General features: G+C 41.2%; 1 long non-coding RNA gene across 2 annotated transcripts; it reads right to left on the bottom strand.

The window, feature by feature from the left end:
- Positions 1-99,773: 99,773 nt before the first annotated feature.
- On the bottom strand, positions 99,774-241,769 carry LOC311521300. 2 transcript variants are annotated; one of them, XR_014711851.1, is made up of 5 exons: positions 241,627-241,769; positions 238,641-238,701; positions 236,985-237,176; positions 140,760-140,866; positions 99,774-99,815 (listed from the first exon to the last, which is right to left on the bottom strand). It is a non-coding gene; the product is annotated as an uncharacterized lncRNA (long non-coding RNA). The 2 variants fall into 2 exon arrangements; XR_014711852.1 differs by lacking the exons at positions 99,774-99,815; positions 140,760-140,866 and adding an exon at positions 164,469-164,553.
- Between the last annotated feature and the right edge of the window lie 46,589 nt (positions 241,770-288,358).

Below are 288,358 nucleotides of genomic sequence, written 5' to 3'. Positions count from 1 at the left end.
GAACTTACAATATTTTGATACAGGATATTAATATGTTAAACAAGGAATTGGTGTTACTTCTTATACATAGAGTTAATTAGATATTATCTTGGCAGATTAAATCTTGATGTTTGCCAGTTATCCCTTTGTATTACAGAATTTGTAATCAGTCCATCAAGGAATTCTGAAATATTTTCAGATCACTGAGTATTTTGAGGCTCTTGTCCCAGCAGAACTGTGTATGCCAAAGAATGTGAAGGAAGAAACCAAAGGACAGCCAAAACAAGTAGAGTTATTGGATCTGATTATATAAATATAAAGAAGAAAATACATGAAATAATAAAGCCTTTATGACTGTCAAGGAATAGGGCCAGAATATTCTTACTTGATGGTTTATCCTAATTTGTGGCTGTAGAGTTATTGTAATTCAGAAATGGGTACTGTAAACCTTCTGTGCCCATCTCTCTCTATTCAGACATCTGAACTGAGACAATCTGAGCATAGTGGAGTTGCTGATGAGTAACTTTATGTATTTTCATAAATAATGAGGAGTCCTTGTGGCACCTTAGAGACTAACAAATGTATTTGGGCATAAGCTTTCATAGGCTAAAACCCACTTCGTACACTGCTTTTCTTCAAGTAAATAAATCTGATCTACCCAGTCTGATAATCTGGCTCTACAACTTCACTTCCCAAAGCAAGTGTAGGTTTCTTAAATTGCATCCTTAAACAATGAATAGCAACAGAGAGGCCATTGTCATGAGGAAACACATTTTCATGACACTAAACAAAGCAAGATGCTTTGTTCTCTAATCACCCCAAGAGGCATCATTAACTCTTGATAACCAAATCACTTCTCTCAGAAGTTCCATATTACATTCCAAGCTTGAGAGAGGTCACTCCTCAGTTGATAAGAAAAGACCTAAAATGCTTCTCTTGTAGTGTCAATCACAGATATGACCAGAGTAGACTTTATAAACTTTACCACATGCCATTGCTGAGCAAATTGGATTAAAAGGTTGAGATCATACTTTCCTTCTATCAGCCTAGTTCATTGTATAATAGTCTTACCTCTGCCAGATACTTGTTTTGCTTCACCTCTGAGAAGTGCCATCCTCCAGATAAGACATTAAAAATGATATCCCATTTGCCCGTGCCAGTGGTTGTTAATAGAGTAGAGATTTTTTGACACTTTGAATTACACACTGGTAGTAAAAAAGCTCCTGAGCTTTGGCCCACACTGTGCCCCACTCCAAGAATAACAACCTAAATGCACTGGCAACAATAGGAAGATTCATTACTCTGTGCTTGGTATTGCTGATCACCTGCAGTCTCACAGTGGGATAGACTCAACCCATTATGAAATTTGGAATAACTGATAAAACAAATATACTTTATAGTAATGATTTGTCTAAGCAAGAAAATGTAGTATTTGTCTAAGCAAGAAACTGAATGTTGCAAACCAAAACATGTCTGGTAAGCTGCTATAGCTTTTCTTATAAGCCCCATGTACCCAACACCAGCAGTGGTGGGCTTATACACAATGAAACTAGAATATGCTATTGTTCTGTGAAATGCTGTGTGCTGTTTCTTTGCCATATTACACTGAGTGGTGCAAATCTGACATTTTAGACTTTGGGGCTTTTAAAACAGATAGCAAATGCACATTGTGTGAAACTTCTGCCTCTACAAAGCAGAAACTTCTGACTCTACAAACTTCTGACTCTTCCTTTGTAATGTGGGCCATTCTGTCTTTGCATTTAAGTGAACTGTAGCTCACGAAAGCTTATGCTCAAATAAATTGGTTAGTCTCTAACGTGCCACTAGTACTCCTTTTATTTAAAACATCAGAATTAATCTTCAGAAAGCATCCATTACAGTGATATTTGGAAGGGCAGTATTCTAGACCATTGACTGAAATAATTTATAATATATGAGCCTGAACCAAAATTCAAGATCCAAGCAAGCTGAACCCTGGAAAAATGTAGCCATAGATCAGATAGTAGCAGAGTGTGTTTGTATTTATTTTTAAACAGGAGTCTTGTGGTAGTTGGAGAAGTCCTGAATGCCTAGTTCCCCAGTAGGGAAAACCCAGGCATGGAGTTACGGTATAAGACAGGCATTTGCGTGACTGTTGAAATAGAATGAAACTGGTGAATGAAACTCAGAAATGTGGGGTTTGTGATTTTGTGGATATGAATTTTCCTGGATAGAAGCTGGTGCTTTCATTGTACATTCGCTTTGATGTAAAGCATTAGCAGGTCAGATATCTCAAGTTTTGCTTTGAGATTCAGGTTTTAACAATCCCTGAACAAAACTAATATATCTCAAAATCAAATTAAGTTGAAACTCCAGAACTTATGTGTTTTTGTGCGAAACCTATGCAAAACCAATAAATTTTAACATGATTTTGACACAAAACCAGATATTTGAACATGGTAACATGTAGATGGGATAACTATGACTCAGCTAGTTCAGTGAACATTAGAAATGCTTTCCATGAACAGGATCTGAGTTTTCAGTTCGGAATGAAACTTTCCTGGTTTTAAGTTTCTTGTAAATTATAACTAGACTGATAGCGTGCAGTATTCTTGAGTTTTTTATTTTAGGAAGGCTTTTAGCAAGAAAAATTGAATAAAAAGGGATTTTATAATGGATTTTATGAATTATGTTAGGACTAAACTTAAAATTTGTCTTTCTTGGAAAAAAGAGAGGCAAGAATTCAGTGTTCAGGACTGAACAGTAAATTGATTGTTTTCTCTTTTTTCCAGACTCCTATAACAGACCAGAAGAGATACTGTGTTCCTGTAATGTATATCTAGCCCAAGTTCACAGACATGGAGCATCAGGCAGACAGATTGAAGCAGTGATATGTCTCTATGATTAATCAATGTAGAAACAATGTGATCTAGCCATAGAAGTTCTCTCGTTGTCTGGAGCTGTGATTATTTATTCAACCATTGCTCTGAGTGCACATCTTCCATTGATTTCATTTTGAGTTTTGTTCTAAAACAACAGGAAAGAAATCCACAGTTTGGAAAAAACAAAAAAACAAAACAAAAAAACCCCTACTCATCCGGTTCACTGACATAAATAACAGATGAATGTTCCAGCTATACTCTACATGCTTGAGAAAAGTTTTACCTGGGTTGAAACATTTACATTCCCCCATAGTTGCTGCTTCAAAGAGAACCTGTAGGTGGATGCCTGCATGGTCAGTGGAGGTCAGCTCCCTCCACGGGACTGCCCCTACTTCTCTAAATCCCTGCCTTCTGTGGATATGTCTACACTGCATCTGGAAGCGAGCTTTCCAGCCCAGGTAGACAGACTTGCACTCTCAAGCTCTAGCTAGCACACTCAAAATAGTAGTCAGGCTTGAGCTTGGGTTCTGAAGCCTAGGGGGTTGGGTGGGCTTGAGAGCCTGAGCTTCTCCCCAAGCTAGAGCATCCTACGTTTCTATTTTTAATGTGCTAGCTCAAGCCCAATTAGCATGAGTCTCTGTACCCGGGTTGGGAGGCTCACTCCCACTTGCAGTGTAGACATACTCTAAGGGGTTGAGGATCCAAGACTGAGGAAAGGCCAGGAACAAAACAAGCATGTGTTCATTGTTTCCTTCAAGACCCACAGAAAATCCAAGGAAAAATAAACACATTACATTCCATGCTGGAAAACCCCAATAAAGAGGGGAGCAGAAGTTGATTCCACAGGAGGAGGTGACTGCAGCAATAACTATAAACTTACATGTGGAATGACAAAATTGATTTTAAAATGACTGATACGGTCTTCATAATGCAAGAGTTATGTATTGTCTGTGTGATAGTAGCAACAGCAAGCCTTCGCTAAGGAACATTTCCAGCATTCAATGTTTCCAATATAATTTGGTTCAATCTTTAATTGAAAAGCCCCCCTAACTAAGGCAACCAATGTTGGAGGTTCCTTTGGGCATTTGTTTTAGTATTTCATATGTGTATCTAAATTACTTGATTTTCAAAAGTGTCGAACACACAGTAACTTTCACTGACATCACTGAAAAAGCTGTTTGGCCCACATTTCAAAACATTTGGCTTCCAATTCCATATTAAGGCCTCCAAACAAAGTGACATCATTTTCAAAAAGTTAAGCAACCAGCAACGCTCAGTGGTGTCAATGAAAGTTACTGTGTGTTCAACACTTTTGAAAATCAAGTAATTTATTGAGAAGCCTAAATATGCACTTAGGAGCCTAACGTTAGCCTCCCATTGTCTTTACCCTTAGCTTATCCTTGGCAATCAAATTAACATTTTCCCAGTTGTAAAATGTGTATGAGGGCCCTCATCTGCCTGCCACATAGTGTGTTAATTGCAGAAAGAGTCTATATGCCTCTTTCCCTCAAACCAGACTAACACAAAATCAACTGGAATTTCTCGCAGTCTTAGCTACTTACATGGCCTCCACTACCATAGTATCTGAGCACCTCACAATCTTTTGATGTATCCTCACTACACTCTATGAGGCAAGGAGGTGCTATTATCCCCATTTTACAGGTGGGGAACTGAGGCACAGAGAGGCTAAGTGACTTGTCCATGATCACATAGGAAGTCTGTAGTGGAGCAGGGATCTGATAGAAGATCTCCCAAGCCCCAGTCTTATACTCTAACCACTAGGCCAGCCTTCCTCTCTTTTTGAGCCTAATACAAAATATTTGACCCTAAATATGGACGTAGAAACTGATAGAAAAGGAAATCTTTAGAATATCTGTCTCTCATTTATGTGTAACAGCTACCTAGTTTCAATTTTAATTTCTCACCATTTTTCCCACTTACCGCCAGATAATAGCTCCGGTATATTCAAATATCGCATATATCAATGTTTGAGACTTGTCTAATGTTTCAGGGCAATTTACCTGCTATTTTTCTGAAAACCAGATTAGATGCAGGTCCGTTTTAAAGACATTCATTTAAGAATGCGAACATGTTAGTTCAAACATTATTTATTAGGAAAAGGCATAATTGCAGAGACTGGTAAAAAATAATTCTGGCAGTTTGATTTTGAGAGCAAACTCAGTAATGTCAAAAAAAAAAACAGTAACTAATTACACTCTCAAAAATAATCTTGTTAGATGCCCAAACTTTTGTGGGAAGTGGGCTTTTAACAGCATGTTTTATAGCTAGCATCTAGCAAGGGATATTAATAGTTTTGCCTTAATATTATTTAAAAGGCTTCTTTTATCAAGAAGCTGTGGGAAATCATAGCTGACATACAATCTTTCATTTCTTTTCCACCCACATTAATTTTTTACCTGGTGTGCATTCCTGCAGAAAAGTGGAGGAAAAAATACATAAAAAATCCAAGAGTTCTTTTAATCTGTATTTCAGCCTTTGGGGGTAAATTTGGGGTACCACTAAGGGACAAATTCTGCCTTAGCAATGTTAAAAAAGCACACTGAATTCAGATGGGATTTGAGGGTGTAAATGAGGGCACTAGTTGACTCTATGACATCAGTTATGTAAGCCAATGCCTGCCATGTCCCATACTGTTGGGTATGCTTAAATTGATGAAGGATCTTGAGCTGATACTTTAAAGCTCAGTCTTCTTGACTCAAATCTCTTGACTGAAAGACTAGGGTTAGAACCATTTCAAATCCTGTTATTTGTAGCATGCACATCCAAATGGGAACGGGGTGTCTCTTACAGAGGGTTAAAGCAGGATCCTAGAAATACCAACCATAAAATACTGAAGATACCAGTAGATGGGAACCATTGTTTCAGATGACACAACTTATTGTTTTCAAACACTGTATCACCATAAATGTCACATCTGAAGAGTTATAAATATTAAATTATGCAACCAAAGAGGAAAACCCACTAGTATCATTACCTGCTACCTGTGGTTAATCAGTAAAGTGGTTAATCAGTAAACAATTTTTTTGTTGATGTTGAAAAAGAAAAGCTTAGTTAAAAAAATCTTTTGAAAAAAATTCATTTTGATTAAATTTTCATTAAAAATAGTAACTGATTTTTTTTGGAAAAAATGTACATTTTTAGTATTTAAATGTGAAGGAAAAAAGCACACATTTAGTGGATCAATGGTAGTAGATGTATTAAAAAAAGAGAGTCAGATTTTTTCAACCAAAACAAAACCCAAAACATTGAATTAAAAAATTGAATTTTGAATTTTTTACTTGAAAACTTAGAATATTCACAAAAACTTTTGATTGAAAACAAATTCTTTTCATTTAAAAAAAATGAAGAAAAAAAAAAGATCAGTTTCAACCAGCTCTATAAATCATGTGTTTAGTCACATAGGGATTTTCCTCAAGAAATATGACCTAGGGGATAGCAAAGGTTTGTGAATTACATTTCTATTTCATTAAGCACTAAAACCTCCAGAAAAATAAGTCAAGAGAGAATTGTCCAACAGCTCTCTCTTTCTGCAAAATTTGATTTTGCTCACACCACTTTGCTGTCTATCACTGCTGAAAATTTTCACTTTTTCAGGTTTCAGAGTAACAGCCGTGTTAGTCTGTATTTGCAAAAAGAAAAGGAGTACTTGTGGCACCTTAGAGACTAACCAATTTATTTGCGCATGAGCTTTCGTGAGCTACAGCTCACTTCATCAGATGCATACCGTGGAAACTGCAGCAGACATTATATACACACAGAGATCATGAAACAATACCTCCTCCCACCCCACTGTCCTGCTGGTAATAGCTTATCTAAAGTGATCATCAAGTTGGGCCATTTCCAGCACAAATCCAGGTTTTCTCACCCTCCGCCCCCCCCCCCAACTCACTCTCCTGCTGGTAATAGCCCATCCAAAGTGACAACTCTCTTCACAATGTGTATGATAATCAAGGTGGGCCATTTCCTGCACAAATCCAGGTTCTCTCACCCCCTCGCCCCCCTCCAAAAACCACACACACAAAGTCACTCTCTTGCTGGTAATAGCTTATCCAAAGTGACCACTCTCCCAACAGTGTGCATGATAATTAAGGTGGGCCATTTCCAGCACAAATCCAGGTTTTCTCGCCCCCCCACCCCCATACACACACAAACTCACTCTCCTGCTGGCAATAGCTCATCCAAACTGACCACTCTCCAAGTTTAAATCCAAGTTTAACTAGAACGTCTGGGGGGAGGGGAGGTAGGAAAAAACAAGGGGAAATAGGCTACCTTGCATAATGACTTAGCCACTCCCAGTCTCTATTTAAGCCTAAATTAATAGTATCCAATTTGCAAATGAATTCCAATTCAGCAGTTTCTCGCTGGAGTCTGGATTTGAAGTTTTTTTGTTTTAAGATAGCGACCTTGTCAAGGTTCCTCCCCCACTCTGAACTCTAGGGTACAGATGTGGGGACCTGCATGAAAAGCCTCCTAAGCTTATCTTTACCAGCTTAGGTCAAAACTTCCCCAAGGTACAAAATATTCCACCCGTCGTCCTTGGATTGGCCGCTACCACCACCAAACTAATATTGGTTACTGGGGAAGAGCTGTTTGGACGCGTCTTTCCCCCCAAAATACTTCCCAAAACCTTGCACCCCACTTCCTGGACAAGGTTTAGTAAAAAGCCTCACCAATTTGCCTAGGTGACTACAGACCCAGACCCTTGGATCTTAAGAACAATGAACAATCCTCCTAACACTTGCACCCCCCCTTTCCTGGGAAATGTTGGATAAAAAGCCTCACCAATTTGCATAGGTGACCACAGACCCAAACCCTTGGATCTGAGAACAATGAAAAAGCATTCAGTTTTCTTACAAGAAGACTTTTAATAAAAATAGTAGTAAATAGAAATAAAGAAATCCCCCCTGTAAAATCAGGATGGTAGATACCTTACAGGGTAATTAGATTCAAAAATATAGAGAACGCCTCTAGGCAAAACCTTAAGTTACAAAAAAGATACACAGACAGAAATAGTTATTCTATTCAGCACAGTTCTTTTCTCAGCCATTTAAAGAAATCATAATCTAACACGTACCTAGCTAGATTACTTACTAAAAGTTCTAAGACTCCATTCCTCGTCTATCCCCGGCAAAGAGAGAATATAGACAGACACACAGACCCTTTGTTTCTCTCCCTCCTCCCAGCTTTTTTTTTTTTTTTGTCTCCTCGTTGGTCATTTTGGTCAGGTGCCAGCGAGGTTACCTTTAGCTTCTTAACCCTTTACAGGTGAGAGGAGCTTTCCCCTGGCCAGGAGGGATTTCAAAGGAGTTTACCCTTCCCTTTATATTTATGACAGACCTTCATGTCTGTGATTGCGTGACCAGAGAGATTGAAGTGTTCTCCGACTGGTTTATGAATGTTATAATTCTTGACATCTGATTTGTGTCCATTTATTCTTTTACGTAGAGACTGCCCAGTTTGACCAATGTAAATGGCAGGGAGGCATTGCTGGCACATGATGGCATATATCACATTGGTGGATGTGCAGGTGAACGAGCCTCTGATAGTGTGGCTGATGTTATTAGGCCCTCTGATGGTGTCCCCTGAATAGATATGTGGGCACAGTTGGCAACGGGCTTTGTTGCAAGGATATGTTCCTGGGTTAGTGGTTCTGTTGTGTGGTATGTGGTTGTTGGTGAGTATTTGCTTCAGGTTGTGGGGCTGTCTGTAGGCAAGGACTGGCCTGTCTCCCAAGATTTGTGAGAGTGTTGGGTCATCCTTCAGGATAGGTTGTAGATCCTTAATAATGCGTTGGAGGGGTTTTAGTTGGGGGCTAAAGGTGAGGGCTAGGGCGTTCTGTTATTTTCTTTGTTAGGCCTGTCCTGTAGTAGGTGACTTCTGAGAACTCTTCTGGCTCTATCAATCTGTTTCTTCACTTCCGCAGGTGAGTATTGTAGTTGTAAGAAAGCTTGACAGAGATCTTGTAGGTGTTTGTCTCTGTCTGAGGGGTTGGAGCAAATGTGGTTGTATCGCAGAGCTTGGCTGTAGATGATGGATCGTGTGGTGTGGTCAGGGTGAAAGCTGGAGGCATGTAGGTAGGAATAGCGGTCAGTAGGTTTCCGGTAGAGGGTGGTGTTTATGTGACCATTGTTTATTAGCACTGTAGTGTCCAGGAAGTGGATCTCTTGTGTGGACTGGACCAGGCTCAGGTTGATGGTGGGATGGAAGTTGTTGAAATCATAGTGGAATTCCTCAAGGGCTTCTTTTCCATGGGTCCAGATGATGAAGATGTCATCAATATAGCGCAAGTAGAGTAGGGGCTTTAGGGGACGAGAGCTGAGGAAGCGTTGTTCTAAATCAGCCATAAAAATGTTGGCATACTGTGGGGCCATGCGGGTACCCATAGCAGTGCCGCTGATCTGAAGGTATACATTGTCCCCAAATGTAAAATAGTTATGGGTAAGGACAAAGTCACAAAGTTCAGCCACCAGGTTAGCCGTGACATTATCGGGGATAGTGTTCTTGACGGCTTGTAGTCCATCTTTGTGTGGAATGTTGGTGTAGAGGGCTTCTACATCCATAGTGGCCAGGATGGTGTTATCAGGAAGATCACCGATGGACTGAAGTTTCCTCAGGAAGTCAGTGGTGTCTCGAAGGTAGCTGGGAGTGCTGGTAGCGTAGGGCCTGAGGAGGGAGTCTACATAGCCAGACAATCCTGCTGTCAGGGTGCCAATGCCTGAGATGATGGGGCGCCCAGGATTTCCAGGTTTATGGATCTTGGGTAGTAGATAGAATATCCCAGGTCGGGGTTCCAGGGGTGTGTCTGTGCGGATTTGATCTTGTGCTTTTTCAGGAAGTTTCTTGAGCAAATGCTGTAGTTGCTTTTGGTAACTCTCAGTGGGATCATAGGGTAATGGCTTGTAGAAAGTGGTGTTGGAGAGCTGCCGAGCAGCCTCTTGTTCATATTCCGACCTATTCATAATGACAACAGCACCTGAGTTTGTGGGGGGGGGGGCGGAGGGTGAGAAAACCTGGATTTGTGCTGGAAATGGCCCGACTTGATGATCACTTTAGATAAGCTATTACCAGCAGGAGAGTGGGGTGGGAGGAGGTATTGTTTCATGATCTCTGTGTGTATATAATGTCTGCTGCAGTTTCCACGGTATGCATCCGATGAAGTGAGCTGTAGCTCACGAAAGCTCATGCTCAAATAAATTGGTTAGTCTCTAAGGTGTCACAAGTACTCCTTTTCTTTTCACTTTTTCAGGGTCATTTTGTTTCTCCTAAAAGTCCTGAAATTTTCTTTTTAGAGTGACTAATATATAATAAAATATTTTTACTTGATTTCTTTCTAGACTCTCTAATGGACTGTAGTAAATCCTTCATTTATATGTGTAATATTTTGCTTCTTTCTTTGCTTTAAAGATACTTTCCATAATTTTTGTAGACTCACCAGAGCCAGTTAAATTGATGTTTGAACTGGGCTATGTAGTAATCCTGCACTGTCAGAATAATACAGACAGTGCTTTAAGGCCACTGTTGTATGTTGGTTTTGCTCTAATATTCAAGTTGGACATATCCAGTAAATTCAAATCAGATCAAAAGTCTTCAGGCTCTCTAAAAATGGAGCAGTAAACAAATTTTGTGTAGTATTTTTGTAGCATGCTCCTTTATTATAAAAAGACTAAACATGAAGAATGAATACTTAGTGTTTATATATAACCTTTCATTCACTAACCTGTTTATGATTTTCAGGTGAAACCTTGGCCCCGTGGAGTCAATGAGACTTTTCCACTTGGGGCTAGAATTTCACCCTTGATTTCTAAATACCTCTATCCTGCTTCAAAAAAAGTTGCTGGGCCAAATAGAAACACCATGACTAGGATCAAGTCTTTTCATTCTGGCACAGAAAGTCATTATGAGCAATTATTTCTCCAAGACTCATTCCTCTCTCCCATACTATTCAACATCTATAGCAGGGGTAGTCAATAGGCAGACTGCAGGCCAAATTTGGACTGCCAGATGCTTTTGAACAGACCCCAAAATCTTTTTATTTACTTATTATTATCATTATTGTTATTATTTTTGTGTTATTTTCTCTGGAGTATGGACCTTGACTATATCTTGACCAAGAAGTTTGGAGCTTGACAAAAAATAATTGATTACCCCAATCTATAGGATAGCTTTGGTAGAGCTGGAGAGATCATTTTGGCTGAAATGCCTTCAGTGCACAGACAACAAGAAGCTCTACATCTCCTTTACATCAGATATAAACAGCATCATCTCTCAGGCTGCTAGCCAAAATCAGCATCTTAAAAAAGAAAAGCTGACTGGCTGCTCACCCCTTAAGGGCTGGGGCTAGCCAACACTGATTACAGAATGAGTCACACCTGAGAGAGATCAGAGTGATTGCCCTATAAAGAGCCACAGGAGGCAGGAGGCAACAATGGTCAGGGATTTGGGATGACTAAGAGTGTGTAGGCCATAGCAGAGTGTGTAAGAGAGAAATTCCAGCCAGGTAGAACTTGGGAGTGGCCTGGGAGGAGGAAGCAAAATCTTTGTTTGTGGGCACTTTAGGATGGACTTGAAATTTTTATTTTGAATGCTTGTTAATTTAACGAAGTAGAACCCAAGAAGGGTTGGGTTGTGGACAAAAGTGGTTTTTGAGTTTATTGAAGAGTCCAAGATGGGGAACCTGAGTCAGACTGCCTATAGTGGGATCCTAGGCCCCAAGGGAGTGCATAGGATATGGCTGGCCCACTTACATCCAGTTTGGTCCATTCTGATCATTCACATTTTCTTATCAATCCAGGCTTGAATAGGGTTTTAGAAGTAGTTTTCCCATGTCTATGAAATTCTTTCCTCCGTCAGGTCACACAGCCTATTTTTTCCATATCTCCACAATAGGCAATGGGTAGATGTCATGGATGGGGATTAAAATATAACAAGTAGAGCTGTTACCTTTTCAAAACCTAATGCCTGTTGTGAAGAAGCAGGACAGCCATTATGTGAATGCTAACTATAAACTTTTTGATATTTTCTGTCAAAATGCTGATTTTGGTGGGACTTGGAACTGCCTTTGAAGGGTTTTAAATATTTAGGGATGCTGTTCACTTTTATTCCTTTTCATTCTCTTTCCATTCTTTATTAAACAACAGTAATAAACTATTTAAACTAGCTTTATCTGGCTCCAAAATTAGAAGAACAAATAGCTGATCCAAGAACAAACCAAAGCACTTCTAGCCAGGTGACAACCAGCCCTGCACATATACTGTCACCCCATGTTACTTTCCAAGGCGACCAGAACTTTTCTGAGCCAGTTCATAGAACCATAAAATCTAGACTGGTAATAACTGACCTCGTCTAGCACCTTGCCTATGCAGGATTGGTCCCTGTGATGTATGATCCAGTGTTTTGTCCGGTGTAGCTTTAAAATGTGCCCTAGTGATTGGGCCTGTACCACTTCCCTTTGGAGATAATTCCCCTGGTTAATAAATTCCATCATCAATCCTAATAGACTTTTATGCCTAAATTTTTGCTTTCTTAAATTTTTACGTATACCTCCTTGCAATAATATAATACAATATAATACCTCTTTCTCCATAGTATTTCCACCTTTCTAGTATTTATAGGCTGTTGTTATGTCTCCATTCAGCTAGTGCTGGTACAGCCGGGTGATGGGTATGGAATCACATCAAGTATACATCAAGATATTTATTTTCATAACTATCTTAGCTCTTTTAATACTGCCTCACAAATCAGTCCATAATCCACACTCTAATCACTACCTTTCTGTGCAGTTCACTGTTGTGCTACCTATGTGTGTACAGCCCAAAGTTAATCTCAGGTACAATGGTATATGCTCTTTCAGTTGAGAATTCACCCCAGAGCTTCTGATGTGTTAGAATTCTTATTCTATTTTTCTTATGTTTCAGATGAATTTAAGAACGGAGATGTCAAAGTATGTGCTTAAGAGTACAAAGTGATCATTTTTTAACCACAGGTGGGAAAGTAGTTTGCCAGTGGGGAGAAAAGTGTTGCAATCACACATTAATCAAGCAGCCTTTGACCAATAGATCACAGATAACCTCAGTGTATAGCTGTGAGTTTTCATGTTTAAAATGAAAAAAAAATGGAGAATGCTGGAAGCTAAAACAGGAGATTTTTCAAAATGTGCTCTCCATTCTGCTCTACTGACTAAAGCCAGTCACAAGGAAATTAAAAACGAATATGTAGAATGAAATGCAACTACATCTATGAAGATTGCTCTTCATAACACAGGCTGATAGGGAATATTCCTGTGTGACTTATTGCCTGGCATGTATGTTTACCTTCAGGCTTCAGCAGATGGTAAATTGGATTCTAAAAGTTTGGTGCTAAGTTTAAACGGAGCAAACAGTTTGTCACCTAGCAATAGCATTACTGAAACCCCAAGAAAAGTCAAAATAAACAGAAGAATAACATCTTGAGGGAATTACTAGAAGCAGAAATTTCATTTCAGAAGCAACGTTTTGCCAAAAAACTTTTGTTGTAAAACTATGATAGTTTTCAAGACTGAGAAGCTCATATCACAGACCAAATGGAACGACCACTAAACTGATTATTCAGATATGATTCTTTTGTGGAATTTTGCAGTGAACAATCAGGAATTTATCCTTAGGAAATATCAGTGTGATTATTTGTTGTGGTAAGAGCTGAGATCACTCAATTCAGACAGCTGTTCCTGGGTCCTGATTTGAAATCATAGAGATATGTAATAATACAAAGATCTCATATTTTCAATATTTACAAATCAAACATTTTATTGTGAAATGTGGTTACAAGATGGCTCTATCTAGACCTTTAACAGTTGTGACAAAGTTCCTCCTCTACCTTGGTGGGTCTTGTGCTAATTGGCGGATTTGCTTGCCTTGGAGCTTCACGACAGCCCTCAGTTTGGCCGTTTTCCTGAACCCACAGTCCAGGTCAACTCCTCTTGTGTCTGACCAGGAGATGGGAGGCTTGGGGGGAACCCCGGCCCGCCCTCTACTCTGGGTTCCAGTCCAGGGCCCTGTGGAATGCAGCTGTTTAGAATGCCTCCTGGAACAGCTGTGCGATAGCTACATCTCCCTGGGCTACTTCCCCATGGCCTCCTCCCAACACCTTCTTTATCTTCACCATAGGACCTTCCTCCTGGTGTCTGATAATGCTTGTACTCCTCAGTCCTCTAACAGTCTGCGTTCTCACTCTCAGCTCCTAGCGCCTCTTGCTGCCAGCTCCTTACACGTGCACCACAAACTGAAATGAACTCCTTTTTAAGCCCAGGTGCCCTGATTAGCCTGCCTTAATTGATTCTAGCAGCTTCTTGATTGGCTGCAGGTGTTCTAATCAGCCTGTCTGTCTTAATTGTCTCCAGAAGGTTCCTGATTGTTCTGGAAACTTCCCTGTTGGGAAACGGAACGTCTTTTGCTTGCTCCTCAGCTATCTGCTTTCTATTCTTTCCTAAAGCCCCCTGGCCCGGATTTTTCTTACTTTTTGCACCTGCCTTAGTCCCGCCCCCGACCGGGCCAGATGCTTTTTTTTGTTTTCTTTTCATCTTTTGTGGGTTTTTTTTCCCCGTCTACGTGTTTCGGCCCTTAGCTCGCCAGCACCCCCCCCCACGCCTGCTTTCAGGCGCAGCTATTTGCCTTAGATGAACCCCCGGAGGAGGGGGGGGAAGATTGCCGATTTTGCTGTCCGGAGGGGGGAGTGGAAACCCCCAGACCCAGCCGTTGCTAGCAGCTCGGACTTTACAACATTCTTAGCATGCCGGAAGCCTTGGAACACAGCCAACACAGCCGGAGAAGAAGATTTCAGAAGACAGGAGAAATAATCCAGGAGAGCTATAAATCATCGTGAAGGGGGCCGTAAGACTGAGTAATTTTCTGAATTATACTCTCGTGGGGGGGAGTTTGACTGTGGTTTACTTGCATTTGTGGCGGCAAAGGGGGTGTGGCGCGATCCATGGTGCCCCTAAGCCCCCCACCATTACTACAACTGTTACGGCCCCCCCGCCGTCCGTCCCTGCTGGCAACCTGCCATCTACCTTCGGATCCAGCTGTTCGCTTTGAACTTTGCCTTTCGGACCGGACATAACAGCCGACCAACCGAGACTCTTTGGACAAAGGTGCGTGGGTCTGCACCCCCTGCCCCCCGGATTGCTTATCCCACAGCTTGCCCCTATTACCGGACCCCGATTTGTTTCTCCCCCCCGCTCCCAGTCCAACCCCTTCGGCATTCCCCCCTCCCCGCCTGCAGCCCAGCAGGGAGGAGCGGTTACTCTGCTTCCCCCTCCCTCCTCCTCCTTCCGGTGTCTCCCCGTCTCTCCCTGCTCACATTGGCGGGGAATGAGGGGGCAAGGCCCCTCCAACAAAATCAGTTGTCCCTCCCCCACCTCCCCCCCTGCCCGACCCCCAAGGTCCCGCCCCTCCACTATTGTTAAGATACCTGCCACACACACCCGCACTGGGGCACCGGCAGCAGGAGGCACTGGGGTGATTACTGCTGCTGCTGCGCCCACCGCCCCCCCAGATTCTAGGACCCCCCCCCCAGCTGGCCAGAAGGGCCAGGGCGGGAAGAAAGGAAAGGGCCCTGCTAAAACCACTAAGCCCTCCACGGCAGGGGCTGCCCCCACCGCTGTGGCCTTGTCATCAACCGTGGCGCCCCTCCCAGCGTTTCCCTCCACCAGCTCTGCGATTGTCCCTCCCCCGGCCCCCAGGACGTATGCCCGGGCAGTGATGGGCTCCTCCCTGCCTGCCGCCTCATCATCTCGCCCCCCCCGCCTCCGCTACCATCACCAGCGGCCGGGGCCCTTTCCCCGCCTTGACCAGGAGGCACGGTGTCCGTTGCCTCCTGGTGCCCGCCTCGCCCCACGTGGAGACATACGTGCAGGCGTTGGTGAAGGTGGTAGGACCCACGGCTATTGTGGCGGCCTCCAAGATGTATGGGAAGGTCGTTTTTTTCTTAGCTTCGGAGGCTGCCGCCCAGGAGGCGGTGGAGAGGGGCCTGGCAGTGGGGGGGGGTTTGTCCCCCTAGAGCCGCTAGAAGACCTGGGCATTCGCCTCGTCCTCACCTCTGTTCCTCTCTTCTTACCCAATGTTGCCCTGTTACCCGCTCTCTCCACTCTGGGGAAACTTGTCTCTGTCATCAGCCCTCTCCCGTTGGGCTGCAAGGACCCCACCCTCCGTCACGTCCTTTCATTCCGCCAGCAAGTGCAGCTTCTACCACCGGCAGGGGCACGTGACGGAGAGGCGCTCGAGGGGTCTTCCCTAGTCCCCTACCAGGGAGCCCGCTATTGGGTCTTTTACTCCACTGGAGAGGCCCGGTGCTACCTCTGCCGTTCAGCGGGGCATGTCCGCAGAGACTGCCCTTTGGCCCGGGGGGGAGGGGCACCCGAAACCCCCAAGACCCAGCAGACAACGCTATGGAGGGCTGGACCTAGTCCAGGGGAAGCGAGGCAAGCGGAAGGCTCGAGCTCCGCTGCATCCATCCGACGTGGAAGCCCCCCGGAAGACCAGGAAAGGAGGCACTGATATTGAGCCTCCCGCTATGGCCATGAGTGAGATCAATCCGCTGGTGTCGGGAGGGGAAGACGGACTGGCATTGGAGGGCAGAATCCCCCCTCCACAGGAGACCCTCCCCTCCGAGACTCCTGAGGATGCCCCTTCTGCCTGGATACCACCCAAACCCCCCGCGGACCCCGAGGCAACCGTTGAGGCAGGCCCTAGAGGAGAGGCCCCCGGGGTAGCAGGAGCTGGCCTCTCCTCCGTGTATGCGGAGATTGAGGCCCTAGATTTGACCCCGGTCACCCAGGGAGAGGATGATCTACTGCCGGCTGGCCTCGAGCTGGGCAACCTTACCCCAGCCTCCCTTTCCCCATGCTCCCTCCCCCTAATTGCCTTCCCGGGTGAGCACCCTGCAGAAGGTGGTCCACCACCTGATGCCATGGCCACTAAGACCACCACGGAGCAAGTGCCTAGCATTATTGGGAGCCCCCTCCCTTACCCCTTAACCCTTGACTCTGCTCAGGAGGCACTTTCCTTTAGCTGCTTGCCTCCTGAACCCCAGAGCCTTACCCCTACCCTTGTCCCCACCCCTGTCCCTGCCCAATTCCCCTCCTCCTGCAATGCTAATGCTGCCCCTGGGGTTATTTCCTTCCCGCCTTTTGCAGATTCCCCCCAGGGAGCAGTCTTTGCACTTTCTAGTCGCGACCCATTAGGAGTTGCAATTTTTTCCCTGCCATCCCCTTCCACCCCAAGGCGTGAAATGAATTTAATAACCCCAGCCTGTCAGTCCGCACCCTGTCTACCCGCCTTAATGGACCACGAGGCTGTATTAAGAGCCCCACCAGGGAATACCCCGGAAATCGTAACCCCACCCCCCCATGAGCTGTGGCATGCACTACGGAAGTTCTTAGAACACACCCGTGGCGCCCGCAGGGGGTACAGCTGGCTCTTCAGCTATGGGGGGACTTTGACCAAATCCGCCAGGCCACAAGGGCCCTTATACAAGAGGGCAGGGGACAAGGAAAGCGTGGTGCTGTGCCCTACGAGCGAGCCCGCGGCTTCTGACATGATCTACTCATCCACGGGATGGGTCACGGGTTGCTGCGCAACCCGCCGGGGGCCCTGAACACCCCCACCAACAAGAAACCCCTACCCACCCAGCCCTCCGCATGACGCCTCTTATTATTGCAACCCTGAATACCAGGGGCTGTAGGATGGCTCTCCGCAGGTCCCAGGTGCTCTCTTACCTTCGGGAAGGGGGGTACTCTGTAGTTTTCCTGCAGGAGACCCATACGGACCCGACCGCCGAGGACAGGTGGCGGCTGGAGTGGGGGGACGGGGTATACTTTAGCCACTTCACAACTTGGCAAGCTGGAGTGGCGACCCTGTTCTCCCCCAACCTACGGCCCGAGGTGCTAGGGGTCACTGAGGCCGTGCTGGGCCACCTGCTGCACCTTCGAGTCCGTATGGAGGGGCTCATGGTCAATCTTGTTAACATCTATGCCCCGCAAACGAGCTCAAAGCGGCCACAATTCTATCAGCGGGTGTCCAACTTTCTCGGCACCCTAGATTCGCACGAGTGCCTAGCCCTGGGAGGGGACTTTAACACCACCCTCGAGGAACGGGACCGCTCAGGGGCCGAGCTGAGCCCGGCCGCTGCGAATATTCTCTGAGAAATAGTTGAATATCACTCCCTAGTAGACGTCTGGTGTGACCACCACCCAGATGACACTTCCACGTTCACCTTTGTTCGGGTGGAGGCCCATCGGTCACACCACTCTCGTTTGGACCGTATTTATTTATCCCATTTCCATCTTTCACAGGCCCACTCCTCCAACATTCGGCCGGCCCCATTTTCTGATCATCATCTAGCCACCATAACGGCCTCCCTCCGTGCAGAGAGGCCGGGGCCGGCCTATTGGCACTTTAACAACAGCCTGTTGGAGGATGAGGGCTTCGTGAAATCCTTCCGGGAGTTTTGGCTGGCCTGGCGAGAGCAGCGGCGTGCCTTCCTCTCAGCGCGGGCGATGGTGGGATCTAGGGAAGGTGCGCGCCAAGCTCTTCTGCCGTGACTACACCCGGGGCACCAGCTGATGGAGAAATGCAGCGATAGAGCAGTTGGAATGGGAGGTCTTAGAGATGGAGAGGCGTCTGGCCGCCAGCCCCGAGGACCCGTTCCTCTGCGGAGCATGCCGGGAGAAGCAGGAAGAGCTCCGGGCCCGCGAGGACCACCAGGCCCGAGGTGCCTTTGTTCGATCCCGCATCCACCTCTTTCAGGAGATGTATCGCGGCTCCTGTTTCTTCTACGCCCTGGAGAAAACGAGGGGGGCCAAGGAACACGTCACCTGCCTTCTAGCAGAAGACGGCGCCCCCCTCACGGATCCGGAGGAGATGTGTGGGAGGGCCCGTGACTTCTACACAAGCCTTTTCTCCCCGGATCCGACCGATCTTGACGCTTGCAGGGTGCTCTGGGAGGAACTCCCCACGGTCAGCGTGGGCGACTGAGACCGACTAGAGCTGCCTCTCACCCTGGCCGAGTTCTCGGAAGCCCTCTGTCGCATGCCCATCAATAAATCTCCGGGCATGGACGGGCTAACGGTGGAGTTCTACCGCGCGTTCTGGGACATCCTTGGCCCAGACCTAGCCACTGTCTGGGCTGAGTCTTTGCAGGGCGGGGTCCTCCCTCTTTCGTGCAGGCGAGCGGTGCTCGCCTTGTTGCCGAAGAAGGGGGACCTCTGCGATTTACGAAACTGGCGTCCTGTCTCACTCCTTAGCACGGACTACAAAATCGTAGCGAAAGCAATCTCGCTGCGGCTAGGGTCCGTGATGGCGGACGTCATCCACCCAGACCAGACCTATATTGTCCTGGGTCGCAGCATTTTTGACAACCTATTTCTAGTCCGAGACCTTTTGGAACTCGGGCGTAGAGACGGTCTGTCGTTCACCCTCCTGTCTCTCGATCAGGAGAAGGCGTTCGATAGAATAGACCATGAGTACCTCCTGAGCACTCTGCAGGCGTTTGGATTCGGACCTCAGTTTGTGAGTTTTTTCCGGGTGCTGTACGCCTCCGCGGAGTGTTTGGTTAGGCTCAACGGGACCCTGACCGAGCTGGTCAGCTTCGGGCGAGGAGTACGGCAGGGGTGCCCCCTCTCGGGCCAGTTGTACACTCTGGCGATCGAGCCTTTCCTCTGTCTCCTCCGCAGGAGGTTGACAGGGTTGGTGCTGCGGGAGCCGGAGCTGCGGCTGGTCCTGTCGGTGTACGCCGATGACGTGCTCCTCGTGGTCCAGGAGCCAGGCGACTTGACGCGGGTGGAGGCTTGCCAGGCCATCTATTCGGCAGCCTCCTCCGCTTGAGTCAACTGGGTCAAGAGCTCTGGCTTGGCGGTGGGGGACTGGCGGCAGGTGAGCTCCCTCCCACCCGCGCTTCAGACCATCCGGTGGAGTGCGGGTCCACTGCTCTATCTCGGCATTTACCTTTCTGCCACGCACCCTTCCCTGCCGGAGAACTGGCAAAATTTAGAGGGCGGGGTGATAGAGCGGCTCCGGAAATGGACGAGGCTACTCCGATGTCTCTCCCTCCGAGGGAGAGCAGTGGTGCTTAACCAACTAGTCCTGTCCACGCTCTGGTACCGGCTCAACACCCTGGTCCCAGCCCCGGGTTTCCTGACCAACCTCCGGACATCGATTCTAGAATTCTTTTGGTCAGGAATGCACTGGGCCCCTGTTGGGGTTCTTCATCTACCCCTGAAGGAAGGCGGACAGGGCCTGAAGTGTCTGCACACTCAGGTCCGTGTCTTCCGCCTCCAGGCCCTGCAGAGGCTCCTTTATAGTGCAGGTAGTTCGACGTGGAGCATATTGGCGCACGCCTTCCTGCGCCGCTTCCAAGGGCTCCGATACAACCGGCAGCTCTTTTATCTCTGTCCGAGAGGTTTTCCGCAAGACCTCTCCGGGCTGCCGGTCTTCTACCAGGACCTCCTCCGGACCTGGAAACTGTTCTCAACGACCAGGTCCGTGGCGGCCACCGTGGGGGCAGATCTCCTCACAGAGCCCCTGCTACACAACCCCCAGCTCCGTGTGCAGGTGGCGGAGTCCCGCTCGGTGCGCCAGAGTTTGGTCCTGGCGGAAGTCACGAGAGTCAGAGACCTCCTGGACTATAACCAGGAAGACTGGCTGGATCCCCTGACGCTTTCCCGGCGCATGGGGCTCTCCAGACCTCCTAACCCCCGGCGCATACTTCAGGAGGTGAAGGCCGCCTTGACACCCGCTGCTCAGGCTTATCTTAATCGAGCCCTGCGCGAGGGCGCACCCCTCCCAACCTCTACCCCAAGCCCACCGGACCTTTCAATTGGGCCCCTACCCCGTAGATCCCAACAAACCCCTCACCCTTTCACTGCAAGCTGGCTGCATGAACTGCAGCCGGTCAGCTTTCAAATCGTGCCACGGAAATATTTATACACACTCACGCTTCACACCCTTCACGCTCACACCCTGGTGTCCCGCCCCGATACAAAGTGGCGGGACCTCCTGCCACCTTTGGAGGGTGAGCAACCTCGGTGGGCCAGCCTGTATTCCACCTTGGTCCCGAGGCCCGTCGGGGACATTAGTTGGCGGCTCCTTCATGGAGCTGTGAGCACGGGCGTGTTTTTGACACGGTTTACCCCCATCCCGGATACTTGCCCTTTTTGCAACGTGAGGGAAACCCTGGCGCACATATATTTAGAGTGTACCAGATTGCAGCCCCTTTTCCGGCTCCTCATGAATATTCTATTGAGCTTCTGGCTTCATTTTTCCCCTCACCTTTTTATTTACACACTCCCCATCCATGGCCCCACAAAATTGCGGGATCTCCTGGTCAACCTCCTCCTAGCCTTGGCTAAAACAGCCATTTATAAAACCAGAGAGGGGAGGTTGGCTTATGAAGCATCCTGCGATTGTAGGGCCTTTTTCCGATCCTCAGTACATTCACATATCCGGGCAGAGTTCCTCTGGGCGGCGTCCACCGACTCCCTTGACACCTTCGAGGAGTAGTGGGCACTGTCTGAGGTTCTCTGCTCGGTGACCCCGTCCGGTTCCTTCCATCTGACCCTTTGATTGAAGGGAAGAGCGAGAGACCCCAGCCCCAGCCGTTGCCACTGTGGATACCATCATCATTGTCACCTAGGAGGGGTTCTATAACACATGGGTGTAACCCCCCCACCCCAAACCGCCCACCCCGCAGCCATGCCCATCTTGTCAGGCACTCTCAGGAGAGGAATAATCGGTGACACTGGGCGTGGCACTAAGTAACTCGAGGGGGTGGAAGACCACGAGTGTCGAGGAAGTCCCCCCGCTCTGGGCCCAGGCTAGCCTGAACACTTCTTCCTGCTGAAGGCTGCTGTGTTATACCTTCTGTTTGCTCTTGTTTTATTACATAGTTTTGCTTTATCCTCTTTGGTGATTCTTTGTAAGTGTTACACAAATAAAAATTTTTTCTGCTTCAAAAAAAAAAAATTCTTTCCTAAAGCCCCCTGGCCTGGATTTTTCTTACTTTTTAACCCTGCTTCAGTTCCCCCCCACTCCCCCATACCGGGCTAGACGCTTTTTCTTCGTTTTGTTTTTTCTTGCTGTTTTTCTGCTGCCGTTCAAGTGCTGGTCGGTTGCCAGCTTGCTGCCAGCCCCCGCCCACGCCTGGCCTCGGACGCTGCTATTGCGTTAGTTTAAACCTCCGGGGGGGGGGGAGGACTGCCTACCCGCTCCCTGGAGGAGGGGAGTGGAAGCCCCCAGACCCAGCCGTTTTTCTGTTATTTCTGAACCCGTACCGAGCAAAGAAGATTTTTTTTTATCTTTGCAACATTCCTGGCCTGCTGAAAGCCTCATTACAAAGCCAGAAGAGAAGATAGCTGACAGAAAAAATCATCCAGGGAAGCTACGAACCATCGTGGAGGGGGCCGTAAGACTGAGTAACTTTTGAATTGCACTCTCGTGTGGGGGGAGTTTGACTGGGTTTTAACTGCGTTTGTAGGGGCACAGGGGGTGTAGCACGGAGCCACCCCCCGATCTATCGGTGCCCCCCCAACACTATTACAACTGTCATGGCCCCCGCACCGTCCGTCCCTCCTGGCAACTTGCCATCTACCTCTGGATTCAGCTGCTTCCCTGAATTCCACTGTCCAGACCGGAAACAACAGCCGACCAAACGAGACTCTTTGGACAAACAAGCGTGGGTCCACGTCCCTGCCCCCCACCCTGGACTGTTTACCCCGCAGTTTGCCCCTATTACCGGACTCCAACTCCTCTTTCCTCCCCTGTCCAGTCCGAGCCATTTGGCACCCCCACCCGCCTGCAGCCCAGCAGGGAGGAGTGGTTAATCTGCTTCCCCCTCCCCCTCCTCCTGGTGTCTCCCCATCTCTCCCTGCTCACAATGGTGGGGAATGAGAGGGGTGAGGCCCCTCTAACAACCTCAGTTGCCCCTCCCCCACCTACCCCCCTGCCCAACCCCCAAGCCCCCCCCCACTGCTGCCAAAACACCTGCCACCGCCCTCACTGGGGCATCAGCAGCAGGAGGCATCAGGGTGACTACTGCCGCTGCTACGCCCACCGCCCCCCCCAGATACTAGGAACCCCCCCCCCCCCAGTTGGCCGGAAAGGCCAGGGTGTGAAGAAAGGAAAGGGCCCCGCTAAAACCACCAGGCCCTCCATGGAAGGGGCTGCCCTCACCGCTGTGGCCTCATCATCGACCATGGCATCCCTCCCCGCAGTTCCCTCCACCAACTCTGCGAGCATCCCTCCCCCGGAGCTGCGGCTGGTCCTGTCGGCGTACACCGATGACGTACTCTTCGTGGTCCAGGACCCAGGCGACTTGGCGTGGGTGGAGGCTTGCCAGGCCATCTATTCGGCAGCCTCCTCCGCTTGAGTCAACTGGGTCAAGAGCTCTGGCTTGGCGGTGGGGGACTGGCGGCAGGTGAGCTCCCTCCCACCCGCGCTTCAGACCATCCGGTGGAGTGCGGGTCCACTGCTCTACCTAGGCATTTACCTTTCTGCCATGCACCCTTCTCCGCCGGAGAACTGGCAAAATTTAGAAGGTGGGGTGATAGAGCGGCTCCGGAAATGGATGAGGCTACTCCGATGTCTCTCCCTCCGAGGGAGAGCACTGGTGCTTAACCAACTAGTCCTGTCCACGCTCTGGTACCGGCTCAACACCCTGGTTCCGGCCCCGGGTTTCCTGACCAACCTCCGGACATCGATTCTAGAGTTCTTTTGGTCAGGAATGCACTGGGCCCCTGTTGGAGTTCTTCATCTACTCTGAAGGAAGGAGGGCAGGGCCTGAAGTGTCTGCACACTCAGGTCCGCGTCTTCCGCCTCCAGGCCCTGCAGAGGCTCCTTTATAGTGCAGGTGATTCGACGTGGAGCATATTGGCGCACGCCTTCCTGCGCCGCTTCCAAGGGCTCCGATACAACCGGCAGCTCTTTTATCTCTGTCCGAGAGGTTTTCCGCAAGACCTCTCCGGGCTGCCGGTCTTCTACCAGGACCTCCTCCGGACTGGAAACTGTTCTCAACAACCAGGTCCGTGGCGGTCACCGTGGGAGCAGATCTCCTCACAGAGCCCCTGCTACACAACCCCCAGCTCCGTGTGCAGGTGGCGGAGTCCCGCTCGGTGCGCCAGAGTTTGGTCCTGGCGGAAGTCACGAGAGTCAGAGACCTCCTGGACTATGACCGGGGAGACTGGCTGGATCCCCTGACGCTCACTCGGCGCATGGGGCTCTCCAGACCTCGTACCCCCCGGCGCGTACTTCAGGAGGTGAAGGCCGCCTTGACGCCCATTGCTCAGGCTTATCTTAATCGAGCCCTGCGCGAGGGCGCACCCCGCCCACCCTCTACCCCAGGCCCGCCGGACCTTTCAATTGGGCCCCTACCCCGTAGATCCCAACAAACCCCTCACCCTTTCACTGCGAGCCGGCTACATGAACTGCAGCTGGTCAGCTTTCAAATTGCGCCATGGAAATATCTATACACACTCACGCTTCACACCCTTCACGCCCACACCCTGGTGTCCTGCCCCAATACAAAGTGCTGCTGTGGATACCATCATCACTGTCACCTAGGAGGGGTCCTATAACACGTGGGTGTACACCCGCCCCCACCCCCAAACCTCCCACCACGCAGCCGTGCCCATCTTGTCGGGCACTCTCAGGAGAGGAATAATCGGTGACACTGGGCGTGGCACTAGGTAACTCGAGGGGGTGGAAGACCACGAGTGTCGAGGAAGCCCCCCCGCTCTGGGCCCAGGCTAGCCTGAACACTTCTGCTTCAAATTACTCTCCTGTAGCCATCTGGCCCAACCCTGTCACACAACATTTTGAGGAGTTGACCCAGAAGCAATCTAGAACAAAAGATTTAATTTCTAAAATATATGCAATTTTGATCAAAAAATATACTGATAAAAATGCAGTTGAGATGAAAAGATAGGAGAGGGTTTTGGGCAAAGAAACTGATCTGGTATAAGTGGCATTTGATGACAGTTAAGAGCCATTCTGTTTTTACTACTAGGAAAATGCTCTGCTGGAGGGGAGGGGTTGCAGGGAAAGGAAAACATACTTGCACATGTAATGTTTGTGTCCAGGAATAATTAGATGGTTTGGGGAGGAAATTATTAAAGACATTTTTCTTATTACAAGATGCTGACTTCCTAGAGATCCCCTGATATGCTTACTTAATGCTCCAGCAAAGCATTTACATTTTAAATGGGATGGTAAATTCATTTATTTTTACTTCTTAGCAGGTAGACTGTGTATTGCACGTTATTGGAAAAAGCTACCCCCTCCTCCTCTTCCTTATCATCCCAAAGTATCTTTTCAGATATGAGAAGCAGTACAGCATTGCCACCCATTTCTGTTCACTTATTTCTGTTTCTCCATTAAGCCCCGCCTGATTATGTCCCTGTGTATGATATCCCACCATGTAGTCAGTGGTTGGCCTCTAGGTAGGACTGACTTGGCTGTGTTTGCATTATTTTCTTTGGCAGCCTATCATCTGTTTGTTTTCCAGTGTCCCCACTGGAATATTATGTCCCCATAATATTTTTATCCTAGTGAATACCATACCCTGATTTCACATCTACTCTCCTTCTAACGTCTTTGTCTTAAAATCATTCCAATTTACATCTGCCAGCTTTCAAAGAACTCCCATCTGTACTGTCTCCAGCCTTCTGATGTGTGTTCCATTTATTGCAGCTGCTTCCAGATCATAGAGTAATACTATTAGTACATTGGTTTGATGAATTTTTAGTTTTTGTAATGCTTTGATGGCAACCACTTTGTCTTCTTGGCAGTTATTGTAAGTCCAAGTCAACTACACCAATTTTCAAAAGGTAGCAAAGATTATCGTCATTAATTCAAACACATCAGCCAGTTTTACAATATCGTTTGCAGAAGCAAAGTTTAACTCTAGATCACCCAATGTCACATCCTCCAGCTTGTCTAACATTCTTAATGTTCATTTTAAGAACATGATGAAAAGTAATGATGATTCCATGCCCCCTTGTCTTACGTCAAACTTTGACTTGAACCAGGAGCTTAATTTTCCACTAGTTCTTATTGTACTGCTGTACTCTTCATATTTAGCTCTTATAACTGAAATTGTTCTATCTTGAACAGTGTATGATTTTGCTACTTTCTATAATGCTTCTTTCCCAACTAAATCAAGTGCCTCTTGCTGCTGAAAACAGCAAACATCTTTAATCCCCATGCTTGCTGTTTTTCCATCAGCTGTTGGAGGATGAATATCTGATCAATGCTACTTCAGGCTGGTATAAAGCTGCACTGTTCCTCGCCTACTACTTCCTCTAAAACTGGTCTTTAATCTGTTGACAATTATTTTCATCATGATTTTTCCCAGTACTGGCAATAAGCTTATATCTCTATAATTATTTGAACCAGCAGGATCTCTTTTCTTCAAGATTGGTACAACAATTGCTGTAGGCCAGTCATCAGTTACCTGCTTTTGCTCCCCTATCTTCTTGTATTTTTTGTAATGCTTTGATGGCACTTGTTACGCCATCTGTTATACTGTCCTCTATTCCTGAAACTTTCCTATTTTAAATGCCTAACTGTTCTTTCTGTTTCTTCTTCTGATGGTGGTTCAACTCTGATATTCCTTCTGCCTTGCAATCAGTCCTGTTCAAGTAGAATGTTTAGAATGCTTGCATCTGGATGAACTACTGTGTACATACAGAACTTTATCAAAATGCTACTTCTGTACTTACAGCATCTCTTTGGCATTTGTTGTCAATTCACCATTAGCCTTTCTTACTGCTTGCATTACTGACCTGATTGATTCCATACAATCTAACTTTTCTGTACATTGTTTTCTTGATGCCCACTCTAGTTGTTGAGCATCTTCTTTCCAAAATTTTGTTTGTCCAAAGTGATTTCTTCATGGTTGTATACAATGCTTTTACTTCTTTCATTTTCCCAGCAGTCTTAGCTTGTTTACCTTTTCCTATAATACTTTTGTTTCATTGCGTGCCCAGCTTTTCCTTGTTCGTTTACATCTTCCAATAACTTCATCTACTATGTTTTGTATCACTTCTTTGAATATTTCCAATCCAGTCTGTTATGAGATTTCTTCATCATGACAAATTAATGGCCTGAAACACCCTCAAACCATCATTTCATATGCATCCCGCACAAAGTTATACTTTAACTCATCAAGATCAAATTTGGCACCAACTGCAACTATCTATTTCTTGAATTTAAAATTAAAATAAATATTAATCTTTCCCATTAGTAGTTCATAATCACTGCCATACTCAGTACTTCTACAGATTCTAACATCCAACAGTGACAGTCTATGCTTTTACTGACAATAATGCAGTCAGTCTGGTTTTTGGTTTTACCATCTGGTGAATGCCATGTAATTTTGTGCATGTCTTTCTGAGGAAACCAAATACTGCTCATAATCAGATTGTGTATCTCACAGCAAGTTCTTAACCTTTCCCCATTATTTTTTGCAGTCTCAATGCCATGTTGTCCAACACTACTTATTTGCTTACCACATCCCCTACCAATCTTTACATTCATATCTCCCAATATCAGGAGCATATCGTGATCAGAAATCTCATCTATAATACTATCGAGTTGTTGATAATATCTGTCCTTCTCTTCCTCTTCCCCTTTACTGTGTCTGTTGGTGCATAACAGCGGATGACAGTTATGCATAATTTATTGTAGGAAGTAGTAAACCTTGCTATGACAATCCACTCAGACACCAGTTTCCAGCTGTTCATTGCAGTAATTGTTCTCTTGTCCGCTACTATCGCATAGAGATAAAATTATGGTATAATAAAATATGGACTATCCTGGTAACGGAAAAGCTTTCACACTAAGTACATACACAAGAGAGACACCAAAGAAGATAGATATTTAGAAATTTTGTCACCCTTTCTAGCGTATTCAGAGGAGGAGGGCTTCCTAGCCAGAAAGCCAGAATCTTTAGTCAGGTTCTTTGAATATTAACCTGAACCTGAATAAGCAATGTACAATGTAGTAAATATTTTATTGTAACTTTTCCTTGATACATTTTTTTAAAAAGAATAATATTTGAATACTCCAGTCATGCTGTCTGGAGCGACTCACAACTGTGAGTGCTTACCCCAGGGCAGACTGTCAGAAAACAGCAGACACTCCACATTGGTGATGTGTTCTATAATTAGATTTCACCAAGCCAGTAACAAATGTGAACTCCTAGATCACTATACCAGTGTTACCATGGAGTCACATAGTCCCCTTAGACTCTCCAGTCTATCTTACCACCCAGACAATCTGGACTTAGTGATAAATTGTCACTTACACCAAAGATCAAATCCCATGTAAATGTTTGCTATTACATTATTATAAGATACAGATAAGTGAAAACAATGCATGTAACATCCCACTACATCAAATATATTTTATACATTTAAAAATTACTTTGATCTATACTAATACATATGTAAATTGACTGAGAGCTTTGGCATGAGCTGGCATCTGATCTGCCAGTATAACCCACACACCTTCTGGGTGTGGTGTTCTGTCCCATCTAGTGGCACCAAGACCACTTAAAGAGAGAGATAAAATGAGTCAGCTTAACAGCCAGTTGGCTTTTAGCTCATGCAGCAGAGGCTCATGCACTAAGCTACAGAGTCCCCCAGTTCGATCCCACCTGCTGATAACCAGGGTCTGTTGGTGTTACATCAGTATCACAAATACAAGAGCCAAAGCCAATGGAGTTGCATGGTTGTAACTGAGGACAAAGTTCTGCAGCAATTCTATATATATTTTACAATAGATTATCCTGGAAATGAGTGGAACTAAGACAATCCCTTAAAAATATCATTTTAGAAATGACCCATAAACGCTTATCTTGAAGTCTAACCTGGCAACTTATTTCAGAGTAGCAGCCGTGTTAGTCTGTATTCACAAAAGAAAAAAAAGGAGTACTTGTGGCACCTTAGAGACTGACAGATTTATTTGAGCATAAGCTTTCGTGAGCTACAGCTCACTTCATCGGATGCATTCAGTGGATACATCCGATGAAGTGGGATGTAGCTCACGAAAGCTTATGCTCAAATAAATTTGTTAGTCTCTAAGGTGCCACAAGTACTCCTTTTCTTCTTGCAACTTATGATTTTCTTGTCTTTTACAAGGCTACAATTTTCTGTTCATTTCAGTGCAGAGTGAGACACAGTGTAGGCTCTCACATGTAGGCTTTACTTTTGTTCTTTTTTGGTTTTGTTGCTCTCTTGGTATAAAGGCAATGATGATTCTGGACTGCTTTGTTTGGCCAAGACACTACCCAAATCCTTTTCATATGGAAGAAAGCTATTCCTAGCTTAAATTTACAAATAGAAGGAATGCCAAATCCGTTAGCAGACCACAAAGGATACATTTTTAGGAATAACTGTATCCAAGTAATACACAGTTGGGATTAGGAAAGCAAACCATAAGGCTGTTTGAGAAGGAACGTTTTCAGGTTTTAGTCCAAAAAGAATAAAGTGTGTAAAAACTTCCAAAAACCACAAAGAAAGAGTAAAAATTCCAGAATGTGATTCTGGGTCCTTGCTTTAATCACACAAAAACAAAATCATCCTAAATAATGTTGTATCATTTTTCTTTTAGTAGAGCCAACCCTCCCTCTCCTTCCTACTTAAAAAAAAAATCATTGATTTGTGTCTTTATAGACAAAAATCAAGTTGGTGACATTTTAACTAACTCATTCCTTAAGGTATTCCTTAAGCAAGACTGACCGGTCAAAATATCACTTTAACCTTTTCCCTATTTCCCTGTGTGTTCTTTATATTCTCTGTGTTTCCTTTCACTCACATATGGCAGGTTGTCTTTAACTCTTTTGCCTAACTGCTGGTCAACACCTAGAAATGAAACAACTCCCCTTTCAGAGCTCAAAAATGTCAAGAAAGTCAATAAAATGTGTGTTTTCTCCTTTAAGGTGGAAGATACTTTTCCCTTTATACTTTTAATATTCCTTGTTTATCTTTTTCAAAATAAAAGAACAATGCACCTGAATAAGCTTCTGCTACAAAACAGTTTGATAAAAATAAGAATTAAAATGGCAATTACTACAAATGGATTAATTTAGATAAATAAGTGTTGGTTTGTTACTGTTCGTACCAGAACAACAGTGAATGGATAAATGTTCAAAAATGTACTGACAACCTAATAACTATATTTTGCATTATAATATAGTGTAATAATGGCACTTTTGACATGTGTAGACCCTTTCATCTGAAAATCTCAATGTGGGTATTATTAACCATGTTTTAAAGATGGAAAAATTAAACATACAAAGGTTAAATGACAAGGGATGTCACCGGCAGAGTCAAGAATGGAACCCATGTCTCTTGAATCTACCTTGTTTGTTCTAGTCATGACCAGGATGTGGGTGGTCTGACCTTTTTGTTGGAACATATGTCAGGAGCTGGGAGGTAGGCCAGGTTGAATATCAGGAGATCATAGTATGAAACAGGCCAGAAGGAAAACTGAGAGTCAGGTATCAGGAGATCAGAGTCAGGCAGTAGGAGCAGGTAGTGCAGGGGAGGCAGTCCTAAACAGAGGAAACCCAGTTGTACAGACAACCTCCTATTCCTCTGCTTGGTTTAAATGGAAACAGGAAAAAAGTTAGGACCCCTGGAGTTCCACCAATCAGATATCAGGAATGGAAATGGCTGTAAGTGTTGACCCCATAATTGTGACAACTCTTGGCAGGTCAAGACTTAATGGCTCTTAAGAGCCCAGTAGACCAGTGTTCAAAACTCACAGTCCCTGACATAACCTCCTCCCCAAGCAGTACCCTCTGAGTGACAGTGGACTGAATTTTGGGGGGTGATTCTTATGGAACACTTGTGCAGGGGCATGTACACTTTTAGCTGTCTCCCAGGTGCACTCCTTAGGACTGTACACCTCTCTGTTGATAAAATACAAGAGCCTGCAATATTTACAATTAGAGTCCAGGATCTCATGAACCATGTATTCCTCATGGCCCTGTACATGTATTGGTGAAAGAGGTGGCCGTGTTTTGTGAGGAAAAGGGTATTTGGTGTACAGTTTCAAAAGTGATAAATGAAACACCAAGTGAATCTTCAGAGAGTGGGGTAGCTGAAGTTCATAAGCATCTGCTTTAACCAGTCACAGGATCCTAAAAGGGCCATGTAATCAAAAGTTCAGTTTGCGAGTGGGTGTGTCTGTATAAAGACGCTTCATGGAGAGGCCTTTTATCCCACTGAGTAAGTGGGGACTTATCATTTATAGTTTGCTCATGACTTTTCAAGGTGTCCCTTCACTTCTTCAGGGCCCAATGAATCCATAGCATTAGGTCCAAGGCAGTTAGGTTGGGAGAGGATGCGGATAATTCTGGGTGCAATCAGGGGTGGTACCCATAATTGGTAAAGAAGGGGCTTTGATCTGTGGGTGCATGGAACATGTTGTATGCAAATTCTGCATGAGGGTGAAGTGAGAACCAATCATCCTAGTGATGTGACACCACAGATACTGTTTGAGAATATCGTTGGCCCTTTCTGTCTGGCCATTGGACAAGGGATGGTAAGCAGAGGAAAGATGTGTGGACCCCCAGCAGGTGCAGGGCCTCATGCTAAAACCATGCCATGAACTGAGACCTCCAATTGGAGGAGATGGGCTCTGGAAAGCCGTGGAGACAGACTACACAGCTAATCCATAGCTGAGCCATCTCTTCAGTGGAAAGGTGGCCTGTGAAAAGGATGAAGTGGGCTATCCGATAGAAATTTGTTGGACTCTTGCAATCCTACAATCCAGTCTATAGCAAAAGCTGCCCAGGGTTGAGACAGAGTTTCTAAGGGGTGGAGGAGCCCGTGGGGCTTGTGGTGTAGTATATTATTGTGGGGACAAACTTCTCAGGAGGCAATGAATGACTGTATCCTAGGACACAGCTTGGGTCACCAAAAAGAGCAGGATATTAATTGTTGAGTCTTAAAGTGCCCCAAGTGTGCTGCTAAGGGCAAGTCATGGCATAGCTGCAGAGCTATTATTCTTGTGGGTCCTGGGGGAACATAGACATGGTCCCTTTCATACGTGATCCCTTCCCAGAAGTCATGCAGTTGCTTGTTGGTAGTCACTTGTTCATCAGGTAAAACTCCCAATGCAGAGTAAATCAATGTGAGTTTACCCTGCTAAAGATACACACTGAGAAAGTTACAGGATTTGAGAGTGAAGGTCAGTTCCATGCTGGGGCCTCCTGTCTTGGTACCATATCTCTGAGAAATAGCACTATCCTTGCCATTTTTGTATCCAGGGAGGTATGTGATGATGAAATCAAATCATGTGAAAAATAGAGCCCCCCAAAGCTGCCATTGGTTTAAAGCTATCGCCCTTTAGGTACTTCAGATTTTTATGATCAGTGAACACCTGAAACAGATGGTTAACTCCTTCCCGGTAGTATCACCATTCTGTAAAGGTGTTTTTAATTACCTGGAGTTCTGTATCCAATATTTCATAGTTTAGCTCCTTGAATAATAAGTGCGAGGATGTAGTACTTATTTGCGATCAAGTCATTAGAAGAGGACAGTTCTGATCACTGTACTGGAGGTGTCAGCTGCTACAATGAAGGCTTGTGTGACATCTGGGTGTGCCAGTATGGGTGCAGAGGTGAAGGCAAGTTTCATCTGAAGGAACAGATGTTGGGCCTCAAGAGACCAACAGAACTGGGCATTCTTCTGAAGGAGAGTGATGAGGGGTTTAATTTGTTTTGAAAAATTCAGGATGAATTGGGAATGAACCTCAGGAAGCATTGCAGGTTGCACACCGAAGGGGCAGGTGGGCAATTGTGGACAACTTGATGCTGGCATGAGTCCATTTGGATCCTTTCTGGGGATAAGATCAAGCCCAAGAACTCTGTGGAGGTCTGACTGAAGGCACACTTCTCAAGCTTGGAGTAAAGGTCATGCTTCCTTAAGCATTCCAGGACCATTCAAACATGAGCAGTATGCTATTTAGGGTAGTTGGACAGGACGAGTATGTCATTTAAGGAAACCACTACACACTGGTCCAATATGTCTTGGAACACATCATTTATAAAATGTTGGAAGGTTGCTGGGGTATTTGTCAGCCCAAAGAGCATTACCAAATATTCACAGTGGTCACACCGGGTTTGGAAGGCAATCTTCCACTTATCCCCTAGCCCAGTTTGGATGAGGTTGTACATCCCTCCCCCCAGAGGTTCAACTTCCTGAGTATACCAAACAGCCTCATGTTATCCAGCAACTCAGGAATAAGGGGTAGCAAGTAATGATTCCTGATAGTTATCTGATTAAATGTGCAATAGTCACTGCATAGCTAGAGACTGCCATCTTTCTTCTTGATGAAAAGGATGGGTGCCAGCCAGTGAGATCGACTTGCAGCAGGGGTGAAAGTAAAATTGAAAACTTACCGGTACACGGGCCAGCTCTACCCCTCTCCCAGGAGGGGCAGGGCCTCAGGCGCAAGGGGCGGGGCTGGGATCAGTGTCCCCCAACCAGTCCTTCCAGGCTGTCTGGCCCGCACTGCTCAGGGCTCCAGCAGCAATTTAAAGGGCCCAAGGCTCCAGACGCTCCTGCTGATACCACAGCAGCCTGCAGGGGGCTGATACCAGGAGCCCCCTGCAAGTCAGGGGCTCCTGGGTGGAACCCAGAGTGTGTTTCAGTCAGGATCAAAGTGTGGAAGAACTCTTTTCCCTAATTCCTTGGGGTTCATATGGGTTAGGCTGAAATGGAATGACCTGACCTCGTTGTAGAAGCAGAGATGGTGCTGGCATCATCATTCCTGTTCTACAGAGGTGAGCCATTGAACCTGCATCAGCTCGGTGGGAGGTACTGATGAAGAAGGAAAAGTACATGGATAAGAGAGTTGCAAGACCCCCCTTTTTTCTTCCCTTTCTCATAACCAATTGTCTATATGGAAGGTGAGATCCATGAGGGCATCCAGATTTGCAGGCATACCCACCCGAAACAATTCATCTTTAATTTCTTCTGTTAGGCACCCCTGGAACTGATACAACTGCTCTGCCTCATTCCAATCTGTATCATCCATGAGGCAGTGGAAATGTGCAGTATAGGAGGCTATGGCACCCTGCCCCATCAGAGCTTTCTTCGGGCAGCCTCCACTGTTTGAACTCAGTTCAGATAATCATATAGCACTGACAGGGTTTGGAAGAAGACCTCCCAGTTCAACAGTACCTGGCTGTTGCACTCTAAGGAGGGGGAAGCTTAGTCTAATGCTTCCCCTGACAGGCTCAACTTTGCACAATCAGTAGTGTAGAACTGAGGATGCATCATGAACAGGAGGTGACATTGGTTTATAAAATCCCAGAATTGCTGGTGATTACCATCAAACCATTCTGGAAGGTGTATCAGGGAACAAGATCTAGCGAGCTGTGTCTGGAATTTTCTGCATGCAGCTGCCTTACTTGCTCCTGCAATAGCTGGTTCTGTGACCCACACTCACAGGGTTTGTTTGTCCACCAGAAGACTGTTGACCCACCTGAGTGCATTGGGTGCTTCTGAAGGCAGCAGTTGAATAGCTGGGTCCATTTTGCCGCCACTGGTTCATTCCTGTGGCCTAAGTGGTTTGTGCAAAATGTTACAACTGGGACATAGGTGGTCAACTTTGGTCAGAGCATAAATTGGGAGCCAGGAGGCAGGCTGGAACGGTTAGCAGGAGATCAGAGGGCAAACTGAGAGTTAGGTGTCAGGATGCGCCTGGAGGTTACCAGGAGATCAGAGTCAGGCAGGAGGAACAGATTGTGCAGGGGAAACCTAGCTGCACAGACAACTTCCTGCTCCTCTGCTTGGTTTAAATAATATCAGGGAATCAACGAGGACCCCCAGAGTTCTACCAAGCAGATCCCAGGACTGGAGACCTCTGTCAGAGTTCAGACTGTAGTTCTGACACCCAATAACAGGTCACTGCTGGCTAGCCAGAACTTACTGATGCCCAAGAGCCCTGTGAAATGGTGTTTGAGACCCACAGTCCCAGACAGCTCTCATTCCAAGAACATGTTGTTTGCTTTTGCAGTACCCTTCACAACTACATGTCAGTCACTGGATCATTTTAATGTTCACCTTTATAAACTGGACAATGTCAATACTTCTAGGGCTAAGTGATGAAGAGCCAGATTTTTAAAGGTACTTAGGCTTCTAAACAGCCAAATAGGTGCCACTGATTTCAATAGGAGTTAGGTGCTTATGCACTTTTGAAAATCTCACTGGCCACCTATCTCCATTTGTAGGTGTCTAAATATCTTTAAAATTTTTGCCCTAAGTGACTGAAGAGCCTATGTCCCATTTTCAAACAAAATTTAGGCATTTAGGAGCTTACGCACCTATGTTTCAACACACATTTGAAAATAGAATTATGGTTCTTAGTTCACTTAGACACTTTTGAAAATGTTACTATTAAAGCCAAGATTTGTGAAAATTGGAGCCTAATGCTTAAATCCTTACCCAATATTGATTTTATGTCTTTAGTCACAAGGGACTGATTTTCATTGACTTCAATGAAAGTAGTGGGCTATTCACCATACCTGTAAGTCAGACTAGTTATTAAGACATCTAAATAAATATTTAGGAATAGTATTTGGCTTCAGAGGAGTTGCACCTGTTTACACTGGCTGAGGAATTGGCCCCTTAGACTCTGCCTTTATTCATCTATTTTTGAAACAAATCTATATTTAGGCATGTGAATAAGTGATCTGATTTTTAGAGTTGTTGAGCACCTACAGCTCTTACTGAAGTCATTGAAAGCTCCAGATGCTCATCACCTCTGATAATAAGGGCATGTTTACACTACAAAATTAGGTCGATTTTATAGAAGTCAATCTTTAATAAGTGATTTTATACAGTCAATCGTGTGTGTCCCCACTAAGCACATTAGGTCGGCGGAGTGCATCCCTCATACCATGGCTGGCATCGACTCACAGAGTGGTGCACTGTGGGTAGCTATCCCACAGTCCCCAATGCCCACTGGAATTCTGGGTTAAACTCCCAATGCCTGATGGGGCAAAAACATTGTTGAGGGTGGTTTTGTGTACATGTCGTCAGTCTCCCTTCCTCTCTCCCTCCCTCCTTGAAAACAATGGCAAACAATCATTTCACGCCTTTCTTCCTGGGTTATCCACGCAGACGCCATGGCATGGCAAGCACACAGACCACTCAGCTGTGCACTGCTTTTGTGAGCATTGTAAACACCTCGCACATTATCCTGCAGTATGTGCAGAGCCTGGCTAGGAGCCACCAGCATGAGGAAGATTGTGAGGAGGACATGGACACAGACATTCCTGTAAGCACGGAATGTGGCAATTGGGATATCATGGCAGCATTGGGGCATGTTGATACAGTGGAAAGCCAATTCTCGGCCCGGCAAACAAGCACAGACTGGTGGGACCACATAGTTTTGCAGGTATAGGATAATTCCCAGTGGAATTGGGAATTGGCATGCATAAGGCCACTTTCATGGAACTTTGTGAGTTGCTTTCCCCAACCCTGAAGTGCAGGAATACCAAGATGAGACCTACCCTGAAAGTTGAGAAGAGAGTGGCAATAGCCCTGAGGAAGCTTGCAACGCCCAACTGCTACCAGTCAGTCAGGAATCAATTCGGAGAGGGCAAATCTACTGGGGGGGCTACTGTGATGCAAGTAGCCAGGGCAACTGATACCCTTCTGCTAAGAAGGGTAGTGACTCTGGGAAATGTGCAGGTCACAGTGGATGGCTTTGCTACAATGGGGTTCCCTAACTGTGGTGGGGCGATAGACAGAATGCATATCCCTATCTTGGCACCACACCACCTTGCCAAACATTACATAAACCACAAGGGGTACTTCTCAACGGTGTTGCAAGCACTGGTGGATCAAAAGGGCCATTTCACCGACATCAGCGTGGGATGGTCAGGAAAGATGCATGATGCTCGCATCTTTCGGAACTCTGGGCTGTTCGGAAAGCTGCAAGAAGGGAGTTTCTTCTCAGACCAGAAAATTACCATTGGGGATGTTGAAATGCCAATAGTTATCCTTGGGGACCCAACCTACTCCTTGCTCCCATGGCTCATGAAGCCATACACAGGCAACCTGGATAGCAGTAAGGAGCAATTCAACTATAGGCTGAGCAAGTGCAGAATGGTGGTAGAATGTGCCCTTGGATGTTTAAAGGGGCGCTGGCGCTGTTTGCTGAATAGATTAGACCTCAGAGAAAGCAACATTCCCATTGTTATTGCTGATTGCTGTGTGCTCCGTAATATCTGTGAGAGTAAGGGGGAGACGTTTATGGTGGGGTGAGAGGTTGAGACAAATTGCCTGGTGGCCAATTTTGAACAGCCAGACACCAGGGCAATTAGAAGAGCACACCGAGGCACACTGCGCATCAGAGAGGTTTTGAAAAACAGTTTCATGATTGACCAGGCTACAGTGTGACAGTTGTGTGTGTTTGTCCTTGATGTAAACCTGCCCCTTTGGCAAAGGTACTTCCCTGTAATCCGATTCCCCTCCCCTCCCCCCGACCACAGCTGGATCAGGAAATAAAGTCCCTATTGTTCTGAATCCATTCATTCTTTCTTTATTAAAAAAACTTGAAATCACTGACAACGCTGACTAGTAAAAGGTAGCCCGAGTGTACAAAGGGTTTGATAATGGGGTGGTCTGGTGGGGAGGGAAGGACAAGGCCACATTGCTTATTGTAGCCACACTGCAAATCAAAGCTGTTTGAATGACAGTCTTCTGTTGCTTGGGCCATCCCCTGGAGTTGAGTGGCAGGGTGCCTGGAGCCTCCCCCACGTTCTTGTGCATCTGGGCGAGGAGGATATAGAACTCAGTGAGGAGGGCAGGTAGTTACACAACAGATGCTATGGGGGTCTGTACTCTAGTTGCCTTTCCTGCAGCTCCACCAGATGCCTCATCATGTCTGTTTGCTCCCCCATTAGCCTCAGCATCTCCACCTGTGTGTTCTGATCACACTCACTGTATGCTTTCCTGGCCTCTGCCATCGAATGCTTCCATGCATTCAGCTGTGTCCTATCAGCACAGGAGGACTTCATGAGCTCGGAAAACATGTCATCGCGAGTGCAGTTTTTTTGCCTTCTAATCTGTGATAACCTCAGGGATGGAGCTGATGCGGGGAGCATAGAAACATTTGCAGCTGAGGGGGGTAGGGGGGAGGGAGAGTAGATTTTTAAGAAGATACATTTCTGAGAACAAAAGGGAGACTCTTTCACAGTGAATCAAGCAATTCACAGCAGACAGCACATGTGTTTTAGGTAAGGTCACATTTTGCCTTTTATATTGAGCACCGGCTGGTATGGTGACACATCACACATGGCTGGGCAACAGAATTTGGTTTCTAAGCAGCCATGGTAAGCCAAAGGGTATGTGAGGTTGGATTCTTCCGCATTCATAACATCTGGGAATGGTTTCAAACTGCAGCACCCACTTTTCCTGTAGCAACCAATGCCCGTTGGGTTTGCTGTTTAAAAGGAGGGGCTGTGGTTTTGAGGTGGATGTGCAGCACATCCCTTCTTCACACACCCCCAGCCCCCATGGCTATTCTCCAGAATGATCCCTTTTAGCCAAGCGCAAACAGCCCAGCATGACCAGGGTCTAATGTGTCAGGGATCACCAAACAGAGGGGATTACTGGTCCCTTACAAAAATTTCCCTATTTCAACCAGGTGACCATGAATGATATCACTCTCCTGAGGTTGACACAGAAAGATAAAGACTGAATGTTGCATGAATGCAACCAAAACCCAGGACCATTCGCTGCCATGCTTTGTGCTGCAATGATTCCAGATCACTTGCTACTGGCTTGACGTGGTAAAGTGTCCTACTGTGGAGGATGAAATAAGGCAGCCCTCCCCAGAAACATTCTGCAAAGCCTTTCAGAGTACCTCCAGGAGAGCTTCATGGAGATGTCCCTGGAAGATTCCTGCTCCATCCCCAGACACGTTAAAAGACTTTTCCAGTAGCTGTACTGGCCGCGAATGCCTCCCAATTGTTCAGGGCAAATCAAACATTAAAAACAATTTATTTTAACCCCTGCAGTGTCGTTACAAATGTGCTGCCTTCTCTGTCTTCAGGGTCTGGGCTGGTTTTGGCTCCAGGGTGAGGAAAAGATCCCGGCTGCTGGGGAGAATGGATTCTCCAGTTGCCTGCTGTGCATTCTCCTCCTCCTTCTCTTCCTCATCCACAAAATCCTCATTCATGTTGCATGATGCTGCCACCTTGCAGGTGTCCACAGAGAGTGGTGGGATACTGGTAGGGTCCCCAACTAGAATGGCATGCAGCTGATCATAGAAGTGGCATGTCTGGGGCTCTGATCCAGAGCGACCATTTACTTTCTTTTTCTTTTGGGAGGCTTGCCTGAGCTCCTTAATTTTCAAGCAGCACTGCTGTGTGTCTCTGTTGTAGACTCTGTCCACCATGCCCTGTGCGATTTTGGCATATATATCAGCATTTCTTCTGCTGGATCGGAGTTCTGCCTGCACAGATTCTTCTCCCCATACAGCAATCAGATCCAGTGTCTCTCATTCGCTCCATGCTGGAGCTCTTTTGCTATTCTGGGACTGCATGGTCACCTGTTCTGCTGAGCTCGTCATGCTGATCAAACAGGAAATGAAATTCAAAAGTTCCTGGTGCTTTTGCTGTGTACCTGGCTGGTGCATCGGAGTAGAAAGTGCTGTCTAGAGCAGTTACATTGGAGCACTCTGGGATAGCTCCCAGAGGCCAATACCCTCGAATTGCACAGCACTGCATCTACGCTACCCCAAATTTGACCCAGGAAGGTCGATTTTAGCCCTACTCTCCTCGTCTGGGAGGAGTACAGGATTCAATTTTAAAAGCCCTTTAGGTCGGTGGAACGGGGTTGGTTATGTAAACACATTCATTATAAAATTGACCTAACATGGGCCCAGCTTGCCAAGTGATCCAGATCACTCTGTACAACTGCCATGTCCATTATTTATCATTCCACCAATCTGTGTGAACCTCAGATTTTATCAGTTTTGATTTTATATTTATTTCATTGATGAAAATGCTGAATAGCATCAAGCCTAGCATCAGTCCCTGCAGCACCCCACTAGAAATTCACCCATTTTATGATGACTTGATAAAGGAGCTTATATGAAAATTTTCAAATTTGGGAGCCTGAAGACAGACATCTGTCTATAAGTATTGGAAAGAAAAATGTGTGGTTATGAGGGACTTCAATTTGGGAGAATATGCTGGAGGTCTCATGCAGCCAGTAGTAATAGCTGAGACTCTGGCCTAGAAGTTTGCACAAGCACCGCTAAATTGGTGCAGCTACACTGCTGCAATAGTTCCCTATGCAGACACACCCAGAATAAACCCATTCTTTACGCAGAGAGTCCATATTTGACACAATATAGCCCTTACGCTCTCTTAGATTCTCATTCACTTACTGAGTTGTAATTTACTGAATTCAGAGTTCCGTCTAAATTAGATCAATCCACACACTCATCTCACTCTCTCAGTATGTATGTTACACCAGTATAGACTCCTTCTAAGACCTAAGGACCTCATTAGGGTCACATTTCCTCTTGGTTACAAGATGTAACCCCTATTTGGCCCTTAGACCTATCACACCAATTAACCAACGTGTAATTTACTCCTTGTTCCTCTTACACCTCATCTTTGAACTGAGTGTGTCTCATTGAGTGTAAGAGAGATTAATTTACAGTACTTTACACATCACATTTGAATTTTGCCGATAGTAACATCTACTTTTATGAATAAATTAGCTTCAGAGTGCAGGAAACAGAAAATTCCCACTGCCTGAGACAATAAGAAAGCAGGGCTTTGGTGTAAATAACTCTACCACTGATCAGCCCAGCCATTCTCATTTATTTATTGACTTTATAATACAAATTCTTTGTATAACAGCACCAATGACAGTAAAATTAAACTTTGTGACTGGAAAATGGTCTCCTGCTTTGAAAATAAATGTATTGGCCCACTGCAGCATTTATTTTCAATAACTTCACTGGCAGTGCTTCGACGTTTAACTTGCTGTGGGGACCATTATCCAGTCACAGTGTTCAGTTCCATTTACCTCAGTGCTCAGCTATGCCAAATAACAGTGACATCAGCCAATCAGATGGCTGGATGCTGAACTTTTTTTTTTATTTGCTGATGATATATTGTTTTTAAAGAAAATCAATTAGTCAGCAACTACTTTAGTACAGAAGTAAAGTTGGTGTTTGCAGACTGGATGGAGCATGCAATAAGCTTTCTCCCAAAACCAATGTAGCTTTACAAAAAAAAAAAGGAAAGTGGATACTGCTACATCGATATCCATCAGGCAAAGTGACAGTGTTTACATCATTAATCTTTGTGAACAGCAAGAACAAACTCACTGCAAAGAATATTAGCACACAATAAATAACTTGCCATAGCATTTACTATACTATTTCTATCAGTGAAAGACTTATCTCCTGTCCTGATGTTTTCTTTAATTTATATTATTTCCTTTTACCCGTTTGCTACTTTTTCCCTTTGTACAATTTTGTGAAATTGATTTAACACAAGAACATAAAAATTGCCATCCCAAAGCAGCTCAGTGGTCCATCCAGTCCAATTTCCTCTCTCTGACAGTAGTCAGTATTGGATAAGAACATAAGAACGGCCATACTGGGTCAGACCAAAGGTCCATCCAGCCCTGTTTCCTGTCTACCGACAGTGGCCAATGCCAGGTGCCCAAGAGGGAGTAAACCTAACAGGTAATGATCAAGTGATCTCTCTCCTGCCATCCATCTCCACCCTCTGACAAACAGAAGCTAGGGACACCATTCCTTGCTCATCCTGGCTAATAGCCATTAATGGACTTAACCTCCATGAATTTATACAGTTCTCTTTTAAACCCTGTTATAGTCCTAGCCTTTACAACCTCCTCAGGCAAGGGGTTCCATAGGTTGACTGTGTGCTGAGTGAAGAAGAATTTCCTTTTATTTGTTTTAAACCTGCTACCCATTAATTTCATTTGGTGGCCCCTAGTTCTTATACTATGGGAACAAGTAAATGACTTTTCCTTATTCACTTTCTCCACACCACTCATGATTTTATATAGCTCTATCATATCCCCCTTTAGTCTCCTCTTTTCCAAGCTGAAAAGTCCTAGCCTCTTTAATCTCTCCTCATATGGGACCCGTTTCCAGCCCCTAATCATTTTATAACCCTTCTCTGAACCTTTTCTAATGCCAGTATATCTTTTTTGAGACCACATCTGTACACCATATTCAAGATGTGGGTGTACCAGAGATTTATATAAGGGCAACAAGATATTCTCCGTCTGCTTCCCTATCCCTTTTTTAATGATTCCTAACGTCCTGTTCTTTTTTTTGACGTCCGCTGCACACTGCGTGGGCATCTTCAAAGAACTATCCAAGATCTCTTTCCTGATTAGTTGTAGCTAAATTAGCCCTCATCATATTGTATGTATAGTTGGAGTTATTTTTTCCAGTGTGCATTACTTTACATTTATCTACATTAAATTTCATTTGCCATTTTTGTTGCCCAATCACTTAGTTTTGTGAGATCTTTTTGAAGTTCTTCACAGTCTGCTTTGGTCTTAACTATCTTGAGCAGTTTAGTATCATCTGCAAACTTTGCCACCACACTGTTTACCCCTTTCTCCAGATCATTTATGAATAAGATGAATAGGATTGTCCTAGGACTGACCCTTGGGGAACACCACTAGTTACCCCTCTCCATTCTGAAAATTTACCATTTATTCCTATCCTTTGTTCCCTGTCTTTTAACTAGTTCTCAGTCCATGAAAGGATCTTCCCTCTTATCCCATGACAACTTAATTTACGTAAGAGCCTTTGGTGAGGGACCTTGTCAAAGGCTTTCTGGAAATCTAAGTACACTATGTCCACCGGATCCCCCTTGTCCACATGTTTGTTGACCCCTTCAAAGAACTCTAATAGATTAGTAAAACATGATTTCCCTTTACAGAAACCATGTTGACTTTTGCCCAACAATTTATGTTCTTCTATGTTTCTGACAATTTTATTCTTTACTATTGTTTCAACTAATTTGCCCGGTACTGACGTTAGACTTACTGGCCTGTAATTGCCGAGATCACCTCTAGAGCCCTTTTTAAATATTGGCATTCAATTAGCTATCTTCCAGTCATTGGATACACAGCTGATTTAAAGGACAGGTTACAAACCATAGTTAATAGTTCCGCAATTTCACATTTGAGTTCATTCAGAACTCTTGGGTGAATGCCATCTGGTCCTGGTGACGTGTCACTGTTAAGTTTATCAGTTCATTCCAAAACCTTCTCCAGTGACACTTCAATCTGTGACAATTCCTCAGATTTGTCACCTACAAAAGATTGTTCAGGTTTGGGAATCTCCCTAACATCCTCAGCCATGAAGACTGAAGCAAAGAATTCATTTAGTTTCTCTGCAATGACTTTATCGTCCTTAAGTACTCTTTTTGGATGCTTCAGAAAAAGGTGCTTCAGAAGAAAGTACAAGAAACCTAGCACTGGACAACTATGGAATAATCTTTGTCACCCAAATCAATTAGTAGCTAGCATGTACCCTGATACCAGAGAATGTATGCCCCTTCTTAAAACAAAACGAAACAAAATTACAACTAATGTAATTGTGGATGTTCTAAATATCTATATAAATATCCAATCCAAAACTCTTGTCTCACTGGAATTAGGTTAATTATGTAATGTGTTTCATTACATCAGTTTTAAAATTGTTGCCTTTCAAGTTCATTCAATGTTTCCTTAATCTCATATTGTGAGAAAGGGTAAATAGGAGCCATCAGTTTACTTTCTCTATACCATGTGTTGTTTTGTGTACCTTTATGATGTCTCCATTATTCATCACCTCTCTAGACTGAACAACGCCAGTCTTGTTCTATCTTTTTCTCAAATGGAAGTAATTATATACCTATAAGCATGAAGTGACTGTTGAAGCCTTTTCAGTCTCCATATCCCTCACCTTACAATCTCTCCTGGGATGAAAGTTGTCAAATGACGAAATATTATTCGTTGTTATTAATTTTTTAAGTTTATAGTGATTTTGATCTACAATTTAAAATCTCAGTCTCTGTTATTCTCTTTCCCAGTAATAATCATCTACTTCATTTATAATAAGGATATGACGGTCTCTAAAACCAAACCATGAAAATCAACACAAAACTACTTTTAGTTATCCACTATTAAGAGTGGTTATACAAGCCCTAACGTATTTTGTCTGCTTCTCAAATATGAAGACTTGAGAATTATGGGTAATGACATCTGCTATCCAGGTACTATGCATGAGCTATAGATGCTGTTTATGCATTTGGACATTGTTCTCAGAGTGTCTCTCAAACCTGAATTACAAGCATTGTGGAACTTTAGTGCAATGAGAAGGCAATTTATTCTCCTTTACATGCAGCCTACACTTGTATTTTAAAGCAAAAGCTGCCAACACCGCAAATGCATAGTGTTTCTGTAATGAGGGCAATGCTGGACTAAGAACATAGCAGAGACATCTAGATTAATTTCACTTGCAGCACTTTACAGCCAGCTGAATCTAATCAGAATAAATTTCAACTGGTAATGATTTGTGAGAGTTTAAGATTATCCAAAACAAGGGAACCCCCTTCTAGAGTGAAGTATAATTCCTGTGTTTAACTATATGGTACACAGGACAATCTATTAAAAGGGATAAGATTATAAATTCTACTAAAATATTGCCCATGGGCATGATAACTGAAGTTTATTTGGCTTTTAATCCAATTCCCGCAGTTTCTTTGTCTTCCCTCTAATTGAGAGAGAGTTCCTATAATTCACTATGTAAAACTGTATTGAAAACTGTGGACCAGATGTTCAGCTGGTGTAAATGGGCATGAGCCGGAAGCTTGTGGTTGCACCCTTTAAAAGCAACATGCCCCTGTAAGGCCCAACAAATGAGATACTAGATTAAATGTTCATTCACAGTGATGACATGTTGGTGACATTAAAATAAATTTAAAATCAATATTCAGTTTAAAGTTTATCTGCAAGCAAATTAGCTAATCATTTTATGCTCTTTTTTTTCTTTATTTCTTTTGATATATAAAGAAGGGTTGGAAGTTTGCTTATTTTTTCCCCCAGGGATATTTTTGTAGGATTTCCTGGATAACTCAGATATGTGACTATGGACTTTTATCAGGATTTAGGCATATAATTTTTAACTAGGAACATTTTTCTCCCATGAACCTGACTGAAGTCATTGTGACAGAAGAAAATTTTAAAAATCAAGTATTTTAAGCTGTCTGACTATAAATCACTTTCCCCTTCAGTTACCCAGGTTTCATTTCTCTTATGTATCTGATGTCACAAGCCTACTAGTCCTCTGCTCATCTACAGTCTCCCAAAATATGCATGACCTGAATTTCCAAAGTATAAAACAAGTAAATGAAAATATTTTTTAAAATATCCTGTAATGACATCTTAATACATCATAAAGAAGTCAAAATGGGAATTAACCTATTTTTTCCCTTTGCATATAACCATTAAAGTTGAAAATCAGAAAAACTACTGAAACTTTACTGACAAACTCCATGGTCTTTGGTGTAAGGTCATGCTAATTCAGCAAGGCCTCTCATCTTATAAAGTGCTGGCATTGTACAGGTGTAAATTGCATTGTCCACATTATTTAACAAAATAAAACCAACACTTTAAAGTAAACTTGTTCCCAGAATTACATATAGATGTCCAGTGATCAAAGTGACAGGGAGACAAGTCTCCAGATCAGCATACACAGTAAATTAAAGTTGTTGAGGAGCAGCTATAAATTTTGTAGCACAATCATTTTAATCACATGCCCTTTTTGAAAGGGAAATATATTCAATGAGAACAACTACACTGGTTTGAATAACAACTTCCTCTGCAGCATGTGGGTGCACATCAATTGCCAGGATTTTCTGGGTATATCTCGCTTAATCATTTCCCTGACATTGCAGAGGCCTCGAGTACTTGTACACCTTGGTCCCTCCTATTCTCTGCCTTGGGCAGTAACAATCCAGTCTCCTGTGGGTCTCATTTATTTTGTCTCATTTCCATTGCTGAGTTTAGTGTGCAAGTGCTGGATGGTATTGGTGGCCTGTGATATACAGGAGGTCAAACTAGTTTATCTAATGGTCCCTTCTGTCTTTAAACTCTAGGACTCTATACTATGTCCCTTTGTGTTTGGGCATCCCATCTTGGGCAACGGAACACCCCAACATAATTTTCACAATGTTTTAAACATGAAAAAGCCACTTTCATCCCCTATGGATGTAACTGATGCAAATAGATTGGCCTAAATCATTAATCCACATTACAGACTAAGGACTCAATTCAGAACTCAATTGGAGTTTTCCTAACGACTTCAAGAGAGAATGGTACGTGGTTAGGGTGGTAACCTCATCTTCAGGAGAGCTGGGTTTAATACTCTGCTTTACCACACACTCCCTCTGTGATCCTATGCAAGTCACCTAGTTTCTCTGACCCTCAGTTCCCCATCTGTAAAATGGGGGTATTAGCACTTCCCCACTTCTCAGGGCTGTTATGAGGATAAATACATTAAAGACTGTGAAGTGCTCTGATTCTGTGGTAATACAGGTCACAATATTGGGCTCCAACGCTTTTGACGTTTCAGATGAAGACTAAAACCAGTTTAATGTATACAGATTTGAAAAAAAATGGGGGTAAATATAATCTCAAAGAGGCATTTATTTATTTAATTTCTTAAAGATAACAAATCTATGAAATCTTGTCATAAAATGTTGTGCCAGGCACTGCATGCCATATTGAAGCACAGATTCAAGTCGTATGGCTTATGGAAAATAACAATAAAACCTGGGGGCTTAGAATTTAAGAAATGGCAGCCAGTTAATCATTAACAGCACTAACTGCAGTATTAGGATTAGAAAAAAGCTCTATGGGCTTTCCAGTTGCCATCTATTTAAGCAGTAATGTCCATGGAATAGAATATTGTGAATATCATCAGAGGATAATGGTCTCCAGATGCTGTATAAAGACTAGATAAACTCAAGGTATTTGTTTTCGGAGACTTTTTCCTGTGACAATGTTATTTGCCACTGACTTAATTTTTATTACACCTAATTGTTAATAATGTGGATAGATAGTACCAGTTATCTGTTTGCTTTTAAAGCATTTCATTACATTTTTTAACAAAGTAACAAATATTTATCAGTAATCTCCAAAAATTTACAACATGTGGCTATATTTAAAATACTGGGGGCATGATTCTCCACTGCCTTGCAAGCATTACAGTCATTCACACCAGTGCAAAGTATGTGGAAAATGCTACCACAATTCTCTATCACTTATACCAGTGGTAGTGTTTTTCACCCATTTTGCAATCACTTTACATAGATGCAAATGCCACACAAGGTGCAAGGTGGAAATGCCCACACAAGGTGCAAGGCAGAGGAGATTCGGACATAATGCCTGGGAACAGATAGGTGCCTAAGAATGGGATTCACAAAAGCCAGCACATTGGGGTGGACAATAGCCTAAAATAGCCAATAACTGATGACAAGGAGAGGAGTGTGTCCTAAATCCCACCCTTCTCAGGAAGTTAGGTGCCTACATTCTGGGCCTTTGTCTACTTTAGGTATTGTTGCATTGATGTAGCTACACCAGTGCAACCTCACAGTGCCGATGTACTACACTAGTGTAGAAAGGGTCATCCACCAATGTGATTTTTACTGGTTTCACACTGGGGTAATAATACCAAGTCCTGCTATACACCAATGCTGGGGGGTTAGTTTCTAGCATTGGGGGTTAATTTTTTAATATAGATAAGCTCATGCCTGTTTTGTCTGATAGACTTTGCTGCAATCAAATGAAAACTGTTCATTATATCTTTGCTGGAAGGGTGAATTCTGTCTGGAACTGTCCATTAATTAATAAAAAGTCACTTTGAAAAGTTATAATTTTTATAAAAATATACTATACTTAAATGGAGGGTTTGATCCTGCCATCATTGAAGATAATAGCAAGATCTTGTTCCCACTGAAGTCAACAGGAGAATCAGACTCAAACTGTTGTTTGATTGGATTCATTTATTTTTACTTTTTTCTTAGTAAACAAGAAGCAGTCATCTAGCAACTTTATTGACCTATGCCAATGTTATCTGGCATAATAGATAATAAAACAAGAAGGTTTCCATTGATGCAGCTTGCAATGGACTGACATTTGGCAGGGAACAACCTTTGTAAAGTTCAGGCACAGCATTAAAAAGAGGATTATAAAGGGCATCATTAGAATTTAGGGGGAAACTGTTATTCAGCATTTCAATTACTGAGCTACATGAGTTGCAGTAAGAAATAATAGACACAAATTAGTACTACTGAATGTTCCTAAATATCTATTCAGCAGCCTTGAAATGTGATTTGGACTTGGATACTGTCATAAATTTGGAAGTGTTCAAATAAACTCACTTCACTTCACTGACTGTCACTGCTTTCTCAAAGCTACGCTTCCAAAGAGCTTTGTCAATGCAAAATTATGGACCTGGAACATCTACCTTTTTAGTCTGATTGCAGCCCCATTAGCATTTTCTCCACCTTTTCCTCTGCAGTAGGCACATAATTTATTTAAAATTTACTCACAAGTTACAATCCAACAAAATAAACAGGAATGCTCCTTCCATAACATTTGATACTTTTAATTAGCCCACAGAGACTGTTGGTACCATATCTCAGCATGCATAATGCTGTCTACACTGTAGTAAATCACATGGTTTAGAGTGTACAGAAATAATGATCACCATGTGGTTGCCTGTACAAGGACAGTAAGGTCTATGAGATGTCAAGACTGTGAGTTTCAAAGATGCTCATAAATTTTGTTTTTATCTAAAACGTTATAAATTTCTACTGTTTGTTCCCTTTTTTTCTGTAAACGATATCTTGAGTAAATTATAGACTCTTTTTTACCTATTTTCTCTAACTTTTTCCAAGAGTTTATCCGGGGAAAATGCATTTTTCAATGTCTGTTTTGCTGGGGGCTAGATGATTTTCTTTTCAGGTAAGGTTCTTTTTGCAGTTTCATATAGTCTAAATCAGATTTTAACACCCTCCCCCAAAAAACAAATAGCTTATCTCTGAGGCTAAAGATGTGTTTATCACTCTAACAGAGATATTGCTCTTTGGATCTGAATGTTATTCAGCTGTCACATTTACTCACATGAACTGATAAATTTGTAATGGCTGACAGACAGAAATTGATTTATGAGTTCGTGGGAATGAAATGGAACCACTGAAAATGCCCTTATTAAAAATGTGCAATTTTTCACAAGGACTTGCTTTGCCTTAATAAATGTGAGAATAGATTTGATTTCATTCAGAATTAATGTAGTTTGAAATTGAAATGAGTCTCACTTCCTGCCTCCAGGAGGTCTGCTGACATTTCTAGTGTTACGTCTGAGCCTAGGAAAAAAAACCAAAGCTGAAAATGGAAAATAAGATAAATTCTCCATAATTTGCACAATGAACACATTTTATCAGGGCAAAATCAATTAAATTTAAAAAATGTCAGTTTAGTATAGGGACTGAGTTATTTATTTTATCATATCAATAGCAGTTACCTTCATTGTAACTGAAGAAATCTGTAAAGGGGAAATATCTGACTATCACAGTGTCTTAAAGGTGGAATTTTTGTAAAATATATATTCATGTTGATAGGCTCCCCCTATTCCCACCCATAATGAAACCACAACAATATTGGAAAGAAAAAGGCTATGGCTTTATTTACATGGCAAAATGATATCACACACATTAAACAAGATTATTACAGTGAAATAGTTTTAACTTCACCAAAAGGTTACCAACCAGCAGCACTGCAGGAGTCCACCGGGAAACTTTGTTACCCATGTGATACTGCCTAAACACCAGGTTCAGGAGCACATATTGCATGGTGAGGAGCACCGTATAGAGTAAACACATAGATTTCTAGCCTACTTGTTTTCTGGGATATAGAACAGGGTGAAAAAACAATAGCTCCCTATGCTCAATACACAGTGTCATGCTTTGGACTAACATATCTTTTTAAAACAAGGAAACAATATATTTGCTTTCATTGTTATTGAGGCGATCCATAACTCCTTCAAAATCACCTGAGTAACTTTTACCAGGATGCTTGCTTAAAGCCTTTTGTAATGTGAAACATTATCCTTTTTCAAGATAGAATTTACTGTGACATCCACATGGGTCTTTGTTGAACTACCTACAAATCCTTTTTCTTGTCCACTGTGTGTTGTTTGGGACAAATATAAGGTTGAAATATCAGTGGCTTGTAGCTGTCATCTTCTCATGTAAATTAGCTTCATTCTGATTCACTTCCCTGCCAAACGTTTTCCTAAACGGCTCTCCCTAGGGCCAGATGGGAAAACCAATCTGGCAAAATTCACCACATTTAAAAAAACTGGGGGGGGGGGAGGGAAAGCAGGTTGGTCAGGTTTACAAGCTTAAGCTTATATAATTAAATTTAATAGGAAATTATAGGCAGGGGGGAATACGATAATTTTCAAAACAAATGGTAAGATATTCATACCTGTGTAGGCCAAAGTCTCTCATAAATATTTGCTATAAATCTCTGTTTGCATTATTATGAAGGTCTGATGACCTTTAGGAAAGCAGTATTATATAGTTCTGTTGGCAGTCTTATGCAGCACACTCTAAGCAGTCAAAAGAGAGTTAAAAAATAGTTGGGAAAATTATTACTTATTTATTTGTTTTCTTTAGCAGATGCTCTGCCTACATTTCAACTATCTCACTTGCCTCCACCAAACAGCATGAAATCCTGCCCTAAGGAAGGCAGGTTGCCAAAAAACAGGCATGGCACCTGCTAAAGAAATGAAACAAACATAGACTAATCATCCAGATATGTGAATCAAAACTTAGGGCACAGTGATCAAATAAAACAACAAAAGAATCCAGAAGGGTGTAATGTCAGTTCTCACTGGTCCAGGGGCTAAGATATGCTGTGACCTGGGGAAGTAATGTGAGAACTGTAATAAAGCAACATAGATAGTATGCAACTGGACAGAGACGAGAGCGCATTCACTTAAAGATGAGCTCAGTAAAGAAAGCTCCTGTGTTTGGGGGAAAAAACACTCTTAAGATAAGGCTAAGGCAGGGAATCTGGTTGTGTTAGAGCTTTATCTATTGCAAAATTTCTTATGTCTCCATGCAACTCTAGGGTTCATAGGTCTGGAGTCTGCACCTTAATTCAAAAGATGTATTTCAGCGTTGATCAATCATGCAAGACCTTTCTTCTCACAGGCATTACCTGGTAGCCATAGGGGAAAACTGTTAGGGGAGGCAGTGTCAGCACTTCAGGGCCTGATCTAAGACCAATTGTCAATAACAAAACTCCCACTGATTTCACTGGGTCTTGGATTGAGCCTAGATACCATGATGCTAGGTGCTCTACCGAATCTTGAAATAGATGATGGGGGGTTCTTTCCTGGCTGATCATAGGAGGTGCGTACTCAAAGCTGGCCCCTTCAGTATTACAGCTGTCAGCCAGGGAGAGTAGAGTTGAGATTCTTTCTGTACATTTCAAAAGTCAATCCTGGTAGAGGAGGAACCTTCCTTCAACAGCTATGGTGCTCCCGCCCCATATTCTAAACAGACTGTAGCCCCCCACTTCCCAAAGGATAAATTGTGTCTGTCTCTTCACTCACTACAGTTCCCCAATAGAGTCACTACAGCCCTAGGACTGCATGAGTCCTGCATGGCCACAGCTGGGGCAGAAGACAGGACTGCTCAAGCAGTGGGGAGCACTTGCCCAACATAATCCCTGAATATGTTAAACAAGAGTGCACTCCCAATACATTATCTTCCAAGGCTTATGTGCCTCAAGAAGCTTTGGTACAGGTGAGATAGGTCGGAGACTTGGAAAAGATAGAGCTCCAGTTTCCAGTCATATATTTTATTTACTGAAGAACATTCTGCTCTTAAAATAGGTTCTCTCTCTTTATCTATTTTTTCTTTTCTTTTACAAATATTGGTTAAAAAAAAACATTTCGCTCTTCACAGCGACATTGCCATTGATAACATAATATGTAGTCTGGGAGATTGGAGCTTGAAAATGTTATCAAACTATTAGTGGGAAGTTACTATGTTCCTTGACAATCTGGGTTAAAACCTGTATGAGAGAGAGTTAACTCCCTCAGCACACCTGTGGAAAAAGGCTTATATTGTTTTCTGTTTTGCACCAGTTCCCACTGGGATCAAACCAATAATGGAATAGGCACTTTATCCTGCTTTCACTGAAGTCGGTGAGAGATTTTTTACATTGAATTCAGTGGGGTCAGGACTGGGTCCTAAATTCTCTCTTGGTCTCTGGAATGCAGCTGTTAAATTTAGATTTTATTTTCCTTATTCTGAATTTCCACTTAAGCTATTTCATCATTCATAGTATGGTATGATAATTTTGGAACCAACACATTAGAAAGCTGAATCTTCTTCAACTGAATGATCATCATAAGACTTTCTAATGTAACATTCTCTTTGGAATACGCATACTTGAACTTAGCTCCCAGTTACACTGACCTACCATGAACCTTTTCTCAGTGGTTCTCAAACTTCAGCAACCCAAGGACCCCCATTTTTATTTAAAAATTTTCAGGGACCCCCAAACCCTCCCACTCAGCCACAGGCCCCACCCTGACTCCATCCCTTCCCCCAAGGCTCCACCCCACCTCTTCCTGCTCCCCGCTCACTCCATCCCCTCTCCCTCTCTGGTTCACTTTCCCACACCCTCATTCATTTTCACCAGGCTGAGACAGGGAGTTGGGTGCAGGAGGGGATGAGGGGTGCAGGCTCTGGGAGGGAGTTTGGGTGTGGGAAGAGGTGAGGGGTATGGGCTCTAGGAGGGAATTTGGGTGTGGGCTCTGGGCTGGGGCAGGGGGTTGAGGTGTGGGAGGGGGTAAGGGGTGCAGCGCTTACTTCAGGCGGCTCCTGAAAGCGACTGGCACATCTCTCTGGCAGCGGCTTCTAGGCGTTCCCAGCCAATGGGAGCTGTGGAGTTGGTACTCGGTGCGGGGGCAGTGCACGGAGACCTCCTGCATCCATCTCTCCCCCCCCCCCCACAGGGGCCGCAGGAATGTGCTGGCTGCTTCTGGAAGGAGCACGGAGTCTGGACAGGCAAGGAGCCTGTCTTAGCCCCACTGTGCCTTCAGAGAGGGAGGAGTTGATCAGCGGGGCCTGTGGACCCCAGGGAGTACTCTCGGGGATCCCCAGGGGTCCATGGACCCCAGTTTGAAAAATGCTGATTTAGATGCTATCCAAATATACAGAGTTGGTCAAAAACATTGGATGAAATTTTCACAAACATTTTTGTGAAAATGCTCTCCCTTGGTGTTAACCAAAACTCACAATGGAAGCAAAAAATGTCATTGACATTTTGGAAATGAAATTTTGCCCAGCTGTAGAAATATAAAGATGATATGCCATGGTATAATTGTTTGCCTTTGTATTATATAACCTACCTAATACCAAACATCAAGCAACTGGTATGGAAAATAATACTATGCTCTTCCCCAGAATCCAACCCTGCAAACATCACAGCCTTTCTCAAAAGATCAAAAAGGGGGCTGGTGTTGTAGTTCACTAAAGTCAGTGGAACACTACTCTAGCTGATCCTGATGCAGAATCACAATTACTGATTTCTTTAGTTATATAAAGACATATGCTAGTAGTCTGATACCAAGGCTATACACTTAAGGGCTAGATCCATAAAGGGACTGAGGTGTCCAGTTGCTACTTTCAGTGACTAAATCCATATGTGCTCAGCAGACCTCCCCCTGTAGGCACCTAAATTCCATAGGCACCTAAGTTTCTGCTGTTAATGTACCCTAGGCATCTAAATTTCTGCTGCTGGGTATGTACAAAACTGCAGACAGAATGACAGAACAAGGAGTAATGGTCTCAAGTTGCAGTGGGGGAGGTTTACGTTGGATATTAGGAAAAACTTTTTCACTAGGAGGGTGGTGAAGCACTGGAATGGGTTACCTAGGGAGGTGATGGAATCTCCTTCCTTAGAGGTTTTTAAGGTCAGGCTTGACAAAGCCCTTAGCTGGGGTTGGTCCTGGTTTGAGCAGGGGGTTGGACTAGATGACCTCCTGAGGTCCCTTCCAACCCTGACAGTTTATGATTCTATGATTCTATGATCTAAGTCTTGATGCCACTGAGCAGCTTGGTGGCCTAGTTTATGCCTGAGCCTCTATTGGATTCTCAAACTAATTATTTCCCCACCTATCTCAGTTGCAGGGCCCAATCTGGTCGGCATGCTCAGAACATGCCTACAGGGTCAGCCATGCTCAAAAGACAGCTGGGATCATACTGCATTTAGCCGTATGGAGTGGAAATCTATCAACTTCATGAAAAAAACTCGTACAGATACAGACAGACATCATCTTCCTTTCCAAATGCAAACAAATGGACATTGTACCAAAAGGACTGAAGGTAAAAAATCCATTACAATCTACATACCATACAGACTATGCTGACAGCCTGTGCCACACGCTCTCAAAGAAACTGCGGAACCACCTGATCAACATCCTCTACAGCAAACAGGGAAAGATTAAGAATGAGCTCTCAAAACTGGATACTCTCAAAAAAACAACCTTCCATACAAACTTCCTCGTGGCTGGACTTTACAAAAACTATACAAGCCATTTACAACACACACTTTGCTTCTCTACAAAAGAAAAAGGACACTAAACTATCTAAACTACTACATGCCTCAGGAGGCCACAGCAATGGTTCCCTTAACCCACCCAGCAATATTGTCAATCTATCCAACTATACTCTTAGCCCAGCAGAAGAATCTGTCCTATCTTGGGGCCTCTCCTTCTGCCCCTCCACCCCCACGAACATGATACAGTTCTGTGGTGACCTAGAATCCTATTTTCGACATCTCTGACTCAAGGAATATTTCCAACACACCTCTGAACAACATACTAATCCACAGAGACCTTCCTACCAACACTACAAAAAGAAGGATTCTAGGTGGACTCTTCCTGAAGGTTGAAACAACAGACTGGACTTCTACATAGAGTGCTTCCGCCGACGTGCAAGGGCTGAAATTGTGGAAAAGCAGCATCACTTGCCCCATAACCTCAGCTATGCAGAACACAATGCCATCCAGAAACAACTCTGACATCATAATCAAAAAGGCTGACAAAGGAGGTGCAGTCGTCATCATGAATAGGTCGGAATATGGACAAGAGGCTGCTAGGCAGCTCTCCAACACCACTTTCTACAAGCCATTACCCTCTGATCCCACTGAGGGTTACCAAAAAGAACTACACCATTTGCTCAAGAAACTCCCTGAAAAAGCACAAGAACAAATCCGCACAGACACACCCCTGGAACTCTGACCTGGAGTATTCTATCTGCTACCCAAGATCCATAAACCTGGAAATCCTGGGCGCCCCATCATCTCAGGCATTGGCACCCTGACAGCAGGATTGTCTGGCTATATAGACTCCCTCCTCAGGCCCTACGCTACCAGCACTCCCAGCTATCTTTGAGACACCACTGACTTCCTGAGGAAACTACATCCATCGGTAATCTTCCTGAAAACACCATCCTGGCCACTATGTATGTAGAAGCCCTCTACACCAACATTCCACACAAAGATGGACTACAAGCCATCAGGAACACTATCCCCGATAATGTCATGGCAAACCTGGTGGCTGAACTTTGTGACTTTGTCCTCGTCCATAACTATTTCACATTTGGGGACAATGTATACCTTCAAATCAGCGGCACTGCTATGGGTACCCGCATGGCCCCACTGTATGCCAACATTTTTATGGCTAACTTAGAACAACGCTTCCTCAGCTCTCGTCCCCTAATGCCCCTACTCTACTTGCGCTATATTGATGACATCTTCATCATCTGAACCCATGGAAAAGAAGCCCTTGAGGAATTCCACCATGATTTCAACAATTTCCATCCCACCATCAACCTCAGCCCGGACCAGTCCGCACTACGGTGCTAATAAGTGATGGTCACATAAACACCACCCTATACCGGAAACCTACTGACCGCTATTCCTACCTACAGGCCTCCAGCTTTCACCCAGACCACACCACACAATCCATCGTCTACAGCCAAGCTCTGCGATACAACCGCATTTGCTCCAACCCCTCAGACAGAGACAAACACCTACAAGATCTCTATCAAGCACTACAATACCCACCTGCTGATGTGAAGAAACAAATTGACAGAACCCAGAAGTCACCTACTACAGGACAGGCCCAACAAAGAAAATAACAGAACGCCACTAGCTGTTACCTTCAGCCCCCAACTAAAACCTCTCCAGTGCATCATCAAAGATTTACAACCTATCCTGAAAAATGATCCCTCACTCTCACAGATCTTGGGAGACAGGCCAGTCCTTGCCTACAGACAGCCCCGCAACCTGAAGCAAATACTCACCAGCAACCACACACCACACAACAGAACCACTAACCCAGGAACCTATCCTTGCAACAAAGCCCGTTGCCAGCTGTGTCCACATATCTATTCAGGGGACACCATCACAGGGCTTAATAACATCAGCCACACTATCAGAGGCTCGTTCACCTGCACATCCACCAATGTGATATATGCCATCATGTGCCAGCAATGCCCCTCTGCCATGTACATTGGTCAAACTGGACAGTCTCTACGTAAAAGAATAAATGGACACAAATCAGATGTCAAGAATTATAACATTCATAAACCAGTCGGAGAACACTTCAATCTCTCTGGTCACTCGATTACAGACCTAAAGGTCGCAATATTACAACAAAAGGACTTCAGAAACAGACTCCAACAAGAGACTGCTGAATTGGAATTAATTTGCAAACTTGATACAATTAACTTAGGCTTGAATAGAGACTGGGAATGGACGGGTCATTACACAAAGTAAAACTATTTCCCCATTTTCCTCATGTTTGGGTGTACCTGTCCCAATAGCCCATGGTTAGATCATTTACCTGGGATCCAGGTGACCCAGGCTTAAATTGAAAATTCACTGGGCCAAACATTCACTGAGCTGATCCTCTACCCCATTGGTTAGAGCACTTCCTTGGCAAATGGGAGAGTCAGGTTCAAGTTCCTGCTCTAATAAACATTTAATCACTATACAGAGAAGAACAGCTTCAACAGGAGAGAGTGAGGGGACCCTGTAGTCTGGGACAAGGACACTTAGTGGGGATGTGGGACACTTGCATTCAAGTCCCTGCTCCAACTCAGGCAGAGCAGGAATTTGAAAACAGCTCTGCCACATTCCAGTCGTGTCCTAACCACTCGGGTATTGGCTATAAGGGAGCGGGGTTCTCTCTGTGAGGGCGTTTTTTCACAAGAAAGGGCTGACTTGGCTTAGGTGCCAAATGCCAGGAGAGGGTTCACAGATGAGAATCCCAAGGAACTATTACTATATCCCTCTGCTCCAGAGGCATCTTCCAACTACCTCAGCATTTCTTATTGGCTAACTTAGGCAGCTCAGCTCAGCTTGCTGGCTTCTGTGAATCCCTTTCTTAGGTAGCTAACTCTCCATGTGCATTGTATAGGGAGCCTGGACACCAGACTATGGGCTGCATTAGTAAATATAGTCCTAAAGACTCCTGAGTTCTAATCCTGCCTTTGGCAATCATGCTGTCTGGGGCATTGGGAAAATCACTTCAAATCTCTGCCCTCTGAACAGGAAAACCTTACCTTAAGAAGTGTTGTAAGAAATAATAAGCTGATATTTCTATCAGCCTTTCCAGCTGAATAGTGCTATGTGTTACTATCATTATATAGATGTACCCTAATTATAGATCTCACTGTTAGTCGAAATACTGTCAGTATTCTAAGGGTTAAAATAATTCTCCACATAACGTTTCTGCCAGAAAATCCCCAAGCAATTCTCCTTTTCCAATCCCAAACTTGGATGAGGCATTGATTGGACTGTCTTGAGTTTTTGTTGTTGTTTTTGTGTTGGCTATAGTTTTGGGGGGAGGTGTAATTTACTTATTACACTAACTGGTCAGTCTCTGATCTTTTTGGACATTTAGCTCTAATAGTGGTGTCAAATCCAAGTCTACATCTGGAGGGTTTTGTTGTTTTTTTTAAATTGAGTTCTGAATTGATTTTGGATAAAGTCCAATTTCCACAAACTATTTTTTTCTTTACAACAGGAATAGCAAAAGATTAAACCTAAGATGAGAACGATGGCCTGTGATTTCCTATTATATCATCTCTAGTCTCATGATGCATGCTGTTCCCCCTGTCCCCCACCCCAGTTTGATCCTTTCTGGAGTTCATATACTGCCACAGAATAAATGCCACTCAATCAAGTGATGAACAGTGTTGGGAATCAAAGAGCAAGAATGTCTCAAGTTATGAACATTGTCTCAACATATATCTCTAGGCAAGACAATTGCCATCTTGCAAAGAGGATTCAGGTGCCTTTCAGAATCACATCAAACCAAGCTCCTTTTCTGCTTGTTATAAGAACTGTGTAAGGCAAATTTTGATTGTTTAGCGCCCCCCCCCTTTTTTTCTTTTTGTAATTTTAAATCTGGAGATATTATAAAAGAATCTTTAAAAAACTGAGAATATGAGGTTTCAAGAAACAAGATGTCAAACTGTATCTAATTACATTGCATTCATAATCCTATGCAAACTTCACTTGCACTGCAATGTGTGGATTTGGCTAAAATTAAATTAATCCCTGTTTACACATATCACGTAATTCTATCTCCTTTACCCTGAGGGACAGCATGGAGAATTTCAGAAGCATGAGCAAGCATGCTAATTTTGACAGAAATGAAGCAGATCCAGTTAATAAATGTTCTGTGTAACAATAAGACAGAGAGAAAGGGCATCAAGTACCACTCAGAGATCACCTCTCCCTCTCAGTCAGACAAGCAGTTCAGCTGAGTATCTTTGCTTCAGACACTCTTCTGGGATTTAAATCAATCTACATAGCCATCTATTTCCTTATACATACACATAAGGGAGAGAGAGCGAGAGAGCTCCATTTTCAATAATTTTTCTACTAACTTGTGTGAACTCTCTGCTGCCTGTCTATAGACAATGGCTGTGCAGAAACAGCAACAGCTGGGAGAATGATTCCCAGTAATATATTAGCTCCCACTTAGGATGCCAGATAGCTGTGGTGTTTGGAGATAGGCATAAAATGTGTATTATGTTTATAACTTATCTACATTCTTTATTCAGTTGAACCTCAGGTTTAAAAACATCAAATTTATTGCCAGATAAAAACAATGCTGAACTGAAATTATTAAGGTTAAGAGTTCATATCAGTAACTTAAGGGTAAAAACATTAAAAGGAAGTTGTAATTATCCCCAGAACAAGCATTATAAATCCAGAAATGCACAGACAAAGTTTAACTTAAAAGAAATTCAAACAAATTAAAATATAGTCATACACAGTTAAGAAACCACCTTAATTCTGTTCTGTAGCACTGCCAAGCAGTTATCAGACAATTCAGACATTAGTGCATAATAGTGTTTTTATTCCCAGATTTGATTAATCTGGATATAATGTTAATGACACATTAGATTTGTTTTTCTTTATGGGAACAGGATTTAGCCTTATGGTTCTAGCCCTTCTGGTTGTGAAGATAATTTTCTGAATGTTAACTATTGCAATGTTAGCTTTTGGAAACTGCACACAGACTGAGACAATTTCTCTAAGAGACCTCTCTTTGATGGAATGGATAGACACCCTTCAGACACTGTCAGGGAAATGGTTAATATTTAGTCCTTGAGAAGAAGAAAGACCACAGGTGCATGCCCTCAGTTGCAAAAGAACCAGTTGGAAAGGGTACTCTGCTGATCCCAGCTGTGGTGAATCAGGTATTTTCCCCAGCATATTATAAGTGGTATAATGATGTGGGGGAGACTGTGTTAGTTAAAGGTTAGTTCCTTGTTTGTAAGAAGTGTGTGCTAGTTAAAACAACCTTCTTTCAACAATCAGAATGTAGTTGCACTAAGCAATTATTTTGGTTAATGTAATTTAGAAATCAGAGTGAATGAAGCCTTTTCCTTTGGTTTATAACTTAAGCTGTGGAAAGCCAGTCTGGTTGTTTTGAGTAGGGTCTAAAGAGCTTGTTTATGCCAGTCATTTTGACTTCAAGATTATGGTTTAGGTCCCCAGTCATTTCAGTACTAGTGAAGTCTAATGACAACAATTTAAGCTTTGGTCTTAGATCTAAAGAACATATATTTTAGACTTTCAAATTTAGGCAACAGTCACAGCTGAATTCTGACTCTCGAGGGACACTCTGTGCATTCCTATTGAGTTCTTCTGGATTGCATGTGGTATAAATCAGGGAATAATCCCTTATTATACCATTAGGTGCATATTCATTATTTTACTCTTCCCTTGCTTTAATTTTGTGAATTATATTCTTTAAAAAGACAATGAAAATGATAGATAAATTTAAGTTTCCAAAACTTTACAAATGAACACATTTTTTACTGTATTCAAGATCTCTGGCAATATAGGCACTTTAGAAGAGAGTGACTGGAACTAAATAACACTAAGGTCAAAAAGACATTTAGAGGTCTTAATGAATCCTATACAGCATGCAATTCTGAGTATATGGTAAAAATATTGCCATTAGGGTTAAAAAAAAGGTTTCAGAGTAGCAGCCGTGTTACTCTGTATCTGCAAAAAGAACAGGAGTACTTGTGGCACCCCAGAGACTAACAAATTTATTAAAGCATAAGCTTTTGTGGGCTACAGTACACTTCATCAGATGCATAGAATGGAACATATAGTAAGAAGATATATATACATACAGAGAACCTGAAAAGGTGGAAGTTGACATACCAACTCTAAGAGGCTAATTAATTAAGATGAGCTATTATCAGCAGGAGAAAAAAAATGTTTGTAGTGATAATCAAGATGGCCCATTTAGACAGTTGACAAGAAGGTGTGAGGATACTTAACATGGGGAATCGATTGAATTTGTATAATGACCAGCCACTCCCAGTCTCTATTCAAGCCCAAGTTAATGGTATCTAGTTTGCAAATTAATTCCAGTTCAGTAGTTTCTCATTGGAGTCTGTTTTTGAAGCTTTTCTGTTGCAAAATTGCCACCTTTAAGTCTGCTACTGAGTGACCAGAGAGGTTGAAGTGTTCTCCTACTGCTTTTTGAATGTTATGATTCCTGATGTCAGATTCATGTCCATTTATTCTTTTGCGTAGAGACTGTCCAGTTTGGACAATGTACATGGCAGAGGGGCATTGCTGGCACATGATGACATATATCACCATCTCTAAGGTGCTACAAGTACTTCTGTTCTTTTTAGGGTTAAAAAAGTGACTTTCAATGAGCAATAAGGATTGTGGGTTCAGGCAGTATATTCTCATTGTTGGTGGCTTTTTCCAGTTGCTTGTCAGTACTCTACATTATAACATTATACATTATAACAATGCCACATTTGGTGCCTTGGTTCATATATCACAACAATGACTACAAGATTGACAATGGCAGAGAGATGACAAGGGAGACCAATGCACATATGATCCAGTTTCAATACCACTGTTTTATTAATACCTTAATTAAAGTGATACAGCATATTGCAGAGAGCTAGGATGAAACTAGCAGAGGCTTTGCAGCATTCTGCACCTAAATTCTTCTGTGTAGTGTACTGTATGTGAATTATTTGTCTGCAGTAGACTCAAATCTTGTAAATTCTCTTTCTCTCTGACATGCTTATAGTTTCCTGCCGGTACTAGTTCTCTAGTTCATTTCATTTCTTATAGTCTATTGTGCAATCTGTCTTTGTAGGTGTGATTCAGTGTGTCCAGGAAGGGCAAAGGAAAAAGAGGACCAATGGTATGCCTTTTGATACAGTGTTTGAAGAATCTAGCTGAATTATGTACCTCACTAACATACATTCAGAACCTCAGTCCCTAAATCTATGTGATATAGAATATATGATATACTGGTATCTAGTATTTCATGTGAGTCATGAAAAGATGTGATATTTAGGTGAAGTAACCCATTAGATTACATAAATCAAAACAGAACTACCCATATTTTATTATAGTTAAATGGACTCTCTGAGCTAACTCTCTCATTAATTTCAGTGGGATTACCTAGTCTGATTCTCCCACCAGTTTTATGCTAGTGTAACTCCAGTAAAGGCAGTAGAGCCTTGTGCAGTTAATCTTCAAATATTAAATTAAAAGAAGGTTCAGAGGGTAAAGGCAGTCACTATTTTACCTGCTTTCGAGTAAATTAATGTTAAATTGTATCTGCTTTTACCAGCTAGAAAGGCATTTTCTCTCCCAGTCCTTTGAATTGTAATATTAAAGAAGCACCCAGACAAGGGGTCTGATTCTGTGCTGTGCTTCCCAGAAGTTCAGTGAACTCTGGGTGGGGAAGGGATGGACAAAGATGACTTTGTGTCACATTCCAGATTCTGGACTGCTCCAGGGTTCAAAATGGCCACCAGTTGCTCTAATTTACAACAACCCACCTCAGACTGCCTATGGGCTTCAGTGGAGCTAGAATCTAATAATGCCATGCTTTAAAGATCTCTCCCATCCCACCCTTCATCCCAGTGGACTTCACACCTGCTTAATGTGACTCATGTGCATTAGTGTTTGAAGGATTGGGGCCTGTGTGAAATTATTTCCCAAATGAAAAGGGCAAGCTTGTCAGACAACATTTAATCCTGCTTTTTTCTGTTGTTATTCAGCATGTGTACTGATGTCTCACCACTGCCACCTCCTTCTCATATTAAGATCCTGATTCAGAGAGCACTTAATCATGTGCTGAAGTCCATTCCTTTTCAGGGCAGCACTTCAGCATTTACTGGAGTCTCACTAAAGTCAGATGGTATGTAAGCATGAGCCTAAGGTGAGGGTGATGGTTTCCAGAATCAGGACCATTCTGTGCACAGGCTCAAAACAAGTGTGGAGTTTGGTGGTGACAAAAAAGAAACCCTTTGATGAAAATGAGAACTCCTAGACAGGTACTGCAAATTATGATTTACTGGGGAGCCAGCAGGAATTATTAAAAAGCTCATGAACCCCCATGCAAATCAAAAATCATGTTAAGCAAGGGAGATGAAAGAATAGTCAGTAGAGGTACTTGTTTGCTGCTGTATTAGTGCACTGCATATATAAGACAACAGTATTCTTTCTGAAAGTAATCTGTGTAATTTTACTGATATTAACTGATGTTAACTTCACTTTGACTATAAGAACTCCTTCCTGCTGAAACAAAACAGTACAGCTGCTACTGGCTTAGTCAGAAAGAGGTTTCCATGTAGCTCCTGTGGTGGAGCACCTCTTGAGGATCACAAAGGTCATAAATCAAACCTCAGATGAAACAAAATACAGATCTCATATGCAGCAAGTTGAGCCAGGAGGTGGAAAGCTGCCCTAATTGGTTAAGTCTGGGCTGAATGTTGGAACACTACTTGACAGACTCAAGACACAAAACAAACTGAGACCACAAATTTCCTGTCTTACTTATAAAATGAAGGATGATTCAGAGGGAAAAATGCGTTTTTGCTTTATAGTTGCATTTCTGGCTTATTCTGGCTATTGCTGAGAAAAAAGAAGACTCCCAAGCTTTCTGGGTTTCTGATTATTACACGGATCATACACAGTTGCATGGAAGTGTGTGCTAGCTAGAAATCTATGTATAATTCACAAGTCTCTCTGGCCACCTCAGAGATAAGTTTAGATTATGTCTTTATTTTAAATAAAAGTTATTGTCCCTAATTCTAATACCTCCAATAATGAGAGTTGAAAATATTAGTGTAAAAGTCTTTCCATAAGGTACTGTCTACTCTGTAGGATATCCCTGTCTTGAGTTGGGCCACCTTGTATTAAATATTAAAATTAAACTATTCATCAAGCCAAATTGGGATACTTTTGATGAGAAGCCTGGTGATGAAAATACTAATCCTACTACTTACTCTCCCTGTGTAATTTAATCTATTAATTGGCACTGGCTGTCCATCAAAGGAGACTCACGATGGCTCCTTTTGTGTTTATATAGTAGTAACCCCACAAAAAAAAGTTTATCATAACATGACAGTATCCTCTGAGACTAAACAGACATGCACAAAAAAGTGTTTTGGTTTGGGTTTTTTTGCCATTAAAAACTAGGCTATTCTGAATTGAGAAGATTTATATTAAGTCCGGAGACTCTGGAGTCCCAAAGTGAACCAATGCCACTTTGCATTCCTGAAACACCTGATTAGAGTCTACTGTAATGATCAAAGCAAGGCACTTTGCAATTTACATATGAAATGCTGTGTGTGTGTGTGTGTGTGTGTGTGAATCTCCACAAAGGCAAATAACTAAATCATTTTGATTGTGTCAGTTTTGTAAGGTTTGCCATAAACAAATGGTATTATTTTGCTAGAAAAATCGCAAAACTTCACAGGAATGTATTATATGTATAAAATGTAAAAAAAAATGCAGATTATATGTCAAATATTATTTAGATGAAGGGGGGAGGTTTTTCTGAAAACAAAATGTGAATTTTCCCCACTGACTACTATTCATAATCATCCTCATAACAGATATTTTAACTGAATGAATGTTTTTCTTTTTTGTGGTATTTGTCCTAACTGTTTGAACTTTCCTCTACCTCTCTCCCTATTACCATATGTGCATTACATGTTCTGTTTGTAAATAGTACTTGAAATATTTCCATTTATGGATATATTTTTTTATTTCAAAAGCTTAAGAAATGCTTTCAAAAGAGATTTTAGAGATTAGATTAGTGTATGTACAGGTTTATTTCTCAGAGGTGAGCCTGCCATCCACTTTTTACTCAAAAAGCTATTAAATTCATAACAAAATCATGCTGAAATGGCAGGGCAAAGCAATCACTGGTGTCTAGGAAGCTATTTGCTGTTGCAGTATATGAAAAATTGACATTTTTGGCTCACTACTGCCTCATTTTGTATGATATCTGAAATTTCTTAATACAGTGTGATTAAATGATTCTTTAGTTTATCAAGGGTTAGGTAAAGGGATGACTTGATCACAGTTGAGAAGTACCTACAAAGGCAGAATTCTGATAGCTGAGGGCTCTTTAATCTAGCCGATAAACCATAAAAAGATCCAATGGCTGGACATTGACGTTAGATAAATTCAATCTGGAAATAAGGTCCATATTTTTAATTGAGGGTAATTTACTGGAAAAATTTACCAAGAGAAGTGCCATCACTTGAAATCTTTAAATCAAGATTGTCTGTCTTTGTAAAAGATATGCTCTAGTTCAGTGTTTCCCAAACTTGGGACACCACTTGTTCAAGGAAAGCCCCTGGGGGGCCGGGCTAGTTTGTTTACCTGTCGCGTCCGCAGGGTTGGCCAATCGCGGCTCTCACTGGCCACGGTTCGCCACTGTAGGCCAATGGGGGCTGTGGGAAGCAGTGGCCAGTACATCCCTCAGCCCGCGCCGCTTTCCACAGCCCCCATTGGCCTGCAGCGGCGTACTGCGGCCAGTGGAAGCCGCGATTGGCCGAACCTGCGGACGCGGCAGGTAAACAAACTGGCCCACCCCGCCGGGGCTTTCCCTGAACAAGTGGCATTTCAAGTTTGGGAAACACTGCTCTAGTTCATCCAGAAATTATTTGGTACAGCAATTATTGGGTGAGGTTCTATGGCCTGTGTTATGCTGGAGGTCAGACTAGATTATCAGAATGGTCTCTTCTGGCCTTAAAATCTACAAATCTATGAAGTAATATTTGTATCACTCATGTCTATTATCCTATATTACACTTGAGCATGTAAACAGTTGTTATAGCCACTTCTCAGTTGCTTCTTTCACCAGACAGAGGTTCGCTATATGGATTTTGGAGTGGATGAGGGGTGTTGGGTTCTGCTGGCCGGAATTTTCCTCTTGCTGATTTTGTATGTGTTTAGATATGGATCATTACACAAGTAGTAACAATATGTGAACTTCTATACAAAGGAACTAAGCACTGGTATCTGTCCACATTTGTAGCAAAGGAAATATCTCTGCATGAACTGAAAATTCAGAACATCACACTGTTCAGAGGATTTGAATAATGATATTTCCAGCCCAAAAAAGAACACTGAATTCATGGACAAATAGGGGAAGAAGGAAATATAACTAAGAGGCCTCCTGCTACTTTTCGCATTTTCACTTGATATCAGAGAGAAGAACGGAAGAAAATATAAAAGCACATAGTGTTTTGCTACTTACTGGAAATAGAGTTTCTGAATTACCTGCCCATTTAAAGCTAAAACACTCTGTCTCCAATCATGACAGGCCAGAGTGACTGGGCATGGTACAAGGGGATTCAAATAAGATGTGCAGTAAAGCAACCTTCTTACCAAGCTGTGGTGTTCTCTGGCCCCTGCCATGTTGAGACTGCAGTAGTTCTTTCTGCACCATCACTCTGAACACAGGAATTCCTAATGGATCAAACCAATGGCCTCACCTAACCCTAGTGCTTATGGAGGCTTCTCTAAAGAGTCTGAGGTGTCTGGAGGTAGAAATGGAGGTAGAGATGGTGGAAGCTGGGTGGTCCAGGCTGGGTAGTGGATGGGCCAGGGCAGGACCTGCAGGGGACACACATTGTTCTTCCTACTGCCTCATGGAGATTTCCCAGAGAAGATCAAATAGGCCAAGGCTCCCTTATATATTTCTGTATACTCTCTCCAGGGGGTCTTAAGCTCTGAGGAAGCTGAGAGGTTGCTGGAGCCCAGAGCTGGTATGAAGATAGAGGACATCTACATGGATGGCCTTGGCCTCCCCCAGCATCTCTGCCAGATCCATGTGGATCCTTGTTTAGCCACCAGATCTGGCAGTGAGACAATTGGCTTTTTCCACAGTGGAGAAAAACTCACAGACCCCCACCAAGGCAACATGAGGAACTTCCGTGAGTGAATGATCACACATATTTCCTTCCTCTGAGTCTCCTCAGGGTGTTTTATTTGTTTGATGGTGTTTTCTTCTATGGGAAGTATGTTCTCAGCCTGAAAAATGAAATGCTGTCAAATTATCAGCACAATACTAAGGTAGCAAACTGCCCATCCTTAGGGTTGTAAACCCAACTTAAACTTAAGATATAAAATTAGAGCTGGAAGAAGCAGATCAGTCACAATTAATCAAGAGGAGCCTTTTTTCTATTTTCAAGCCAATGTGAACACTTATTGCCTACATTTACACTAAACAGCACTTCTGGCAGCATGTAGGGTATGTGTAAGAACATAAGAATGACCTTACTGGGTCAGACCAAAGGTCCATCTAGCCCAGTATCCTGCCTTTGGACAGTGGCCAGTGCCAGGTGCACCAGAGGGAATGAACAGAACAGGTAATCTTCAAGTGATCCATCCCCTGTCGCTCATTCCCAGCTTCTGGCAAACAGAGGCTAGGGAAACCATTCCTACCCATCCTGGCTAATAGCCACTGATGGACCTATCCTCCATTAATTTATCTAGTTCTTTTTTTAACCCTGTTATGGTCTTGACCTTCACAACATCCTCTGGCAAGGAGTTCCACAGGTTGACCGTGCATTGTGTGAAGAAATACTTCCTTTTATTTGTTTTAAACCTGTTGCCTATTAATTTCATTTGGTGACCCCTAGTTCTTGTGTTATGAGAAGTAGTAAAAACACTTCCTTATCTACTTTTTCTACACCAGTCATGATTTTATAGACCTCAATCATATCTCTCCTTAGCCATCTCTTTTCCAAGCTGAAAAGTCCCAGTCTTATTAATCTCTCCTCAAACGAAAGCCGTTCCATACCCCTAATCATTTTTGTTGCCCTTTTCTGAACTTTTTCCAAGTCCAATATATCTTTTTTGAGATGGGGCGACCACATCTGCACACAGTATTCAAGATGTGGGCATACCATGGATTTATACAGAGGCAACATGATATTTTCTGTCCTATTATCTATCCCTTTCTTAATTATTCCCAACATTCTGTTTGCTTTTTTGACTGCCTCTGAACACTGAGTGTATGTTTGTAGAAAACTATCCACAATGACTCCAAGATCTCTTTCTTGAGTGGTAACAGCTAATTTAAACCCCATCATTTTATTTGTATAGTTGGGATTATGCTTTCCAATGTGCATTACTATGCATTTATCAACATTAAATTTCATCTTGTATTTTGTTGCCCAGTCACCCAGTTTTGAGAGATCCTTTTGTAGCTCTTCGCACTCTGCCTGGGTCTTAACTATCTTTAGTAATTTGTATCATCTGCAAATTTTTCCACCTTACTGTTTGCCCCTTTTTCCAGGTCATTTATGAATATGTTGAATAGGACTGGTCCCAGAACAGACCCCTGAGTCTATATGCTGCAGTGAAAAGCAAGCTGCATCCACACTGTGGTGTGCAGCTACATGTGTCAGTAAAAGGCTCTGGCAGAGGGAGGCAACAGGGAAAGGCCAGAGCAGAGATTAATATCAACTGTCTGTGTATGCCTATCAATAGGGGACATTGTTCCATGAAGTATAGGTATATTAGAGTTCTGTAGTTGTCCAGGAAATACAAAACAGAAAACCCCAACCAGTTCACATGGTTCAATTTAAGGAAGACTATTTCTGTGAATGAGGTCTATTAAACTGTCATAAATAACTGCAAAATAAAACCAGTTAGAATGCACTTGGATGTATGTTGAGCCTTACTGACATGATTTACACATAGCATGCATTCTGAGCACAAACACATCCGGAATTACTAACCATGAAACCCATAAAATCATCGATGTATTGTATGCCTTACTGTTGGGCCTTCATGGAATAGGTATCATCATATTCTAGTACTCTATGTTTAGGCCCCTTCAAATTCTCCTATATTGAACATTTTTCATAAAAGAAAGAGCCTTTTCGCGTTACCTTTCCCCTCTTCCTCTCTGGTGCTGGAGCCTTTCCTTGGTGGCAGGGAAGGGCTCCAGCGGCAAGGAGCTGTCAGAGTTTTCCCCTCCAGTGGAGAAAGGCCTGAGCAGCAGGAAGCTGCCAGAACTTTCCCCCACTGCTGGAGTCTTTATCTGTGGGTAGGGAAGGGCTCCAGCAGCAGGGAGCTGGCAGAGTCTTTCCCCGCTTCTGAAGTCCTTTTCTGCAGAGGAGAAAGGCTCCAGTAGCTAGAAGGCAGCAGGACACTACAAGGCTAAAAATAGCAGAGTAGACGGCAATGCAGCATGGTGTGGGTGGGTAGAGAGTGTGTAGGATACGTACTCATGTACATACCCACACCCTTCAGGCATGTCTGTACTCTACTAGCTGAAGCCATGCCTCACCGTCTGTCCTGTTACTAGAATCCATGCAAGGGCAGCTACCTGAGTACATAAACTACACACCACCAAAAGAAGCATGCAGGGTAGACATGGCCATTGTTTCTGAGGTTCAAGGCTTACTTGGATAATCCTTCTCCCCCTGTTTTATTGGCTGAATTTTAGCCTGCTGCTGACGCTGACTGTTCTCAGAAGCTCCCCTTATAATGATGAGATGTTTCAAAGTACGCACAACACCCAAATGTTTAGCATTACAGGCTTTTCGGTCCAGTCAAGGGCATCGTAGTCAGTGAAGCCCCAAAGCATGTCAAATTCAAACTAAGCTCCACCACATGCTATTACTAAAAGATGGAGCCTTGAATGAAAAAAATTATCCTGCTCTGCTCAGTTGTGTAATCAATGAATTACAGTGGTGTCTGTACTGAACATAGTTTCAAGATAAGCCACAAAAAGACCTCCTTGCTTTGAAAAGTTAAACTTAACTTTCTAAGTAAGATTAATGCACAGAGTCTACCCAAATTATTCCTGTCTCAATCATGGACCTGCTCTTTCCTATGTAAAAGAAACAATATTGGTACTGGCAGGTATACAAAAACACTCTCACACAGGCAGGATATGGGTTCAGATTGAATTTTTAATCCAAATTAGGACCTGCATTAATTGGAAATAGTAAAAAAAAAAAAATTATTTTAGTTCCCTAATTAAGATTAATGATGGTGGCTCACAGAGTTGATACCAAGACAGTGGCATTAATGCAGATCATATTTATGTGAAAATTTCTCCATGTAACTCCAAATGCTATTTTTAAGGAGGGAGAGAAGGAGAAGGGAGCAGCATTTGTGTAGGGATGCTATAAGCCATGAACTGTACGTGTACAGTTTCAAGCTTAAAACAGGGACTTTGTTTCATGAAGCATATTATACCAGAATCATGTAGCTGTCCTACAAAACAATCACAAACTAGTTCACATGTTTCCATTTAAGAGAGTCTATTTCTGTGAATGAGAGTCTATTAAACTGTTATAAATAACTGCAAACAAATCAATTAGAATGTGCTTGGATATATGCTGATCCTTACTGAGATGATTTACACATAAAGCGCATTCTGAGTACAAACACACCATCTGGAATTACTAACCATGAAACCTATAAAATTATCAATGTGTTACATGCCTTACTGTGAGGCCTCCACAGAATAAGAATCTTCATATTCTAAAGCTCTGTGTTTAGACCTCTTCAATTCTCCTGTACTGAACATTTTTCATTTTTTAAAAAAGTGCCACTTTTAATTGTGTTGTGGATGCAGTTAAAAAGAATTCCTCAGAGGGTGATGAAAGGAAAAGGGAAGAAATAAAAACAAAGCTGCTATTACATTTTTCCTCCCACAGCTGCTTTGTCAGTTTTAGACAACTGGAGAAATTATACAGCAGATTTTGTTCCATACTTGGTCACATGTGTCATGCTTGAAAATATACACCATTTGGGGTAAAATGATTACCTGGTTCCCATAGGTTTCCTTTTAAAAAAAAAAAAAAAACACATGAACACAAAAGGCACTTTTATATTCCAAGACATACATGTTCCTTATGCAAACAGAAGTGGAAAATTTAGCACAGTCTGTTAACAGAAATAGAATTGAATTTACCTAAGAGTTCTATTTGTGAACGATATTATTTATACAGCTGTGAATTATATTAAAGCACCATAATGATTATAAAAACAAAATTACAGAATAACCCAACTGAGCTAATTGTTGTTTGAACAGCAAGTCTCACCTCTGTTTTTGGTTGTGCACTGAATTCCTTTTCATAAAGCTAGTACTGATAATAAATAGCTGTTTTTAGGGCTGTCAAGCAATTAAAAAATTAATCACAATTAATCATGCGATTAATCTCACTGTTAAAAATAATAGAATACCATTTATTTAAATATTTTGGATGTTTTCTACATTTTCAAATATATTGTTTTTAATTACAACACAGAACACAAAGTGTACAGTGCTCCCTTTATATTTATTTTTGATTACAAATATTTGCACTGTAAAAATACAAAAGAAATAGTATTTTTAATTGATCTAATACAAGTACTGTAGTGCAATCTCTTTATCATGAAAGTTGAACTTACACATGTAGAATTAAGTACCAAAAAAACTGCATTCAAAAATAAAACAATAAAATTTTAGAGCCTACAAGTCCACTCAGTCCTATTTCTTGTTCAGCCAATCACTCAGACAAACAAGTTTGTTTACATTTGCAGGAGATAATGCTGCCTGCTTCTTGTTTACAATGTCACCTGAAAGTGAGAACAAGCATTGGGATGACACTGTTGTAGCCAGCATCGCAAGATATTTAGTGCCAAATGTGCTAAAGATTCATATGTCCCTTCATGCTTCAACCACCCTTCCAGAGGACATGCATCCATGCTGATGATGGGTTCTGCTTGATTGATAACAATCCACAGCAGTGCAGATCGACACATGTTCATTTTTATTATCTGAGTCAGATGCCACCAGCAGAAAGTTGATTTTTTTTTTTGGTGGTTCAAGTTCTGTAGTTTCTCTTTTAAGACTTGCTTTTTTAAGAATTCTGAAAGCATGCTCCACACCTCGTCCCAATCAGATTTTGGAAGGCACTTCAGACTCTTAAACCTTAGGTCGAGTGATGTAGCTATCTTTAGAAATCTCACTTTGGTACCTTCTCTGCATTTTGTCAAATCTGCAGTGAAAGCATTCTTAAAATGAACAACATATGCTAGGTCATCATCCAAGATGGCTATAACATGAAATATGTGGCAGTATGCTGGTAAATCAGAGATGGGGACATACAAGTCTCCCCCAAGGAGTTCAGTCACAAATTCAATTCATGCATTATTTTTTTAATGGGTATCATCAGCATGGAAGTGTGTCCTCTGGAATGGTGGCCAAAGCATAAAGGGGCATATGAATGTTTAGCATATCTGGCACATAAATACCTTGCAATGTCGGCTACAAAAGTGCCATGCAAATGTCTGTTCTCACTTTCTGGTGACACTGTACATAAGAAGAGGGCAGCATTATCTTCTGTAAATGTAAACAAACTTGTTTGTCTTAGCGATTGGCTGAACAAGAAGTAGGACTGAGTGGACTTGTAGACTCTGAAGTTTTACATTATTTTGGTTCTGAGTGCAGTTATGTAACAAAAATATCTACTTTTGTAAGTTGCACTTTCAGGACATAGAGATTGCACTACAGTACTTGTATGAGGTGAATTGAAAAATACTACTTTTCATTTTTACAGTGCAAATATTAGTAGTCAAAAATAATATACACTTTGATTTCAATTGCAACACAGAATACAATATATATGAAAATATAGAAAAAACATCCAAAATATTTAATAAATTTCAATTGGTATTCTATTGTTTAACAGTGCAACTAAAACTGTGATTAATCATGATTATTTTTTGAGTGAATTGCATGAGTTAACTGTGATTAATTGATGGCCCTACTGTTTTTATATTGCTGCTTTTCAAAACTCACTACTAGTTGACTTGTGACATGTTGAAATTAAATCTTGTAAAAATCTGGGTTTTATTTGTTTGTTAATACATTCTCTGTTAAAGACACATCAAAATGCAGGATCTAAGGTCCAGATAATGTAATTTTTTCCACAGTATTAAAAATTGCATTAGAAAAGGTATATTGCCAATTTCATCATTACCTGCCTGTGATAAATAAATCCTAAATCAGGGGGAAGCAATAAGATTAAATGATTAAACTCAAAAAATGTTTTCTTTACTCATCATGAAAAAATGTTGTTCTTAAATTCTTGATTTTTCATGACGATATAACAAGAGGTTTTATTCACTGCTTATACCAGAGGCCTTTTACCCAGAAGAAATCCAGCATGCTTTGCCAGCCAATTCAGCCAGTTTAATTCAGTTGTCTGGCCAGAAAACTGTGATCCTTACTCCTGGGTGAAGACTTTGCAACTGCTATCCAGTCATTCCTTATTTCAGTGTTAGACTAGTGCAATTCGCTCAAGTTGGGGTTAATGAACTGGCCACCTGAAAGCTCAGCTCACAAAGCACATGACAAGATCTTACTGGCCAAGAAAGATAGGCATGACAATTGCACATGTAAAAAGAAAAGGAGGACTTGTGGCTACAGCTCACTTAATTGGATGCTATAGCTCACAAAAGCTTATGCTCAAATAAATTTGTTAGTCTCTAAGGTGCCACAAGTCCTCCTTTTCTTTTTGCAGAAAAGGGACTAACACAGCTGCTACTCTGAAAATTGCACGTGTTCTACAAACTCACCTGGCTACCTATACATTTCCAGTTTTGTGGTATAAGGAGTTTTAGGTGGTGATGGTGGAGTGGTGACTAGGTGGGGGTGCTGCATCTATGTGGGGGGAGGGGTGCAGCATTCTGGATTCAAAGCTCAAGAAGAAGCATCAGTTGGAAGAAGCTGAAGTTAGAGCTGGTTGGAGAATGGATGTCAGAATGAACAGGGGCTGATGCAGTAAGCAGCAATCCCCTCACTGCTCTAACGGGATTTGTTATTACTTTATTTCCTCGTTGGTTTTTTGATCCATTTAATGTGGCTGGCCAAGATTTTCAAAACTGAGTTCTCATTGAAATTAATGGGAGAAGCGGGAAATACAGCATTTTTTTTAAAATTAGGCCACTTATTTAGGTGACTAAATAGGGTTGGGCTGTTAAATCCATAAGCACTCAATTATGTAAACCTTGTTCAGTGTGGTTAAATTGAAAGGCATGAATAGTTGATTAGATTTTGTGGGACATACAGTAATGAGAAAATAATTGGTGGGAATCTTTTGATAGGATGCTTTTGAGTGCAAAGCAGTCACTGAAGCAGCATTAAATAAAAGGTGTCTGCTTGAAAGAAAGAAAGAAAGAAAGAAAGAAAGAAAGAAAGAAAGAAAGAAAGAAAGAAAGAAAGAAAGAAAGAAAGAAAGAAAGAAAGAAAGAAAGAAAGAAAGAAAGAAAGAAAGAAAGAAAGAAAGAAAATAGAATGGTAAAAATGGTCATGTATGGAAAAGTTAATAGTTTCTGCTGATAAAATTGAGACTTTGAAGTTTAACTACAAAGGCTGCAGCAGTATGTTTACACCAATGCACTGAAGGCAGTCACAAGAAATGATCCATTTTACTAACTCCATTCAGAAAAGAGACATTTGCTGTCATGAAAGACTTATGTTTCCCTCAGAGACAAGGTGACATGAACTATGCAGACTTGACTGAAATGCAAACAAAAGTCCTAGCTGCGAGATCTAAGTTTCACTTAAGACAACAAAAAAAGGAGAAAGCATATGTGATTTTTCTGTCTAGTTTGAAAAAGCTGCCCATGGCCTGTTGTTTTGGTAACCACTTTGTGAAAATTTCCTTTGGGATGACTTTGTGATCAGAAACTCAGAATTAAAGGCCTGAACCAGAGTCCATTGAAGTCAGTGGTTGACTTTCCACTAACTTTATTGCATTTTGGAACATAGGAATGCACATAGGAATTGCCATACTGGGTCAGACACACAGTCCAAATAGTCCAGTATCCTGTTTCATAAAGTGGTGTGCACCAGATGCTTTAAAGGAAGGTGCTAGAACCATAAAGTAAGCAAACGGGGCATAACCTGCCACCCATGAAGGTCACATTCTAATTCATAATAGTTAGAGGTGATCTTAAGCCCTCTGAAGCATGAGGTTTTTATTGCATCCAAAATTATTTTTTGCATCAATTATTATGTCTGGATATTCTTTTATTCTACATAAATATTCAATCTCTCTTTGACTCTTACTAAGTTCTTTTCTCAACAACATCAGGGTGGCAATGAGTTCCCCAATCTAATTACATGTGGGGTGAAATAGTATTTCCTTATATCAGTTTTAAATTTTCCATCAATTTCAATAAATGCCCACTTTATTCTTGTGTTATGAGACAGGGAGAACAGAAGTTCCTTAACTACCTTCTCTATGCCATTCATTATTGTATAAACATTTATCCTTTGTTCCTCTTATCTCCTTTCTAAGGTAAAGAATCACAATTTTTTCAATTCTTCTTCATATGAGAGTTTCTCCATGCCCTCCAACCTTCCTGGAACCCCTCTAATTTGGCTATATCCATTTTTAGACAGAATAACCAGTACTGCAAACAGCATTCCAGATGAAGGTGAATCATTGTTTGATATAATGGCATGATAATATTTTCAGTACAATTCATTCCATTCCTGTTTTGATCAGGCCCTAAGGGAGAAATTACTGAGTATTGAACACAGAGAATCATAGAATATCAGGGTTGGAAGGGACCTCAGGAGGTCATCTAGTCCAACCCCCTGCAGGGCCAGTAAAGGAATTTAGCATGGAAGAAGCAGTGAGTATTGCTTTGATGTTGGATACTACCAAGGAAAATGAGAAAATCTCTCTGCCAGCATGTCATATGAAGAAAGGAATGTTCAGTCCATAGACAAGGAAGGCATTCACAGTCACTATACCTAAGATAACAAGTTTGGGGATCCATGTTTGCATTGCAGAGAATTTTTTTAAAGGCTTGTCTACACAGTGTGGCAGTGCGCTCTAGAGGGGTGTGAACTGTAGAACGCTCTGAAGTTTGACACGCTAACTGCCCCATGTAGACTCGACTGCCCTGCTCTAAAAGGTGCACAATGTGCATTAACATACTTGTTTGAAACAGTATGACTTTAACACACACAAGGAGCTTTCTAGAATGTGTCAGCAGGGTTACATGGGCACTTAGAGTGCAGCCCTGTAGAGCACTCTACTATTTACACCCACTGGTGTGTACTACCACACCGTGTGGACAAGCTTTTAGATGAAGTGCAGGACCTGTGGGAAGAGAAAACATACACATCATTGCCTCTTATGCACCACAGTGGAGAACGGAATTCATCTAAGCATAAGAAGCATTGCACCAGGCATGTAGTATGTGAATATGGAAGAGGCAGAGTCCCTGCCCATAAAGAGATGGCTTGTGATTTCTATTCATTACTCAGGTCAGTTTGAAGTAAAAGATATATAGGACTCCAATATCCTCTACAGGGCATAATGTACTATTAATTTTTAGCTATAATCTCATTGTGTCCTCCTTTTTCCTAGTGAAATTCATCTATTTTTATATTTGTACCCTATTTTCTTCTTCTCGTCTTCCCTATCTCATTGAGTTTCTTGTTCTCTCCTAATCGTCCACCTGTAGATTGATCTTAGAGAGAGATATTCATTAGGTTTGTAAGTGACTGCTACAGTTAAGGTTTTATAACAGTTCTCAACCTGTTATAAAACCTGTCACTCGCTGTTTTCTGAAAGGTTCAAATTTTGGACTGAATTTTTCCATGATTTGTCTTTGCCTCCTGGTGATATTTTTGTGAGCCTGAACAAAAGGTGTTCATCCATTTCTGAGTGTGAGGACAATGGGGAAAAATACATTTTTCCAATTGTTTTTAAAAAAGACTAACTTTTTTGGAATAGCCCTGTGGCTAAAGCAGCAGAGGTTTCAAAGATGTGATGGCCTTTGACCAGGCAGAGGCATACAAAAAGAGACCCTATATGCTTTTAAAACTCCTTTAAGATTCCTAGAATAGCTATCATATGACATGTTTGCATCTACAGAATACATTATGGTGTTGGTGTGTTAGAGGTATTTTATTTTATGTGCTTTCCCACTCATGAGAAATATAATCATTCCAAATTCATGAGATAAAATCTTTATATCACACCAGTAACATCATGAATGTTATAAATATAGATAGATCTGGATAAATGTACTTAGAGAGAGAGAGGATCAATTGATAGGGAATTATTTGATATAAATTATAGGCTGTACAGATAGCACACCGATAGTTAAAGTTGCTGACACTGTTCTTTATAAGACCTTGTTTTCAGTTGCTTATAATTTAAACTATTTGAACGGAAAAAATTTCATACTGGTGTTTGTCTCTGACTGATTTTTAAAGATAGAGAGTTTCAGCTAAAATGGTTCAGCTGTTTCCAAGAACAAGTTTTGGGGGAAATGCATTGTTTTGCCCATGTTGTAATAATTTTTTTTAACTGTTTCATTGAGCAGTTCTAACACTCTCAAATTTTTGAGTAAGAACCTGAAATTTAGTGGGGGGGAGAATTTAGGAGGGAGGGTCAGTCACCATGCTGTCAGGAATGTGCAGTTTGCTGTTCCTGTGAAAACACACACAAATTTGACCAAGTTATAAGCCTCTGAAAAACTGCAGACTTGTTAGAGTTTGGCACAGGCTACCTTAATTCAGGCATTAGCTAACTCCAGAGTGCTTGATTTTGCAACCTTAATGGTTTGGGATGTAATGAGAGAGAGAGAGAGAGAGATTGAATTACTTGACCCCTCATTGAAATGCAACAACTTCTGGGGTGAACTTGAATTTAACCTTTATGTCATGTTTGCCAGCTGCATTCTACAGCTATTCATCATTTTCACAGTTCAAGTGAACCTTAATTCCTTTGTTTTAACACTTTAAAATGTGAAGTAGAACAGCTGGTCAGACTGTTCCCTCTGTTTATCCAGAGGTCAGAGGAAATGTGAACATTTTCAAAACCTTTTAAGATACCTAAAAGGTAAGACAATCTCTACTCTAGTTCAGTTGGGTCCTGGATTCTCACTCTCTCCCAATACTCCATTTTCTCTCCAAAATTTGCTTAATATTTTTTCTTATGTCCTCTGTCCTTGGGGCTCCAGTATCTACCTTGCCCTCTCCTCCCATTTTTTCCCATTCTCCCCTAGTGCCATAAGTTCAACCTCTGCCCAGTCCATTCTCAGCAACTCATAGATCCAACAATCCATCTATCCTCTCCTTTGATCCATTCTCTGCTTCCCCCATTCCACACACACACACACACACTCTTCAATCAATTCTCTGCCAGCAATCCATCCTGTGCCTTCTCCCTGGTTTACCAATCAATTTTCTGGTCCCTGAACATTTCTCTGCCTCAATCAATCTCCCATATCCTAGGCCCCTAAATAAATTATCTTCACAGACCCCCGCCCCCAATCAATTCTCCAGTCCCTCATCTGTTCAGCCTCCAGTGCATCCTCCATCTCAGTCAGCCCCATTAGCTCATCCTCTCCTTCATTAGATAAAAGTTAAAATAATTATTATTACTAATAAAAAGCCAAATAATATTTGGCATAATTTCCCAGACTGTTGAATAAAACCCACTGTATTAAAGTTAGAGAAAATGCAGTGTAACACCACACAGTATTTTAAATTCATTTGGCAGCTATCAAGGGAATGGATTACATACCCTGGGACTAAATAAATAAAGTAGGCATTCAATAAATTCTCAGATACTTTGACATGTGGGCATTACATCATCTGGCCTCAGGTATATGCACACAGGGACTTGTGGGTCCTGCAGTCCTGGGAGTCATTTGCTGCTCTCTAGGCCAATAAAACAAGAGGTATCTTATTCCAGTGGACGGTGACTATAAGTCACTTGCGGTTTGTTATAGTTCTTGGGGTACCAAGGACTGTGCATCACTTTACTTCCTGCCTTTAGTGAAAGGGAGTTTGGCCTCTGGTACCTGGGTTTTAGTTCCCTTGCACCGCCATCCTGCCAGCCACTCAAACACTTTCCTATCGGCTATGCCAGCCCTTTCTTTGCCTTGCAGGTTAACAAGAAGTGAACCCCATTCCCTGGGTCCCTTTGAAGTATTCCCCTGTGATATTCAGCCCCTGGCTACATACAGAAATCCCAGATCCTCTGCTTCCAGTTCATGCCAGTTTACCAGTTTTACCTTAATTCTCTGCTCCTGTGTAATACATAGCACTTATATTAAAACAGAGGAAGGTTTATTCAAGAAAGATAAGAGGTTCTACTAGAAACAAGGGAGAGTGATGGAAACAGACTGTTACAATACAAAACAAAATAATAAAAACAAACTAGACCCTACACTTATTAATAGTTACCTTTCCTATCTAACTTAGCAGTCCCCCCCCCCTAAAAAAAATTCACTCTGTTGCAGACTGGCTTCCCAGGAACTTCATGAAACACCCCCTCTTAGCAAGATGTCTCCTCAGTGAATGGATGCCTGTGATATACTGAGTCACTGTGATATTCACCCTGTGATATACTGAGTCACTCGTTTGTCTTTATTCACAGCCAGGGCAAGCCCCTCACTTTCATATCATTCCTTTTTACCTCTAAGTGCTTTTGATGTTTATAGTTTATCCTTGATGGTTTTCCATTGACTTTTCTAGATTGTTACAAAGGTAGACAATTGAGCAATACATTACATAATTAGCTAGCCAGGAAAGGGCGACAGTTCCCTCCCGCTTGAATGGACCATCACCAAGACATATGATTCCCTGGTGACTCACTTTAACTCCAAGACCATAAGGCATAGTTTTCAATATAGTTACATTATTCCTCAGATATTACCCAAACACACATCTCACAATGATTCTGAGTACCGATCAGTTACAAGCTTTCAGTAGAGACTTCACATGCTACCCTTCATTGACAAATACCATGAAAGTGATGAATTAGGTATAGTGAGTTTGTTCAGTTTGAGATAGGAGTTGCTTGTAAAGACTAGTGAACCCTTTACCAAGTGGCACCACTGAGCCTCTGTGTCACACTATCTTTTTTGGGGGGAGAAGGGGGGTGCGCTAATGTTTATCCATTTGTAATCTTCTGACAATGACTGAAAAGAAGTCTAACACCAATACCTTTTCAAGAGATCCTTCCTCCAAAGAAATGTGGCAGATTTGATCATTTGGGCATCTGCATGAGATACAGTAAAAACACCTGTCCATGAAGGGAAAGTTCATTAAATTCTACAGGTTTTTGTCTTGCAACCAATGGCCATTGTTATAGTCTATGCAGTATTCCCTTTGCTTCTATGTACTGAGTTTAGGTAACAGTTCTAAATTTGTTGTCAAGTGACCACTGGAGGCCCAGAAAGTTGGCTTGCCACATGTTGCTGGCTCTTCTCCTATCAGCTGTCAAATCACATTAAAAGAGTTAAAAATACATTCCTAATATTACTTTCCATATACGCAATTGTTGTGGTTCCCACACAGATGATCACTAATTGAATAAGAAGTGATCTGCACAACTGCAAACATAAGGAGAGGTGATCTATGACACTACTTCTCTATTAAGATATGCCTATAACTTAAGTTTGAGAACCCTGACTATATCCATTTTCTATTTTTGGAGTATATGCCCATTTTCTTACAGCAAGCAATCTTACGGTATGTGGCATTTAAATCCATGGAGCTATGGCAATTAATACCAGCTGAGGATCTGCCTTATGTACTAAGTTGTAATAGCTGATTTGTTTTAAAAAACTGCTTGATTAAGACAAAGTTAAAATGAAATGTTAACATGCTACATCACACATTACTTATTCAGGATCTGGCTACTATTCAAAGAACCTGACTAAGGATTCTAGCTTGTTGCTAGGGTGCACTCCTCCTCTGAGTGGACTAAATACCTGTCATCTTTTCAGTACTTCTGTTGTGTATGTGGCTGGTGTGAAAGCTTTTTCATTACAGTCTGTATTTTTCAGGACAGTCTGTATTTTGCCATTTGTTTAAATTATCTTTTTGTAAAGAATACACAGATGTCATGACAGAAGTTCTGTACTCCGTGAATTGAGATCTGCAGCTGTATATATACAGATTTATATAATGAGATTCCATTTATAAGCAGTTAATCAGGAGTCAGTGAGCTGTAAACTACCAGGAGGACCAATTGTGCTACATCAACTTGAAAACAGCATTTTTGAAATAGTCAAGAATATTTTGTTTTCTTAGTATATTTGAAAACTCAAATTCCACTTGAAGCTATTTTCTCAGTGAAGCCCTTAGTGACTTCTGTGTTCATCTGCAGTTCTAAAGAGAGCCAGGCAGTCAATCAAAGACGCTAAAGAAAAAAGAGTAATTTTTAAAGTATGTTTAAAACAACTGACCTAGACAAAACTTATATATACTAGACTACAGTATTGTTCTGTATGCTTCTTGTAGATGCTAGCACTTTTTAAAGAACCACTTATAAAAGTATTTACAAATAATGATAGGATGCCAATCATTCTGAGTGTTATTTAGCTTTAGAAGCCCCAGGACAAAAGTAAAGGTCAATTTTGGCACATCATTTGGAAGCCCTACAAGTTTTACATTCAGTTTTGGTTGTGAAGTTATTATGAATCTCATTCATTTTAAAGCATAAAAGTTCACTCTATTCATTTCCAGAAGCTGGAAATGTATTCAAATCAAGTTTACAACTGTTCTATATGCTTATACACATTATACATATACACCAAAAGCCCAATTCTCTGAATCCTACCAGATTTTCATTTTGGTGGATCGATTTGTCATGCTGACCCCAAAACCCATTTGTCACACATTATTCAACACTACACTACAATGGCACCATACATAGGGCATCTGAAACCATTTTGTGTCTTTCTTTTCTCCATCAGTTTCTGCTATGCACACCCAGACATTTCTAACTTTCACTCTTAACCTGGCTATTGGAATATTCAGGTAAACACACCTCTGATTCAGACAGTTTGGTAACTTCTTGAAAAAGGACATTACTGGTATTATGCATTTCTTCCATTTCAATGAGTATCTATATATGTGTGTTTCTTTCAGCAGAAGGAAGCCAACAAGTATGATTTCATCTTGATTACTTGATGTACTGTAGTAGTATGCATACATAGAGTAGGACCTTATTCTGTTGTGAGACCAGAATCAAGTACCTCATGTAACGAATGCTCTCTGCCAATAGTAGTTCTAATTGTAATACCGGAAATACCTGTTGAATTACACTACTCAGAATCTAAGATCTATGATTAGTTGCAGCACAACTCAAGGTCTCTGTCTTCTCTTACCAAAATTATTCCCACATGTGTACTGTATACCACACTTCTAGTAATACTCCTCTGCTTCCCAACTTGCTTTTTTTCAACTCATCCAAAATTCTGCTGTCAAAATCTTATTCTTCTCTTGCCACTGACTGAATTCATCCCTCTTTTAAAGCCATTCCCTGGCTTGCATGAGCCTTTTGTGTGAAAATTCTAGTCCCTTGTCCTCACTTTCAAGGCCCATAAAAATCCTGCTTTTTCCTATTTCAGCTCTCATCCCTCCTATAGTTCTTTAAGGTGACAGCACATTTTCCAAACTACCTGGCTTAATGCTTCTTTTGTTTCCTTCTCCCATCCTATTCTCCAGACTTTTTTCCATGTAGCCCCAATGCTTGGAAGTTGAAATTCCCTCCGGCTCCTTGTTCATTCAGAAATTTCCTACTCTTTAATTCTACTTCTTCCTGTAATTTCCTTTGGATAGGGAAAGTACCTTCTACATTCTCTCTGGCACTGTGCACACCAATAGCACTTAATAATTAATAATGTAGGTGTATATAGTATTTGATGTCCATTGTATGTAGATACACCCTTGGGGCTAAGAGCTATATATTCAGCTGTTATGACCATTTCACTGAATCTAATGGGCTCCACACCAAGCATTATAACTCTGGGGAAGCCTACAGAGCAGTGTTTTAAGAGTTCATACCAGAAGTCAGTATAACACTTGAAATTGACTTACCCACTGGGAATATTGAACTTCATTGCCATGGTGATTAAAGCTTAATTTACATTTTTAAAAGCATTTAAAAGACCTATTTTTAAAACATTTTTAAGTGTGACATCAAGCCGCTTGTCCTGCTCTGCTAAGTTTACTTTAGTAGGAATGGAATTTTTCTGCTATGTTGCAAGTGATTATGTAGACAAAGGAATCGTTAAAATGCTTTTTGCTGTGATAAAATTGATTGAGCAAATACAGAGGTTCCAAGTCTCCCCAATTAAGCTCAGAAATTGTTTTTTCATTCTTTTTTAAACCAAGGGGAATTCCTCTTGAAATGAACAAATATTTCACATAGTTAAGTATTCATAAAATGAGCAAAATGAAGAAAGTATAGTATCCAATATCTGGCAGAAAAATATAGAGCAAAAAGGGATAAATAAATAAGAGAGATTGGTTTTGACAGCCTGGGTGAATATTCACCTGTTGTTCTTACTTTTCTAATTGGTCTTCATATGATTTACTCAGCTGAGCCAATATTGTTTTACAAAGTTAGTATGGGAATTAGTCAAGTTAGTGTTTCTTTTATTCACAGGCATTTGAATAAAAAAAGCTCATGCGTATTCTTTCACAGAAGAGACATTCAAGGATGGAAATTATTTCTTGAAGTAAAAATGTAAGCAAAAAAGAAATCTAATTTCTTTATCTAACACAGTCTTTTGGAATATATTTGCAAAAAACAAAAACAAAAAACATCCTGCTCCAACTACAGACAATGAACATAAGAATGGCCATACTGGGTCAGACCAAAGGTCCATCAACCCAGTATCCTGTCTGCCCACAGTGACCAATGCCAGGTGCACCAGGGGTAGTGAACCTAACAGATAATGATCAAGTGATCTTTCTCCTGCCATCCAATGGAAGTTTAGGCATTGATTTCAAGGGGATAAAGATTGAGATGTAACTGATCTTGTTTGGACCCAAATGTGCATTGTGTGGACCCAAGATTTTCCAGGCTAGTTAAACTAAACTCTCTTTCCCTTTCCAACTAGACAGGTTAAAAGTAGAATAGCAGCAAAAATCCAGCATTTCTGCAGGGATCTGTAAGTGAAACAGAGTTTTACATTTTGCAGGAGAATTTTTTGCATGTCTACAATTTATTTTCCATTAGCTTTATATTTATGAAGTAATAAAAATATAATAAATATTTAGCCATATTTTCTCCTGCGTTCTTGCATATTCAGGAAAATCTACAATTAGTATGGGATACCAAACAGCTGTTTTTAATCATTTAATTCTCAAATGGAGGAATATTTCAGGCAGTATAAGAAGGAAATATATTATTGGTACAGGGTATTCTTAAATTACATTGTTATGGAACAAATTATGTTTACTGTTAAAGTTAGAGGCTGCTGCAGCCCGTGTCAGAATAATAGATTGTTATTATTCAAGTTGCTGGAACAAGGATCTAGAAACTCTGATATTCTTGCCATTTTAGAAAGAACAGTACAACTCAGTTATCTTTTCTGATCCTTTTTTAATAATCAGTGCTCTGTGTACACTCTGTCCGTTTCTCTACCTTAGAGCCATATGCATTGATCACAGTGCTTGCATTTTATTACTTTTGCCTTTGCTGAAATTCACAAGAGCCAAGACTTCTGATTTCTATCAATAACTTTGAGATGGAAAAACTATCACAGGCCACTGCACTTTGCTCTACCCTTGAAAGAGGTTGCACTTTGGGGCAGCTTAAAAAAAAGGACCAATCCTACCTCTAGTAATTATTTTCTATTCAAACAGTTGGTCTGAGTTGATTACAGTGCCTCACTGTACATACAGAATATAGTATGTTTTGCATCCCAGTGACTCACTCTGCAAAGAGTTCCAGGATGCTACATATATGCATACTGTGAAGACAGAACAGTCTTTATTCTTCAAACTCTTAACATAAAACTTACTTTTCATAACATTTTTTGTTTTCATTTAATTGGTACTTTCTTCTCTTCCTTTCCCGTATTGCTTCCCATGAGCCTGTCTGGCTAGAGACTGGTAGGAAGAGACAGCTGTAAGATGCTAACCCTGAAACTCAAACTCAGGTGGTTGGGACTAAGGGACTTATTCTTGGGGGTTCAAATAGTGGAGCATGCTGGGAAAAGGGAAGCAAATATTAGCAGCTGTGTCCCACACTAAAAAAATGAACAACTATTAGGCATTTGTGCCATAACACCTGTTGAAGGCTGGCAAACTGATGTCTACTGTGCTCTCTTTATTATTTATTATACAGAAGAAAAACCAACTGCTGATGGAAAAGAGAAAAAAAAAGTCTCTCCAGAGGGCAAACCTCTGACTATTAAAAAATTATGCTTTCTTTACATTCTGATTTTTCTTTAAAGATCTGCTTTATCTCCTCTTAAAAGACTGTTACTAGTTTATTATGCCAAGATTTAACCCTGCATATCATCCTAAAGAGTCCCGTGCTTTGATGTGTGTTTTGAATTACAGCCGATAAAATGATAATTTAAAAAGGAAAGAAAAATATAAAAATATTTTCTCTGCTATCCTTTTAGCCCCATGTAAAGGCATATGATCTGAGTGAGACTGGTGCTGGTAATGAGTTTGGATTATTGTGAATGTTTGGATTTCATACGAGTTTGTGGTGAGCTTTGGGTCACCTCATAATTTCTGTCCCATTCCTCTATCCCCTATTTAACAGCTTTTATGGAATTTGATTTGATTGAATACTGGAATTTGAAGGATTTGAACTGCCCAACAGATTGAACTGGCTTTGGTGTACGTATATGAGGTGTAGAAAGTTCTTAAAGAAAATCAGGAGAAATACTCAGTCTGTAATATCCAATTAAGTGGTTATTTGTCATATATGTGGTAGCTTTCTAAAATAAAGAGTTTCTTGAGTTGGTCTCACTTATTTTTTGCATTTTAGAAAGACGCTTATTCTTTTGGAGTGGCAGTGAGACAGATTCCAAAGGCCATTTGGTAACCCGTCAATTAGAGTGAGAATCAGGAGATGTTAAGCACAGTTATGAGATAATTTAGGGCTTACTCACCTGGGATAGTATCTTACAATAGGAGTAATCCCATTGAAATGATTGGGTCTATTCAAGGAGTAAGATCAGGAAGGATATCAGAATCTGGCCATGAAAAATGCAGTGGTGATGATGAGAGAAGTAACAGCAATTCTATAAGCCATATTACATCTAAAACAGCAATTTTTCTGTTTAATACAAACATTCCATATGAAACCCACCATCAACGTTTTACACTAGTATTGTTCATGTCTCAGGACATGAAAGAAATGTTTTGTTCCTGCTGTTTCTAGATATTGTAGACATTGAACCAGCAAATATAGTACTTCTACTCATATATTTCAGTAAGCTCCATAATAAACTATATTTAAGATATTTGTTAGAGTGTCACAAGTGTCTTAGATAGTAGATCAAATGATACAATAATTAAATGTTTAATGGAAAGAGAGGGCATACATTTTATTGTTATGCTTGTGATTACATGTCCATAGAGTTCTCTGTTTTTGGTAAAGATTGATGGTGAAATATTAGAGATTATCCTTTTCCTGTTTATGAAGTGGCCCATAAACAAGCTGCTAATATATTTCATAACATATAAAATTAATATATGCCATAAAGCTATGTACAAATGTTAATGACAGTGAGCAGGATTATTACTGTGCAATTCATCATGAGAGCGTTATAACCACAATAGCATTCCTTTATGTCCTGTGCCTCAGATTCAGAAGACAGCACTGCTCACAAAAAGAAGCCAAAATATATCAGATATCATTCTAAAACAAAAAATAAAATCTATAGTGTTAAAACCATATCTGAGATTTTAAAAAATCCATTGGTTTTGCTTTCATGGGCAGGATCCAGTATGTGATCTCTTCTCTCAGAGTTGATCCTAAAAGAAGATGCTATGGTGCAATCTTATACTATCCATCATCCTCTCCAAGCCCCACTCTCAACTTTACCCATGAATGTAGATGGAACCAGAACTATATAACAGCTTCTTCTGTTTAATATTTGAACTCAGTCATCTCATCTGTGCCTGTCACTTCTGTGTACTTGTCATATATTCCTTGGGGATATCACGTTATATACCTCACTTACCTTTGATCAGCAGAAATGGACATCCTAATCAGACACATAAGGACTTTGGAACTTTGAAATATGAAATCAAGACCTCTTGGAAATAAAATCTCAGGATCACATCCTACTTTATTATCAATCTTACCATCTGAAAGTCACATTCAGAACATTATTTATTACACCTTTCTGTGGAGTTTAACAATATATGCAAAAGGTGAACGGAAAGGCTTTTAACCTGCCAAATCCTCAGTTCACAGTTCTTTTCCCCGTACCAGTTAAAGAACATTATCAGAACAGTTAAAGAACATTATCTAAAACCACTAATATTTGCAAGAAAAGTGACTCATTGCTGACTGTGTCCGCTCAGTTAGTGTTTGTAAATGGAGCAGCAGTTGAGGCAGTCTGGGGGTAGGAATGTGTTGCTAACAACCATTGTCAGCAACTGATCATTTCTGCAGTGTAGCAAGTGTCTTAGGGCCAAATTCAGATCTCAGTGAGCTATTTGGGTGGCATTGGGCAGAAGGGAATAGAGCATGGACAGGCCAAGGGAGAAATGAGAGGAGCCAGGAGCCCCTGACCTTCATCTGGGGACAAGCCAATGAATGGAAGAAGCCTCTTTTAATTGGTTGCAGAACCACACTGTGAAAGGTATGGGATGAAGGCTACTTGAGTTAGTGAAGGACAGAGGATTTGGCCATATTTCAGAAACTTGGGCCATAGTTCAGCAACTATGAAATGGCTTCATTGGGGGTGAGGGTGCGCTCTGTGTGTGTGTGCTCCATAAAACAGAATACAACAACATACATAGTAATAGAGAAACTCCAGCATGTGCATTGCTAAACTATTGGTGCAGTTCTTGGGATTTTAAGGCACTCAGCCCCACATCACAATGAACCCCAGGTATGTACCAGTAGCTTGCTAATATATACCCTGCGATGTCTTATTTCTATTAGAGCATGGCATATTAATTTCTATTTTAAAACAACTTTTTAAAAAGGCAGTTTGGGAAGTGTTGTGCAAAGATGAAAACGTGAAAAGCACGGTGAAAAGTAGCTCTTGCTAAGAGGCTTAGAGAAGGTTCAAAGTTTTATACACATTTTCTCAACTATTATTATCATTATTATGTTTACGGTTTTGTTGTTTTCCCTAAAGCTTTTTAGCTCACCTTTTTAGAAAATATTTATAACCCTTCATATCTCTGAGAAACCTAGCTGCCCTTTCAGTAGAGGTTTATGGCATAAGAGCTGCTTTCAACTCACTTTCTTTTATTAAATATAATTTGGAATATCAAACAAGCTCGCAGCATGGTTTTTACATTAGGAAGTGAGCTGGAAGTAGCTGAAAGGGCCACAAAGTGCTGCTAAAAGGTTAGGTTGCGCTTTGGGAGAGGAAGCCGTTTAAACTGTCGTTTTTACCTTCAGCCCCTCACTCCCTCACCTTTCTCTTCACCTCTTATCCCATCTGGTGTCTTTGTCCTCACTGTTAACATTGCCCCTCAGTCACTGAGGATAACCAGTCTAGATATTTTTGTGAGTGTTTAATTGAGTTCCCAGATGTGTATCACTGGGAATTGATGCATGGCTCTGACATCAAACAGTCCCAATCTACCAATGAGAATGCAGTTTTGGACAATCAGTGTTTTTAGGCATACTCTTAAATTCTACATGAGTGGTAGCAGTGGTTACTATGGAAACACAACTTAGTATCTCCTGACTGAAGTGCATTTAAATTCTCAAATATTGAGATGTATTAATGTAGCTTTTTGTACTGAGTAGTAAATATTTTAAAACATTCCAGGTCACCATTACTGTACTATATACTTGTCTTTTCATCCAAGTTAAATGATAAAATTCCCTAGTGTTGCAATTTTATTCTTTGACACCTTAAATAATGTTGATAGACTGCTTGTAATGTAAAATATATATCCATGTAAATATGAGGTCAATAGAAGTCATAACTTGTCAAGTATAGCCTGCTCTGCTAGCTTAAGTGTTTAATAATAAAAATGAACCAATTGGCCCACAAAGAATTGATTATGCAAGCAAAGAAAAGCGAGTTTACCTGCTTAGATATTTCTTTGGCATGTACCTCTGCATTCCACCTATTACATGTATTTGCAAAAATAAGCGTAGATAATATTATCAACTTAAGGCCAGTAGTGGTCACCAAAAATGTTGCTTCGTGGAGGAGTGTGGGCTTTCTTTTATAGGAACTCAATGACATTCAATCTAATTTCATTCCCAGTGGGTTATTAACCTCTGCTCTGGAGCAATTACACTTTTAGATGACCATTGCCATATATGCTCTCTGACATCTGATCTAACAGATTTCAGAGTAACAGCCGTGTTAGTCTGTATTCACAAAAAGAAAAGGAGTACTTGTGGCACCTTAGAGAAGGTGCCACACGTACTCCTTTTCTTTTTGATCTAACAGAATGATTTATACTTAGGATAGGTCAAGCACTGGGTTATGAAGCTGTTCTGTATGGAGCCTCAATATTTCAAATATATATATTTTCCAAAGATCAGCTTGAAAATTCAATTCCCAAAGTCAAATTTCATCATTGTGAAATTTCACATATTTTAAATATGAAACAAATGTACCTTGGCAGTCATTGTTGGTCATTTTGGTTTGTGGCATGAATAAAGGGACAGAGAGCAACACACAAAGTCACACATACCTTTACAATTTATCAGGTACACACACATAGGCATGCCCACCCAAATGTACATCCAATCAAGTGGGGAGTGAGGTGGCCTGGGATGCATGCACTCTGATTCTTTCATCAGAAATAAGGGAACCTGTACTAGGTCTTGCATTCGCCAGCAAAAGAGATGTGTGACTTCAAACCACAATTTTGAACTGATTTTTTTTTTAAAAAAAGTGAATCTGAGGTGAATAGCTATTGTAAAAAAAAAAGTGAATAGCTATTGTAGGTGTAGCAGCAGCAAAGTCAGCAGGTTTCCCACCAGTGCACTCAGAAGGACTGTTCATTTGTCTTGCCTGTGCACTGTGACTAGCTGAGGAAACAACATTTAAAATCACACCAGTTGAAGCAGCATTAACTTCACCAGGCTACCTGTGAAAGCACACTGTAAACCAGGCTCTCACCGTAGTCAAACTATGAGCCATGTTGTGCCCAGCATAATGGAGAGAGATGCTGCAAGAAGCCTTCCCACATTTGAGAGCACAGTCATGGCCTTGAGCTGCCAGTGCACAAGGAGTCCATGAGTCCAGGATCCTCAGAGGTAGTAGACACCCCAAAGTGTGTAGGGAGAGAGAGAGGCAAAGAGAGAAGCTCTGACCTCAGCACACACAGCTGGCCCAAGTAGCCTGTGAAAGGCTGGTGCCCGGGCCACACACCACTGCACTTTAGGAAGCATTAAAATCATGCCTCCAGCATTCCCACTGGGGCGGTGCCTTTCTGTACAGCCCCCCTCCGGCCCCCAGGGGCTGTGGCTTAAAAGCAGAATTTGTCCCAGAAACCCACTTCAACCTGGCTGCCAAAATAAACATGAAATTATACAGTAAAACAGCCTCTTCATAGCTAAGCCACATGTAAAAACATGCTCTATGACAGTCACCACAACTTGGCCAGATCCAATATAAATCTAGTGATGGGAGGATCATCAGAAGGTGCAATGTTTGAATGCTAATACTAAACTATGGAGGACCCCACCTGCCCAATCTTATTTGGTGTTCATTTCTTGTAGGGAAGGGCCAATGGCCTGCTATGCCACCTACAGCATCTTTGATAAATAGATTGCTCTCCTATCCTGTGACTTCAGGGCCCCCCGGTAAGCCCACTATCCCCCTAAAATTTTGGAGGGTATTTGGGGGCCCTCCCACACATAGCTGCAGGAGAGAGCATCCCATAGAGAACTGCCACCCTTTGTGAGAAATTTCAGAGTAGCAGCCGTGTTAGTCTGTATTCGCAAAAAGAAAAGGAGTACTAGTGGCACCTTAGAGACTAATCAATTTATTTGAGCATAAGCTTTCATGGGTTAAAACCCACTTCATCAGATGCATTCAGTGGAAAATACAGTGAGGAGGTTTATATACACACAGAACATGAAAAAATGGGTGTTATCATACACACTGTAAGGAGAGTGATCACTTAAGAGGAGCTATTACCAGCAGGAGAGTGTGGGGGGGGGGGGGTAAGAAAACCTTTTGTAGTGATAATCAAGGTGGGCCATTTCCAGACGTTATCAGGAACGTCAGACGTTTTCTTCCCCTCCTCCCCCACCCCGCGCTCTCCTGCTGGTAATAGCTCATCTTAAGTGATCACTCTCCTTACAGTGTGTATGATAACACCCATTTTTTCATGTTCTGTGTGTATATAAATCTCCTCACTGTATTTTCCATTGAATGCATCCGATGAAGTGAGCTGTAACTCATGAAAGCTTATGCTTAAATAAATTGGTTAGTCTCTAAGGTGCCACTAGTACTCCTTTTCCTTTGTGAGAAAGTGAGTCGAAATCGCCAACCCTGCTGGCCACATGGAGTCAGCTCAGTTAATTGGGATACCAGAAGCACCCCTGAGTGACCTGCAACCACTCTCAGCCAGCCAAGCAAGAAAAGCTAAAAAGGCCCAGAACAATCCGTACAAAATCATATTTTGCAGTTCTAGTAGCAAAAATCTTTCAATCACATTTTTTCACTACAATATTGAAAGATTTTCTTCTCTTCTGCAAAAATGTTTGTAACCTTGAGTCAAGCCATTTAGCTGGGAAAAACTCCACTCTTTTCTGAAGTGTATGTCACCCAGCCATAGCAAACTTGCAGTATTTCACATCATTATTAGACAGTCTGACAAAATACTGCACAACACATATTTTTAGAGAATGTATTTTTGATTAAATTGTCCATATCTGATTCCTGTTTTCCCCCTGAAAGTTCAGTGAAAGTTAGTAATATTAATTTTTGTCATGTATTGTCTGAATCAACAGGTGGCTCAGTATTTGCACATCTCTCAGGTTCCCCACTTTGTTACCAATTGAGATAATTTGATATACTGATTTATGGAAGAAAAGTAAAACCCAATCTAAAATGGAGGGTTTGAAGTACTCTGCTTAATTATATTCAGACGAATTAAATGTAACCTTAATCTAGCAGATGATGTGGTTCTCACAAGTATAGTATGCCCTAGCTGATATATATATATATATATATTTATGGCTTTCCAGTTCGATAAATTCATAATGATTTCCTTCTGAATGTCCAAAGGCCATAATATAAATTTCAGATGGATTATATATTTAGGAACTTAGCTTTGAATAACTAATTTTAAGAGCAGAATTGTCTGTCATTTCTATGAGAAAATATTTCTTAATCAATATAGCATACTTCCAAAAAGTATGTATTTTATACTCATGTCAGAAGTCATTGGTGCATCACCAATGTAAAGTGAGACTTCTTGCCTTTGTTATTTTATGGTTTCCTTGGTAACAGCAGTAATAGACACTTAAAATCAACGAGTCCTTATTCTTTGTCTCATCAGCAGCTCTTTACGTGGTGGTTTAACTTGTTCTTTGGGGCACTTAAATTCAAACTTGAAGTGTTTTTTCAGAAAATATATGAGAAATGCTGTTCTAGGAAGTAACCATGAATAATGTTTGGTTCATACTTAACCCTTTTTGTGTTCACGAACTAATTCTGATTTTTTCACATATTTCATTATTGGTAAGAAGTCACTGAATAGTTCATATGACTAAATTTTAAGCCTATAGATTGTCCACACATTTTTCACTTCAGCTATGTTGCATGTGCTAACAGTTATTAGAGATGTGTGACTGATGACGTAAATCACTTGGTATGGTTTCTGCTGCCTGATTGGATGGCTGAAACTTTTAAGGGAAAATAACAAAATGAATAATACACATCAGATATAGATTCAAAAGAATAATCATTTCTACTCATATTTGTTAGCATATAGATATTCAGGCCTGTCTGTAAAGGTCTATACTCTAAGAATTTAGCTGTATTCTTATCACTTAGCTAGTTATAGAGGTATAAAAGAAAGAAACAAAAATCACTGTCTGCCGGTGTAAGGTCCTTCTCTTACTGTGACAGTCTGAGGCCCTGTTCTTAGGCTAAGGCCTTTGGCTAAGCAGCAGAGGCAGCCATAAGCTGGGAAGGGAATGATCACATCTTCACATTCCAAACTAGCCACATTGAAATAAGGTGCTATTGGGCTGTTAGGAATACAATCCTGTCCTGATAATGCCTATCGCCTCCAGAGAAAGGGAAGTGCCTAGAAGATGTAAGAGGAAACTTAGTTTGATAGCATCCTGTCTGGCAAGAACTCACTTATCAATAGCTGGGATGTGAAATCCTCATTTCTTTGTTGTTCTATCACTGTAGTCCCCATTTCCCTATTGTTTGTCTGCATAATCTCTGTCTGATTCTGTGATTGTTTCTGTCTGCTGTATAATTAATTTTGCTGGGTGTAAACTAATTAAGGTGGTGGGATATAATTGGTTAAATAATCATGTTACAATATGTTAGGATTGGTTAGTTAAATTTCAGTAAAATGATTGGTCAAGGTATAGCTAAGCAGAACTCAAGTTTTACTATACAGTCTGCAGTCAATCAGGAAGTGTGTGGGGGGAATGGGAATGGGGGTGGGGAAATTGCAATCATGTTTAGCTAAGGGCTGGAATGGGAACATGGACACAGGTAAGGCTCTGTGGTGTCAGAGCTGGGAAGGGGGACACTAAGGAACGAAACTGGAATCATGCTTGCTGGAAGTTCACCCCAATAAACATCAAATTGTTTGCACCTTTGGACTTTGGGTATTGTTGCTCTCTGTTCATGCGAGAAGGACCAGGGAAGTAAGTGGGTGAAGGAATAAGCCTCCTAACGATATTCATGAAGCTTTTGGGATTCTCAAACATTTTCACAAATACGCAGTAGCTGTCTGAATACCTGTGAACAATAAATAACATGACCTCACAAAAAACAATGTTTTTCTTCCTAAATTGTTTCTTTGTTATTCTAAACAAGCTCTAAACAAAAGTTGTATCTTAATATAGATATAGATTAGATAGATAGGTATTCTAATTCTAAATACTCCACTTCTTAATAATGTTTTGTTAACTAAACTATGGAAGGATATGAATTTTGTAACTTATTAACCTCCACTTCATATGAAGGTGATATAAGGTAAAATGTGTATACGAAAAACTTAAGGACAAGACCCGAGTTAGGCAACGCTTCTATATTACCTAAACATTTGCCATTCTAACAGTTGAAGTGAGCACTTCATGCTACATCCATACTATAATTTATTCACTTTTAATAAGTACCTACTTACAGGAAATATGATCCTACTGTGCTCAGCATGATTACTGTTCTGTTTAAATTTGCTGCTAGGACCCCTTTTTAAAATAAATTGTACTCTGTCAGCTAATTCTTCATGCATCCGATGAAGTGAGCTGTAGCTCACAAAAGCTTATGCTCAGATAAATTTGTTAGTCTCTAAGGTGCCACAAGTCCTCCTTTTCTTTTTGCTAATTTTTAAAGGTACCTTGATACTGAACAGGCTTCCTCTTGGAGGAATGTAAACTATTTTACTCCAAGGACTGGCATCAACATGCTAGACATGATAGCATGGGCTGCCCAAACTTTCTGAACATTTTCCAGCTCAGTATTCACTTAGACCATTACAAAAGCCTTTAAATTATTTGTTGGCTGAAATTCTTATGGATTCAGAGTAGTATATATGTTCATTACACAGGACTCTGTCATACCTATGAAGCCTTGGCTTATGCTGGCTGTGCCCCAGTATGCAGGGGTAGGATGCCCACTCCTCTCCTTCATATGGTACAATATACTCCCACGAGCATGACAGTTCCACTGGTGCAGAGGGAGGGTTGGAGCAATGTATGCCCAGGTGGCATACAGAAGGAGCAGTCCCTGGAGTTCAGGAACTGCATTTCTGACAGGCCCTTGTGCAGAGCACATGTGTTATTCATGGATTGCGTGCTAGGTAATAACAAGAGAGGACTCCAGGTTTCTAAAGCTAAACTGGCTCTTTATTAGGAACACTATTTAGAGAGAGGTTGCAATTGTGTGCACGCAGACTGACTTCCTTTGCCGTCTCCAAACTCTTCCCTCTTACAACCTGTGCTCCTCCCTGCAAGTTTCATGAAGGTTGCTACAATATGGGCAGGGAAGTGACCATCACATGAGGGGCTGCTAGAATCTAGCCCACAGTGATTCTGGCTGTATGATACTTTCATGGTAGCAACATGGTAACAGAAAAAAAGGTTGACATGAAAAATATTAATGGAAATCACAGCTGTGTTGTGGCTTTTTTTTTTTTTGTAGTAATCACAGGCACTGGAGAGAGACACTTGCGGGGGAGGGATGTATCCTCAGCAGGTTTAAATCAGCATATTCAATTTACACCAGCTGAGGATCTGGCCTGGTTTCTTTTGCTTTCCTTCAAGATACCTATAAAATCTCAATTTGCATATAGGGCAAGCCTTCATATTCTACTTCATACCAATAACAAAGTAAATTATAATTCTGAAATATTTTCTCCAAATATTACCAACCAGATTACAGTGTCATATATGTAACATGAATGGCATTTAGGAAACAATACTTCATTCTCTTGCCTCTATCATCTACCTGCTGTTATGAAATCAAAATATAGTTCATATTTTGTAACACTTCAACATTACTTACAGTTTCAAAATTCATTAATTCAGTTACATTGCAATCCAATAAACTAGTCTCCAAATGTTCTTCTAGCCCTCTATATTTTCCGTTCTTAATACGGAAACAATTACAAGATTAAATTGCATCAATCTTCCAAATACATTGGTTAATCACAAATTTATAGTAAAATAAAACTACTGCATATTTAAAACATATCTTTGGTTTGCCTCAGATGTGCATTTTTACTCCTTTAGGAAATAGCTTTACATTTGTTGCTCACTTGAAACACCAACATCCTAAAAACTGTATTCAAAGAATTGGTTCAAAAGCTTTCTCTTCTGTGATGTTCTGTCCCTTTAAATGTTCGCAGGCTCTTTGCACTTTCTCTGCTCTGCAGAAATGCAAAGTCTGACTTGTGTTAGTTTCAGTTTTGCAGCCAGAATAAAGCACTACAGTCCACACCTGTGTGTCCATCAGCTCCCTCTGCATCTGTCTGGCTCTCTCTCTCTTTCTCTTCTGGCTCCAGAAATATAACACCTTCAGTGGGACATTAGCCAGCACAAAATGTCTATGTCAGGTTGATGAATCGGACTTGATGATATGTTTGCTGTTCCCTTGCACTGCTCAAATAATCTGTCACTGTTTTTTGATATTTTACAGTCTGTCCACTTAGCCTTTCATTTTCTTTTTAACATTTTCACCTTTGTGTTCAAACGCCTGGAACAACTTAGGTTCCAAATCACCACCAAAAAAAAAAAAAGGCATTTGGAACCAATCAGCACTCTTACTGGAAGTTTCATTATGCTCTAGGATTACTGCACATGAAAGAATATTAATCTCTCTCTAGCCTCTTGATCCTATTCTCTTTAGATCAGAGTTAAGGCACCTTGGCAGGGCTTTGAAGGAATACTGTGCCACATAGGCCCATGTTATGTGGGTAAAGTATTTCAGTGTCCAGTGTTGCCAGTCGCAGCCTACCCAAATACAGAAATGCAATGAAATGTGGTATGAACAACCCACATACCAACTCTTGTCCTCCTTCCTCTTTCAGCTTCTCCCCTTGTGTTTGCCTGTGACAGCCTAATGGCAACACAATGAGTCACTGGGCCAGGGCACTTCTGCCCATACTCATTAACCAAGACTGAGTGGGGCTTCCAAAAACTCTTTTCACTTTAGCACCTCTCCAGAGAAGTTACAAGGTTTTCTTTTTTTTTTTTCTTTTTTTTTTTTTTTTGAGGGAGGACTGCATGAAGTCATCTATAGAACAGTAATCATAACAAAAACAGAATTATTAAAAACAGAGGAATTGGAAGTAAAACAGCAGAAACACTTTGCTTAACATATCTAGATAAGGCACTTCAAGTTAGTCATAGAGGGAAAATAAAGATCTGTAATCTCTAAACAGCAAGTCCCTGCTCTAGTGACATCTGCTTGCTCTCACCCAACTAACTAATTAAATTCTGTATCTGGGTCACTTTGTATGTCAAAACAGTCCTCTCATTGATCCAGGGCAGCTACCCAGTGCTTTGCAAACCAGTTTTCTCCTGTAACCTGCACATACAAATGGGTTTGGGGAACATGCTCCATTCATTAAGAGATGGGAGTTATAATGATTAATAGCTACCTTTCAAAGTCTTAATGACCTATTTTAGATACATAGCTCACCAATTAGTCTGCATGTCTTCACACCTGCCAGTTTCTGTATTGTTCTTTCAAATAGGCAGATTGGCATTTTCCTTGGTTCAATATACTGTTTTCCTTGACCCACTCTCATTTTCTGTTATGAACTATGAATTAGGGACAGAAATGCAGACCCTCTGTCACAAGTGGTTAGAATAAATTCTAGTGATTACTTCTGTAACACCAATGCCCCTGGTCAGGATGTCAGCAGAGGGGATCAAACCTAGGACTTATGGCTCTTAATGCATGAGCCTCTACTGCCTGAGCTAAAAGACCCATCTTTGTTGACCAAGGCTGTAGCAAACTAATCCATCTCTACTAGACCTAGTCACCAGCAGAGGGGACAGAGCACCAAGCGGTCCAAGCAGAAAGGCCTTACACTTCTATAACTTTTGTCAGTTGGATTATTAGAAAATCAGTGTCAAGGTTGATAAATCAAATATTATGCAGATCCACCAATACTTTGTTTTCCACCAGTCCCATCCCATCTCTGGAGTAAGACTCTAGGTTAGGTCTGCACAAAGGAGAGCAGTAGGGAACATTTCCCATTGTCCCAAACTTTGCCTCTGGCAGTAGAACCAGAGAGACAGGCAGGTTCTGTTTCCCCTTCGGGAGGCAGGACTGCATCCATGACTTGAGTTCCTGTCTGGGACTCCACAATTTGCAAAGCTGGATGTGGCCTGCAGATACCTGTATGAATTTACAGTTCTGTGTACTAGAGCACAGATCTTCCCCTGTTCAGCAGCAGCAAGGGCAATAGGATTTTGAGGAATATTTCGCTCTTCTTTCTTATTTCCCCCTGCCACTGTGATCTGGTAGATTTTATTTATTTTATCCTACTTGGACATTGATTTGTAATATCTTACTCCCACATTGAATTTATTCTCCCTCCTATTTTCTAACACCCTCATGCTTCTTTCTCTGAAACAATTGTACATTCAGCCAGAGAGTTTCCCTATGTGAGTAAAGCACTAATGCCACAGAAGGCAACAATTTTAGAAAAAAACGTGTGTTCCCTCTCATTCAAAGAGGCCTCCGTGGGCTCCACATGAGATTAACAGGTGAAGCAAGATGTGGCCTGGCATTTTTTAAAGAGTACCAGGTGGGACCCATTCACCAAAGTCTGAATTTAGTTTCAGTAACTGCTTTCTTTCAGCTAGTGGGGCTTCAATGAAACTTTTTGAGTCAGGTCATAAATTAGTTGCACATAAACCACACATACCAGATATGATCTGGAATATTTTTTTCCACAGAAATACACATTACTGTAAATTTAGCCAATTCTCAGCAGGCAGTGCTCTATTTTCAGGCCCACTCCAAGAGAAGAATACCACCAATATGGAAAATTGGACTGAAGTCAGTAGTTAAAGTTGGATTATAATCTTTTAACTTTAGAGTTAGTTATGCAGCCCTTGTATTTTATTTCCACTGCCAGATCAACACCCCAGAGTCATTTTGCCATTTTTAAAATTTCCAATTTTATACTCTACTGTAGATTTGCAAACAAAAGTGAGCTGTGATTTTGGTTTTAAGAGACAGTTTGCCTTTGGGATAGATTTTGGAAAGGCATATCAGCCTTCTGTTTAAATACTAATAACCCTAAATTTTAAAGTTCTGTTTGGGCCAGGTGGAGTTTAGCACTTCAGCATGAGCCATATTGCTTTTTAAAGTGCATGAATAAAGCACACAGCTAACAGGAATGAGAAAGCACTGTTTGGAGTTATGGGCTGGCAGCACACAATTTAAATTGCCAAAGGAAAATAACTGTGAGGAAAAGAAATACATTTTTCCATGCACAAAAGGTGTAAATTTAACAGCAAAACAGTAAATTGAGAGTCCCTTCTTTTACTGCTTACTAACTTTTCTTTGTTGTTCTTTTCATGGGGAAGGTTAACAGCTCAACCTAATTCCTCAGGCAGAAGGGACTTTATAGCCTTTCTTTTGGTTTAAGGTCTAATGGGCCATCAGGGAGTTGCTAGCTCAATGACTGAATATTAGAGGAAGCTGGGACCGGAAAGGAATGTTTGAGTTGGAGAAAGAGTGCTGTTGCTGACCTGCCTTTTCACCTGCAAAAACAGAGCATATAGGGACAGTAGCCATGTAGCCTTTGTAGCCTTGTTTACCATAAAGTTTACCATACTTGTTTATCACTGGTGCAGCTTCACCGGTGGTAGTGATGTTAAGAGCACTGGTGCAAACAAGAGGCCATCCAGCATTTTACCACTTTGCCATTCTAACCTGTTCTGAGGAGGATTAGACACATGGGGTTTGGCTGGGAGTTAAGTGACTAAACAAATCATAGAGCCAGATTCCTAAAAGTGATTTGCCCACTGTCACACAGGCAATCTGTGGTGGAGCAGAAAATCAAACCTGTTTCTCTTATGTCCTAGGCCAGTGTCCTAACCACTGGGACATCTTTCCTCTCTCTGGATTAGGGGACATAACTGCCCTCTTTATGATAGGCTCTAATCTATGGTTTGTGTGAGGGCTGGGGGACAAGGGCAAGATAAGTGTTACTCACTGTGGTATGGGCGGCTGCCAAGGCAGCTTCCAGTAACCAAAGATTCCACCTGTAGAGAACTCTATTCGGCACTGCACCATCCACAAGAAATCTGCAGATGCACAGAGAGATTTAAATAATAATGGTAAGAAAAAATATCATCCTGAGTTACACTAAAAATGTGCAAGGGATATCAACTTTCACACTTCAGACATAAGCCAACTACATACTGCCCCAAATTAGAAAAAAATATTCTTCCGGGGGTATGTTATTACATAATTGTCAATTATGGAAGATTTAAACCTTCCTCTAAAGCATCTGGTATTGGTCACTTTCGGAGACAGGAAACTAGACTAATTGAATCATTCATCTGATCTATAACGGCAATTCCTACATTTCTATATTCTTATGTTCATAATGATTTAGCACTTGATTTCAGAGCTGTTGAGCACACAGCTTCCACTGATTTAAGTTTGAACATTTTGGCCTAAGCAGCTTGCTCTGGGTTACACAAAGAACACAGGTCTGACTATCAGTCCCTTGCACTGACATGAGAACCTGGTCTGTTCTACGCCATATTTTTGGAATGCAGTTTCCATTGACGATGGTAGATTATAGTTAGACAAAAGCCTCATGTATTTTAATCCTGCTGAAATTAGTGGAAGATTTTAAATACCAATTTAAGCCATTCTCCACAATATGTACTAAAGCACTGATGAGAAAAGACACCTAGGATTAAATGAAATTATAACACTACTCAGAATTTACAGTTTTGGATTCTTTCTTTGTACAGAATACTAATTATAAGGAATACAGCTGCTCTTTATTATGTAAGGGCCTGGCTTTGCTTTCACTTTCTCTGGATTTCTTACAGTGCAAATCCATTGACTACAATGGAATTATCCAAATTTACATCAGAGTAAGTGAGATTGGAATAAGGGTGTAAGTAATTTGTATCAAACATATAATATATGGGACAGGTTCTGGTCCATGTTCTAGCTGTTTTGTGCTTTTCCGGCTTTGTGTTGTGACAACACAAAGCAACCAGAAAAAAAAAGCTACCAGAGGGTTCCCCTGTATAGGAGAATGATCAGTTGGTGAAACTTGTCTGCAGTTGTCCTGGCTCCTGCTAGAGGGAATGAGGTTGTGAAAAAGGGGGAATGGCTGGAGAGCTGCCCTAATCTAGTTGTGACCTCTGACTGATGAAATGGCTTCTTGGAGTCATAGGCACTAAGCTATAATGTTTGCCAAGACTGGCCCACTCACCAGCAATGCCCAGAAATAAGGGACCTTAAGGTTGTCTTTTCTCCCCTCAAACCCAAGTCTGCATTTGTGTGCAGCTTCTCTACACCAGGGACTCTGGTTCAATGATTGCACAGGTAACTGCCATATTTCATATACAGCTGTAGTTCACTCACTCCATGTATGCCTCCTACCACATGAGTCAGTAAAATAATGTCTATGTCAATAAATAAAACACTCTCCCTGCATATATTTAGATATAGACAGAGAAAATAACTTATGGTGCGTGGCATGAAGGTTTTATCAAAATGAGTTTGGGTTGAGTGCATTACTCACAAGTGAGCCATGCAGGTCATCCTAAATGAGTGCCAATAAACGTTGATGTCTCATCACACCATTATGCATTTTATACATGCCAAATCAGCTACAGAAAAATGGCCTGAGACATTGTTTTAGAGAATTGTAATGGTACTCTTTTCCATATCTTTCCAAACCTAGAAAACCAGGCTGCCTTAGTTACCATGGGCTACATTGTGCAATATCCATCTATTTCTCACGCTGATAAGTATTTACGGACAGAAGTAATATCATTGAAGTCAGACCACTCTTATGGGTCTAGTTGCACAGACCTCAGAAACAGAAGAATATAAACGAAAATATTCTAGAACTCTCTATAGCCTATGAAAAGTACTTTTTTTCCATATGTCATAATGTTGTAATTCTAGGGTCCAATATCACTTTAGAAAGCTGGGAACTTCTCCGTCAAACATTATAAAGCTTCTGTTTCAAAGTATGATGACTCACAAAATATCCGACCTTAAACCTGTCATTGAACACTGCCCATCCTAATCTTCAGAAAAGGGTAATTTCTTCTTTTGGAAGGGGAGACAGAATTCTATATTTGGGAGGAAGGAAAACTACATTTTTCTGAGAGGCTTTCTTTCCTGACTCAAATGGCAGCTACTTGAGCTGCTCTGCAATTTGGAAATTTTGAAGTAGTTTTTCAGGAGATGGACTATTGGGCATACTGTAGATGATGTCGTCAAATGTGCATGAGCAAAGCAACTTATTACATGAGTCTGCATTTTATCACATGGATCTCTCCTCCACAACTACTCTGCCCTTGCATACAAACACACCACACAGTGGTTGCAAAAAATCAATATTTACCATCAGCTACACCATTGTGATATCTGAATTATAGTATTTCAGTATGTATCTCTATTTAGCGCTGCAGCATCTCAGCTACTGTGGAGTGATGTCCATTGGTAATTATTGTCTATTGAGATATGGTGTGTTTGTGTGTACATATGAATGAATGCATGTTAGGAGTTAGGATGTGTATGGCTATTATTTTTAACATGTGATCTGAAAGAACAATTAACGTGACCGACTGGAGATGTGCTGTGTTTTCCAGATTTTTCATACACCGATGTTTCTTTCAGCATCAGAGAAAAATGTCCACAATCTTCCTCTAAACAATGAATTTCCATTTTAAGCACAGTATGAACAGACTCATGATTTAGATGTTTCTACTAAAAGTGTTCTGAAAACAGTTATAGGGCTTTTAAAAATTAGTATCACAGTTTTACCTGCCTTCCCTGTGGAGTTTCTATGCAGGACTCAGGCTGTGCTTGATACAGCTACAGTTATCTTACAGGAAGAAATATTTCTGGAGGTGTGGAGTGCAGAATGAGGAAGGGAACGAATAAGAGCTAAAATCATATCTGGGTGCCACACAGTGGGCATCCAGAGGGAGTAACACACAGGCTGGCTTTTAAATGCTGTGCAGAAAATTACACTTTTGCACACAAGTTTCAGCTGCTTAATTGTAGCAATGAAATTCAAGCCCACTGGGCAAAAAGAAGTCAGATTGCAACTGGGCTGTCTTCATTTTCTAAATTCAGATTCGTACTTCACCCAGCTTCAGGAGTGCTTGAATACAGGATTAGGGAGTGGGGAATCTATATATTTCTTTGGATTTAGGTTTGAATTGAACTGTAGGGAGATCGATATAGATATATATATATAGATATATAATGTTTCCCTACAGTTCACAGCTCTGAAGAACAGTCTGTCACAATTGTAAGTTTAAATACTTGGTAGTGTATTATTAGGTGATATTTGTCCTTATATATTTTACAGACTATCAAACCGCATAATGGAATAACTGTATTTAATTGCCTAAATGCAGCCATATTGACACATGGCTTAGGGATTTCTCACGTAACAGTCTGCATATAAACTCATACAAAGCTTTTCCTCTGAAAGAAATACCCCGTATATTTATTTCCCCTCTTTGATTTGTTTTCCAAACAAGCCTTCAACAACTTAGAAAGCCTTATGTTTGGAAAGGGATTTGGGGCAGCTTTTTTCCCCCCCAGAAGGTGAGTCCTGGAAACACATCAGTCACTCATGTCATTTTCTGACAGGTCAAGTCACCAGAGGCATTTGGTAAACTTTAATTTCTGTCACAACTGTAAAGGTTACACAGGGGGCTAGAGCACAGCCCACTATAGCACTGGAGTGTGTGTGTATATGAGAGAGAGAGAGAGAGAGAGAGAGCATGAATTTGCAGGAAAACCTTATAGAAAAGGAAATGTTGCTTCACTTTAAGATAAGATGAAAGAATGAATCTTTTAAATAATTTGTTCTGGGAGCATTTTGTACAGATCTTGGCTTCCAATTTGCCTTAAGAAACTGGAAGGTTTAAATCCATATGTGTTTTTAAATGTTATTTGAAAGAAGGATTGCAATTATATTCAGAAAGGTAAAATTAGCACCTTTTCTACTTCCCTGAATATCTGAATAGCACATTTCAGACAGCTGTTTGTTCATCCTACCACTTTTGAGAATTATTGACTTGAACAGACTTTTGAAACTATGCTTGTTATTTAATAATTCTAAACAGTTTATCAAAAGATCAGCAATTTTCCCACAGGTGTTCAAGGCATTTCAATTAATTAAAATACTATGCTGTTTTATAACAGTAGTCTCTAAAGTTTTCCAAAGTTCATAATAAGCTAGGTTATATTTTTTTGCAAAAACTGTAAAATATTCTAGTTGACATTAGTTTACAGGGTGTGCTGCAGGCATCAGAAGAGGAATTTCCCTCCTTTTGCATAAGGCTCGGGTGAGAATGTCCACACTAAGAAATCCATGTGTTAGCATTGCCCTGCAGAGAGATAGGGCAGGCAATGCAGCCATATAGGCAGTCTTCCACACCTTTTGTTTCATGGAGGAGGCTCGAAATAAGATTACACAGATTGATGGGACACTTTCATCCGCACTCACAGAAACTCAGGAGTTTGGAACTCTTACATATGGGGCACACGAAGGGAGAGCAGCTGCTGTATCCACCTAGTGGCCATTGATATTCACACAAAATTGAAAGAAGACTTCTTTTAAAGACCAAGGCCTCTAGAGGTTGCAAAAGGGTAGAGTTCATAATCTAATAGGTCATTTTCATCTCTAATATTTATGATTTGATGAGACTACAGCTGAACATAAAACATTTTATATTATACATTCAGACTTTTTAGTTATTAAAAAGTGAGGACATTTGCAGTGTAAGGGAATAAGGGGTTTTCTCCAGAATGCTAACCATTGCCAAGACTTGTTCTTGGGTGCTTACTTTTTTCCCCATGTAAATTTTTAAGCAAAGGAAAGGAAAGGAGAAATATGATTATTGTTATTTATCATTAGAATTACTATAGGCCCTTTGAGCTCTCGTCATGGACCAGGACCCCAGTGTGATTGTATTGGTGCTGTACAAACACACAACAAAAAGATGATCCCTGCCCCCAAAGAGCTTACAATCTAAATATAAGACAAGAGACAACAGATACACATAGATGGGAGAGTACAAGAAAACACTCACTGAGGTAGTATTGGTCAGAATGATAGGCAGCGATCTCAGAACAACAACAACAACTAGCTGCAGTCAAGTATTTTGTAGGCATCTCCCTTAGCATTATATCCCATGACTAACGTGGAAAATAGAGTGTCACGCCCAGCAAATTTTCAACTATCCACCGTTTCCCTTGGAGGTTGTTTCATCCCATTTCTCCTGGGGCCTAATACCATCAATCTCAAAAGGAGATGGACTAAGAACCAAGTGGTGGGTGAAATTCTATGGACTGCATTGTGCAGGAGGTCAGACTAGATGATCATAATGGTCTCTTCTGACCTAAATATCTATGAATCTATTAAACTAAATTATTATTTCTTGCACCAACAAAAAGGCTTTTAACACCTTGTATCCTGTACAAATAACGACCAAATAAAACTAAAATGTTATATTCTTCAATAAAACTGCTAAACCAGATCTTTCTTGGGGGCTACAATAATCTGAAATGAAATCCTTTGTTTGCTATACAGTCCAGTTTATCTGAAATTATTTCTTCTCTTTGAGTAGCTCTTTATTAACTGGACTAACATTTTTATAACGGTAGTTCATAGATGTCCCAACCAAGATTAGGATCCAATTGTGCAAGATGCTGGACAAATACACTGTCTCCAGATATCCTCAGACTCAATCCAGACCTTAACCACAAGACTATCTTTGTTGTCAAGGTTTTTGAATTCCAGGTAGAGTTGGGTTTAAAAGTCTCATTTATGTTCATTCACATGGTCTATGGTCCAGGTAAATATGACAAGTTAGTGATCTATTCTTCAGAGGTGCACATCACTCATTACCATCGGGGAGTCTATGTGGTATCCAATATGGGGGGAACTAGTCATTATGGTTTTCTTTATATACTGTGCTAGAGTAGTAAATTCTGAGAAGTGAGTTCAGGTTCCTTATCACTGGGTCAATTGTAACAGCACACCTGGCTTCTTTTTTTCCTGACTTAAAAAAAATGTTAGCAAGATTATTAATGACCGATAGCATTTACACACTGTGCAAAAGCCCTAACACACTTGCTTAAATACAGCAGTGTACACAGTACAAAGGACATGTTTTATCATATGGTCTACAAGCTTTCAATGGACTCAAAGGACTGACACTGGATATAAGGTACTCCTTTTTTTCATTTGCCTATAAGTAGCAACAAATTTCACTTAGTATAGATGCAAATATGACTAACTTGTCCCCAAACATAAAGGAGCCCCAAAGTCCACATTAAACATATGAGAAATATATAACACTGCAGGAACTAACCTGCTATATTATTTAAAAAGTACTCTATAAATTAGTACTTCTCTGAAGCAGTTCCTGTTTTCTATGTAAAATATGACTTTGAGAGTCACTCAGCTCTCCTCATCTCTCCTAAAAGTCCCCACATCGTTGGCTCAGCTTACATGAAGGAACTTAGTAGGATAGTGTCTGAAAATCGGCAGCCCCACCATTACTATCGCCATGATCAAAAAAAGAGACTTTTGAATCGATAGTTACATGTTTTCATTAGTTGGAAAAGGTCAAGATAGAGTAAATATATATCTGCCCTGCAGTCAGGACCTCTCTAAGACTTTCATTCAGCATAGATTTGGGTTTAGCAATGACAGTAGTTCAAATGGCTGATAGTTTATAGAGATTTATACTTGAAGTTTTTGACACGGTCTCCCACAGTATTCTTGTCAGCAAGTTAAAGAAGTATGGGCTAGATGAATGCACTACAAGGTGGGTAGAAAGTTGGCTCGATTGTCGGGCTCAACGGGTAGTGATCAATGGCTCCATGTCTAGTTGGCAGCCGGTGTCAAGTGGAGTGCCCCAGGGGTCAGTCCTGCGGCCGGTTCTGTTCAATATCTTCATAAATGATCTGGAGGATGGTGTGGATTGCACTCTCAGCAAATTTGTGGATGATACTAAACTGGGAGGAGTGGTAGATACGCTGGAGGGCAGGGATAGGATACAGAGGGACCTAGACAAATTGGAGGATTGGGCCAAAAGAAATCTGATGAGGTTCAATAAGGATAAGTGCAGGGTCCTGCACTTAGGACGGAAGAACCCAATGCACAGCTACAGACTAGGGACCGAATAGCTAGGCAGCAGTTCTGCGGAAAAGGACCTAGGGGTGACAGTGGACGAGAAACTGGATATGAGTCAGCAGTGTGCCCTTGTTGCCAAGAAGGCCAATGGCATTTTGGGATGTATAAGTAGGGGCATAGCGAGCAGATCGAGGGACGTGATCGTCCCCCTCTATTCGACATTGGTGAGGCCTCATCTGGAGTACTGTGTCCAGTTTTGGGCCCCACACTACAAGAAGGATGTGGATAAATTGGAGAGAGTCCAGCGAAGGGCAACAAAAATGATTAGGGGTCTGGAACACATGACTTATGAGGAGAGGCTGAGGGAACTGGGATTGTTTAGTCTGCAGAAGAGAAGAATGAGGGGGGATTTGATAGCTGCTTTCAACTACCTGAGAGGTGGTTCCAGAGAGGATGGTTCTAGACTATCCTCAGTGGTAGAAGAGGACAGGACAAGGAGTAATGGTCTCAAGTTGCAGTGGGGGAGGTTTAGGTTGGATATTAGGAAAAAAACTTTTTCACTAGGAGGGTGGTGAAGCACTGGAATGCGTTACCTAGGGAGATGGTAGAATCTCCTTCCTTAGAAGTTTTTAAGTTCAGGCTTGACAAAGCCCTGGCTGGGATGATTTAATTGGGGATTGGTCCTGCTTTGAGCAGGGGGTTGGACTAGATGACCTCCTGAGGTCCCTTCCAACCCTGATATTCTATGATTCTATGATTCTCCAAAGTAACTTTATCACTCCTGCTTTAAAATAAAAAAAAAGATAGATATACTGGCCCAATCCTGATTTAGACTTTTCAGACAAGATGTAGCACTTCTTGAGTGTCACGAAGAAAAAAAAAAGATGTAGAAATAACTTTTAAATCTGAGCTCAGACTATGCACTCCACATTGATTTAACCTGAGAATCGTTTTTCAAAGTTTGTTCTAAATTCTTTTGGGTGATCTTCATTGTGAGGTACATCACTTGGGAGCTTTAAATTTGAGACAAAACAACTGGGGTTTTTTTTTCCAATAGAAAAATGTGAATAAACCAGAATGAGCTCACAACATCAATCAATGTAAATTTATAGTTTTGTACCATAGTGGTGCCACAAAAACTGTTAAAAGCCGCTGACTGTTTTCCTGAGCCAAGTCATCTGAAGCTTTAACTCTGTCATTCCAGTAGCAAATATTATGTACATCCATCACTATTTATTGAATCTTTTAAAGAAATAATCCACTGAAATGTAATAGTAAACTCTGCCTAATGATAATGCAATATTATAGGTTAGGTTTTATAGATGGCATTATGGAAATCTATTGTTAGCAACTAGATCTAATATTTTACAATGTCATTGCTGTGCCTTGTGTTAGTTTTATATGTGCAGTACAATATGTGCACACATGCACTAAGATTAATGCATTCTATGTACAAAGTAGCAGCCCTGTTAGTCTGTATTCGCAAAAAGAAAAGGAGTACTTGTGGCACCATAGAGACTAACCAATTTATTTGAGCATAAGCTTTCGTGAGCCACAGCTCACTTCACTACTTTGAAGTGAGCTGTGGCTCACGAAAGCTTATGCTCAAATAAATTGGTTAGTCTCTAAGGTGCCACAAATCCTCCTTTTCTTTCTATGTACAAAAAGTCACCATGATAGCAAAGTGAAGCGTTTAAACAAATAGAGGAAGTTGCCATTAGTGTCAGCTAATAATCCTGCTCAGAAGACAAACAAAAGTACAGACGATCAAAGCACAGGATTGTGAGCCAAAAACTTCTGAGTTCTCATCCCAGCTCAGAGATTGTCTACATGTATATGCAATATATAATTTACACTGCCATTTAGCTCATGGCTGAATTTGGCTCAGTAAGCCTAGCTGCTGTCAGGCTCTCTCCTCAAATGATTCTAGCTTTATTGTTCATTCATGGCCAGTAAATCCAGTTCCCCTCAGATCTTACCCCTGGATACCCATCTTCTTTCCCCTCACCCTCAGACATTTAAAAAATGTTGCTTAACACTCTTTCTCCCCATGACCATCACCACCCTTATACACTATTCAGGGATTCAACATAGCATCATATGTGCCTTTTCACCAACCATCATGCCAGCAGAATGTCCAAAAAGTTAAATGTAACTGTCATAAGTCGGCAATTCCCGGAAACACTAGGAATGGAGGACTCCTCAACCTTCCCAGTCCTAATCTTTCCAACTATAAGAGTATACAGGAGGTAAGCACCAGGCATGAGCAAGAAACCAGAACGAGGCAGGTAATGCACATCCCTGCAGAAGGCAGATGTTCAGAACCACAAATACAGGAGTCAACATGAAAGTTGAGTTCATTCTCATTAAGGGGTAAATAAAACCAGCACCATACATGACCTGATCTCAGACAAGACACCAGACCTCTTATTTATCACAAAGACATGGCCATGTTCTGGTCCCACTGGACTTGCCATACCTATAGGCAAAGCAATCAGGGGAGTGTAGTAATTGTATCTGGCCTCAGATAAAAACATGTTCCTTGAAAACCAAATCCTGCATAGTCTTTTAACTGGTGCCAGTCCCACAACAAATCTAAAGCATGAATCCTGTATGTCTTCATACCACCACATAATTCCAGTGGCTTCCTATCAGAGCTGATGGTGCTACTGAGATTGACCTCTCAAAGCCTCATTGTGATTAATGACATCAGCATCTTCTTTGTTGACTCCGCTAACATACTTATCTTGGATGCCATATACATCATGAAAACCATAGAATTCACATAGACCGTTGCTAAATACATCCATACAGCTGGTCACACATAGGACCTGATCCTTAGCCTGGAGGCAGACATCAGAAGTGTATTAATTCTATTTTTATCCTGAGCTGATGATTGCATTCTTCCATCCCTTTCCAACTGGAGACATGAAACAGCTGCATGGATTTGCCCCCTTTGAAAACTCCACAGTGAAGAGCATTCTCCTCAAGACCACTGTGCTCAGTTTCTGATAAAACACTATAACCATCCATTATTGTTATTATTATTATTTTATTATTAAAAGCATCATCCCACGCAACTACAGATATATTACCCCCTAAGGGTATGCCATGGTTCTCTGATGAATAAAGGCAACTGAAATGCAAGAGGAGAAATTCAGAATTCCAGTGGTGCAAGACCACACAGAATCTAACCATCTGCAGCATAAGGACCTCAATCTTCTCACAGCCCTGAAGAAGACCAAAAGATACTTCTTTTCCAAGACCATAACATCCACCCAATCCTAACCAAAGGAAATGACCCCAGCTCTAACCCTCAGCTTCAACTTCTGGCTCTGACTCTGGCTTGACCCTTGGCTCTGGTAATTGGCAGCTGATGCTGGTGCTAACCCTTAGCTTCGTTCCCCAACCTGGATGCTTGCTCTGCCCACTAGATCTGACTCCTGCTCTGACTACTAGGCAGGACCACCTACATCCCAGTCCATAACATTCTCTAATGCAAGAAAATTAAATCAGAACAGAATGCAGTGGCCACTACTAACCTTCATGAGACTAGATCCATTCATCCAGACAGATGTGTTGATAACCATAGGAGAAGTCTATACCACTATGTGTGAAATGAGCACTTCACCTCCTACCTAATATTTATATCTGTCTAATTTCTCTACAGTTCTAAGGTACTGTGGGCTTGTGCCCCAGTGCATCAGTACCCCCCTTAGGTCAGGCATGGCATTTCACAGAGTCTGCTCAGACCGGCAGAACAATATGTCTGCCCTTCTTGTCTGAAGCTCTAAAGTCCTATTCTGGAGGCAAGGATGTTAATTTCTATCGCACTAGGGTGTACAGACTCCCCCATATATTTGACAGGGTTTATGGAGTGCCAGTCCTCAAGCGGCCTGGAACCCCCTTTGGCTCTTAAGTCTCTGTTAAGAATTAGGCAGCGGAATCCAGGCCCACCAACTCCACTGGTTCCAGCTCAGGGAACTTAACCCAGGCAGGCAGAATCAGCCCTCAACAATTCTACTGTACCTTGAGGTCCTTCCTACCTCCCTTGGCTCTGTAGGCTCCTGCAGACTGTGGCTCTAGTAATCCCTTCTTTGGGTTGTTTTCACTCTGGGGCAGCTTATTACCAGCTTGCTAGCAGGACCTTCTGTCTCTGGCCTGCTTCTTGTCTGGCAGCTGCCCTACCCTTCTGCTTCTCAGGTCTTTTATTCTTCCACCTACTATGAGGCTGCCAATCAGTGCTGGCTGTCAGTTCCTGCATTAAGTTCTTGATTGCTTGGCCCTCATGGGGTCTATACACTCTATTATAGATACCCATCACAATAGTATATAAACACTACTACATAACTAAGAATCACACTGACAAGCAAAATCCTCTGCCCTTTCTTCATTCTAGGTGTTTGTCATCGTCTTACAGACAAATGCTTCTTCTTCAGCTTCATTATCCTAGGAATGCCTTCATGTCGAGATTAATTGTGCATTGAGCTGTGACATGACAATATTTGAAGTACGTTTTTAGAAAATTTCTATTATTTGCTCAGCTCAATGAAATATACAAGATGAGAAGACACAAAAGAGGAAGAAAATAGCTTAAGAGAAAAGAGATGAACTAGCTGTTGATGTACTTTAAATATCCCCAATATTATCATCCTTGTCTTCCATGTTTCATAATATATGAGATTTTTTAAAAATAAAATATCTGGCCTTCTTGGACAAACTATATATTAGCTTCTTCACCTCTATCATTTTCTAGATCTGAACCCATCTGTATGTTTAAAGTGTTAGATGTGCTTTATCAATTCTGTAACGTACTGGGTCTCAAACTTTTTTACTAGTGACCCCTTTCACACAGCAAGCCTCTGAGTGTGACCCCGCCAGCCCCAATAAATTAAACACACTTTTTAAAATATATTTAACACCAATATAAATGCTGGAGGCAAGCAGAGTTTCGGGTGGAGGTTGACAGCTTGTGACCCACCATGTAATAACCTCGTGATCCCCTGAGGGGTCCCAACCCCCAGTTTGAGAACCCCTGCTGTAACGGGTCACCAGCCTGCTTGGGAAAGATAAACAAGGCAAGTACTTTTCCATTTGATTGTTTTTTGGTAGCAACCTATTGTAGTTTATGATACTCCTGGATGCCTTTTTGATTACTCACATTTCCTCTCCAATGCTTAGCATGTCATACTTTCTTGTTCAGGCTTTCAGTGCCATCTACCATACAGTCTATAATTCCACAAGACCAATACTCAGCAACTATTCACTCTTTTGACCCCTGCCAATCAAAAGTACTTAAGCAATTTAGATCACGTGTATGTTTTGGGGCCTACAATTTCTTTAGAGTTTAGTCTTCTCATCCTATTTCCCAGGGAATGGTGCTATGTAGCTACTTTTTAACTGCAATAGGTGGGAGGCTATGCCTTCTTTTCCTCCTTTTCCTCCTCCTCTTCTATCACTTGGGGAAAGAGAGACTCTTAAAATCCATTAAGAGAGAAGATAGCAATTTCAATTAGCACAGCACTTTTCATGTAATACAATGTCCCAAGGCACTTCACAATAATATATAGTAGAGGATTTTTTTTATATAGAATCATTTTAACAGTTGTCGCTTACTTTACCAAGTCATTTTCCTTATGCACCACTTGACTTAAAGCAGGGATCAACATAACTCTCTGCCGTTAAAAAGAGTCATAATAGGAGGAGACACACTGTCGTCAGTTTTAATTCATTAGCTTTTCACCTTTGTAGATCTGTATTAGAAACTTACATCACGTCTGTCTGCCTAAGGCTTAAGTTAATATTGTCAGTTTATCCTTCATGAGCATGTCAGATTGTCAAATGCAATTCCCGAACCATGCTAAACAAAAAAAAAAGAGATCCTACAAAAATATGAAGTGGTATGCAGTGCTGAAACCATTTTAACATGCTGGCAAAGGCCAGCTGCAGTTCATTTGTTGCTATCAGTAAAACCAACAAGCATTCTGCAACATCACCTTTCTTGGTCATGTAACACAGTACAGTAGAAAGCTGAGATTTATTGGCAATATCTGAGGTTTCATCAGGTAAAATAGCAGCAAACAGTGCCTCCTCAATTTCATTGGCAATGGCATTAAGTTGGACATTACTTACTGCTTCGATGAGGTTCGACATTCCAGAAAAAACAGTAGAGGTTTCCAAATGCTGCTTGAGTAAAGGACTAAACTCGCTCATTGTAAGGTTTCTACATAATTGCTCAATTCAGGGAGTCATCTGATTTGTTAAGCCTATGAAATGCCAGCTCTTTTTCTTAAAACTGACTTACAACATACATTAATCTTTGCAAAATAGCCCAATTCTGACAAACATTTTCATTGTGTTGTCTCACAGCAATTCTCCGAATATCTGTTGTCTGGGTCCTGTTAAGCATGAATTTATATCCCATAGCTCTGAGCCTAGAGCAAAATCTAAATCTACCTGAATAAGTTTTCAATACACTCTACATTTTGTCTTGACTATACTTTTGTTTTGTTTTGTTTTCCTGTTTGTTTTGGAAAGAAGGAATTGGAAAAAGAAGGGTTGCTTTCTACTTTCTCACGAAATTTTCCTCCTTTCAGCTGTCACAATGAGCTGGTAGGCTTGTCAGGAATGGGATCACGCTGTGATGGCATTTATTCTAAATCAGTTCAGAATGATTTAGGATTCTGTCTTCACTATGCCAATAAGTCTTGATCATAATCAATTAATTTCTACACTTGTGGCATGACTAGCATTGGCTCATTTTGCTCAGACCAAGTACCAAACACCAAGAAATTTAAGTCAAGAGACAGTGTAAGAATATAATAAATGTGTGACATGAACCAGATTCCTTGTTAATCATCTACCCTACCTCATGGCTCAAACTGAGAACTACTGCTCTTTTCAACATTCGAAAATGTCATGTTTCCAAAATCGGCAAAGGACCTCAAGTATATTATAAGAACAGCCATACTGGGCCAGAAACAATGGTCCATCTAGCCCAGTATCCTGTCTTCTGACATTGGCCAATGCCAGGTGCCCAAAAGGGAATGAAAGGGTAATCATCAAGTGATCCATTCCCTCTCACCAGTCCCAGCTTCTGGCAAACAGAGGCTAGGGACACCATCCCTGCCAATCCTGGCTTCTAGCCATTGATGAACCTATCCTCCATGAACTTATCTAGTTCTTTTTTGAACCCTGCTATAGTCTTGCCTTTCACAATATCCTCTGGCAAAGAGTTCCACAGGTTGACTGAAATACTTCCTTTTGTTTGTTTTAAACTTGCTGCCTACTAATTTCATTTGGTGATTCCTAGTGCTTGTGGTATGAGAAGGAGTAAATAACACTTCCTTATTTACTTTCTCCATACCAGTCATGATTTTATAGACCTCTATCTTATCCCCCTTTAGTCGTCTCTTTTCCAAGCTGACAAGTCCCAGTCTCTCCTCATATGGAAGCTGTTCCATACCCCTAATTATTTTTGTTGCCCTTTTCTGTACCTTTTCCAATTCCAATATGTCTTTTTTGAGATGGGGCGACCAGATCTGCATGCTGCAGTATTCAAGATGTGCATAATATGGATTTATATATGGGCAATATGATATTTTCTGCCTTATCATTTTCTTATTTTAATGATACCTCAAAATTCTGGTTGAGAGCTAGATTCATAGTTCCATATAGGTTCATGATCAAGGAAATGAAGGCTAACAGCAGTAACTAGGGCCTAAAATGGGCACAGTCTTTGCAAACTTCCCCACAACAGCCTTGCTAATGCACCTCAGTCTGGACTTGCCACACCCAGTGCTTTTGTACATCTCTGATTAATGCATGGCATTTTAATATGGATGCACTAATAACTAGAGTCATACCATCAAATTCATTTTCACTTTTCACATATAGGATTAGGACCCAACTCTGGAAGTAGAAAACTAGTGCTGAGACTTCTGGTTCCCCATGTTGCATTTCTTAGTGAATAACATCTCCCCTCATTTTTCTTCATTTAACTCTGCTCATTATATTGACCAGATGGAACCATCCTAGCATGCCAGTCTTAGCAACCTACTGTACCATTCAAAGAATGTCAGAAACACCTTAATATTCTGCTATTAGTAGGAAAATAAGGTATTGAGAAATGTCTCATTTGCTGTGTAGGATAATAAAAAAGAAAAAGCCACTGTCTCTCCTTAGCTCTGCACATTTCAGCTTTGCACATTTAGGATACACATTTTGAAAAACAGGTACCTGTGTTACACACACCCAAAAATGAGCATGAGAGGGCAAAAAGATAGTTGTGCATGCAAACAATACCCTCTCTATGTGAAATTATTCATTTTGCTCATGCAACCATATTTTGAACACAAAAATACCTAAAACCCAGAAGCATCCACCTTCCTAGGTATTTACAAGGCCCTCATCCCAATGAGCACATCACAATCATTAATGGATTTTATCTCACAACAGTGTTATCCTCTATACCTGAAACACAGATATAGATAATGTGAGTTGCCTCAGGGCACATAGAAAATGTATGCCCAAGCCAGGAACTGAACCCGGATCTCCTGTATATTAGTCTACCATCATGTCGCTAGGCTGTTCTTGATCCTGCAATTGAACATTGAAAGCAACATGTGGGTACCTGTTTTGCAAATGTGCCCCTTACTCTGAAAAATCAGAAAGTCAGAGGCACCCTTGCTGTGTTACCCTTGGAGTCTGTACCCCAAGAGATGTTTAAAGTACCTGGAGCAACTAACAAAATGCAGGACTCAGTCCAAGCAAGTGCCCTAACCATTTTGGAGACTCTAAGGGTAGGTATTCATGGCTATAAGGGGAAGTGAATGTTCTCCAAGTGCTGTGAAGTGTTTAACGATTTAAAATAAATGAAGAAATGATCTTTCATCTTGAAAGCTTCTGTGTTATAAATTATTTGTTGGTCCCATTGGGATTCTATAGGAATTACCTCTGTAGCTGGAACTGATATGATGTGTGGTGTGTACTGTTGCTCTAACACTCTGAATATTTCCCGTCATTTAAGGACATAATTCCCGTGGGGTTTCTATTTTTCCCCATTGTTATTTGATTCAATGACATCTTTAGAATGAGTTTCAACTGACCTTTTTGTTTGGGCAAGGAAGGGGAATGGGTTCTTTTTGATAGTTTTATTTTTAAAATACAACTATTGGTGGATCCAATAAAAAAATATTGATGTAACTAAATAAATATTGTCATCTGTGACTAACAGTCTTGCAATCCTAAAAAAAAAACTATGGGTCGTATGTTCCCCTCTGTTGTATGGGACAGATCTCACGTCTGGCGCCATGAAAACCTACCTTTGTACGAATCCCCATTATGTGGGTGAAAAGGTCTGTCCTGGTGCAGCAGGTCGCAGAATAGGGGCCATGCTGCACAAAGGCTGCAGATTTACTGTGCAACTGAAAACAGCCTGAGAGCTATGCTCCCCTCTGAACTTACACAAAAGCAAAGTAATGTAAAAGAGCAAACCAACCACAGGATTCACAAAGCGAGATGATATGGAGTGAGGGTGGAAATCATGTGATAGGAATTAGGGGTAAATGCAGATACATTATATGCTAAACCCAGAAATTATTATTATTTATAAAACTGGTCAAAGTTTTCCAAATTGTGATTTGTCTGCAACAAATGTTGTCATTATTTCAAATTCAGTTGAAAAAAGGAGAAAAATAATAAAAAAAGATTAGTTTCTTCCCCCCCCCCCCACAATCTTTCAGCCATCTCTGGTTATTTAGAAAGCCCTATAGACGTGCATGGTGCTTCAGCATAAAGCTGATTGCAAGGTATTGCTGTATGAACTGTAATAAACTGTCCACACCATGGTCCCTTTCAACTTTCTGCCATCTCTAGAGTCATACGGAAGCCATCCATGTGTGTTGGTCTGAGCAACAGTGTCCCAAGAAGGGCTGTGGATAACTTTCTCTTTAAAAAAAAAAAACAAAGCAAAAACTGTGCAATCGTCCTGCAGCAGCCCCACTCATTTGTGCTGTGATCTGTGTATCTTCAAGTATTGTAGCTATGGTCTCTGCTGTGCATCTCCACATTCCCTGTTGAACATCTTTGTGGAAGGGTTATGTGACTATCATATTGCATATCTTCTAACTTTTTCTTGTGTGTCTTTGCAGCATCTCTGCTCCCTCCTGCTGTTTTCTGCAGGAGGGGAGCATATGGCCCTATAAGACATGTTCCCTTATCTTCATTTTTTAAAGTAGTGTTGAAAGAGAATTCAAACTTAAAACACAATACATGTGCAATGTATTTATCTTCTGCTGCAGATGGTCATCCGGAACAGTGCTCACAGGGATGCTACTTAATATATTATCCCAGCTGGCAATTCTCATGTGTTAAGAGTTAGCATTAAAACATGACATTACTTGTTTCAGACACTGCCATGGGACACCTTCCCACAGGATCCAGGTCTCAATCACTAGCTAAGTATTCAAATCCAATTTAACAAACTCCCTAACTCCACTTAGTTTTATTTTAGCCATTTTGTATTCCTTTCCCTTCACCTAGTGGCCATGTAACAATTCAATTACTGAAGTTCCTCATTCAGAAAGTGCACTTGATTTCCTATAATTCTAATTCTGTTTGATTTTTTTTTCCTGAGTAACACATGCCACTTGGAGTTGACTGAGTTAAAATCCTGAAATAAAGCTGGCATTGTGTAAGTGCATCAGCTACAAAAGAAAAAGAAAAAAGAGGTTAATAAAAAATACACTAGAAATGGCAAATGAGATTAGAGGAGACATTTCTGGTCATGAGGGCATTTTCAGGCTATGCCAAAAAAAAAAATCAAGGTCAGCCTAAGAAAAAAGGAACCAGGGAGACAATATAAATTGAAAGATGAAAGGAGGGGTGAGAATGAGAGTGTAAAAAGATGTGTGTTAGGAGAAAATAGAGTCAGGTGGCACAGAAAAGAAAGGACAAAAGGGATCAGAAGGTAAAACACCAATTCGTAGATCAAAAGGTTAAGAAGCAAGTTTTAAAATAAAAGGATGATAATATAAACAGCTTGAAAGGAGATTAAAATAGAGAGGTGATGAGTGTGCAGTAGAGAAGAGAAAAAAACAAATTTATTTGAGCATAAGCTTTCGTGAGCTACAGCTCACTTCATCGGATGTAGCTCACGAAAGCTTATGCTCAAATAAATTGGTTAGTCTCTAAGGTGCCACAAGTCCTCCTTTTCTTTTTGCGAATACAGACTAACATGGCTGCTACTCTGAAAGTAGAGAAGAGAGACTGTCAAGAATCTTATGGAGTAAAAAGAATCTGTGACAGAGAATGAAAGAACCTGATTGTATCAGAAGACTGCATATTTTTTGGATAGAAATTACTTGTGGCTTCTGAACCTATTTTGACTTTTCTTCACATACTCGGAGCTTGTTACTGTCTTTAGTTCACACCTTTCTTTTCCTCTCATTCCCCTTTAGTCTTTCACTGTATGAAGTGACAAAGGATGAGTTTGTGATTAAAGTACAAAACTGGGAGTCATGAGGTGTGGGTCTTTTCCCCAGCTTTGCTACAGATTTGCTATGGTTGCTTGGGCCAGTCACTTCAAGCTAGGATTTTCATAAATCTCTTAGGCTCAGATCTGTAAATCCAGAAGGGACCATCATGATCATCTAGTCTGACCTGCACATTGCAGGCCACAGAACCTCACCCACCCACTCCTGTAACAGACCCATAACCTCTGGCTGAATTACTAAAGTCCTCAAATCATGATTTAAAGTTACAGAGAATCCATCATTGACACTAGTTTAAACCTGCAAGTGATGTGTGCCACATGCTGCAAAGGAAGGCTAAAAAACCCAACAGGTTCTATGCCAATCTGATTCAGGAGAAAATTCCTTCCCAATCCCAAATATGGTGATCAGTTGCACTTTGAGCATTTCAGAAAGACCGACCAGCCAGACACCTGGAAAAGAATTGTCTGTAGTAACTCAGAGCCATCCCCATCTAGTGTCCCATCATCGGCCATTGAGGATATTTGCTCCCAGCACTCGCAGATGGGCTACATGCCATTGTAGGCAGTCTCATCATACCATCTCCTCCATTAACTTACCAAGCTCAGTCTTGAAGCCAGAACTTCACTCCTCTAATGGTTAGAAACCTTTGTCTAATTTCAAGCCTAAACTTGTTGATGGCCAGTTTATGTCCATTTGTTCTTGTGTCAACACTGTCACTTAAATAACTCCTCTCCCTCCTGGGTATTTATCTATCTGATGTATTTATAGAGCACAATCATATCTCTCATTAGCCTTCTTTTGGTCAGGCTAAACAACCCAAGCTCTTTAAGGTCTCCTCTTATAAGGTAGGTTTTCCGTTCCTTGGATCATCCTAGTAGCTCTCCTCTGCACTTGTTCCAGGCTGAATTCATCGTTCCTAAATATGGGAGACCAGAATTGCACACACTATTCCAGACAAGAAACATGAGGCCTGCCCTCCCTGCTTGCAGCTGAATTTTGTGTCCATGTCATTTAATTAACTGTAGGTGCAAGTTACACTACTTATTACCAGCAGATTTGCAACTGCAATAGCTATATTGAGTCACAATTACTTGGATTTTCACCAACAGTTCACCACAAATTTTGTGGGGTAAATACATATGTGAACATGAAAGTAGGACAAAATATCTCTGTTGCCACACTATCTGTGTTGCTCTCACAATTCTATTACAATTCTCCTGATATTTTGTGTTTTCTTAAAGGCTCAGCTCCTAGGGTCAAGTGATTACATCAGAATCTCAGGGTTTTTAAACTATATTTGAAGAGAACAGCTTGAAAAATGTGACCTGAGTTCATTTTTCAAATGGGGGGACTGAGGCACAAAGAGACTAAGTGACTTGCCCAAAGTAACACATGATATCTGTGGCAAAGCAGGAAATGGGGCTCAGACCTCCTGTATTCCAGGCTCATGTCCTAACAACTGGATTTGATGATGTCATGCTGATGAATAGTCCCAAAGTTAACGTTCATCAATAAGCAATTAAAAGGGGTTATGAATATCAGCAAAGAAATTTGGCAGGTTTGGGGTTTCTCCAATTATTCTAGTCAAGTGAGAGTCTTTTGGGAGTCCTGTAGGCCATACAAAGGTCATACTGAGTGGAATCAGGGGACAGTGCTGTCCCAATTGTTAAAATAAGTAACTAGTTCAATACGCACAGGATGAGGAGGGTAAAAGGGTCAAATCCAAAGTCTAGAACTTAGCCTGAGTAGCTGGGCCAGGCAACAGGCAGAGGCACAAGGAAGGGGAAGAAATCATCCCCCACTCCCTACGTCACAGAGCAGCACTGGAGCCACTCCACAGAGGAGATGATTGCAGACTATTGTGGTAGTAACCTCTGCAGGTCGTTATGGGACCCAGTCCTCCTTGAGGACAAGAAGGGAAAATCCACATAACAGTGGTTCTTCCAGACCTGACCTGTCCCATCTGCCACCTGCAATCCACAATGCAGGTTGCTTGCACAGAGAGGGACCCCATGCTGAGTGGGGTGTACACCCTATAGGCCCCCCTCTGCCAACATAAAGCCCCTTAGGAGGCTGAACTCCAGTGGTTCTGCTGCCAGGAAGCTCTTAACACAAAAGAGAGGGCTGGATTTACTTCCAAGGATTACCATTTCAGCCTTTAATGTCTCCAGGATGGGCTACGAAGACTTGTGCAACTACACTGTGTAAAATTCCCCGTCCATTGGTTTCACCCAGGAGCAATTCTGTATTTCCCAGATAATCATCTTAACAATGGAACTACCATGTGTCTCCTGGACTAATATGGGAGAATAGAGCTTTGATGATAGAATTTGAAATGTTTACTTCAGAAAATGTACATTACATCTCACAAAGGAATGGGGGTGGGAGGGGAGAAAGACATTACAGTGAAATGATTTAGACTGAAGCTTACAGCAGCTCTGGAAATAAAGCAAATGGTGAATTCAAGAGTACATACGCTTTTGACGGATCACTGAAATAACGCCATGTAAAGATGTTTGAGTTGCTGTTGAAAATAATACAGCCAAGCAAAATACAACCAAATAGGAGGCTACAGAGTAGGAAGAAGCTCTCAGCTCCTTTTCTGCTAGCAGATAAAGACAGTCTTTCAAATGATTTACATCAAACAGAAGCAAGAGTACTGAGGACTAGAGAAATGACAACAGGCTGCTTTTCCTGTATTTGATTGCACTGGCTAGGAATGATGAAAAAAAGTACATTGAACTACTGTTACCCTGCTGCAGCTTACTCAGGGTGCTGAAGACTCTCATTCCAAATCTGATTTTTAAACAAATAAATAAATAAATACAAGGGCTTAGAGTCAGTCCCCTAAATGTGTAAACTTCTCTCTCCTCAGGATTTTTAATGAAAGAAAATAACAACAGTGAATGGTCTGCCAGCTGTTCACCACAGGGAGTTTATTTCACGGAAATTTGAATTTATGGGAACTTTCTTCATCACTCCCATTTTTTTTCTTGTTTGTCCCATGTTGCTCTTTGTTTGGTTTCTCTGGTGCCAGAACTGCCACACTGGGACCATATCAATGTTGTTCATCTCTGCAGTAGAGCAGGATGTTTAATTTCTCTTCATGCTTTTCTTTTTCCTCCTCACTAAGGCACAGCCAGAAAGAGTAATAAAATGATCCAGAGACTAACTGATAATTGCTCTGGCAATTCTTGATCTGATCAAGAGAAAGTGAATCAAATTGAGAGTTCTCAAGCAGAGCCAAAAGAGGAGGAAAAACAATAGAATAGTAGTGTTTTAAGCTACGTGAAATAAAATACTGCACCTTTTGCGAATATGAAAATAGCTAGGTCGTGGGTGAAACACACATACATAGGTTGGTTGCTGTCTATTTAAAAAGGAAAAATAAATTGAAATTGGAGCCTCCTGTGGGGATTGAGCATGAGGTAACAAAATGCAGTGTGAGAAATCTGAATTTAGGATCAGGGAGGTGCAAAGGATTGGGGTGCACAAATAAAGCAAAAATTCACCCACCAATTTATTTTTTCAATCTCAAAAATTTCACTTTGCTTTTTAAGAATTGTTTTTCATTTTCATGTAGCTCTGAGCTTCCGGACTCCATGCAGGATCAGAAATGGAAGTGCTAAAATACCTACTTCTTGCAGCCTTTCTGCCCTGAGCTGAGAGAGGATATAAATTAAAGAGAACAACTGTTCTTGCAAGATTTCCAGCCCAGTTTTCCACTCTGTGGGCCTGATTATGATCAGCATAAATCAGAAGAAACTCAAAGGAGGTCACTGATATTGTACTGGTATAAAACTACTATAAGTAAGAGAAGGATTAATCTGAAGTTAGACTAGTTCAGATAAAGTTTAGGCAGGTACTTGGACTGAAAATTTCCATCTTTTGAGATCCCCCAACCATTACTGGTTATTTTAACTCTCAGCTCCCTGCTTCCTGCTGGACCAAGAGCTCTCTACAGAACAGACGCATTTTCATATACAGGGTGTGTGTTCATGCATGCACACACTCATACGCATGCTCATTCTGTCTCACGTTCTCAGCTGACCTGGAAAGAGCGTAAGGACAGCTGCATATGAATGGGGGGAAAGAGCACCACAGAAAAAAAGTCACTAAAGGACCATGAAAAGTTCAGGATCAGACATAAGAAATGAGAAGGCACAAGCATACTCATCACCTGAGCAGAAAGTCCCAATGTACAGAACGGAAATAACTCCTTTTGAACAGAGCAGACATTTCTAAACAGGACAGTAAGCTGCACTCTGTGCTGTCTAAAAGAACACCAGTTTATAGAGGGAAGAGGTGTCTCTAATAGCTCTATTGTCACCTCCATTTTACAGAAAGACAACCGTGAAAACTTTGCTTGGGAAGATGGGCACTAATGCACTAGAAGTAGGATATAATACACCACAGAGGCATTTGCCTTACCCAGAAAAAATGCTCTGCCATTATCTTTTCCAGTTCAGTATGCACAGAGAGATCATCAATGATATTAATTTCCTTAGACAAGGAACAGTATGATGAAAATGTCTTCAGACCACAGCCAGAGTTTAAAACAGCCTCAAACATCAGGCTATGACAAGCTTTTAGGGGTCTTTAACAAAAGATATTGGTTGTTTTGACATCTGTCCAGAGTTTCAGAATCAGGAACTTCAACCTTTCAGTCCTTGGTTACAACTATGCAGCTGTCTAACAGCCCTGTTTAGTGGCATTCTTTCTCATTAGCTTTGCCCGCAGGACTGAGAAAGATGGTGGACCAGCCTGGGATTGGAGCTAGAAAAAAGTCTATAGGAATAAGGACCAAGGGAATAGCAAGAGTCTAGCCTCATAGTTCCAGGCCAGATACACAAAGGACTCTCCCCCTGTGCTCCCCTCTGGCAGCATGGAAGTACAATTATTGGCTAGCTAATGGCTGCATTCTTTGCCTCAAGAGGGGTCCAGATGCACACACAGGAGTTAGAGTTGCTTTAAGCAGCATTAATTTTCCATAAATCTTACTATGGAACATAAGCAGTTTTAGTAGGGCAATGTGCTGCTTAGTGTGACTGATTCCCTGGCTACTCTTACCTACTGTCCACATTCCCATTGTCTAGATACACAGATCTTTGTGGATGGGATACAGCAGCTATCTGGTGGGCAGGGATAATACAGTATAACAACCTTTCCCTTTCCACAGCCCCACCCTGTCTTTAAATACACCCCTACCTTCTATCCTCTTCACTGTGACATATGGGCCATTACCAAGAAAATAAAACACTTTGAGATCCTCCAGGACAAAAGCTCCTCTACAAATGGAAAAAAATTACATTGTTATTTTTTGAATTGTTACTAAGAAAGTCAGGTAAAGCCTGAATTTTTACATAAAATCATTTCACATACTATGAACTCATCCAAAGATTTGTTAAGCATAAAAATGTAAATTACACAAAATGCCCTGAATAGATGTAAAATTATGTTGATGAAGCAAGCTACCTTAGCAATGACCTTTCTTGTATTTCAAAGCAAGTACAATTATTCTCCAATTCAAATGATGCTAAAAGGTATGTCTCTTAATGTGATCAAGTACTTTCATCCCAGACAATAAACAGCTGAATAGTTACGTACAAAGGAAATACTCATTTAGCATTTATTTATTTTGTTTGTAACAAGTGTGTGAAATTTAATGAAATTTTAATTCAAAATGTAAACATTCCAGGTAATATCTTTAGATGGTGTAAATCAGCATAGGTCAATTGAAGTAACTGGATCTACACCAGTTTATACCACCTGAGGATCTGGTCCCATTTTTATATTCATGGCGGGTGGGGTTCAGTACAGCTAGGCAAGAAGAAATTTCACTCTACTTGCAATTGCAATGTTGTAAAAGAATTAATGATACAGAGTAATGAGTTGTTAATCAGTATTCATTTGTATCCTTCAGAAGACATGTATAATCTTTGACAGTCATTTGTTTAAGCAATCCACATAATTGCAATTTTAACATGGTTTTTCTTTTAATATACATTAACCCATAAAATCTGTCATTTTGACCATGACCAAGCCTTGAAATTGGCCTGTGTTTGGTTTTTTGTTTTTTTTTTTTCTCTTGATTAACATGTGTTTCTAAGAGAATCTGTTTTCTCTCATTTCTGGAAGTCTTCTGAAGGTCTGAAAGGCAAAAATCATCCTCAAAGTATTTTTTGTCCATAGTGCTGTAGACACTGGCAGTTCTGATTCCAAACATCCCAGCCTAGTAACACCTGTTCAGATCTTTTTAGGTATCCTCAAATCTCAGAGACCATAAGTCACACATCTAGCTCTCTCCCATGCTTTCACTCATCTTGCAATTTGTGAGGTGTTAGCTCATTTTCTTAAATGAAAACACATACATGATTTAGTGTTTCATGGTAACTTTTCACCTCTACTTTTACTTACGCTAATGAATTCTACAGGGCATTTGAGATAACTATCAGATCTGCAGGTTATCTAGAAGAGAGAAACCATAGCAGTGCATAAATTAGCATGGTTATTATTATTTTAAATGAAAGTGAATTTCTGTTTCAATACACAGAGCAAAACATACTTTCAGACTAAAGTGACTTATTTTTAAATTAAGGAAAACAGCAAGAAGAAATAACAAAAGTAAAGTCTCCATGACAGTGGAATGTTACAGGAACATTGGTATTGCTGTACTGAATCAGACCAGAGGCCCATCAGGTCCAGTATCCTATGTCCAATAGTGACCAGTAGCGGATACCTCAGAGGATGGAGCAAAAACCCAGCAGTAGGCAAATGTGGAGCAATCTTCACACTTCAAATGCATACACATAGGACTAATCCTGATCTCTGACAATTAGAAATTGGCTTCAGTCTAAGGTTTAATATCCCTTCCAAAATGTTTGTCATTAATTATGATAACTCTGGATACTTTTGATATCCGTATTCAAACCCTTTTTTATTCTGTTAAGTTCTGGCCCTCAGTAACTTCTTGTAGCAATGAGTTCTGCAGCTTTATTACACATTCTGTGGGAAACTATTTCCTCTTATTAGTTTTGAATTTCCTACTGTTCAGTTTCTTGGGTTTTTTGTATTTCTGTTTGCACTAGAGACTGCAGCTACTCTGAGACCCAATGGCTGCTGAATTCCTCACACTAAGGAGAGTTCTTAGGAATGTGACAATATAAAGAACAAAAGGCATTATAGTTCTAATAACATAGACTTGCCAAGACTCACTGATTTGGAAGGATGTATCCTCATATTTGGATTAGTTTTACAGTATTTATTAAAATATCTTACATTAAATTTTAAACAGTTTGCTGTGAGACATTTAAAGTTACGTTTTTTTATCCCATTCTTTCAAATTGTAACATCTAGTTAGCCCTCTGCTTGGAGTATCTACCCATTATAGTTAAGTTGGCAAAACAGTTTAATTAATTATTCCTATTTTCCACAGCTTCAGGATTTTAAAGTATTCATTTCTGAGAAGAAATATTGCTTATTTGGAGTGAAATCCTGGCCACACTGAATACAACAGGGACAGGATTTCACCCTTGCCTCTTTGACGATTTTTTGCTATAGGTTTAAGCACAGATCCTTTTAGCCATTTTGAAGTTCAGCAAAAATGAAAACCCCCCACATTTTTGCTAACCATTCTTTTTCAGAAAGCGATATGGCAAAAAATGTCTGCAGTTAACTTAGAAGGGGGAATAAGATCCCGCCCCAACACCATCCTTGTTCTCATCATGGCCTCCCTAGATAACCACTCAGTCTTTCCCTGATGCAAGTGGGTTGGGAGGGAAGGAAGTGAGCCAGCATGGCAGGAGGGCAGAAGTCTGCTACTGGTAATGGTCAATTTCTTCCTGGGCTCCTTCTGAGCTGGCATAGCATTTAATCTGTAGTTCTACCCTGGTAAGTGATTTGGTGAAAATGTCCCCATGAGCCTCCAGGTTTAGTACCTATCACACTTGTTCACTTTTGAAGTAAAACAGATGTTTTTTCTAACTCTAGACTTCCATATTTAATCTAGGACCTGAAAGTCAAACCTTTCTGACCCATGCATCATCACCAGGTAAAAGGCCACATTCTGCCCTCAGTTACGTATGTGCAACTCCCTTGTCTTTTAAGTGCTATTATTTTAAAAATTATTACTATGCCCTCAGTTACATTCTTGTGAACCCAGCGTCTTCATTTTCTGATTTCAGTAATACTTGCACAGCCCTAATGACTTCAACAAAGCACAGAGCTGGGGAATATTTTTTTTTAAATAAAACCCATGAACAGAATTTTTTCAAACTTCTAAAAAGGTGTGGGGTTTCTTTATTTGGGCAAAGGTTCTGGATTATTCTTTTTTTAATGGGTCTGGCTCACTCCTCATTCACTTAGCAACTCACTGACTGAGAGCCAGATTGCTTGCCAGTATTTTATCTCAGTTAAAAATAAGACATATTGTAAAGTAAAAGCAATGATGCACTAGTACTGGCAGCTATGTCATCTGTTTGACAGAGTCAAAAGTTTTCTTTTTAATTTACTTCATGACATATATAATTTCATAAGATGATGCTAGTTTTACTGCCATGTATCATGAGGTATCCATGTGTTAGGGTACTATACAAATGATTGTTTTACATTAAGACAGTGTACAGCACCATAAAACTCAGTGACAGCTGATCACAAGACCTTAGATTCTCATAACACCTGAGATGTGGTGCTTACACCAGGGGATAATCCAATTGTAAACAGTGACTCACTGTTAACAACTACACGAAACACGATTAACAATTTGTGATTTCAGAGTAAGCCCATTTCATTTTGTCCAGCAAAGAGAAGGATTAAGGATATATGAATCAGGTTTTTATGACTTCCCAGAGCTAAAAATGCTGGAAGAGGTTTTGACAGTTCAAATCAGGGAAGAAGAGCATACAGCCAGGCAGGGGTTGAATTGATTTGGTAGAGCTGTTATAACCTACCAGCGCTTTTGTCAATACTGGCAATAATGGCTTCTCTAGTTCTAATTTCCTAGGGCACTGTTTCCTAAAGTGTGGGGTGCATCAGTCCCGGGGGAGAGAAACATTAGTAACTACTTGTGGGGGTCCTGGATAAATTGTCAATTATTCTCAGCCTCAGGTTTTGTTTATTTAAAACAAAACATAGGTTTTTAGGCGCTAAGGTTGTGAAAGAAAACTTCCAATCATGAAGTGAGTGTAACAGTGCACAGACATCTGCCTGAATTTGAAGAAAGCCTGAAACAATAACTCTGGGACATTAATTGCCCCCATTGATTTCTAGGGGTGGTAACTCAGATATCAACTGTGATACTTTAGATGTCACTATTTAACTGCTCCTTAAAGGAAGAAAGTATGATTATGAAGATTTATGCCAGTGTTTCCCAACATGGGGGAGAGGGACATGAAGGACTAACCAGGGATACACAGAAGATGTATATGTTAAGTTTCATAGACCATTAACAGCATGTCATAGGCTGTAGGGAAACATGATTGGTTTCCTTTTCCTGAAAGAAAGCTCAGCTTTCAAAAGTTTGTGAAACCCTGCCCTAGAGAGCCCCAGCCAGTGACAGAGTAGAGGTAAGTACCTTCTAAGAATCTGGAGAGGGGACCTAACTGAAAACTGAAAAGATCTCAGATCTGATCCCAACATATGGGCAGCAGTGAGGAGAAGGAAGTAGTGGGGAATAAAAAAAATCTAATGCTACACACCATTTCTTGTGTACTCAGAAGGGCAGTGAGGGGTCCCAGGCATTCCCAGTTCCAGGACCCCATCCTTGCATACACACAGACGTGGGATGATGGAACCAGGGGTTTGACCAGAAAGTTTGTGATCCTGTGTCCAAGATTCCATTACAGTGGCATGTAGGAGTCACAAGAGGGGACTTGGGGGACCAAGAATCCCCCATGCTCAAGGATATCCTATCCTCAGACATTGACACAAGCAAGAAGAGGAGAAAAGGCTGGCTCCTCCCATGAGTAGGAGCCTATATGGACAGTTAGCATGGGAAGACACTGAACTGCCTACAGTGTTAGCCTACAGTTTTAGCATAGGTAACTAGAGGAAACTGCTCTAGCCAGCAGAAAGAGGTAGTCTGGGAAGTAGGGAGAGAGTAATGGGAGAACCAAGTTAGAGACGTTTCTGAAGGGGAACCATATGACAAATTCCAGGGAAAGTGAGACAAACCCTCCTGCCCCTGGTCAGCAGAGCTGGTGGAATATAGAACAAGGAAGATTGCACCCCCTCTCCAAGAATGGCAGAATTACAATTTTGGTGTATGCACCCCTGGAGCTACAGCATGTATTCTTCTGAAGAGTTTCAGCTACAACACAGACCTTCTGCACCCACTCCAATTAACAGGACAACATTTTGCCCTCTATTACTGCTAGTCATTTTTGGATCTAACTATTAACATCTCTTTTTAATACTGATGAAAAGAAACTATAAAATAAAGGACTGGAATCCAGCAAATAGAATTAGCTAATCTCCGCTGTTTCAGTTAAGATGTTATATGTCATATGTAGTGCTTGTCTGGGCTCCAGAGGGAAATGGATAATCAGAAGAATATCTTTCAATGTCTATTCTCTGTAAAGATTTACTGAGTCTCTAATGCACACTGACAGCTCCTGCATAAAAATCACACAAATGTTAAGATCCATATATCAGGTTGCAAATAATAATAATAATTAATAATTAATAATCAAATTTAAAAATCTTCTTTGGATTCAGCTAAAATAAATGAGGAGATAGTTTCATGATCAATATCTTTTGGTGTTTGTTCTAAATTGTTCATTTGTAAAGGTCAATGTAGTAAAAGAAAAGGTTTTTTTAAGATTACAAAGATACAAAAAATGTGTCCGTTAATTGATAGGAGTTTGTAAACCAACCCAGTTATGGAATGAGCTAATTGCCATAGTTCAGGTAGAAAATATTGCTAATAGCTGCATATGGTCACACAGGCTACCCCATCTTGCCATAAATAAACTGCTTACTGGCTTCTTTGCCCGTACATTAGTGGCTTGTCTCCACACCTACTGACCACTAAGAATTTTTTTATCATATCTGGGGAATTTGTAAGACTAAATCTTAGGGCCTCCCATGTTGCAGGAACATCTAAATGCAGCTGAAAAAATGGAAATGCAGTTACTTGTGCCCACAACTGAACTCATCTGTGCCCACACAAATCTACATCCACAAATCCGGTAGTTAGACTGATTTAAAAAAGGCTAATTTCAGGCACAATTAATTTGATTTGTTATATTGGAGGCCAGGATAAGGCTCATTTAAGGATCAGAGTCTCAGTATTAACAGATGACTGAATGCTGTAAACCTGGAAATAAGAGAAAGCTGTGGATTTTGCTTACTGATCTTTTTTCAGGAACACTAGAATATTTTTGTGAACATTCTTACTACAAGTGATTTAATATGTGCTGTCAAACATCAGGTATTTGTCTTCATTTCACAAATTCAATCATAATTTTCCTCTATGGCCATTTTCTAAATATAAAGTGTCCCATTTTTTCAAAGTTAAAAAGCAATTTCCAATTTCAAAAATTGCCATTAGTTTTTGACAAGTCACCAAGAAAAACAAGCACCAGATCCTCAGCTAATATACATTGGCATACTAACATGGAAGTCAATAGGGCAAATCAATTCATGCCAGCTGAGGATCAGGTCCTTGTCCTTCCCCCCCCAAAAAAACCCAAAGCCAAAAAGTAATTGTTTCATTTCAGGTGCAAAAATGTTTTGTATGGGTCTGTAAACAACTGTTCTTGTTAATCTCTATTGGGCCATGTCAATGTTGAAAAGGTCATCACTGAAGAGAGAGACCATGGTAACTGTCCCACTCTACTTGGCACTGATGCCTCAGCTAGACTATTGTGTCCAGTTCTGGACACCACAAGATGTGGATTGGAGAATCCAGAGAAGAACAACAGAAATAATAAAAGGTTTAGAAAACATGATTTATGAAGAAAGGCTAAAAAAAACCTGGGCATGTCTAGTATTACAAAAAGAAGATGGTGGGGGGGAGGTTAAAACAGCCTTCAAATCCATGAAGACCTGTTATAAAGAAGACAATGATCAATTGTTCTTCATGTCCACTGAAGGAGGACAAGAAGTAATGGAGCTAATCTGCATCAAGGAAGATTTAGGTTATACAATAGGAAAAACATTTTAACTGTGAGGGGAGTTAAGCTCTAGAATAAGCTTCTGACGGATGTTGTGGAATCCCCATCCCTGGAGGTTTTTAAGAACAGATTAGGCAAACACCTTTCAGGAGGCTGGACTAGATGACCTCTCAGGGTCCCTTCCAGACCTGCAGTTCAATGATTCTGTGGTGACTGCCTATAGCACTAAACACAGGGCAAGACGACTTGTGTTCTTGTCCTTGTTTTGCCACTGATTCTTATATAAACCTGATGTTGCCACTCGACTTCTCTATGTCTTACTTTCCTCATCTCTAAAATGAGGCTAATACTGTTTAAACTGCTTGAAGAATCTCAGGTGTGTGCACTTACCTAATTTCATACTCAGCTGCAGCAGTTGCATGCATAATCACAGAGACCCTTTTGCATGTACATATCTTTTCTGGAATAAACTACAGACAGGTGGGGATTTTCAAATGCACCTAAGGGAGTTAAGCACTCAACTCCCACTGAATTTCAATGGAATTTAGGGACTTTGATCCTGTCACCGTTGAATTGAAGTCAAAGGTAAAGCTCCCCTTGACGTCAGTGGAGCAGGATGACCCCTGGGGTCCCTAAAGTCCCTAGGCTCTTGAAAATCCCAGCCTAAATTTTAGCCCTACAGGACTATCTCTGAAACAAAATAAAATATTTTGTTATATAAATACAAATATGGCTATAAAATTCTATAATTTTCCCCACAGCCTAGCACAAAAACGGTATTGTTGAGAAAAATGTGTGAAAATGTGTTTAGGGTGGCATCCTGTTTTACCCAGCTGTTTTGCTCATCCTTGGTCATAGAATAGCCTGATGGCATAACAGCCAAGCACTGGGTTGCCATCTGGGAGAGTTAAGACTGGGAGTGATATTGAGAATCCCTCACTCTCAAGCTGATACAGTCAAGTCTTGTCATAGGAGTAGAACATACCATGCCAAGGATGTCAATCAGCAGCCTCAAACAGCTGATATATATAGTGCACTGGAAGGACAGTGGTCCAAAAGGGAGTTATCAAGCCTGGTCTACAATATTTGCCAGAGGTAAGAAAACAAAAATAGGATGAGACAGGGCAGAGAGAATTAAAAACAAAGGAATGATGGTCCTAAAATTATAAACAGAAGAAATACACAAGGGTTGCATCTAAAAGAATCTTTAGATTCTGGCCAGGGATGGGAAGGAAAAACCCATGTACATGTGCCTGAGAAGTCTCTGTGGCCCCCAGCCTAAAGAAGTTAAATAACAAAACAATATCTTCTCAATAGCAGAGGCCAATTATTGAAAACAAGCACAGGTTGTATCTACACTGCTGGTAGCATCAGTGGAAGCCACAAGAATTTTTACCATGCAGTCATCTAACCATCAGGCCCTATGTACACAACAGAATCTAGCTGCGTATCTTGTGAATTACAGGTCCAAAATTCCAGTGTAAACAAGACCTAAACTCTAAATGAAGCAGATCTCAAAAAGAAGAGGATCCAAGCTTCCAGCTATAATCAGAAAGGCACTCTCCTCAATCACATCCCTTCTTTTGTGGACACCACTTTACTGAATTAGCAATTACTATCCCAGGTCCTTCTACTTCTTCCATGCAGCTGATATTTTCTATGTGCTAGCACCACCATTTGACAGAGGATGAGTCAAGAAGTAATGTGGAGTGTATACACCTGGCTTGCCTAATTTAAGATGAACTATAATGGAGAAATGTATATTAGAATAAAATGGTTATAAATCAAAAGCTATTTCATTTTCTGTGGTAGTGTAAAAAGCCAGAGCTGTTTGAATCCATATTTCAGCTGTCATAATCTCTTAGGGATATCATTGACCTTCCTTGGAAATTTCTGTCACATAGAAAAGAATGGTTCTGGAGGAAGAACATTAAATCACACCGCATTACTGACAGCCAGTTACTTGAAGGTAATTTAGCCCACTTTAACAAGTACTTAACAATGAATTGCACTTTTCTATAGTCTTATTCTTTACATGTTTAAGTAGCAAAGTTGGTATCTGTGTTATATATGTGTATTAAAATCAATGCAAAAATGTATGCCCCACCATCTTTCACTGAGTACAGTCTCTCAAGAGAACTATTAAGTATTCTCTTGCAGTGTTTCACGCATATATTTTCGATCAGTATTGAACTAGATGCACTAATGTTTTCAAGGAACAATAGAGTAACTTAGACCTGTAATTTCTACAGGAACTTCTTTGGATGCACTTAGGAATATAGTTTCCTTTTTTAAAAAAAATCATTAATAAATAACTTAGGACTAAAAAAATAATCACGCGAGCAGCTACCTTTCTGAAATGAATTATTCCAGTGAAGAGGTGAGTTTCAGTGTTCAGAAATGAAGTAAGGAATGGGTTGGAATCTAAATAGCCAATAGCCATGGATACCCATGTACAGAGTACCATAATTACTGCTTGCAGGAAGGCTGATTACCCAAATGTGGATGTTTGGAACATACAGTAAGTACTTTAAAATGTCTGCATGCTTGCCTAAATATGGTCTCATCAATCAGATTTGACAGAGGATGAATGAGAACAATGAAAACAGAGGAAAGTGAAAATATATCTATTTCTCCTATCATACCCTTTTGCTCTCAGATAAATGTGGTATATTCAGCCCCGAAGGAGCATAGTCCAGGCACAGATAGTTACCCTTACCTTTCAGATATTTGATTTTGTAGCTACAAACAGCCTGGCAGCTGCCAGAGCTTTTCTTGGAGGGAGGAGAAGATGTTCCTGCATTTTATTTTATTTTTTCATACTAAGAGCAGTCTACTAAATACCCTGCATTTTGAGCTATTCTCACTATCCGTATTTGAGCAATCTTTGTGAACTCAGAGAATTCCATTTTCCTTCTTAAATTATAAACCAAGAAAAAGGGGGAAAGGTCATTTATTTAAAAAGCATGCAATTCATTCACTGGATTTTCTATCATTTTCTGCAATAGACTCAATTGGCTGGAATTGGATGGTCTCACATGTAGTGTAATTAGTGATGGAAGAAACTCAAAACATTTAGGGGTTCAGCTGGGAAAAGCACATGGAATTCAGATTTCCTTATTTATTTGGATTTTTAAGATCAATAAATGATCTTTATCTATCCAGATGTATTTTTTGGACCTCAGCTAAACTATCTGAACCATCTTGGATTGCAAATGTGAGCCGGAAGTATCCAAAAACAGGCTAACTTATTTGAGTTTGGATTGCTCCGAAACCTTTGCTAATCAAGGTTTCAAATTAGAAGTGCTACAGGAATGAGTTGTCCACAAGCTCCAGTCATGTGAAGTTCCTAAACTCTTGTCCTCCACAGGGTTGGGCCTAGAATCAAACTTCATGGGACATATTCCTCCCGTGGAAAATTGACTTAACTGGGGTTCAGATAACTGAGGTTTGATTGCATTTCCTCTCAGGATTGAGGAGTTGGTCCTTTATGCATTTAGGCCTAAGACATTTGCATAATTTGGATGATAACTAAGCCTCTGAAATCAACTTTTCAGATTTGCCCTCTAAATGTTGAGATGGCTGCACTGACAGTGCTAGTAATTTTCTGAATTATCTGCAGTGTTTGCAAGGAAAGAAGGGCCGAAACTGGGTTCAACAAATAGGACAAAGATCAAGGAAAAGTCAAGGATGACTAATTTTTGTCTTGCTGATTAAACAGCTTTATGCAGAGGTGAGGACCATTGAACCAATATGATCACTGAAGCTGCAGGGGATGAAAATAGAAGACCATTAAGAGCAAGCGATGGAAAATATGGAGAAAAAGAGGAAATGTCACTCATATGGTAGCTAAATGAGATTTTCTTTCAAAACAAGGGTTTTTAATTGATTATAAAAATCCTTTGAAAAGCTTCCCTGTAGCTTTCTAATTTACTTTTTTGCAAAGTTCAAGCAAAAGATGAATCAAATTTTGTCTTCAGTATCAATGACTGTAGTTAAATAAATCATCATTCACCAAAGTATCTTTGTAGCATATTTGATGTTTTAGAAGTAAATAAATACAGAAAAGCAGAAAGAAACACTTCAGAATGCAAATATTTTTAACTAATTTATGTCATTCTGAAGCATAATATTAAAAGAGCTTCTACAAGAATAAACTTGGAAATTGATATTGGCAAAAATTGCTTAAAGAATAATCACCATTAACTCTCTATCACTTTTCAGCTAGAAAAAATTTACATAATCTAATTTATTCTCACAGCAGCCTCAAATGAGATGTCTCCATAAACACACTGCTAGTTTACGGAATCTCTTACTGTAACTTACTTTGTTCCACTTGACAGGGGTATTATGGGGAGGAAACAAAGAAATCCAGGTTTCCCATTAACCAGACTGACCCACAACTAACTGGCCGAATATGGCCAGATTGTTGGCTAAAGGTTGTCTATATGGCCAGTATTTTCAGAAGGTACAGTACACATAACTCAGCCCAGATTTTCAGAATCAGTCAACTCCCATTTAAACACCCAAATAAGTGTCTGGATTTGAAAAGAAACCTTGGGTGCTGAGTTCTTTTGAAAATCTTGCCATATACAATATAGCATTATGGGTAGAATAAAAACCTATACAGAATAGAAATTGCTGGTGCTGAGCCTTACATGCCTTATTAAATTGATGATGGGCTTTGTTGAAATGAGGCTCTGATTGTGGATGTTGAGCCCTTGGAACTCTGTCCCTGAGACCTTTTGAACATCTAGCCATATATTATTACATCCTCATTATTATCAGGATGTGTTTCACAGCAGGTCAATCTATTTCTATGTCGCACATCTTCCCCTACCCATCTTCCCCCTGTCAGCTTGTCTCATCTTTTCAGAGTTTGTGAGCTCTTCAGGAAGAGGTCCATACTTTCAGTTGTGTTTGTATGTCAAGTACTGTTTTGTAGGAACTATTGGAAACATATTATTATAATAATAATTTCATATTTTCATTAGCATCAGGTACAGGTAAATCACAATAGTTCAAGAAAACCTGTCCAATCCTCTCTTGAGAATGGACTTTCTTGTGAATTCCTGGCTACAGCCAGGATAGGAATTGCTATAGTAACCCACACATCTCCTGGATGTGGTGTTCTGTCCTATGTAGTGGCACTGAAACCACTTAGCGAGAGAGCTAAAATAAGTCTGCTCTACAGCCTTAGCTAGGAGCCATATGGCTTTTAGCTCATGCACTAAGCTCCAAAGGTCCCAGGTTCGATCCTGCCTGCCGACGACCGGTGCCTGTCGGCGTTATACTATGAAAACAGTATTTCTCCTGTTAAACAGCTTAAACTAAGAAAGGTAGATTTTTAAAGATCATTGTTCTATAAAAGAAGAGAAATTGTCCAAACCTTGAAAGCTTTGGTGTGAGGACAGCATGGGAGTTCAGCTTGGTTCTTATTTCATCCATAGTAACAGGAAGACTTTGTGACATAGCTTTGTGACAAACTATGATTGTCTAGGTTGTTCGACTTGTATCAAATCATGTTTGTCACAGTTCAAATTCTTGGAAATCTATCTCTGACAAATTCAAACAAACACCCAAATAAGAAAAACAGAATGAAGTCTTGCTGTCTTGCATTTCTCTTAATTGTAGTTTCCCTATGTACTCTAGAAGAATTTTTGAAAGGATAGTATGTATTTTCTGGGGATGTCAAAATGTCAAGTTAAAATCCATCTGTTTTATCAGGAAAGTAATACCTTTTCATAAATGCAACGTAACAGCCAGCAATCTTCCTGGCACCCAGAGGAGTTTGAGAAAATCCTCTGCTGTCCTAACACAGTATTAGTTATTATTTATAAAGTCTAAGCCTTATAAGAAAAATAGTTGCCTGACATTCATATCATGGTGATTTTTTTAGGAATATTATCTTTTATTGCCCCAATAAGACATAAAACAGACTTGGGAAGATCTGGCCATTGCTATTTTTCATTAAGATAGAACTGCAACTGTAAAGCTTATCACATTAAAGAAAAGCTGCTAAAGTTTAATAATATTTATTTTATTTCTTCCATTCTGAACCAGGTACCTTATAGAAAACCAAAAGACATCAAAAATAGTATAAAACATTTCTCCCACTGTGCTGTAAATACATTTCATTCAAACTTGGTATGAATATCCCCCCTTATGTTTCTATTCTCCTGACCCTTAGACTAGGAGCGTATCAAAGCTTAGACTGCCAAATTAGTGCCAATTTACTGCAATTTTGGGATGTGTAATCTTGTATACCAGCATACAAGCTGAGACTGCTTTCATTTATCTTGTGACACTTACAGTTGTCTCATTGGGTTGTAGTGGTTTTTATTGCTTTGCTGCTTCAAATAGGATAAACATCTTTTTTGGAATATCATGTAGTTTTCTGGCTAAATGGGAAAAAACACCTTCTTTTGTGCTTGTCTGTTGCTGTGTTCTGTTCCTTCAGAAGTCACAACATTATTAGCTTTTCAGAGAGACATAGTTACTTTTGTTTGCTTTTCCAATGTATAATAATTGTAAGGCTTCATCTATGAAGGTGTGCTGAAGGTAATGGAAGTATGATTCATGATTCCTAAGGCTTAAAGATGGCATAAATCTTACTTTTTCACTCCTCCAGGTCTGGGGCCAATATTTGCAAGGCCTGGCCCATAAGAACATAGAACACAAGGACATAAGACTGGCCATACTGGATCAGACCAAAGGTCCATCCATCCCAGTATCCTGTCTACTGACAGTGGCCAGTGCCAGATGCCCCAGAAGGAGTGAACCTAACAGGTAATGATCAAGTGATCTCTCTCCTGTCATCCATCTCCACCCTCTGACAAACAGAGGCTAGGGACACCATTCCTTACCCATTCTGGCTAATAGCCATTAATGGATTTAACTTCCGTGAATTTATCCAGTTCTCTTTTAAACCCTGTTATAGTCCTAGCCTTCACAACCTCCTCAGGCAAGGAGTTCCACAGGTTCACTGTGCGCTGAGTGAAGAAGAACTTCCTTTTATTTGTTTTAAACTTGCTGCCCATTAATTTCATTTGGTGGCCCCTAGTTCTTATACTATGGGAACAAGTAAATAACTTTTCCTTATTCACTTTCTCCACACCACTCATAATTTTATATACCTTTATCATATCCCCCTTTAGTCTCCTCTTTTCCAAGCTGAAAAGTCCTAGCCTCTTTAATCTCTCCTCATAGGGAACCCGTTCCAAACCCTTAATCATTTTAGTTGCCTTTTTCTGAACCTTTTCTAATGCCAGTATATCTTTTTTGAGATGAGGGGACCACATCTGTACATAGTATTGAAGATGTGGGTGTACCAGGGACTTATATAAGGGCAATAAGGTGTTCTCCGCCTTATTCTCGATCCCTTTTTTAATGATTCCTAACATCCCGTTTGCTTTTTTGACTGCCGCTGCACACTGCATGAATGTCTTCAGAGAACTATCCAGGATGACTCGAAGATCTTTCTCCTGATTAGCTGTAGCTAAATTAACCCCCATCATATTGTATGTATAGTTGGGGTTATTTTTTCCAATGTGCATTACTTTACATTTATCCACATTAAATTTCATTTGCCATTTTGTTGCCCAATCACTTCGTTTTGTGAGATCTTTTTGAAGTTCTTCACAGTCTGCTTTGGTCTTAACTATCTTGAGCAGTTTAGTATCATCTGCAAACTTTGCCACCTCACTGTTTACCCCTTTCTACAGATCATTTATGAATAAGTTGAATAGGATTGGTCCTAGGGCTGACCCTTGGGGAACACCACTAGTTAACCCTCTCCATTCTGAAAATGTACCATTTATTCCTACCCTTTGTTCCCTGTCTTTTAACCCGTTCTCAATTCATGAAAGGATCTTTCCTCTTATCCCATAACAACTTAATTTACATAAGAGCCTTTGGTGAGGGACTTTGTCAAAGGCTTTCTGGAAATCTAAGTACACTATGTCCACTGGATCCCCCTTGTCCACATGTTTGTTGCCCCCGCTCAAAGAACTCTAATAGATTAGTAAGACATTATCTCCCTTTACAGAAACCATACTGGTAGTTAGATAGACAAAGGCTCCCAGCCTAAAATAATCTTTCTTGCACACTGATATTACCATGTTCCCTCCTCTTTGAGGTATTACACTGGTACCCCCTTCCACTGCATCAAGTTCTGGCGTTTTGTCCATACTTTCAAGCTTATATCACTAACCCAAACTAGTTATCCATTCTTGTCACTTTCTGCGTTTCTGCATTCTCCTCTATTTCAAACCAGTGATGCCAGCAGCAATGCTCCATTTCTCTGCTTCTTCAACAAGCATTTCCATTACTCAGGGAAACCTTTCATTGAAGCCAATGGGACATTTCTACATTGGTCTACAGTAGGACTGTACCTTTAATTACTCTGGATACATGAAGTTATTGGAAGGCAGTTTTCTGTGAAAGCATCTAAGTTTCAGTACAAATATGCTTGCTGTTGAAGTCAGTGGAAGTTGTATCTTTAAAAGAAAGGCAGCTGAATTTGGTCATAAGCAGAAAAGACATATTTGTAATCTATTACCAGAACAGTAAGGGAAACTATATGTTGATTTCTTTAGGAGAGAAGATATTAATGAAGTCCCCAAGTTCAAATTCAAATGTTCTGGATCAGATTTACTGTAATAGTGGTAACTGTTCTTTCAGTACACTGATCTTTAAACCGGTGTATATCTTTTCATCTATTTCCATTTTGCCTAGCTAGATTGCAGGCCCCAGGATTCATTAGACCAACACTTGAGCTTTATAGAAAATAAGGAACAGTTTCGCTAATCACACTATTATTGTGTCTAGTATCAGGGGGTAGCCGTGTTAGTCTGTATCCACAAAAACAACAAGGAGTCTGGTGGCACCTTAAAGACTAACAGATTTATTTGGGCATAACCTTTCGTGGGTAAAACACCACTTCTTTAGATGCATTATTTTTATTACTATTATTGTGTGTGACCCACATTCTCTGTCCTGTTAAAAAACAGCCAAATTATTTGGTACAGTTCCTGTACTCTGTCTATAATTGTAAATTTCACAAATTCTAATTAAAATATAGAAGCTTTGATTAGCAGATGAAGTTTTTAAGGTCAGGCTTGACAAAGCCCTGGCTGGGATGATTTAATTGGGGATCGGTCCTGCTTTGAGCAGGGGGTTGGACTAGATGACCTCCTGAGGTCCCTTCCAACCCTGATATTCTATTATTCTATGTTTTTACTTTTGTGACAAGTGCAAATCTGTTGGGGGGGAGGGAAATTCCAGGCACCATCCTTGGATTTATTTTATTTTAGTTATCAGTGTTCCTCATCACCCTAGTATTTTGCTTCTCAAACATCCAAAATTCAGACACCTCTGTAAAATAGGGAAGTATTAGCCCCATTTTACATATGGGGAAACAAAGGCAAAGAAAGTTTAATCCAAAGCCTATAGAAAGCAATAGGAATCTTTCCCATGACTTCTGGGGCCCCTAGATAGTGCAAACATTATGTCTATATTTGTTTAAAATGTCCCTGATACAAAAGCATTTCTAACATTACACTGCATGCATTGCAGCCCCCACATTCCAGCAGCATTCAGCAGAGGTATAAATGCCAGCCCTTCATCCAGAGTCAAATACTGTGTCAGATTTTCAAAAGACATGGACCAATATTAACATATGTATGTATACGTGCCAAGAAAAGAAAACTTAAATCTCATGTTGCAGTGTTTAAACTGGAAATCATCCCAGGAATCAGGAAGTATTTTCCCCTCACATACAGTATAGTGCTCAACTGACTAGTTTATTTGTGAGGTTTTGCCATTCACTGAAACATGAGGTGAAGACCACTGAGGGAGGCAGGATACCAGATTTGATAAGCCATTTATCAGGTATGGCAAATCCAGCGCTGCTGACATAGATCAACTTGGAAATAAGCATGTATCTATTAAAGAGGCTTACTAATTCTTGGTAAGAAAGCCAATATTTCTGAACGCACAGAATAAATTCTTTCACTTGCTTTATTTTTAATTCTCAGTAAAAAAATCTCTTTACGATAATTTTTAAAAGCATTTTACAGAAACATACGAGTATCCACTGAACTATAATGTAATCATATGGTCTTTTTTACATCAGAAAATCACCTTCCATTAACTGTGAAAATGCCCCAAAGCCTGGAATACATACTATTTTAATCATATTTTTATGCTCTCAATTTTTAAGCTGTCATATTTATGTAAAGCACAGAACGTTATTGTTACAAGTCTGTTGATTACCTTAAGGAGTTCTGTACTGCCACGGTGATCAGACAAACACAGCAGCATACCATGTAATATTGCCGTTTGACATGCTCTTCTTTTGTCATTGTTGCAGGCACTAAATCCTGTCAACAGGTAGATGATAATAGAATTTAAATTTCAAACCATGAAAAAAGAATATCAAAACAATATCTGTAATAAGGCTTCACTAACCAACTCTATGTGAACAATGTACTGTCTACAGTGTATTTGTTGCAAGTGAAATTCATATGAGAAAAGATGATCTTTTAATATAAGACATGTCAAGTTCCTAGGGCAAAGCACTGAAGTGATAAAAGATGTTCTTTTAAGGTTGATGTAGTCGTATGTATTTAAGGGTGTGATGCTCAAACATTACTGTGGTTTTGGCAAATTAGTTTGAGTTATTATTTTCTCGTTTTCCCCTTTTTCAGAATGTGACCTTGTATTTTATACCACTATTCTACATGTATGTGAAATGACATCACCTTTCACTCTGCAATCATTCTCTTTTTTTGGATTATTTCTCTTTTAAGCATTCAAGCTTAAAGGTTACTGTTAAGAGAAATGGAGGAGTGAGGCTAGGTCAGGGCTCACTTAGAAAAGGTTCTTTCTGCTTTATGGGACTTTCTGTAATTAGAGAATGATCCTGTCTCAAATCAGCAGGCTTGCATGGCCACATACCCTCTAATATCATCTAACGTGCTGAATACACAAGTGCAGTAGCAGACGATTAGACAAACTGTGGTGCAATACTGAGATCAGTATTAAGTCCTTAGTATTTTTATGCCAAGAAATACCATAGGCTCTCTGTAGAATGTATTCTGCAATAAATACCCTGGTTAGTCATCATGGGTATGTCAACACAGCAAAGAAGAACCTGTGGCTGGCCCATGCCAGCCAACTCAGCCTCATGGGGCTCGAGCTGCAGGGCTGTTTCAATGCCGTGTAGACTTCTGGGCTCAGGCGGACACCCGGGCTCTCGGACCTTGTGGGAGATCAGATTTAGCACTTTTTCCTCTTTGCAAATGGTCCACCAACCATTTATGGCTTTCTGTTAATTAGTTCTTTATTCATGGTCTACAAATATTTTAATGCACATATGTGGGCCTGCCAGGACAGTATGGTTTCTATTCCTTGACCGGATGACCTAAACTTTTATGAACAAGAGTAGTGCTTGAAGAAATCATTAAGACATTGAAACTCCATGGAAGATGTTGAGGATCACTTTAGGGAGAGCAAGAAGTGAGCTGGCCTATGAAATTTTAGAGCTTTTAACATCTTTTCCTGTCCTCTTTTGCACAAAGAATCAGAAAATTCTGATAAAAAAAAATGTTTCGTTGGAAGAGAAAAGCAAAATTTCACTGAAACATTTTTCATCTGAATTTGCTGATTCATCAAAATCAAAACAGTTTGCAGGGACAGTTTGATGTTGACAAAGTTCTGATGGAATCTCTGGTTTTCTGATTGATCACTGGCCCAGCTCCTTGGCAGCTTACGTGGCAGGCTGCTGGAGAACCTGGGCTTCCAGACCCAGAGCTCCTTGCCAGTCTAGGCTTTTCAGGCTAACGGGGTCCCCTACTCTGTGGCAGCCCACCAAGTGAGAAGCCTAAGAGTTGGTGACCCCGGGCTTCCAACTCCTGGGCCAGCTGGCTTTCTCTTGTGCAGAGAATTTCATTTTTTTTTTTGTTCTTGTACCTAATCAGAAGGAAACAAAATATCAAAATCCTCTGTGAAATGGAATCACCATTTTCCTCTCTACTTCTCTCTAATTCCATCCCACTTCCTCTATTCCTCTCTGTTCTTTTACACAACCTGACTACTGCTGGTGAGGGAGTCTCCACCGTAGGCTCCTGGCATCCTGAATACATTTCTATCATATTCCATCTTATCAACACTCCATCAGAACATTGCTTTCATTTTGTATTTTAATAAGGCGAGTTCAACACCATAAAGCATTCTTAGATATGCTTTATAAAATTAAGCTTGTTTTGTATTACATTTTAGGTTCAGTCAAACTTTTTTTTCTGCAAAGCTAAATGAAATCTTTTTGAATCTTTTAAAATTTCACAATCTCAAAGCAGAGTGGAATGGGACAGTATGAGAAAATGTGAAAAGAAGAAATCATCACAGGAAGATCACTACAAGGTGTCTTGATTTGAAATAGGCTCAGCGCGTCCCAGAAAACCTCACAAGGCTTACCAAAGACACATCTTAGGTTGCCAAGCATCTTTACATAGCTAATTTCAAACTTCCATTTTAATACAGTCCCAGCTAAATAACTAATTCATTTTCTCATTTATAAAAAGAATTCCAAGAAAGATTACAGTAGGCTCAGTTTACTGTCTTTTTCCATCTCCCAACCCACATCTCTCCAATAAATAACATTTAAATTAAAAACATCACCTTTTATTCTACTCCTGACAATATCACTGAATATTGTTGTCCTGAGAACTGCATGCTACCTTGGGAAGGTAATGACATATAAAAATATACCATAAGAAAGTATACATAATATATGTTTTCACAGCATGCTGTATATGCCATTGTTTCTGAGGGACCATAATATGTAATTTGAAGAAAATGGTTTCAATTGCAGGTGTTGACTTAGATAATAATAGATGAGGACTTCACATTTGAAATGCAGACATCAATATTGACCCAGGTATTTTTCCAACATCACACTGTTTTACTTAAAAACAACCTCATATAAAGGTGGTATTCACAGAGTTCTTGTTACTTTTCAATGATTGAATCATAATTTGGGACAGTGGCCAGTATTTTGAGATTATTTGGCTTTTTGGCTTGTTAAATATTACAGCTTTGTTGGAAAGCTTTGCCTTGCCTCTATAAAGCGTTTATTTTTTCTGGCTCCTCTTTAATGTCTTTGAGAAAGCATTTATTTATATGCACAGCTCCTTTCTCTTCTGTTTTTAATTAGTAGTTTGGAGGTGTTTTTTTTCTGAACAGGCTGTGTAACAAAAAGTGGTACTTTTGACATTCATGCCTAGGGGACAGAGGATCAGAACTAAGGCAAAAGACAATAGATACTGACTTACGATATACTGTATGTGACAAAACAGGAGAAAATACTGGAAATATTAATTTCTGGGATTTTGTCTCAATTATGTTGGCTTCTGTATTTGAAAAAACAAAATAATCATGAAAAGGTATGACATTAAGTATACTTACTGAACAATCTATTTTATTCTATGTGCTGCATGGCAATAAGAAAATGTGCTAATTTAACAGGTTCAGCTGTACAAAGACAAGGCTGGAAAATAATATTTCTTGGAACAGCCCAGCAAAGATGCAACTCTTAACAACAGAACAAAAGTAGCATTCTAAGGCACACTGTGCTGCAATCCATCATTTATGAATTATAGTGTGTTTCCTAATGCCACCCACCTGTCTGGCATTTGGGACACCACCAGTTGAACAGAAGAGGAGAACACAGCTGAGGAGATGCAGGTTTGCCCCTTTCTTTCAGAGTCTCTAGCCATTCATTGGGTAGCTTGGGAAAGAAGGGAGTTGATTGGTCCCTTGCACTCCCTGCTCATTAATTTAAACCCTAGCCCAGGCCGTGTGGATCCTCTTTTTGCTCCATTCCAGCAGCTCCACTCTTCCTACCCTGTACTAGTAACCTCAGAGCTATTTCACAGAGGCTGTGAATCTGACCAATCACCTGTTTTGGGGTCTGAAAAGAATTTTTTCTTCCCACAGGACCAAACTGGCATAGGCCTGGGGAGTTTTTCACCTTCCTCGTAGCATTCTGGAAGTGCAGTTAGGTTAAATAGGAATAGGATTTAATAATTTGTGATAGTACTTGGTAGCGAAGTTAGTTCGACACTATTTGCGGCCAGTCTCCAGTGCAGTTAAAAGGTTACAAGGGAAGGTTACCAGAAGTAGAAGATGTGGGATTCTACTGATTGGCCTTGTGCTCATGGGATAGGTCTTTTGGCCTTCATAAGCCAAGGTTCCCCCTTGTAGTTCCCTCTGTCCCTCTCCTTGTGGGGGCGGGAGGGACTGTTGAACTCAGATGAGCAAGCTGAGTCCTAAGAGTAGGCTGAGGAGAGTCTACCCTGAATTATGGGTTCTATGGTAGAGGTCCTGTAACCAATGCATTGGAACTACTTAAAATGCCTGGTAGGTGAAAGTCTGGGTGACAGGGCAGGCAGTGCCCGTCTGGTACATTTTAATAAAACTACAGCCAGCAGCTTAAAATGCATCCCTATATTTCTCCTTATTCACCACCTTGTCTACATCAATGAAGTGTTTCCAGGAACATTTTTCACATCTGTGGAAATGTCATCACAGATGGGTACATATTTTTCACTTTCTAGATTTCAGTGAAAATTTTACATGCTTTTCAAGACACAAACTGGACTGTTTGTGTATCATCACATTGCTGAAGTTACATGTTTTCCGCAGATTCCCTGGTTGCCTGATCCAGCTCATGTGCTCAAAGTCTTTTGCAGATGCTTTTTGTCTACCATGGTGTAATTAAATCTTAATCCTACCACTCTCATCTGGAGTTTTTTCCACTGACTTCAGTGGTCTTTGGATCAGGCCCCAACTGCACAGGTTATAGTCATAATGCTTTGGTTCGGGAAATTATCCTGATTGGAGACCACATCAGAAGGTCTTTAAACTGTCCATGCTGTTGTTGCTGCTGCCTCTGTCAGAGCGGTTTTCTGTCATCTGGCTTGGTGCCCACTTCTCTTTTTTTGTGCAACATGGAGTTGGGCTCTCAGGAGCAGATCTGAGTACACCTCCTTGTGAATGATCATCAAGTGTATCCTCATCACTGTGTTCCCTATGTGTGGCACAGGACTACAGCTAACCTTGTGCATTTACCATAATAACACCACAAGCCCCATTCTCATCAAAGATTAAATATCAAGCTTTTGATACAATCTCCTACAGTATTCTTGACAGCAAGTTAAAGAAGTATGGATTGGGTGAATGGACTACAACAAGGACAGAAAGCTGGCTAGACTGTCGGGCTCAGTGGGTAGTGATCAACGGCTCAATGTCTAGTTGGTAGCTGGTATCAGGCAGAGTGCCCCAGGGGTCAGTCCTGGGGCCAGTTTTGTTCAACATCTTTATTAATGATCTGGATGATGGGATGAATTGCACCCTCAGCAAGTTCGCAGATGACACTAAGCTTGGGGGAGAAGTAGATACACTGGAGGGTAGGGATAGGGTCCAGAGTAACCTAGACAAATTGGAGGATTGGGACCAACTGGCTAAGCAGCAGTTCTGCAGAAAAGGACCTGGGGATTACAGTGGATGAGAAACTGGATATGAGTCAGCAATGTGCCCTTGTTGCCAAGAAGGCCAAAGGCATACTGGGCTATATTAGTAGGAGCATTGCCAGCAGATCAGGGGAAGAGATTATTCCCCTCTATTCGGCACTGATGAGGCCACACCTGGAGTATTGTGTCCAGTTTTGGTCCCCCCTCCCCCGCCCACTACAGAAGGGATGTGGACAAATTGGAGAGAGTCCCGTGGAGGGCAATGAAAATGATTAGGGGGCTGGGGCACATGACTTATGAGGAGAGGCTGAGGGAACTGGGGTTATTTAGTCTGCAGAAGAGAAGAGTAAGAGGGGATTTGATATCAGCCTTCAACTACCTGAAAGGGGTGGGGGGGTTCCAAAGAGGATGGAGCTAGGCTGTTCTCAGTGGTGGTAGATGACAGAACAAGAAGCAATGGTCTCAAGTTGCAGTGGGGGAGTTCTAGGTTGGATATTAGGAAACACTATTTCACTAGGAGGTTGGTGACGCACTGGAATGGGTTATCTAGGGAGGTGGTGGAATCTCCATCCTTAGAGGTTTTTAAGGCCTGGCTTGACAAAGCCCTGGCTGGGATGATTTATTTGGTGTCGGTCCTGCTTTGAGCAGGGAATTGGACTAGGTGACCTCCTGAGGTCTCTTCTAATCCTAATATTCTATGATTCTATTATCACCAAACTCTATATATTCTTTCCTCCTGTCTTCCACCATCCATACCCTTCTTTTGGTTCAGAGTTGATGTAAAGAGTAGCCAAAGGAAGCCATTTTTGCTGCACCGCATCAATTTTACTTTTCCTTCAAAACCAAAGAACTATGGAACATAGACTTCAAAGCAATCTACTAGCACCTTATCTATTAACCAACGATTTACATATCTCTCCTGCCCGCATAAAACACTATGGCTGTGTGACAGAGAGATACCATACTCTGTGTTCTCTTTTGTCATAGGTCCACTGGAGGTATATTTCTTTACATTCACACTACTGTACTATTCAGTGTCTGGTATGAACCTGGGTCCCTTTGTATTTATTTTCTTCTTCTCAATGCCTTGAAAATAATGCCAAGAAGAATATTTCAGTTTGGATCCCAGTCTCTTCAATTTTGCTTTTTCATTTGTTGTTTTTTCATGTTGGTTGTTGATCATTTTGAGATACTCATTTTATAGAGTAGACCTGAACACCATGGGTGGCCTGAATGAAGCAATAAGATCTGATTTGACTGGAGAATTGAATACATTAACTTTGATCCTTCAAAAAGTAGGCTCATATTTTATGAGATATTTCCAAACAACAGAGAAACGGATTCTTTCCATCAGCCTGAAACAATGAATAAACTATATTTGGATCCCACCCCCGGGCTCAGAAAGTGACAATGTGGCATCTGTTATATCACTTCAGTGCTAAGAAATATTAAGAGCATAGAGTATTCACATAAGAAACTGACACTTCTAGAACATTGACTGTAAAATGTTTATAGAAAATGGTAACATTATCTTTATAGGAAATAGGAATATAAGTCATTGTGTATCTTCTGTTGTCATACCAAGACCAGTACATGCCCTCTTGTGGGACTTTGGAGACATCAACCATTAATAGCTGTGTTACATTTGCTTCGGAATGGAGATGTGTGCAAGTACAATTTAGAAATGAATTCACAACATCAGGGATAAGTGAAGGATGCTTTAAGAGAGAAACAGGAAGTTGTAACCTGAATCCTGCAATGAGGCAGCAAATAAACATGCATTGGCGTAAATTACGTAGGTGCCCAGACATTTAAATCATCCATTTGGTGATGGAGACTTGAACTATTTGTTTTTGAAGTTTAACATCTTACAATGAGCTTTGTCATTTTTAGTATTTAACATAACGGTAATCACAAAATAATAAAATGGTATAAGATCTTCTCTACCTAGGACTGTTGATTGATCACAGTTAATTCATGTGATTAACTCAGAAAAATTAATCATGATTAAAAAAAGTAATCGCGATTAATTGCAGTTTTAATTGCAGTGTTAAACATTTGTCTACATTTTCAGATATGTTTATTTCAATTACTAACACAGAATACAAAGTGGACAGTGCTCACTTTATATTATCATTTTATTACAAATATTTGCACTGTAAAAATGATAAATAAAAGAAATAGTATTTTTCAATTCAGCTCATACCATACCATAATGCAATCTCTATCTTGAAAGTGCAACTTACAAATATAGATTTTGTTGCTACATAACTGTACTCAAAAATAAAACAATGTAAAATTTTAGAGCCTACAAGTCTACTCAGACCTACTTCTTGTTCAACCAATCGCTCAGACAAACAAGTTTATTTACATTTACGGGAGCTAATGCTGCCCATTTCTTATTTACAATGTCACGTGAGAGTGAGAACAGGTGTCTACATGGCACTTTTGTAGCCAGCATTGCAATGTATTTACATGCCGAATATGCTAAACATTCGTATGCCCCTTCGTGCTTCAGCCACCATTTCAGAAGACATGCTTCCATGCTGATGATGCTCATTAAAAAAAAATGCATCAATTAAATTTTTGACTGAACTCCTTGGGGTGTAAGTTCAACTTCCATGATAAAGCGATTACACTACAGTACTTGTATTAGGTGAATTGAAAAATACTATTTCTTTTGTTTTTTACAGTGCAAGTATGTGTAATCAAAAATAAATATAAAGTGAGTGATTTGTATTCTGCATTGTAATTGAAATGAATATATTTTAAAATGTAGAAAACATCAAAAATATTTAAATAAATGATATTCTATTATTGTTTAATAGCACGATTAATCGCAGGATAAATCACGATTAATTTTTTTTATCGCTTGACAGCCCTAATCTGAATGTCTGCATGGTATCTGAGTGCTTCTCATCTGCTTGATGTGCAACCAGGAGAAAGAGTCATGGATAGGACAAAGGATGACCTCTTACTAATGTAGATCAGAACCAGAACTATTCATCATAAACAGCCTCAAAATTGCTGATTTAAATAAGTGGAACCCAAATATAAAATGGAAATGAACTAAATCACTGGGACAATTGAGCAAAACTCTTCAATGCTTATCTGACCCAAAGCTCTGAAAACTTGGATTCACATCACTGATTTTAAGTTGTATCTTCACAATGATAATTTGTTTTTTATGCATGTATTTTTAAAATGTTGACCATAGGAGTCTGTATGCTCGTGTATATATTTTGGGAATCATTCTCCTGGTAGTTGTAGAAACAGCAGAAGATGTAAAGGGAGAGAATAGATTATGTTTTCAGGATTAGTCAAAAATGAACAGGGGAAACTTGAAAGGGGAAAATATTCATATTTCTATACACTGTAATCCAAAAAAAATAGCCAGGTCATCTCTGATTGCTAATTTTATGCCAGGCCTTTTCCTCAATGGCTTTTTTAATTTTGTCACTGGTGTGCATCGTAGGTGGTACAGTTCTGGATCATTTCATAAATATGTTAGCTCCTGATAGGCTATATAGTGTCTCTAGTTTGACATTTACACAACACCATACACAAATGGCCCTCATATATCTTCCGTACAAAATTCAATCTTTGGCTTTTGCAGATTATTACTTTCTCTCCCCTGAGAACAATTCCTCTGTCTACACTGAGCTCATTTTTTCTGGTTCTAGAATGCTTGGATTTCTGCTGGGATTTCTTATTGCTGTTTAGGTCATCCTTGCTTGAATGTCTTGCTCATTTACCAAATCATCATCCTCTGATGTTTCCTTTTCCATTTCCATTCATTTTGTAATAGCTGCTGACAGGTTTCTAAATACCATCTGTCCCTACTCGTGGAGGCTGTGGTCTCCTCTGATGTTCTATAAATAGCATGAGAATGTAGCTGGCCTGCTACTGGAATGGCACCCAAGTACCATTCACCAAGTGCTATTTCTTCAAAAAGTTGTGAAGGTGTAGGTAGCCAATGACGCTTTCTAGCCATAAGGCATTTTTTTCTGCCCTGTATTGTGATTTCTTTATAATATATGCCGCTCAGAACAAGGGCTTACTTGTGGATCTATGTAAATACAGTAATACAGCCATATTTCTCAGGAGCAATTCCCCCACCCTACCATTTGTTCCCACAGTTTATTTATTTCAGTTTATAAAACTGTCACTCCTATGCTTTGGGACTAGATTTATAAAGGTATTTATGTTCCTAGAGATACAGAGAAGTGCCTAGTGGGATATTCAAAGGCACGTAGGTGCCTAACTCTCATTGAAATCAATGGGAGTTAGGTGCATATGTACTTTTGAAAATCACACAATGCACTTTTCTGCATGTTTAGGCATGTCAATACCTTTACAAATCTGGCCCTAGATGCTTTATTACAAAAATGTTAAATGCAATACATTCTCATTGAATCACAGAAAAATGCCAAAAAGCATTTGCTGACAAAGTGCTATTTTTATTTAAATTCACCATTGTTTAACATGACTTAGTTTAAGTAAATAAAAATAGTGCAAAGGCAAGAACAAAGCCACCCTGTATGTATCATGAGGCTCTGATATTCACATGGCATCTTAAGGGCTATTATTCAGTCCACCTCCTGGTATTCTCCTTTCCTCTCCAGAAAAACTCCACTGCCAATAGTACTTTGTGAAGGTCAAGCCACGTCTGCAATTTGATTCCCAGACATGCTGTTACTTTCAGTGGTTGATGCAGTCTTGGGACCCAATTAGCAATAGTATGAAATTCAAAAGATAGTGGTAGCACAGAGTTTGGAAGCTAACTAAGTTCTTTGAGGAGCAGTAGCTATTTTTAAAAAAAAACAACAGAATTTTGGTGGTTTGCATTGTTGTTTAGAGGCATCACGTGGTATAGAGATGAATGCCTGAAGTCTAGATGATAGCTGTAATTCAGTGGGACACATTACAGTATCAGGTCATGATTATTGTCATTTCCACAATATAACTATTTTGTTCATTTTTGTTTTCCTTTTTAATGAAGGAATTACTATTTTAAATACTTTGGCTGGGTTTCCTAAAGACATCAGATAATTAAGCAGATACGATTTCTAACAAGAAAAATATTTTTTACACTATACACACTGCCTTGCATAATTCATTGACAACATAATAAATGGGACTGTTGCACAAATTACTAAGCAGGCCATAATATCTACCTGGCATCCTCTGACAAGGAATCACATTCTTTCTAAGGAAAAAAGAATACCAAAGAAATATATAGCATAGAAAATTCTTTTGCCTTTGTGATATTAGTGCAAGTTGACTCTTTATTTTAATAACATATATTTTTGCAACACACTAGCTATGCATCAGTTGTATCCCCATCTCCATTTTCCTACCATCTGTATTTTCCTAAATGCCATGTTTTTATTATTAGCCTTACTGAATATTAAGAGCTGGAAATTATCCATAGTAGTTATCTACTGCAACCCCTGACTATTTTGGAGGAGGAAGTAGATCTAAAAAATAGCTTGAACACTTCATGAATCAACTCACTATGACTGATTCTAAATCCCAGATTTTCTAATCATTCTCTGTCACACCTCAGAGAAGATGACTCTATGGGGAAACATGCTCATAGCCAAGGATATGAAGTAATGTCTTTGCTATTGGATTAACATCTGAAATATGACTCCCCTTGCCCTTTAAGCAGGAAGGGAGAACTATTATTCATATAAACCTAAAGAATTGGTGTCTTGGATGTTCCTAGAAGGAAAGAGACCAACACAGGCAGAGGGCGTTACCATTTTGTAAATATGCAGAAGCAGCAGATAAATTAGTTGAACACATAGAAAGGTCTCTTAGTTGTCCAGGGTCTTCCTGAATAAATATGCTGAGGACAAATTCAGTAACTCATGCTGCAATCAATGGGAGTTGCACTTGCTCTACAGCAAGGCTAAATTTAGCCCTAAGAGCTATTTTTTTCTAGTACCAAGGTTGCCTGACTGTACTCAGCCTACAGATAGCCCACAGAATACATGGAACCCTGGCTGCTCACAAGCAACAGGCTCTTCTCCCCTTTGTTCCAACTGCGTAACAGCAAACAGATGGGAGGGGCAGATGAAATGAAGAACAAAGGTAGGCAATATGATTATATTTTTTCAAGCAGGCTGAAACACCCATCATATTAAAGACACCTAAAATACATAAGTACAGCCCTTTCCTAATTTTAATTTTCCATGCCATTCATTGTTCTAGCTGCCCCGAGGATGTTATGCAAATTCAAATGAGAGAGGAGGTGTCCATGAGGCAATTTTCTATTCAGACATGGTCCACAATACAAAAATGCTTGAGAAGCCCTGCTGGGAGAACCTATATGGATGGATATAAAGAGCAAAGTGTCTGCCTCGAAATGCTGGGGCTCCAGCAGCATAGTCTTCCTTCCAGACCCTCTGAACTGGCCCTTTACTCTCTATGGCTCCAATATCGGTCAGGGATTCTCCAACCAGTGACTGCTTATGAGACCTTCTTCTTAGAGGTATGAACTCCTCATGTTTTCCTGGGCCTTTTCCATGAGTTTGTTATGGAGAGATGTGCATTCCCCAGCCTGTCCCCAGCTCACTTTTTCCTGTTCTTCTCCCCACTTATGAAGACGTCACGCTCAGAAGCTCTTAAGTATCCAAGACAGGGAAGGATAGAGCTGTGAAGCGAGCATGAGAATGAGGTATGCGTTTGGAGGAGGGCCTCCCAATATTGATCTGGACAGAGGCTACTCTCCCCACATTGTTACTGATGAGCATGTCATAGAGCCTATATGCTCTGTTTCTGCACTGAGCAGAAGAAAATATTGCTAATACTTGGGGCTAACTATAATCACTGGTGATATGATGAATTGCACTAAATATTGGTATAATAGCTTAAATATACTTACTATATCTGTCCCAATCCATCTCTTTCAGGTGGTAGCATATGAATAGTATAACCATTTGGTAAATCCACTTTCCAGGCCACTTTTAGGAACTCAGCCATCAGTAAGTTACCAGGTATCTCAGTATTTTGATGTGACCTTTCTGGAGCTTGTTCGTCTATAGATGCATCAAAAGTTTAGCATAGAGACGTATACTGTATGCAGTATTGCAAATGTCAGAGATTTCAGTCATGCACATCTAAGGCCAGAATCGATCCCTAAGTAAAGAAAGTCAACAGCTCATATTGACCTTCATTGCTGCTTTCAATATCCTTGTCAATAAAGCCCTTTCCACACATTTACAAAGCCTTGCATTGATGAATAATGTCTAGCCTAAAGCAAGCAGAAGTGGAGCCATCGTCACATCACTAACAATGTTTGCACCAGTCAGATGGTGGTTTTCTGTCATTCCTAGTCCAATGGGCAATCTTTCAGTCTATTAGCTTTTCTGTACCCTGACCTTATAAAAGTCAAATAATGCAGGAATAGAGCACTGTGATCAAAGATTTTTAAAAAAATTAATGCAGTTGTCAGTCAGCTCTAGAAGTTCCAATATCTCAGAATCCCCAGGTTCACTTTACCAGATCAAGTTGCCAGGATAATTGTTGCCTCAAAGAAGGGTTGCATGTTTGTTTTTTGCTCACTAAAATCTTCAAGCCTGATAACTGCAACATGTCTGTTATGAGTGGCATAGATTTAATAGCAACTTCTCCTATTCAATCAAGACCTGAAAGAGAGAACCTGAAAACAAACTGCTGAAATATCAGAAAAAAGTACAATTCATTGAAACCCCCAAACAGAGACTCAGATTAAAAAAAAGAGGAAAAAACAGAGTACTTTGTGACATCTGCTTGAGATTTTGCAATCTAATTTCCCTGGCCTGGCTTAGATTCTGTGGTGATGGGTGGTGTGGAAAAAGCAGAGAGAGAAGAAAAGGGAAAGAAGTGTGTGAGGAATTTAAAGGACGGCAAAACAAATCAGAGATGCCTGTGCTGGCAATCACATGATCAGAAAGGCATGGTTGTACTCAACTCCACCTACTAGAATCTAGATATCAATATTGTTAACATTCCTCCATCCATTTGGGAAATCAGCAATAGTAATCTGAATATAAACCTGTGTTGTTACTAATCTGGCATCTGCATCATTAAGGGGGTAAAAAGGGAAAGTGAATTAGGAAATTTGAAACCAAGGGAGGTTAAAAAAAAACTTGCCCGTATCTGCCAAGTCTTAGTCATTTGGAGGGAGGCTCTGTTATTTTGGATTAATGTTAAATCTGTTCTTAAAGTATAATAAATCTGTTCTTAAAGTATTTTATTCTTATGGTGAAGAATTCTGCTGAATATTTCAATGAGATATTTAAAACTTTACACATTCCTATTGGTACAGCTTTACATCTCTGCCTTCGTTTTCAAATGTTTTCAGGTTCCAGAATCATACAATTATTTCACAGGTCAGATCATGCATTGAAAACATTTCTTGATTTATGTCTCAGATTCAGAATTGATACCATTTTCCAGATGCTCAGCTGGGGCAAATGGGCATATTTTGTGGAATAGTATCACATTACACAAGCTGCAAATCTGACCTCATGTTTCCACCCCTTAGTAGTATAGAGTACTGGAAGGATGTTCTTGTATGCAAACTGTTTGGGGCTAATGCATTGTCCTTTTCTTCTTTTCCCCATCCTCCAAAGTAAGTGAATCTGAAACAGACAATATAGATACCTTCCAAAAATACAAAGCATGTAAAAGAGACTGGTAAAAATGATCTGATGATTAATACCAAACAGATTATATGGCACCTGCATTGTTCTATCTGTTCTTATTCATTTGTAAACTGTCATGCCAAATACAGGATTAAATGGAATTATAAACTGCCAAACAAGAGATCTGAGCTATATCAACTCTAATCAATATTACTTCTGTTACCTATAACTTTTTAGGAGTTAGGTTTTTTCCTCCAATCTGCAGAAGAATTGCCAGTGACCCATTCTTTCATTATCCCAGCATCCTCACTAAACTAAGACTTTTGTGGGGGAGCATTTTGAATTGCATCCTGAGGGCAATCAGGTGTGAGATTATCTTGATTTCCTGTGGAAAGGTGTTCTACCCCACTAAGCCCAGTTGGAGCACGCTTGTAAAGCACGGTGTACTCTGTCACAGAGGTAAGGCTAAGAGAATAGGGAATAGAACCTCAACTTGGATACAGAGTTAAATGGATTTCTGAGGGCTGTAGAGAATGGCATGCAGATACTGTATCTTTGTAGAGCAATAGGGTGACCAGATGTCCCGATTTTATAGGGACAGTCCCAATTTTGGGGTCTTTTTCTTATATAGGCTTCTATTACCTCCCACCCCCTGTCCCAATTTTTCACACTTGCTGTCTGGTCACCCTACAGATCACCTAAATGTAAATTAAAGACATAGTTTAATTTTCCTCCAGATTAATTAGACACTATTTCCTTAATGAAAGGTGTACAAGTAGCAAATACTCTTACTGAACTGGAAACTGAGAATTCAACAGAGGCCAGCACCAACAAAAATTGCTATTTTCTCAGTGTTCACAATGCCATTATTTCAGATAGGAATTCTATTCATGCATCTGATATCAAACACCTCACTACTTTTAAAGATAAGTCTGGAAAACTTTCCAGCTATTACTTTCTTCTTCTAATTTATAGCTCAGAAAATTAGGCCTAATGGGGTGGCAGTGACAATAATAACATAATTCCACTGTTTTTTTCTTCTCTCCTTCTCTTCCCTGGTTCTCACACCTTTTCCCCATCCACAGCTATATTTATGGCTGTGGGATTGACAGTAGACTAGCAAATATAAACTGACGTTGTGAGCAATTATATTGTTTGCACAACAAGCATGGTGTCATTTGCTTAACTCTGAATATTTTGCAAAGAAAATAATAGGATGAATAGTAGAACCGAGGAAATACTACAAAAGATTTTCTGTGAATATTCATTCAAATTTGTAAATGAATTAGCTTTGTCCATGTTGATTCATTTGGATAAAGATTGCTCTTATACTAGAAATGATTCCATGCTTTTCTCAGGTAGCCTTGTGAGAAATAAAAGTGTCTAACTCATATCAGGTTTCAGAGTAGCAGCCATGTTAGTCTGTATCCGCAAAAAGAACAGGAGTACTTGTGGCACCTTAGAGACTAACGAATGTATTTGAGCATAAGCTTTCGTGGGCTAAAACCCACTTCATCGGATGCATGCAGTGGAAAATACAGTGAGGAGATTTATATACACAGAGAACATGAAACAATGGGTGTTATCATAGGCACTATAACGACATTTTGTCATGTATCCTAAGCCATGACAAAAGGGAAGGGATATTAGGTTACAAATGACATCTCTCTTACTCTTCAATTTTGAGAAATCAAGGGCAAAATGTGTAGTTTGCGAGTAAATTAAGGCTTTGCTTTGAACTAGTCTGTGAGCCTATTTCCAGTTTTTCATCATGAAGTACATACTTTTCCCACTTCAGAAAATATTTTACTTACCCTGGATATGCTTTGAATTTAACTGTATGTGACAGTTTTATTGTAAATGTCTTCTGCTTATGCTCTAATAAATTTGTCAGTCTCTAATGTGCCACAAGTACTCCTGTTCTTTTTGTGGATACAGACTAACACGGCTGCTACTCTGAAACCTATAAATGTCTTGTAATTGCTATGCTAAAGAAAGTGATTGGAAAAATGTGCAAAGTCCTACAATTGGAATTCAACTCCCTGGAGTGCTGAATGAAGAAACAAATGTTAGCTTGTAAGTTATAAAATCCTCCAAAGTCTATGGATTCACAAATACAAATTTGATTTATTATTCACCTCGGCTATAGCACCTTGTGTTCTGGGAACCAGCTAATATTACTCTTCTCCACAAAAGTGGTGACAAATCATCACTTACAAATTACTTTCCAATATCTTTACTGTCCATAGCACCAAAATTGCTTGAAGGGATTGCAGTTACTCTACAAACATTTCCAATACCTAAAATAAATGTTGATACCTTTACTGTCCATAGCATCAGAATTGCTTATATACTTAAAGCATTGCACAGAGTTACTCTGTAACTATTTCCCATAGAGTAATTAATTGCCAATCTGTTTTATCTTTATCACAGCAGCCTGGCTAAAGGTTGTAGGTGATGTTATGTCAGCCTTGGATAGCTAATCTAATAGTAGAACTATGTTTTTCACACAGGTAATGAGATCTTATGGGGCAGCCAGTTAATATTATTAATTTATCAGCATTTTATAACGGGAAGTAATCAGAGAATACAAAGGGGGAGGATTTTCTTTTTATTCATGTGATTTTGGTACTTGTGAAAGTTGCCATATTGAAAGCCCTGGAGACTGAAAAAGTGCAGCATGAGAAGCTTGCTGCCACGGCCTCTCTTTACCTCTACTCTTTACTCATTTCTTTACGCTGAACCTACTGACCTACTCAGAGGTGAGTGGGTAAATCACTATCCATTGCCCATTCTCCGCTAAGACTGTCAGCAAAGAGACCTATTACTGCCAACTGTAGAGGTGATGGAGTCACGTATCCAAAGGGAACTCACATCACTTAGGTCACTGAACAGCCATCCTATGGTAAAAATCTTCAGGCACTGCTGACCTGGGCAGGATTTGAAATAATGACACAGAAATGAGCTATTTAGTCCCCTGAGAATATGTTGTCTGCATCATAGTAGCAATAGCCTCACCGTTCTGTTAGAGCAGAAGCTGCTTTACACTATGCCTAACATCAGGGACTATTCAAAAGCCTTCCTGGCCTGCTATAGGTCACTTCCAGACAAGTATAGCTGAGATTCTATCACTTAGAAAGCTCAGGTTTGGAGGACAATACAGTGTAAATCTTGTTAAAAGAATGTGACACTCCCATGGTTGTGAGGAACCTTGCTACAACCTGCCCTTAGCATGAGGAAGCCTTGTCTCTGCCTGCCAGGGGTCACCTCCATGACTCCACTGGCCATAAGGACACATATCAACACAACTCCTTTCCATCCTCGCAGGCTCTGCTGTCCCTCATGCAGGCTAGCAACAGGCAAGTTCCAACCTCTGAGTCCTCCAAGCGTCCCTTGTAGTGCCCAGAGCCTGCTCCACTGGACACTCACAAAATAACCAGGCCCGCTGTTCCTAAAGGAATAGTGCCCCACAGCTTACTACTTACACCTTGGAACACAGCTTCCACTTAGCACACCAGCACTTACATTTATTTACAGGAAAACCAAAAACTTTATTTAACAAAGAATAGAGACTCATATGACAGCAAACAGAAATACTGGAAACAAAGTGACACATATAAAAGAGAGTCATAACACGCATTCTAGAGCCTAACCTCAGCTAACAAATTACCCTCTTGTCTAATGAGGTCCCGCTTATGCCAAAATCCTTCTCTCAGCATTTTTCCAATGAGGATGGTTGAAAGCCTTTTTTCATAAGGCCACTCCTGATGGCAGCCTGCCACCCTAATGATACATAACTAAAGATTCATGTGCATCCCAAACAGAGTCCCAAAAGTTCATTGTGTTTGCTTCTAATCAGGAAAGTCCTGCTGTTTGTTCTCCTTGCAGCCCCTGCTATCTTTTGATTAGCATTTGGCTCAGACTGTAAATGGGAGTCTATTGTGAACACATACAAAACTAAATTTGCACATGAACAAACAGTGAGAGGAAAGCATCTATTCTCCCCTGATTGACAGGAGTATGTGGATCACCTTAACTCATAGACCTAGAGAATATAATTTTCCATATATATACAGAATTCCTCGTACATTAATCTTGCATGATTATGATGAGTCTTACACAGGCTTTCATTAGAGACCTTACATGACATGCTTTGATGAACTAGTATGTAGATCCCAGACCCAGGGGAATCCTGTGGCCCTTATGCACCCCTGTGCCCTCTGCCAGTTGACACTAAGAGTCCCTAGGTCACAAGCCCTTGAGTTTTCTTAGCATTTTGAAAAACTAATTTGTGGATTATTTTAATTGAGGGCCCTCTAAAATATATTGTAGATTTTTCTGTGTTTCTAAAACTCAAAACTGTTTCCCTTATGAAAGATAAATATGACCAGTCATTAATTAGTTCATTCTGTGAACTAATTCCATTACTTGCTTTGATAAAAAGTGTACAAAGATTCAATTTTGTCCTATAAGGTTATTCAGTCCACATGCAAATACATTTTTCCACCTAGTAATTAAAACTAAACAGTTTTCAATAGAGAGACTAGGTTCCATGCAGAAACTAGGTTAATCAATCAGTGATCAATTTAAATAAGAATGAATAGAATTCTCTCAGCACTCTTTCTCAATTTGGTTGCTGCCTGATTAAAGAGTTTTAAAATATGGACAAATCTCTTTTTATCACAAATATAACTTTGACATCACCAGATATGATAGTGTGTCCAAGCAATAACATAATTTGGACATAAGAGTTATCCAATCAGGAGCTGTGGAACCTGAAAAGATGTCCAACTCTGCAGCAGATCACAGGTGCAGATTTCATTTACTTAACTGTTTGTCTGTTCCCAGTTCATACTGGAGCTGGAAGCCGACATGGAACATTAGTTATTGTCATTCATTGTACAATGTGAATCATGTTGTTTTCATTTACACCTGTGTAAATCTGCTAGTGGCAATAAGGTTGCACAGATATATCCAGGGGTGTACTTTGGCCAAAGAACTTCTGTTACAAGTGCTGATGTGTAAGCTGGAAGTAACTCAGCTTCACTGTCAGAGTCCTGGGTGAGTGTATATGAACTATCCTTTTACTAATAGACTAAGAAAGTTTGATATCCAAATCAGTACAACACGATGAATAATGGACTTTACAATGACATTTTTACAATGTTTTAGTTTTTCAGTTTGGACTAATACCTTAAATAGGGAGGTGAAGCAGTCTACTGTAACTAACCTTAAAAATGCTACTACAGCATGAGAGGGATCAGGGAGATACTGCACAGTTAAGTGACTTGTACCGTAGGTCACAAAGTAAGTCTGTGAGAGAGCCTGGAATAGAGTCAAATCTCCTGGCTCCCACTTCTCCCATTTCCTCAAGCTATTAGTCTAAGGGCAACCAAGTGGACATTATAGATGGCAGTGTTTTGTAAGCTAGTTCGCAAAAATCAAGAGTTTGTTTTTATTTGAAATATCTTTTCTGAAAGACAGGGAATCGGCATGTTCTCCCTCACACACACAAACACCCACATACACACATCCTGTCTGCTATGCACAGAACAAAGTGGCAGCCAAAATCCTCACTGTTTCCTGTCAAGCTCTGTTTATATAATTTCTGACCTATACTAAAATAAATTATTTGGAATGTTTTTTTCCCTTAGGTATAAATCACTTGGAATTACCACTGTATAACACTGTGGAAGCAGTAGTAGAACAGTGACTGAGCTTCTTAAAGATATTGGACAAGGATACAAATAACATATGTAGGCTTAAATAATGCAGATTGTCACCTCACGTTACTTTAACAAAGCAGCTATTTTTAACAAATTGATTATTGTATAGCTAGTAGACCCTGAAACAATTTATACCTAAGCACTCATCATGTGTATATACCTATATTTATCTATCTAGATATAGATAGATTGGTTGATTATTAAAAACACTTGGAACACAGATCACAAAACCAGTGTTCCAACTGGTTGACTATCCATCTTTATCTTGCACAGGTGGAGCATTAGTCTCTGCTTTGGACAGCCTTACCCTAATCCCTTTTTATAGACTGCTTTGCAGGGGATTTATCCCTGGTCATACCAATTTTTAATTTGTACTCAAGAGGTGGGCAAATCACATGTACCACATTGTGCTCAACCTCCCTTCCCACCCCCACCTAGTTCATGACAGAGCATATGGTAGTCTAAACTTTCGGAATATAACATGTTGTCTTTGCAAGCATTTGGTATAACTTGCACAGTTTTAGTCACATATGTGACATGGACTGGGAAAAACACACTCTCTGGCTCCTCAGTACTTGGAGCTTGTCTATGTAGGGACACTCAGAAAATTTTATTCAAATTAACTAAAGTTGTGAATAAAAAGTGGATTAGTTAAACCACATTAAGCCCCTGTGTGGATGTTCTTAAATTTTAAAGTGGCCTTAATTCAATTTAGCTTAATTCACTTCCAAAATGCAGTCCCCTTGTGCCCAGCCTCTCAACCTCATTGTGTAGCGGAAACATACCAGTTCTGATGCCTAAGGAGCATCCATGCCCTATACCACAGGAGGAGATTGGAAATTATTTTTAAATTGGAGGCTGTTAGAACTGAGCAGGAAATGGCTTTCCCATCCCATGAGAATTTTCAAGATTTGAAAGATTTTCCCATCCCAAATCAGGATGAAAAGTTAAAATCTCAAAAATGTTCACAAACTGAAAATCCAAAAAAAACCCCAAATCAGATCAGGTCAACTGCAATGTAGTTTTGATTATTTCAAAACATTTCATTTAAATTTTGACTATTTTTGAACAGTTTTACTAGAAATTAACTTAAATGTCTATATAAAAAATCATTTTGAACCAAAAAATGGAATTTGTGGTTTTGAAAATGTCAATTTTTTTGTTTTGTTTCATTTTGACAATTCTGGAACTTTATTTTTCAAAAAAAATTCAAAACAGAAAATCCATCAAATTTTACCCCACAAAATGTTTCAAATTGTTCAAAATGTTTTGACAAATCAGCATTTTCTGACAAAAAAATTGTTGAAAAATCATCTCTAGAAGACTTTGTCAAACTGAAAGGAAGAAAGAACAGAATATTTACCTTACCACCATCATCTATTAAAAAGATCAGTGGCGTGTAGGAAAGTATAACAATTCGGTAATTGCTACAATAGTAAAACACAATCCATGCAATACTGTATGATGTTTCATAAACGGGAAATGGGAAAGCATTTCCCAGTAACAAGTTAATTTCCAATCTGAATACTACAAAATCCCTTTAAATAAGAAAACACTCCACATTTAAAACTTGAACTAAAAGAGTTTTTCCAGGATGACAAAGGACACAGTGGGCCCCAGGAATTCTGTTTAGGTAAAATAAGCTATGCAGCATATGTTGATCCTCAGGCAGAAGAAAAGCACCAATGTATAGCAGGGTGTGAAGTTTTACATAAAGCGCAAAACCTTGAAATCAAAGAGTTGCTGAACTGCACAGAATGGAGGGGTGAAGGGAAATGTAGATTTGGTTTTTTGTACTTCTTGAAATGTTTTGCACTAACTGGAGCCTATGCACTAACCCTAACCCTAAGCCTATGAAACAGTATGTTGGCCTAGTAACAAAAAAGAATCCCAGTAATCAATACTGGAAGTGACAAAAGCCTCTTCAGCTTAGCAATATTTTGCAAACAGAAAAAAAAAGACACTAGTGATAAGTCATAAATGGCATTCCAGAGATAACTGAGGATAAGGCCTAACCTTATGATTAGGGTTTTTCAAAACTCTTACCGAAATTCTTATGCTGGACACAAGACCTGAAAGGTTACATAGTTGGGAGCAGTCATCCATAGTACATTGGATTATTTTTAATTCTTTGCGTGTGTGTGTGTGCGCAAACAATAATAATACCATATTTACATATATACACACAGGCCAAAGTTTTCAAAAATAGGAGCCTGATATTAAGCACCTGAGCCAATATTTAGGCACAGGTGGGATTTTCCTAAGACCTATATCCACAAATGGATTTAGGCACCTAACTCCCACTTTAGGTGCCAAAGTCCAAAATGTAGGCACCTCTGAAATCTTCAAAAACCCTGATTAGCTGCCACCTAACTCTGGAGGCACCTAAAATCCCTTGGCACCTAAATTTTGTTGTAAAAGTCCCCTAAGGGCCTAAGTTTCTGTCTCTGAACCTCTGTGCTGCTTCCCCAGGTGAATTCCCAGATGCCCAATCCCCAGCACATCCTCAAACCAGGTAAAGATAGGTGTTGTCCCACAGATCTCACCTGCAGGGCCCAATCCAGAAGGCATTCCCAGAGCATGCCTAACTCCACACATAATGGCCCGGAGAGGAGGAGCTGTCCTCCTTTTAGCCCCGTGGTTAGGACATTCTCCCAGGATGGGAGAGACCCTGTTTTAATTCCACCTCTCTGCCGGACGGGAAGAAGGGAAATAATTAAATATACATTGGGCCAAAGACAGAGAGAAAATGACTTATAGTCCTAGAGGCTAACTCCACCGCCATTCTCCCTCCCCCCCCCACACACACACACTCAGTTTAGGTGAGGTCTATGTCACCACTGTTCTTACAAGAGACAGTTTAGCCAACTGAGTCCAGGAGAGGGTTCTCAGCTGTGGATCCCAAACAGATAGGCATCTCCTCTCCAGCCTGGACTTAGGCATCCAGCTCCCAGAGAGAGGTGGGGCTAAGAAATTGCTGGCTTTGGTGGATCCCATTCTTAGGGCATGGCTACACTTGTAGATGTAGAGTGCTGTGAGTTAAACCAGCCCTCAGAGACCGCAGCAGGGAAAGCACTGCCATGTGTTCACACTGTCAGCTGCAAGTGCACTGGCGTGGCCACATTTTTGGCATTTGCAGCGGCACTGGGAGCGGTGCATTATGGGCAGTTATCCCATAGAGCACCTCTTCCCATTCTGACGCTGTGGCTTGTGGAAAGGGGCGGGGGTGGCGCGCAGGGCATTCTGGGTCCTGTCCCAAAGCCCCGTGATGCATCGCTTTGAATCCCAGCAGTCCCTGTGCGTCCGTCCACATTTGGCGCCATCTTTCAATATTTTTTGCACTGCACACTCTGTCTTCCCTTTTGGTCTGTGGGAATGAACCCTGAACTGCTGAGGAATATGCTGATGGATCTCGCCAGCATGTCACGAATTAACAGAGGCAGCATTGTTCACACCAGACAAAGCAATGATTTGGCTGTACTTAAAGACAAGCACAGTGTACACAATAGCAGAAATTGCCCATCCCAAAGCAATCAGACATAACCCACAGGAGCCCCAAAATGGTGAGTAAGAACAGGGGCAAGCGGGACTGATTGTTTCATGGCCGTACTGTCTTCTGGGGTTCTGTGCCTTGGGGAGAGCCAACAGCTACAGGGGGCCCCTATACTGAACACTGTCCCCACATTTTCCACAGGATGAGTTCATCCTGGAAGATATCTCGCTGCTGAGGGTGACCTGGGAAGCAAGGGAGGGTCTTCTACTACAATGTGGCTTCTGCCCTGGCCCATATGCAGCTTGCCTGTGTGCAGCAATGGTCCCCTTGCCCCTCACAGCACAGTGGCGCGGACTTGTTAGCCTTACTGGGACAAGTAGCACAGTAGCTCTGCCAAGGAACCTGCGCAAGTGGATTGCCCACCTTCTACATGAGACCTTTGAAGAGATCACTGAGGTCGATTACTGCGATGTGAGAGAGCACATCAATGCCCTATTCTGTATCTAGGCATGCACACAGCCCTAACCCTCCTTGCCCCAAAAGCCCACACCAAACAACTTCCTTCCCAAAATAAAAGCTGCTTACCGGGCATCTACTTTGGTGTTTGTTCTTCCCCAAGCACCATCTGCTATGACGGGCTACCTTCTTCCTGGCTTGAAAACAGCTCCTGGCTGCATGCATCTGGGGATCATAGAATCATAGAATATCAGGGTTGGAAGGGACCTCAGGACGTCATCTAGTTCAACCCCCTGCTCAAAGCAGGACCAATCCCCAACTAAATCATCCCAGCCATGGCTTTGTTAAGCCTGACCTTAAAAACCTCAAAGGAAGGAGATTCCACCACCCCCCGAGGTAACTCATTCCAGTCCTTCACCACCCTCCTAGTGAAAAAGTTTTTCCTAATATCCAACCTAAACCTCCCCCACTGCAACTTGAGACCATTACTCCTTGTCCTGTCATCTGCTAACACTGAGAACAGTCTAGATCCATCCTCTGTCCACTGAGAACAGTCTAGATCCATCCTCTTTGGAACCCCCTTTCAGGTAGTTGAAAGGAGCTATCAAATCCCCCCTCATTCTTCTCTTCTGCAAACTAAACAATCCCAGTTCCCTCAGCCTCTCCTCATAAATCATGTGTTCCAGTCCCCTAATAAATTTTTTTGCCCTCTGCTGGACTCTTTCCAATTTTTCCACATCCTTCTTGTAGTGTGGGGCCCAAAACTGGACACAGTACTCCAGATGAGGCCTCACCAATGTCAAATAGAGGGGAACAATCACGTCCCTCGATCTGCTGGCAATGCCCCTACTTCTACAGCCCAGAATGCCATTGGCCTTCTTGGAAACAAGGGTGCACTGTTGCCTCATATCCAGCTTCTCATCCACTGTAACCCCTAGGTCCCTTTCTGCAGAACTGGTGCCTTGCCATTCGGTCCCCAGCCTGCAGCGGTGCATGGGATTCTTCCATCCTAAGTGCAGGACTCTGCACTTGTCCTTGTTGAACCTCATCAGATTTCTTTTGGCCCAATCCTCTAATTTGTCTAGGGCCCTCTGTATCCTATCCCTACCATCCAGCATATCTACCTCTCCTCCCAGTTTAGTGTCTTCTGTAAACTTGTTGAGGGTGCAATCTACGCCATCTTCCAGATCATTAATGAAGATATTGAACAAAACCGGCCCCAGGACCGACCCTTGGGGCACTCCCCACTTGATACCGGCTGCCAACTAGACATGGAGCCATTGATCACTACCCACTGAGCCCGACGATCTAGCCAGCTTTCTATCCACCTTATAGTCCATTCATCCAGCCCATACTTCTTTAACTTGCTGACAAGAATACTGTGGGAGACCGTGTCAAAAGCTTTGCTAAAGTCAAGGAATAACACATCCACTGCTTTCCCCTCATCCACAGAGCCAGTTATCTTGTCATAGAAGGCAGTTAGATTAATCAGGCATGACTTGCTCTTGGTGAATCCATGCTGACTGTTCCTGATCACTTTCCTCTCCTCTAAATGCTTCAGAATTGATTCCTTGAGGACCTGCTCCATGATTTTTCCAGGGACTGAGGTGAGGTTGACTGGCCTGTAGTTCCCCGAATGCTCCTTCTTCCCTTTTTTAAAGATAGGCACTACATTAGCCTTTTTCCAGTCGTCCAGGACCTCCCCCAATCACCATGAGTTTTCAAAGATAATGGCCATGGCTCTGCAATCACATCTGCCAACTCCTTTAGCACTCTCGGATGCAGCACATCCGGCCCCATGGACTTGTGCTCGTCCAGCTTTTCTAAATAGTCCTGAACCACTTCTTTCTCCACAGAGGGCTGTTCACCTCCTCCCCATGCTGTGCAGCTCAGTGCAGTAGCCTGGGAGCTGACCTTGTTCGTGAAGACAGAGGCAAAAAGAGCATTGAGTACATTAGTTTTTTCCACATCCTCTGTCACTAGGTTGCCTCCCTCATTCAGTAAAGGGCCCACACTTTCCTTGACTTTCTTCTTGTTGCTAACATACCTGAAGAAACCCTTCTTGTTACTTTTAACATCTCTTGCTAGCTGAAACTCCAGGTGTGATTTGGCCTTCCCGATTTCACTCTTGCATGCCTGAGCAATATTTTTATACTCCTCCCTGGTCATTTGTCCAATCTTCCACTTCTTGTAAGCTTCCTTTTGTGTTTAAGATCAGCAAGTATTTCACTGTTAAGCCAAGCTGATCGCCTGCCATATTTACTATTCTTTCTACACATTGGGATGGTTTGTCCCTGTAACCTCAATAAGAATTCTTTAAAATACAGCCAGCTCTCCTGGACTCCTTTCCCCGTCGTGTTATTCTCCCAGGGGATCCTGCCCATCAGTTCCCTGAGGGAGTCAAAGTCTGCTTTTCTGAAGTCCAGGCTCTGTATTCTGCTGCTCTCCTTTCTTCCTTGTGTCAGGATCCTGAACTCGACCATCTCATGGTCACTGCCTCCCAGGTTCCCCTACTAATTCTTCCCGGTTTGTGAGCAGGAGGTCAAGAAGAGCTCTGGCCCTAGTTGGTTCCTCCATCACTTGCACCAGGAAATTGTCCCCTACACTTTCCAAAAACTTTCTGGATTGTCTGTGCATCGCTGTATTGCTCTCCCAGCAGATATCAGGGTGATTGAAGTCTCCCATGAGAACCAGGGCCTGCGATCTAGTAACTTCCGTTACTTGCCGGAGCAAAGCCTCATCCACCTCATTCCCCTGTCCGGTGGTCTATAGCAAACTCCCACCATGACCTATGCCTTGTTGCTAACACTTCTAAACTTAATCCAGAGACTCTCAGATTTTTCTGTAGTTTCATACCGGAGCTCCGACCAGTCATACTGCTCTCTTACATACAATGCAACTCCTCCACCTTTTCTGCCCTGCCTGCCCTTCCTAAACAGTTTACATCCATCCATGACAGTACTCCAGTCATGTGAGTTATCCCACCAAGTCTCTGTTATTCCAGTTACAAGATAATTCCTTGACTGTGCCAGGACTTCCAGTTCTCCCTGCTTGTTTCCCAGGCTTCTTGCATTTGTGTTTAGGCACTTGAGATAACTTGCTGATAGTCCCTCTTCCTCGGTATGAGGCAGGACCCCTCCCCACTCGTGCTCTCCTGCTCGTTTTTCCTCCCAGTATCCCACTTCGCCACTTCCCCCTCAGGGCTTTGGTCTCCTTCCCCCAGTGAACTTAGTTTAAAGCCCTCCTCACTAGGTTAGCCTGCCTGCTTGCAAAGATGCTCTTCCCTCTCTTCGTTAGGTGGAGCTTGTCTCTGCCTAGCACTCCTCCTTCTTGGAACACCATCCCATGGTCAAAGAATCCTCCTCAGCACCCTCCCCCCTCCTCAGCACCCTCGCTCCTGCTTTCCTCCTCCTTCTGGCTTGTTGAACTGAGCTCTGAAATGTCCATGGTGGTCTTCGGAGTGGAGGTAGGCTTGCCCCCAAATATTTGCGTCCAGCTCTTTGTAGAAAAGGCAGGTCGCGGGGGCAGCACCGGAGCGGCGGTTTGCCTCGCACGCTTTGCGGTAGGCATTCCGCAGCTCCTTCACTTTAACCCTGCACTGCAGTGCGTCCCGGTCATGGCCCCTTTCCATCATGTCCCTTGATATCTGCCCGAAGGTTTCATAATTCCTACGGCTGGAGCCCAGCTGGGACTGGACAGCTTCCTCCCCCCAAACACTGATGAGGTCCAGCACCTCACCATTGCTCAATACTAGGAGCAATGGAGGCATGGTCACCTGGAAAGATGCGCTGAGAGCACTCCACACCTTGCTGAGGAAACAGGAAGGGGATTTTCAAAATTCCCAGAGATTTAAAGGGCGGGTCTGATGGTTGGTCACCTGAGGGTTCAACCAGTAGAGTTCGAAGTGATGATCAGAGTGGCTAGAACAGGCATTATGGGAGACTTCTGGAGGCTGACCAGAGCACATTAATAGACCAGGGCGTCCACACTGGCACCGTGGTGCTCCAGCTGGGGCACAGCAAGTGTTATGCTTCTCATGGAAGGTGGATTACCAGAAGCACTCCAGCCTCATAGTCCGGGCACTCTACGTGCCTTTCAAGTGTGGACGCATCATGGGTTAGGGTACCTGGGGCTGCTTTAATGCAAGTGTAGCCAAGCCCTTAGGAACGTATGTCTTTCCATGCATTCTACAGGGAGCCTAGGCACCTGAACCAAAGTTTGTGGATTCCACTGGATGGCTGAGCACCTAAATCTTAGTGCTGCAATGCTCAGCCTTTTTCATTTATTTACTCTTTTTTAAAGGGAGATTGGGACAGAAAGGGGAGAAAGGAAAGGATAAAAGTATATTCAGCTCAGTTGATCCATTTAGAATTTCCTGAGTTCCATAGTTTTCCCCAATGACACACACAGTCCAAGCATATTCAAGTTCTCAACTAGGATTTTTATTTTTAATTTAAGGAGCACAGGTAGCTTAGTATCTGAATAATTTTCTTTCATGTTCTCTTAAATACTGCTTAGCTACCCATTATCTGTGACACATATGAATATGTAAATAAGTAGCAGGAAGGAACTGGAAATTATTAGACTCACAGGGCATAAAAATGATATTTTGAAAAAAATGAATACATTCTTATCTATTAAAGCAGTCACTTTTTGTTTTACTTCTTTATATTCATTTACATGTAAAAGTATGGAATAATACTTTACTTTGTACTTATTTTTCATCTGTAAATCTCAGAGCTCCTTATAAAGGTCCAATTACGCATTTGTACTTGAGGCAATGTTGTTGAACAATTAGGAGATAACAGGACACAAGGAGCAACACACTCAAAGCCTGCTTTCAGAACAAACCTCAGGCTTCACTGTAACCTAAGGAAAAAGCACTCCAAAAGCAGAAAGCAGCCACTGAGCATTGAAATTAGATTAACTGATTGCAGTTACTAAAACCAAAACATTAAACAATTGTGTTAAAGAATGTCCATGTAAAACAAAGCCTTCTAGCAATTGCAATAGAACTGAATTTTAAAAACAAATCAAGCCGGAGTAAAAGAGATGGTTAGAGACAAAAAGAAATCTTTTCAAAATCAGAAGTCAAATCCTACTAAGGGAAATAGAAAGCAACATAAATTATGGCAAGCCAAGTGTAAAGGTATAATTAGGCTAGCCAAAAAAGAACTTGAAGAGCAACTAGCAACAGACGCAATAACTAACAGCAACATTTTTTAAGTACATCAGAACCATGAAGCTTGTCAAACAATCAGTGAGCCACAGGACAAGCAAGGTGCTAAACAAGAACTCAAGGAAGACAAGGGCATTGCAGACAAGCTAACTGAATTATGTGCATTGGTCTTCACTGCAGAGGATGTGAGAGGGATTTCCATAACTGAGCCATTCTCTTTAGGTGACAAATCTGATGAATTGTCCCAGACTAAAGTGTCAATAGAGGAGATTTTGGAACAAAATGACAGAGTAAAGAGTAATAAGTCACCAGGACCAGATGAATTTCCCCCAAGAATTCTGAAAGAACTCAAATATGAAATTGCAGAACTACTCACTGTGGTATGTAACCTATTGCTTAAATCAGCCTCTGTTTCAGATGATTGGTGGATATCTAATGTGACACTGATTTTTAAGAAAGGCTCCAGAGGTGATTCTGGTAATTACAGACCAGTAAGCCTAACTTCAGTACCAGGCAAATTGGTTGAAACTATAGTGAAGAATAGAATTATCAGACACAAAATGAACACGATTTGTTGGGGAAAAGTCAACACAGTTTTTGTAAAGGGAAATCATGCCTCACCAATCTATTAGAATTCTTTTAGGTGGTCAACAAAAACCTGGTCAACATGTGCACAAGGATAATCCAGTGGATATAGTGCAGTTGGACTTTCAGAAGGCCTTTGACAAGCTCCCTCACCAAAGGCTCTTAAGCAAAGTAAGCAGTCATGAGATAAGAGGGAAGGTCCTCTCATGGATCAGTAACTGGTTAGAAGATAAGAAACAAAGGGTAGGAATAAATGGTCAGGTTCAACAGTAGAGAGAGGTAAATAGTGGGGTCCCCCCAGGATCTACACTGGAACCAGTGCTGCTCAACACATTCATAAATGATCTGGGGAAAAGGGTAAACAATGACTTGGCAGAGTTTGCAGATAATACTAACTTACTCAAGATAGTTAGGTGCAAGACAGCCTATGAAGAGTTACAAAGTGATCTCACAAAACTGGGTGAATGGCAACAAAATGGCAGATGAAATTCAGTGTTGATATATGCAAAGTAATACCCTGGCTGCCTCTTACATTGATGTTGTTGGCAAGCTACAAAATTCCAGCAGGCACTGCACCTACACAGTCATCCACAGGCAGGAACACAGTGAGCTGTGTTACATGAATGATCTCCCAGCTACTCAGGAACTAACAATAAAGAAGTTTCAGACAGTTCCCCCAGCTCCCTAGCCTTGCACCCCAGAACTGTACCATCTTGCACTGGTCAGAAGCTTGGCCAGTGGATGTTCATGAAGTTTGCTGCTCCCTCAGTATGGAGAGGACACACACTAGCCTTTTGTAAACTGAGCTGAGATTTCCCAAGCACTTCAACCAAACCACATGGTTTTAGGTAAAATATAAAACAGATTTATTAACTACAGAAATATAGTTTTTAAGTGATTATAAGCAGTGGTGAGCTGGAGCTGAACCAGTTGTTAAATTTTGAAGCAGTTTTAGAACCAGTTGTTAACCCGCTTCCCTGCAGGGGGCGCTGAGGCTTTAATGGGCTCCAGCCGGGAAGTGATGTAATTCCTCCTCCGGCCACCGGGGACGCTGCACTTCAGGAGCCACGTGGGCTGCCGCCTGGCCCTGGACACAAGCCCTGTTGCTGCTGCTGCTCCCCCGACCCCTGGCCCTGAGGCTCCCGCTGCTGCCTTGTGGGTCTCCGGCTGCTCTGCTGGGCCTGGGCTGCGTCCTGCTGCTCGGGCTGCTCCGAGCCGCTCTCCTCATGAGCACCCACCACCCTGGCCGCAGCCAGCCCCTGCCTCCAGCCACCCCCGCACCCCCTGCCTGCAGCCAGCCCCTGCCGCACACCCTGCCCTGCCTCCAGCCAGCCCCACACCCCTTGGCCTCCAGCCAACCCCGCACCCTCCTGTCTCCAGCCAGCCCTGCATCCCCTGCCTCCAGCTAGCCCTGCCCCATGCCCCTGTCTGCAGCTGGCCCCATGTCCACTGGTGCCCTGAAGTTCCCAGGGCAGTAACTCTGCACACCTGCTTCAATGAGGGGGGCAGGAAGCAGCTGGGACCCACACATGTGCACACCCTAGGGTGACCAGACAGCAAGTGTGAAAAATCAGGACAGGGGGTGGGGGGTAATAGGAGCCTATATAAGAAAAAGACCCCAAAATCAGGACTGTCGCTATAAAATCAGGACATCTGGTCACCCTAGCACACCCCCAGGGAGTGGCGGGGACCCACACATGTGAAACAGAGCTCATTTCTAGTTCAGGCCCATCTTTTTAAAAAAGAACTTTAGGTAGGGTTAACATACATCCGTATTTTCCCAGACGTGTCATGCTTTTTGGTTCTTAAATCGCCGTCCAGGAGGGAAAATATGGACGTATGGTAACCCTACTGGTACAAAAAATACATACTGTGGCACATCCCTTAAATCAGGACTTTTTATATGGAACTGGTTGTTAAGATTTTGGCAGCTCATCACTGATTATAAGTAGCAGGCATAGAGATCAAAACTGGTTACCTAAGAAATAAAAATAATTTTACCGTCTGAGTTGTACAAACTAAATAGGATTTGAATCAAGCAGCGTCTCACCTTGACAGATGGTACAAACAGGCCACAGATTCTCAATACACAGGCTTGGACTTTTTTTCAGCTTGTGGCCACCCTCCCCAGTTCAAAGTCTTTGTCCTCCAGATGTTCCTCCAGATGCTGGGGGTGGGGGGGGGGACTGAGAGGCCAAATGATGATGCCACTTCCCCTCTTTTATACTTTCTTCCAGCTTGCTGGAAAGATCTTTGCTGTGAGGTGAGTTAGTTCACCCCCATGGCATACATGCCTCCTCCGAGAAATCTCTAGGATAGTGGATTTTTTCTTGATGGGTGTTGATGAGCCATTAATGCCATGTGACTACTCCATTGTTGTACCTGAAAGACTGGTTGTGGGTGTTCCTAACCTCACAACATCTTTCAGTAACATATACAGCAATATTTCATAACCTCACATATAACGATAGTACATACAATGCAATAGGATATTAATGTTCAACAGATCCGATTTTTAAAATGATACCTCACATTATAAAACATATCATTATATGACAGTGGTGAATATGGGAGTTCAAGGGTGCTGCTTTGAGGTACAGAGTGTCACACTTACCTCAGAAAATTGTAATATCACTGTAATGGCCTGGGAGCTAACAAGGACCTAAGTGTCCCCATCACAGAACAAGAGCAATGCGTATTGAAAATAATAGTACTGCTTCATCCTGTTGTTTCTCCAAACTATGATACTGATTGCATGTTCAGAGCTGAGTAACTGAAGGTATTTAGTTTGAATTCATTCTCCCCTGGTAAAACTATTCAATTTCCATAAATAATTTTGTGAGATTCTACTAATGACTTAAGGCGGCATCACCCATGTCATGTGGATATATACTAGTCAAGCCAAAATATTATGACAGTGAAAGCATGGGCAATTTTTAAGTGCCAATTTTTAAATAATCCATTAGCAAATACCCAGCATAGTCTGAAAAGGCAAAACTAAAATAAACATACTTCATCAGGAGCAGGGGTAATTGTGTGGCAAACAACCAACTGTATTGCCAGCAAGGCACAAGTGTACAGCATATGAGCAGGTGAAAATGTGATTGTGAGCAGGACAGTAATGTTAACTCTCTGTTCACCATACAATCATACCAGAGCAAGTCATTGCATCTTTCACACACAGCAAAAAGCCAGCTTGAAATATCTATTGGTCCAGATTCAAAATTATTTAAACTGGAGCTGGGAACAGGTTTTTTTGGTTTGAGTTCGATGTTTCAAAACTGTTTTAGAAAACACATGCAAAATTAACATATTCAATGTGTTAATACCATCCATTTCTCTGATGATTCATAATCATAAGCATGATATTTATATGGAAGAAAAAATAATTATAAGAAAGGTGTGCCCATTATCAAATAGCTATATTGGCCACTAGGCCAGTTTCTTTCTCTCTTTCACCTACAAAACATTGTAGGTTTGATACTCATGAAAATAAATCCAGTATTAAGAATAGATAAAAGAAAAAGCATACCTGTTAGAAAGAGTGTGGTTATTATTGCTATGCAGTGGCACAGGTGTGCATGACTCTTTACAGGTATATACAAGAAGATGAAGTCACTGTCCCAAAGACCTTTCAGTCTAAGGCTTCAATATTGCAAAAACCTTACTCCTGCAACTAGTCCCATTGACTTCAATGGGTGAAGCACTTCAACTTGGCATGAATAAAAGTTTGAGAGATTAGGCCCTGAGTTAGAAAATGTAAAGTCAAAGGAGATGGAGATGGTTTGTTGAGGTTTGTAGTTCCAGAATTTTTTTTATTTTTTTGATGTTAGGCCTGGTCTACACCTAATGCTTGAATCAACCTAGCTACATTGTTCAGGACTGTGAAAACTTTCAAGCCCTGAGCAACATAGTTAGGTCAATCTAACCTAACCCCTATACAGACACAGCTACCATCAACCTAGCTACCGCCTCTTGAGGGAGTGGGTTTACTACAGGGATGGAAAACCCCCTTCCCTTGCTTTGGTAAGTGTCTGTACCACAGCAGCATAGTGTGTAGTGTAGATATACCCTTATATTAGCCAAGTGAAGTTGGTTGTAGATATAAGTTGAAGGAGAATGAGGTGGCTACATGTACTAGTTCGTGGAGGCTGTTCCAGACATGAGGGTCAGCATGTTAAAAGGCCCCAGAGATGTGAGTGGGAGGACACAAAAGGGAGTTGGCAGAGCTTAGTGCATGCAAAGGGATATAGAGTATAAAAGCACAGTTGTAAGTGTGTGTTGGGGATGGAAAACCCTAGAGGTAGGAGAAGGAATTTGAAGACAGTGTGAAAGGAAGTTAGGAGCCATTGGATGGGTTAGAATAAGGATGGGAGATAATTTGTACAGAGCAAGGAAGTTTATTTCAGCTGCTGCATAAAATGCAGTCATTTACTTTGTCTCAATGACCTTCTATTTAGATTAAGGGGAACAACGTCGCCTTCAAGTACAAAATTAAAGTCTCCAGAAGACCACAGTGACTGTTTCCTCTGCAACACAATGCAGCAATTCTTGCCTCAAGAAAGAGCATCTGCAAACAGCAGACTCTTAGAAATGTAATGCAGTACAGATAAAATAAAATCATACTAGCAGCACACACCACTACTATCATTATACTCAATCCAAGGTAAAAAGAGATTTAGACCAAACTTCAGAAGTGCCCTCTAAATGAGAAGAGTCCATTTTGGGATGCATGATTTGAGACACCTAGTCTTAATTTTTTAGAGATGTTGATCATCCAGAACTTCGGTTGCTGTTCACAGGACCTGTCAGACCCTTAGTAAGTCATAGATAAAGTATGAGTATTTGGTTTATCTGATATTGTATTTTGTTTTCTAGTATTCTTGATGCTTGGATATTCTATTATTCATTTTCTATTATTCTTGGTGCTTGGATATTGTGTGCATATGTACTTTTGTTTAATAGTACCCAATTGGAGTGTTTGTTGCTTGTAGATAAAGGATATGCCTACACTTCAATTAAAAACCCACAGCTAGCCAGTAACAGCTGACTTGGGCTCGGGCTATGGGGCTGTTTAACTGCAATGTAAACATTACAGCTTGGGCTGGAATGTAGGCTCTAGGATCCTGCGAGGTGGAGAGCTCCCAGAGCTCTGGCTCCAGGTCGAGCCCAAATGTTTACACTACAATTAAACAGCCACTTAGCCCAAGCTCCCTGAGCTCGAGTCAGCTTGCACAGGCCAACCGCAGGTTTCTCACTGCAGTGTAGACATACCCAAAGAGCATGAAAGAGGATACAAATTCTATTTTGGTCTGATCTTTAGACACACTCAGCTAAAACTGTGGCACAATAAGGATATCAGGGAGCTCACTCTGCCCTGCAAAGTTATAAACAGAATAGAGAGGGGAGCATAATAAAAAAGAAAATGCTATAATGACACCCTTCTGATAGACTGATCCATTACTTTGGAAGATATCTGTGGCAAAGCCTAGAGGGCAGAATACTAGTTTTAAGGAGGAAAAGTTTAGTGAAAGTAGCAGGAAGTGAAGTGAGAGGACAGACTGAGCCTTAACCTGCTGTCATTGAAATCAGAAGGAGTCTTTACACTAACTTCAGTTCAATGGATCAGGTACAGTGTTACTGAAAAGCTGTGACAAAAATAATTGAAAATACTATGTATGTGAAACATTTACATATAGATATATAGCAAATTAAATCCCAATATATATAGCTAATTAAATCGGTGTGTATTTTCCACTACTAAAATATAATTCTTATTTCATGCTCAGCTGTGGTTTTCCCCTATGTGTCCTGTCTAAAATATACAATACATCAGGCATTTCAAATTGAAGAGGCTGATAATAAATGCTGACATCTGTTAAGATTAAATTATGACTTACAATCTAATATTGTTCAGCAAAGATTAAATGTTGCCAGCCATTTCCAAACTCAGACACTATCTATTGTGCGTCAGAATTACACTCTTCAATCCATCCAAATCAGAATGTTCTCCCCTATGCAATGTTACTCTTGCTCTTAAATGACCATGTTATTTATTTCCTCAACAGAAGGCAGACTCTTTGGGGCAATACACCCTGCACTGGGTTTCTACAAAACATAAACTATAATCTATGGCAAATGAAAAACTAAGTCCTCTCAACACTGCATTAGCAAAAGCTTCATACAGTTGAAAGTTATTCATGAATTCCGTCCAGCCAATCAACAGTCATAATTGTTGGTAATAGAATGTCAAAAACTAGAGTTGTGCGCCAAGCCAAAGCAATACTGTCATTGCCCTGCTGTTGGCTTTTTCATTTGCGGCCAAATTGTTTTCTTTGTTATCCCAATGTAAACCCATGTTAAATCTATGAAGTCAGATTTACATCAGTATCAGTGTAGCTGAGAGTAGAATTTGGCCCTAGTGTTCCAGCAATTAACACCTTCAAAATCCAAGCAATTGTGCTGAACTTTATTTTGACGTTTACAAATGCTATTGTTTTTTCTAACAATCTTGCTTATCCTTGGTATTTCAATCTCTGATCCCCAAGTAGCAATACCATGGCCAATTTTTTGATCCAATAGGACATATACCAGTATAACTGATTAGGTTCCCATAGCCTTTGCCTGCCTCTGTATTTCAGATACACAAATATAGTTTAATAGCCCAGTTGAAGGTTACTGACCTGGCCTAACTATCAAACCAGCAATACCTAAAATCAAAGTGTGGACCCTTGAGTGCAGGAGCCAACACCCTCGTGTGTTGTACTGTCCTGACACACTGCACCAACTAAAGCCTATTATTTTTTAATTTCATCCAAGTTTTAAAATGCCAGAAAACTACAGTAAAAAAAAATGTTGTGCTTCTTTCACTTTCAGATATAGGTATGAAATTTTTAGTTTTACTTGATTAAATCCAAGAAGTTGAAGCATTCAACCATATATGTTCCTCAAGTCTATTTACTCTAGGGAAACACAGCCACTGAAATTCAATGGCAGTGATCCAAACCATGATGAACTGAGGCAATTTCGTTTTTGTTGACCATTGCTCCAGGTCATTGTAATTTAATGAGTAGTAATCCTATTTAAAATATGTTTCAGGCAGCAAGGTGCCTGCTGGGAGAAAGCTGCTACGCATGAACAGATCAATATGCATTGTGTGCATTCGACCATTCAATAATCGATTCACCCTTGTTATGAGAAAATAAATGCTAAAGTCCTAAAAGTTAATTTCTATAGAAAGCTTTTACAAGGCTATCAAATTATTAAAAGTTTTCATGGGTTCTCTTTTAAAAAAAAATCTTTGTGCAGTATTAGCAGCATCTCACAACATCCTATTCAGTATTAGAAGCTGAATCCTGAATTAGATCCTAGGCAGAAAGTTGGGGATTGTGGATCAAAGTCTGTTCTCATTTATAGTGATGCAAATCTGGAGTGAATCCGCTGAAGAAAACAGTGTTATTCCAAATGTATTCCAAAGAAAGCTGAGGGCAGAATGTGACTCTGTAGTCTCACAGCTAGATTAGTGAACTGAAGGCTCTTTTTAAAAGTCCATCATCGTCCTTTATTTAATTTATTTGACTTTTGTATTAGTTTGTTTAAAAGGATTAGCACATTTTAAATTGTCACAGTTTGGGATACAGTTGCATCTTTCACATCGGAAGGCCTGATTCTGCCTTTGTTTTTATGTTGCGCACCTTGCTCCATGAGTAAATCCAAGTAAGGTTGGCAAAATTAAATTAAATGAGTAGCTACCAATAAACATACCAAGGCTCCATAAAAAGTTATTTTAAAATCACAGATTGAGGGCCCCAGCTGTTGTAAAGTGACATAGTTCCACTGAAGCAAATGGAAAATCAGCTGAGACTCTGGTCCGATACATTCAGACTCTTTGGACCTGAATCTCACATCTGATAAGGCTACTTTGCACCCCTCCAGGTTTGCAGGGCAGCATGAAAACTGGTCAGTGGAGGATTTTCCTGCATGCAGTAATCCCCACCAACTCATTTAATCCCCCCAAGCAGGGGTTTTGCGGGGACAAGTCTGCTTTATAACAGGTTATCAGGACCACAAAGCCAATGGTACTCCCCACCCTGCAACAAGCAGAGCTGATCATAACCATAGAATCTGACCCTTTGTTTTTAAGATGCGTGGTTCTCTCCCTTACATCCAAGTTGCTAGTTTACATATTTTACGGCAGAGGTGGTTGCGTTAATATCCTTCATTGGACTAGGGTGACAAGATGTCCCAACTTTATAGGGACAATCCCAGTATTCGGGGCTTTTTTTTATACAGGCACCAGTTACCCCCCACCCCTTGTCCTGATTTTTCACACTTGCTATCTGGTCACCCTACATTGGACCAACTTCTGTGGTTGAAAGAGACAAGCTTTCGAGCTTACACAGAGCTCTTCTTCAGGTCAGAAGAAAAAGAGCTGAAGAAGAGCTCTGTGTGACTCAAAAGCTTGTCTCTCACACCAACAGAAGTTGGTCCAATAAAAGATATTACCTGACTCATCTTGTCTCCTGACTCATCTTGTCTCTCTAATATCCTGGGACCCACACAGCTACAACAACACTGCAACATATTTTATGGCAGAAATTTTAGGAAATACAATGTGGTATTTATGTTAATGTGTGACTTCAGAGACCTTAGTTATCTGCACTGAGTTTCTCGTGTTCATTGTTGAAACGTGAAAGGGTTTGTAAAGGATTAAATCTTGTGTATCAAAATCACAAATATTAAACTGGCATCTCAATGCACTCCATCTTAGCATCTCCATTACCAGGTGCTAATGGTGTTTTTATGGCTGTATTATAAAACCATAATTCATCCAGTGAGCCATAAACACTACTTTTTTCTGAACTGGCTTTCACAGGGGTATCTCATATGTACTGTGTTTCGAGTGAGGACGAATATGTTTCTGTTTCTCATTGCTATTCTGACCTCATTCTCTCTCAGATCACTGTTGCTGCAGTCACTTTGGAAAATGGAAACTAAACCACAGAACTGCAAGTAACAGAGTGGCCGATGTGGGTGAATTCTGGTCCCTAGATTTGCAAGTGCAGGAAAGCCTCCAATGCTGTTGATCCTCTTCCCATGTAGAATATGTGTCACCTCCAAGACATCAATATGCCTTCCCCCAGGTCCAGTAAAAACCAATCCCAGGGAGCTGTTACCAATCAGTGTAAATTAGAACAGCTCCAAAGCTGCTCTAGTTTATGACAGAGGCTGAACCAGCCCTGAGAGCCCTCAGGAATGGGGGAATGCAAAAATGGAGTACAGTACATATCAGCCACTACCAAGGATTTGGGCCTCTATGTTTAAAAACACACCCCTTTTTGTGGTTCCTATCTCCCTGTCACATAACATTAATAATAACCAGGAGAGTGCCATATACCTTGAGAAGTAATAGTCATTATAGTCTATCCTGTCTAAAGTTCCCAAAGCTTCTGTTCTACAATTATAGAAGTATAGTTTTGAATCTCTCCAGATCAGGATAACAGCTGTTCTCTCCTACTTTGTAACCCTATTGAAGTTAATTAAGTTATTTCTCATAACTAAAACTTGTAGACATCTACAATTAACAGCTACTTTAATTCTTCTGTGTAACATCTTTCATTGTAATTTGCCTTCTGGACAGACACTAGTTGGTGACTTCACTCCAACACAGAAGACTGGCTCCTTTTTAGAGCTGATGTCAGTGTTACTTCTCTGCTTGCAAAGGTCAGGTCTCTGCTGTAATACCCCAAAGAGACACTCAACTCATTCTAACCAGGCAGAGTCCAAATCCATTCATCAAAATGATCAAGTATTACAAATTTTTGGTCCTTAACCCTTAGTAGAGTGCTACACATTTTGGAAAATCTGGAAAACAGTGATCCTTAAAGACCTGTGCAATAGTCCAAAACTTGCATCCTAACCTGCCCATAATGTGTTGGTAGAGTAGTGGATGACTAGTGGGAAAATGTATTTACAATGGATGCAATTCACCCTTAAGCACAAGTCATATGCACCTTTGAGGTCAGTTTTGCGGGTTAAAGTGGTACTTAAATTATGTGTAGACCTTGTGCTGTCCCTCTGTTTGGGGGTGAATTTCACCAAATATTTGCTAAATCTAATTTGTGATTCAATCTAACAATGAGACTGATTTTGATCTCCTGCCAGTGTCATGGAACCTTAACAGAAAGTGGTGAATTCTGTCATTCAATGCAATTCACCTTGCAGGACAGCTGAAATGGATGGCTCCAGGACAGTAACTCCATTGAAAGCCATTAGAGTTTCTCCAGTATCAAACTATAAACACAAACTAATGTTCATACCCTTTGTTTGCTTTTTCATGAACACATGAGCAAGCAGTTTTTGTTCACATGCACATTTCGGAAGGAGCTTTTATTCACCCAGATATGAGTATTCAAGGAGAATATTCACAACAGAACAGCTCACCCATCCACCCCTGTACATACTGGCTTTTCTGTTTTGAAGGCGGGAACACAATAGCAGAGCAAGAAGACCAGTGATTTTTAAACAAACACCAGAGTGATCACTTTGCAACAGCAGCAACAAAGAAAAGAAGATATGCAAGCAGCAGAAATGTTCCTTCCCTAGAGAAGCTGAACTCCACCATCTCCACCTTTCCTTTGTTTGGTGGAAGAATTTTAACCTACAACTCAAGAGAGTCCCATCTAGAACACCAGTGTGGTGGTGAGACTGATGAGGTGAAAACTGCTGCAGCTTCTCCTGCTAGCCCTCCTTCACCTGCCCATGTTGCTGCTGAGGTGATTAGTGCAGCTCTTGATGATGGGGAGAAGTAGAATTCTGCCTCTGTACCTGATCAGAGCCCCAGTGCAGTTGGACAGGGGAAGCCTGGCCATGAAAGGCATTAGCTCCTACAATTGAAGAATTCTGAAAGGTTGCCCCACTCTCCAGTCTACAGGAGTTTTAAATATAATCTCTAGGGAGGATTAAATACTTCAAAAGTGATGGAAACTCAGGAAGTCACACAAAGGAAAAATATGAAACATTTAATTATTGGTGTATGTGAGCAATTGTTTCTCTCTGAATACATTCCTCACCGTCTCACTGACTCCATTTTTGAATGACAAGCTATTTACAGTAGAAATATACGAACTGAATCAGAGACAACAAAAACTGCCCAAAATTATTTTCCCACAAAGGGAATCTTTTTAGATGTTTGGAAAAGTTTCAGTAAATTCTGTGTATGTGTTGGGAGAAAGGGGGCATGCATACACACTGCGGGAGAGGGAGATTGTTCTAATTTTGTTTGCCTTTATATTTCCTAGTTTTGGCTCACACCAGAGGTGAAAATATCACAAGAAAGGTCCCAGCTTCCTTTCAGCACTGAAACAATCTCAGCAGCAGCTTCGGACTGCTTTGCGTACTGTGAAACTAATTAACAATCAAGGTAGTTATTCCCCAAAGAATTAAATGTTAGTGATCGCAACCTGTCAGTTCTTGGATGCTTTTCTCTGAAACATCTGGTACAGCCCACCAGACAAGAATGACTGGTCTTCTCAAGCATGGTAATCAAAGCCCCACAGTAAGGCTAAGTTCGGATATAACAATAGAAGTCAGATGTGATAAAAACAAATTTCCCCATTCACATTAAAATATCTTTTTTAGCCAATACATATATATTAGCCTTTGTGCACACCACATTAATATTTCATTATACCCTGCATTTGGGCAGTTATGTTAACCAAATTATATTATGTCTTTCCTACAATGCTGTTCACTCATGTCAAGATACAAATCCCACAATAGTCTACAAAGCTGAAATCAGCTTTGGCCTCATTGTTACCAGATTTGCCTGTTACTTGCCTGGGGTATGCTCATTTATTAGGGTTACTCTTCTGTGCGACGGGGGGTCTGTAATTCTATCAATGTACTGCTTGTGTCACTTTTCTTTTCATATGGAGCTCTACTTCTCCCTTCTGCAAGTATCCTCCCAATGGAGCTATCCTGCAGGACCTAGGTTCCCCAGGGCTGGGTTCCTCCAGCCCCAGAATCAGATGAACACACACACACACACTAATAAAGCAAGTCTGAGTGGACTGGGTCAATCAGCACGCTCAAGCTGACCCCTTATATGTCCCTGGACTCAGAGGGCTGGGTCAAGCAGGATTTCCAAGCTGCCACCCTTATATGCCACAGATACCGCACCTGAATAGAGTACATCTGAGCAGGCTGGGTCAAACAGCACATCCAGGCTGCCACCCTTATATGCCCCTAGACTCAGTAGCCTGGGTCAAGCAGCACTTCCAAGCTGCCACCCTCGTATGTCACAGGTTCAGCACGTCCCTGTCCCCACTTTCACATTACACTTGTTTTGGTAGTAACCCACTTGATGAGCAAACCCCACAGTATTTTTAGGCATGTAGTGAGGCAGTGTGGCTCCCCGCCGCCTTAGCGAGCACGTCCGTAAGCCAGAGCGGGCAAAGCTAGGGAGCTCTGAGCCTGCCCCTCAAAGGGTCAGGCAGCGACCCGGAAGTATAAAGTCTCGCCCTCAGAGCTCACTGGAGGGCCAGCCGCTGGGGAGGCCAGATGCCTCCAGCCTAGCCCATGACTGGGAAGCCCCTGTGACCTAAGGTGCACGCCAGGACTGGCCTGACTTGCCCTGTGCCCACTACCCAGAGGAGTTGCCTGTCCTGCCACTACACTGAGGAACCCATGGTGCTGGACCCCCTGGAGGACACCACCGTGACCCAGGTACCACAAGAGGGGGAGTCAGGAAGCAGCCCGGGGGCAGCCGATCCCAGTCTGGCTGTAGCACTGCCAGAGCCCATGTCAGTGTGTTGCGGCCAGGATCCCCACTGACCCAGCAGCGGGTCTTCTACCGCTGCTACGGCCGCGGGCTGGGACGCAGTGGAGTGGGTGGGCCTGCGTCCCGCCGCCACCCGACTCGTGGGTGGCAGTCTCCCCCTATGCCACACCGTTTGGAGGCCTGGGCTCACTAGTGTTTGTACTGCCACTGCTCAGCCCTGCCTGAAGGCCTGAGCTCCTGACTCATTATTGCCCCGCTCTGACCTAGGGGCCCAGCATAACTGTACTTAATTTTTGCCTCCAAAAGAGCCGCCAGGGAAGACTTCTGTGGTCAAACTAATTCCCCAATCCTCAGCTGTGTGTAGTGAACTGGTGTGGCTCCCCACCGCCCTGGAGAGGGTCGAGCCCCAGCTAGCCCCTTTACAGGGTGCTACAGGGATCTTTAGCTTAGGTAAGAGGAGCGTTGTTGCAGAATAAATGAGGAAGCCAAAAACACAAAAGAGTAAAGCTCAAAGAGAGAGGGAGGGAAGCAACCAGCTTAACCATAAAAGTTATTTATTGAATAATAGTGATAACCACACAAGGAGAGCCTAAACAAACATAACAGTTACATTATTAAAGATTACAAAAGTCAGATATAGAAAACTATACCTGATCATACAACTCAGGGTTAAAAAGTTATACCTGAGGTAGAAAAGAAAACAGAGAGAGAGTGGGGTGGGGGGGAGAGCTGGGGTCTCACCACTTCACGGAGCTTGAACTGGTCAGGGTTCCCAGGTAATGGTGGTAGCTTAGGGTCCTGAGTGCAGACAGGCAGAGCCCTGCAGCATGATCAGTCAGGAGAAGATGAAGTCCCAGTAAAACTGATACAGAGTTTGGATCCAGGCATCAGAACCCTTATTTGAGCGTGGGTAGGGTTTTTTGTAGGGAAACAACAATGGTTCAAGGGAGAACACTAGATTTGTTTATAGGTAAACTGATGACTCAAGGGTTTTCTTTAGGCTAGACAATAGGAACTGATCATTCCTGGCTATGGGTGGTACTCCTTCAAGGGAGTTCACAATGCAATTAGGCAGCTTCAGTATTTTGGATATCAATCAAGGATTCATTACTAGAATCATAGAATATCAGGGTTGGAAGGGACCTCAGGAGGTCATCTAGTCCAACCCCCTGCTCAAAGCAGGACCAATCCCCAATTAAATCATCCCAGCCAGGGCTTTGTCAAGCCTGACCTTAAAAACTTCTAAGGAAGGAGATTCTACCACCTCCCTAGGTAACGCATTCCAGTGTTTCACCACCCTCCTAGTGAAAAAGTTTTTCCTAATATCCAACCTAAACCTCCCCCACTGCAACTTGAGACCATTACTCCTTGTCCTGTCCTCTTCTACCACTGAGAATAGTCTAGAACCATCCTCTCTGGAACCACCTCTCAGGTAGTTGAAAGCAGCTATCAAATCCCCCCTCATTCTTCTCTTCTGCAGACTAAACAATCCCCGTTCCCTCAGCCTCTCCTCATAAGTCATGTGTTCCAGACCCCTAATCATTTTTGTTGCCCTTCGCTGGACTCTCTCCAATTTATCCACATCCTTCTTGTAGTGTGGGGCCCAAAACTGGACACAGTACTCCAGATGAGGCCTCACCAATGTCGAATAGAGGGGGACGATCACGTCCATCGATCTGCTCGCTATGCCCCTACTTATACATCCCAAAATGCCATTGGCCTTCTTGGCAACAAGGGCACACTGCTGACTCATATCCAGCTTCTCGTCCACTGTCACCTCTAGGTCCTTTTCCGCAGAACTGCTGCCTAGCCATTTTGTCCCTAGACTGTCACGGTGCATTGGGTTCTTCCGTCCTAAGTGCAGGACCCTGCACTTATCCTTATTGAACCTCATCAGATTTCTTTTGGCCCAAACCTCCAATTTGTCTAGGTCCCTCTGTATCCTATCCCTGCCCTCCAGCATATCTACCACTCCTCCTAGTTAGTGTCATCCGCAAATTTGCTGAGAGTGCAATCCACACCATCCTCCAGATCATTTATGAAGATATTGAACAAAACTGGCCCCAGGACCGACCCCTGGGGCACTCCACTTGACACCGGCTGCCAACTAGACATGGAGCCATTGATCACTACCCGTTGAGCCCGACAATCTAGCCAACTTACTACCCACCTGTTAGTACATTCATCCAGCCCATACTTCCTTAACTTGCTGACAAGAATACTGTGGGAGACCATGTCAAAAGCTTTGCTAAAGTCAAGAAACAATACATCCACTGCTTTCCCTTCATCCACAGAACCAGTAATCTCATCATAGAAGGCGATTAGATTAGTCAGGCAGGACCTTCCCTTGGTGAATCCATGCTGACTGTTCCTGATCACTTTCCTCTCATGTAAGTGCTTCAAGATTGATTCTTTGAGGACCTGCTCCATGATTTTTCCGGGGACTGAGGTGAGGCTGACTGGCCTGTAGTTCCCAGGATCCTTCTTCTTCCCTTTTTTAAAGATTGACACTACATTAGCCTTTTTCCAGTCATCTGGGACTTCCCCCGTTCGCCACGAGTTTTCAAAGATAATGGCCAATGGCTCTGCAATCACAGCTGCCAATTCCTTTCGCACTCTCGGATGCAACTCGTCCGGCCCCATGGACTTGTGCACGTCCAGCTTTTCTAAATAGTCCCTAACCCCCTCTTTCTCCACAGAGGGCTGGCCATCTACTCCCCATGTTGTGATGCCCAGCACAGCAGTCTGGGAGCTGACCTTGTTAGTGAAGACAGAGGCAAAAAAAGCGTTGAGTATATGAGCTTTTTCCACATCCTCTGTCACTAAGTTGCCTCCCTCATTCAGTAAGGGGCCCACACTTTCCTTGGCTTACTTCTTGTTGCCAACATACCTGAAGAAACCCTTCTTGTTACTCTTGACATCTCTTGCTAGCTGCAGCTCCAGGTGCGATTTGGCCCTCCTGATTTCATTCCTACATGCCCGAGCAATATTTTTATACTCTTCCCTGGTCATATGTCCAACCTTCCACTTCTTGTAAGCTTCTTTTTTATGCTTAAGATCCGCTAGGATTTCACCGTTAAGCCAAGCTAGTCTCCTGCCATATTTACTATTCTTTCGACACATCGGGATGGTTTGTCCCTGTAACCTCAACAGGGATTCCTTGAAATACAGCCAGCTGTCCTGGAGTCCTTTCCCCTTCATGTTAGTCCCCCAGGGGATCCTACCCATTCATTCCCTGAGGGAGTCGAAGTCTGCTTTCCTGAAGTCCAGGGTCCATATCCTGCTGCTTACCTTTCTTCCCTGTGTCAGGATCCTGAACTCAACCAACTCATGGTCACTGCCACCCAATTCCCATACACTATTGCTTCCCGCACTAATTCTTCCCGGTTTGTGAGCAGCAGGTCAAGAAAAGCTCCTCCCCCCCAGTTGGCTCCTCTAGCACTTGCACCAGGAAATTGTCCCCTACGTTTTCCAAAAACTTCCTGGATTGTCTATGCACCGCTGTATTGCTCTCCCAGCAGATATCAGGAAAATTAAAGTCACCCATGAGAACCAGGGTGTGCGATCTAGTAGCTTCTGCGAGTTGCTGGAAGAAAGCCTCATCCCCCTGGTCCGGTGGTCTATAGCAGACTTCCACCATGACATCACTCTTGTTGCTCATACTTCTAAACTTAATCCAAAGACACTCAGGTTTTTCTGCAGTTTCGTACCGGAGCTCTGAGCAGTCATACTGCTCCTTTACATACAGTGCTACTCCCCCACCTTTTCTGCCCTGCCTGTCCTTCCTGAACAGTTTATAACCATCCATGACAGTACTCCAGTCATGTGAGTTATCCCACCAAGTCTCTGTTATTCCAATCACGTCATAATTCCTTGACATCACCAGGACCTCCAATTCTCCCTGCTTGTTTCCAAGGCTTTGTGCATTTGTATATAAGCACTTGAGAGAACCTGCTGATCGCCCCTCATTCTCAGTATGAGGCAGGAGCCCTCCCCTCACAGACGTTCCTGCCTGTGCTTCCTCCCGGTATCCCGCTTTCCCACTTACCTCAGGGCTTTGATCTCCTTCCCCCAGTGAACCTAGTTTAAAGCCCTCCTCACTAGGTTAGCCAGCCTGCTCGCAAAGATGCTCTTCCCTCTCTTCGTAAGGTGGAGCGCATCTCTGCCCAGCACTCCTCCTTCATGGAACACCATCCCATGGTCAAAGAATCCAAAGCCCTCTCTCCGACACCACCTGTGTAGCCATTCGTTGACTTCCACAATTCGACGGTCCCTACGCAGGCCTTTTCCTTCCACGGGGAGGATGGACGAGAACACCACTTGCGCCTCAAACTCCTTTATCCTTCTTCCCAGAGCCATGTAGTCCGCAGTGATCTGCTCAAGGTCATTCTTGGCAGTATCATTGGTGCCCACGTGGAGAAGCAGGAAGGGGTAGTGATCCGAGGGCTTGATGAGTCTCGGCAGTCTCTCCGTCACATCGCGAATCTTAGCCCCTGGCAAGCAGCAGACTTCTCGGTTTTCCTGGTCAGGGCGGCAGATAGATGACTCAGTCCCCCAGAGGGGAGAGTCCCCAACCACCACCACCCATCTCCTTCTCTTGGGAGTGGTGGTCGTGGAACCCCCAACCTCAGGACAGTGCATCTCATGCCTTCCAAACAGCGGAGTCTCCTTCTGCTTTCTCCCCCCAGACGTATCATCTGGTCCACTCTCCGCAATGGTACCTGTGGAGAGAACATGAAAGTGGTTAGTTACCTGTGTCTGCGTTGCTGGAACCCGGACATTCCCCCTTCTTCTTCTGGAGGTCACATGATAGAATTGATCTGATAACTGCTGAGCTGGGTGTGTGCAGGCGTAGGTTCATTAACATCTGGAGCAGAGATCCCCCATGATGCAGTGCTTCCCTGCTTTTCTGGTCCCAGAGTTCAGTGTGATTCTTGCCTTGGAATCTCTGTTCTCCATTCTATATGCTAATGGAGATGCCTCCCTGTCCCATCTTTGATGCAGATGAGGCTTGGGGAGTTGCCTTAATCCTGTCACCCTTGTCAGGAGGTGTTTAGGTGTGTCTCCCACTGGTCCTTTTCATTGCTTTCTGCAAGTCTTTCTTCTGATCAGTTTTGGTTCAAGCAGAGCCTGGGGCGGGGGGAGTCACTTCCTTCATGAGTCAGACAGGCTGGATACTGTGCCCTGGTTCCCAAAGAACACAGAACTGACTGGTATCACCATGGGCAGCAGATATAGGCTGGGGGAGGCTATCTCCCCCCAAATGTCCAGGTGGCCACCCACAGTCTGTCCCAAGACCCCACCTCCTGCTTCCCACTCCGTGCAGTTGGAGTCCAGTCTCCCTGTGGGGTGGCCCTGGCTCAGACTGTGCCACCCACCCTCCTGGGGCTGGGAGAGCTGCAGCCATGCTGCCCACCCTCCCATCACTCCAGGGCTTGTGGGGTCTGTGCTGTTCTGCCCATCCTCCTGGTGCTCCAGGGCTGAGGGGAGCTTGCCTGAGGTGGGGGTTGTGGCGGGATAGGCTCTGGGCTGGCATTCAGAAGGGGCGGGGTTGGGGGCTAGCCTCCCCCTGTCGGCAGTTCACTCATCACCAATGTTTGACCTTGGAAAATACAAAACCAGTCAAAAACATGACACATTAATTGTAATTCTCGATACCAGTTGGGTGCTATCTTGGGCTACTGGCTTGGAATGTAGTATCCAAAACAGAGATAAGGAAAGGTACATCATGATACCAAAAAACAAGGTAAAAAGCTGATTGAACATCTGTGACAAGTTTCCCCTGGGGTGCCGCCTGGAACTGGGATACCACTGAGCCCCCCCCCCCCCCCGACCCACTCACCCTGCAACGCTCTGACAAGTTGCAGACACACTCCTGGTTTGATGCTTTCACCAGTATACAGGTAGGGACACTCCCAGCTGTAGAAACATACAGACAGGCTTTCTGACCAGCCCCTGCATAAGAAGTCCATATAGCTAGGGCACTTATCAGTTTCTCAGGCGCACACCCCCTCTGGAGGGTAAACCCAAAATTATACCATCTTGTGCTGCACAGAGAAATGAGTGTACAACGTACATTAAAATTCACCCTGTCATAAATATAAAGGGAAGGGTAAACCCCTTTGAAATCCCTCCTGGCCAGGGGAAAGCTCCTCTCACCTGTAAAGGGTTAAGAAGCTAAAGGTAACCTCGCTGGCACCTGACCAAAATGACCAATGAGGAGACAAGATACTTTCAAAAGCTGGGAGGAGGGAGAGAAACAAAGGGTTTGGGTGTCTGTCTGTAGTCGTCTTGGCCGGGGACAGAACAGGAATGGAGTCTTAGAACTTTTAGTAAGTAATCTAGCTAGGTATGTGTTAGATTATGATTTCTTTAAATGGCTGAGAAAAGAATTGTGCTGAATAGAATAACTATTTCTGTCTGTGTATCTTTTTTGTAACTTAAGGTTTTGCCTAGAGGGGTTCTCTATGTTTTTGAATCTAATTACCCTGTAAGATATATACCATCCTGATTTTACAGGGGGGATTTCTTTATTTCTATTTACTTCTATTTCTTATTAAAAGTCTTCTTGTAAAACACTGAATGCTTTTTCATTGTTCTCAGATCCAAGGGTTTGGGTTTGTGGTCACCTATGCAAATTGGTGAGGCTTTTTATCCAACATTTCCCAGGAAAGGGGGGGTGCAAGTGTTGGGAGGATTGTTCATTGTTCTTAAGATCCAAGGGTCTGGGTCTGTAGTCACCTAGGCAAATTGGTGAGGCTTTTTACCAAACCTTGTCCAGGAAGTGGGGTGCAAGGTTTTGGGAAGTATTTTGGGGGGAAGGACGCGTCCAAACAGCTCTTCCCCAGTAACCAGTATTAGTTTGGTGGTGGTAGCGGCCTGTCCAAGGGGTAATATTTTGTACCTTGGGGAAGTTTTGACCTAAGCTGGTAAAGATAAGCTTAGGAGGTTTTTCATGCAGGTCCCCACATCTGTACCCTAGAGTTCAGAGTGGGGGAGGAACCTTGACATGGTGGCACAGTGGTGGGATTAACCTGAAATCATTTTGAGATCCAGTTGAGATTTTTTGAACTAGAAATACAGATTTTAAAAAGGAATTTTTAGGAAGTCCAGAAAGCAGCTTTGAAACTGAAAGCAGCTTGGTTTCTCTCTGCTTTGTGGCCAAGCAGAGACAAAAGGGGATTATCTTGTGAATTGCAGGTTTTCTTTGCCTAGAGGCAGGGTACTTAACTCCTGCAGGGAAATTCACAGTCTTCCAACCCAGAGGTTTTTTTTTTTTTCTTTTCTTCCTAAAAGTAAATAGGGGGTGTGTGCTCTACCCATTTGCCTGGAGACAAAAGTGGCAGGGTTTTTTTTTAGGATTTTGATTTTTTTTTTGTTTTACAAGGAGCACAGGTTTGAAAAGAAATTTTTTTTCTTCTTTGGGCTGGGTAAGCAGGTTTCCAATAGTTGGAGGTTTTTTGCTTTAATTTGGGCCCAGAGCAGAGACAAGGGAATTGTCTTTTTCTGTAGGCTGACAATCACTATCAGAGAATAGGTATTCTATTCCAGCACAGCAAAATTTTACAGCCAAGTTTTGTTTGTTTATTTCTAAACCTCGGGTGTAAAGTTAGTTAAAAACAGAGAGGTTAGAATGGGCAAATCCTCAGCTCGACTACAGCTGGAATTAGCCAAATTTCAGGCTGAGGAAAAACAAAGGGAACATGAAAGACAGATAGAACTCATGCGGCTGAAGGAGGAGGAGAAGGAAAAAGAGAGGAAGCATGTGGAGGAGATGGAGAGGATAAAGGCCCAGCAGACTATACCAACAAACCCTAGCAATCCTTCTCCAGGTACCACTTCCCATCCCAGAAAGTTCCCCACCTACAAGGCAGGTGATGATACTGAGGCCTTCTTAGAAAACTTCGAAAGGGCCTGCCTTGGGTACAACATCTCTACTGACCAATACATGGTAGAGCTGAGGCCGCAGCTCAGTGGACCCTTAGCTGAGGTGGCAGCTGAAATGCCTAAAGAACACATGAACAAGTATGAACTGTTTAAATCCAAGGCGAGAGTCAGAATGGGGATAACACCCGAGCAGTCTCGTCGGAGGTTCAGAGCCCTAAGGTGGAAACCAGACATGTCATTTACCCGACATGCCTACCACATTGTAAAACATTGGGATGCCTGGATATCAGGAGCAAGTGTTGAATCTCCAGTAAATTTGCCCTTCCTAATGCAAATGGAACAATTCTTAGAGGGTGTTCCTGAGGAAATAGAAAGATACATCCTAGATGGGAAACCCAAAACTGTAATTGAGGCAGGAGAGATTGGAGCCAGATGGGTGGAGGTGGCAGAGAAGAAGAAAACTGGTCGCAGTTGGAGCGGAGACCAGAAGGGACCACCCCAGACCACACCCTATTACCGGGGGCCGCCCAAAGCCCCACCTACCTCCCAAAGAACCCTCCAGACCCCTTATCGTCCCACCACCCCGTTCTCCAGCAACCCTCCTCGCCCCAGTGACCCGTCAGCTGGACGATGTTTTAAGTGTAACGAGCTGGGGCATGTAAAGGCCAACTGCCCCAAGAACCCCAACAGATTACAGTTCATTGCACCGGAATCACACCAGAGGTCCACAGGCCCAGATACCTCCCAGATACCCTTGGAGCGGAGGGAAACTGTGAGTGTGGGTGGGAAGAAGGTCACCGCGTGGAGGGACACCGGAGCACAAGTGTCAGCTATCCATGCTTCCTTAGTGGACCCCAATTTAATCAACCCAGAGATCCAAGTGACGATTCAACCCTTCAAGTCCAACTCTTTCAATTTGCCTACAGCCAAGTTGCCTGTCCAGTACAAGGGCTGGTCAGGAATGTGGACTTTTGCAGTCTATGATGATTATCCCATCCCCATGCTGTTGGGGGAAGACTTGGCCAATCATGTGAAGCAGGCCAAGAGGGTGGGAATGGTCACCCGCAACCAGGCTAAACAAGCCGTGAGGCCTAGCTCTGTTCCGGAAACTTCTATCAGGACCCAGTCAGAGGTGATGGACCTGGACCCCAGGCCAATGTCTGCAACAGCAGTAGTGGATCCAGTCCCAGAGACCCAGACGGAACCAGTCCCAGAACCGGAACCAGCCGAACAACCAACACCAGACCCCGTGTCAGCACTGAATCCAGTACTTGCAACCTCAACACCAGAGGGCCCCACCGAACCTGAACTGGCAGCAGCCGATAACCCTACACAAGAGGCTCAGCCGGAGCCTGAATCCCAACATAGTACACCAGCGGAGAGCGGTTCACAGTCAACAGAAACAGCTCCATCCCCTATATCGCTTCCAGAGGGACCAAGCCTAGGTCCACAATCCCATGAGGAACTGATGTCTCCAGCATCAAGGGAACAGTTCCAGACCGAACAGGAAGCAGATGAAAGCCTCCAGAGAGCTTGGACGGCGGCACGGAGCAACCCACCGCCTCTCGCCTCTTCTAATCGATCCAGGTTTGTTGTAGAAAGAGGACTTTTATACAAGGAAACTCTTTCTGGGGGACACCAGGAAGACTGGCATCCTCAGAGACAGTTGGTAGTTCCAACTAAATACCGGGCCAAGCTCTTGAGCTTAGCCCATGATCACCCTAGTGGCCATGCTGGGGTGAACAGGACCAAAGACCATTTGGGGGGGTCATTCCACTGGGAGGGAATGGGCAAGGATGTTTCTACCTATGTCCAGTCTTGTGAGGTGTGCCAAAGAGTGGGAAAACCCCAAGACCAGGTCAAAGCTCCTCTCCAGCCACTCCCCATCATTAAAGTTCCATTTCAGCGAGTAGCTGTGGATATTCTGGGTCCTTTTCCGAAAAAGACACCCAGAGGAAAGCAGTACATACTGACTTTCATGGATTTTGCCACCCGATGGCCGGAAGCAGTAGCTCTAAGCAACACCAGGGCTAAAAGTGTGTGCCAGGCACTAGCAGACATTTTTGCCAGGGTAGGTTGGCCCTCCGACATCCTCACAGATGCAGGGACTAATTTCCTGGCAGGAACTATGAAAAACCTTTGGGAAGCTCATGGGGTAAATCACTTGGTTGCCACTCCTTACCATCATCAAACAAATGGCATGGTGGAGAAGTTTAATGGAACTTTGGGGGCCATGATACGTAAATTCGTAAATGAGCACTCCAATGATTGGGACCTAGTATTGCAGCAGTTGCTCTTTGCCTACAGAGCTGTACCACATCCCAGTTTAGGGTTTTCCCCATTTGAACTTGTATATGGCCGTGAGGTTAAGGGGCCATTGCAGTTGGTGAAGCAGCAATGGGAGGGATTTACACCTTCTCCAGGAACTAACATTCTGGACTTTGTAACCAACCTACAAAACACCCTCCGAACCTCTTTAGCCCTTGCTAGAGAAAACTTACAGGATGCTCAAAAAGAGCAAAAAGCCTGGTATGATAAACATGCCAGAGAGCGTTCCTTCAAAGTAGGAGACCAGGTCATGGTCTTAAAGGCGCTCCAGGCCCATAAAATGGAAGCATCGTGGGAAGGGCCATTCGTGGTCCAGGAGCGCCTGGGAGCTGTTAATTATCTCATAGCATTCCCCACCTCCAACCGAAAGCCTAAGGTGTACCATATTAATTCTCTAAAGCCCTTTTATTCCAGAGAATTAAAGGTTTGTCAGTTTACAGCCCAGGGAGGAGACGATGCTGAGTGGCCTGAAGGTGTCTACTACGAAGGGAAATGTGCTGGTGGTGTGGAAGAGGTGAACCTCTCCATGACCCTTGGGCGTATGCAGCGACAGCAGATCCAGGAGCTGTGCACTAGCTACGCGCCAACGTTCTCAGCCACCCCAGGACTGACTGAACGGGCATACCACTCCATTGACACAGGTAATGCTCACCCAATTAGGGTCCAACCTTACCGGGTGTCTCCTCAAGCTAAAACTGCTATAGAACGGGAGATCCAGGATATGTTACAGATGGGGGTAATCCGCCCCTCTGAAAGTGCATGGGCATCTCCAGTGGTTCTAGTTCCCAAACCAGATGGGGAAATACGTTTTTGCGTGGACTACCGTAAGCTAAATGCTGTAACTCGCCCAGACAACTATCCCATGCCACGCACAGATGAACTATTAGAGAAACTGGGAAGGGCCCAGTTCATCTCTACCTTGGACTTAACCAAGGGGTACTGGCAGGTACCGCTAGATGGATCTGCCAAGGAAAGGTCAGCCTTCATCACACATCTCGGGCTGTATGAATTTAATGTACTCCCTTTCGGGCTGCGAAATGCACCCGCCACTTTCCAAAGACTTGTAGATGGTCTCCTAGCGGGATTAGGAGAATATGCAGTCGCCTACCTTGACGATGTGGCCATATTTTCGGATTCCTGGGCAGACCACCTGGAACATCTACAAAAAGTCCTTGAGCGCATAAGGGAGGCAGGACTAACTGTTAAGGCTAAGAAGTGTCAAATAGGCCTAAACAGAGTGACTTACCTTGGACACCAGGTGGGTCAAGGAACTATCAGCCCCCTACAGGCCAAAGTGGATGCTATCCAAAAGTGGCCTGTCCCAAAGTCAAAGAAACAGGTTCAATCCTTCTTAGGCTTGGCCGGTTATTACAGACGATTTGTACCGCACTACAGCCAAATCGCTGCCCCACTGACAGACCTAACCAAAAAGAAACAGCCAAATGCTGTTCAGTGGACCGGAAAGTGTCAGAAGGCCTTTAACAAGCTTAAAGCGACACTCATGTCTGACCCTGTACTAAGGGCCCCAGACTTTGACAAACCGTTCCTAGTAACCACAGATGCATCCGAGCGTGGTGTGGGAGCAGTTTTAATGCAGAAAGGACCTGATCAAGAATTCCACCCTGTAGTGTTTCTCAGCAAAAAACTGTCTGAGAGGGAAAGCAACTGGTCAGTCACTGAAAAAGAATGTTATGCCATTGTCTACGCTCTGGAAAAGCTACGCCCATATGTTTGGGGACGGCGTTTCCACCTGCAAACCGACCATGCTGCACTAAAGTGGCTTCACACCGTCAAAGAAACTAACAGAAAACTTCTTCGGTGGAGTTTAGCTCTCCAAGATTTTGATTTCGACATCCAACACATCTCAGGAGCTTCTAACAAAGTGGCTGATGCACTCTCCCGTGAAAGTTTCCCAGAATCAACTGGTTAAAATCGTCCTTGAGATGTGGAAAATATTGTTAGTCTTTATGTACTTGGTAGTATATTTAGAGATGCATGTGTCTTATTAACTCTGTTTTCCTAGAGCTCCAGGAAGAAATCCCAGCCAGTGTTTCACCCTAGCTGAGATTTGGGGGGCGTGTCATAAATATAAAGGGAAGGGTAAACCCCTTTGAAATCCCTCCTGGCCAGGGGAAAGCTCCTCTCACCTGTAAAGGGTTAAGAAGCTAAAGGTAACCTCGCTGGCACCTGACCAAAATGACCAATGAGGAGACAAGATACTTTCAAAAGCTGGGAGGAGGGAGAGAAACAAAGGGTTTGGGTGTCTGTCTGTAGTCGTCTTGGCCGGGGACAGAACAGGAATGGAGTCTTAGAACTTTTAGTAAGTAATCTAGCTAGGTATGTGTTAGATTATGATTTCTTTAAATGGCTGAGAAAAGAATTGTGCTGAATAGAATAACTATTTCTGTCTGTGTATCTTTTTTGTAACTTAAGGTTTTGCCTAGAGGGGTTCTCTATGTTTTTGAATCTAATTACCCTGTAAGATATATACCATCCTGATTTTACAGGGGGGATTTCTTTATTTCTATTTACTTCTATTTCTTATTAAAAGTCTTCTTGTAAAACACTGAATGCTTTTTCATTGTTCTCAGATCCAAGGGTTTGGGTTTGTGGTCACCTATGCAAATTGGTGAGGCTTTTTATCCAACATTTCCCAGGAAAGGGGGGGTGCAAGTGTTGGGAGGATTGTTCATTGTTCTTAAGATCCAAGGGTCTGGGTCTGTAGTCACCTAGGCAAATTGGTGAGGCTTTTTACCAAACCTTGTCCAGGAAGTGGGGTGCAAGGTTTTGGGAAGTATTTTGGGGGGAAGGACGCGTCCAAACAGCTCTTCCCCAGTAACCAGTATTAGTTTGGTGGTGGTAGCGGCCTGTCCAAGGGGTAATATTTTGTACCTTGGGGAAGTTTTGACCTAAGCTGGTAAAGATAAGCTTAGGAGGTTTTTCATGCAGGTCCCCACATCTGTACCCTAGAGTTCAGAGTGGGGGAGGAACCTTGACACACCCTCTCCCTCAATGTGGAGAGAGATATGCAACAGCTTTCTGCCCCAAGTATGATTTCCACACACTGGCTTTAGACAAAACAAAAACAAGTGTATTCACTATAAAAGATTTTTAACTGATTATAAGGGATAGCATATAGGTCAAAGCAGATTACCTAGAAAATAAACAAAAATGTAATCTAAGCTTAATATACAAAAGAGATTGAATATGAGTAGCAAATTCTCACCCTAATTGTTGATTTAGGCAGATTGTGGAGATTCTTTGAGGGCCAGCTGCACTTGCTTGCAGCTTAAAAACCCCAGGTATTTCTTTCACAGGCTAGAAATTCCTCTCGCCTGGGTTCAGCCCTTCTCCCCAGTTCTGTCCTTGTTCCTCAGGTGTTTCCAGGAGTCTCTGTGGGTGGGGAGTTAATGAAGAACCACAATGATGTCACACCCCTGCCTTACATAGTTTTTGCATATGGCAGGAACCCTTTGTCTCCAAGCTTGGTTCCCATGCCTTTCAATGGGAAAACACTAGTATTCCAAGATGAAGTCCAATATCACATGACTTGGTCACATGTCCCTGTAGGGCCACAGCAGTCATGACTTGGAGGCTGTTTGTAGTATCCTCAGGAAGGTTCCCCAGTTGGAGATTAGCTTCTTCTAAGACCTATTGTTCTCCCTAATGGCCATTCCCAGCCAGCCATCTAGACTGATTACATTCTGCCTAGTGGGTGTTCCCCACACACATTTGTAATAGATGCATAGACAATATTCCAACTTCAAATACCAAAATGATACATGCATACACATAGGATAGTCATATTCAGTGACTTTTCATCCTTTTCACTGATATCTTACATGACCTATCTTGCATAAAATACATCATAGTTATACCATAATCATATCATAACTATCTCTATGAAGAATATAGGGGCATAGTGTCACAACATCACCCAAGACTAAAATTACCAGAGTGCTTTTAGCTCATAAACAACTATGATATAAATATATGTAGTTTTGGGGTCATACTTCATCGCACACCTTCTTCTGTGTAAGGTGAACTGCACACTATGAGGAACAGGCTTCCCAGAAGGATTGGTCAAGTATTAACTCTTTTCTTTCTGTATTGTACTGCTTTGTCTTTAATTATATTAAGTTGGCTAAGGTTGGTTATTTGGTCTCAAACATTTTAAATATCAAACCACAAGTGTAGTCAAGCAATTGGCTATACTTTTAGAAGTATCATCCAGAATATTAACTAATAATGTGACAGTTCCCACAAATGAGAGAATTCCAGGATTCTGCAGGTCTTTGACATGAATAAACAGACTGGGCCTCACCTAAAATCTTTTTAAGATGGGTAGAGCAATGGTCACCTTCCAGACCTCCAGTACAGTAGCTGATTTTACTCATAATAATTTGCATCTATCCTTAGCACAGCAAACTTTCATTACTTTCTACAGAAATCTCAAAACAGCTCAAGAAATTAAGTGGCAATAAAACACCAGGACTAACTAGAGAACTCTGATCTCAGGGAATTTTCCTTTCTAAAATTGAGATATAATTATAAAATTTCAGTTAATAATGAGAGTTCTCAATAACATGGGGAGTTATTGAAATTAATAATTGCATCAAAGTCAAGCACTGGGCAAAGGAGAAATTTTGTTATTTTTTCATCTAATCAGAAAGTTCAATTAAAATGCAACCTTTTTCTTTCTCTGAGAAACCAAGTGGAAATGACCTTAGCTAAAATGAACAGACCTTCCTAATGACATAGGCTCAGTAAATAAGAGATCCAACAGAATTACCCTGTCTTCCACTAAGTGATTTTTCCTGTATGACCTTAACCACTGATCCCAGTTCAAACTCAAAATGAGAACTGATAATAATTCATTTGAAAAATTTCATCTCTTTTCTGTTCTTGAATTGTCTGCAACAGACTGGAATTTTCTTGGACTAAGAAAGTGAGTTATTTTAATTGTTATTAGCACAAGAATTTCTGCAATTTTCACTCTGTAACTTGTTTGCCAGATGTTCACTGCAAGTATTTGATTTTCTAAACTTGTGCTCTTTTGATTGGTCAGATGGTTTGTTTTTGCTCCCTGATTGGATGAGCATAACTCTGAAAACTATGTTTCTGGAGTGCACATTCATATTTAAGAATTTAAAATCCATTTTTCATGAATACTCCTGCTATACTAAAAGATTTGAAAAAATTATTGGAATTCCTGGAAATGGGATTCTAGCTCTGGGACATAAAGGGAAAAATGAAAACATTTATCCTCTTGCATAATACAAAAACACAAGGACAGAAAGAAGAGCTGGTCAAACTGTTCATCTCAGATAATGGACCAGATAACCATATATGTGTTATTCATAGGTAATGGCTGAATAGTTTGGATGAACAATTTTTATCCGGTAGGTTGGCTTGAGCTGTTCATTTGGACTATTTACTATTCCATTGAATTATTAGTCATGTGATCATGTTTCTGTTCCCTTTTTGGATAACTGAAACTTTTACAGCAGCAGAATATTTAACAGTGAATAGGTATTAATAACACACTTTCTGGTATCCTGCTAACACTCTTGGTGCTTATGGGATCCACAAATATTTGTATGAGTATTCATTGTTAGTCAAATGGCCAGGAGCAATATGGTTCCAAGAACCACAGTGAACCAAACTCTGCACTTTAATTCACAAAATATTCCTGATTTTTTTAATCATTTGACCAACTCTGATAAAAAGGAGACATGTTTAAATGGATAAAAGAAAATGTTTCATATAACATATAATTAATCTGTAGAGTTCACTGCCACACGATATTAGTGAGGTTAGTAAGATACAAAAAAGATTTGACATTTTTTAACAAGAATAATATCTGCAGCTACACTAGTCTAGCAAGAATAAAATTACAAGGGCCATCAATCTGCATGTTTCAGGGTATAAGATAATCACCAGCTGGTGTCAGGGAGAAATTTACCTCTCTGGTAGAAGTATTTCCCCTTCTGCAGCCTGGCACCTAATTGCTTTCATTACAAATTAAGGACTGATTGTACATCCTAAAAGGATAGGATAAACTAGGATAGGATAAACTACATAGCAATGGAATAATCTTTGTAGAATCCTAGATTTGTTGTCTCTTTTCTTGTTTTTCCTTTTTTATTTAAATTTGGCCACAAACTAATGAAGTCTGTTTCTGATAGTTAAACCCTTAATGGAGAGTACTCCACATCACAAAGTAGATCAAACAAGTCTGAAATCCAACTTTCCTCTCCTAGCAATACAAAGTGTAGTCTGCCAATATATGGTACATCTGCAGAAGGCATGTATATATCTTAGATACTGCACTTTGAAGTATTAACTCTCTATAGCAGACTGCAGTGCTGTTTCATTATTTTGCAGTTATGGGGTGCCACTAGAGAGAGAGCTTGTCTATCTATAGATAGATATAGATACAGGTATATAAACACACAAGGGAGGAAGGAAGAGAATATACCTAGAGTAGAGATTCAATATCATAATGAAGCACTGTTTGCCTGCCAGGAACAATAGACAAATGACAATGCAATTTTCACACTTCTTAATGAGATCCCAAGGTAGCTTTCTTGAGCTCAAAACTGAAACAGTTGAATAGATTAATTTAAAGTCAAGCTGCTTCCCAGGATCCTTATGGTTGATTTCTATAAAGAAAGCCATACATGGAATTCCGGACAGCAGTAGAATAATGCATTTTGTGCACACATAGGAACATCAAGATTTATTATTAGGAGTTCAGCATTGATTGATATTCATTGTGATACCGTTAAAGGAGCAAAGAGTGATTTGTCACTTATTATAAAATGCAGCTACATTTGTTTTAGATACTTGTGGAGGGTCCAAGGAACTAAAGTAATTATTTTCTGAATGAAATATTGCATTCCAGATATTAATAACAGAAGGTCTTGCTCTCCCAAATTCCCCTTGACTATAATATATGCAGACTTTTTTCAGTGGAAGTGTGTGAAACGTTTGGAGCTCATAAAAGTGCAAAACTGGCTAGAACTGAGCAATTGTATTGGCAGAAACTGAGCTAGATTTTCCATGGAAATCTCATGGAAATTTCACTTTTCATTTCTGATTTGCTCTTCCCACTCTTCCAATTCTGAGGCCAAATCCTGCCCTAAGCCACAGTCCTTTTTCACAATTCCAGCTTCACGAAGGAGCAATAATACTGCCCTAAACAGACAGTTAAGGATTTCCCTGACATGGGGTAATTCCCAGATGAGTTCACACCATCCTCTTTTAGTCCCCACTCTTCCTGTGGAGGCAGGATCCCAGGAGAAGGAAGGATGTGGCTAGAGTGCACTGTCTCCATGATCCCAAATTGAAACAATGGCTCCTTGGGAGCTATTTAGAGGCTGATGTAAATTTAGAGCAACTATGAATCTGCTCTTATCTACTTTAGGAGCTAAGCCAGAAGATCCCTGCTGTTCTGGGAATCTGTGAAATGTCGTACATTCACTTTCCTCTCTCCCCCACTTTCTCTTCAGGATCTAGGCTGAGCAGAGCTCAGACAGATCTGAATATCAGGGACTTGGATGTCTCTTGAGCTGTTATTGCATCAAGTGAGATGGTTTTATGATATGATGAAAAATTCATTAATCTCGAGTCTCTTCCAAAGCAAATTAAACTAAACCAAACTAAGGCCACTTTAATACTGAATAAGAGCATCCACACAGGGGTTTAATGCCATTTTATCCAATTTAAATTCACAATTTTACTTAATTTGGATTAACTTTCCTGAGTGTCCCTGTGTAGACGAGCCCTCAGATAACCAAATTCATTTTCCTTTGTGATCTTAGAAGATTTGAACCAAGATCTCCTGTAGCGAAAGGTTAGAGAACAAACCCACTGCCCTCACTCTTGCCATTTTATCAGAGTATATAGGACCTTCTATGTTTGAATGTTACAATTTATGGCTATCAACACCTATAGGAAAACTATTTATCCTAGTGTGCATCAGCAGGAGCCGATTAGTTGTTTTGGTATATATTGCTTTTGTTTGACAATGACCTGAATGAAACACAGTTTTGTGGTTAGGGGGTACAACTGTGCTTCTACCCACATACCCTCTGTAGAGTGACTTAAGCTTTGAACACCATCATTTGTTTCCAGTATGTGTCCCGTTTGATTTTATAGTTGTTTGATCTATTTTGTCTCTCTCTTTGTTTTCCCTGTGGTTCCTTCTAGTCCTTTCTTGTTTTGTTCGCTCTCAATTCCTCCCCATTTTGCCTTTTCTTATATATCTGTTAGATTTCCAGGGTATTTCAGGGATGGATGATTTTAAATGCATACTGATCTAGTCTAAGCACACTAAGGGGTACATTTTCAGTGCAGTGCACAGAGATTTAGATGCACTACTCCTATTAGCATTAATGGGAGTCGTGCGGCTAAATTCCCCCATACCATGCTGAAAAGATAACCCCAGTTCTTTCTTTCAATGAAAATTTCATACGGATGTTTAGCACATGAACTCAGCTGCCACACATAATTACCAAAAAAACTCTCAGTGCTTAGAGTCCCTAACTGCTTACTACAGAACATAAATAAGTCCATGATTCTCTGAATGTTATGGTCTGCCAGGTCAACAATCAGCTTTTAGAAAAGATAATATGATCCTTTATTAAGAGGTTTCAGAGTAGTACATGATCTTACATGCACTCTATGTGCCATGATATCAAGGGAAAACACAGCAAGCCACATTCAGAGGGGATGCATAGTGTGATATAATATAGGTCCCTTTTACTAATTTAGGCCCTGACACAGTAAAATGACTCCCTGGGCCTGCTTGAACCCATTGACTTCAGTGGAGCTCAGCATGGGCATAAGGATCTATGCGCACAGACCCAGAATCAGCCTTAGACCTAATTAAACATATTTCAGCCTACTCCCCAGATATCTAGGAGTATAAAGCAATATAGCTGACACTACAAGGAGCCAAAAGAAGATGTAAGTTACAGAATTCCTCACCCTGCTTTAACTTGTACCTTACCCATCATCTCAGGGTGTAAATTTCCCCAACATAGACTCTAGCAGAATGAATCTAAGTAAGTATCTGGGTGTCTATGTTATACCTTATGCATCACTTCTGAATTTAGCCCAATATAGTAAGAAATGACATTTTGACCTTTTAATACTTTAATAATTCTAATATTTTTTTAACATTTCCACGATGTGCACATTTACTTGAAAGGTGACTCTTAGTGGGGGTTGGGGGGAGGGAGCTTCAAACTATATCTCCTACAGAAGGGTTGGGGTCTTTTTTTAATAATAATCTCATCTATTTCAATTTACCAGATCAGGTTCTAATAAAACTTCTGTTATTTGTTCTTCTGGCCTGCTGCCTGATCCCAACAGCATTATAGACCTCCAAGACAACCCAGCTGCAGGAGGGTGATTGAGATCTACTCAGATTTCAGAGTAGCAGCTGTGTTAGTCTGTATCCGCAAAAAGAACAGGAGTACTTGTGGCACCTTAGAGACTGACAAATTTATTTGAGCATAAGCTTTCGTGAGCTACAGCTCACTTCATCGGATGCAATCATCCCTCTGATTCCTTGCTAAACAAATGCCCCAGCACAGTGCTTAGATCAAATACTAGGATGCAGAGGGTGCAATCTTTTGGAGGGGATGTAAAACTTAACTCCTGACTATCTGTGGTTATTAAAACTCATATGACAGTTTTTATAAGTGTAATCCTGACATCTCTGCCAAATTCCAATTCAGGTAACTACATTCTACCTTCCTGGAGTAACCACATTCCTCCTGCAGCTTCAGTTGGATGTGGTATTTTTTTTCACTTCCTGTCCTGAACTCTGTTGTGCAGTGTTGTTGTGCTCTATAAAACAGATGTAAAAATTCAAATATTGGATACCTCTTACTTATTTATTTTTATTACCATAGTATATGGTGCTTTACAAGCACATACAAATATTGGATACCTCTTACTTATTTATTTTTATTACCATAGTATATGGTGCTTTACAAGCACATACAAATATTGGATACCTCTTACTTATTTATTTTTATTACCATAGTATATGGTGCTTTACAAGCACATACAAATATTGGATACCTCTTACTTATTTATTTTTATTACCATAGTATATGGTGCTTTACAAGCACATACAAATACAAAGGGTTACAACTCTGATGAACTCCCCCAGCTGGATACTCACCAAGCTGGTTCTGGACTGGAACCAAACCTTGGGTCCCATAGTTCTTACCTTGGTGGGCCTGCCCAGAGTTTAGACACTATGTCTCTGGGCCTCTGGGTACACACATCAAATGCGCGCACACACACACACACACGACATCCTTCTTGGCAGTTGGGGAACCTGGAATACTGATGCCTAGGCCCTGAAACTAGTCCTGGCTCATCCAAGCCTCCCCAATATCTATTACATGCTCCAAGAGTTCCCCCAAAGCTGCAAGCCCTCTGGTTTACTCTTTCCCTCTAGGGGGACTATGTGACAGAGTAAGCAGGTAACACAGAGCCTCTGTGAAGGAATTTCTAAACACACACACAATTTATTGTAGAGAAAGCACAACCGCTACACTACTCTTTAGAAAAATAAACACCTGCACACAAGACCCTGCCTCAGTATAACTTACCTCTCTTGAGAGTCCTTTGGGGTTTGGTCAGTCCTTTCAGGAGTCTTCTTCATATACCCCTCTCCTCCTGCTCAGCCTTCACTTTTTGGTCAGGGTCTCCCCTGCAACAGGCTCCCCTTAGCTTGTTCAGATCTGGCAGTCAAAATGTTCCCCAAACTCAGAGAGCATGTCCTAACATCCCTTTCTTTGTACCTTCCTTTCTGCTGGGTATTTTCCACTGCAAACAACCTGGGAGAACCAGCTTCCTGTAGCTTGGCCACTCTCTTTAGCATTCCCATTGTTCTACCAGGGCAGAGTCTTTCAATGTTAATACCTTTTTGACTGTCATGGAGCAGTTTCCAGTCAGTGTTTGTGAGATAGGGGAGCAGTCTTTGCTAGCAGATAGCAAATTGAGGGTTAGAGCTTGTCATAAATATAAAGGGAAGGGTAAACCCCTTTGAAATCCCTCCTGGCCAGGGGAAAACTCCTCTCACCTGTAAAGGGTTAAGAAGCTAAAGGTAACCTCGCTGGCACCTGACCAAAATGACCAATGAGGAGACAAGATACTTTCAAAAGCTGGGAGGAGGGAGAGAAACAAAGGGGGTGTGTGTGTCTGTCTTTATGCTGTCTTTGCTGGGAATAGACCAGGAATGGAGTCTTAGAACCTTTAGTAAGTAATCTAGCTAGGTATGCATTAGATTATGATTTCTTTAAATGGCTGAGAAAAAAATTGTGCTGAATAGAATAACTATTTCTGTCTATCTTTTTTGTAACTTAAGGTTTTGCCTAGAGGGGTTCTCTATGTTTTGAATCTAATTACCCTGTAAGGTATCTACTATCCTGATTTTACAGAGGTGATTTCTTTACTTCTATTTCTATTAAAAGTCTCCTTGTAAGAAAACTGAATGCTTTTTCATTGTTCTCAGATCCAAGGGTTTGGGTCTGTGGTCACCTATGCAAATTGGTGAGGCTATTTATCCAACATTTCCCAGGAAAGGGGAAGGGGTGGAAGCGTTGGGAGGATTGTTCTTAAGATCCAAGGGTCTGGGTCTGTAGTCACCTAGGCAAATTGGTGAGGCTTTTTACCAAACCTTGTCCAGGAGGTGGGGTGCAAGGTTTTGGGAAGTATTTTGGGGGGAAAGATGTTTCCAAACAGCTCTTCCCCAGTAACCAGTATTTGTTTGGTGGTAGCAGCCAATCCAAGGACAAAGGGTAGAATATTTTGTACCTGGGGGAAGTTTTGACCTAAGCTGGTAAAGATAAGCTTAGGAGGTTTTTCATGCAGGTTCCCACATCTGTACCCTAGAGTTCAGAGTGGGGGAGGAACCTTGACAGAGCTATATAGAGAATTCACAGAATCACTCAAAATTCATAAGATTTACATAGAGAGATTTCCCAAATTGGAAGGCCAAGATCTGCAGCCCCTCCTAAATATCTCTGGCACATAAAGGCACCTGGAAATCCCCCTCCCCATCTAGGAACTAGGTTTACAAAATCCTGGCCTCAAGGAGCTATCTAAATTAGACCAATAATACAAATAGCAAAAGATCAACATGCATAGGGGGTTATTTAAGTGTGGGAGGAGAGATAACAGTGAAAATGAGGCAGGAATGCTGCTCTTGGGAGAGTAAAAGTATGTTTTCTGCAGAACGTAGATCACATAAATTGCTTGGTTTCACAAATTTCTAGGCTGTTACGCTTCTCTGTTCTTTTAATAAATAATTTCTATTTCTTTCATGGATTATTATTGAAGAACTTCAGACACTGAATGCATCCGATGAAGTGAGCTGTAGCTCACGAAAGCTTATGATCAAATAAATTTGTTAGTCTCTAAGGTGCCACAAGTACTCCTTTTCTTTTTGTTAATACAGACTAACACAGCTGCTACTCTAAAACCATTCAGACACAGTGTGTCCCCAGGAATGGTTTGAATGAAGACAGGTTCACTGAGAGATAGAAGTGGGAGACTGTTCCATGAAAAAAGGGCAAAACCTGGGTTTATATATTGTCATTAAAGATTCCCCAAAAGACCAAACTTTGAAAGTCCTGTTTGCTATTGATTTATCTGGGGACTGGTTACAAGCATCTTAAAAGATTCCATTTACTATGCATTGTATTGTTCAAGCATAAAGCTGTTCCTGTGTGAACATTTGTATAATGTGATGTGTGCTACTTCATGAATACAGAGGATGTTTTGACATCTGCTCTTCTCATGTCCTTAGACTTTAGCTGGGACAGAATCATCTCTAGTGAAACTGATAACCCATCTTCAGTCTAAAAAGCAGTGATCTCTCTTAGAACACATTACATGATCCTACATGATCAGTTAATGTGATCCTGTATAACGAGTGACCAAAAAATACCAAGTGTAATGAGAAATTGGAAGTCTGATAAAGTATCATCACCAGAGTTTTTAAAAAATGACACCTGCTGCCAATGAAGAATTCAGTGTATTAATTATCCACCACAAAAAATTTTCATTTAAAACACCCAGCTCATATTATGCATGTCTCATGCTCATGTTTAAAAAATGCATTCTAAAGTGTTTGCTAATGGCAGTGCTACAGACATTCTTTGGTGGATAATAAGCTGTGATGACATGAAAATTTCCCACCCACTCTCAGGTGTGAAAATCTCCAAACATATGCCAGAACAAATTGCAATATTTGTGTTGATGATGCCATGCAAGGCCATGCACAATGCAATATGTCCAGAACAAAAACCTGCATTTAGCTGATAGGGGTTCATCAACAAGAAGTACTTCAGACTGAAAATTGATTACGTTTGCAAACTGATACATTACAAAACAGTCTGAATAGCAAAGGAGGATCATGAAGGGCTTTTTCAATGATTGATTTTAAGGTAAGAAATGTAAGTAGTAAAACTGTCATCTTGATTTACAAGGGCATATTTTAGAAAATGTTCAGCCACATAAAAATGAAAGTACTAATTAGTGGTTCACCATGGTGTATAAAGAGGAGCCAGCACCACAGTATTTATTTTGGATATGACATATCCATTAGCACATTATAGGCCAAGTTTTCAAAGCAAGGGCCTGAACTGCACAAAAACACCACTCCAATAATTCTCTTCTCTCGGAGAAAAAGAACCACATGGGACGGATGCTAGTTATGTCACTTAATGCACTCCTGAAAGGTTCTCAGGTACTGCAGCGATGAGGGTGGTAAAAGAACATGAATCAAATAGAATAGAATATGCAAAAAATGCATTTGCAATTGCATACCAGCAGATGAAAATAAAAGAGGCCATAGCATAGTTATGTGTGACTGAGTACACAGATCAAGATTTAGACATGTAAACAGCTATTTCTGCATGTAACCATCCAGACTGCACTCACAGTTGGTTTACCTGCACATTGTGCATATTGCTTCTACTGAAAATACATTTTCTCTATATGGACCCCACGTCTCTTATTATGAGAATTTGGCTCAGTATGTAATAAAGCACCTCTAATAATCAATCCCTGGATCAAAGTAACTTAATAAAGGTCTCCTTAATGCTGATTTCTTTTAATGCTTGAAAGTGTTGTCATTGGCTGCCCCTTCCTGAGCCTGCTATCCAATTTTACCTCCACAGAGAATGGAGACTGCAAAATGAAAATTAATGTTTCTTCTAGCAGCAATAACTCTTTGACAAAATTTCTGCAGGTTCAGAGTGAGGCACGATATACAGAGCAGCTGCTTTTCAGCTGCTTCCCACTCTAAGCTACAAAGTCCTGTCAGGCTAGAGTTTAGACAAACAAGCTTCCACAAATTCCAAAGAAGTTGCTATAGCCACTGCCCTCTTTGCACCTCCCCCACCCCAACATATTGTTTTAGGGGCTTTATTACCCCCTTTTTATTCACTGATTTCCTCACTATAGAGTAGTGGTAGGCAACCTGCTGCCTGCGGGCCGCATGCAGCCCATCAGGGTAATCCGCTGGCGGGTCATGAGATAGTTTGTTTACATTTGCATGCCCTCCCGCAGCTCCCAGTGGCTATGGTTCACCATTCCCGGACAATGGGAGCTGCAGGATATGGCACTGGCTGCAGGGACATGCTGGCCACCGCTTCCCGCAGCTCCTATTGGCCAGGAACGGTGAACCGCGGCCACAGGGAGCTGCGGGCAGCTGTGCAAATGTAAACAAACGGTCTGGCAGCCTGCAAGTGGATTACCCTGATGGGCCTTGTGCCCACCCCTGCTTTAGAGGGAAGGAAAGCATAGACCTCTAAATAGCTCTGTCAAAGCCATAAAAAAGATCATGTAAGAGCAAGGATTGAATTCAAGAGTAACTGGATCCCAATTTTTTGCTCAGGCCATACCCCTCTGGACAACCATAAAAGGCATTATGTGGAAAGGGCAACATTAATATGTACAAACAAGACCCCATTACAACAAAAGGTGAAATATCTATAAAAAGTAGAGTTTACAGGTACTGGGAAGGTATCAATACTGGAAAAATTATGGTTCTATATAGTCTAACTGGGAATAAGGGGACAAAAGTCAGTAAAGAAAAAATTATTTAAAACCCCTAACACTGAGTTCTATTAAAGCATGGCAGAGACTTGCAAGGCACAAGCATCAGCACTTCAGCCATATAAAGCTGAACTGATTGAAGCATTTGAGAGTATTCTGTGGAGTATAATCCTGCATTGGCAGGGGACAGGTCCAATGACCTAATAGTTTTTTCCATATATAATTTCTATGAGTCTGTGAAAACAGCCAAGGTAGGACAGGTTAGCCATGTACAAGAGCCAAGTTAAACAAGACTCACTTTAAGCTAAAATTGGCTCTCATCCTAAGGTTTGTAAAACCACAAAGAAGTTCTATGCAAATTATTTGCATAGCCAAGTTAAACACAGCCCAGCTGGTTATTTACCTGGCTAATCCTTTTCTAATACTTTGCTGAACTTGATGTTATCCAGCTATTTTATTACTTATAATTGTTATTTTATGAGGCTCTCATATTAGTTGGAGTTATTTGGTTGGCTTTGTACAGACCTGGAGTGTTAAATTTCTACCTGCCTTTTTATTTTTAAGGGAACTGAAAGGATTTCACCCCATAGGGCAGGAAATCCACTCCAAGACAGGTGAGATTTTAAAGTTCCAGGATGGTATTTGGTTTTGTCACATTCTAGTAAAGACAACATACCATACTAGCAAAAATAGGCCTTTAAAATAACACTTTGCTTTGCCCTCTAGGAAGGGAAATAGTATTGCCTATGAGCACATTTACCGAACAGACCTCTTGAGTCTCATTTTCAGACTAATGCATTCTCAAATCCATTCATTTATAGCAAAGAGGTAAGAATAAACAATTAGCCAACACATTTAACAATGCTCTTACACACCTGCCAACAATTAAATACTTTAATTAAAAATCACAGGAGAGTGTATGGAAGTGTAACCTTTTCAGCAATCACACCATGGTCTAGGAAAAGAAAAAACGTGTCTATTAAGTTGTTGTTGTACAGCAGCACTTACAGCATTTCTTTGTAGATAATAGAACCGATTAAACTGGGAATTAAAGAGAAAATGTAAACCTGTTTAGGCTCCAACATTTGCAGTCCTTAAAGAAAAATCAATTAGTTATATTATTATTGTTTGTAGAGCACCCAAAGCATGACAGGTATTTTGCAGAAAAATAAAAGATGCAGGCTATGCACTGCAGAACTCATGACACAAGCTTAAACATAACTTATAGCATGTTGAGTGAAAACTCTAAACAAGGGCAATGCTGAACGATGACAGAGACATTCTGTCTGCAACTTTATGATTCCAAGTTTTCTGCTGTTTGAGTTTTGGGGGTGGGGATAGAATTTACAGGAGATTGCAAGTAATGTGAGAGAATGGTGAGGTGGGAATGGGTGTGATGCTGTATGATTGAAAATGACCATATATATCATTGTTGCTACCACTATACAACTGCAACAGATCTCTTACAAAGTGTATCATGTAAGGTGTCAATGGAAAAGTTTGTCTATGAAGTATGAATATCCTAGTTAAATCCATGCATCATCTTTGTATTTAAAGTTATGAATATTGGCTATTGTGACAGGGTCAGGCCAGATGGCTACAGGAGAATGATCGAAGGCAGATATATTAGCCCCAGATTAAGCAGGTCCCTTTTCTCTGGGTAAGGTAACAGGGGCAGTTCCAGAACAAACAGGAACTTGCTGGAACCAATTAAGGCAGGCAGGCTAATTAGGACACCTAGAGCCAATTAAGAAGCTGCTAGAATCAGTTAGGACAGGCAGCCTAATCAGGGCACCTGGTTTAAAAAGGACCTCATTTCAGTCAGTGAGGAGCATGCAAGGAACTGAGAGTGAGAGGGTGTGCTGCTGGAGGACTGAGGAGTACAAATGCTATCTGGCATCAGGAAGAAGGTCCTGTGATGAGGATAAAGAAGGTGTTGGGAGGAGGCCATGGGGAAGTAGCCCACCGAGTTTTAGCTGTCACACAGCTGTTACAAGAAACACTGTAGACAGCTGTGATCCACAGGGCCCTGGGCTGGAACCCGGAGTAAAGGGTGGGCCTGGGTTCCTCCCATTCCCCCCAACTCCCTACTGAATACAGAAGGAATTGACCTGGACTGTGGGTCCCACCAGAGGGGAAAGTCCCTGGCCTGTACCCCAACCCACTAGGTGGATCAGCGGAGACTGCGGGGTTGGTTCTCCTTCCGTTTCCCCATGCTGGCCAGTGATGAGGTTAGCTGAGTGAATGGCAGGTTTGAGCCACTAGCAAAAGTGGCCAAACTGAGGGCTGCCGTGAATCTCTGAGGCAAGCAAATCCGCCAATAAGCGCAGGACCCACCAAGGCAGAGGAGGAACTTTGTCACGCTATGTATTTGTATCTCAAATGTGTTTGTCCTTGGGGTGATCTCCACAAGGTAATTTACATCCAGTCTCTCCAGCCCATTGTGAATGGACTATTCAAGCTTGATGGGCCATTAAGAAGACTCAACTCTCCAGATAACTCTTCCTGAAGATGCCTCAGACAGACTAGAGTCAGTGGCCAGCCCTGTGATTCAGCAAAACATGTAAGGGCATGTGATGTGGACATGTGACCTCAGACTCCATCTTTGACAGTAACTTTCCATACACAGGTGCTATGGGCACTGTTTGGGAAACTAAAGATCCATACACATGACAGAGGATATAAAAGACATCCGAGACATCTCCATTTTGCTTCATTCCTGCTTCAATTCTCTGGACTGTGGATTTAAAATTAAAAGGAGTACTTTGAACATTGGACTGAGGACCTTCTGATCTTTTGGACATTATCAGAGAGACATTACTACAAACCTGATTCTAAGGACTTTGCAGACATTTGTATGTATATGATCTTTTAACCATTTATAACTCTAATCTTTTCTTTTATTAATAAATCTTTAGTTAGTTTACTAAGGATTGGCTGACAGAGTGATATTTGGGCAAGATTTGAGATAGCTGTTGTCCTGGGGGCAGGTGTCTGATCCTTTGAGATTAGTAGAGCCTCACATATGGTGAATTGCGTTTTCAGTAACTTGTTACTATACTAGACCTGTTTGTCTGGATGGGAGCCAAGGGCTGGAATGCCTGAAGGGGACTGTGTTAGATTTCTGGTTAATCAGGGTGATGCTAGAGAAGCTCTTTTGCTGCTGCTTTTTTGAATCTAATTATAGAATAAACCACCAGTTTGGGGGGATTGTCTGCCCTGTTTCTTGTATTCTGCCCTGAGGTGGCATTCTCAGTGTGGTCCATTCCAGGCATCTGGTCACAATGGGAATGAAGAGGATGACAGAAGGGAGCATAGTGTGGGAGCAGGAGTGAATTGGATGAGAAGGAAGATAGCAAGGGTGAAGAAGAAGGGCATCCAGACAAATGGTGGGACCCATTGGGAGAAAGCCATTGAAAGGGAATGGTAGCCATGATTGAGAAAAGTAAAATGAAATGGTGATAGAAATGTGAAAACAGCTTATGGTGGAAGAGAGATTGTTGCAAACAGAAATAATCATACAAGAGTCTGAGTCCAAGTATGCTGAATGTTGAGATCTGGTACCATCATCTTCTTGCTGCTGGAGATTGTGAGGATTTGTCTGTAGGTGGCACCGTGAAGGTCTATGGTGAGGAGCAAGGGAAGGGGCTGTAGAAGTCTGCTTATCGGGCTACCAATAGGGAAGAGTGCAGTTTGAGGGAGAGAGTTTCTCCAAAGCCTGACTTCAAAAATAAGTAAAGCTGTTTTGAAAATTATTTTCCCATCCCATGAGAATTTTTAAGAATTTGGAAAAAAGTCCCCATCCCAAATCGGAACAAATAGTCAATCTCTAACATTTTTGTGAACCAATAATCCAAATAAAAATTCATCTCAATTATTTTGAAGTGTTCTGATTTTGATTTCTTTTTCATTTTTTTAGTATAAATTGACTAAAAATTCAAAATGAAAAGTTATCTTGAACCAAAAAATGACAGTTTTTGTTTAAAAAATGTCCAAATGGGACAATCTGACAATTTCAAAACTCTTTTCACAATTTTTTCGAATTGGGAGAGTTGTCAAAACTGATCTTTTCTCGCCAATAGTTTGTTTCAATGAATCAGCCTGTTCCAATGTTAAAATGCTTTGTCAGAAAATTCCCAACCAGCTCTAGTCATAAGCTTTAATGAGTTTGAGAATCTCATGCTAGTCCTTAGGTTGGATCTGTCTATTTGCAGTTTGCCTCAGTTCAACATTTTTGCTAGTCTCCAGCCAAGAGACTTGAATAGCACAGGATTTTGCAGGTCGGGTTATGGTTCATAATGGCAGAGTTATGCTGGAAAGTTTACACAGTATCTGCACACGTCTGTTTCACTCTAGCCAGGGCCATGTGTGCCTGGCTACCACAACTAATACATTCACATACAAACATTTTTGGACAAAAAAGCTGCAGCTACAAAGTGTGACAGGGTCAGGCCAGATGGCTATAGGAGAGTAATAGAAGGCAGATATATTAGCCCCAGGCTAAGTAGGTCCCTTTTCCCTGGGTAAGGTAACAGGGAAGGTTCCAGAACAATCAGGAACCTTCTGGAGATAGGCTGATTAGAACACCTGCAGCCAATCAAGAAGCTGCTAGAATCAATTAAGGCTGGGTTTTAAAAAGGAGCTCACTTCAGTTTGTGGTGTGCGTGTGAGGAGCTGGGAGCAAGAGGCACTAGGAGCTGAGAGTGAGAACGTGGACTGTTGGAGGACTGAGGTGTACAAGCATTATCAGACACCAGGAGGAAGATCCTATGGTGAAGAGGCCATGGGGAAGTAGCCCAGGGAGATGTAGCTATCGCACAGCTGTTCCAGGAGGCACTCTAGACAGCTGCATTCCACAGGGCCCTGGGCTGGAACCCAGAGTAGAGGGCAGGCCCAGGTTCCCCCCAAATCCTCCCAACTCCTGGTCAGACACAGGAGGAGTCGACCTGGGCTGTGGGTTCATGAAAACGGCCAAGCTGAGGGCTGCCATGAAGCTCCAAGGCGAGCAAATCCGCCAATAAGCACAAGACCCACCAAGGTAAAGCAGGAACTTTGTCACAACAGCTATAAGAATTCTCTTTGTAGTTTTCATGGGATGGTTAACTATGTGTTAAAATATGTCCACAAAAAGTCTCTTTACATTCTCTGCTGAGACAGGAACAGTGTTTACATTCTTTGACACCGCAAAACAATTAAAATATCTGGAGATATTTCACATGGAGTAGTACTAGCAAAGGAACACTCTCTTATTTTAATGAATAATAGGTTTTAGCTAACTGTAGCACATAGTTCTAGGACAAAAGTAAGTATGGAGAAGAACTGCAACAAAATAGAGTTACTACTAGACACATGAAACAAATGGAATCAATAAAATAGATAGGCTGTCACTGTAGAAACAGATCATAATTCTTTATTATCTATTATTACTATTATTATTACCTATTATTTATTACTATTATTATTAGTTCATGAATATACAACATCTACACAAGCACAATACAGTGTGTGACAAAAATACTAGTGATGGGACCAAACCACATAATTCAGATCCTGATTTCAATTTCAAGCACTTTAAATTTTGGGAAGGTTTGGATCCTGGATCTTAGCTAGGTGTACTGGCATTGGTCAGCTGTCACATATGCATCCTGATCCAATTTTAGATTCCTTATTCCCCTTTTATCGCTCTCTCTCTCTCTCTCTCTCTCTCTCTCTCCCCTTCCCTTGTCTTATATTCCCCCATCTCTTCCCCCAAGAATGTTCAAATCCAGGATTTTGGTTCAGGCTCATCTCCAGAATGGACACAAGATTATATTAGTTCAAGTGTAAACTGTAATTGAATCTCATTAAATCTAGGGGGGGTTCCTTCAAGATAAAATATTTTAAAACTTGGAAAGTTAAAATTCTATCCTCCATACAATCAGTAACACATTTTGAAAATAATATATGCTAACAAATCCATGTGGTTTTTTGCCCATCTAATCACTTGATTGTTTAGAGAAGTTTGAGTCTGCGACTACTGCCAAGGTAAAGGATTTGATCCTTTATGTCAACTGGTAAAGGCTGATGCTTTTGGACCCAGAGACTCCAGGTTCAGTCTCCACAGACAACCCATCCAGGGCAACATATACAAAGATTTCTTCAACCATCGCTTGAATTTAGACTGCAAACTTCAATTTGCCTTTTTGCAGCTCTCTACCAAAAAAACTTCTTATCCACAATCTTATAGGTCATCATCATGAATTATTATTAGTGGATAATTATTATTAGTTCTTCTTTTAAAAGACTTTCATTTACTGTATACTAAGTTCCATGTGTATATATCAAAGCTGCTCATCAAAACTAATGTTCATACTATCTTCATGAATCACTGAAACAAAAAAATGCAACACTGAATTAAAAATTAACATTTTAGATTGAAAGTTGACATTTCAGGCCAAATTTTCAAAACTCAAAGGGACAATTTTGTTCTTAATGTATGTATACCATCCACTTCCAGGTGCAAACTGTTAAACCAAAATGAGTAATTGTGCACGTAAAATAACACTTCGCATTCTCATTTCAATTACAGTGCCAGTGTGATGCATGTTGAGTGTCATGAGTCACTATGCTGATGTATATGTCAGAAAGATCAGTTCTGTTTGTATTGTTGCATCCACCTTTGGCCCTTGTATTTTTGTCTCCCCATGTTTTCCCCAAATCAGACTCTCAGTTGCATTAAACTCCATCACTGATTTTTTTTCCTCTTCCATGTATTTGACCCAATTTCTCATTCTAGTACATATTTTATAGTGCTTTAACTTAAGTTCCCCTCCCAGTAGAGAATAGGTGTCAAAAAATCTGATATTGATGTGAGTAACATGAGCAAATTATTTGATTCATCTGTTACTTGTATAGCACGCCTGGACTGTTTCATTTTCATTTGTCAGGAAAAGTGTTTGTTTCCAAGAGGAAGAAAGAAATGGGCCTGTACAGCCGTTTGAAAGTACTTTGTTTACCTAAGGCTGGGAAATTGTTGTCGCAATGCTGACAGCGTGCATTTTTTAGAATGGCACTAATTGCACCAATAGCTGTGACAAAAGTACTACCAAGAGTGCACCCTTGACTATCTATAGCAATGCCAATGATGGCTTGGCAGAGGCGAAGACTCAGTAGGTCATTAGGAGGCCAGACTGTCAGCTTTCTCCCACTTGTTTCACGCTATTCCATTTGCAGCTTGTTCGGCATCAGTGTAACAGAGAGAAACACAGAATACGGTGAGAGAGAAATCCTGGAAATGAAAAGTTGTTCTTTATGCTGACAGAGTCAAACCTTTAAAAATCATCATGTAGAATGTGTCTGCACATCAGTCTACTTACCAGTCCTCAAACCTCTTTTAAAGTTATTGTATTTTTAACAGGTATTGAAGACAACTTTAAGGGAAGGATTGGAATGTAAGTACACAACCAGTCTTCAAGTGGGAAGGGTATTGAGATATCCCAACATTAAATTTCAGGAAAAATACTCACACTGGCATTATCAGGATTTGTTATATAATTCCTAAATGTAATGACCTCCAGAAAATCCTTTCAAATCCCACCTCAAGACTCATTTCTTCTGAGTTACCTATAAGAAACCAACTAATGGTAAAAAGGAAAAGGAGGACTTGTGGCACCTTAGAGACTAACCAATTTATTAGAGCATAAGCTTTCGTGAACTACAGCTCACTTCCTCAGATGCATATCGTGGAAACTGCAGCAGGCTTTATATATACACAGAGAATATGAAACAATACCTACTCCCACCCCACTGTCCTGCTGGTAATAGCTTATCTAAAGTGATCATCAAGTTGGGCCATTTCCAGCACAAATCCAGGTTTTCTCACCCTCCACCCCCCCACACAAATTCACTCTCCTGCTGGTGATAGCCCATCCAAAGTGACAATTTTTGCGAATACAGACTAACACGGCTGTTACTCTGAAACCTGTCAACTAATGGTAATTAGTTTGAAGGTCTCTCATGTATGCTTGATATATATTAATTAGAAATAACCATTAGCAACTGTAATAAAATGTTACATATGCATAATGTACATAAAACTAAACGTATTTTGATAATTCCCGTCTACCTCACCCATATTTGTTGCTTGTCTAGGGGTCAAGAAAGGGAAAGAATTGGAACCAATATGTATGCTTAGTATCATCCATATCACTGTGGTGATTTTTTTTCAAAGATCCACCCATCCTCATAACACTTTGTAACACTGAAACAAACACACAAAATTAAGGACCCAACTGCTCACCAATCCCTAAGAAGTTATGTAATTTATGGACAGCCCCTTTATATTCCATGTCTCTTTTTTTCCTTTTCTTTTTAGTCTTTACTATAGGTTTGTACAGGACTTTTCACAATGGGATCTCTGTACACTAGCACAATAAAAATAATTTAAAAAGCAATAATCAAGCAAGCTTTGAAACACAGAATCCTAAAAATTTCTGGTTTAAAGTCAGTTCGTTTTTACCACTACTTTTATAAGTCTCTTTCCACTTAGTGCTTGCTGATGTATAATGTAATGATAGTTCAAAAAGAGTAGAAAAGCAGGGTTCTTTCTGCAGATGTCCTGTCTTGGATCATTTCATAGCTCGTGCTCTAGCTGTTATAGAAACCAGTGTCATTATCTGTCTATATGTCAAATCTATCTAGATATTTTAACTACAATAATAGAAGGCTTGAGGAAAAATAGGTCAAGTCACAAAAGTCTGAATACAGCTGAAGTTTTGTTTCTCTATACTCCCTGTCCTTTGTATGTAGATTTCTTCTTTCTCCCACTATCATCTGCTGATTTAGTTAAAGTTTGTCAGAGGTGGGTGGTAGTTATTTGCAGGAAAGTTGTAACAGACAGCTAGGTCTGACATTTCATCTGGAAGGCAGTTAGATCTGTGGTCATTCTAATCTCTTATGGACAGATCTCACTCTTCCCGACAGTGAAATCTATTAAACTGTGGAATAGTCTCCCAGGAAAAGTGGTAGAACCTTCATTGCTAGGGACATTTGAAACTAGACTGAACAAAACACTAGAAAATGTGTTGTCGGGAACAATCTACACTGGCAGAGTGATAGACTAGATGACTTAATAGTTATCCATCTTTAACATCTGTGATTTTGCAAAACATAGGATTTGCCACACCAGTCAGTAACTTATACTTTAGAAGCTGGTGAAAAAAGCCTAGAACGCACATGGCCAATTATGCAACGTTGTACATAGAGGGGAAATCTTCCCTGACAGCTGCGTTAATCAATGTGTCATTATTGTTAATAACTGTTAATATTATTGTATTAGAGTAACATCTAAAAACCACAGTCAAGGATCAGGGCCCCATTGTATTAAATGCTGTACAAATGGGCACCACAGAAAGCAATCTTTGGCCCTGAGAGCTCACAATCTAGGATTATGATAAGATGCAAAGTGATGAAAAACCCAGACAAATGAAAAGGAGTAAAGGGGAAGACGTTGACGTATCCTGAAGTATGAGAATCGATAGTGCTTAATACCTCAGCTTGACTGACTGTTAATGGTCATGCCATTTCTACAGTTCTTCAGAAATGCATCTTAATTCTATAGGTGGATTATACATTCTGGGCTAAATTTGAGCCAACTGTATTCACATTAGGAAGTGCCTTCTCTCATGTTAGTGATACTATATATGTGAGTAGATGCTGTCCAACATGAGTAAGTGTCGGACAGTCTAGACTCAGATGAAGCTGTGTTTTCCTTTTTTTCTTTTATTTGGTTTAAATGTACTGCCCTTTAATTTCACTGCGTTTCTCAGTGGTCTTCTATTATGTGACTAATTAAAAAGGAGAAACTGATCGATTTTCATTGTGCTCTCATAATTCTGAATACATCAATCACGTCTGCTCTATTTAGCTAAGAAGGAAATACAAATCCCAGTGATCCCATCTCTCACTATATGTTTGGACTATTGAACCTCTAACCATTTCTTTGGTGCCTTTTTATAGACTACTTCCATTTCCACAATATCTTTATGGTGATGTGACCAAAATTCCGATAAAGAAGATACTATAATTGCTCATGAAGCAGTAATTGCAATATTCTCTATACTATTTTTTGGGGGGGGAGGTTAATGTCACCATGTATCCTATTTCTTATTGAATACTCCCACTGCACATTTGGAAGACATTTTCACTAACCTATCCACCATGACTCCTAGGTCTTCCTCAGAGTTCTAGGCAAATTCAAAGCCCAACAGCACACAAGAGAAGTCTGGATTTTAGCAGATGTGTATTGTTTAATCTTTATCCAAGTGAAATCTGTCATTTTTACAATCTGCCACAGTCTTATCCTGTGGAAACAGCTCAATGTCATAAGCAAACTTTACTAATTCACTACCCAATTCCTCCGCATACCATGCATAAATAACACTGGTCCAAATAACAATGGAGCATCCTGCTACCAACCTTGTTTCCACAACTGGAGTAGCCAATCAAGAACTCCTTCTTTCCTAAAATTTACTCAGTTATTAATCCACTTATTAAGGCTTTGATCTTTAGCATATGGTTATTTTCTTTTATAGTCTCTTTTGAGAGATTGTATCAAAAGCTTTTTTGAAAATCCAAATAAATTATATCCATTGGGTCACCTTTATCTACTATTTTTGTTAACTTTTTTTTCAAAGAATTCTAACAAAGAAGAGGGGCACTAGAGTTCTGGCACTAGAGAGAATATAACCTTAAAACTTTTCCTTTCTAGGCCTAAAAGTTCTTACTGAGGCTTCATTCCTCAACAGCTGCATCCTACATAACATACACTAACCACCCCTACTGCTCATCAGCACACAGTGTAGAGAAGTAGTCATAGCAGTAGAGCATGGAGACATCTGTATGCAAACTTAACATTTGCTTTCTGGGAGCATTCATGCAAGTAAAGTTCAAGTAAAGTAAAGTTAGCTGGGTTCTAAAAAAAATTCAAATTTTGCCACACTGGTCTGACAGGGGGCGGGGCTGGCTGAGGGGAAGACAGCATATGCAGCCCACAATGATAAACAGGTTGAGAACCACCAGTGTAGTGTCTTCCTCAGCCATCTGTAATGGATAGCCTCCAATCTCTTTTTGTTAGCCACTGTCCTCAGCCAAATCTCTGCTCCATACAATAGTGTGTTCAGTACAATCACGTGGTGTAATCTGACCTTTAGTTTGGTATGGAGATCTGTTTGAACCAGTGTTAGTCCTTCCAAAACTGATGTTTGCTTTTCCTAATCTTGTATAAATATCTTTATTACAGCCACATTCAAATGTCATCATTCCCAAATAGAAGAACTCTTCTACCTCTTCGATTTCTCTTCCATCCATGTCACCTTTGCATCTGTTGTCCAGTTTCCCAACTTCATAATCTTGTTTTTTTTCTGCATTTACTTTCAATCCAATTTTTATAGCTTCCTGCTCTACCTCTGTTGTAGGGCAATCATTCCTTTCCACATTTTATTTAGTAAAGCAATATAATTGGCAAAGTTGAGGTCATGTAACTCATCTATACTAACCCATTTTACAAAGGCTATGATGCCTTTTGTTTCTTGCTTTATCACCTAGCCTGATGGTAATGCATAGAGGATTGGTGATAACACACACTCAATTCTAACACCAGTCACAATATTGAACCATTCACTCAGCCCTATATCTGATCTTACTGCACATCTTCTTAGCATATGTGCAACATGCCTCAGGTGGCACATGACCAGGATTCATCACCGAATTTGGTCCGCTAGTTGGATCATTATCTTCCCTGGCTTGGGCCAGGTACTGATGGGGAGTGCGACATGAATACTGATCCATCTATTTCCATCATATAAAGTCATTATGTTGATCAAGTTCTAGCAATATTCCATCCGTGGATGCTATCAAACACTTTCTTCAAGTTCTTGAAGGTTGGGTTTTGCCAAGCAGTAGCTTTTTTGATGATCTGTTGAAGAGTGAATATCTGTTCACAACAACACCTACCAGAATGGAACCCAGCCTGTTCTTCTCATAATATTTCAACCATTGCCTTCTTCATTCTATTCTGAATGACAGTATCCAATACTTTGCCCGGGTTGATGGCAGTACAATATCTCTCAGTTTGTGCACTGAGTAAAATCAAACTTTTTTGGCAATGCCATGATTATACTATCTTTGGCAAGTGTTCTTTCACCTATGTGTGTACACACAGCCAAAGCAAATTCTTTTAAAATCTGAGTGAACATTTGCAGAAAATATTTTGTAGTATTTGCCCAGCTGTAATCCCCAATACATTTCCATGCTGCTGCTCTCACACCTTTTTGTTTTATTTTGCTTAGAAATACATAAAACGTATGGATCTCTAATATGGTATTTTTAAATAGCCTCCAAGATGATTCTTTGTCAAATAGAATCTCAAGCTGTCTTTTCTCCACCTGACTTAACTGAATAATTGTAGAGTCTCTTGAATATGGAAAGGGGATCTGCTTGTAACATCAGCTACAGCATGGTCCTAAAATAGCCTGCCATACTTATTGGCAGAAACAACAATGTAGGCACAAATATCAACTTTTTAAAAAAACTTATTGAAAGGTTTTACAGTGCCACACTAAGAAATATTGAACATAATTTAATAAACTGACACCTATGCTTGGAGGCCCTACATCTCATGCCGTGGCAATACAAAATGTCTTTAGGACCAATGAACTTTTACAAACATTAGGGGATTGGACCAGATTCTACTCCTGTGATAATTCCTATCCTAGAATAAGCTGTTTATAGTAATAATGGCATTCATCATGTATAACATGATCCCTCCTGCTTCTTGTTACTTTACCTGTCCTTCCTGTGTAACGTCAGAAATAGTCCTATCCCATTTATTTTTATTGACCCATCGCCTAAGAAACCAGTTACTTTTGTTTCCACTTTACCCTTTTTTGTTTTGAATTCATATCATTAACATAATAGGGCTTTTGTCTTCTCCTTTTACACAGATTATAATCTGTGGTATAACTCAGTCATTCCAAATTTACAGCAGTGTCAGGAGAGAACAAGGCCTAAAGAACTTGGCAAATATATTATTAGTCATTATCTCCATTTAACTGAAACTGTGAATTTTCATAGAACCCTGTCTGTATCTAATTGTAATAAAGCTCCTTTAAGGGTTGCTGCTGACAATAGCATCACTAAGGCTCAGGCCTCTAAGAAAAGGAATTGTGGGAGATTTGTCTGAGGGTCATATGACAGGTGCTTCAGGTTAGTAACAGAGTGGAGCTGGTAGAAAAGCCAGCTGAGATGAGCCAGATAGGTTCCATGCAGAACAGCCAGGAGGAACTACAGAGAGCAGGAGGAAGTGGGCATAGCACCTGGCCTAGGAGTGTGACTCCAAGTAGGAGGTGGCCTGCAGAAGAATGAAGTGGGATTTGGTATGAAGGTGAAGACCAGGGTTTCCAATAATTGATAATTAATAAATAGCCAATAATTATTCAGTTAATATTTTAATTTATCCCTCTGATGTTTAACCAGTTTACATTTACCAAACAATTAGAGACCTTGGATAAGTCAGAGTGACTGAATTTATTAGAAGATTAGACAGCACATAATAGAAAGAGGTACAGTAGTTAACATGCAGTTCTGTGAGAGCCATGCCCTTGCAGCATGACCATCTCCTTCTGATTCTGTCAGGGCTCTGATTAATTGCCTATAATCGGACCTTATTATAGGTACTCTGTTTACTGTTGCACTTTTCCCCTTTCATGTACACACTTATCCTTATTTTTAGCACATTTCCAAACTTCCTATCCTATTTCATAAACGTCCAACTGCACAATCAGCATCTGCTGTATATTCATTGTTTGTGCCATTTACATAGAGTATACACATTTCCAATAAATACATTAAACGTGTCAACTTAACATCTGCTATTCTTCTGGTTAGTACATTCCTTGCAAAATCACTCACTAAGCTAAATAACAGAACACAATATAAAATAACTTTTAACATATTTTGCAAACTGGTATTTTTCACATCCTACAATCATTTAACAGCTTCTCAAAGCATCTTGGGAGTTTGGTTCTCCAGCAGGCCTTAGGCCTATCATAAGTTTGGCCTTACAGTCAACAAAGGGGACACAACACTTCACTCTTTAGGGTCTCTTGGCAGGAACCCACAGTTTAAGGAGGGTCTCCTCTACACCACAGCAGGGCCATGAAGAGAGGCAAGCTGGACGAGGAGAAGAATACTGTGCTGGAGAATCCAGGAAAAGGCCTAACATTGTTGATTAAGCACAGCCAGGGCTACGTGACTACAGAGCCCAAAAAGGACAGGCAGAGTGAGAGATTGTCTTGTTCGGACTGTTTTGTTTTGATCCCTGAAAGGCAGGGAGTCATTTAAAACCCCATTGTCATCCAATCACTGAGGGAGATGGTGAACTAGCAAGAAAAGTGGGCAAACTGAGTCAATGACAACAGAAAACTAAGAACCCCATTACTCAGATAGAACTTACATTTTCACTTCCCATTTCTCTTTGTCTACCTATGAACCTCACTTGTTCTCTAAAAGCAGATTTAGATTGTAAATTATTTGGCACCAAAATTTCATTTTTACTTGGTGTGAGTGCCTAGCACATATCTGTGTACTCAAAAATAATACTTATTAATCATGCTAAATGACTTGCATTGTCTTCACAAAAGTAGCTACTTACTCTTTGGGTAAAATACTGGCTTTGTTAAAGTTTGACTTTGTTAAAGTCAATGGGTATTCTGCCATTTACTTCAATAAAGCTAGGATTGCACTGTATATTTCTAATTACTCAAACGCTTGCCACCATATTCTGCCTCTGCCACATGTTTTTTAACTTTCATTTAACCATTTTAAGATAACAAAACAATGCAAACACAGACACTCATAATGTAGCCTTAGTTGTCAGAACAGCATCTACAACAATGGGACCCTGATCCATGACGGAGGCTCCTTTGGCATTTCAGCAACACAAATAATAACAATTGTGTCTTACAAGCACAAGTCTGTGGGCCAGGGTGAAGCCATCCAGTCCCAGTGGGAATATCAGGAATCATTCTGCCTCCTCAAAACACAACGCCTCCAATACTTTTCAGTACACATGGAAGAGCACTCGCACTTCCAACTCTTCTGGAGTAACTTATGGTATTGGCAATACTAGCCTCACATGACCCTTATGCTCAGGGTAGAGCAAGGGATGCACTGTGTGGGGAGGCCTATGTAAGAGTAATAAAATGGAAAAGAATAATTTTGCCGTGCCCCTTTGTGCACTCACACAGGAACTGCCCATGATCCAACAGCTGTATCTGCCCGGCATCAAGTCTGAAGGCGAAAGAGAACCAGAGATTGAGGATAGTCTATAGCTATGGGACTCATAAAGCATATGCATGTTATAAAGTTGGAAAATATTATATTATTTTTAGATCACCACAATCTAAAATAGGCTATAAAGTCTAATATATATGGTCTTGGAAGTATTAGATTTTTATTAGTAAATGTCAATTTCACCATACCCACACACAAACAGAAGAAAAAAATTTCATTAAACAATTATTTTATGGCCCCCACTCCCCTATTGTCTGGCACCTCCATGATTTCCTGCAAGTGGGAACATTTAAATAGATAAAAAAATTAAAAATACTTAAAATCCATAATTTTGTACAACTGTAAAAATTTAAACTGATACAAATCAAAAATGCTTTAAAATAAACATAGATATTATCCATCAAAATTATTTTTTAAAATATCAATTTTAATTCTTCCAAGACTAAGTATATAGTATAAGTTTTGCCATGACTGAAAAATTAAAGCAATGACTATTTGCATAAAATAATCCCAGCCAGAGACACTGTTTAGTAAAAAGAAAAGGAGGACTTGTGGCACCTTAGAGACTAACCAATTTATTAGAGCATAAGCTTTCGTGAGCTACAGCTCACTTCCTCAGATGCATCTGAGGAAGTGAGCTGTAGCTCACGAAAGCTTATGCTCTAATAAATTGGTTAGTCTCTAAGGTGCCACAAGTCCTCCTTTTCTTTTTGCGAATACAGACTAACACAGCTGTTACTCTGAAAACTGTTTAGTAACTCCTTGTTCAACATGATGATTGCATTTCAAAGTCTAATCTAACCACATTCCAAGATATTTCAAAATGTGTGGCTTTAGAGAATGGGAACCATCAGAACTGGGACTATACAGTGCAGAATTCAGAGAGTTCAGTGTGGGATGTGCAGCAGCTACACAAGCTTTGCATTTGTGAATTTAAAACAACATTATCCAATTTATCACAATATTGTAATTTATCAAACTCACACTGGAGACTAAACTAAATACCATGTAAATATTTATCTGATCTATAAATAATAGTGTCATCCCCACAGATATGAAACTTTGAGTTTCAAAAGTCTGGATCAATATCATTAATATATAATGATAAAGGTAACAAGACAAGAACTGAACCTTGAAGGACTCTGATAGAGCTAAAAGCATTATCTGAGCACAGCTTTTTATAAGAGAGGATAAGACCAAACCATGACACCCTTAGGCTCCTAATTCTTTTTCACTAAAGTGATTTGTCACCTGCAGACTGGATGTCTGCAGTGCTCTCTAGCTGGGGTGAAAAGTGAAGGACAAACAGACACCTCAACTCCATTCCATGCAGTAGCCCAGGGGTGGGCAAACTTTTTGGGCTGAGGGCCACTCTGGGTGGGGAAATTGTATGCAGGGCCGGGGCAGGGGGTTGGAGTGCGGGAGGGGGTGTGGGAGGGCGTGTGGTATGCAGAAATGGGCTCAGAGCAAGGGATTGGGGCAGAGGAGGGGTGCGGGGTGTATGAGGGGGCTCAGGGAAGGGGATTGGGGTGCAGAAGGGGTGTGGAGTGCAGGAGGGGGCTCAGGGCAGGGGTGTGGACTGCACAAGGGAGTTCAGGGTAGGGGATTGAGGTGCAGGAGGGGTGCGGCAGGGGACTCAGGGCAGGGGGTTGGGGTGAACAGGGGTGTAGGGTGCATTAGGGGCTCAGGGCAGCAGTTGGGGTGCACAGGGGTGTGGGGTTCAGCAGGGGGCTTAGGGCAGGGAGTTGGGGGGCAGGGTGCAGGAGGGGTTCGGGCTCCGGCCTGGCGCCGCTTACCTAAAGCCAGACCGCAGGCCATAGTTTGCCCACCCCTGCAGTAGCTTGTCTTCTGAACAAGTCAGAGCTGAGAAATAGTAGTACACCTGCATGTTCCTTTGGCTCCCCATTCAATTCCAGGTCAAATTCAAGGTCCACATCCCTATCTTTAATACTATGAGGGGAGTAAGGCCAGTGTATCTCAGGGATTGTGTCTCCTTCCATGAACCTTGAAGCCAATGATGCCCTCTGCCATTTTAGGATGCTACAGGCAGACCATTCTCAACACAAGACTCTAAATCAGCGGTTCTCAAACTGTGGGTCGGGAACCCATTTTAGTGAGGTTGCCGGGGCTGGCGTTAGATTTGCTGGGGCCCAAGCTGAAGGGTTGCAGGGCTCAGGTTACAGGCCCCCGCCCGGGGCTGAAGCCCTTGGGCTTGGGTTTTGGCCCCCCTGCCTGAGACAGTGGGACTTGGGTGGGCTCAGGCTTCAGTCCCCCCTCCTGGGGTCATGTAGTCATTTTTCTTTTGAAGCTGATCGAGGTGCAATGAAGTTTGAGAACCCCTGCTCTACATAATGGCCTTATTACTAGAACTGATCAGTTAGAGCATAACTCTAACTAAGCTATTCACATCCATGTTTGCAGAATTCAGGCATAATTTAAATCAAGAAGTTAAAAGGAATTTAACCATTAAAAAGGGTAAGGGAAGGCAAAGTATTCAGTGAGGCTATTGGAAGGAATAAACTTAGTCATGTGTGTAAGTGTTGGCAGAATCAGGCCCTTATATTATAAGCTGTTCGAGGCAGAATCTGTCCCTTACAATATGTTTGTGCTGTACCCAGCACAAAATGGCCTTGTTACTGATTGGGGCCTTTAGCCTCTACTGTAAAAAGATACATAATACAATTAATAATCATATTCAAGGAGGTTAAATGTGGTGCAGAACGTCTTCAGCCAAAATAAAGTAAAACTTTTTTAAAAAATAAATCTAAAAGTGCATACATTTACATGCTGTCATAAATATAAAGGGAAGGGTAAACCCCTTTGAAATCCCTCCTGGCCAGGGGAAAGCTCCTCTCACCTGTAAAGGGTTAAGAAGCTAAAGGTAACCTCACTGGCACCTGACCAAAATGACCAATGAGGAGACAAGATACTTTCAAAAGCTGGGAGGAGGGAGAGAAACAAAGGGTCTGTGTGTCTGTCTTTATGCTGCCTTTGCCGGGGATAGACCAGGAATGGAGCCTTAGAACTTTTAGTAAGTAATCTAGCTAGGTATGTGTTAGATTATGATTTCTTTAAATGGCTGAGAAAAGAATTGTGCTGAATAGAATGACTATTTCTGTCTGTGTATCTTTTTTGTAACTTAAGGTTTTGCCTAGAGGGGTTCTCTATGTTTTGAATTTAATTACTCTGTAAGGTATCTACCATCCTGATTTTACAGGGGGGGTTTCTTTATTTCTATTTATTAAAAGTCTTCTTGTAAGAAAACTGAATGCTTTTTCATTGTTCTCAGATCCAAGGGTTTGGGTCTGTGGTCACCTATGCAAATTGGTGAGGCTATTTATCCAACATTTCCCTGGAAAGGGGGGGTGCAAGTGTTGGGAGGAGTGTTCATTGTTCTTAAGATCCAAGGGTCTGGGTCTGTAGTCACCTAGGCAAATTGGTGAGGCTTCTTACCAAACCTTGTCCATAAAGTGGGGTGCAAGGTTTTGGGAAGTATTTTGGGGGGAAAGACGTGTCCAAACAGCTCTTCCCCAGTAACCAGTATTTTTTTGGTGGTGGTAGCGGCCAATCCAAGGACAAAGGGTCGAATATTTTGTACCTTGGGGAAGTTTTGACCTAAACTGGTAAAGAGAAGCTTAGGAGGTTTTTCATGCAGGTCCCCACATCTGTACCCTAGCGTTCAGAGTGGGGAAGGAACCTTGACACATGCTATGTAAAGTACACGCAGATTAATTATTCTTAGAACCAGTCCCATTAGCTGGAATACCATTATTAATTTTCTTACATTTTATAAGGTCATTCAGCCCCAAGGATTCCAGAGTGTTTACAGCTATATTTATGAGGACTTCAGTTATGAAGTCCATAGGTAAGGATGTGATCATAGATCCATTTCACACCTTATTATATAACTTGTACACAATTCGTAGTTTATGGAAATGAGATTTTCATCTGAACTTATTTGCCATTCATGTATGGGAGTACTTGTTTATTCTCCCACACCCATACATTCATTAATATAGGAAATATACTTCAAATGAAAATTTTGACAGTGTCTCATATTTTTGGCTGTCTCTCACTCAGAAATCGAAACGTTTCACATTTCTGAATTCACCCATAATTAGATGTCTGTAAGAGCTTGGGTGTAGATTAGTTTTGAAGGAAATATGTTGTGAATCAAAATATTATTAGCAGTCTCTATCAGTTAGGACTGGATCCCCACCAGCAATGCTGCCATTGAAAATTTGAACTCATGTATAAATCTTTCAATGTGAACCAAGCTGTGGGTTAAAATGTTCACCATGAAACACTGCACAAGTTGCTGAGTGCTGGTGAGGGCCACTGAAGAATTTAGAAGCTCCACAAATTAGTGGAGCTTTGGGGAGCCATGACACAGCCTGAGGACCTCTGGAATTTAGCAGCTCTCCAGGGAACTGGGAGTTAGAGGTAGTCCTTGAACCTATTGAGCTACTTAAATTTTTATGCTTGTAGATGCAAGCCATTTTAGACCTCAGCTAGTTAAGCACTCAGCACTTAAGGTTTTATGTGCATGAAATTTGCTGAAGCATTAAAAATGACAGAAGATTAAGCCAATTTAACTCTATGAATACCATATAAAACTTTAATCAACCTTGTAGGGTTCACACTGCCCCAGCAACCAATGCCATGAAGGAGTCCTATGGGATTGTTTCCATGGTGGGGTAATGTGCTGCACATGGATGTGATTTCTAAAGTGCACTAATGTGTTGTGCATTAATTGCTCCATGAAGAACCCGCTGGTGCACACTAAAAGTTCCCTGGAGCACTTTAACATATACTTTAGGAATCATATCCCTATATTTTGCATTGCTGCTCTTTGTAGACAAGCCCCAAGCTTCAAAGGGATCCCTTCCCAACTGTCATTGCTACTCCTTTTCTGGAGAGTTGCTAAGCTCTCCAAGAGAGGAAGTATCAGGAAATCCGCAGCAGAGACTCTCCTCTCTGGCAGACTTCAGGAATTTTGCAAGAAAGGGCAGTATCTGCAATATCCCTTCTCCAGAAACTCAGGATGACGAAGAAGCAAAAGTGGGCACTATTTTGAGTGGCCTGCCAGCCACACCATAGAAATTAAAATAGCTAGTAATACTGATGCACAACCGTTGCAAACTGTATCCAAGTTTATAATAAGACATTGCTGACCATTACATTCCACATCCAGTCAATGATTCCTGAACAATAAGAGGAGAGCAACTCTTCAAAACTGAAGGTTTTTCATCTATATCAGTGCCTGTGCTAGTCCATTGGGGCCCTAAGCAGGAATATTTTGCTACCCTCACCTGCCACCCCCAAGCCCCGCACACATACACAACACATACTAATAATTAATAGGGAGCCCCGTGGAGCTGCTCAGGCCCTAAGCAATTACTTAGTCTGCTTATACCCAGCATTGGCTCTGTCTACAATAAATATAGTGGAGCCCTACTGTCCTTTCAGAAGGATGTATAGGAACTGGGTTTAGTGTATAGGAACTGGGCAATATTCCTTTAAATGGTTTGGAACACCTGTAGTGATTGTCCTTGTTTTCTATTGCAGAAGCCAACAGAGCAGCAGTGTATATATGTAATAGGCCTTGTATGTTTGCATATAGTTAGTGAACATGGTTGTTTGCAACCCAGATGTGTGCATCCGGTTTCCTCCTATTCTTAATGTTGTGTAGAGACTGAAGACACGAGAGGACATATTGGAGAAGATAAACGAGGGACACCGGATCCTTTGCCAAAAGGTGGGAGCAAGCCCAAATATTGGTGTCTTTGCCCAGCATCAGGCAGGACCTAAACTGCAGGGTGCAATCATGAGTCTTCCTGGGTGACCAGAAAAACAGAACACAAAAAGAACCTCTCATTGCAGGATTACTTTATAAGCCTTAGAAAGAAATAACACTAGATCTGTGTGAAGAAAAGTGACAAGTCTATCTGGCAACCACTGATAGTACTACTACTTTCTGGTACTACTCAGTGGGACTTACTCACATGTTTAACACTAAGCCGATGTTTAGGTGCTTTGCTGATTAGGGATGGACTTATTCATGTGCTTAAAAATAAGTATGTGCTTTGTTGCTTTTTTTAAAACTGAGGCACATACCACCACGTCCCACAATATGTAGATTTACTACACAACTAAATTAGCTACACATGCCTCTGCAGTAAAGCCTATCTTCGCTCCAAATACTGATAGAAAGTGCTAAAAAGGCAAATTAGCACGCCAAGCTAATTCTCAGGTCTTTTTGTTCCAGTTTACTACAATAGGGGAATAGACCATCCAACAGAACTTCTAGGGAAGTTTAGGAAGGCAGAATGTAGTTACCCCAGTAGAATTCATTCCTATTCTTGCAAACTGTGCCATGAAATATTTGATGGCTGCAGGATATCAGGAGCATGGTTTTATGTCTTGAATAAAATCACAGCAGCACCCCTAACACCAACCTGAAGTATTTGGTTCAGTGTTAACATAGTGAGAAGTATGCACTTCCCTGCATCACAAACCCAACTTCCTGCAGCACCTTGGTTTTCTTTGGAGGTTTCCCATCCAACAATTTTACTTGGAAATTAAACTGCGAAGGATTAGTCAAACCATTTACAATGTATCCCACACATATTTAGGATTACAGTTCTCATAAAAAAAATTTTTAAAAAGACTTTTAAAAGCAGGAAGAAGTATCCTGTAACTATGGGGCTTTATATTTGCATAGACGGCACCTAAGTTAAATTGATTCCTAAGCTTCCTTTAAATACCCAAATCTGCTTTAGGATTTGTAGATTTAGCTTAACACCTTGGGGAAAATCTCTTCATTTAAGGAAATGATTTTCTCTTTACTTTCAGCCATCTAGAAAAAGTACCACTCTAACAAACACTTTTTTAAAATATGGTTTATAAACTGCCTTCTAGCCTTACTAGAAAGAATAAATTCTATCTTTGATCAGGGGATCAAAGAAAAATTATATAGAAGCATGAGCATCATAACCTTTTAAATTTCTGCACTCCTTGATACTAAAAGCTATACATCTTTTATAGATGCACAGAATAAAACAAAGATATTTAAAAGAGCTTGGGCAAACCCTAACTACCATGAGGCACAGATTAAGCACAATCTACTTTTATATCTTGTAAAAAGCCACAATAGCATGACCATTAAAATAAGTGTGGCAGTGATGTTATCCTATGGCAAAATGTATTATTTGTGTCCTAGTAAATAGTAAGTTTATGTGAGTCATAGCTGTGTAACATACTCCATAGAGCAATTTATAATAAATAAAGGCCAGGGTTCTCTGCCACAATGAATCATTCCCAATATCAAATAATTGCAATTATTTAAAGATCTCATTGCAAATTTAAATTTATAGTTGCAATCAGAAAGGAGACTTAATCAAAATTCTCATCACCCACGGTAAAATTCATCCAGATGTTGTGATCTGATATTATGCCCTCCATGCATAGTCTTCTCTCTGGAAAAGGTCTTTGTGTCAGTCTTGCATAGGATACTGTGGTAGGACACATTGGGGATAGGCCAGCAGTGGTCCAGTGGCAGATTATGTCTTCCAGTGCACATTACTTTGCATTTATCAATATTGAATTTCAATGTGTGTCACAGTTTCAAGATAACTGCACATGTTTTTTCCCCACCGTGGGACTGTGAGGTCGCCCACTGAAAGGTTTCCAGTTCCTCCCCATCACCTCTCTGGGCGGAGACCCATGTCTCACTCCCTTCTGACCAGGGGTTTTACATTTACATTTTGATAACCCCAACCTAAAGGGCCAGCACCTGTGCTTTGCTTTCTCTCTGAGGGTTATGATAGTGTATTGTTAGCAATTACAAGTTAGCACACAGCTCCTAAGCAAGCACAAAATGCATTACAGAGAAAGCATATAAAAACAATAAAAGAACGTACACACATGCAAAAACGTTTAGCAGACATCACCCTCAACTCCAACATAGGGGTGTGCTAGGTGTTAGTCCTTCAAACCATACAACTGAGTTTTTCCTGTGATTACAAGTTCATATCAGTCTTTAGATCAGGAACCAAAATGAAGGCCCCCAATTTAGTTATGTTCAGGCTCTTTCTTCAAAAGTCCTTTCTTTGTCTGTTGGTCACTGGAGAATTCAGTTTGCACTAGAATATGCAAGAAGGTGGCATCTCTTGGAAGGTGTTATAAGCTGAGTGATTTTCCTAAATCATCCCCTGTCAATATTACTTCCTGCAAGAGCTGTGGTAACCCTCATCCATAGAATGCATACAAACCCTGGCCCACAATGATACCTAAACCATTCATACATTTAGTACTATGTGGTCTCCCAAAGATATTGCAGGAAGTTGCCCTATCTATCACAATGCACTTGTGTGTTTTGCTGAATCTGAATCTAACCCTGAGCAACTAGCACTGAAATAGTAGGCACAAAGGGGTGAACACCAACTCTGCACCTTCACCCTACCTTGCAAGGGTGGACTTCAGCTCCCCATTCGCTTCATGTTGTACCCACATAAAGCCCAAATACTTGGACTTTATGGACCTGGTCCAAAGCCCACTAATGTCATTTAAAGAGGCTTCCATTGACTTACATGGGCTTGGGATAAGATCCAATGTGCATGAAGTGAATTTCACTCTGAGTAAAATCAGAGCCAAAAAAACCCTCTAACTATACATAACAAACTTCACATTCACACCCAGGTCTGGAAATTAGAAGTGAAAAAGAACAAGAAGGGGAAAAAAATAACTTTTACCAATTGTAAAATCAACTTTAAAAAACAAAGTCTTTTACTTTTTATTCCTCAACTGAGGAAATGGAATGTTGGAACGTTAAGCTTAGCTTTAATAAACATTAAATCTCTGCCCCTACTGTTTCTATCTCTTCTAAAAATATACTAATCTTGTTGATACTTTAAGAAAAAGAGTTTTACTTCCAAATTATGTCTCTGTATGGAGTAGGACATCTGGATTAGAAAATCTCTAAGCAAATCTGGTTTTGGTAGCAAACTCCAAACATTTACATGAATAATCTTTAACTGTTTAGAAGCATTAAATTCAGATACAACTAAATCTGAGAATAATGAAAGTCTCCCTAAATGGGCAAAAAAAACAAATTCACTGCTGCCCATATTATTTTAAACTCATTCAGCATCTCAAGTGTTTTAGAAACTGTTTTGTGTTCTATTTTCAGCATGCGGGGTGGGGGGGACGGGAGAGGGCCTGGGCGACGCATGGCTCAGATGCAGCGAGTGGAAGGGGGGGACCAGCCCCTTCCAGCAACTGAGATGCTGATCTGCAGCCTTGCGTGGAGGTTTCCTGAGACAGCATGGCTGGGGAGGTGACTCCCGCTGCCTGGCCGGGCTCAGGTGCTGGGATCCCCAGCAGCCAAGCCAGGTGGGGAGCAGAAGCCACCTCCCCCCAGCCAGGCTCTCTCAGGCAGCTGCCGGGCACGGCTGCAGAGCAACAACCGGGAGGGGCCAGCATTAAAAGCAGCTCCCTCCTGCTCCCCACCTGGACTCCTGGGGAGCAGGGAGAGCAGCAGAATGTGCCGGGAGGGCAGGCTTAGCGGGAGGACAAAGCACCCCCTCCCCCACAGGTAACATGGGTCGGGGAACGTGTAGTGGCCTCAGGGCTGGGCACGAGGGGACACACACGTGACCTGCCCTTTTGCTTGTGCCCCCCCCCCACTATGGGGAGGCACCAGTTGAATATGGAGCACCCTCGGGAGAGGAGGCGGAGCAGGGGTGGGAAGAGGTGGGATGGGGCGGGGCATTGGGAGAAGGGGTGGAGTGGGGACGGGGCCTAGGACGGAGCAGGAGGTCGAGCACCCCCAGGGAAATCTGAAAGTCGGCACCTATAAGTTTCTAGCCCTTATGGCTGCAGAGAAAAAATGAACCCTAAACACTTTGACACCAAAAGGCAAATCAAAAGAATACCCAAAAAGATTATTTTTGTAAATCTTCTGATTTCTTAAACCAGTCTCATGATAGGGGGAGCAGGGGCTGATTCATGATTTCTTAACCCTTGGTGTTGGCAGTACTGGAGATAAATGAATGTGCAATGTGTTTGTGACTGTGTGAAGGAGTTGTCACTGTTGTATAAGAAGTGGGTGAGGCTGAAAGTCATGCTCCATTTTGGAAGGCAGTGTTCAGCATTGCAGTGTCAGAAAAGGATGAATCTGCCTGCAGTTTACAGCAAGGTTTTGTTGGTGTGTTATGTAATGCTTTTTTAAAAAGTCTTATAAATACAAGTTCTCTGTGCCTTAATATGAAGAACACACCAACTCTGGGGGGAGGAGAGTAGAGAAGGGGTTCTCTCCAACTGTCAATCTGCCAGGAAGATTAAAGGATCTGTGTCTGAAGAAGTCTGTCCTGCCTGAAAAGGAACTATTTTCTAGGGAGTGGAACCAGCAGCTTATTGACATGGAAGGACACGCACAATAGCCATTGGCAGGAGCACAAGGGGGACCAAATAGTTATCCTGAAACAGATTGCTTTTTTTTATCCTATAAAAATCCTCTTATGACGGATTCTCATGTCTTGATACAGGAGTTCAGTAGGGTTTCACTGCAGCCTTATGTCTACTGGAAGACAGGGCAGGCAGAATCTGTGGAAGCCTGTTCATCAGGAATTCTCCACCTTCAGTTCCTTGTGTTCCTAGCACAGAGCCTTCCACCTCCCCAAGCACAGTTGCCCTCAGGACCGGCCTGGTGTGAAGCCTGTTTATAGAATGGTAAGAGCTAACCCACAGCTCAGTGTAATGTGAGACAGAAACAGGATTTTGCCCCAAATGAGAAAAGGCTTCTAACTATGATTTCCATCACAAAATGTGATACAGAAATTATGATTTAGCTCTGTGGGTTAAGTAGTAGTGTGGAACATCCAAGTCATACATTATATGAATCCAGCCTCTGTTAAACTAACAGGAAGTCCTTGTTTCCCCTTGACCAAATTATGTTCTTTCCCTTGACTTTAGCAATTAAAAACAAAAGCACTAAAGAAACATAATTTACATTGAAAGCTACTGGCACTTAGAAGGGTGTTTTTATTTACATACCCTCCAAGTCTCTGCATGATAATGCTTAACGCACTGATTATACACAGTGAGAATAGTACATTGAAACAATGAAACAATAACAGAATATTTGTTTTGCACTTAGTTCCTCAATACTTAAAGAAATTCAGAAATACTCTGGGAATTATATTTGGCTCAGAGAACTCTTCAGCCTCAGATATGAAAAGTTTTTGATTTTAACTGTATGAATCATATCTCAGTCTCATTATTTCTCTGTTTTTGCATTTAAATTATACAACTGAAGTACCATAAGAATAATTATTGTCTCTAAATTCTCCTGCAATTTTTATGTCAGCCCCTTATGTCAGTTTTTGTTTTCTTTTCAGGAATAAGTATCAAGATAATGGGAAAAGATTAAAATATATGCTTCCATCCTCTATTTTTCTCATTTTTTAAAAGAAATACTATTCTAATTCTTTTCTGGTGTAAATGTAATTACTCGCAGATTTAAATGATACTCCTTGCTGTTTAGTGCAAAGGATCACTCTTTCTGTATGAAAATGGTGATTATAGTTTTTGTTGAGATGGGCTAAATTATTCAGCTGTGTGGGTTTCATCAGATATTGAACTGAGATAAATTCAAATGAGTTTAAAAATGTCCTCTTTTTGTCAGGCAATGATTTCCTAATAGGCAATCCACCAGTTGTGAAACAGTGACATCCAAATGTAACGCTAGTTCCTTGTTTTATAAATAGGATAAGCTACATCCAATAAAGGCCTGTGTTTATGAAAGCATACCTCCTCAAGTTCTTCTGAATGTGAGGTGTTTAATGCAGTTATATTCAAGTCTACTTTCTTTGGGTTGGAGTCTAGAGAGTATACTGCTGGGGGAGTGAGGAGTTTGTTTAAATGATCGATGTTAAATCTCAACATTTTAGGGATGAATTCACAAGAATTAATTGTTGCTTTGCCCCACTCCAGCAGTGCAAAGCACCCTGAAACACACTTGAATGTCCCCCAGGAGGAGAAATCTTTTGGGAGCGAGGAACCAACATAGCAGCTCCTAGTCTCTCCCACTCCCCACAACAACCACTGGCATAGGAAATGTTGCTGGGTAAAAGAGGATGTTGTTGTGATGTCCATGCATTCAGCTGGTCTTCAGCTTTTGGAACAGCCCCATTCCACCATATATAACCAGACCTAAATTAGAGAAGCCAATACTGGCGAATCTGTCTGGCCACCAGCTATTTTCTAGATCTGAGGAGATCTTTAAAAGTAGTTTAAAGACAGTGTGTAAAGATGCCTCCCTTCTTCCCCCCCAAGCACAATTCAGCTGCACCGGAGAATCTAACATACTATTTCCAAACCTCTTGGACCTGATTCTGGTCTCACAGCTATGTGAATCAAGAGTATGTTCACTGAAGTAATTGGGCTCAATTGTCCCCTGTGTTTCAAGTCTGCTCAGCACATGGTATGGGGGGATCCCTGGCCTTGTACTGGCCTGCCCCAGTACCAGTTAGCACAACCTGATGGCGCTTTAACTTCCTCACTAGCATAAGGGTCCCTAAGTGGAGACCAACCAAGCTCCCAACCTGGTTTTACACAAACAGGGAATTCTCTGCTGGCCATCTGCTGCCAGAATCTGGCCCAGTGTTGTTATGCTGCTGTACAACTAGTATATGTATGATCAGAATTGGGTCCCTTGAAGCTGAAAATCTGATGAGAACAAGACTTTGAGATATTTATGGAACTTTCATTTCCAGCCCTGGCCAGAAATACTGAGAACAGACCTTCTTACAGTGTTCTGGGGCTTACAGTTCTAGTGCTGGAACACGGAAGTGCAAAATATATAATGGTGACAAAGGTTTTCTGAATTTTTATACCTCAAGGTCAGTGTCTGGGTTGGCTTAAAAAAATCAGGGGGATTGGCTCTCTCATTTTGTCTGTACATTTGCCCATCACAATTTAAAATCAGTCCTTAAATGTCCTGTCTTGAAAGTTATCCTAGCCCTACTGTACTTTACACATGGCTGGTTGTCCGTAAACTGCTGTTTGTCCACTTCACCTCTCATTTACATGATGAATCAGAACTGGTCGCACCACTAATACAAATGCATTACATGTTGTACCCTCCCTCTTTATGATTAATTCTACTGGTGGTACAAATTTGCATGAATGAATGTCAGCGTGTTTTCTGCCCTGAACATTTCCTGCTGGCTTCAGTTCAACTCTGCTGACATTTATTACAAATAATAGCTAAATATTCTTGATTTAATGGTGGCGGTGGCCCCACGTCTGAAGGTGATGTCTGTAATAAAAGCAGACAAGACTAGCTTATAAAAAATACTAATCAGATTGTGTTTGCACACATAATGGATAGGCCTCACAGATACACCAGCAAAATGGAATGGAGGTTTTTAAAATGCAGCTGCTAGAAGTCAAAGTTCAAGAACGTATTACCTGCTTTATGTCTTTGTTCCTCTCCCTTCTTTTCCCATCTCCTGAAAGTACCTGTGGCACTAATGCAGAGACCAGGCATAGCTGAAAGGGTCCATGTTATCATTTTACTCCCTTCGGGGCAAACAGCATCATGAATAATATAAAGCACAAACAACGCAGCCCGCTATTTCACTGTTGTTGCTGGTGCTGATGCTGAAAAAGAAGGATGGGAAGAAGGGATGGTAAGTCAATAAAATAAATCCCACATTTTAAAGTCCTATTCTGTAGGGCCTAATTTTTGCAAAAGTGAGTGTACCCCGACTTGCACAAAAAATGCAAATATGTTATATTGTGAGGACGAGGGAGGAGAAAAATGTGTAGCCTGCCTGTGCTGGAGAGAAGTGGGCAAGAGAAAGGAGAGATTAAGGGAAGTGTTTTTTGGAAGAGTGAGAGAGTGATGGTGCCATAAATATAAAGGGAAGAGTAACCACCTTTCTGTATACAGTGCTATAAAATCCCTCCTGGCCAGAGGCAAAACCCTTTCACCTATAAAGGGTTAAGAAGTTAAGGTAACCTAGCTGGCCCCTGACCCAAATGACCAATGAGAGGACAAGATACTTTCAAATCTGGACGGGAGAACAAAGGGTTTTTCTGTCTGTGTGATGCTTTTGCCAGGAACAGATCAGGAAGGCAGCCTCAGAACTTCTGTTAAGTTAGTAAGTAATCTAGCTAAAAATGCGTTAGATTTCCTTTTGTTTAATGGCTGGTAAAATAAGCTGTGCTGGATGGAATGTATATTCCTGTTTTTGTGTCTTTTGTAACTTAAGGTTTTGCCTAGAGGGATTCTCTATGTTTTGAATCTGATTACCCTGTAAGGTATTTACCATCCTGATTTTACAGAGGTGATTCTTTTACCTTTTCTTTAATTAAAATTCTTCTTTTAAGAACCTGATTGATTTTTCATTGTTCTTAAGATCCAAGGGTTTGGGTCTGTGTTCACCTATGCAAATTGTTGAGGATTCTTATCAAGCCTTCCCCAGGAAAGAGGGTGTAGGGCTTGGAGGGATATTTTGGGGGAAGATGTCTCCAAGTGGGTTCTTTCCCTGTTCTTTGTTTAAAATGCTTGGTGGTGGCAGCATACGGTTCAAGGACAAGGCAAAGTTTGTACTGTGGGAAAGTTTTAACCTAAGCTGGTAAGAATAAGCTTAGGGGGTCTTTCATGCAGGTCCCCACATCTGTTCCCTAGAGTTCAGAGTGGGGAAGGAACCTTGACAGATGGAATGGGGAAGAATAGAGAAAATATGAAGGACAGTTGGGAGAAATTAAGGTCTTAATTTTGTCCAGCACAGTACGGATGCACTGCAGATTATAGATGCAGGAAGGTTTTTCTCCCTTGAGCCCTGGCAGAGGAGTTGGGTACAGTGGCTGTCCTTGCATTTTCCTGAGCACTAGGACTGCTCCAGGCTTTAACCGGCAGCAGCACTAGCTTCCCCAGAAGGGTCAGGGAGGGATCCTGCCCTCTTTCCCTCCCTACATAGAGGAGCAGATCTGGCTACCCAAATGTTGCGACTACTAGGCAACACAGAAATCATGCTCCTGGAGGAATTGTCCTTTCCCTATTTCCCCTTAACATCAGTCCACTGAGACCTGGACTGTTAAGCTGACCAAATATGTTACCCTGTTTCACAGCAGAGTGCAGATGTTCAGGAGAATGCACTGCAGGTCATGTGTGCTGAGCCTGCAAGATATAGAAAACACAAGCTAAGGATGAGAGAGACATTATAAAATGGTGCCTCCACCTCTCAAACTTTAGCAGAGACTACACAGATGTGTACAGCTCTGACGTAATCAATTTGAACAAAAAACAACCGGACATTAGAGAGACCATTCTGACATGCAGACTGGCCCTAATGTTAGCTAGTCTGCCTGCCAAGTGCTGCAACAAGTATTTGTGGTCTCATTCACACTCTCTATTAACCTAAGTCAAATAGTTTCCCCAAAAAGGCAGCCTTTGCTTTCTGTATAAATTAAAGTAATAACTGGCAGATCTGCACAAGGCACATTATGGAGTACATAATGTGGAGGGATTCTTTGAGCCCTAATGGTATCTTCCCCTTTCGTGTCCTTGCTTCATGTCCATGCTTCTCCTACTCCTTCCTCAGGAGCAAGTGGCACTATCATCATCATCTCTCTCAAAAGAAGAAAAGCTAAGTTATGAGTCACTGTCAGCCACAGATGAATGCGCCTCTCTAGAATACTGACCTAACTGATATCACCCTGTGATTTGATAACAGCTTGTGCCATGTCCCCAGATGGTGACTATCTGCTTTTCCCAAAGTGCACAAAACAGTCTGATTTTTCTGTGCCATCAGCAGAAGTGCCAGATGGTGAGAACAAAGCTATGCCGCTGGTATCCATGTTAGCACTGTCTAGTGAGTCAGTACTCCACGTGTCATTTTGCCAATCCTCTTTTTCCCTTCCACAGCAACCTCTCGTTTGTTATGTGTGCTGCTGACCAGTAGTCATCTCTCAGTCTGCCTGTCTGTTCTAGGATTATATACTGGTGCCCATTGCCTCAGTATCTGAGAACCTGCTATGCAAATTGCAATATCAAAGTCCCTGGTGGATTTAATGGAGTCCCTGGATTTTCTTCCTCTTCTTGGTAAAAATGCTGCTTGTGGTAAGGTTTGTTTAGCAGGTTTAGTTGCCCTGGGATTTTTTTTGCTTGGTTGGTTGCTTTCAAGTTTTTGTTTAGGGGCTTGTGACAGAATGTACCCCAGTGACCACACCTTAAACTCTATAGTAATAATCTTTGTACAAAGTATGCCTTACGAGGTATCATTTGAAAACTAACAATTTGCTGGTCATTATTGTCCTGATAAAATGTGTGTGGCAACATTGTATGTGAAGTTATAAGATTCCACTGTATGGTGTTATTAACACATGTTCCAAACCACAGCCCTATCCAAGCAGAAGTTGGCAAGTAGGCCTGTCCTAAACAAAGGAATGTGTGCTTTGCTTAATTTGCATTTAAGCAGTAAGCAGAGTCATCAAGTAGGAAGGGGAGACAAAGGAAGCTCAAACAGGTGAGAAAAAAGCAGCAGGGAACATCCTTTCATGTAAACCTCTTGTCTCCTGGTACCCAGCTGCAAACTTCTTTCAAAAGGGGGACTGAAACTAGAAAAAGGTGGGGCACACATACCGCAAGAGACCCCGCTTTCTCTCTCCCTGTCCATCGAGTCTTTGCACCTGAAGCAACAAAGGAAGCCTTCACTGAATTCTAGGAGAAGGGGTCCTGACCTAGAGGGTTTGGTCAGTAAAACTGCTGAAAGCATATGGTGAGAAACTTTGCTTGGATCTGCTATTGATTAAGTTAGGCACCAGTAGTGTGTTGGGGTCACGCTGCAGTACTACCATGGCTGTGGGAGCCAAGGTGTGGCTGGCTTCTTCAGCACACAAATGGACAGAGCTGGGAGTGACTTGCATGCTGGAGGCTGTTTGTGAGCAGTCCAGGCTGGAGGCTACAGCAGCAAAGCATTATAAAGGGCACCCCAGGTTAGAGGGCATGGGTGACATAGCTACTCATTAGTCTGGATTGTACCCTGGTATGTCACAGGGGTTTGGAGGTTATTTGGAGGAGGTGTTTTCATAGGTGGAGTGGCCGCATTTTGAGTGTCATTTTTGTTATGGTGTAAATATTTTTTTGAAGAGGAAAGTTTTTCAGTATTTCCCAAAGACAGTCAGATGCTAGATTCTCTAGATGTTTGTTATATAGAACTCTTTTGACTTGATCTCTATAGAAATTGAATAGGGTCCTATTGAAATTACTCTAAAACCTATAACATTTAATAAAGGATGTTATCCTTTTCTTTGGTGCTTAAACCATCCTATAGAATTCTATTACAGGAATATAATTTTCTATTAAATTTGATAGTTTAAAAAATCTAACAACCCTACAATAAAGTTATCAGTTTTTATCAGATTCCACAGGACTGTTCCATGGTGAATAGAGATCTGGCCATACCCTAACCCATCTATGATTGTGCAGCTACACCCCTTACTACAATTACTAACTTGTTTGTAACAATGACTGGAGGAAATAGTAACAGATGCCAGAAAACTGGAGACCAGTATATTCAATAAATGTCCTATATTGTTAATCAAGATGGTCAAGTATATGAGACAGTACCCTTTGTGCAAAGTCTGTGGCCAAAGTCCTGGCACAAAGGCAATTAAAGAAACAAGACAAGGATCTGGTGGCACCCTTTGAAGCTGGAACAGTGCAAGAAAATACCATACATCAGTGCTTGGTGTAAATGTAAAGAGATACAATTAATTTTAAATCTTTCCCGGTTTATGATGTTACAATAGCCTAATTTTTCCAGGGGAGATGTCTTACATAAGATTTGACATGAGTAGCCTCGAAAGAAAAAGATTTACAATGTGTAAATATTCCAAACCTGGCTAGCCTAGATCTCCCTAACTCCATAAATTACTCCTTTCCTTTCTCTGAAAGAATTTAAATTGATCGTACCCTCCCCTCTTTATGACAGTGGCACTCAGCCACTCAGGAAGCAAAAACAATGCCATGTTACTAAGGAGATCAATCATAATCTATCTTAGGTATATATATATAAAGTACTGCAGTATCTGAACAACTTACAATTTTTAACGTATTGTTCCCTCCTTTTCAGCCCCAGCGGCTAGTCACAGTTTGGGGCCCTGGGGATATTCCAGTTGGGAGTAGCAAGTAGTAGCAGTCAAGTATTTTTTTGCTATTTTGTTTATTTACATGCACCAAGTCCTCTGTCTCTGAACTCAGAAGGAATCAAACAGCAGGAAACAGCTGCTTTTTCTCACAGCACCAAGAGCACTCTTCAGCCTCCACCTCTGACTCAAAAACCACTCCCCACATTTTTCCCAGGGTCAGACACCATGTTTTCAGCTGCTCTTTTAGATTGTTTGTACGCTCTCAGTCTCTCCCAGTTTTTGTCTATTCTGCCTTTACACACACATCTACTCAAACCAATATTCAGCTAAACTCCTCTACCCCTTCAGTCCAAACTCATGTTTTGTCTTAAATGAGGGGCTTCTGATTAATTGATCTTGACAGTTGTGTTAATTGAAGGGTGCATTCATAGGCACTGACTCCATGGGTGCTATGGGGCAGGAGCACCCACGGAAAACAAATAGTGGGTGCTCAGCACCCATCGGTAGCACCACGGATCAGCACCTGCCCCTCCTCCCCTGCACCAATCAGCACCTCCCCCTCCTTCCCAGCACCTCCAGCCCACCGCAATCAGCTGTGCAGTGGTGTGCAGGAGGAGCTGGGGGTAAAGGGGAGGAGCAGGGGCAGGAAGAGGTGGGGTATGGGCGGGGGCTTGGGAGAAGGGGTGGAGTGGGGGCAGAGCCTGGGACAGATCGGGGATTGAGCACCCCTGGGAACAGAGGAAGTCAGCACCTAAATGAGTGCATTCACACCTAGTCACAGAAATTTGTGATGAAAGCAGTCACCTGGACCTCTCAGCATAACAGTATTTGCCCTCACAAGACGTCTCTGAGATAGGGAAATACTGTTTGACAGATAGGGAACTGAGGCATAGAGAGATTGCTCAAGGTCACAGAAGAAGTCTGTAGTGGAGCAGGGGATTGAACCCAGGTCTCTGGCTTGTGATAATAGTGGTAATATGAATAGCAAAAATACTCTGTGTACATAGTTTACCAGTAGTGATTGTTAAACAATTACTAATAGCAAACAAATTTGTAAAAATCCAAGGGCTGTATTTAAATATACTTATATATACTTTTTTTCCCTTTTCTCTCTCTCACTCTCTCTCTCTCTTTCTGCTTTCTATTGTATGACTGTATAAAATAAAGTTTTGGTTTGATCCCATATGATAAACAATACAAAATGGAAATCTAGCTATAGCTTAAATATCAATTAAAGCAATTAAATCCATTGCATCCTCAACATAGTTGAGACCATCTATGACTCGGGATAGTATAACTTAGGTCAGATATTGAACACGTGATGTGGTGTTAGTGTCTCTTTCTCTCTTTTTTTCTCCAATAAGTATAAAATCATTGCAATATTTAATAATATTTTTTCAAACTCATTTGCAACCTGATCCCGAGAAGCCTTCCACAAACTCCTGCAACTCCTGTTGCAGATAATAAGAGCCAGTCCCGTTTTGTCTATATCTCATGTTTATGGCTACTTGCTCATATTCCTTCTAATAAGCACCAAAGAAGAAATGCCCACATCAGAGTTTTTAATTACTTGAAATCCTTTTTATATTGATTACAGACAGCAAAGCAGCTTTTTTTGTTAACCTTTCAAAATATCAATTTAATTTATGAATGCAATAATTGTTTAAATCTATCCCTACGGATAACACATCCTCTGTTATACAACTGTTATAAAAAGGGTGCTTTAATTTATGTCAGAAAATGTTCTTGGGATTAAGAATTGCCCAACAGTTTGTAGATAGTACAGGGGAACAGGCTTTTGTGAGAAAGGGCACTGTAATTGGACAATTTTTGTTCCCATCACATTGTGTCAGATTCTTTCTGGCCTTTATACGGTTGCATGGTAGGGTCCTAAGCCAAAGACCACTGAAGCTAATGAAAAGGCTCCTGTTGGCTTGAGTGAATTTAGATGGAAGGGTTCAAGAAGTCCTTCCCACCCCACTTCACACAGCCCACATAAGAAACAGGGAGAATTGCAGAGAGTGGTATGTTCCTTCCTCCTAGGTGGGAACATGACACCCCAAAGGGGATGGAGTGAGAAGGTTCCTTGGCCCAGCCACACCAGGCAACACCAATCTGCAGCATAGGACCAGCAGGCTGCATTTTATAAATGCTGTAGTAGCATAAGCTCTCCCCATCCCTACCAGGGAGCTCACCCAGCTATTCTGCTCTGAGGGAAAGCTCACAGCATGAACATAAGAACGTAAGAATGGCCACACTGGATCAGACCAAAGGTCCATCTAGCCCAGTGTCCTGTCTTCCAACAGTGGCCAATGCAAGGTGCCCCAGAGGGAATGAACAGAACAGGAAATCATCAAGTGATCCATTCCCTGTTGCTCATTCCCAGCTTCTAGCAAATAGAGGCTAGGGGCTCCATCCCTGTCCATCCTGGCTATTAGCCATTGATGGGCCTATCCTCCATTAATTTATCTAGTTCTTTTTTGAATCCTGTTATAGACTTGGGCTTCACAACATCCTCTGGCAAAGAGTTCTACAAGTTGACTGTGTGTTGTATGAAGAAATACTTCCTTTTGTTTGTTTTAAACCTGCTACCTATTCATTTCATTTGGTGACCCCCCTAGTTCTTGTGTTATGAGAAAAAGTAAATGACACTTCCTTATTTACTTTCTCCACACTAGTCATGATTTTATAGACCTCTATCATATCCCCTGTTAGTTGTCTCTTTTCTAAGCTGAAAAGTCCAAATTTTATTAATCTCTCTTCATATGGAAACTGTTCCATACACCTAATCATTTTTGTTGCCCGTCTCTGTATCTTTCCAATTGTAATATATCTTTTTTGAGATGAGGTGACCAGATCTGCACGTAGTACTCAAGATGTGGGTGTACCATGGATTTATATAGAGGCAATATGATATTTTCTGTCTCATTATCTATGCCTTTCTTAATGATTCCCAACATTCTGTTAGCTTTTTTGACTGCTTGCTGCACATTGAGTGGATATTTGCACAATAACTCCAATGACTCACAATTTCCACAATAACTCCAATGACTTGGGCAGTGAGGCTTCACACATAGGCTAAAAGGAATGAGCTAGTCTTTTTTGATTTAGGAGTTTTCTATAACATGCCTTAATGGGAGCAGTGGTTTAGGATTTTCAATTTATTTTAAGGACTGACCTACTTTCTGGGCACACGAGAGAGGACTAACCATTGGAAAGAAGCTCCAAGGGATTATTTATTGGACAAGAAGTGATCTGGGGTCTGTTCTCACTGCCATGGTCCCAGTCACTTTACTAAGGCAGATAGCACTACTATTCTCATTTTATAGGTGGAGAAACAGAAGGAGATAGCCGTTAGGGTCAACATTTTCAAATGTGTCTGCTGACCAGGATGCCTCAACTGTGCCTCAAGTTGGACACCCAAAAACTGAGCCACCCAAAATCAATAGCCACTTGTAGTTTTTAGCCAAAATGATTTGTCCAATCCCTAGAAAGAGTGACATTCGAAACAGGGAAAAGAACCCATCTCTTGTCTACTAGTCCAGGAGCCTGTCCTTCGGACCATACTGCTAATAATGGAAGTTTTACCAATAGAAGCAGGATTAGGTCCTCTGTATTTTAGTTAAACAGAATTTTCCAGAATCTGTGGCGGACAGTAAGGAACCTTCAGTTCTTACATACATGAGTAACTTTATTCATATGCATAAGTGTGTGCAGGATTAGACTCTAATTCTGCAAAACCCCAAGGTTACTGAACTGAGGACATCTAACCATAGGCTTGTTTCACTTGCACATTTATTTAGTGACTAACTTCATTTTGTTATTTTTAGCACAACAACTTATGAAGCTACTTCTTGTAGCAACCAGGCAAGGTACTAACAAACTTCAACAGGAAAGATTTTTAAAGTGGAAACCTCTTTACCAAGCTGCTGCTGCACCCTTGGTAGCTCTCACTCCACCTCCTCAACTTCCCCCCTTCCTTCCTGTTTCCTGTCCTGTCAAACTCCCAACAGCCAGTGCTCCCAGTTCTAATAATTACAAGCAGCATCTAAACACCACACTACTGTATTGTCTTGATTCACAAGAAATGCTTCAGTGGAAACCTTCTGAAAAATACAGAAAGTTAAATCAATGTCAAATAAATAACAGTAACCAAATGCTTTCTCTGTGCAAATTTTCAGAATTCTCTGAGGCACAAAACCCCACATACTTTGAACAAAAATATTGACACAGCTATGGAAAGTAAACACAAGTATACATACCCAATATTTTACATTTAGTCTTGGACTGGAAACTTAACATCCACATTCTTCCTCTTAACACTGCCAAAGGCAAATCTGTTACAAACAAAACATTGTGACATGTTCTTAAGTAGCTTGCCATCATGTCTATTGTTACATTTGGTGTAACATAATGCCTGTGTGTTCATTAAGCCCACATTTTACAATTAAGGTACATATGTTATTCCTCTCCTAATGTCTGCAAGCCAGGTGGGAGAAGTCAATAGCTCTGGTGACATTGAGCATTTCTACAACAATGCAGAATTCCATCTTTGTATTTTGCATAGTCTGTCTATTATGTACAAACTGAATTGCCGATATGTCCTTTAGCTTAAAGCTATAAACACGTAGAAGATTTTAAAAAATGCTAGCTGTGTCATCACTACAGCACATGGACCAGCTGTCTACAATTATCTTGTTAAAGAGTTGCATTTTGAAAGACCCTTCAGATAAAACACTGATATATAATAATTGGCTTCATTGCTTTGCAAAGGTCTATGCTCCTGAAGGCAATGGGAGTCTTCCATTGACTTCAGTGGATGTTAGATCAAGCCCTTGGTGCATTTCAAACCTTTTTTTTCCTAACAGTGCTGTCGGGGTTTGTGCGTGGGTTTTTTTTTTTGGGGGGGGGGGTTGTTTCAATTATTATTCCTTAACATCTTTTTCTTCACTTACGTTTCTTCACTTGGAGAGTCTGTAAAACATAGGCAGTGGCCTACTGTCTTTGACAATATTTCTACAAAATAAGATTGTGAGTGTAACCTGGTACATAAAAGAACTGCAGAGCCAAAAAATTAAATGATCTGGGATTACAGTGGTTTTCACTGAATCTACAACTTCCGTGTATGGAAAACTCTTGAAATTATGCTCACTGATATAACTAGAATGTTAGATGTCAAGATCTGAGTACAATAAAGTATTTACTAATGGAACACTGCAAGACTAAAGATGTGATAAGCTCTATAAATTTTTTATCCAAAGTTTGTCACGCTATGAATTTGAAAGTAGTATCAGGGAAAGCTGATTTAGTTAAGAACTACAAGATCCAGAGAAAGGACAAAAGGAAGTCACAGCAAGAATTTACTTAAATTACTATTTCTATGTTTGAAATCCACTAAAGGAGGAGGCATGAAAGGTTACTTTATATGCAGTGGACGATTCCTAGCACATGAAATGTACAAAATTGAAACTTCAGTTTTCATAGCAGAAGGATGATGTAAAGCTATTGTGTGTTTACATTATTTACTACATAAAATATGCTGGAATTTCCAAAGGGTATGGAGCAGGGAATAAATGCACTCAAGGAAGAGAATGAGAGTTCTCCTGCAAATGTGCAAAAATGTATATATTGTGCAATGAATTAGCTAGTGCACTACTGATGCCTACTGGATGGAATTAGAACCACTCTCCTATGTGTTATGTCTTAAACTTGGCAGAATTCAATTTTTTTTATCATTTCAATGGATAATATTTATGTTTATTTTTAAACATTTTTTTCCAATTTTTATCAATTTAAATTTTTAGTTGCAGGAAATTATAGGGGTACAGACACTCATTATTTAATGACAGTAGCCGTTGAAAGTCAAACAGTTAATGCCCTATAACTGTTAAAACACAAATTGCCAACATCACATGTCAACATATACAAAGTAAATATCCTTAAATCAAACTGTAAGCAGCATTTTTCTTATTTTGCATATCTGCAATTTTTTATTATTGTTGATGGAAATATTTTTCATTGCATTATGAGCATATGATGAAATCTACATTTACCAATTAAAAATGTAGTCCTTCAAAGCCTATCCACACTGCAGTGCTAAAAGAAACCTCATTAGCTCAAGTGGGGCCTGTGCTTTAACAGGAGGAGCATCTCAGTTCTAATCAAACCTATAGCTGAAGCCCTAAACACTATGGTGAGAGGCACAGAATAAAAGCTTAGACCAGGGATTGGCAAAGTTTGGCACGTGGCCCTCCAGGGTAAGCCCCCTGGCGGGCCGGGCTGGTTTGTTTACCTGCCGCGTCCGCAGGTTCAGCCGATCGCAGCTTCCACTGGCCGCGACTCTCTGCTCCAGGCCAATGGGGGCTGCGGGAAGCGGCGCTAGCTGAGGGGGCTTACCCTGGCAGGCTGCATGCCAAAGGTTGCCAATCCCTGGTATATCATATGGGGACACTTGTGAAGTTCCTAGTTGATAACATATTTGAGAATGCCCCTGATCTGTAGAAGTGTTGCGCACCCACAATTCCAGTTGAACTCAGTGAGAGCTGCAGAAGCTCAGTACTTCTGAAAATCAGGCTTTACATGAAGAGTTAAGATAACAAGTCCATTTGAGCACCTCACAAGTGGTATTATTTAGCTGTGTTTTCTGTATCAAACCTGGTTCAATTGACTTAATTATCCTAGTAACATTTTTGTAACACTACCCTCAGTAATATTCAGATACGGATTTGTTGGCAGTTGTGAAGGTGTCAAGGAATAAAAGAAAAATTGTACTTATTATCTGATTCAATGTAAGCTCAGATGCAAGAATGAGCTGCCTATCACCCGTTCAACTTGAAATAAATCAGAGATAGACAACGCTCTGTCCTGCCACAATAGCGTTATAGTTTTTATAAATGTTTCTGTGGCAGATGGCATGGCTACTGCTGTAAGGAGCTGGACTCCCCAGATCACCAGGTGCCCCCAACTTGGACACCAGTGATGGGTCCTTTGATACTTGAGCCATCACTCACCAATGAGGCTGGAGCCTTTTGTCCTCTTACATCATCCTCAGCAGGGACACCTTTGAGAGGCAGTTCATAGAATGATAAAATCATAGAATATCAGGGTTGGAAGGGACCTCAGGAGGTCATCTAGTCCAACCCCCTGCTCAAAAGCAGGACCAATCCCCAATTAAATCATCCCAGCCAGGGCTTTGTCAAGCCTGACCTTAAAAACTTCTAAGGAAGGAGATTCCACCACCTCCCTAGGCAGCGCATTCCAGTGTTTCACCACCCTCCTAGTGAAAAAGTTTTTCCTAATATCCAACCTAAACCTCCCCCACTGCAACTTGAGACCATTACTCCTTGTCCTGTCCTCTTCTATCACTGAGAATAGTCTAGAACCATCCTCTCTGGAACCACCTCTCAGGTAGTTGAAAGCAGCTATCAAATCCCCCCTCATTCTCTTCTGCAGACTAAACAATACCAGTTCCCTCAGCCTCTCCTCATAAGTCATGTGTTCCAGACCCCTAATCATTTTTGTTGCCCTTTGCTGGACTCTTTCCAATTTATCCACATCCTTCTTGTAGTGTGGGGCCCAAAACTGGACACAGTACTGCAGATGAGGCCTCACCAATGTCGAATAGAGGGGGACGATCACGTCCCTCGATCTGCTCACTATGCCCCTACTTATACATCCCAAAATGCCATTCGCCTTCTTGGCAACAAGGGCACACTGCTGACTCATATCCAGCTTCTCATCCACTGTCACCCCTAGGTCCTTTTCTGCAGAACTGCTGCCTAGCCATTCGGTCCCTAGTCTGTAGCTGTGCATTGGGTTCTTCCGTCCTAAGTGCAGGACCCTGCACTTATCCTTATTGAACCTCATCAGATTTCTTTTGGCCCAATCCTCCAATTTGTCTAGGTCCCTCTGTATCCTATCCCTGCCCTCCAGCGTATCTACCACTCCTCCCAGTTTAGTATCATCTGCAAATTTGCTGAGAGTGCAAGCCACACCATCCTCCAGATCATTTATGAAGATATTGAACAAAACCGGCCCCAGGACCGACCCCTGGGGCACTCCACTTGACACCGGCTGCCAACTAGACATGGAGCCATTGATCACTACCCGTTGAGCCCGACAATCTAGCCAACTTTCTACCCACCTGTTAGTGCATTCATCCAGCCCGTACTTCTTTAACTTGCTGACCAGAATACTGTGGGGGACCGTGTCAAAAGCTTTGCTAAAGTCAAGAAACAATACATCCACTGCTTTCCCTTCATCCACAGAACCAGTAATCTCATCATAGAAGGCGATTAGATTAGTCAGGCAGGACCTTCCCTTGGTGAATCCATGCTGACTGTTCCTGATCACTTTCCTCTCCTCTAAGTGCTTCAGGATTGATTCTTTGAGGACCTGCTCCATGATTTTTCCGGGGACTGAAGTGAGGCTGACTGGCCTGTAGTTCCCAGGATCCTCCTTCTTCCCTTTTTTAAAGAGTGGCACTATATTAGCCTTTGTCCAGTCATCCGGGACTTCCCCCGTTCGCCATGAGTTTTCAGAGATAATGGCCAATGGCTCTGCAATCACAGCCGCCAGTTCCTTTAGCACTCTCGGATGCAACTCGTCCGGCCCCATGGACTTGTGCACGTCCAGCTTTTCTAAATAGTCCCTAACCACCTCTTTCTCCACAGAGGGCTGGCCATCTATTCCCCATGTTGTGATGCCCAGCGCAGCAGTCTGGGAGCTGACCTTGTTCGTGAAGACAGAGGCAAAAAAAGCATTGAGTACATTAGCTTTTTCCACATCCTCTGTCACTAGGTTGCCTCCCTCATTCATTAAGGGGCCCACACTTTCCTTGGCTTTCTTCTTGTTGCCAACATACCTGAAGAAACCTTTCTTGTTACTCTTAACATCTCTCGCTAGCTGCAGCTCCAGGTGCGATTTGGCCCTCCTGATTTCATTCCTACATGCCCGAGCAATATTTTTATACTCTTCCCTGGTCATATGTCCAACCTTCCACTTCTTGTAATTGTTTCCTAAAACTGTTTACCAAGGTCTTAAGGGCAGGGGGATTTACTCTGTGACAGACAGACAGCTCACAAGCTACTAGAGAACTACATTCCAGTGAGCAATTCTATATTTTTAGGTAGGTCAGTAAATCAGAGCCAATATCTCCATGTGTCTATGAAGAAATTAATTTATTTTCATGTGAGTTTTGATCTACTGAACATTGCTACAGAACTCCAGTGAGAAACTCCACAGTATGATACAGAATTGGCAATAGCAGAACATTGTTAGTCTCTTTCTCTCTTTAGATGGGTCAAAATGTTTATAGCAGGACATGTATAGTAAGGAGATTCTACTTCAGGAATAAGAAAAGGAGTACTTGTGGCACCTTAGAGACTAACCAATTTATTTGAGCATAAGCTTTCGTGAGCTACAGCTCACTTCATCGGATGCATACTGTGGAAACTGCAGCAGACTTTATATATACACAGAGAATATGAAACAATACCTCCTCCCACCCCACTGTCCTGCTGGTAATAGCTTATCTAAAGTGATCATCAGGTGGGCCATTTCCAGCACAAATCCAGGTTTTCTCACCCTCCACCCCCCCACACAAATTCACTCTCCTGCTGGTGATAGCCCATCCAAAGTGACAACTCTTTACACAATGTGCATGACAATCAAGTTGGGCTATTTCCTGCACAAATCCAGGTTTTCTCACATCTCCCCCACCCCCATACACACACAAACTCACTCTCCTGCTGGCAATAGCTCATCCAAACTGACCACTCTCCAAGTTTAAATCCAAGTTAAACCAGAACATCTGGGGGGGGGGGGGTAGGAAAAAACAAGAGGACACAGGCTACCTTGCATAATGACTTAGCCACTCCCAGTCTCTATTTAAGCCTAAATTAATAGTATCCAATTTGCAAATGAATTCCAATTCAGCAGTTTCTCGCTGGAGTCTGGATTTGAAGTTTTTTTGTTTTAAGATAGCGACCTTCATGTCTGTGATTGCGTGACCAGAGAGATTGAAGTGTTCTCCGACTGGTTTATGAATGTTATAATTCTTGACATCTGATTTGTGTCCATTTATTCTTTTACGTAGAGACCTGTCCAGTTTGACCAATGTACATGGCAGAGGGGCATTGCTGGCACATGATGGCATATATCACATTGGTGGATGTGCAGGTGAATGAGCCTCTGATAGTGTGGCTGATGTTATTAGGCCCTGTGATGGTGTCCCCTGAATAGATATGTGGACACAGTTGGCAACGGGCTTTGTTGCAAGGATAAGTTCCTGGGTTAGTGGTTCTGTTGTGTGGTATGTGGTTGTTGGTGAGTATTTGCTTCAGGTTGCGGGGCTGTCTGTAGGCAAGGACTGGCCTGTCTCCCAAGATTTGTGAGAGTGCTGGGTCATCCTTTAGGATAGGTTGTAGATCCTTAATAATGCATTGGAGGGGTTTTAGTTGGGGGCTGAAGGTGACGGCTAGTGGCGTTCTGTTATTTTCTTTGTTAGGCCTGTCCTGTAGTAGGTAACTTCTGGGAACTCTTCTGGCTCTATCAATCTGTTTCTTTACTTCTGCAGGTGGGTATTGTAGTTGTAAGAAAGATTGACAGAGATCTTGTAGGTGTTTGTCTCTGTCTGAGGGGTTGGAGCAAATGCGGTTGTATCGCAGAGCTTGGCTGTAGACGATGGATCGTGTGTGTATATATAAAGTCTGCTGCAGTTTCCACGGTGTGCATCCGATGAAGTGAGCTGTAGCTCACGAAAGCTTATGCTCAAATAAATTGGTTAGTCTCTAAGGTGCCACAAGTACTCCTTTTCTTTTTGCGAATACAGACTAACACGGCTGTTACTCTGAAATACTTCAGGAATCTTAGCTTCTTTCCTGCCCAGATTCCACAGTTAAACAATCACTGCCCCACTGACAAAATACATAGTGCAGTATGTTACCAAAATGCCACTGCAATTCTATAACCAAAAACCATTGGTCCAAAAGTCAGTTTTAATATATTTAGCTATCATTTCATTTCCAGAATCAAGCATCTGAAGAAGCGAGAATGCGCATAGTTAAGAATCTTACATTACCCATGTAAAACACAAGCATATTATTTTTATCAAGTAAAAAGAAATGCATAATTCATCATGGCAATAAAATGAGAATTAAGGTTTTTGTTATATAAAATGCTTCTCATAGAAAGACTTTAAAAAGTACTGAGTTCAATCAACAAGTTTATAATATTCTACTGGTCAGTGAAAATTCAAACCAAAGCCTTTGAAAGCCAGAGGATTTCTCTTTCTCTTTGGCATTTCAGGTGGGATCAAAGTCTACCTTACTGCAGATCAACATTTGCAACTTTATCTATAAAGAAGCACCACCACTTCCTCGTAAATAATACACACCTGCAGTGTTCCAAAGGTCTTGTGTCCGGATTTTCAAATGTGATTAATGATTTTCAGAGGGTGGATGCTCAGCCCTTTCTGAACACCAGGCCGTTTTAATGTTTCTTAAGTTGAGCCCTTAAAAATTAAGGCTCCCAAAATCACTAGTTGCATTTGAAAATCTTGACCTAAAGTTCCATAAACACAGGCCTTTACCACTTAGGGTATGTCTACACAGCAAGCAGCAGTAAGTTTCAGAGCCAGAGTCAACAGTCTGAGGCTCTCGCACTAAAAATAGCTGTGTCGATGTTGTGACTAGGGCTGGAGCTCAGGCTCTGAAGCCCACGCCCCTATCTAGGCAGCTATTTTTAGTAGCCCGAACACTGCAAACCTGAGTCTTTTGATCTGTACTCTGGGATTTGATGCCTCTTGCTGTGTGGACATACCCTTGGACTTCAGGAGGTTCTCTGCTTATTATAGTCTGATTTAAGGATATTTACTTAGGTGTAAAGGACCCTTATGTTCTTCCAAAGTTTCAATCTGCTAATAGAGGGCAAACACAGTTAGGACTAGACATCTGGCCCTGCTCTATATGCTTTGCTTTGCTTCTTAAATAATAGGTTCCATCCTATGCTTGTGAATGCAAACTCTATTAGTGTGATACTACAGATGGGTGCATTACAATAGGATAAGGGATTTTATTTCAGGTGCTTAGATGAGAAATAGAAGTATAAGGCCTAATCCTGCTGTCATTAAAATGAATACCAGAACTTTTACTGACTTCCATAGAAACAGGCTTGTTTCTCACATCTTTGTAATTAATTAACAATGAACGTATGTAAACAAAATAAAAATTAACACGGCAGCTTAGCTGCTTTTGTGCCCTATAGAAATTTGCTGTGTATCCACAAAGATACCCATAAAATGATGACTTCCTTCAGGTGGGGCCTTGTGTCCCTGCATTTCTTCAATTCACATCATACAATCCTATTAGATTCAAGGGCTTGTTAAAGCTTTAGTAGAATACTGCTTAGTTTAACTTTTGCCCATGTGGCAGTGGTCCTTCAAGCAGCCTTTTCTGACAGGATGAGCTATGCTAAACCACATGTTGTATTTCACAATAAAAAGCATGTAATGTATTTTGGTGATCAGCTTTCTGCTTTAAAGCTAAGCAGCTAAGATAAGGTGAAAGATGATAAGGACTCAAAGGGTGAGGACACTGGGGACTAAGAGGATAAGCCTCTTTGTGCCTTTGCCTTTACTTTACTTTGTTCGCCTCTTACTGTTCTGGCTATTCTTCTGAAATGTCATGTAATACACCATTTTGTGAAAATGTGTAGTGTAATGGCCCTTATCTCTTTCACCTGTAGGGCATGGTGGCCCAGTGCTTTTGGACTGAGTTGTTAAATAAATTAGTGTTCTAATGAATAGTGCATGCATTGTCTTTATCCAGAGGTGGATTAACAATGTGTTGTTAGTAGGGCTCCGTATCTGTCACGGAGATCGCAGAAGTCACAGATTCTGTGACTTTCCGCAGCCTCCAAGACTTCTGCAGGGGCCAGGGTGACTGACCCCACAGCGGCCCCCAGCAGCAGTCCCGGGGCAGCCAGAGCAGCCGCAGTCCGTGGTCCCTGGGAAGCCGGCTGGAGCAGCTGTGGTCCGGAGCAGCAGTCCCTGGGTGGAGCAGCCGCAGTCAGGGCAGCAGTCCCCAACCAGCTGGCCAGAGCAGCCAGGGTCCGTGGCCCCCGTCCCCGGCCGGCCAGCTAGCTGGAGCAGCCACAGTGCACGTCCCCGGTGGCTCCAGGCAGCTGGTACCATTAGCCCCAGGTGGGCCCCACCTCCAGCGCCTCCCCCAACCCCCTCCTCAGCAGCCCCCCCCCCCCTCGCCCTCCAGCGCCATCCCCACCCCCCAAGATTTAATCACAAATATTTTTAGTATAAGTCATGGACAGGTCACAGGCCGTGAACTTCTGTTTATTGCCCCTGACCTGTCTATGACTTTTACTAAAGATACCCATGACTAAATAGTAGCCTTAGTCATTAGATATTCAGGATCTGATCCCTCAGGATCAGGACTTGGGCCCTTAATCACAAGACCATCCTTCCACTCACCATCACAGCTGATCAGGTGCAGAGGGATGAAAATGCTGCAACCAGATGGTGTGGGGAGGTTGCATTGTGTCTCAGGAAAGTGCTCTGTACTGCTGTTGTTGTTATTACTGTTACTCACAGACCCTGGCCATTGAGAAGACTACTCCTACCTTTTGTCCCATCTTCCTGCTTTCTCATAAGTCTCCCAGGATAAAACAAACTACTTGGAAGAGGTCCAGAGAATATTCCCAATTCTTCATTCTAATGCCTCTGTAGTGTATGGGGAAGTGGTGATCTGTGTGTCTCTCTCTTGCTTTCATATTGCTGTGTTCTAATTAGTGTTTTACTCTTTAACTTGTGTTCTCTGGAGAGACTCTGGTTGTTCAAGTATCTTATTTTTGAAAGAAATGGTTAAGCAGCCGATTCTACTCTCCAGGACAATTTTTCCCCCTTTGTGATTGTTACCACCAGCTGAGCTTGCATCCATTAGGTTGATTAGAAAAACGGTTTGCAATAGGTTGATCTTACCTTTAAAGCACCCATAAAAAGTTATTTGTTTTCCATGTCAGCTGACAAATCCAATTACCATAATTCGTTTATTTATAGACACTGTTCAATAACTATTGACAGTTTCTTGGCCTTGCCAATATCATCTAATTAACATGGCAATAAGTGTTAATATGTTTTTAAATTACCACCAGACAAGCAAAAGGTGGCAAAATACAACTGGTGCAATATGGGGGAAGGGTTCTGCAGCGTGACATGAGTACAGTTTGCAGAAACAATGTCAAGAGGAAATGTTTTCTATGTAGGTGCTCGTGAGTTAGCTAACGATCAGGCAGATTTTCTCCTGTGCCAGAACTCCACTCAGCACAGGAGACAGGGGAAGGAGAGTCTCCCTGATTCTGAGGGAGCCAGCCACAGCTCAGACAGCACCAAGAGCTGCTGCCAGGACTCTTCCCCAGAGGAGGATTTCTGCAATACAGCTCTACCAGGCCCCCTCTCCATCTCTGATAGGCCCCCTCTCCTGGGAGAAGGGGCAGGCAGAGGACTCAGGAGCAGCACTGCTGCACTGGCAGGTAGCTCCACTAAACATGCAGGGAAACTCTCAGTTGGGCATTATGGCCCCCCTTATACCATCTACATGGCACACAGGAGCTGCATTCAGGTTTAAGAATCTGGCCCTGTACCACCAACTCTGTGCTCCTTTGAAAGGAAAGGAAAGGTAGCCATCAGTGAGAAGCATAGGTTTAGAAATGAATTTGCAGGTCCTTTTAATCCCCATCTCAATACACTATGCATCTATGAAGTCAGCAAAACTCCACAGGGTCAGATCCTCCTCATTGATTTGAAGTCAATGGAGCTACGCCAATTTACCCCAGCTCAGGATCTGGCACTATGAATATATTTTTCCCATATTCATATGCTATATTGATGTGCCTTGAAAGCACTGAGTGAATCTTGAAAAGGTATGCAAAGAGTTAAAGATCAATCAATTTATTTCAATTAAGGGTGACCATGTCATATGCACTCCTTGCTAATGAAAATACTGTAGATAGGTTCCCCTTTTCGACTGCACAGTCTATACACAGTCTAATCCATTTTCTTCTCCGTAAGGCAGAAAAACAAATAGTATCAGGCATAGTGACATGCATAGTTCCCGTGTGCTGTTCTACAGCATTCTTCAACTTGGGTAGAATAGATCAGAAAAGGAAGTTGCATGTTTGCGTCTTGGAAAATGTTCCTTACAACTGACCAGAGAACAAATTGACATAGACTGATGTCATGTGCTGTGCTATATTACACTATCCAAGGGCAAGAACGTTCAGTTAACAAAAGGACATGTGGTGCTCCACTAACCTGGAGTACAAGCACATTAGCAGCTGCTGTATGCCAATGAGGCTTCCCATCATGGATAGAATTCAGGGACATAAAGTAGCAGCAGTGCCTGTCAGCACTACAACACAGATAGCTCCCCTGCTTTGCTTGCTGTTTGCCCAGGAATCTCTGGAAAGTGCTGGTTTTTGCAGTTCAGAGGCCAAAGCAGAAGGATCTCTTAGCACTTTCACTGGAAGGAAACATATTCCCTTCAGCAAACTGCTGTCAGCAGCCTATAGCAGATGAGTATAGAGGTCAAAGGGAAAAGTTCCCTCATTAACTTCCTCTCCCTCTATATTCTGCATTAGAGAAGCGGAAGAGGCATCACTCCAAATAGCACCCTAGTTGGCTCACAGAAAATGAGCAGTCCAAGAGGGCCTTAAAATGGAGTTTGCAGGTGGGGCTCAGAATACATCTCTTTGTCCAGATTGCTATGAAAGAGCTCTATGTCTATATATTATCTCCCCTTTTGTCAGATCCAGGGGAACAGAGGAAAGGTGGCATGGGCAACCCTTTTTTCACCGTTTTTGTCCTTTAATAGTGTTAGATGGAATCCTGTGGGTGAGTGAATGGGTTGCAAAATGAGAAGAGATTGTACATGTCAACCTTAACTGTGCATTTCCTAGTTTTCAGAAGTTTGAGTTTGGCTCAACTCAATGTTCTACAAGGGGATGACATACCACCAAGCAACCTTAACTCTGAGTTAATGTAGTTTTTTGTTATTGAATACGTAAATAGTTAGTAGTTAGTAGATAAGGTGCTAGTAGATGGTGCTTAAGGATGTGTAACATAGCTTCTGGTTTTTGTACTACCAATAAAAACAACTTCTTGTTGTGCACTAAAATAGCTTATGTTGTGCAGCTCTTTACGTTAGTTGTTAAAACAAACTGGAGACTGTTCATCTCTGAGGAAGCAGTTGACTTAGCTGTGGACCTCACTGAGTGCTATTAAGAAAGCTCAGGGTCCACTAGTGGAAGCCTCTTTACTTAAGGCATTTAAAACTAGATAAAGCACTAGAAAAAGGCAGTGCAAGGAACAACCCTGCACTAACAGGGGAATAGAGCAGGTGATCTAACAGGTCTTTTCCAGCCCTAACTTCTTTGATTCCTTCATCCACACATTGTTGGTGAACTGTTTCCTGTGGGTTGGATTCCAGTCAAGAACAGACAGGCGGGATGTTGGCTCCATCATAAGCAGAACAGAACTTCCCTAGGAAAGCTGCACTGGAAGAGAACAAGCTGAATACTACACCATCTGAATAAACACAACCAACAGGATTAAAACCCGCTCTGGCCCAATGCATTGAGTACCCTCAAATGCTAACAGTAGTCATTTTCTTTTGTTTCTTCCCATTAGTGTAATGGTGCCATGCAAGATGCTCAAATTGTTAATGAACATAACATAAGAATGGCTATACGGGGTCAGACCAAAGGTCCATCTAGCCCAGGAACCTGTTTTCCAGCAGTGGCCAATGCCAGATGCTTACAAGCAAGCCTTCAAGTTTTAAGGGAAAGTTTAGTTTCCATTAACAACACACTGAGGGAGTTAGTCAGAAAATGAATACCATTTTTCCCTTTGGCCACTTACCCAGCTGTGTGACTGAATCTACCACTAGTGCTGATTGATGTGATTACACTTGTGTTTCATGTCTGCCTATGTTGTTCATCCACCTGCTTGCCACTCTGCAAAATCAGCATTTCTAAAAGAAACAGGTTCTGAGTAAATAAGATGAACTATTCTTTTCAAATGTGCCAAAAGTCTGAGCTCAGCTACACAGTAAATCTGGGATAAATCCATTGAGTGCAGTGGATTTATACTGGCATAAGAATACAGCTTCTATAGATTTACATCAGAGAATATGAGATCAGAATCTTGCACACAGTATGACACGGAGTGGATAGATGACAAACCAGGTATAAAGAAGGTGTGAGACTTTATTTAAAGATGATTAAAATTGTTCTGACCTGTATTTTACATGTCATGGCAAATATCAACTGTTCAAGAAAAATCAATTCTTCCTCTACTGTCAATAATGCTGCTTTACCAGTCAATGTATCTCTTGTTAAGATTAAACTTTATAACACTGCACTGCTAATGTGTGGAGCTACCTCAGATCAGTCATTGGGTGGGATATATATTTTCACTCCCCTCATACCTTATTTTTCTAAATCCTTTTGCACTGCATCAGCCAGAGGTTCTACTTATTAAAAACAAACCTGTATAGACCTCCCTGCAAGGTGCATTCTTACACACCTTATGACCCTTCTTCAAAATTCAAGGTTATGATAATGAGACCATGTTGACACAGTTAAACATTGTTAAGAGGTGAATGAGCCAATCCTGCGCCAGTGCAAAAGCATTCAGAGTCATCCCTATTCTAATAAGCAATGTGAAGATACCAGCAAAAAGATTCTTCTGACATGCCCTGGAGAAGCGTTCTTTGAATTAATTTCATGCTATAATGGCTTCCCTGTGCTAACAATAGCTGGCAATTTTTACATGCTTTTTCAAGTACCATCATATTTGTAAAAGTATCTTCCTATATTAGAAATCATTTACATCACTTTGATTCCAAATGTAATAATACTCCAAAATTTGTTCTTACAGAAAGGGAGCAAGAGAGAGAGAGACTAGTCTGAGGAATATTTGATAAGATAAGACAATTTGTCATTGCAAATGAATTCAGGATGGTTGTTAATGGCTCATTGTAATTCCAAAGGTTTCTTTTTTCTTTTCTGTAATTTCCTTGGATAATCTCTGAGGGTGTAATGCCCTTGTATAGTTCAAGATGTTTAAAGTGGACATTTTTGTGCCTGTAAAAGGAACAAACTCATGTAAATATGGATGATGCCAAGTTTAGAAGTGCCTCAAGGTGGGAACAGAATCACTTGTGACAGGTAACAAAATGCTTGCAATGATAATGCTGACATGTTGAGTTGGGGTGACAGTCTTCACACATTGAACAGAATATATCAATTTTCATTATGGCAAGCTGTAAGTACTAGCGACTCCGCGCATCTGCTGCCTTGCCCTCTAGCAACCCTCCATCACCACCATCAATAACCGCAAGAATACACAGAAGCATTAAGTACTTTAGGTGCAGCCACACCAAACCCCTCAAAAACAATTACACCAGAGAAACAGCTGGGAGATCATGTGTTAGCTTAACGTTATCTTTGGCACCATTTTAACATTTTTCTGGGCCAAATTCATCCTGAGCTCACTGAAGTCAGTGGAGTTATCCCAGGGGTGAATTTGGTCCTGTATGAGAATTTACAGCAATATATGCATTGAAATGCAATTAATTTCCAACATGTAACAAAGGATATCATACAGCATATGCTTCTATCGTGTTCTTATGTACTGTATAATTGTATAGGCTCAATGGTTCTGAGTTGAGAATGCTGTCAGGGATGAAAGGAAGTATCTGTCAATCATAGTACAATTATTTTAAACTTGATATGGAAATTCATTTTATTTTACAATGCAAAGTGAGCCCATCACTTTGTCTATAGCAACATATACAAGTATACTCAGAAAAACCTACTGATATCAGCTGAAGTGAACTCTTCCAAACATTGGCTCAATGTATTGTTGAATGAAACTATCATTGAAGTCCATTCAGAAGCTTTACTTGAGCAAAAGCCAGAGTAAACCAATGTACTTTACTCTGTGCCCTGGAGATTAACAAACTTGGGCTTGGCCAAGCCAATAGGAAAAAGAAGTTTCAGAACAACAGGCTGTTCCTTGAGAATGCCCTGCCTCTGGATTCCCAAAGTTAAAACATAAGAACTGTTAGCATAAGCACCTCAACTGATTCTCAACTGCCACTACCGTACTTAGAATAGTGATCCCTGAGGTCTTGATCATACAGCCAAAACCACATGGGGCAATGCATTTGCTGGTGGAGAGCCCCACTGAGTTCAAAGGTCCACTTTTATGGTTCCAGTTACATGATGAAGGTAGATAGGATATGAACCAGTTAGGTCTCTATAGCTGAAAATGAAGACCTTGAATTCCACTATTTGGGAAGTCACATTCATCACTGGTTAAAGCTTCTGAATGGACTTCAATGATAGCTTCATTCAACAATATATACAGTACTATATCAAGGTATTCATTTATTATGAGAAATAGGAATGGAAAATATTTCATAGTGCAACATGTTGGAATTAATATTCTGGGAATTTGTGCATTTCCTGACTTCCTAATGTACACCCTCTGGGTAGTTTTTGTTATTTGTTCAGACCCACTGTGATGTTTCGGGGTTCACCCAGGGCAGTAAAGAGTTGTTGTGGCTGGGCAGCTTTGGTTCAGAGCCCTGACCCCAACAGCAGCCCAGAAAGCCTCACCCTGGCTTTGTGCAACCTGGTTACTCCTTCTAGGCCAACCATAATACCCTTCCAGTCCCAAATTCACCCCAAAATCATCCTATTGCAGAGATCAGTCACTCTCACTGGACCCTCACAGAGAAAGTATAGGTTCTCTTCCTTTACAGAGACAGTAAAACACCCCAACCTGTTAGCTCTCTAGAAATACACACTTTACTGAACTTACACAGCCTTGATGATTTATAATGAAAGGAAAACAAGTTTATGAACAAAACAGCATGGATTAAGTGACACCAATCAAAAGAGATAAAGGTAAAGATGGTTACAAGCAAATAAAAGTGAAAACACACAGCTAAAAAGCCTACACCTTACCATAGCAAGATACAGTCTTTGATTTCTCTCACTCACAGTCTCCTTCCGGCCTGGCCGGGACCCATCACAGAGATCAGATCAGTTGCTTTCTTTGTCTCCTATGTTGAAGGATAAAGATTGAGTCTCTCTCTGTTCCGTATATCCGCAAAGGGATACAATTACAATGCAGGAAGGCCTCTTGGGGATTTAGTCTCCTGTGTCTCTTTGGGGTGCAGTAGCCATGCTAACTCTCTGTCTCTTGAGTTCAGGAAAATGATAGCCCCCACCAGCTCAGCTCGATTGCTTTGTTTACTGCTTTGTCTAGGACAGAACTGTTTATCACCTTTACCTAGCTAGGCTGTCTAATCCTAAACATTTTCTAGCAACATAATTCAGAGGGAATTCATAACTTCTCATATAACATTAACATATGCATTTTACAATTATATTAATAACTAACATGTTATTAGCTTTCACACGATACTCCACAAGGCATATTTTGTACAAATATTCTTGCAGTAGTGTGTAGGATGTGAATACGGGGTTTCTATGGTCACACACACAAACAGGACAACATTTTCTAAAGCGCTTGGTACCCACAATTGGGTTCAGATGTTCAAAAGATTCAGCTGCAACAGCTGAGAACTATAGGAGCTGAAGACTTAAGAAAATATGGTTGCACCTCTTTCATATGCCCCTATGGGAAATGAGCATCCTTGAAAAATCTAGCCTATACTGCATACAGGGCTATCCTGAGCTGTTTCAGGCACAGAACTTCCATTTAATTCCATAAAAGTTGTACATGTGGAACAATTCAAAAGTCAGACCCTGTCATAAATATAAAGGGAAGGGTAAACCCCTTTGAAATCCCTCCTGGCCAGGGGAAAGCTCCTCTCACCTGTAAAGGGTTAAGAAGCTAAAGGTAACCTCGCTGGCACCTGACCAAAATGACCAATGAGGAGACAAGATACTTTCAAAAGCTGGGAGGAGGGAGAGAAACAAAGGGTTTGTGTGTCTGTCTGTAGTCGTCTTGGCCGGGGACAGAACAGGAATGGAGTCTTAGAACTTTTAGTAAGTAATCTAGCTAGGTATGTGTTAGATTATGATTTCTTTAAATGGCTGAGAAAAGAATTGTGCTGAATAGAATAACTATTTCTGTCTGTGTATCTTTTTTGTAACTTAAGGTTTTGCCTAGAGGGGTTCTCTATGTTTTTGAATCTAATTACCCTGTAAGATATATACCATCCTGATTTTACAGGGGGGATTTCTTTATTTCTATTTACTTCTATTTTTTATTAAAAGTCTTCTTGTAAAACACTGAATGCTTTTTCATTGTTCTCAGATCCAAGGGTTTGGGTCTGTGGTCACCTATGCAAATTGGTGAGGCTTTTTATCCAACATTTCCCAGGAAAGGGGGAGTGCAAGTGTTGGGAGGATTGTTCATTGTTCTTAAGATCCAAGGGTCTGGGTCTGTAGTCACCTAGACAAATTGGTGAGGCTTTTTACCAAACCTTGTCCAGGAAGTGGGGTGCAAGGTTTTGGGAAGTATTTTGGGGGGAAGGACGCGTCCAAACAGCTCTTCCCCAGTAACCAGTATTAGTTTGGTGGTGGTAGCGGCCATTCCAAGGATAACGGGGGTAATATTTTGTACCTTGGGGAAGTTTTGACCTAAGCTGGTAAAGATAAGCTTAGGAGGTTTTTCATGCAGGTCCCCACATCTGTACCCTAGAGTTCAGAGTGGGGGAGGAACCTTGACAGACCCATAATCTGTTGTGTTGGAATTCAGCATGGAGAAGTAGGCAGGGCTACTTTCATTTAATGTAATTTCCCACTATGAAAAATAACAAACTCCTTGAATTGCCAGGACTCAGCCCTGGCATCCCTCTACACTGAAAAACGGGGTCAAATTTTGCACTCAGTTACACATAGGCAAATCCAAAGACTGAAATCAGGCTTCTTGGTGTTTACCTTAGAGCAGATTTGGTATACAGTCATAAGAAAATAGGGGAACATATTCAGCTGGTGTAAAACAGCAGAGTTCCAATGAATGGCCCTTCAGAATTTCTAGCTTTAAAGGGAATGCAGATAAATCTTAGCAAAGCAATAAATAAATGTTACCATAGCACCTTATCTGCTAGATTTATAAATGTGTACTCAAAATTAAAACTAACTGGTTGAATTATTCTCTTAGGAAAAATGGAGATTAATAACACAGTATAGGCAATATTTAGAATTTCTGCCCAGGAGATTAATGCCGCCTCCTTTTCTGACCCATATTAAAATTGTTAGCAAATATATTTCATCACCTTAATCTTTTTACTTGTATTCCATATTGTACATCATTGTGGCTCTTTAATGAGGTAAACATATCCACTTAGTGGTTTGAAATTATTTACATTCTAAATTTTATTATCAGTTGTAAACAGTTGTGTTACTCATAGAGCTGAGACATTTTATCATTAAGGATGCTTAGGCACATGCTCTTCTTAGTTTATTCATTGCTTTGTCTAAACTAGGTCATTTAACAATGAACTTAAATATGATTATTGTACACTAATCAAGCACTGACTTATTAAATAAAGTATTTTAATTAACTTGTCACTTAAGCTGCAAAACGAAAAAAATAAATACTGCAAGTATAAATTTCAAGGTTACAGATCTGTAAACTTTGGTTGGTGTATAGGACTTCAGTTGATCATTGTGTTGTTAATAATGTGCCCAATTCAGCAAGGTACTTAGGTACTTGTGTAACTTTAAGCATGTGAATTTATTGCACTCAGCATGCTTAAATATCTTGCCCATTCAGTGCCTTATTACAGAGTCAGCCTTTTAGTCACTGCAAAGTATACAGAAAAAAAACAGTCCATACTTATATTGCCCTCCATTTGGGGATACAACAGCTCTTTACAAGCATGGGTGAATTAAGAACATAAGAACGGCCACACTGGGTCAGACCAAAGGTCCATCTAGCCCAGTATCCTGTCTTCCGACAGTGGCCAGTGCCAGGTGCCCCAGAGGGAACGAACAGAACAGGTAATCATCAAGTGATCCATCCGCTGTCGCTCATTCCCAGCTTCTGGCAAACAGAGGCTAGGGAAACCATTCCTGCCCATCCTGGCTAATAGCCACTGATGGGCCTATCCTCCATTAATTTATCTAGTTCTTTTTTTAACTCTGTTATAGTCTTGGCTTTCACAACATCCTCTGGCAAAGAGTTCTACAAGTTGACTGTGTGTTGTATGAAAAAATACTTCCTTTTGTTTGTTTTAAACCTGCTGCCTATTCATTTCATTTGGTGGCCCCTAGTTCTTGTGTTATGAGAAGGAGTAAATAACACTTCCTTATTTACTTTCTCCACACCAGTCATGATTTTATAGACCTCTATCATATCCCCGCTTAGTCGTCTCTTTTCCAAGCTGAAAAGTCCCAGTCTTATTAATGACAGGTTTCACAGTAGCAGCCGTGTTAGTCTGTAGTCGCAAAAAGAAAAGGAGTACTTGTGGCACCTTAGAGACTAACCAATTTATTTGAGCATAAGCTTTCGTGAGCTACAGCTCACTTCATCGGATGCATAAAGTCTTATTAATCTCTCCTCAGACGGCAGCTGTTCCATACCCCTAATCATTTTTGTTGCCCTTTTCTGAACCTTTTCCAATTCCAATATATCTTTTTTCAGATGGTGTGACCACATCTGCACACAGTATTGAAGATGTGGGCATAGCATGGATTTATATAGAGGCAATATGATATTTTCTGTCTTATTATCTATCCCATTCTTAATGATTCGCAACATTCTGTTAGCTTTTTTGACTGTCGCTGCACATTGAGTGGATATTTTCAGAGAACTATCCGCAATGACTCCAAGATCTCTTTCTTGAGTGGTAACAGCTAATTTAGACCCCATCATTTTATATGTATAGTTGGAATTATGTTTTCCAATTACTTTGCATTTACTAACATTGAATTTCATCTGCCATTTTGTTGCCCAGTCACCCAGTTTTGAGAGATCCTTTTGAGAGATCCTTCCACAGTCTGCCTGGGACTCAACTATCTTGAATAGTTTTGTATCATCTGCAAATTTTGCCACCTCACTGTTTACACCTTTTTACAGTTCATTTATGAATATGTTGAATAGGACTGGTCCAGTGATGAGCTGCCAAAATCTTAACAACCAGTTCCCTCCTCACCCCACGAGGGAGTTGTGGCCTGCCACCCCTGCTCCATCCACCCCCTCCCCTGTCTCCTGACTGCCCCCGGATCCGGGCAGGAGGGTCTCGTGGGCCACCATAGTGGTGCCCACCCCGCCCCTAAGAGCCAGAGGGACCTGCTGGGGGGCGAGGTGGGGAGTCGCGGCGGTGCTTACCTGGGGCGGCTCCCGGGAAGCATCTGGCAGGCCCCTCTGGCTCCTAGGGGCGGAGTAGCATAGCTGGGGGGGAGCAGGGGGAGCGGCCACTACCCCCACTGATCACATCAAAAGTGGCACCTTAGGCGCCGATTCCCTGGGTGCTCTGGGGCTGGAGCCCCCATGGGGAAAATTTGGTGGGTGCAGAGCACCCACCAGCAGCTCCCCACCCCGCACCCAGCCCCAGCTCACCTCCACTTCCTCCCCTGAACGCACCGCCCTGCTCTGCTTCTCCGCCCCCCCCTCGCTCCCCGCTTCCCGCGAATCAGCTGTTCGGCAGGAAGCAAGGGAGGGCTGAGAAGCAGCTAGCAGCTTCCTGCTCAGGCCAAGGGTGGCGGAGGTGAGTTGTGGCAGGGAGCGGTTCCCCTGCATGCCCCCCACCCCGGGTTACCTGCTGCGGCGCGGGCGGCCCTCCTCGTGCCCCCCCTCCCCAGCTCACCTCCGCCTCCCTGGGCCTGAGTGTGAAGCCGCCGCCTGTTTTCAGCCCGCCCCGGCTTCCCACGCAAACAGCTGATTCGCGGGAAGTGGAGAGGCGGGGCAGAGAAGCAGAGCGGGACAGCATGTTCAGGGGAGGAGGCGGAGGTGGAGCGGAGGTGAGCTGGGGCTGGGTGCGGGGTGGGGAGCTGCCGGTGGGTGCTCTGCACCCACCAAATTTTCCCCGTGGGTGCTCCAGCCCCGGAGCACCCATGGAGTCAGCGCCTAAGGTGCCACTTTTGGCCGGTTGTTAAATTTAGAAGCCCTTTTAGAACCGGTTGTCTTTCGCAGGACAACCAGTTCTAAGAGGGCTTCTAAATTTAACAACCGGTTCCAGCAAACCTCCAGCTCACCACTGGACTGGTCCCAGTACAGACCCCTGTGGGGTACCACTATTTACCTCTCTCCATTCTGAAAACTGACCATTTATTCCTCCCCTTTGTTTCCTATCTTTTAACCAGTTACCAATCCATGAGAGAACCTTCCCTCTTATCCCATGACTGAAAAACTAAATTCACTATATCCACTGGATCCCCCTTTTCCACATGCTTGTTGACCCCCTCAAAGAATTCTAATAGATTGGTAAGGTATGATTTCCCTTTACAAAAACCATGTTCACGATTCCCCAACAAATTATGTTCATCTATGTGTCTGATAATTTTGTTCTTTATTACAGTTTCAACTAGTTTGCCTGGTACTGAAGTCAGGCTTACCAGCCTGTAATTGCTGGGGTCACCTCTGGAGCCCTTTTGAAAAATTGGCATAACATTAGCTATCCTCCAGTCATTTGGTACAGAAGCTGATTTAAATGATAGGTTACAGATTACAGTTAGTAGTCCTGCAATTTCACATTTGAGTTTCTTCAGAACTCTTGGGTGAATACCATCTTGTCCTGATGACTTATTACTGTTCAGTTTATCAATTTGTTCCAAAATCTTCTCTAATGACACCTTAATCTGGGACAGTTCTTCAGATTTGTCACCTAAAAAGAACGGCTCAGCTTTGGGAAACTCCCTCACATCTTCAACCGTGAAGACTGATGCAAAGAATTCATTTAGTTTCTCTGCTTTGGCCTTCTAGTCCTTGAGTGCTCCTTTAGCATCTCGATCATCCAGAGGCCCCACTGGCTGGTTAGCAGGCTTCCTGCTTCTGATGGACTTCTAAAAAAATGTTGCTATTACTTTTTGAGTCTTTGGCTAGCTGTACTTCAAATTCTTTTTTGGACTTCCTAATTATATTTTTACACTTCATTTGCCAGAGTTTATGCTCCTTTCTATTTTCCTAACTAGGATTTAACTTCCACTTTTTAAAGGATGCCATTTTGCCTCTATCTGCTTCTTTTACTTTGTTGTTTAGCCACCGTGGCTCTTTTTTGGTTCTCTGACTATGTTTTTTAATTTGGGGTAATACATTTAAGTTGAGCCACTATTATGGTGTCTTCAAAAAGTTTCCATGCAGGGAAATTCCATGCAGGGATTTTAATTTTGGTGCTGTACCTTTTAATTTCTGTTTAACTAGTCTTCTCATTTTTGTGTAGTTCTCGTTTCTGAAATTAAATGCTACAGTGTTGGGCTGCTGTGGAGTTTTCCCCGCCATGGGGATGTTAAATTTAATTATATTAGCTCACTGCCAAGCGGTCCAGCTATACTCACCTCTTGAACCTGATCCTGTGCTCCACTTAGGACTAAATCAAGAATTGCCTCTCCTCTTGTGGGTTTCAGGACTAGCTGCTCCAAACAGTCATTTAACGTATCAAGAAACTTTATCTCTGCATCCCATCCTGAGGTGACATGTACCCAGTCCATATGGGTGTAGTTGAAATCCCGCATTATTATTGAGTTTTTTATTTTAATAGCCTCTCTAATCTCCCTGAGCATTTCACAGACACTGTCACCATCCTGGTCAGTGGTCAGTAATATACCCCTACTGCTATATTGGGGTGGGACCATTCTACTGTGTCCTGGAAAGTCTCATCTATGTACCTCTCTGTCTCCCTTAGCTCCTCCAGCTCAGCCACCCTAGTCTCCAAAGCCCATACACAGTCTCTGTGGGCCAGGAGCTCCTTGCACCAAATGCACACATATGCCACCTGCCCAGAGGGCAGGTAATCATACATGCTGCATTGGGTGCAATAAACTGGGTAGCCCCCACTCTGTTGCTGGACTTCTGCCTGCATTCCCTTTTTACTCCTGCAGCTGGTTCCTTTGTTGTTGTTTTGTTTTTCTCTGGGTATGGTTTTTGGCTTAAGCTTAAAAAAGTTTAAGGAATGTTAAAGGTATGTAGCCCCCCTCACACCCTCCCTGTAAACTCCCTCGCAAAACTCCCCTTTTAGCCGCACTTGTTTGCTAGCTCTTCTGGTCGCTTAGGAGCGGGCTTTTTAAAGCCCTGGTCTTCCTGAGTAGTCCCACACCCTTGTTAAAGGTTGATGGGTGCTGAAGTGTTTAGGGATCAAAGCCTTGGTAAGAAGCCCTCAGCTCTCAGCCTTGCCTAGCAGGCCGCTAGGCTCAGCACCCACTTGGTCAGCAGACAGTCCCCCCAAACAAACAGACTACTCGGTATATTTCAGTCCAGTAACAAGCACACCACAACAAACACAAACACACACACACACACACACACACAACAGACAACAAACTAACCCCAAGGGTCACGTAACCACTCATCCTTCACCTGAAGAAGTCCCTCACAAAACTCCCCTGTTAGCAGCTCCTATTCGCTAGCTCACAAACACCCTGGAAATTAGAGTCCCAATTCAGTAAAATACTTAAGGACATGCTTAATTAAACCCCCATACGGGAAAACATTTCTACACATGCTTAACTCTAGACGTGTGCTTAAGGCCCATTGTCAAGTCAATGGGATGTAAGCATTTGCTAAGGCCCTGATTTTCCAACGTATTTTGGTACCTAAAGATGTAGATTGGTGTCTGGTTGATTTTCAGAAGAACCTAAGCAGATCAATTTTTCAATGAGAGTTAGATACTTTGAAAATCCCACTAAGCACCTATCTATATCTTTGGATGCCTAAATATCTTGGAAAATCTGGCCCTAAATGTTTTCCTGAATTGGGGCCTGTGTAATTAGAATAGCCCCCCTTTTACAGATGGGGAAACTGAGAAAAGTAAGTTTAAATTTCTTGCCAAAGGCCACACAGCAAGTTTGTAGGACAGTCTCAATCTAGGTTACGTAATCCAAATCACTTAACTTGAAGTTTCGTGGTTTTAAACATGAGACCATTCTTCCTCTCTGGTTGTTGCTTATTGTTTTTAAATGGTAATCCACATATGAATCACTTGACATTCGCTATTTGGTGTTTGAGTACAAGGTCAGAGAAAAATATCTGTCTGAAAAAAGCAAAGCTAGATTTATTGTGCTGACTTGCAATAGCTAGCTCAGTGTGTAAGTTACACACATAATCTACTTCATGTACAAACAACAGTCCTCAGCATTCTGAAATACAGCTGCATAGTGTTTGTGATGAATATTCAACATATGAGAAAATGACAAATTTATCTTAACTTTTCATCATTAAGCATTTCCTTACAACATTTTTTATTTCATACTATTAGTTTTATCATTTCCCTATCATAGGAGGCTTATTTATGGCCTTCACTGGCACTTTTGTAAAATACTAGTGTTCAAAATTCCTGATTACCTACATTGTTAAATTCTTTATACAGAGTTCTCATTACAGTGAGAACAAATAAAGAAAGTTTGCAATGTCACAGACAATATTCCCTAACAGCCTTCCTTAGTCATTACCTTGCCTAAAAGAAATTACAAGATATAATGGGCACCTTTACAAACCCAGAATTTCTCTCTCCAGGTAGCTATGGCCATTGTTGTGTCTTCCTATACTTAGAAAAGGACAATTAATGGTTACCACAATTACTATGGAACAGTAAATACTGATGGCTCTCTTGTTCCTTCATGGTATAGCCCCAATTTGAAGGTTATATACAGGTGCACCAACTAAGGTGCCTCCTATAAGCTGTTGGTCTCAACCACAGCGTAGCTCTTTGTTTCCCCCAGTAGCTAGCCCACATATAAAGATTCAAGAACTTGCTACTGCCCCCAAGATAATGGACCTGCTTCTTTATCTCAGGCAGTAGATGCTTCTACTTTTAGAGCCAGATGTCCTGAATTTACACCCACAAACAACTCTTCCAGAGCTGTCATTATATATCTATGACTCCACTTGTTCAAAATGTCCTTGTTTTCTGTGATTTGTGTAGACTGTGTTTCTGCCACCAACTTTTTTCTAGATCAACTGTAACAAGTGGCTTCTTTCTTTGTCCCTTTCCTCCCTCTTGCAGAACCAGCCCTCATGTCCTAAATTAGAATGCACTCAGTAGATCAGAATGACACCTCCAAACTAACAGAAGCTAATATATTACAAATCAGTATTTCAAAATTCTACTTATCCATTCATCCAGGTCAAGTACCTTTTTTTTTTACAAGAAAGCAAAATATCATTAGCTTTTTAAGTTATCATCAGTCATCATGATAAAATGGCAAGCCAATAGATGTTGTACCTAAGCTGGAAAAATTTCATTGTAATTTTGCAAAGCTTGTTATACATATTAAGTTCAGCTGTTCTTAAAACTTGTTATTTACCTGAAATGCTGCAAAGCTGGACTGATCCTTCAGCTGTGTAGATTATAATATATGTTTTTTAAATGGGTTTATCCAATTTATTGCCATCCATATGGCCAATTCATGTCCTGATTTATATCCCACAGAAGGCAATGAAAGCAAAGGCAAAGTAATTCAGGGCAGAATTTGCCCCATTATGTGCAATCAAGAGGTAGGCTGGTTCTGTTCAGTCTGTATTATTCATCTGAATAAAACATGAGAACTGTGATAATCATTTGAATAGCACATACTGGAAGTCCTAGTGCCACTCTGTTGAAAGAAGCACATGTCATACATTCAAATAGCAATTACAAGTTATATAAGAATTCAAATTGATCAATGATATTGTCTGAGACTGTAAATAGCAATTCAACTTCTGAGATAAGTGACTGTGAATAAAGCCAGTGATAGGGTAAAATACTGCAGGTCCTATTCTGACTTTCAGTGGGTAGGAAATTATGCTTTACTAGCTCTAAAAATGGTGTGAATCTTTCCTTTTTTCCATTTATTCTCATTACATTTTGAATTGTTTTATTACTCTAAAAGAGCCATTTCAGTCATTTAAAAAATTGCCTAAAATACATATTTAACTGACGGACAGTAATGACTCTTTTGAAGCCATTACAGTCTACTGAGTAAATAATATGCATTTTCAAAAAGTGCCAAAATCCGTATTTATCCAGTCAGACCATGAATTCTAAAAAGGAGCTATCATGTCAGCTCTCGTATACTTACCTGAAATGTTTGTTCTTTGTTTTTCTAAGCTAAACATTAAAAACAATGGAGGGTTGCAACCAAATGAAGAGAAATGTACAAATAAGGTAGAAATTGTGCTTATAGCATGTAATGTAAAGAGAAAAGAATCCACAATTTGGAGCCTCTTGGATACCAAGGCACAAGCGGGTGGCTTAAGGATGACCCTTTCCTCTTAGATATTTTTTAACTCCTATACGTGCAAAGAGTTGTGTGAATCTTTAACCACACATCTGTTTTTGACTCTAGTGGGAATGGCCTGGCTCAAATGTTCAGTGAGTTGCCTTTCTCATGCTTGCAAATTCTGAATCAATCAATGACAATGACTTTGCATGAAAACTCTCTTACAACATGACTCTGCAGAAATTGACCTCCCTTCCCAATAATACACAGAAGTTCTATACATCTCCTGACCTCAGTAATAGTAAAAGCCATTCCCTGTTTAGGGAGTGGCCCCATAAAGCTTTCTGTTCATTCAAAACATAGTCCAACTACTGGAGCTGGAGCACCTATGTTTCTTCCCTGCATCTACCACTGATGGCCAAAGAGAAGAGATAATGGACTTTAAAGATGGATTAACTTTCCTGGCTGCCCAGCAATGAATTTGAACGTGGGGTTGTGGGTTTCAAGAATCAAGATTACCGGAGCCCAGTATCCACAGAATTCATTTTCATCAGTTCTTCACTTTTAGGGAAGCTGAGACCACAGAGTTCAAAGCATATGTCTACACTGAAATGTAAGCCCAGGATTCAAAGTCAGGCTCAAGCCAAATCCCCTTTACATCTACACACAAATCACACTGGCCCAGGACTCGATCCCAGGACTTCATGGGCGTGGAGAGTTCAAGTCTGAGTCAAATTGGGACCCAAGGTTCAAGACCTATTGCTTTGCAATGTAAATGCAGCCCCATTGAATTTATGCTTGGGAATTCCACCAGAAGTACTCCACAATCCCAGAGGATGACTTTCTTTATCCTCTGGACAGTCAAGTTTGGTGGACATGTCAAGTTTTCCCACACAACACCACGAACAAAGGGCTAGAGCAGCCACATTTTGGGTGGGCACTAAGAAGTCTGGGATGTGAGTGGTTGGACTCTGGCCACATAATCCAGCTGGAGTCCCAGGTTGGGATACAGTATTCTACAATTCCTAATCTACGGTTACAAATTATAGTAGATGCTCAAGTCCTAGGTTAACAAAGCCAGGGTCTGCTAACTTGAGTTCTACTGATCCTGGGCTTACATTGCAGTGTAGACATACCTAGGTCTGAAAACATGACTCTTTACAGCCTGAGATAAAGAACCAGGCTCTGGACCTGGGGCTGTAACAGATTCATGTCCTCTGTGGATTTAGCACATAGAGAAACATATAATGTATACTGACCAGTGGGTTACTTATGCACTAGACCTTCCACCATAATTCTCCACATAAATGATAATGTAACCCACACGCCTCCTGGGTGTGGTATTCTGTCCCATCTAGTGGCACCGAGACCACGTACAGAGAGAGAGAAAATGATCTGCTCTACAGCCTTAGCTAACAGGCAGTTGGCTTTTAGCTCATGCGGTAGAGGCTCATGCACTAAGCTCCAGAGGTCCCTGGTTCGCTCCTGCCTACCGACTGTCAGCATTACACAACTCTTATATCTTTAGTGCTAATCCCATGTCTAATGAAATCTGCTGCTCCTAGTATAAAGAAAATGTATCTGTGGTGGTTGCTGATGTAGTGTACTTACAACAGAGTAATACTACAACATTATTTGCATGCTTTTGTTATTTTAAGTAGTATATATTATCAGGAATGTAAAGCTTGTTAAGGTGCTTACCTGACATTTCTAGAGTCCTCTTTTAATCCACAGGAGAGGTATGACATGGACAGCAGCTGCACCAATAATATGCTTCCGCACTGTTCTGGAGTGACCACCACTAGAGAGAAGCAGATCATTCAGCTTTCATTTGGGAGACAGGGCTTGAGTCCCCACCCATATACCCAGAGAACCTTTCTAGGCTTTGGCAGAACTCAGCATAGCAGAAATACAGGCCAAGTTTCCTTGCCCATCTCACCTAGTGACAGGTTAAAGAGTTGACAAGAGAGCCGTGCAGAGATGCTGCTAGTAACTACCAATCTGGTAACAGCAGGTGGAATCAGGGAGCTGCGTGTTCAGTAACTGGCACCCCACCTCCTCACACACTATTTTTGAAAGGGGACTGTTTCTTCCCTCCTTTGTGGGTTGCACCACTTTCCAGTGGAGGGGACATCAAATGCTCTTTCCAGCTGTCTGCCTCAGTGATGAGAGCCACACTTGAACTGCCAGAGGTCTGTGCTTTTTGGAACTGAAGAACTCTTTGTGGGTGGAGGGGAGGGGAGAGAGATTACCTTGCAGTTGTGTCCATTTTCTTCAGTACATAGGTTTGTTACAGGTGAATCTCCTTTTAAATGTCACACATTACCAATGCCATTCGCTGCCACTATGTACTCTGAATTATGTCATAACCATGTTGTATATGTTTATATGTATCCTACATTAAAGCCAATTTAAATTGGACATATGTTGTTAATGAATAAACCCCAAACCTACAACCCTGAACTCATCAAAAAAAAATCTGACATTTTCATTAATTCCATTCTGTTAATAACAGTACAGGCATTTACTTGTCTGATTCTTTTGCAATCATATACAAAACCCCCAAGACACATGTGAAGTTCATTTAATTTATTCTTAATATTTAATACTTAATTATTATTAATATTAATTTATTTAATTTTAATTTAATAGTCATATGACCTGCATAAATGTCACATGTGAACACATACCCCAACTCCAAATGTGAGGGTGAGGGGTCAGAAATTAGCTGTAGCTACAGAAAGAGCTGCTTTTGGTTAGTTCTCAGAAATTATTAGGTTGGATTGCAAATTGCTGTCCAAGTTAGGAAACACAGAACACAAGAAAGTCTCTCTTTTTCTCAGTGGACTTACTATGCGATATGTGTAACTTCTTGGTACTGGTTGTTTGTACTGCTGCTCTCGGTAGTTTATGCTGTGTAATACAAAGACTGTACAAAAGAATTCAATCTAAAAGCTTTTAGTTCCCTGACTTCCTTAATTTAAACTCACATGTCTTTGTTCTGAGCTCTTACTCTAAGACAAATAACCTACTGCATTTTCAGAAATTGTATCTTGTATCTCCTTGAGGTATCCTTATAATCTTCTCTTTTTAAAAGAATATAGACTCACCTTTTTAGAATAACAAAGTTCCTTGAGTCCTTGTATTAATTTGGTTGCCATCTGCTATACTTTCCCAATTTTTTTATTTTTATAATGATTTGTTATATTAAAGTGCTCACAGAACCGTGCACAGTACTCCAAATGTAGCCTCATGGGCTAGAATGCCTTTCTCATGTTATATTTGATACTTCTATTTATGCATCCTAGAATTTTTTTGCTTTTTACTGCTGTTAGGATTTCATCAACCACTACGCTCAGATCCTTCTTCAGTTTTGAGATTGCAGTGGTTATATTCCCTCTTCTTTTATTTGTTCTAAATCACATTATTGTCCTAAACCACTAACATTTCTTTCCCTTGAGCATCATAATCCTCTCATCTGCCCATGTTCCTAGTTTATCTAAGATGTGCTGAACTATATTCCCTCTTCCATTGTACTGAGTCCCTCCAACTGTCATTCGTCCAGGTCACTGATTTATAGCTTATACAAAATTAACATAATACATATTATGCTTCCAACAATCTCCTTCTTCCATCCCAAAATATTTCCAGTGACAGATTTGATATCCAGACTGCTTCCTCCTCCACTTAGTGAATTTACTCTTCATACTTAGTGACTCTATAGTTAAATCTTGTATAATACTACTCCACTTAATCTTAAATTCTGCCTTATAGGGCTTGTACAGCAGGTACTAAGATGAACAAACATGGGCACAGCTTCAGAATAGCTATGTATTCTATACAGTATAACTGTTACTTTCATACAGCATGATTGTACTTTATTGTTATGATGACTAATATTAAAAGTTATCTTGTTGTCCCAGAAAAATGTATAAATATAAGGAGTAGAAGTTAAGTTTGGAGTGATTTTTTAGTGGTTGTTAACATAAGAAATTAACAGTACTGTTTAAAATATGGGCCACATATCTTGAAATAATTAACACCCTCAATAGAATAATAGTTATTAATTATTTTCTCCCATCATACCCTTATATTGCAATATGTAAATTAGGAAGCATGGTGTTCTGTTCTTTTTATTCATCCATGTTTGTCACTAGTAATGAGTGTCACTAAGCTGTTTAACAAGAACTGTGGTCAGTTATACTTTCTTGCCAATATGTATTGATGGTAATTTTTATATTCATTACAGTGATTCCTTGTGCCACATACATGAATCTAGCAGAGGGCTACGTATTTTGTCATTAATGCTCTCCAATTCTTGCCTAGACAAATTTTAATTTTGACTCTGATTTTAGCACACACACATACAAATGTCTGGTTTCAGAGTAGCAGCCGTGTTAGTCCGTATTCACAAAAAGAAAAGGAGTACTAGTGGCACCTTAGAGACTAACCAATTTATTTGAGCATAAGCTTCCGTGAGCTACAGCTCACTTCATCGGATGCATTCAGTGGAAAATACAGTAAGGAGATTTATATACATACAGAACATGAAAAATGGGTGTTATCATACACACTGTAAGGAGAGTGATCACTTAAGGTGAGCTATTACCAGCAGGAGAGCAGGGGGGGCGGGGAACCTTTTGTAGTGATAATCAAGGTGGGCCATTTCCAGCAGTTAACAGGAACGTCTGAGGAGCAGTGGGGGAAATAAACATGGGAAATAGTTTTACTTTGTGTAATGACACATCCACTCCCAGTCTCTATTCAAGCCTAAGTTAATTGTATCAAGTTGGCAAATTAATTCCAATTCAGCAGTCTCTCGTTGGAGTCTGTTTTTGAAGTCTTTTTGTTCTAATATTGCGATCTTTAGGTCTGAAATCAAGTGACCAGAGAGATTGAAGTGTTCTCCAACTGGTTTATGAATGTTATAATTCTTGAATGATTTGTGTCCATTTATTCTTTTACGTAGAGACTGTCCAGTTTGACCGATGTACATGGCAGGGGGGCATTGCTGACACATGATGGCATATATCACATTGGTAGATGTGCAGGTGAACGAGCCTCTGATAGTGTGGCTGATGTGATTAGGCCCTGTCTGTTACTGTTGTCTTACTTTAACTTGATTCAAAACATTAATCCTCTAAAATGTAACTGTATTCTTTAACTAGGATAAAGGATAAGTGTAGATCCTCATTCATATGAATGGTAGAACTCAAAACCTTCCACAAAAAAGACAGCTTAAGTGAACCTTGTATTTCAATGAAAAAACTGACATGAAGATATGTGACAACACACTCTATAAAACCATATAAATCAGATAAAATTGTGTTGTTTTATTAGACTACTGCAATCCTAAATGCTCCTTTCTTATGCTGGATATTGGCCACAATTCAAAGAGAAAAGAGCTGATAAATGCCATCCACCTACATCAAAGGGTGAGGAAATTGATGGGGCTGGCGATGAAAGGGGGTCAATCCCAGTAGCAAGGGAGGGAGACACTCGCCGAGGGACAATAGGTACCTCCTGCCCCAGGAGTCTCTGGCACCCATTGGCCAGCTGGGGGACAGGGATGCTGATTGGCCAGCATTCACCAGCTCCCAGGATTTAGGCCAATAAAGGGGCCATGTGGAGCCTCTTTCATCTCCATTCCAGAAGCCCACTCTACCCACCTGAACTAGGAGTGGGAACCCAGCCTGACAAATGCTGTGAGTCTAACCAATCACCTGTTTAGGGGGCCAGGAAGGAATTTTTTCTCCCATGGGCCAATTGGCAGATGGCCAGGCAATTTTTTGCCTTCCTCACAGCATCTTCAAGCCACAGTGTATTAAGTAGGAATGTGCTTAATACCTGAGGTACTGTTGTTTATTCATCACAACTGACTTATGGTCAGTTTCCAGTACAGTGAAGAGAATAAAATGAATGGTTCCCAGAGGTAAAAGACCTGGGATTTTGTTGATGGGCCTGAGCTCATATGATAGAGTGAGATCTTGTGGCCTTTGTGGGCCGAGGTCCCCACCCTGCTGCACCCTCTGCCCCTTCTTCTCTCCGCCCATGCTAGGACTCAGAGCTGAATCCCGAGGGGTAGGCTGAGGAGAGCCTACCTTGCATTATGGGTTATATGGTAAGAAGCCTTGTAACCCTTGTACCGGTTACGAGTTATACGGGAAGGAGCCATGTAACCCCCACACTGGAACCAATTAAATGTCTGGTATAAAAGAGTAGGGGTGATGGGCAGGTAGCACTCCCACCCTTCTGTTAAAATTTAATAAAAGTTGTGGCCTGCCGCTTAATTTCATGTATGTCTCTGTCCTCATTTTGCCACTGTGTCCACATCAGTGCACTCAGTGGAGTTTATCTTCCATGCACAATTTCTTGTACATTTTTATCTTCAAACTTTTTATTCTCTTCCAAAATAGTTTTAGCCACAAAGATGTATATTATACTACAGTAGTATTGGTACTTTCTTCATCTATTAATATAATCCCATTTTTCACATCTTTCATTCCTTTATATAGTAGTAAGTCCACTTCCTAACCTGCTCCCTCATAAATATTTACCCTTCCAGAGTAAGAACATTAAAATAAGGACCAGATTTTAGTGCAGGGAGGCCCCATGATTGCACACACCAATTAAGTTATTGCATTGGCAAATGCAATCATCCTCTAACTATCTCAATATCCATTTGCCCATGTAATTACGTGATTTACAAGTACAATCATGGTTTCTGCAAACACAAATGAAGGTGCACAATTTTGCACATAGATCTCATGCTTCACTTTTTAATTTAAACCCATCCTTTACAAATGCCTGCACGCAAAGGAAAAAAAAAATCATGAGTGATGGACAGTGTGTCAGTCCATATTTTTTGCCCTCTCTCTAAATATCTTTGCTTCTGTAACTGAAAATCAGCTCTTTATCTTGACTGCTGTATTTTGGTTTTCTTTTTGATGGATAAGTAGGAAGGTTGGGGTTTTTTCGTTTTGGTTTTTTGTTTTTGTTTTTTTGTTTGTTTGTTTTGTTTTGTTTTGTTGGTTTTTTTGTTGGTTTTGTTTTTTTAAGTTCATGGTGAATTTTTAGTGTATTTGTTGAAGTAAGGAATTGATAGCACTGGTTAAAAATGCCATAGTACTAGCAGATGCTACAGAAGCTTCTCTGCAGAGCTCTGCCAATGTATCTCATTCCTGACCTATAACACTCCTGCTATTCCAGATCTGGACCTCTCCTGTGCAGAGACTGACATAAATTATCTGGTATTGTGGTTTTGTTATCTGGACAGATATTCACTAAGGAATAAATTGATATCACAAAACTCATTTTCACTTCTGAGAGAAGCCATATTTATGCCCAGATCTGCATTGCAAAAAGGTAATTACATTAACATTCTACATTACCTAGCCACTTATGGCAAGGCTGATCTACATGTGAGAATATTTTTAATAATGATTGTTTTTCACATGAATAATGGTATTTTTAATTAAAAGTGCAAAATCCAACTCTCATGTGGTGAAACCCATCATGGGCTGAAAGGGGGTAAAGAGCCAATTAGTTACACCTACTGCACCTGTGCTGTAATTAATTAGCTGCTTCTCCGCTAAAGAGGCGGGATTAAGAGGCAACAGGTGATAATTTAATAGACACTTCGGTCCCATAGAAGGGAGTGAATTCTGTCAGAAAGGAGGAATTTCAGGGAGCAGTGGGATTCCTGTGAATGGGCTTGAGATGGGGCCTACAGGAGAACAGACACCACAGAGAGCTGCAGTCTGAGGAGCCAGTGCTCTAGGCTAGAGCTGGGGAAAGACTCTGGAGCAGCTAAGGAGTCAATTGAAGACACAGCCCAAAAGAAGGGCAGAGAGGTTGAGATACTTACTGGACACTTATTTGAAGTTTTTGTTGCCTAGACTTAGATGCTTCACTCAGCCCTCCAAGAGGGCTGAACTGTGCACAAAGACAGATTAGAGAGACAAGATAGGTGAGGTAATATCTTTTATTGGACCAGCTTCTGTTGGTGAGAGAGACAAGCTTTTGAGCTCACACAGAGCTCTTCTTCCTGTGAAAGCTTGAAAGCTTGTGCCAATGAAAGATATTACCTGTCACAGAGTGTGAGGGAGTCAGGGCCCTGCACCCCCCACTTCCTGCGATTCACCGTGACTCTCAGCCAGCCAGTAAAACAGAAGGTTTATTAGATGACAGGAACACAGTCCAAAACAGAGCTTGTAGGTACAGAAAACAGGACCCCTCAGTCAGGTCCATCTTGGGGGGTCGGGAGCCCAGACCCTGGCGCTAGGCCTCCCTCCATTTCCCCAGCCAGCTCCAAACTGAAACTCCCTCCAGCCCCTCCTCGGACCTTTGTCTCTTTCCCAGGCCAGGAGAGAGGGTGCCAGCCATTCTCTGTGCAGACAGCATCACACTGGCCCTCTCGGGCTCTGCAACGATCACGCACCCTTATTCCACCATCTAGGTACTTAAGAAATGCAGAGGGGAAACTGAGGCACCCACACAGTATTCAGAGAAAACATTAAGAATATTCCACTTCGTCACATTACCTCACCCACCTTTCCTTTCTAATATCCTGTAGACCCACTCAGCGACAACAACATTGCATACACAAAGGCAGATGACAAGCAGGAGGTATGGAAAATGAATTTCCTCCAGCATCCTGCCCTGTTACCAAGGGGTGCTCGAGTGGTTACTGTGGACCATAACATTGTCCTAATAAGAAACTCTCCTATTCTTCCACTGTGTGGATCTTTTCTGCACATTCGGAGCTCAGAAGTATCATGGAGCTGTTCATCCTTCACAGTGAATAAGTATGTAATTGGGCTTGCCTGAGGGGTTGCTGAAGCGCTCTGGTGTATCAGATCTTATAAGCTCAGCTCCAATTAAAAGACTGTTTATTAGGGATAATAGAAAGAAAAGGGTGCAAGTACTCTAGCTACAATGGCTTAGTCAGTTACAATAGATGAACACCATAGTTTCTAATTTAGGCTCCAGGTGGCAGTTATATAGATGACAATAAGGGTAACCTCACCTCCAGGGGCTCCTCAGGCCAAGCACCTGTATTAGGATGCAATTACTTTTTTGCCTGTATGTCCCCTGCTTAGTTTCAATCCCATTGTCTGTTGTGTTACTGGGGGAGTCTTGATGTTGTCATCTAGCTGTAGCAGTTGCCTCACGCTTCCTACTTTCTGGCTGCATCTCTTGGGTGACAATTATTACAATACCTCCTTACCATCCCGGTGTATTTATAACTACTCCTTTAACAACCCTTCAATATCTCTCCTTTGGGCCTAATGAACCATTAGATCACACCAACCCCCTCCCCCTTGTTAATTCCCCTGTGTCTGAGGCACCTTAGCTGCAACAGTTTATTTCAGATTACTCCATGGAGAGCTGCTTTCTCAGAACTCTCTGTCCTCTCAGGCCTCCTGCACCCTGTCTCTGCTACTTCCCCATAGGTTCCGTTCAGACTAAAATCCTGCTAGTTCTACCACTTCCTAATCACCTCACTGCTTCTCACTTGGCCTCTTTGTCCTGACTTTCAGGCTGTCTTCTAGCCTACTTGTCCCAGTTCCAGGCTGCCTGATTCCGTTGCTGGCTCACCAAAGGAAGTTGTGGAAACCACATTATGTAAGACACTCAAAACTAGATAAAACACTAAAAAGTATCTCATAGGAAGCAGTGGTTCATTGGTGTAGAAATGGAGTGGATGACCTGATAGGTCCTTGCCTCCTCAGACTTCCCTGATCTTATGATATACATCAGGGAACCTCTGAAGACTGTATGGGAAATGAACAAAAGCAGACAGATCTTCAGTTTGTATAAACTGTTGTAGTTCCATTGACTTCAGTGGAGCTCTGACAGTTTATTCCAGCTGAGGATCTGCCCCATGTTTACCTATAGATAAGGGAACTATCATGTACATCAGAGGGAAGACTATGTCCCTTCAAAGTTTATTCTTCTCTCTATGTGCATGTGTATTTTACTTTTAGAAATGCAAACTAAGAAGACACCTTAACATAGAAAACATACCTTTTCCCTCCTGTTTTACTGTCATAAAATGGCAGATTGTTTTAGCATCTGAAGCCATTCCATTTCAAACAAAGGACTTCAAAATCCTTAATGGATGAGCTGACTCATTTCTGAAAAAACATGTTCCCAAGCCTATGTCTTCAATGCCAAATTTCTTTCCAGAGACATTTTTACAGCTAAATTATAAACCTATGAAAATAAATATTTACCAATGAAATATCCACAGATTTTAATTTATAGTTATGTGAATAGTGCCACTGCAATACAAGTTATTATTATAAATACACTAGATACAGGAGACGTTAGACAGGGATTAAACAGACACTTATAGTTAATACATATATACATAGAATAATGGGTTCAACATTGGCCAACAGACAAGATGCTTAATTTGAATTCACTGTCAATTACTACAAGTTCCACAATGAAGAAAGTTAATCCAGCAATTATTGTTTCTGGTTAATCAGTACAAACCAAACAAATATTATGAGACAACTCTCTGAATAAATGTTTATAGCCTGTGTCCATTTCTATAGCAAATAATACATGTTATGATTCATAATAGTGCAGGGTAGAAGATACATTGATTATACGCTGATAAAAATGTCACCCTGATCTTGTATTCTTTGCACACCCAAAACTCCCATTGGGGTGTGCAAGGAATTCACAAATGAAATCTATTCCTTTGTGTAATAATTCACTGTTATGAATGCCAAATACAAACTGGGAATTTTTCAGAACTGTTCTAAAGCTATTTGTGTTTTATCAATAATGTGCTATGCATGCTAATACTTATGCTGATTTTTATGCTGACATATTTACAATTGGATATTTTTCAGTTCTTTGTGAAGTATTGCATATAATTCAATAGATTATTTAATTTTTTGAATTATGGATGTTCAGAAAAGATGAGCTCTGATGATGAGCTCTGATTCTAAAATTCAGCTCCAGTGAATAAGGCAGTGATTTTTTCTGTAAATCACACACTTTAGCTTGACAACCTTTGTTTTAACCTTCTGCTCCTTGCTTTCCTAAGTCCGAGCCTGTCTAGAATGGTATGGCATTCTTATTCTATTCTGATTACAATTCTTATCTTTAAAGGGTATCAATATTTTTAATACCAAATAAAATCTCTGAAAACTAGCAGCATAGTCCTTCATAAATTGTTATAGTATCTGGACATAACTGGTAAGGCAGTAAATTAAAGCCAGTTATTCAAAACCCAGAATATTTTTTAAAAGGCTGGGTTACTACTGAACACTGCAAAAATTCAAGGAAAAATCATTTTGATCTAACACTAAACAAAAAGTAAAATATTAATATGCTGTTGGCTTTTTTATTTAAGCAGTCTTTCCTTGTGAGAATACCTGCATCAACATTCACAATTAACCAAAGCCTGTCTGTATGACAGTCTTTACAAGTGGTGGTGATTCAAAACAAAAGGGGCTTTAAGTCCATTTTGCTTTAGGAATTACCACTGAGTTTAACCTTGAAAGCTTTTTGCATTTTTTTTATGCCTTTGTTTGCTTTCAGGAATTTACCTCCATTTTAACTTTAATCTTTTTATATCTCCTCCTTCATCTTTGCAATCCATAAAGCATGAGCACCAGTTGGGCTCTGCACTTTCTTCTCTCAAAATCTCCTGTTTATGAAGATAGATAACATATTTAGATTGAAAAAGTTGGCAAAAAAACCTATAATAGTAAGCATTTTATCCATTAGATTGAAAAAATGAAACTCCCATTGTTCAAGAAATACTTGTAGCATATTAAGCTGCTACTTCACATAGGATGCATAACACATATCAGTTTCACTAGCCTCAAGATGACAAGTTTTTGTCTCAAGAAGTGCATTCATTTCAACCTGCGTTCTTTACAAAATGGTAATGTGTATTGGAATTGTAACACCATAATTTTCTCTAAAAGACCTACCACCCAATACATATCCAGAGATATGTCAGGAATGGTAAAACAACCGGTTAGGTTAGCCTTCCCCAAATATTTATTATATGGTAGATATTAATTGCTACATGTTAGCAAAATAAGAAGTACAAACTATAAAGCTCTTTATAAATTCATAAGCAAAAATGGAAATATACAATATTAAAACAAACTTGTACACTGAAGGAACTTTGAATCAGACACCAGCCAGTCCAATGGAAATTCTGTTGTTCCAAAGTACAAACCCTTCACATTCTGCCATTCATCTTATTCTTTTCTCATTTTCTCAGAAAAATTATCAGAAATCCTATCTTCCTGAACTGACCAAAAAATGTTTTATATTGTCCCTGAATTTATTACAGGTAGTTTTATTACCTCTGTAAAGGATTTCTATTCTAAATAATTTAAACTTGGCAATAGTACATCACAGAAATTACTACAGGGAGGTGTTCTCATAAGACAACTTTTTTTATTAACTCAGAGTGTTCTGAACAATATATGAAGTCAGTTAGAAGACTATGAAAAAAGTTTATTTGGCAAGAGGCTATAGTTTTCTCAGTTTAGTCCCCACTTCAGGAAAGCACTTAAATACCTTTTTAGCTTTAAGTATATGCTTAAGTGCTTTCCTCAATCAGGGCCCAAATTTGTATTTGTTTTCACTAATTTTTATTCTTTATTTAAAATTCAATGTGGTTTCAAGGCCGTGCCTTGTAATTCAGTGTCTGATTTGAAGCTGCAACAGTCTGATGTTGCTTCCCATTTCACTGACGAGCTAGGCCTATATAATCTCTGCCTTAAAATTATCTGATTCCAAGAAGTAAGACTGTTGGTTCATAGTCACAGGGCTTTAATGAGAAAGATTTCATAATAGCACTGTGACACCGCATCCCTGAAATATGACTGCTTCTGCCTCAGTAACTTAGTTTCAATGTGCAAGGGGACCTGTGACATGAAAAGCTCAAATCTCACTTGTATCTTCACTGATGGAGTTAAGAAACCCCAAGAGAAAGAGGAGCAACCAGTTTATTAAAGTCAAAACACGGAGTTAAGTCGCTTGTTAAAGCTTCTGAAATACAGCTAAATAAATAAGTGTATTTTAGAGTTTGTGAAAGGTGCTGGGCTGACAGCCCTGGAGATGAGTCATCCACAAAACAGGTACAACAGGAGCAACAGAAGTGCAAATTTCCACACACATCCCAACTTTGTCCTTGAGGAACCATCACTAGAAATGATGGGTCTTGATGCTTCATTGCACATTGGATTTGCTGAAAAAATGAGAACATATGACAGCAGACCATATAAAACTAACTAAGACAGGTAGAATTGGGTCAGTTTATTAAATTTAGTGCAATCTTAAATTCTCCTTTCTTATGCTGGATATAGAGCACTATTCAAAAACCTAAAATGGTGAGCCTAAAACCCTGGATTGACTTAATCTGGATAGGAGACTAAGGAAAGTGTGGGAACTCATCCATGGAGATCTTGATATCATGTCAGAAGTGATCATTTAGTCTTAAAGGACAAAATAGAACATAGAATCCATTGGACAATTTTCAGTAGCAACCAAATATTGTTACTATGTGTTGGCTGTCTGGTGGTCTTGGTCCAGTTCCTAGCTTACAGATGTCCATGTTATGAAACCAACCTTCACATTTGACACCCTCATCGATAACCTCAGCAGAGAGTTAAAGAAAGGGAGAGCCAAATTCACTGATTGGACTGTTTGTAGGTGCACACTCTACAATATATGGCCAAGCAGGGAACCACAGCTTACAACAGTCACACCTCACACTCAGTCCTCCAAAGAAGCCTGTGGAACTCAGACTCTTCAGGACCTCTGTAGCAAAACTCACAGTTAGGGCACCATAAGCAGCCCCAGGGGCCAAACAGCATGGTATGCACATTTTAGCACATAGCCCTCTGATTCCCTGGGTTGTGCCTCCCCCTGGAGTTATTTGTATTCCTGTGTGGCTGATGTGCAGGTGCTCTCAAGCCAGCCCCAGTAGGAGAGTAAAAAATGCTACTTTCGCTAAACTATTTTGACCATTTTTAAAGGCATTAGCAAAGGTGTCCTGAATTTTGTAGCTCTTAACATGGTCATCTGAAACAAAGACTTTTTGCTGATTTTTACTACGTTCTGCAACTTCAGTAGAGATAGATACTCCCAATTCTTGATGAATGTCCTTTGTTACTAGAGAGTGTTTCAAAATCACTGAGTCTTCCAATGGCAGAAACAGCAGCAGCCTCAGAATTAAGTCTCCAGGAGATGACAGAGATGACAGAAAAATCTGCTTTTAAAGAGCTGTGCCTGTATCTTTAGTTATATTTTGTTGCTGACTACATTAAATAAATGTATAGGTAACAAAGCAAAAGATAATAATTGGTGAAAATAATTTATCACAAACCATCTATAGCAAGCACTATATTGCTGATTCCATTTGAGAAAGGATTTGTCTTGAAAATAACCTTCTTTTTTCCTTACTCAGTTTGCTGGTGCAGCTGGAAACTCAGATGAAAAATTAGCTAACAAATAGTCCTCGAGACACATTTGTTCAAAACCTGCTTCATCTTCAGTGGACACCTGAGGAGAAACTAGTTAAAGGCTTGACAGATTCAACACATGGAAAAGCATCTTTTGTTCGCAGTGCTTTAAATTGCTATGGGGAGAAGGTGTATCAGTGAGTTTGAGGTCAAAACAAAAAAAAAGCCCCTGTTAGCTCCATCTTAGAAAAGAATGAGGATGTGATGGAGAATCTGAAAGTTCAGTAAACTATTGCATTTTCTGAAGATATTCAGAAAACTAATCTTCTTAAGAACTTATGTTTATATGGAAACAACTATATTTTAAAAGCTGCTTCAGTAGCAGCGATAGTTTTGTGTCATAGTGTAGATAAAGGGACAGATTCTCCAACCCTAATTCCCACTGAGCAATACTTACCTCTGCAAGAGATGTCAAAGGACTACTCATAAAGTACAGTTCAAGTATTTATGGGTTGTAGAATTGGGACAGAAGGGTGGTACGACTGGAACTCAAAAGAAATTGAATTGATGACATGAAAGAGACAACAAACCACAGTACATTTGTCAAGAATTAAAAGCAGGATCTCCTTGAATGACCCAAAGTGCTCTAGCAATATTGAGGAATGAATTGTTGTGTCTGTTTCTTCTCTCATCTATTATTTAGGAACATGGGTTCAAAGTGTAACCAAGCCCATCTGGGACCTTCAAGCCCGAAAGGATGAGCCTAGAGTTTAAGGTCAGTAGAGATCATTGGCTCACCTAGTCTGACCATCTGTATATCACAGGCAAGAACTACCCTATCCATTTTGCTGGCCAAGGTGGAAAATTGGTGCCCCCTTCTGTGGGGGCAAACAAAAAAATCCAACCAATCATCAGCAAAACAGAAAACAGCCAGACCATCAGAGCAGAAAACGCACACACACAAAATAAAATAAAGATGAGTAGCACAGCAGTCTGGAACCCCCTGCTCGCCTGCCCCAAGAACCACCCCTGATCACTAGTCAATTAAACATCACCAGTACCTCTGTAGAGTGCTCAAGTGTTTGACTACTTGATTTAAAAGACTTAGGCTAGGATTTTCAAAAGGACATAAAGGAGTTAGGTGCCCAAATCCCATAACATTCCTTCCCCTCCCTTCAGCAACATGAGCCCCTCCAGAGATGGAATAGCCACTTCCAAAACCCCTAAATGCTGCTTCACAGTGGAATAAAGAAGGCCCTGTCACGCTGTACTCCATTATGCACAAGGGGTGCAATAATACCTTTCTGAAACCTGCCCTTCCTCCTTCCGTTCCATATACCATTCTGGTTGCACTGTGATCTGGGATTTCCTCCTAATAGACAAGAAGTATAAACTTAGAGGATAGGAAAAGTCAGAATAGTTCTAGTGAAGTCAAAATTATCTTCTCCTAAGGGGGATGGGGAGAGAACTGAAGGAACATGATGATAGAGGGAATATATCAAACAAGTCTTCCCATCTTGCATGCTTTGAGTTATTCTTGCCTTCAAGCTGTGTAAATATGTGGCCCTTCATGAAAGCACTTTAAAACTTTCAGAATGTTCAAAGTAGGGTTGCCAGGCATGCCTGGTCAAAAAGGAACCCTGGCGGCTCTGATCAGCACTGCTGACCAGGCCGCTAAAAGTCCAGTCGGCAGTGCAGTGAGGCTTAGGCAGGCTCCCTGCCTGCCCTGGCTCCGCATGGCTCCTGGAAGCGGCAGGCATGTCCAGTTCCTAGGCACAGGGGCAGCCACGGGCTCCACACACTGCCCCTGCCCTGAGCACCAGC

Source organism: Lepidochelys olivacea (assembly GCF_965140295.1).
Source record: "Lepidochelys olivacea isolate rLepOli2 genome assembly, chromosome: 5".
Lineage (NCBI taxonomy): Eukaryota > Metazoa > Chordata > Testudines > Cheloniidae > Lepidochelys > Lepidochelys olivacea.
This window is presented reverse-complemented; position numbering and strand designations above follow the sequence as displayed.